This window comes from Armigeres subalbatus, chromosome 2 (genome assembly GCF_024139115.2).
Source record: "Armigeres subalbatus isolate Guangzhou_Male chromosome 2, GZ_Asu_2, whole genome shotgun sequence".
NCBI classification, from domain to species: domain Eukaryota; kingdom Metazoa; phylum Arthropoda; class Insecta; order Diptera; family Culicidae; genus Armigeres; species Armigeres subalbatus.
The window spans coordinates 333545454-333812424 of NC_085140.1; the positions used below are offsets into that span (position 1 = coordinate 333545454).

General features: G+C 40.6%; 18 protein-coding genes, 4 long non-coding RNA genes and 1 other non-coding gene across 28 annotated transcripts; 10 read left to right on the plus strand and 13 right to left on the minus strand.

The window, feature by feature from the left end:
* Positions 1 to 34627: 34627 nt before the first annotated feature.
* On the plus strand, positions 34628 to 35792 carry LOC134212792 (uncharacterized). The gene is made up of 2 exons (XR_009979346.1): positions 34628 to 34790; positions 35543 to 35792. It is a non-coding gene; the product is annotated as an uncharacterized LOC134212792 (long non-coding RNA).
* Positions 35754 to 37238, minus strand: LOC134212791 (proteasome subunit alpha type-1). Its single transcript, XM_062690957.1, has 3 exons — positions 37099 to 37238; positions 36328 to 36948; positions 35754 to 36222 (listed from the first exon to the last, which is right to left on the minus strand). Exons 1-3 carry the CDS (start codon positions 37099 to 37101, stop codon positions 36016 to 36018), a joined length of 831 nt encoding a protein of 276 aa, XP_062546941.1. The 5' UTR covers positions 37102 to 37238; the 3' UTR covers positions 35754 to 36015.
* A 322-nt stretch (positions 37239 to 37560) lies between these two features.
* On the plus strand, positions 37561 to 78065 carry LOC134212790 (mediator of RNA polymerase II transcription subunit 16). Its single transcript, XM_062690956.1, has 7 exons — positions 37561 to 37803; positions 37870 to 38489; positions 38552 to 39568; positions 39647 to 39834; positions 39901 to 40209; positions 40277 to 40506; positions 77764 to 78065. Exons 1-7 carry the CDS (start codon positions 37739 to 37741, stop codon positions 77795 to 77797), a joined length of 2463 nt encoding a protein of 820 aa, XP_062546940.1. The 5' UTR covers positions 37561 to 37738; the 3' UTR covers positions 77798 to 78065.
* Trnat-agu (transfer RNA threonine (anticodon AGU)) lies at positions 51690 to 51765 on the minus strand. Its single transcript has one exon. It is a non-coding gene; the product is annotated as a tRNA-Thr (tRNA).
* On the minus strand, positions 59078 to 60206 carry LOC134212788 (1,5-anhydro-D-fructose reductase-like). The gene is made up of 2 exons (XM_062690953.1): positions 59426 to 60206; positions 59078 to 59354 (listed from the first exon to the last, which is right to left on the minus strand). Exons 1-2 carry the CDS (start codon positions 60143 to 60145, stop codon positions 59175 to 59177), a joined length of 900 nt encoding a protein of 299 aa, XP_062546937.1. The 5' UTR covers positions 60146 to 60206; the 3' UTR covers positions 59078 to 59174.
* LOC134212787 (uncharacterized) lies at positions 60255 to 61890 on the minus strand. Its single transcript, XM_062690952.1, has one exon. It carries the CDS (start codon positions 61781 to 61783, stop codon positions 60464 to 60466), a length of 1320 nt encoding a protein of 439 aa, XP_062546936.1. The 5' UTR covers positions 61784 to 61890; the 3' UTR covers positions 60255 to 60463.
* On the plus strand, positions 71478 to 75059 carry LOC134216330 (uncharacterized). The gene is made up of 7 exons (XM_062695243.1): positions 71478 to 71659; positions 72123 to 72271; positions 72330 to 72457; positions 72550 to 72837; positions 72898 to 73087; positions 73149 to 73496; positions 73556 to 75059. The coding sequence occupies exons 1-7, from the start codon at positions 71478 to 71480 to the stop codon at positions 74026 to 74028; spliced, it is 1758 nt and encodes a 585-aa protein (XP_062551227.1). The 3' UTR covers positions 74029 to 75059.
* Positions 77880 to 87502, minus strand: LOC134212789 (coatomer subunit alpha). Its single transcript, XM_062690954.1, has 3 exons — positions 87244 to 87502; positions 85213 to 87175; positions 77880 to 79755 (listed from the first exon to the last, which is right to left on the minus strand). The coding sequence occupies exons 1-3, from the start codon at positions 87321 to 87323 to the stop codon at positions 78115 to 78117; spliced, it is 3684 nt and encodes a 1227-aa protein (XP_062546938.1). The 5' UTR covers positions 87324 to 87502; the 3' UTR covers positions 77880 to 78114.
* Positions 87503 to 92200: 4698 nt separating this feature from the next.
* On the plus strand, positions 92201 to 93778 carry LOC134212793 (large ribosomal subunit protein uL14). Its single transcript, XM_062690958.1, has 3 exons — positions 92201 to 92319; positions 92534 to 92617; positions 93098 to 93778. The coding sequence occupies exons 1-3, from the start codon at positions 92307 to 92309 to the stop codon at positions 93421 to 93423; spliced, it is 423 nt and encodes a 140-aa protein (XP_062546942.1). The 5' UTR covers positions 92201 to 92306; the 3' UTR covers positions 93424 to 93778.
* Positions 93779 to 103843: 10065 nt separating this feature from the next.
* Positions 103844 to 105650, minus strand: LOC134212796 (zinc finger protein 19-like). The gene is made up of 4 exons (XM_062690966.1): positions 105447 to 105650; positions 104805 to 105362; positions 104254 to 104540; positions 103844 to 104177 (listed from the first exon to the last, which is right to left on the minus strand). The coding sequence occupies exons 1-4, from the start codon at positions 105582 to 105584 to the stop codon at positions 103895 to 103897; spliced, it is 1266 nt and encodes a 421-aa protein (XP_062546950.1). The 5' UTR covers positions 105585 to 105650; the 3' UTR covers positions 103844 to 103894.
* A 1728-nt stretch (positions 105651 to 107378) lies between these two features.
* LOC134216949 (uncharacterized) lies at positions 107379 to 109461 on the minus strand. The gene is made up of 4 exons (XM_062695710.1): positions 109303 to 109461; positions 109069 to 109241; positions 108606 to 108989; positions 107379 to 108260 (listed from the first exon to the last, which is right to left on the minus strand). Exons 2-4 carry the CDS (start codon positions 109237 to 109239, stop codon positions 107499 to 107501), a joined length of 1317 nt encoding a protein of 438 aa, XP_062551694.1. The 5' UTR covers positions 109240 to 109241; positions 109303 to 109461; the 3' UTR covers positions 107379 to 107498.
* Positions 109462 to 110222: 761 nt separating this feature from the next.
* Positions 110223 to 120146, plus strand: LOC134212794 (solute carrier family 12 member 9). 4 transcript variants are annotated; one of them, XM_062690959.1, is made up of 8 exons: positions 110223 to 110585; positions 111602 to 111952; positions 112031 to 112165; positions 112293 to 113916; positions 113974 to 114351; positions 114621 to 114717; positions 114814 to 114944; positions 119174 to 120146. In XM_062690959.1, exons 2-8 carry the CDS (start codon positions 111670 to 111672, stop codon positions 119370 to 119372), a joined length of 2847 nt encoding a protein of 948 aa, XP_062546943.1. In that variant the 5' UTR covers positions 110223 to 110585; positions 111602 to 111669; the 3' UTR covers positions 119373 to 120146. The 4 variants fall into 4 exon arrangements, with proteins under 4 accessions (XP_062546943.1, XP_062546945.1, XP_062546946.1 ...); XM_062690961.1 differs by having other exon boundaries at positions 114624 to 114717; XM_062690962.1 differs by having other exon boundaries at positions 114639 to 114717.
* On the minus strand, positions 120052 to 134543 carry LOC134212795 (zinc finger matrin-type protein 5). 2 transcript variants are annotated; one of them, XM_062690965.1, is made up of 3 exons: positions 134299 to 134543; positions 120485 to 120622; positions 120052 to 120423 (listed from the first exon to the last, which is right to left on the minus strand). In XM_062690965.1, exons 1-3 carry the CDS (start codon positions 134375 to 134377, stop codon positions 120176 to 120178), a joined length of 465 nt encoding a protein of 154 aa, XP_062546949.1. In that variant the 5' UTR covers positions 134378 to 134543; the 3' UTR covers positions 120052 to 120175. The 2 variants fall into 2 exon arrangements, with proteins under 2 accessions (XP_062546949.1, XP_062546948.1); XM_062690964.1 differs by having other exon boundaries at positions 134251 to 134542.
* On the minus strand, positions 131129 to 132570 carry LOC134216950 (uncharacterized). The gene is made up of 3 exons (XR_009980883.1): positions 132411 to 132570; positions 131875 to 132347; positions 131129 to 131237 (listed from the first exon to the last, which is right to left on the minus strand). It is a non-coding gene; the product is annotated as an uncharacterized LOC134216950 (long non-coding RNA).
* A 352-nt stretch (positions 134544 to 134895) lies between the features above and the next one.
* Positions 134896 to 135777, plus strand: LOC134216951 (exosome complex component RRP40). The gene has a single exon (XM_062695711.1). The coding sequence runs from the start codon at positions 135024 to 135026 to the stop codon at positions 135735 to 135737; it is 714 nt and encodes a 237-aa protein (XP_062551695.1). The 5' UTR covers positions 134896 to 135023; the 3' UTR covers positions 135738 to 135777.
* Positions 135778 to 137384, minus strand: LOC134216953 (protein tantalus). Its single transcript, XM_062695712.1, has 2 exons — positions 137117 to 137384; positions 135778 to 136516 (listed from the first exon to the last, which is right to left on the minus strand). Exons 1-2 carry the CDS (start codon positions 137182 to 137184, stop codon positions 135901 to 135903), a joined length of 684 nt encoding a protein of 227 aa, XP_062551696.1. The 5' UTR covers positions 137185 to 137384; the 3' UTR covers positions 135778 to 135900.
* An 8035-nt stretch (positions 137385 to 145419) lies between these two features.
* LOC134216954 (uncharacterized) lies at positions 145420 to 147457 on the plus strand. Its single transcript, XR_009980884.1, has 3 exons — positions 145420 to 145545; positions 145605 to 145683; positions 147345 to 147457. It is a non-coding gene; the product is annotated as an uncharacterized LOC134216954 (long non-coding RNA).
* Positions 147458 to 150504: 3047 nt separating this feature from the next.
* On the minus strand, positions 150505 to 151410 carry LOC134216955 (uncharacterized). The gene is made up of 3 exons (XR_009980885.1): positions 151279 to 151410; positions 150813 to 151214; positions 150505 to 150726 (listed from the first exon to the last, which is right to left on the minus strand). It is a non-coding gene; the product is annotated as an uncharacterized LOC134216955 (long non-coding RNA).
* An 8297-nt stretch (positions 151411 to 159707) lies between these two features.
* LOC134212797 (probable serine hydrolase) lies at positions 159708 to 172716 on the plus strand. Its single transcript, XM_062690967.1, has 3 exons — positions 159708 to 160262; positions 161071 to 161139; positions 171544 to 172716. The coding sequence occupies exons 1-3, from the start codon at positions 160187 to 160189 to the stop codon at positions 172392 to 172394; spliced, it is 996 nt and encodes a 331-aa protein (XP_062546951.1). The 5' UTR covers positions 159708 to 160186; the 3' UTR covers positions 172395 to 172716.
* Positions 172717 to 173080: 364 nt separating this feature from the next.
* Positions 173081 to 173668, minus strand: LOC134212798 (uncharacterized). The gene is made up of 2 exons (XM_062690969.1): positions 173478 to 173668; positions 173081 to 173410 (listed from the first exon to the last, which is right to left on the minus strand). The coding sequence occupies exons 1-2, from the start codon at positions 173573 to 173575 to the stop codon at positions 173140 to 173142; spliced, it is 369 nt and encodes a 122-aa protein (XP_062546953.1). The 5' UTR covers positions 173576 to 173668; the 3' UTR covers positions 173081 to 173139.
* A 9118-nt stretch (positions 173669 to 182786) lies between these two features.
* LOC134216956 (protein G12-like) lies at positions 182787 to 210043 on the plus strand. Of its 2 annotated transcripts, none has more exons than XM_062695713.1 (4): positions 182787 to 183061; positions 209217 to 209604; positions 209666 to 209841; positions 209906 to 210043. In XM_062695713.1, the coding sequence occupies exons 2-4, from the start codon at positions 209265 to 209267 to the stop codon at positions 210014 to 210016; spliced, it is 627 nt and encodes a 208-aa protein (XP_062551697.1). In that variant the 5' UTR covers positions 182787 to 183061; positions 209217 to 209264; the 3' UTR covers positions 210017 to 210043. The 2 variants fall into 2 exon arrangements, with proteins under 2 accessions (XP_062551697.1, XP_062551699.1); XM_062695715.1 differs by having other exon boundaries at positions 182787 to 182989.
* Positions 210044 to 223041: 12998 nt separating this feature from the next.
* On the plus strand, positions 223042 to 223975 carry LOC134216957 (protein G12-like). Its single transcript, XM_062695716.1, has 3 exons — positions 223042 to 223437; positions 223495 to 223661; positions 223726 to 223975. The coding sequence occupies exons 1-3, from the start codon at positions 223089 to 223091 to the stop codon at positions 223831 to 223833; spliced, it is 624 nt and encodes a 207-aa protein (XP_062551700.1). The 5' UTR covers positions 223042 to 223088; the 3' UTR covers positions 223834 to 223975.
* Positions 223976 to 264906: 40931 nt separating this feature from the next.
* Positions 264907 to 265632, minus strand: LOC134216958 (protein G12-like). The gene is made up of 2 exons (XM_062695717.1): positions 265098 to 265632; positions 264907 to 265039 (listed from the first exon to the last, which is right to left on the minus strand). Exons 1-2 carry the CDS (start codon positions 265620 to 265622, stop codon positions 264932 to 264934), a joined length of 633 nt encoding a protein of 210 aa, XP_062551701.1. The 5' UTR covers positions 265623 to 265632; the 3' UTR covers positions 264907 to 264931.
* Between the last annotated feature and the right edge of the window lie 1339 nt (positions 265633 to 266971).

Sequence of the window (266971 nt, forward strand, 5' to 3'; positions counted from 1 at the left end):
GGGAAGTGGGGGTAGCACGCCCATAGGGGTTAAAACGCGCCACCCCTGAATAAGGTTAAATATCCCCATTTTGATTATTTTCAATAGTCTATACGATAAAGCAATGAAAAATATTGCCATTGGATACATATATTTCATGATTTTTCTCTAGTTATACATGAAAACTCGAAAAACGATTTTGCGTGTTTTGATGCAATTCTAGCTCGGTGGAATTTAGTCTTTCTGTCGCTGTTATACATTGATAAATTAATAATTGACCCATGAGCCATGCTGCTTACTCGTGTTCTTTATGTTCCACACGAAATCGTCGTCAAAAATGGTTTTAAAACGATTTTATGGGCCTTCAAACTTCTGAGGTCGATGTGGGGCATTACGCCCATGCTAATTTCGTATGACCGAAACAGCTGAAACATTCGGTTAATTGCCTTAATGTAGGCAATTAAAATGAAAATCAGTACGATAAGCACATGCGCGTTTTAACCCATCCACTGGCGCATCTCACCCCGCATGATTTCAAAATCATTTTTTTTTCGGGTGCTTTTTAAAAATCAAATTTCTGTGCAATAAAATGGACAATTAGATATCTGTTATCGGTAGTCAGTCGCAGATATGCTGTTCTTCAGTATGCGCTGATGAAAACTGGCTGAAATGGTGGTTTTCATTGATAAAAATGGCATTTTCCTTAACGTGGGCGTCCTACCCCCAGTTCCCCTACCAACTATCCGATCACTTTGCTTGAAGCTTCACAAAATACGCTCAGGGGTTCCTGATTTATGCACGCTACAGATCATTATCGTATTTGAATATGCATTCATCACTAGATAAGATTTATATTTAATTCATACCTCTTGTGATTCGGATATGGTTTAAAATGTGTACAGCAGGAATACAATTCAAATACATCAGGAGCACAAACCCCTAAAAGCAAGTGACAGTGACAGACAACAGCAAAAATAGTTTAACGTCTTTGCTCCGTTTGTGCCTTCAAAAATGTAAGGGCTGGCGGCCATTGTGGCATTTTTGGACACTGTCGTAAATGCCCTTAAATAATATTTGTTAAATGAAAAAAAAAACTTACATGTTTAAAAATAAACATTTGCTAAAAAAAAACCTGCATGCCGTTTGGGATTAACGATGGGAAACTTGAAAGTTTAATAATAATGTTCCATATCGCTTGATTGAAATAGTAGGTTGATTCAAATTTTGACTTTGGCATACAGTATCACAGTAGCAATTGTTTATATTGCTTTGAAAATTATAAGATTGGCCATGGTCATTATATCATCAAAACTGGGTGCTAATGTTTGCTATGATAATTTTGAAGATGATGATAATGACAAAAATAGATTTTTTTATAATGTAAGATTTTGATTATTCAAGATTATAAACGTTATTTCTTTGACCACAGAAAACAAATCATGTATAGACTCCAACAAATCGTGAAGATCTTGTGAACAATCAAAATGTATGTGCAATAAACGCTTGGGAAACACTGAGCTAAAAAGTTCCATCGCACATCAGAGCAAGTGTGTTGAAATGAGCATAAAATAAAGCAATTACTTACAGCAACTCTTCAATAGAGCAGATTGGGTGCTGCTGGTCAGATCTAAACCACCGCTCTAAAGACATGCAGATATGTAAGTAGTCGTTTACAGCATCATCGAGGGTTAAAGATGAATTGACGGATAGCCCTATTCCTTTCCTAACAGTGATGAATACGACGACGTTCACATCAGAAGAAACAAAGCCTTCACCTGCGTTCTCCGTTCGTACATTTGCTTGTCTGGAAATATTGCAAGTAGCTGAGCTTTCGACATCGAATTGATTGTCACCGCGTGGTTTTCGTACCATGTGGTAGTCAAGATGAGAGTTAGATAATCAGCATAATAATAATTCCTGCCGAGTGTGATGCTTTTTATGGTTCATGGAATGTTTGTGCTTAATCGCATTAAATTGACTGTGGCTCCCATTGGTTCATCATTGGAGATTGTAGAGAAAGAAAAAACATAAAATAAAGCTGGTGTTCCCGGCAGAATCTTCAATGATAACATCAATATTTTGCCGAAACGCAATCGCATTCATTTGTGCTTAGTCGAGAATTTATGATGGGATTAGCTGAGACCAAACTGCTGTCAACACTCGTTCACAGACTATCGAGTCAGGGAGAATATGGAATTAGAGAGGTCAAATTTTGAAATTAATGTCAACACATCGATTAGAGCAGCATGAGCATGAGATGACTGTAGAATTCGTAGTTTTTATTCCGTGACAGCGTACAGTACTAGCGGAATTTTAAGGAAACTAATAGATGGGATGAGGACTCTAGCACTCAATGTACATGTCTAAAAGTTCACCTTTAACTGGGTTAATAAGGGCGTGATAGTGTAAGACTTTTTTACAGCACTCCTAATGATCTGTTCTTGAATCTCTCCTTGTTCAGAGGCGAGAATTTTGTTACAATCCTTCAAAATTATGAAAAAATGTACCGATAGAAAAACCCATGTTAAAGATCGAAAGTGGTCAAGTTCAAAAGGGGAATTGTTGAATTTGACTTACATTTTGTAAATATTTTTTGCACCCACGGCTCTAGCAGTCAATGATTTAGCGCCCTATCTTCGCCATCAAAAGATGTGCCCGACAGCAACGACAATCTTTATCTAATAAAATATCTTTTCTCTTTCACCGCTACTGTTCCTAATCGTAATCGACAAGATTCTGTTTTGTGCGATATCTTGGTATCCAAACGGTAGGGTAATTGTACCCTTAGAGGAGGCCGCACCAATAGAGGAGGTAGTAGGGTTTAAATGAGATTTATCATAATTATGCACTTTACGATGATTTCAGATGATGCGTCGTGATGATATCCTGATGATATCCTATAAAATGCAACTTATCCTAAGATTTCACTTGAAAAACTATTGAAAACAATGATTTTATTTAATAAAATTGACTCCCTTGCACCTATAGTGGTGCAACTGTACCAATAGTGGCGAATCTCATAAGAAATCAATGGATACCCGACTAGAAGGTCATATCACAATTATATCATCCTATGTTATTATGTTATATTAAATTTTAATAACAAAATTTGTTAGAATCATGGTGCAGGATGTTGTTAAAATATCTAAATTTCTATCAAAAACTACACTACTGGAAACAGAAAACTATCAAATTTTGTTACAATTTTATCATAAAAATAACATATTTTGGTAGAAATTTATAACAGAATCAGATACAATATATATTGTTTTTGTGCAGTTGGATTTTTTACAGGTCGTGATAGGTCTCCAGATTGCGATCAACAATCATAATTTTTTGTTTTTGTTTGAACAAGAATATTTTTCGAGCACATGAAATTAACAACATTACAAATAAAGCAACCTTCTCAAATTATATCAGCGTTGTGATATCTATGGCTGGGAGACTTTGCTACATCTATTTTAATTGCCTACTGTTGGGCAATTCGGTGTTAAGCATTTTTCAAATCATATTATGATATAATCCTGTTACAACATTTGAAAGATAATGGCTACTGAGAACAAAATTGTATCAAACTAAGTTATAAATACAGTCGACTCTCCACATCTCGATGTTCTATATCTCGATATCTCTCCCTATGTCGATGATTTCCTCGGTCCCTTCAATATACATACATTTGGGCATTCTACATCTCGATAACCTCCTTATCTCGATGTGTTCTGATCATATTTTGTTCTGGATTCACTCTCCTTATGTCGATATGATCAAATTTTGAGGCTACTAGACCATCTTTGGACAATAACAAATACATCAACAACAGGAAACGACATTTGTGTTGTTGTCGTTTTTCATAGCAACAAGCTTTTTTGGATCTAGTACCCATTTCAGTTTTCCTCCCATTCCTCGATCTCTCCCTATCACGATGGTCCCTTCAATATCGAGATGTGGAGAGGCGACTATAGTAGGTAAGCATATGGGTATTTCGAAAAATTTCGTTTCAGGTGGTTCGAAACGAAATTCCGCGGAATTTCGCGGAATTTTAGCATGGCGAAATCGCATTTCTTGATTTCGTTTCGTTTCGTAAAATTACAAAAATTTCGCTAGAAAAAACTAGCTTCTAACGAAATTTAACGGAATTCCGCGGAATTTTGAAACAAATTTAAACTTAAACCATTCTTCATATTATCAAAAATTTTGGCTGCGCCGCTGAACAAAATCGTTAAGTTGTTTTCAAAACTTTAGTTTATACAATTTTTTCTAATAACGCTTGCTACATGTCCCTATTCTTAGTCGACAAATCGACAAATACGTATGTTCTTCTATAAAACGTCTTCAGTGTTTCCAAGTTTCAAATTTATATTTTGTAATATTTTTTTTCTATTTGTAAAATATGAATGCGGAATCTATCGTGTTGCTGCTGGTCATGGGACGGCAGCTAGTCCGGGAAAACTTGAAGTGAAAAAAAAATCTACCTCGCGTAGCAGAAATTTGTTTAACCAGCGATCTTGTAGATGCTGATCACGCCAGCTAGTGTGGAAGAACACGAAGTGATAAAACTAATGTCTGCATCGAAGAGCACAGAATTATTTAGTATGGAAACGATCGTACTGTAGAAGCTTATTAAACGAAGCACATTGAATTGTGTTGGATTGATTTCAAACACAGTTTTCGTCTTCTTGTTTTCAAAATAACTTCGTTTACAATAAATATTTAGTCGCTTACCAAGGGGTAGGGACGTTCCGATATTTCCGATATATCGTAATATCGATATATTTGTTTCGATATCCGATATTTTTGTATCGATATTTTGCTTTCAATATATCGGTCATATCGATATTTTTGCTTTCGATATCAATATATCGAATAAAAAAAAGAACACAAGTACTGAGTAAAGACCTTATAAATTTTAAAATCTACTTAAATTAAGAGATAACACAATATAACAATATTTTTTCTGTCATATTTTAAGGGAAATTCATCTTTAAGAATGAAAAAAATAATAAAATATTGATTCTTCCCTCAAAATTCTTTAACCTTCCGGGACTCGTATGGTCCTGAATCACGCGTGCAATCCTACCGCTTTTGTGTACGGCAAGCGTGTTTTTTTTTGTTAAGGAAGGAAGGTTAAGAAAACTGGTGAAATTTGCGTTTTTATCAATTTACTAATTTATTTTACATTTTCCACGATCACCTCCATTTGAAATCTCTCTTTTAAGTTTAATTTTGTTTTGCTTATTGGACAAAAGCCTTAATAGAATTAATAAAAATTTAGTATGAAATAGTTCCTGTGGAAATGAAGAAGAATGTCCTATAGACATTTAGAAGAATTTTCGGCCGAAATTTGGTTCGGAAATTCAGAAGAAAGCCCCTTATAAACTTAAGAGAAGTTCCGTGGAAATTTTTGTGGAAACTTCGAAATATATCCATTGAAAAACAGTAAAAAAAAGATTTTTCTAAGAGTTTGTCGTGTAAAATAAAATGAATTAAGCTAGTTCCGAAAAAAATCCATTGGACGATCGGAAAAGAATTAATAATTTCTCGTAAATGTAAAAAACAGATTTTTCAGGAGAATGTTCTAAGGCAATTTGAAAAATTGTTAGAAAGTGCAGTAAATTTAAGTTGATATAATCAAAGAAATTCAGGCGGTCGGCAAAAGTGAAACGTTATGCTATAACACCTTCACTATCAGTTGAAACTACGACAAACTTCGACATCGTTGATTGTTGAACCACCAATAGACGCAGGGTGGATACACTAATGTACAAAAGTCATTTGTCATTATCAAATATTCGCATGTCTAAAATATCATATGATTATCCGATATATCGATATTTTCATTCCAATATATCGGTGATATCGATACTTTGATTCGATTATCATATCGAATCAAATATCGATATTTCGAAGTATCGGAACGTCCCTACCAAGGGGCTTCACATGAATTACGTTCTCTACCACCAACCGATTCTTTTCCCGTAGCGCTCACGGAGATGCAGAGCATTCCTCGGTTTTTTATAACAGCGGTTCTCAACCTGGGGTACATGTACCGCTGGGGGTGCTTTCGCCGGGCCCAGGGGTACCTCGGACGAAATGCTTAATGACGGATGAATTACAATTTTAATACAAACTTATTGATAAAGCTTTGTATTTTTTTTATTTCTAAACTTTGTCTTGTACATAATAGGGTAAAGGATGTAACGGGGCTCTTATTTTGGATCACCAAGAGAAATTTGCTCTCAGTGGTCCAAAATATGAGGTGTCGAACTGGTGGTCCAAAATACCTCCCTTACCCTATGCATGGCGATCAGTAAATCATGGCCTTTTGAATCCTGCCCTTCACAACCAGTACAATGGATGAAGAGATGTGCGACAAAAGATCAAAAGGGCAAAACCTCGAATGAACAAATTTTAAAAATCTTCTATGCAATCTTCCGGGTCAAAACATAATGTTGAATAATATGTTAAGAATATGATTTATTACTAAAATCTAGAGTCTACAGATTCGAAAGCCTCCATTTGAAAGACATGAAGACTTTTTCCCGAAAAACTCAGTTGCTTTGTTGCAAGAGAATTGAAAGCATCCTTCTACGCTTCTCGGAAGCCTCCTTCCAAGCAGCTCGGAAGCCTCCTTTCAAGTGACCCGGAAGCATAATTTCAAGAGGTTCGAACACTTTCTTTTAAGAGGCCCGGAAGCCAAGCTGTTTTTCTAGAAATTTCCTTTTATTTCTGCTTCTTTTAAAAGCCTCGGATCTTTTCAAGGGGCTCGGAAGGGATTTTTGAACAGGCTCGACAGCCTCATTTTAAAAGGCTCGGAAGCCTACTATAAAGATGGTTGGAATCCTCCTTTCTAGAGGCCCGGAAATCTTCTTTTAAGCTTTCTTCTTTAAGCCTTCGGAAGCCTCCTTTCAAGAGGCTCAGGAAGCCTCCTTTCAAGAGGCTCAGGCCTCCTTTCAAGAGGCTCGGAAGCCTCCTTTCAAGAGGCTCAGGAAGCCTCCTTTCAAGAGGCTCAGAAGCCTCCTTTCAAGAGACTCAGAAGCCTCCTTTCAAGAGGCTCAGGCCTCCTTTCAAGAGGCTCAGAGCCTCCTTTCAAGAGGCCTCAGGCCTCCTTTCAAGAGGCTCAGAAGCCTCCTTTCAAGAGGCTCAGAAGCCTCCTTTCAAGAGGCTCAGGCCTCCTTTCAAGAGGCTCAGAAGCCTCCTTTCAAGAGGCTCAGAGCCTCCTTTCAAGAGGCTCAGAAGCCTCCTTTCAAGAGGCTCAGAAGCCTCCTTTCAAGAGGCCTCAGAGCCTCCTTTCAAGAGGCTCAGAAGCCTCCTTTCAAGAGGCTCAGGAAGCCTCCTTTCAAGAGGCTCAGGAAGCCTCCTTTCAAGAGGCTCAGGCCTCCTTTCAAGAGGCTCAGAGCCTCCTTTCAAGAGGCTCAGAAGCCTCCTTTCAAGAGGCCTCAGAAGCCTCCTTTCAAGAGGCTCAGAAGCCTCCTTTCAAGAGGCTCAGAGAGCCTCCTTTCAAGAGGCTCAAGCCTCCTTTCAAGAGGCTCAGAAGCCTCCTTTCAAGAGGCCTCAGAAGCCTCCTTTCAAGAGGCTCAGAAGCCTCCTTTCAAGAGGCTCAAGCCTCCTTTCAAGAGGCTCAGAAGCCTCCTTTCAAGAGGCTCAGAAGCCTCCCCTGCAGCACACATGTTCCACGTAGGTAACTGAAACTCATATATAACCAGACTTGGTTACAATCAAATTGCTGCAACCAGTTTTGTCTGACTTGTGTTGCTCAGGCTCCTTTCAAGAGGCTCGGACGCCTCCTTTCAAGAGGCTCGGAAGCCTCCTTTCAAGAGGCTCGGCAGCCTCCTTTCCCGAGGCTCGGAAGCCTCCCCTGCAGCACACCTGATCCACGTAGGTCACTACAACTCACATGTAACCCGACTTGATTCCAATCACGCTGCTGCAACCATTTTTGCCTGACTTGTGCTGCTCGGGCTCCTTTCAAGAGGCTCGGAAGCCTCCTTTCAAGAGGCTCGGAAGCCTCCTTTCAAGAGGCTCGGAAGCCTCCTTTCAAGAGGCTCGGGCCTCCTTTCAAGAGGCTCAGAAGCCTCCTTTCAAGAGGCTCAGAAGCCTCCTTTCAAGAGGCTCAAAGCCTCCTTCCAAGAGGCTCAGAAGCCTCCTTTCAAGAGGCTCAGAAGCCTCCTTTCAAGAGGCTCAGAAGCCTCCTTTCAAAAGGCTCAGAAGCCTCCTTTCAAGAGGCTCAAAAGCCTCCTTTCAAGAGGCTCAGAAGCCTCCTTTCAAGAGGCTCAGGCCTCCTTTCAAGAGGCTCAGAAGCCTCCTTTCAAGAGGCTCAGAGCCTCCTTTCAAGAGGCTCAGAAGCCTCCTTTCAAGAGCTCAGAAGCCTCCTTTCAAGAGGGCTCAGGCCTCCTTTCAAGAGGCTCAGAGCCTCCTTTCAAGAGGCTCAGAGCCTCCTTTCAAGAGGCTCAGAAGCCTCCTTTCAAGAGGCTCAGGCCTCCTTTCAAGAGGCTCAGGCCTCCTTTCAAGAGGCTCAGAAGCCTCCTTTCAAGAGGCTCAGGCCTCCTTTCAAGAGCTCAGAGCCTCCTTTCAAGAGGCTCAGAGCTCAGAGCCTCCTTTCAAGAGGCTCAGAAGCCTCCTTTCAAGAGGCTCAGAAGCCTCCTTTCAAGAGGCTCAGAAGCCTCCTTTCAAGAGGCTCAGAAGCCTCCTTTCAAGAGGCTCAGGAAGCCTCCTTTCAAGAGGCTCAGAAGCCTCCTTTCAAGAGGCTCAGAAGCCTCCTTTCAAGAGGCTCAAGCCTCCTTTCAAGAGGCTCAGAAGCCTCCTTTCAAGAGGCTCAGAAGCCTCCTTTCAAGAGGCTCCAGAAGCCTCCTTTCAAGCTCAGAGGCTCAGCCTCCTTTCAAGAGGCTCAGAAGCCTCCTTTCAAGAGGCTCAGAAGCCTCCTTTCAAGAGGCTCAGGCCTCCTTTCAAGAGCTCAGAGCCTCCTTTCAAGAGGCTCAGAAGCCTCCTTTCAAGAGGCTCAGGCCTCCTTTCAAGAGCTCAGAAGCCTCCTTTCAAGAGGCTCAGGAAGCCTCCTTTCAAGAGGCTCAGAGCCTCCTTTCAAGAGGCTCAGAAGCCTCCTTTCAAGAGGCTCAGGCCTCCTTTCAAGAGGCTCAGGCCTCCTTTCAAGAGGCTCAGAGCCTCCTTTCAAGAGGGCTCAGGAAGCCTCCTTTCCAAGAGGCTCAGAAGCCTCCTTTCAAGAGGCTCCAGGAAGCCTCCTTTCAAGAGGCTCAGAGCCTCCTTTCAAGAGGCTCAGAAGCCTCCTTTCAAGAGGCTCAGAAGCCTCCTTTCAAGAGGCTCAGAAGCCTCCTTTCAAGAGGCTCAGAGCCTCCTTTCAGAGGCTCAGGCCTCCTTTCAAGAGGCTCAAAGCCTCCTTTCAAGAGGCTCAGAGCCTCCTTTCAAGAGGCTCAGGAAGCCTCCTTTCAAGAGGCTCAGGCCTCCCCTTTCAAGAGGCTCAGAGCCTCCTTTCAAGAGGCTCAGGCCTCCTTTCAAGAGGCTCAGAAGCCTCCTTTCAAGAGGCTCAGAGCCTCCTTTCAAGAGGCTCAGGAAGCCTCCTTTCAAGAGGCTCAGGAAGCCTCCTTTCAAGAGGCTCAGAAGCCTCCTTTCAAGAGGCTCAGAAGCCTCCTTTCAAGAGGCTCAGGAAGCCTCCTTTCAAGAGGCTCAGAAGCCTCCTTTCAAGAGGCTCAGGCCTCCTTTCAAGAGGCTCAGAAGCCTCCTTTCAAGAGGCTCAGGCCTCCTTTCAAGAGGCTCAGAGCCTCCTTTCAAGAGGCTCAGAAGCCTCCTTTCAAGAGAGGCTCAGAGCCTCCTTTCAGAGGCTCAGGAAGCCTCCTTTCAAGAGGCTCAGAGCCTCCTTTCAAGAGGCTCAGAAGCCTCCTTTCAAGAGGCTCAGAGCCTCCTTTCAAGAGGCTCAAGCCTCCTTTCAAGAGGCTCAGAAGCCTCCTTTCAGAGGCTCAGGCCTCCTTTCAAGAGGCACAGAAGCCTCCCTTTCAAGAGGCTCAGAGCCTCCTTTCAAGAGGCTCAGAAGCCTCCTTTCAAGAGGCTCAGGCCTCCTTTCAAGAGGCTCAGAAGCCTCCTTTCAAGAGGCTCAGAAGCCTCTTTCAAGAGGCTCAGAAGCCTCCCCTGCAGCACACATGTTCCACGTAGGTAACTGCAACTCACATGTAACCAGACTTGGTTACAATCAAGTTGCTGCAACCATTTTTGCCTGACTTGTGCTGCTCGGGCTCCTTTCAAGAGGCTCGGAAGCCTCCTTTCAAGAGGCTCAGGCCTCCTTTCAAGAGGCTCAGAAGCCTCCTTTCAAGAGGCTCAGAGCCTCCTTTCAAGAGGGCTCAGAAGCCTCCTTTCAAGAGGCTCAGAAGCCTCCTTTCAAGAGGCTCAGAAGCCTCCTTTCAAGAGGCTCAGAGCCTCCTTTCAAGAGGCTCAGAAGCCTCCTTTCAAGAGGCTCAGCCTCCTTTCAAGAGGCTCAGGAAGCCTCCTTTCAAGAGGCTCAGAGCCTCCTTTCAAGAGGCCTCAGGCCTCCTTTCAAGAGGCTCAGAAGCCTCCTTTCAAGAGGCTCAGAAGCCTCCTTTCAAGAGGCTCAGGCCTCCTTTCGAGAGGCTCAGAAGCCTCCTTTCAAGAGGCTCAGGAAGCCTCCTTTCAAAGCTCAGAAGCCTCCTTTCAAGAGGCTCAGAGCCTCCTTTCAAGAGGCTCAGAGCCTCCTTTCAAGAGGCTCAGGCCTCCTTTCAAGAGGCTCAGAGCCTCCTTTCAAGAGGCTCAGGCCTCCTTTCAAGAGGCTCAGAAGCCTCCTTTCAAGAGGCCTCAGAGCCTCATTTCAAGAGGCTCAGAAGCCTCCTTTCAAGAGGCTCAGCCTCCTTTCAAGAGGCTCAGGCCTCCTTTCAAGAGGCTCAGAAGCCTCCCCTGCAGCACACATGTTCCACGTAGGTAACTGAAACTCATATATAACCAGATTTGGTTACAATCAAGTTACTGCAACCATTTTGCCTGACTTGTGCTGCTCAGGCTCCTTTCAAGAGGCTCAGGAAGCCTCCTTTCAAGAGGCTCAGAAGCCTCCTTTCAAGAGGCTCAGAGCCTCCTTTCAAGAGGCTCAGAGCCTCCTTTCAAGAGGCTCAGGCCTCCTTTCAAGAGGCTCAGGCCTCCTTTCAAGAGGCTCAGAGCCTCCTTTCAAGAGGCTCAGAAGCCTCCTTTCAAGAGGCTCAGGCCTCCTTTCAAGAGGCTCAGAAGCCTCCTTTCAAGAGGCTCAGAGCCTCCTTTCAAGAGCTCAAGCCTCCTTTCAAGAGGCTCAGAGCCTCCTTTCAAGAGAGCTCAAAGCCTCCTTTCAAGAGGCTCAGAGCCTCCTTTCAAGAGGCTCAGAAGCCTCCTTTCAAGAGGCCCAGAGCCTCCTGTCAAGAGGCTTAATTTACTGTAAGGACGTGACCAGCATCGTTATTGGTCATGAATTGGAAACTCCAAGCAAGTATAAAATAAGAATAACTTTTTGTATCCCAAGAATATTATTTAATTGGTGAGCTGCTCAGGCTCCTTTCAAGAGGCTCAGAAGCCTCCTTTCAAGAGGCTCAGGAAGCCTCCTTTCAAGAGGCTCAGAAGCCTCCTTTCAAGAGGCTCAGGAAGCCTCCTTTCAAGAGGCTCAGAAGCCTCCTTTCAAGAGGCTCAGAAGCCTCCTTTCAAGAGGCTCAGAAGCCTCCTTTCAAGAGGCTCAGGAAGCCTCCTTTCAAGAGGCTCAAGCCTCCTTTCAAGAGGCTCAGAAGCCTCCTTTCAAGAGGCTCAGAAGCCTCCTTTCAAGAAGGCTCGGAAGCCTCCTTTCAAGAGGCTCGGAAGCCTCCTTTCAAGAGGCTCGGAAGCCTCCTTTCAAGAGGCTCGGAAGCCTCCTTTCAAGAGGCCCGGAAGCCTCCTGTCAAGAGGCTTAATTTACTGTAAGGACGTGACCAGCATCGTTATTGGTCATGAATTGGAAACTCCGAAGCAAGTATAAAATAAGAATAACTTTTTTGTATCCCAAGAATATTATTTAATTGGTGAGCTGTTCATATTTGTTAATCAAGCTAATAAGCTCTTCTTTTACAATTTGGACAATATGTAAGGAACATTGAAGATTTGTAAGCATTTCTAGAACTTCGCATGAAATTTGTAAAAAAAACCAGAACGGGTTGAAAGATCATTAAAATTGCTGAAAGTTCTTTACTTATGTTTGCTTTTAGCTCATACTGACCATAACAGTTCCCATATGCCAAGGACACACAGACAATAGCTCAGTTCGTCGAGCTGATTGTATATAAGACTATGCAGCCGCTAACCGCAAGTCGAGCACATCTGTATATGGTAAAACAGTTATTTGACTTTGAAAAATTGAAATCCGAATTGCGTACGTAGTGTAAAACCAATTTAAACAAAATTCCGCGGAAAAAAAAATAAAATTTCGTTTCGTTTCGAAAAATTTCGAATCAAATGAACCTTGATTTCGTTTCGTTTCGAAGTTTCGAAAGTAAATCCATATTTCGTTTCGTTTCGATCCGAATCAACATAGACATTTTAAATTTCGTTTCGTTTCGTTTCGTTAGGAAAAAGTTTGTTATCGCATACCCTTAATCACAATATGTTAAAATTGTGTTCAATTTTTGTTATGCACTTCTAGTCGGGTAGCACCACTATGAGAACCAAAATTATTTTTTACCGCCACTAAAGGAACATTAGTGGTGCAAGCAATATTTTGTTGTTTTTGTAGATGTTAAATGACATCAATCTCATATTTGTTAGTAAAATTATTAGTTCATCTATTGGCTAAGATATTAACCTTCTTCGGATATTAGAAAAACTTACGAATAAGATGTTAGGATCATATTGACCCAGAAATGTAAATGCTTATAAAACAGTCAAATTATAACCAGATTACAAAGTTTATATACCGTTCGAAAAATAAATTCATCAATTTTGTGGCTATGTGGTGATATGCTGGTTCTGGAGACAATGGCCACCGGGAAACGACTTCCACGGGGACCTTGTCGGTCATATAAGTGGAGCATAACAATCGCTCCATATATGCTTTTGGTGCGCAAATTCTTCATAAATTCTCTTAAAACGGTAATGTATGGTCCATGAGATGGCTTCCGACGAAAGTGGCCACTCCTGGTACATGCAAGGTGCCCCAGGGAACCCGTAGGAGGGACATTTCCGTTTTAGCACCAAAATATACCGTGCGGCGGCTCTGTCGTCATGACAGACACAAAATACCACAAAATAGATGATAATGCGCTCGAAATCGATAAGTGACCACATTGGCCACTCTTGGAGCCTATGAGGTGCTCTCGGGGAACCCGTAAGAGGAGACATTTCCGTTTTAACACCAAAACATGTCGTGCGAAAGCTCTTTCGTTATTGATTTTCAACAAAATAGATAACTATGCGCTCGAAATCGATAATTGGCCACATTGGCCACTCTTGGAGCCTATGAGGTGCCCTCGGGAAACCCGTAATAGAAACATTTCCGTTTTAACACCAAAATATGTCGTGCGATAGCTTTTTCGTCATGATTTTCCACAAAATAGATGATTATGCGCTTGAAATCGATAAGTGACCACATTGACAACGCCTCGAACCTATGAGGGGCCCTTAGGGAACCCGTAGAATGGAACATTTTCGTTTTAACACCAAAATATGCCGTGCGGCGACTCTCTCGGTGTGTTTTCCTATCAAAAAGATGGTTATTCAGCTCGAAATCGATAATTGACCACATTGGCCACTCTTGGAACCTATGAGGTGCCCCCGGGGAACCCGTAGAAAGGGACATTTTCGTATTAGCACCAAAATATGCCGTGCGGCGGCTCTTTCGCCATGATTTTCCACAGAATAGATGGTGATGGTGATGGTGACATTTCCGTTTTTATACCGAAATGAATAAGTGCCATTTTCCATTTTGGAACCTATGAAGTACCGCCGTGGAGCTCATAGGAGAGGACATTTCCGTGCTTACTCTCACTCACTTAAAATCGATTAGCGACCACATTGGCCACTTTAGAAACCTAACCTATGCTTCCGGGGAACCTGTAGAAGGAGATATTTTTATTTTTATTCCAAGACATGCCGTGTAGTGGCTCTTTCACTCGAATTTTCCATCAAATAGTTGGTTATGCTCTTGAAATCTAATATCAACCCGGGGGAACCCCAGGCTCAGTTTCGGTAATTGTGGAGTGCCGCGAAGAATCCATTGAAAGTGTCTGTGCACACAAAATCTCACTCATTTTTAGGAACTTTTCCTCAACCGATTTGCTCGCGTTCAGCAGGAAATTTTAGAATGAAATAATTATTATTATTTATTCAGACTAAGGCCGAAGTGGCCTGTGCGGTATATAAGAGTCTTCTCCATTCTGCTCGGTCCATGGCTACACGTCGCCAACCACGCAGTCTACGGAGGGTCCGCAAGTCATCTTCCACCTGATCGATCCACCTTGCCCGCTGCGCACCTCGCCTTCTTGTGCCCGTCGGATCGTTGTCGAGAACCATTTTCACCGGGTTACTGTCCGACATTCTGGCTACGTGCCCGGCCCATCGCAGTCGTCCGATTTTCGCGATGTGAACGATGGATGGTTCTCCCAACAGCTGATGTAATTCGTGGTTCATTCGCCTCCTCCACGTACCGTCCGCCATCTGCACCCCACCATAGATGGTACGCAGCACTTTCCTTTCGAAAACTCCAAGTGCGCGTTGGTCCTCCACGAGCATCGTCCAGGTCTCGTGTCCGTAGAGGACTACCGGTCTAATTAGCGTTTTGTAGATTGTCAGTTTGGTACGGCGGCGAACTCTATTCGATCGGAGCGTCTTGCGGAGTCAAAGTACGTACGATTTCCAGCCACTATGCGTCTCCGAATTTCTCTGCTGGTGTCATTTTCGGCAGTCACCAGTGAGCCCAAGTACACAAATTCTTCTACCACCTCGATTTCGTCACCACCGATGCAAACTCGCGGTGGGTGGCTCACATTGTCTTCTCTTGAACCTCTTCCTATCATGTACTTCGTCTTCGACGTGTTGATGACTAGTCCGATCCGCTTAGCTTCCCTCTTCAGTCTGATGTAGGCTTCCTCCATCTTCTCAAAGTTACGTGCCATAATATCTATGTCGTCGGCGAAACCAAATAGCTGGACGGACTTATTGAAAATTGTACCACTCGTGTTAATCCCTGCTCTTCGTATTACACCTTCCAAAGCGATGTTGAATAGCAAACACGAAAGACCATCACCTTGCCGTAACCCTCTGCGGGTTTCGAAGGGACTCGAGAATGCCCTGAAACTCGAACTACGCACATCACCCGATCCATCGTTGCTTTGATCAACCGTGTCAGTTTATCCGGAAAACCGTGTTCGTGCATTAGCTGCCATAGCTGGTCCCGATCGATTGTATCATATGCGGCTTTGAAGTCGATGAATAGATGATGTGTGGGCACGTTGTACTCGCGGCATTTCTGCAGTACTTGGCGAATGGCAAACACCTGGTCCGTGGTGGAGCGTTCGCCCATAAAACCGGCCTGGTACTGCCCCACGAACTCCCTTGCAGTTGGTGCTAGTCGACGGCATAAAATTTGGGAGAGTACCTTGTAGGCGGCGTTCAGCAATGTGATTGCGCGGTAGTTGCTACAATCCAGCTTATCGCCCTTTTGTGCAAAACTTCCTCCTCCCAAATCTTGGTAATGACCCAGTGCAGCGCTCTAGCCAGTGCCTCACCACCGTGTTAAAATAGCTCTCCTGGTAGTTGGTCAACCCCAGGGGCTTTGTTGTTCTTCAGCCGGCCAATCTCCTCCTGGATTTCCTGGAGATCCGGAGCCAGTAAAATTATGTCCTGCGCGCGTTCTCCCAGGTCCATCACCATACCGCCATCTTCGTCTGCCACATCGCCATTCAGGTGTTCTTCGTAGAGCTGCCGCCACCTTTGGATCACCTCACGCTCGTTCGTAAGAAGGTTCCCGTTTATGTCCTTACACATATCAGGCTGTGGCACGTGGCCCTTACGTGAACGGTTTAACTTCTCATAGAACTTTCGTGTGTTATTAGCGCGGTACAGTTGCTCCGTTTCTTCATGGACTCGAGCTTCCCGCTGGCGCTTTTCCTCCGGAAAATCGAGTTTTGTCTGTTCCGCGCCTGTTTATATCGTGCCTCGTTCGCCCTCGTGCGGTGTTGCAGCAATCTCGCCCATGCTGCATTCTTCTCTTCCACTAACTGCTCACATTCGCCGTCATACCAGTCGTTTCTCTGATCCGGGGCACCGTGCCAAGTGCAGCGGTTGCGGTGCTACCAATGGCGGATCGAATATCTCTCCAGCCATCTTCAAGAGATGCTGCGCCTAGCTGCTCTTCCGTTGGAAGTGCCACTTCCAGCTGCTGCGCGTATTCTTGGGCTAGTCTACCGTCTTGTAGCCGCCCAATGTTAAGCCGCGGCGTCCGACTTCGACGCGTGTTGTACACCGTCGAGAGTTTTGAGCGCAGGCATACTGCAACGAGGTAGTGGTCGGATTCAATATTCGCACTGCGGTAAGTGCGGACGTTCGTGATGTCGGAGAAGAATTTACCGTCGATTTGAACGTGGTCGATTTGGTTTTCCGTTTCTTGGTTAGGTGATCTCCATGTGGCCTTGTGGATATTTTTGCGCGGAAAGAAGGTGCTTCGGACTACCATTCCGCGGGAGGCTGCGAAGTTTATGCATCGTTGGCCGTTGTCATTCGATACGGTGTGCAGACTATCCGGTCCGATGACCGGTCTATACATTTCCTCCCTTCCTACCTGTGCGTTCATGTCGCCGATGACGATTTTAACGTCCCGCAGTGGGCATCCATCGTATGTCTGCTCCAGCTGTGCGTAGAACGCTTCTTTCTCGTCGTCGGGTCTCCCTTCGTGTGGGCAGTGCACGTTGATGATGCTATAGTTGAAGAAACGGCCTTTAATCCTCAGCTTGCACATCCTTGCGTTGATTGGCTGCCACCCAATCACGCGTTGGCGCATCTTACCCAGCACTATGAAGCCGGTTCCCAGCTCGTTGGTGGTGCCACAGCTGTGGTAGAAGGTAGCCGCTCGATGCCCGCTTTTCCACACTTTCTGTCCTGTCCAGCAAATCTCCTGCAGCGCCACGACGTCGAAGTTGCGGGGATGTAATTCATCGTAGATCATCATGTCGCAACCTGCGAAACCTAGCGACTTGCAATTCCATGTTCCAAGCTTCCAATCGTGATCCTCTATTCGTCGCCTAGGTCTTTGCCGATTATATCGAGTCGCATTATCTCTTATATTGTTCGTAATGATTGGTTTTCTAGGCGGCTTATTGGGCCTGCGCAAACCTCCTGTCTCGTCGGAGGGCCGTCGTGTCAGGGCTGTTTAGCGTCCCACCTAACACCAGGACTTGGGCTTGTGCGCTTTGAGCGGCACACGGTCGCTTTGGTGGGGCCTACTTGCGGATACATGCAGCTTTTTATAGAGGTTTAACAGGGCCCACTGTCAAACCCCACCACATCCTAGGCAAGCCCCACAACTCGCAGATGGCCTGGGGTGGGATCGTCAAGCCCTTGGACATAGTCCCTGCTGCCCGCGCAATGCAAATAAACAAATATGAAAAATAAGAGCTATCTACCTATTAGTGTTATATTAAACTTTTCTTTTATATTTCTCAACCCTTTTGAACGAACGATAAAGGCACCATCACCACTAAATAGATTAATCTTGTTTTTTTTTCTATCAAATAGGTCATTCATTCTAAACTTAATATCTACAACCTACAAGGTACCCGCCGGAGTCTCAAAGAAGGAGAGATTTTCTTTTTTATATCAAAATATTGCGTTTTCACATCATTGTCCACGGCGATTGGTGAAAACCTCAAACTGCTATGAGTCGATATTGAAGGGACCATCGACTAATGGTAATATCGAAATGTGGAATAGAAAATACTTGGAGAGCTGTTCGAAGGAATCGCAAGCGGCACAGTACATTTGATAACCATGAAAATGTCCTCTCCTACGGGTTCGCAGGGCACCTCAAAGGTTCCAAGAGTATACAATATCACTAATCAACTCCAAGCACATGACCATCTGTTTGGTAGAAAATACCAAAGAAAGCGCCACAGCACGGCATATTTCGGTGTTAAAATGGAAATGTACTCTTCTACGGGTTCCCGGGGGCACCTCATAGGCTCTAAGGGTGAACAATATGTCAATAATCGATTTCTAGGGTACCTATTTGGAGGAAAATCACGACGAAAGAGCCGCCGCATGACATATGTTGGTGTAAAAATGGAAATGTCACTTTCACGTGTTCTCCCAGGGAACCTCATAGGTTTCAAATGTAGCCAATGTGGTCACTTATCAATTTCGAGCGCACGACCATCTGTTTGGTGGGTGCACCTCATAGGCTGCAAGAGTGGCCAATGTGGTCACTTATCGATTTCAAGCGCATAATCATCTATTTTGTGGAAAATCATGACGAAAAAGCCGCCGCACGGCATATTTTCGTGATAAAACGGAAATGTCCTCTCCTACGGGTTCCCCGGGAGCAGCTTGCATGTACCAGGAGTGGCCAATGTGGCCATTTATCGATTTCAAGCGTATAACCATCTGTTTGGTGGAAAATCATGCCAAAAGAGCCGCCGCACGGCAAATTTTGGTGATAAAACGGAAATGTCCTCTTTTAAGAGTTTCTCGAGGGCACCTCATAGGCTCCAAGAGTGGCCAATGTGGTCAATTATCGATTTCAAGCGCATAATCATCTATTTTATGGAAAATCATGACGAAAGAGCCGACGCACGGCATATTTTGGCATTACAATGTAAATGTACTCCTCTACGGGATTTCGGGGGGCACCTCATAGGTTCTAAGGGTGGAAATAATGTCAATAATCAATTTCGAGGGCACCTATTTGGAGGAAAACCACGACGAAAGAGCCGCCGCATAACATATGTTAGTGTAAAAATGGAAATGTCATCTTCTACGTGTTCTCCGAGGGAACCTCATAGGTTCCAAGCGTGGCCAATGTGGTCACTTATCGATTTCAAGCGCATAATCATCTATTTTGTGGAAAATCATGACGAAAGAGCCGCCGCACGACATATTTTGGTGCTAAAACGGAAATGTCCCCTCCTGCGGGTTCCCTGGGGGAAACCTTGCTTGTATCAGGAAAGGCCAATGTGGTCACTTATCTATTTCAAGCGCATAACCATATGTTTGGTGGAAAATCATGACGAAAGAGCCGCCGCACGGCATATTTCGGTGTAAAAACGGAAATGTCCCCTTTTACGGGTTCCCCGAGGGCACCTCATAGGCTCCAAGAGTGGCCAATGTGGTTACTTATCGATTTCAAGCGCATAATCATCTACTCTACTGGAAAATCATGACGAAAGAGCCGCCGCACGGCATACTTTGGTGCTGAAACGAAAATGTCCCCTCCTGCGAGTTCCCCGGGGACACCTTGCAAGTACCAGGAGTGGCCACTTTCGTCGGAAGCCCTCTCATGGATCATACATTACCATTTTAAGAGAATCTATGAAGAATTAGCGTTCGAAAGGCATATATGGAGCGATTTTCATGCTCCTTATACGACCGACAAGGTCCCGTGGAAGTCCTTTCCGGTGGCCATTGTCTCCAGAACCAACATATCACCACATAGCCACAAAATTGATGAGTTTATCTTTCGAACGGTATATAAACTTTGTAATTCGGTTATAATTTGACTGTTTTATAAGTATTTACATTTCTGGGTCAATATGATTCTAATATCTTATTCGTAACTTTTTTTGTGGGGTCGTTCCTGTTGCACCTTAAAATACTTTTTTCATGTCAGATGCTTCATTTCCACAAAATATTAAAAGTCAAGAAATTTCAGAACGATCGGATTATCAGGTAAAAAGTTATTCTACTTTGAAGTTTCGTTTTGGGTCATATTGACCCCAACATCTTACTAAGGTTAAAGCTGTGAATTTTCAATAATTATCAATTTTTTAAAAATGTTTTCTTTTGTGGATCTACTAATACCTGGTACCGTTACCCTATTAGACGGCTGTACCAAGATCGACATAGGCGCACGGGTCAAGTAGGCAAGGGCTGCCTTTGCGAGTATGAATAATATCTACAAAAAGAGCCAGATAAAAGAATGCTTCAAAATACGAGTTTTAAATTAAGCAAATTAACGCTAGTGGTACATGGTGTTGTGTCAACAGCTGAAGGTGCTTATCAGCAGATGTCTACGGCACATAATTCGTGCCCGGTGGCCTTACCATTAGACCCCAAACATCGAGCTTCATCGTTGTTGTAATTATAGGCCGACAGCAACTGAAATTCGGGAACGAAAGGAAGGCTTGGTCGGCTACACTCTACGTAGGGGCGGAAACGAAATCTCTAATCCAGCATTAGACTGTAACACTGAACTTCATTTTTATTTATTTATTTATTTATTTATTTATTTATTTATTTATTTATTTATTTACTAATTAAAAGTCGTCTTGGAAATATAAAAATGTGTATAATTTCTGCCAGCTTCCATAGTTCAGGAAATTCTCTGCTAGACAAGGAAAAAAATTAACGCTAGCAGTGCAAGAGCATCAGCATTTTGCATCAAGATAAGCCGTCAGGACCCGGACCTTTGGTGGAGCGTAATTCTAGATGCGTTTGAAAAATTCTGCCAGCAGATTAGCAAATTCTTTGGGAGATTTGGCAACATAATTGAGGTATCGGATATCACGTGGTATGCCTTCGCTTAAGACTAAAGACGGTTGGGGTTATTTTTAGCGTTTCGTTCTAAGCCAGTTGTGTACTCATGGAAAGCACAATTTTTGCATCTGTGTACTCCTGTTTCATGATTCGAAGGGTGAGAAGCAGAGGTGTGTAAGTCTTCTTCTATATAGTTTTGGTCACTTACACCCCTTTGCGTTTGGCCCCTCAAATGATAGATCGAGAAGTTTGATTAAAAATATGCAACACTTGAAAAAGGCCAGAAGCAAGTACAGATTCCGTAAAAAAAACATCAGATTCAGAGCGTAGGTTGGCATGTATGCGGCAATATCTGCGTCGTAACGCCACGACAGATGCGGCAAATTGTAGTCGTAGAGGAGAGCTAAGGCTCCCCCAGATCTAAGCAAGTCGCTAGTCGCCGTGATTCTATCGTTGGATCGCTGTAGGCAATGTTCTATTTACACTTCCATACCAACGGCGACAGAATCGCTGTCGCCAAGCGATAGAATCGCGGCGCGACTGTCGCTTTCGCGTGTGTTTGGGGGAACCTTTACACAACAAAGAGCAGCAGCAAAGATCACAAGTCGCAAACCATTATCGTTGGTAGCGAAATGAAGGCTTTCCGTAACAATCAATAATGACAGAGCGAAGGAAGCTTTCTTTTCCGATATGTGCGTTTGCTTCCCCCATGACAATATTTAAATCGTGTGTTGGGCACACTGCGTAAGGCCTTATCATGGCTCTCATAGAACGCATCCTTCACGTTATCAGCCTTAAGGTTCGGTGGGGCATATATGCTGATCAGGCTGTAGTTTAAGTACTTGCCCGTCGTTCTCAGCAACTCGCCTCATATGCTTCCTGATCACCATAAAGGCAACTCCACGTTCTGCTCTGTCTCCGCCGCTATAGATATGGTACTCGAATGAAATGTTTGCGATGGGATATCAGGTCTCAGCGCACCCACCTGTTTATCCATTTCAAGGCGGCATACGATAGTATAGATAGTATAGATCATGGATGAGAACAGCTTTTCCGAGAAGCTTGCTATACTGATAAAAGTAACGATGGATAGTACCTATGCAAAATTGTTTAAAGATTTGATCCACGACAAGATGATTGGCTTTTGCGCCTGTTGTTCAATGTTGCGCTAGAAGATGTCATGCGAAGAGCCGGGGAACATTTGGAAAAGGTGGCAGAACAGTACACTCGTCCGAAACGTGAGGCAACAAAAATACGAGTGTTGGAGAATATAATATAAATAATATAAAATAAAAGAATCCATCCATATATACTACATATATTCCAACCGTATTGGAAATCAAAGTTGAAATAAAATTATTCCAAAAATGCTTACATAATCACGAGAGACACAATTTAAGCAAATACCAATCGACCGCAATATCAAAAATGGTATCACAAAAATGTCTCACATATGTACGAGGAAAATCCGTGCACCTAAATCTGAAACATTCCACATCAATGCTATTTTGTAAAGTCACCGTCGTTTTGTTCATCAAATCACTTATTGAACTCAAACTGCGCCTGATCGTCTATACGTTAGACAATTTACGACGGTATCAGGTATTAGACGAGGCTCCTGTTCGATAGACGCATTGAAGTCACATTGAAGTCTTATCTTATGTTGGCAAGTTGGTGTAGGTACACATAATCCACCTTGGCAAAAACAACACCTAAATATACAGTCGGTACGGATGTTGTATCGAGGATTACACGATGATACAAATGGACTTGAAATGATTCCGTAATATAAAGGCGACATAATAGAAAGCCTAACTTTTAATAACTTTAATCCAAGAAGAATAATTTTGGCTCAATTCTTCATTGACTTCTCCAAATAAATAAAAGTGTGAGTGACTTTGCCGTATTCCTGTCAATGTGTGCTGTCTTCCTCCAAAAGTATTCGTGATATTTTTGCCGCAACAAGATTACCACCCACTTTTATTTTATACTAGCAGACCCGACGAACTTTGTTTCGCCTAAAATTGATTTATTCTCTGATTAGATCTCGAGTTATGAAGAAATTGGTGTTTCATTTGTATGGGAGCCCCCCTTTCCAAAGAGGGGAGGCATCTCGAACCACTTTAGGAACCTTCCCAGGCCCCGAAAACCTCTGCATACAAATTTTCACACCGATCGGTTCAGTAGTTTCCGAGTCTATAAGGTTCAGACAGACAGAAATTCATTTTTATGTAATAAGAAGATAGATAGATAGATATCCTATACAGTGACGTTGGTGTGCGAAAAACTGCGCTTGGAGAACTCAATGGTATATATAACACAATAAATCCCCGAGCCTCCCATTGAAAGTTGTGCAAAAACAAATTATTCAAACATTGAAATTAATTGACCACTCAAAGGTACTAACGAATGTGTTGGTGAACCCACATGTATTAAGTAAGTGGTTGTCTTTAGAATGAAAATCTATGCATGTGGGACTAAGTAGTAGATATTATTAACCATAACGTTCATATAACTGATTATACTGCAATCTCGTCTTCTTCTAGTCCATTAGATAGTCCTCTTTTAGCATTTTCGGATCACCGTGGAATCATATTTGGTTTGGCTGATCGCCAAACATAAATATTAGAAAAACAATCGACGTTTCTGTTATTGAAACCAGATCGAATGCGAAGTCAAAGTCATGAGCACCGGTCGTCATGGCATAACATTTCTCCGGTTCATTTAATCCAGTGAATGACGATATGCTCAAAATGCTGTAGTTGTGGGATCAGTTACGACGAATGAGGCAGGTATGCGATAATAGACTACGTCCCCTTCAGGGAGGAATGCGAACTCGACTCCACTTGTTTTCTTCCCCAACTTGGGTCCAGTGAAAGTTTGTTTTTTAGGACCTGCCATGTGGCCGCAGACAGTAGCCGCTCGTGCTCTCACATGTAGGACCATTGATCTGGGGTTAACGATGCCAGCGGGTTTATTTGTTCATTGCATGTGAACTAAATTTAGTGGCGGACTCGATCTGATAACCGGATCATACGGCAATATGTTTCCCCACACGAAAAGCGTGTCATTTGGCGCCAATTTTATGCTCGATCGCAAAATCTAACGTTTTTGTGTGATTTTGTCAATTGAATATATTTTTCGATTAAAATTACGTCATCTTCTTGTACGTACGAGCAATAGAGTTAATTTAAAGATGCATAAAGCTCCCATATTAGGGTGCATACGTGAATAAGAAAATGCGTATTTTACGTTAATACCGTCGTGCGGGTTCTTTTGACAAATCGGGGGCTAATTTGGACATTCTGAAACAAGAATTATTACGTAAATTACTGTCAAATAGTCATTATCACCATTTGGGTGTCTTATTGATAGTTAAATGGCAACTTTCTGTTTTCAAATTTGGTATTTTTTCGTGAATTTTTTCTATAAAATCAAAGATACAAAGTAGTCCCCGGAGTCAAAAGAAGCCCCACACGACGGTATATTATGAACTAGATGAAACAGTGGTTTGCGTTTTCTTGATGTTAGGGTTTGTGCTGAACTAATTTTGAAAATGGATTCTGATGATATTCATCTCAAGTGTACTAACATTACCTGAGCATAATCAGAACGTTACATACATGCATGACCAGAGGGCATTAAAATTACTCAATCCTGTTGAAAATGAGAATGGGTGACTTGCGAAGATGGGTGTTTCTCCTTGTGCGCAAAAGTCAGTTGAAACCAAACTAGTACCGTACTGCATTTTGTTAAGCCCAATTAATTGATTTTTTAAAAGGATCTTACTATACATAGATATTTGACGGGCTACGGCTCCTCAATGAGTCTACGTCGAATGGAGTATGCCACTGCACATCGTAGTCTGCCGTGTTGTATAAGCTTAACAATATCCAATATTGCTTCCCAGGTGGGCCCTGTCGCGCTCGGTTCTGCCCACAAGCATGTACTTTGTCTCTGACGCATTCACCACCAGTCCAACTTTTGTTGCATCACGTTTCAGGCGGGTGTACAGTTCTACCGCCTTTGCAAATGTTCGGTCGATAATGTCCGCGAAATAGATAAATTGACTGGATCTGTTGAAAATCGTACCCCGGCTGTTACACCCGGCTCTCCGCATGACACCTGCTAGCGCAATGTTGAACAACAGGCACGAAAGTCCATCACCTTGTCTTAGTTACCGGCGCGATTCAAACGAACTGGAGTGTTCGCCCGAAATCTTCACACAGTTTTGCGCACCATCCACCGTTGCTTTGATCAGTCCGGTAAGCTTTCCAGAGACGCTGTTCTCATCCATAATTTTCCATAGCTCTACGCCGTCTATACTGTCGTATGACGCCTTGAAATCAATGAACATATGGTGCGTTGGGACCTGGTATTCACGGCATTTTTTAAGGATTTGTCGTACAGTAAAGATCTGGTCCGTTGTCGAGCGGCCGTCCACGAAGCCGGCTTGATAACTTCCCACGAACTCATTCACTAATGGTGACAGACAACGGAAGGTGATCACTTTGTAGGCGGCATTAAGGATGGTGATCGCTCGAAAGTTCTTACACTCCAGCTTGTCGCCTTTCTTGTAGATGGGGCATAGAAACTCTTCCTTCCACACCTCCGGTAGCTGTTCAGTTTCCCAGTCTCTTACTATCAGTTTGTGCTGGTAAGTGGCTAGCTTTTTCAGGCCCATCTTGATGAGCTCAGCTCCGATAGCATCCTTACCAGCTACTTGATTGGTCTTTAGCTGTTGGGTGGCATCCTTAACTTCCCTGCTGCTTTAACTTTCACTGCCTGTACTCTCAGCGCCATTCAAATGTTCCTCGTAGTGCTGCTTCCACCTTTCGATCCCACACGTTCGTCCGTCAAGTTGCTCCCATCCTTATTCCTGCACATTTCGTCTCGCGACACGTAGCATTTGCGGGATGCGTTGAGCTTCTAATAGAACTTGCGTGTTTCTTGAGAACGGCACAGCTGTTCCATCTCCTCACACTCCGCTTCTTCCATGCGGCGCTTCTTCTCCTGAAAAAGACGGATCTGCTGTCTCCGCTTCCGTCTATAACGTTCCACGTTCTACCGGTGCGACCGCCCGCTCTGTGTCCTTCTTCTCCAGAATCTGTCTGCACTCTTCGTCGAACCAATCGTTCCGTCGACTTCGTCCCACATACTCACGTACCAGCTGCGCATAGAATGCATCCTTATCATCATCAGTGCTTCCGGAGTATGGGCTATGTACGTTGATTATACTGAAGTTGAAGAACCGGCCTTTGATCCTCAACCTGCACATTCTCTTGTTGATCGACCACCACCCGATTACGCGCCTATGCATATCGCCCATTCCTATGAAAGCTGTTCCCAGCTCGTGTGTGTTGCTGCAGCTCTGATAGATGGTATGATTACATCCAACAAACCTCATGCAGCACTACGATGCTGAATCCACGGTCGTTGGAACCTAGAACCTTTTCGTCGCAGTGGTCTTCACCGATGGTTCCGGTCCGTACTCTCTTGTTGATTGTTCGTGGCGTATGTTTTTTAAAGGCTGGCTTGCAGGGCCTTACACAGAACTCCCTTAATTTCCGGAGGACCATTCCTCCTTATTCCCGGTGGAGCATGGTGCACAGTCCCTCGCTGGCACTCGGACGATGATCAGCCGCCCCTAACATGGAGAACAGACGCTGTTGTGAGCCGATCCTGACATGGGAAACAGACGCTCAGTAAGATTTGCACCCCGGAGAGGAGCAAACCCCCCCTTCCCTGTCAACATACGACCATAGTTCCCACCGGGGTTGGTTATCCGATCTTCCCTAAAGTTGCTCCCGGCTAGCACCACGGGGAGGTAGGGATAGGAGTTGCTGGGAAAGAGGCTAAGGACCGCAAGATGGGGTCTATTTTATTCCTTCAGGTACGCGAAGTACCAATGGTACGCTTTACCTATTGCCGTGCCAATATAAAAAGATGTATCCAGTTTTCCGCGAGCGGTAATGGCCGCCAGCTTGCCTGCGGGTCAGTCTCTGATTTGACGTTTCTGGAGGTCAACTGCACCCACCGCTCCGAGCATTTTGACCAATGTTGCATATAAGATGTTGCAGTGAATTCAAGCCTTCTTATATACCACATTGATCAAAATGCTCGAATGGTGGGTGCAGTTGACCTCCAGAAATGTCAAATCAGAGACTAACCCGCAGGCAAGCTGGCGGCCATTACCGCTCGCGGAAAACTGGATACATCATAAGTTAAATCTAGGGATTTTTGCCAATAAATATGTGTGGATTTTTAGTAGTGTAATCTATGCCAATCATTATCCCGATTAAATCGTCTATATAAACACTACTTAATCTATCGATTGATAAATTGATCTAAATAATGTATATGAGTTACCCGACAAAATAGGTTAGCAATACAAATGATTTGGTCGGCACCCGATTTAGTTGGTATCCAGTTTTCCGCGAGCGGTAATGGCCGCCAGTTTGTCTGCGGGTTAGTCTCTGATTTGACTTTTCTGGAGGTCAACTGCACCCACCGTTTGAGCATTTTGATCAATGTGGTACAGTAGCCGTTCGATAACTGCAAAATGTTTACTGCCGTTCGATAACGAATGCCGTTCGATAACTGCAACGCATTCTAGACGTCAAACGGTTGTCAATCGACGTCAGATGCAATAAAAGTGCATCTAAATGTGCAGCGCAATGCAGCTGTCATTGAGTTTGACATCAGTTTGAAGTTTAGCGGTCCGATAACTGCAAAACAGTTGCAACTATCGAATTGCAGTTAAAAAGCATTGCAGTTAAATGACTTGCAGTTATCGAACGTCTACTGTATATAAAAAGGCTTGAATTCACTTAATCAGCACCTTCTTTTATGCCACATTGGTCAGAATGCTCGGAGCGGTGGGTGCAGTTGACCTCCAGAAATTCCAAATCAGAGACTAACCCGCAGGCAAGCTGGCGGCCATTACCGCTCGCGGAAACCTGGATTTTTGAAGGTTGATTTTTACGACACCCGATTTTGTCGGCGATAAAAACGGTTGTCTTTGTCGACAGCTTGGTCGACGCCGATTTCGTCGGTGGAAAAATCAGTTGGTTTCATCGGCACCCGACTTCGTCGGTGTACCTGGAAATTTCCCATATCTGTCACATGTTTTATAGGGATGCGATGGGCCTTTTCACGAGACGTTTAAAAACAGCTGATTTTATCGTCAATTGACAGTTCTCATATGAAAGTGACAGCTTCGGACTTGCAGGCCTGTTCAGCGGTTGTAAACAAGTGCAGTCTCCATTTTTTTCTCCGAGTACTCTCGGCGAGTACAGTTGAAAAGTTTTTGCAGGTTTCAAGTGCGCGTCCGTTAAGTAAGAGGAAAAATTGTATAACCTCAAATAAATTGGTTGTTTTCAATACAGTGCGTTTGGAAATTGATTGAATAGTCAGTAGTTGAAGGATTGTGGTTACAGTGTAGATTCGACTTGGTAAGTTTTTTTTTTAAGATTCCGTTTCTCAGGCGCCCTCTCCGTGGGGCTGGCGTTTGTAGTAGGAATCACCAAACCACGAGGTTGCAAAACCTCGTTGGATGTCGGAACATGAAGAGTGTGGAAGGCCCTCGAACCTTCCAGACGGCAAAGATAAGGAGCTAGACTCAGGTACAGGATACGAATCAGCTTGCGAAGGGTTAACCACCCAACGTAGGAAAATGAGTAGCGAAAGTGAGGATGATCAGAAAAAAGAAAAGAAGAAAAGGAGAAAGGATAAAGACAGGGAAAAACAAGATGGCGAACCCAGCAAAACCAAAGTGAAATCGAAAAAGGACACAGGAGACAAGTACAGGGAACGCGATGGTTTTCTTGAACATGATTGGGAACAGAATAAGACATTCAAAACCTTTTTCATTGAACCAACAGAGGAAAGCAAGCACATTCATATTATGGAAATAGCCCGCACCCTCCATAGCATCAAAATCACTAACTACACGGAATTGAAGACAGCAGGAAAAACCGATACAAGATAACTTTCTCGAACCCAAGACACGCAGAAAACATGATTAATTCAAAATTCTAACGGAAACCTTTAAATACAGAATTTATGTACCAAGCATGTTCAAGCAAACCATCAGCGTAGTTAGGGACATTCCACCGAGTTTACCAGATGAAGAGATATTCGAAAAGCTTGAATCAGAGAGGGTTAAGATCACTAAGGTAGGAAGGATTCAGAAAATGGTAAAAGGGAAATTAGTACCAACCTACAGTGTGAAAATATTCGCAGAAGGTGAAAAATTGCCCAAAGAAGTGTCCATTTTTGGTATTCCTAGGGTTGTAGATGTGTTAATTTTTCCTTTGAAATACTGCTTGAGATGTCTCAGATACGGCCACAGCTTGCAAGTCACGGCAAACGAGATGTTATGTCTGTGCGAATCCAGAGCATGAGGGAAACACCTGTACATCACTTGATGTAAGATGCTTTCACTGTGCAGGGTCGCATAAAGCTTTTGATGTCAACTGCAAAGAAAGATTCAGACAGGACAATATAAATAAATCAATGGCATACAACAAATTAACATTCAGTGAAGCAGAAAAGATACCCAAGACAAACACAAACAGAAATAAGACTACAATCGAACGAAGATTTCCCCCAATTGACAGCAATAAGGAAAATATTCAAGCAGAAATTAACTGGTCAGGAAAGAGCACTCATGAAAACCCAACAGAAAAATACATTACCAAATCCGAACTTGAGAAAATCGTGAATTCACTTAAAATGGAACTAGTAAAACAACTGAATATGAACAAACTAATAAGTAAAATAAAACAAATCGCAGGGCAGATCGATGTTGCCATAAATACATACAAACCAACAAAAACAAACAATGTCCAAGTACTTAAAAATATCAGCGAACACCTCAATGAAATAACAAACCCGGAATTTCTGAAACCGAGTACTGATCCCAACCCATCACAAGTGAACCCAACATCTCTTAAACCAAGCATTAACCCCCGAATAACTCAACCAAATAAACATTAATGGACCCAGTCAGAAATTTAACCATTTTACAAAATAACATTAATAGCTTAAGACCAGCAGTAAACCGTTCACTTTTAACAAACCTTTTACAACAACATAAAATAGACATAGCTATACTATCAGAAATTTGGATTAAATCTGATGAAAGTTTTAATTTTACTGGATATAAATTCGTTAAAAATGCAGAGATAAGGGATATGGAGGAGTAGGATTGTTGATCAGTAACGAGATTGCTTACTCAGTGATTTCATTATAACAAATACACCCCATCGAAGCAATAGCAATAAAAACAATCAATACGAAAGATACACTCATGATCATCTCAGTTTATATTCCACCATCCATAGGAAATAGTCAATTAAAGCCCTCTTTACTAAATCTGATAGATTTAATAGACAAATCAAATGTTACAACTATTTTGGCAGGTGATTTTAACTCGCATCACCCCACATGGAATAATTTAAATAAATCATGTCCTCGGGGAGAAATGTTAGCTCAAATACTAGAAAACACAAATCTGATAGTAATGAACGATGGAAATCCTACAACGATCAGATCCCCTAATTCTACACAATCAGCAATAGACTTAACAATAGTATCTTCCAATATATAGCACCAAAAATAGAATGGTCAGTTTTAGACGAAGAAATATGCGGTGAACATAGGGTTATACTTTTCGAGTTGATAGACCAGGCAAAAAATACAAATACAACTTAATCCAAATAAACAAAAAGAAAGCAATAGAATATTTGAACCAGATTAAACCAGAAGAAATAGAAAACCCGGAACAATTAAGTACATTTTTTATAGAAAACATAAACAAAGCTAAATTTAAACCATCCAATACTAAAAGACCAAAACATTGGTGGAATACTGAAATTAAAAATTATACGAGGATAAAACGAAAAACTAAAAAATACTTTGATAATTTGAAGTTAGAAAATTTTCTCCTTTTTCAAAAAGCAAGAACGATAATGAAAGCTGCAATTCGAATAGAAAAGCGAAAATCATACAGAGAATTAACAGACAGTCTCACCCCAGACATGAACTTAAAACAACTCTGGACGACAGTAAAAATGATAAGTGGAGGTTTCCGAAAAAATAATATTAAACTTTTAAATGATAAAAACTAGTTACAAGTTTCATGGACTTAAACTTTCCCACTAAAATTAATGATATCAATTTTACCCTTCTAACCCAATAGTTACAAATCGAATAACTTTAAAAGAAATTCAATCCATAATTAAAACAAAAAGGAAACTTCAGCTCCAGGACCAGATAACATTTCGTATTATTTCTTGAAACAAATAAATTTAAACTTAATAATTAAAATAACAGACATGTGCAATTCAGTAGCATCTTCAAAAGTAATTCCCAAAAGTTGGCTTGAAATTAAAACAATAGCTATTTTGAAACCAGACAAAGATGAAAATAATTCAAATTCCTATCGACCAATTTGTTTACTTCCAGTGTTCCTTAAAACAATAAACATCTCCTACAAAAACAACTTGTAACTTTCTTAAAATTGAACGAACTAATTCCACAACTATCTTTTGGTTTCAAGCAAAAAACCTCCGCAATTAACTGTGTAAATATGTTAATAACTAAAATCAATGAAGCGAGAAATGAAAAGGAATATTCAATATGTACATTCTTAGATTTATCAAAAGCATTTGACAGTGTAAACATCGAAAAGCTTCTACATATCCTAAAACAGAAAAAAATTCCAGACGAAATAATAGATTGGTGTTACTATTACCTTAGAGAAAGAACGGTTAAAATAACTATGAACGACGGTACAATAATAGAAAGAACAACAAATAAAGGGCTTCCTCAAGGATGCCCGCTATCCCCCATACTTTTTAACATCTACACAAGCTCAATCCATGAAATAGTCACAAAAGGAGTTCTCATACAATTTGCATTATTTATTAAACACATAAACTTGTCAACAGCCATAAATAACATGAATAACGATTTGAACTCAGTTTATACAGCTTTGCATAATCTAGAACTAACAGTTAATCCCAGTAAATCAGCAGCTATTTGTTTTAATAATAATAATATCCCCGCTAACTTACCCATCAAGATAAACAATAGTCCAGTAGAAATTAAATATTTCCATAAATACTTAGGAATGTGGATAGACAAGAAACTAAATTTTAAAAAACACATAACGGAAACGACTAACAAGGCAAAAAAGAAAATCAATATTCTCAAAATGCTTAGCAGAAAAAAAGGAGGAACTCATCCAACAACATTAGGCAACATAAATAAAGCAATAGTTAGATCACAACTGGATTATGGAATTACGATATACTCAGCAGCATGTAAAACAGATCTTCAAAAAATAGAGAAAGTCCAGAATTTGTCTTTGAGAACCGCATTTAGATATTTACAATCAACTCCAAACCATATACTATATGCAGAAACAGGTGAATTACCATTCAAATATAGAGCGCAATATCTAGCAATGAAAGAAATACTTAAAAATCTATACTACAGTAATATCCCGATTTTATCACCCCCTGGTGAATTTTGGGGTGATAAAACAGGGTATGTGACAAAATTGGAAAAAAAATATTTTCATTTTTTTTAAATTTATTCCGCAAATATGAATCATTGTATGTCTTGGAAAGGCCAAATGCGTGAACGGTACCCGTTATTTCTTGTCGAAATTGCTTACAGAATATTTCCCAGGTACTCAGAAGTCGTTCGTAATAAACTACAGGCAGTGAAAGTTATTTCATGAAAATCAATGTTATTTTTGGTATTATTTACGAAAATAAAAAGAATGACAAATTTTTTGGGGTGACAAAATCAGGTCCAAAACGTGACAAAATCGGGACGTGATAAAATCAGGTCGAAAACGTGATAAAACCGGGGTAGACAAAATTGGGGGATTGACAAAATCGGTTCAACACTGTATAATAATAGCCCCATTACTACAAATCTCAATGAACTGATTACTTCAGATGAAATGCCGAAATTCAAAAGTTACATTCTTAAAATAGCGTCAATAAACAACTACCACATACTTCAATGCAATCTTAATCAAAACCCAATAAATACACCTCCACTAAATAACATAATAATAAATTCTAAAATAGCTTCAATAAACAAAAATAACATCCCAAAGGAAATTCAAAAATCAATAGTTCTACAGCTAATTAATGAAAAATACCAGCAACACTATCAAATATTTACAGATGGGTCAAAAACCTCAGACGGAGTAGGGTATGGAATTTATGATCATCAAACCAAGTCATCATTTAGCTACAGATTGAACCAAAACTTTACCATAATGAACGCAGAACTAGTTGGAATTATAGAAGCAATAGAATATGCAATCAGTATGAATGAATTCAAAATCGTTATTTTCACAGATTCACAAAGTAGTTTCAGTATGTTAAATAATAACAGACAGAAAGATAACTACCTAATTAATCAACCTTACACCATATTACATTTAAATAATATACAGGAAATGATAATACAGTGGATTCCAGGGCACAAAGATATAGTGGGTAACGATAGAGCAGACAGAGCAGCAAAATTAGGGATAAATAGATCAGAAATAGAAAAACTATCGCCTCACTATCAGTGACTGCCTTTTGGGTTTTAAAAAAGAAATTGCAACAGAATGGAATGAGGAATACGTAGAAACATCTCAAGACAAGGGAAAGGAACACTTTAAGATAATGCCAAAAATACAACTAGAACCTTGGTTTAGAAATATAGATTTACCAACATATCAAATAATTACTTTAGGAAGAATACGCACCTTTCATACAGCTACAAAGGATCGGCTAGCGAAGTGGAATCTTATTAGGTCAGACTTATGTGAATCTTGCCAGGTTAAAGAGGACCTTTTCCATATACTCTTCGATTGCTCTAAACTGTCGTCTGTAAGGAGGAAGTACCCCATACTCAGTAACAAATGTTTACTATACGACATCCTAAAAAATAAAAGATGTGATAAATACGCTCAGATTGTCGGCTTTTTGGAGGAGACCAGAGTAAATGTTTGAATACGTTAAAATGGCGAGCATTTGACACAATTTAAATAAAAATCTGCACTGACTCAACAATAGAAAGACTACTAGGTAATCTATCCGATAGTTGTGGGTGTACCAATAGTTGCGGTAGTGTATTCTACGCAGAAACTACGGATTGAACGCAGCAACCCGCTACGTTGATCGATTTATTGACAAATAGTAACACAAAACATTAAATAACAGACGTAAAATTCAATCAAATTCGGTAAATATCGTTATATTTCTTTATTATTTAATCACCTTTTACCAATAGTCGCGGTAGTGCTCCTATAGTTGCGAGCTCCATTAGAAAACAATGGGATTCGCCACTATAGGAACACAAATTAAAAATTACCGCAACTATGGGAGCAGTGTACCAATACTTGGAGGACTCGTTTTAGGTGGAAAATTCACATCCTTGGGAATTTAATGCATTTTTACAGCAAAAAGGATTAAAAGATATTTGGAAATAATCCGTAAGGTTAGTAGAATGAATTATCCTAAAATAATAAACGATTCTATAGTGTTGAGACGTGCTTAGTTCCTCCACTATTGGATCATTTGCCCTAGACCTGTTCAGAATATTTTTGAACAATTCTTGCGAAGAAAACCAATTTTGTTTCGCGTCGTAAACTGTCATTTTAAACAACATCACTTGACACCTTGGCAAAATATGGATCAACAGGTCTGTGCCAAAATTAGGAGAAGAAGAAAAAAAAGTGCATGTCTCGGCAGCTTGCTCGGCAATGTCACATGAAAAAGCCTATAAGGCTTGCTGACGTTTAATCATCTTTCTTTTGCATCCGCACAGAGTGGTGAGGATTTGTTTTCATCGGGAAACGCTTCCGAAGCGTTTCCCGATGAAAACAAATCCTATCCTTCCCATACGCTTGAAAGAGAAGGGTGAGTAAACGTCAGCAATCTCTATTGCTCCAATTTTATAGCAAGATGCGCATCAGATCAAACAGGGCTGTGCCATGTGAGAACGATTTACGATGATTATGTATTACAAAATAGAATAATCAGAATAACATTACAATAAGATAAAGAGTGAGGAAAACTACATTTTAGAACTTAGAAAATTCATTTAATAGAGTAAGCACAAAAATAAATGCTGTATGACGAAAGTAACATTAACTATACGTATTATGTTTTTAACAAAGTTTTGATTTTTCTTTCGAACCAAATTAATCTCTATATCCATATAGCCAATACAATAGTACAGACATTTAAACTGTTTACATTTGAAGCAATTTTTAAACCAGTTTTGAATAAGAATAGATAGGCCAGATACCTGTTGTAACTTGGAGAGATGAAATTCCGATGCTTCTCGGAGCAGAAGACTGGAACTCGGTGACGTCTAAGAACTCGTGAAAGCATCTTTGTTGAAAAAGTTGTGAGCGGACGGGGGATCTAAATTTTGTTATCACGTGGAAGGCCTACAAATTGATGCATTAACACATAACAATATTGGTAATTTTCAACTAATTTAGAGAATTAAATAAAAAACTTATTTGTACATCGGGCTCTTGCAAATCATGATTATATCTTACCTATCTTAACACATTATAATTGCATGGTTACAGATTTCAGTGTTCTCGCTAAAAACATAATGTTCGAATAGATTTAAAAACAAGCTAACAAGTCAAAATCGGTTGAAAATTATTAAAGAGTAGCATTCCAATTCATGGATATTCGATTGTCTTTTTTTTCTTTTGACAGCTTTGGGGTAAAACAAGATAAGTCATTCTTCTGACTTATCAGCGGAATTAAATGGAATGATCTCGTTTTTAAAACACTTACTCTATATAAATAATGTTATGAATAACGCAATTTTTACTTTGCAGATTATGGACCGCAAAAATGTGCTCAAGCTTCTCGCCGGCACGGTTGTTACTCTCCATTTAGGCTTTTATTTCGTTAAGCCGCTCATTCTGCCTCCTACGGACAAAAGTCAAACGACTTCTGCGCCGGAAAGACCTTCTTACCGCTAGAATTGCGTTTTTTCGTGTGTTAGGCTATCAAAAGCTGTGATATATATTAAATTCAACATGTTGATTTGATTGATTGAATATAATTATTGAAAAGAATAATAAAGAGTTTGCAATAATTCCGAAATACCACATTATAAATTTTATCCCTGTTTTGGGTGGGGATTTGAAAGATCGTTTTCAAACCCCCACCCAACATATTTCTTGAACCGTAAACACAAAAGAGGGCCAGTTAAAGAGACTGCCGAGCAAGGTTTGTGATAAACCTGAATGATCACAGCAATGAACATCAGGATCATCGTTCAGCGATTCCTCCGAAGTACTACGCTTTAACTTTCCATCGCCACGGCTGGGGTCGGGTCGTTTGGGGGTTGCGGCTGATCGTCATCGGCCGGCGGTTGGCTACCACCAGAAGCAGCAGCTTGTCCAGGTCCGCCACCCCCGCGACGCACAATGTTGGTTAGATATTGTGCATTTTCGAGTTCTTCCAGGATGCGGAACTTCTCATCCTTGCCGACGATGGCAATTGAAATGTTCTGAAATAGGACAATTATCATTGATAAAAATGTGTTCCCTACTTGATAAAGAGGGGAAATTGGGATGTATTTGAAGCCTAGACTAGACTCTGTTATGGTTCCTACCTTATTGTTGAGCTCCACCTCATTAGGCAAAGTATCCTGCAGGGCCTGCACCCCGTGACGGATTAGCTCCTCCTTGGTACAATCTGGAAAAACGTTCAAGTGCTTTTCCAGATAGGTTCTGGCGCTCTGAGATCTTGACCCAATGGACATGGCCTTGCAATCGAAGAAATTCGCACTCGGGCAAGTTTGGTAGATATGTGGCCCCTGGTCGTCATAGCCGGCCACCAACAAACCGACGCCGTAGGGACGTCTGTCATAGCGTTGAGTACACACCTGCATTTTGTTGCCGACATTGGCAATCAGTCGTCCGACCGGATAGTTATCATCGTACGAGTACTTGTAATTCAGACACTCCTGCCGCATGTACCGGCTCAGGATACGGGCGTCGGCCGTTATACCAGCGATCGAAATTCCGAGATGATCATCGATTGAAATGATTTTCTTCTGGTACGACGAAAGCTCCGATGATGCTCGCTTCAAAGCAATCAAAACGGCATAGTCCTTGTTCTTTAAACCGACGGTCGCCGAGCCCAGCTTGACTGCTTCCATTGCGTACTCAACCTGATGGAGGCGACCCTGAGGGCTCCAGACCGTGACATCGCTATCGTACTGGTTGCGGAACTACAATAGGTTAGAATCATTGGTTAGCAAACACTGCGAATATTAAAAGCGGTTTGAGGAATATTTCATCACTTTTCAACGGAAATTAGAGATTTGCAAATTGTTGAACAGTTTAAGTAGTAATTCCTTATAAAATAACACCAAAATTACCATTTTTATTCTACAGAAATGCTATGTCACTTTTTAACTGCGATTTTCTTCAAAGATGACTTGCGAAGCGGCACGGACACGGCGTTTGTTTGGTTGTCAAAGCTGCCAAAAAGGCCAAAAATGTTGCGATGTTGCGGTCGGTAAAGAAGATTAAAGAGACACAAAACACGCTAAACTGGTGCTACTCAGTGTGAACCAGAATTCGGCTGCAAACTTAAAACTCGAAAATTCTATTTAATAAATACAACTTAATGAAAAACGATTAGCCACGACTGGCTAGAGGTTTAGCTAACTTTTCAAAAGAATTAAAAAAATATATTATTTATATTTTATTATTTAGGTAAATACGACACGTGCCATTTAAAAAAAATCTTTCTGCTTCTTCTTCATGCAACATCAAATTCCTATTTCAAGCTCTCATTGAACAAGACTAATGGGACGTCATGTTGCAAAGACTGCGAACACTGCAACACTGCAAGCAACCGGACCGAGTTTGTTTTGTTTTACAGATTGATGCGTTTCATTTTCAATTTTTTTATTCAGCGAAGTTAGAAAAAATCGCTGTTCCATTAATAAAATATTCGATTCGTAAGCTAAGCTTTATTAGATACGCTATCGTGGGTTAGTGGATAACTTGGAAATGGATCTTCTGTATACCACTCATCGCAAAGGCAACGCCAACACTTTCAGCTTCACGGATACGCAGTAAGTATAGTACCTTCTCAATATAAATCTCCAGAACATTACCAAGTCAATCTTGTTAATTTTAAGACAAAACTTCGAGTTCATCTGCAACACCTCGCCATGCAATATACTTGCCTTCACCACGACCAACGAGCTAACCGAGCCATCGCCCATTCAGGGCTGGGGCTTCCACATCTACGTGGTGGATTTGAATGCACCCTGGTTCCCGTACCACGTCACCTCGAACAAGTATCCCATCTCGGTTCTTGAGTGGGACGTTCTGGGGCGATTTCTGCTAGTGGGTGACCGCAATGGCCACGTGCAGATATTTATCCAGAAGGATAACTTGCTGTCGGAATGGAAACCGGCGTACAGTGTAAAGTTTCCCGGTGAGAACATCATTGCTGCGGCGTTTTTTCACAATGGAAGGAAGCTGAACCTGCAGATGGATAAGAAGGATCAGTATTTGTACCTGGAGAAGTTTCAGAAGGTGAAATTCGCGGCTAGTGTTAGGCAGTTTGGTGGGGTTCCTGTGGATGGAGTATTGGTTGTTTCCGCAACTGGGATGCTGGGAGCTTTCGTCATCCCACCGGAGTCTAATTCAAACATTCAGAAATTAGTAGAGCCAATGAAGTTGGCGCCAATGACCGAAAGCTTGGCGGTTACTCGTAATTTCTACACGACCGCTGATATTTGCTATGGCAAAAGTAAGAAAATTGACCCCCACAATATGTGTAGAATGAACAAAATTAATTTTTAATTGTTTCAGATGGCAGTTTCAGAATAGCAGTTGGTAATGGGGACTCTAAGTTCACAAATTCCAGTATGATTCAGTGCTTTCGTGTGACAATTAAAAAGACTGAAGAATCTCTGGAAATCAAAAGTACGGTACTCCCAAGCTTCTTCCTGGCGAAAGGCATGGGTAAAGATTTGAAAGATCTTCGCGTGGCCAACGTCAAATGGGTTTTCAACGAGGAGGCCGATTCATTGATTGTCTCCTCAAACCATACCGGGGGTGGATGTTTCGTTGAGCAATGGGAGTTGAACGAAGAATCCACTCCGATTCACAAGCTGTTCCAAAACAATAAGAATGAGCCTTTCAAGACGTTGGTATGGGCCAGCAAGAATCATTACATGTACAATTCAAAAGTGATAAAAGTAACCACGACTAAATTGAACTTTTTGAGTAATTCGTTCATTTATCTGGCCATGAGTGATAACAGTATCCACTGCTTGCAAAGAGAGTCTTTCAAACGGTTAACTTGCACGAATGTTGTGTCTATTCGCGATCCAAACGATCACTCAAGCAAGCAGATTCGTTTAGGTATCAAAATAGGTGCAATCGATGTCACCAATTTGGGGCACCTGTTCGTAACATTGGATACCTTTGGCCAACTGTACGTCTATCGGTGCAACTTCATGTGTCAGGACCAACTCGGAACACCGGCCCTGATCGTGCAAACCGTGAACCTGCTTGAATATTGCTTGGTCACCGGACTGGATTCTCTGGACATCCTGCTCACGCTTAAGACGCAAATTCTGGAAAATGTGCTCGAGCGACTTACGGAAAACTTCCACAAACAGCCACCCAGCGTTCAACAGTATTATTATGTCAACTTTCTCACCATGAAGATTGCATTGTATCGATTATCGATTTCCGGACAGCAGAAAGCGCATGATTTATCCAATTTGCTGATTTTGCACTCGATATTGATTGCCTTCAAGAGTCTTCTGCGGCCGTCGGACTTAACCTCCCACGATAAGGGCCCGGCGGAGAATTTAGCGAGTAAGTATTCGTTTATCGATTTGATACATAAACATCTTATTTAGTCATGAATCATCAATGAATATATTTCTGATGCAGTGGTCCTATCGGAGTCCGTTCCCGATGTGGACAAAGTGTTGCTAAATGTGGAAGCGAAGGAGTTCACCATGGAGCGGCCGACATTGCAAAGTTTGCAACAATTGATTCAATGGGTTGCCGATTTGGCACTGAACATTCTGGCGAAGCTGCCTGAAAGTCGTTCTTTTATGTCCAACAAGTCTCAAGGCGTAAGTTTCTGATTTTCTTTTGATTGTTAGGAAATTATAATTCATCGCTTTTATAATTTCCTACAGTACGACATCAGTAAGGACCTCATCGCCCTCAACAGCATCCGCGAGCTGCTCGTTATGATCCGTATCTGGGGTTTGTTGAACCCGCAATGTCTTCCCGTATTCTCACGGTCGGCGGACAACTTGGACATTCTGGGAACGCTTTTCCGTTTGCTTACAAAGCTTTCGCTAAATCCCAACGAACCGGACGATCTGTTGCTGGACGAATGCTGTTTGCTGCCAAATCAGGTGCTGATCCCACAGCTGCAGTACGTTCCGTCGAGGACCATGATCGCATCGCCGTTACTACCGCATGTAACTCTTCCTGTTATGGTGAGAATTTCGAATGCAATTTTATTATTTTAAACAATTGATTGAATGTCTCAATGTTTCGCTGCAGTGCGACTACGGCATAGAGAACGAATCGCTCAAGTTCTGCCCGGAGGTGCCGATCGTCGAGGGAGGCCTCTCCAATGATAACGTGATCGATTCGGTGATGTATTTGCAGTTGGGTCGTCGACCGCCCTCCCTACGGCGATGCACGCGCTGCGGATCGTGTAGCAGCGTGGTCAGCGTAGCTAAAACAGCCGCCATGAAGGCCTGGGAGCAGCGGTGGTTCGACAAGTGTCGGTAAGTGTTACAATGTGGTTTGAGAAATATTTCTTTATTACCAGGCTTATTGGAAGCTTAAATTATCAGGCTTTGAAAGCCAAAGCGATTCTTTGAATATTTAGACAATTATAGTCCATTTTGCGCGGTCCAGTATGTGGTCTGATTTTCGCGATATAAATGGATGATCCCCTTTTCGAATGCGCGTTGTGTTGTAGGTACTATCAGTCGCACGCCAATCTAATCGGCTCGCAAGTGCGAAAAAGTGAGTACAGAATATTAGTAAAAAATCAAAAGGGTTGTGTACAAGGCACGGCCATACAGGGGGCTACCCCAAATGGCATAATGCCTTTTGGCGTAGTTCTATTTGGCATAACGAGTTGAACAGCCAGGGGCAATTTGTCATAAAGACCATTTGGCATAACGAGCATGTGGCATAATGAAGAAAAATAGTCATAATGATTTTAGGACCATTTGGCATAACGACCATTCGGCATAAAAATTAAAAGAAGTATAAAAACTCGCTTTACAATAATCATCCGTATTATTGCCTTATTCTGGGCATACAGGTGTCTGCAAATTATCCGTACAACAAGACAGGTTTTTAAATATTTTTTGGAATAAGTTATCAGTTTTTCCGGAGGAGTTTCAAACAAAATAATGATTTATCAACTGAGGAACTGATTTTCAGAAAAATGGCTGTTACGCTAGATAAATATTTGGTATGCATAAAATTTACCCAATCTAATTTTTCGAAAGAGATACTCGCTGATGGGGGAAAATACTCTTTTTTGTTCATGAAAAAAATACCTATTTGATGACATCTCAGCACCCTTTGGGGTGCATGGGTGAAAATGGGTGAATTTATCTCATTTAATGGGTAAAGTTTTCGAGGAGAGGTATGGCTTTCATTTCGTTCTTCCCACTCAGAGTTACAATTTTTTTAGGGGCAAAATTATGCCAAAAACACTAAATCGATTTGAAGCACACCTAAATTTCAACCAGTTGAGCTGAAATTTTGACCAGAAGTCTATCTTAGCATAAGAATTGTGAATATCAGTTGGTCGATCGATTTGGCAGTACTGGCAGGTATTCTTTAAGCCATCTCCTCCAAAATCCTTCGGTCAAATGTTGGGCCAGCTTCCAGCTACTTCTCAGAGTCGTACGATACTCCGTTGGCAATACCGATAGCTGCTTGATACCACTAGAGCTTCCTAGTAAAAAATGATTGGGAGTAAGTGATTCTTGGTCGGCAGATTCTAATGGGATATAAGTCAACGGTCACGAATTAATTATTCCTTCAGCTTCTATGATAATCGTTTCCAATGTTTCATCGTTCGGTTTCTTGGTGGCTTGGTGGCGAGGAACGTTCCTATGGCCATTTTCACAGAGCGGACCATTCTCTCCCACACTTTCGGCGATTTCCGGTTTGTTGGACAAGAAATTCCGTATTTCAAAACCGCCTTTCTCGTGGATTGTCTTCACTTCACGGCCGACTGTTACTGGTTCCTCTCTCGTTCCGAAACTGTCCAGATAATCGTCGACATAATGGTGGCGGATGATTGCGTTGGCCGCTGTTGGATAGTCATCGGCGAAATCCCGTGCATTGCGATTTTTGACATAATGGTCCGAGCTCGGGGAACACGTGGACCCGAAGATTGCTACGTTCATCACGAATATTGTCGGTTCCACGTCCGGTCGGTCTCGCCACAGGAACCTTTGGAACTGTCAATCCTCTTCTCGTATCTTGATACGGTGAAACATTTCCTTTATGTCGGCGTCTAAAGAATACCTACTGGAACCTCCGAAAATTGCTGAGAACCGAGTTGAATGACACGCCGTCTACCACTGCTCTCGCATCCATAATCAATCGAACTTTGTTTTTTCTCGGGTGAGAAACGATGCCAAGAGGCAAATATCAGCATTTTTCTGGCTTTGTCGTAGTTAGTTCATATTTCGTTGCTTCGTGCGCATATTGCTTTTCAACGTAATTTAGTATTATCGTCCGTACACGTTCGTTTAGATGTTCATTATCGCAAAGCTTCCTTTTAAGATTACGGAGCCGTATGTAGACCATTTCATAGCTGTTGGGCAGCTGCACGTTGTCCGTTCTCCAGAGAAGGCCAGTTTCAAACCCGGTGGAAATTCTCCTTGTTTTGACGTAAACTACGTCTAAGGGGAGGACTCGGATACAGGGTGACAAATGAAAATTTCCAAATTCGAGACCGTCACGAAATCATGTAAGATTTTGAACGTTAATAGCACCTTTATCTTCCGATGGATTTTTGAGATTTATATATCAATCGACTTGGAAATTTTCTACCAATTTGTAAATTATATTGAAACTTTGGGTTATGAACGTTAAAATAGGGTATCGGATCATTTTGGCAGCACCCTCTTTTCTTGTCCGCAAGAGTCTCGTTTCGGCCGTCGCCGTTCAGTGCGGTTTGCTTTTGGACTCTGCTCTTTGTGCGGTGTTTCGCACAAAAAGTAGAACAATGGAGCCAGACCAATGACCGCGGTCGAAACAAATGTAACAAAAATGCGTAATGTTGTGCATGCTGTATAAAAAGTGATACAGATAGGGGCATGTTTGTGCAGGCATGAGATGATCAATTGTTATGATTATAAAATATGATCTCCGCAAAGTCAAGGGGGAGGGGGTAATCTTCTTCTTCTTCTACTGAATCGAGCGGCGTGAACATTTGAATGCAGAGGTTTTTGGGGCCTGGAAACCTGGAAACCTGGCTCCTATACAAATGAAACACCAATTTCATCATAACTCCAGATCAAGCAAATGGAACCAAATCTGGCGTGTGGAGGTTTTGGAAGGGAAGATATGTTTCTGTGCAGGGGTGTTAACGTTAATCAACGATTAACGCCGTTGACGTTAATTTTTTGAAAATTTAACGTCAACGGCGTTGCGTTGAATGTTTTGAAAATAAACGTTAACGTTAATGAAAAATGTTGAATCAACGTCAACACCAACGTTGATTCCATCGTTGATTTTCTCAAGAAGCGATGCATCGTCGGAAGCGTTGTCATGGCCAACGGTTTGATAAACAAGTGAAAATTTCAGGATGCAAAACCAAACCAAACTTGTACCTACTTTGCCACTAAAAAGGTGCTCGTGGTACGGAAGTGAAACTGCCGGGTACTGCCGACATCGACATAGCAAAAATAGTTAATTTATTAGTGCCGGATTGTTATTTTGTACATTATGTAGATATTGTGAGGCTGCTTTACTGAGGTTTCTGTTAATCGACGGGATAATTAACGCGAAACGTTAACGTTAATTAACGAATTTCGTTAACGTTAACGTTAACCAGGGCATTTAGCGAGTCATAGAAGCTTGCGTTGAACGTTGAAATTAACGTCAACGATTCAACGTAACGCCGTTAAACGTTGATTAACGTTAACAACCTTGTTTCTGTGATGGTTTGCAACGCCTCCCACTTCTGGAAATAGGGACACCCATACAAATAAACCAAAAATTTCTGCATAACTCGAGAACTAATCAGAGAATAAATCAATTTTAGGCGAAACAAAGTTCATCGGGTCTGCTAGTAAAAAATAAATATTAAAATGGAAAAAAAGATTTAAAAAAAACTCCTCGGATTTGTTAAAGAATGTTTTGAAAGTTCTCAAAATTTACCGGGAAATTTTTTTGTTGCACCTCAAATTGTTATTTTTGAGCAAAACAATCCGAAGGGGGGGGGGACATATTTTAAAAAATATATTTATATCGGCCCAATAATATTTTCTCCAATTAAATGCACGCCTGAATCAGAAGGATTTAACTTTGATTCAGGAAGTGTGAATGCACTTAAGATATTTTTATAATACGTGGGTGCAATCATGCGGTACTTATTGTATACGACAAAAGCTTCGGAACGCATACGTTCATGAAACGGGCTATATGACTAAATTAATGATTTCGTGTGTGTTACTTCTACGTGAAGTTAAACGATTTACAATGATATGGAAATGCTAATATCATCTTCCAAACTTGATAGACAAACAACCATGATAGAATTAGAGGCGAAAGTATAGAATTGATAGTTCCGTTAGGATACGGCAGGCATGAAGAATGTTTTTATAGAAGTCGATTTGAAAGCGAGCGGAGGGCAATATTTGTGATGGCACATATCACACGACCTTCCTTCTGCCAAGCTCCCGTATGAAGGGGGAGGGAAGAATATTAGTGTGGAAGCTGATAAATCTTCACTGGCAAAAGGAAGGTGGTTTGACTTGCTCATATGCCATCGCGTGCGGAAGGATTTTCTATCGACGAGTACTGTATCCGAATTTCTAATATGACATCAGCATTTAGTCGAATAGGATTTTTATTGCACAGTTCTGTTTTCTCATTGCGTCGGACGCAACCACTACCACTTAGGAATAAATCGTATCCAACAATTTCATATCTTAAGATACGCTAGTTTTGTTCGAAACCAGTGACATAAGTAATCAAATGAATTTTATAAAAATATTCATGCATGATGGCACTACAATCCTCAATGAACAAAACTGCCTTACGTAGTTTACGTTGGGCGGTTGTGTCTTGTACATAACCCTTCTGATTTTTTGTTTCCAAAATTTCACTTGCACGTTGTTCTTCATCGGACTCTAAATGAGCTATGGGCGATGTTATTCCAGAGTTATCCAACGCTACACAGTTCCGAACTAACTGGTTCAATTATTGATAGTGATTCGTCCATCATCCACCGTGAAACCCACAAGTAATCGGTCCTACCTCGCTAAAGGGACAATCGTAGATGCTCCAGCCAAGACGATATTTGGCTGCCATTGGGTGGTCCCAGTTACCTTCACGTATCTTCAACGGTATTGTGAGCTTTAGGTTGTCAAGACCAAACAGTAGCTTCGGTGAAACATCCTTGTAATCGTTGATCAATAGCCCACAAATGTGGGGATATCTTGCCGCTAGACCACCATAGTTCAATGATTGCTTAGGGAGCATCTATTTACCAGCCGTACTAGCAACGACGAGCTTATTCGCGATCCAGAAATATCCACCAGCAGTCGTTGAGATTTGGATTCACTGCGTGTAACATTTCCTGTCCATAGCAACTGTAGTGATTCACGTGGTCCAGAAATACCAAGTTTGGAAGCGACGTCCTCTTCCAAGAGGGTAAGTTGAGAACCTTCATCTATAAACGCAAATATTTCGACCTTCCCATTTGGCCCAAAAAGGGTTACTGGCAATATTCTAAACAGTGAACCCCTCTGGAGACTGCCTTTTGCCCAAATGACCAGTGTAAACCGCAACTGTAGTGGTCTGCGCCACTGAGTGTAGAAGGGGGTGCCGTAATCGGCAACCTGCAATTCTGCAGCGTTACCAGGTCCGACATGGCCATCTACCATGCTGGTTTAAACAAGTTCTACACAAAGAGTTCTGGTTGACAATTTTGTGTCTTTCGTCGACGTTCAATGATCTAAACTGCTGACAATCGTGGACCCGATGGCCTTCCATTCACGCTAAAAATAAACTACTCAAAATTGAGTCGAATCCGACTCATTTTCATTAAAAACGGGACAACTCAAAATTTGAGTAAAAGATACTACTTCAATAAAATGATGATTTCGCAAAAGTTAAGCTTGGCCTTCCATCAATTTTTAATACGACAGATGTGAATCAAGTTTATCTATCTATCTAAGTGCATTTTACGACAAACAGACTCCTAGTTTAAGTGCAATCATCATTTTATTAAAGTAGTATCTTTTACTCAAATTTTGAGTTGTCCCGTTTTTAATGAAAATGAGTCGGATTCGACTCAATTTTGAGTAGTTCATTTTTAGCGTGTTCCGCACACAACACACGTCCTTTTTTGTGGTTTATCCTCTTGGCCACCACTGTTGGAAGGCGTGTTCTTCTTCTTCTTCTTATTGGCATTACATCCCCACACTGGGGAAAGCCGCCTCGCAGCTTGGTGTTCATTAAGCACTTCCACAGTTATTAACTGCGAGGTTTCTAAGCCAGGTTACCATTTTTGCATTCGTATATCATGAGGCTAGCACGATGATACTTTTATGCCCAGGGAAGTCGAGACAATTTCCAATCCGAAAATTGCCTAGACTGGCACCGGTAATCGAACCCAGACACCCTCATCATGGTCTTGCTTTGTAGTTGCGCGTCTTACCGCACGGCTAAGGAGGAAGGCGTGTTATCCTCCGTATATATGATCCTTCTTCCTTCATCCGCTACGTCAAACTAGCTCTACGATAGAGTTCATAAACGTCCCGAAAGTTCTAAGATCGGCATCGACTCTAGCACATTTGTATGCCGCCCACTTCATTCTGTAATCCACCGGCAGCTTACCGGTGTTATTAGATGCGCTTGCAGATGTTGTTTTGCAGTCTCCAAGTGTTACACAAGGTTGTCTACGGCCATTCCGAAGTCGATGATACTCTCCAAGTTATCCATCTTCGGCGCCGAAAGATGCCGAATCTTTTCAGTGAGGGCCCACATCAAGGTTTCCGGTCGACCATAGCGCATCTGTAAAGTCTTTATCACATGTGGCACACTAGCCGGTGTCAAAAGCGAACCATTTCTAGCGCTGGTCCCTTAAGACAACGTTGTCGGATAAGATTTTCGTCTTGGGAAAATCCACACGTCGCAGTTGATCTTTCGAAATTACTAACCCATATGGGCCATTCTTCAGGGCGACCCGAGAATACTGGAAGATCTTTCCCCATTACCTGACGGGCGGCAAGTTGACGGTTTGTTAGGGCCCTGTTCAACTGTTTGATCCATTGTGCAGGCATGTTGGTCTTCGAGTTCGTCTTGATGGAACTGTGCACACCTTTGTTTGGAAAATCCGAGTGTTTTGTCGTTCGTTTTCTGACCACACCTTGTGTTGTCGTTGAGCCGTTTGGTACAATCATTCAAATCCCGAAGAGCTTCAGCTGAGTTATTATTGCTGCTCATTTGGACACCGATCCTGACGTTTCGCTGCTCGATACTTTGCTGCGGCAACTGTAGTTTATTAAGAGAGCTCATTAATTCCGCATCGGTTGGATCACTTATCGCTGGTAAAATTCGTCGATCGCTATGGATTTGCTGTTCTGTAGTCTCTAACCACATGTTCACCTTTGCACCCACCTCAGATTCACTTTGGCTGATGCCCGATGCCCGACTACTCCCGCGCTGTGAATGCTCACGGATGAGTTTATCCTTCTCTTCCAAAGATTTCTTTTTAATCGCCATCTGATTTCTGCGGAACCTGAGCTCCTCGGCTGTCTTCTTCTCAAGAAACGCCTTTTCTTCCTCTAACCTTATGGTCTCTATTTCTAACTCGCGATCTTTATCAACTGCTCTTGAACTATATGCCTAGCCCTGATCTGCTTTTCCTTCTCTAATTCAAGCTCCTCTAACTGTTGCTGTTCGTTCAGAACTTCTACCTCCATGGCGAGACGAGCCCTTGCACTAGACGTTACACTTACGGTTTTACTTGCATTAGTTCTCTTCAATTTATGAGTAGTATTGCTTTGCTGCCAGTCAATTTCGCCAACTTTCTTGTCGCTCCGGTGGGCACGGTCAGGCTAGCACCGTCTCCTGCGTTGGCCGTCACAATAGTTTCGGAGATGAGTCCACATGGTTGGCACTTCCACGACTGATGCTTGATGGTAGAATCAACTTTCGCACAGCTGTAGTGGTACCAGGTACTACAATCATCGCACGTTACCATGTTTTCAATATGATCGGGGCGGTTGCAACCCTCACAGGTTCCTTCGCCCTGTGGATCGTTTACTTTCAAAGTCGCCATGCTGGAGGAATCGATGAAGATTTTTAAAATTTGTTTCGACTGAATTTTCTAGAAGCGGAACTAAGAATGCTGCAGTTTCAGGGCAATTTTAACTATAATATATTTTTAATTAGTTTTACATTTAGCGAATTAATAGGTATAGTTACTTACAAATCTTCAGTATTTGCTTCACCCGAATCCTCTCTTAGCTGGTAGCTTCTAGGTTATGTTTAAACTGTTTAGGATATAATTTAGGGTAAATTGCATGCTTTCATAATTCATTTTGTACTTGTTCTACTTACTTAGGGATAATTAAATGTTCAGTGTATTTGGTTCAATTAGATTAAGTAACTAATATAAGTAGATCAGTAATTCTGCACATGTGAGAAGCTGGAAATAGGCATCTTATTATTGAAATTGCTTTATGTTATTACCCAACTAACATTTAATGTCAATGTAAATGTTATTTCAACTCGTCTATACGGCTTCAAGCTGAATATGTGTGCTATAGATATGATCAAGAACTTCTATTCAATGCTTTTACCAGCAAATCTGGCGAATCTATTCAGCTGTTTTTGACGTGCCTGCACAACTACTTTACAGCATGTTACACAATTTTTTCTCAATCTTTACTAAACCATTTAGTAATATAATTCGCTTCAATGGCGCTTATTCAAATTTTTTGAATCTGTTAAATAAGTTTTATACAGCCACTGAATTCAATTTGATTAAATATTATTTGAGAGGAGAGAAAATTTCGGAGTTTATTTAATGTTTTTTTTTTGCTGTTGTTGCTACTTAGATTCGAACTCCTGATCTCCTGATTCAATGGCCGCTGCTCTGTCATCACCGTCACTTTGACATATGTAAATAACAAAGAAAATTATGGATGTGCTTCTTCGCACACCCTATAGGTTGTTTTACTAACGCTATTTTCAGATTCATGCTGTATAAACGTTAGAAAGAGGCCTACATGCTGCTTTCAGCACATAAGCTTAAAAATTATGCTTTCAGCATTATTTCAACCATTATTCAAACATCTATCAGCATGTTCTGTTGGCTAACTTTTATGCATCATCAATCGCTGAAATTGTTTTTAGGCAATATTTTCTCGATCTGTATAGATGCTACTCTGCTGCTAATCGTTTAACAGTAGCCGTCAACAGAAATATCGCTTCTAAATGGCTTGTTTTCTTACACTATCTGCTAGCATTAATGACAGCGCTTTGTCAGTTGCTATAAGAGCAGGTGAATACCTTTGTAGCTGCATTACAGAAATCAATAGCTCATACACAGCTCCGGCAACAAAAATCAAATGTAAACATTGTGGTTTTGACGTTCCATACTGATAAGCTAGTAAAAGAAGCAGTATAAGGTTTACTTAAACGTTGTGTAATCTTCAAAGATACAGAAGTTGCCTAAAAGCTTCGTTAGTTCATTTATATCGCTATTACGCTATATTGTTAGTGGTATAACAACAGCGAAAACGTTTTCATTGTGAATGCTACTCACCGTAATATGGGAAGTTGATAACAAGCGACTCAATTACATACATGAGCTCTTAACCGATAAGCTCTGTTGCTAATTCAGACAGAGCTGTTTTATGACTATATGAAAGCTGCATAAACGATAAAAGATGAAATATATTCGGCACAATCTGACTAGCTGATAGATATTTGGGTAATAGTCGAGTTGAAGTTTAAGGGATTATTTGCGGAGGCTTTTCTTTTATTCAGCATTGGCTGCTTTTATTCAAATAGTATACAGCCAAAGGCTAGAAGTTGAAGCTTTTAGCACCAAAATTGTTAGTTGGTAATTGCACTCAAAGTCCCAGTCACAGGCTAAGCAATTTTAAATCGAATACTTTTCACGGAATCTGATTCCAAATTAGAATAATAATTATAATATTTAGATTTAGGAAATTTTAGAACTGGCGGGGATTTGTCCAACCACTTGTCGAATTTGTTTTGTCATCGTTTGTCATGCTCCGTAGTGTCAGCTCAGCCGGCCCACTGCAAAACATGCGTATGGCTGTTTGAGTGCTTTTTCGGAGAGGAATGATCCTTCTCAGGCTTCCGAATGGGGTTGACTTTGGCTGGCTTCCAAGACGATGGGAAGTAGCTGAAATGGAGACACTGATTAAAGATCAGCGAAAGGTGATCGAAGGACGGAGCACTCATATGCTTAAGCTCGAGATTCAGGATGCTATCGAAGCCTGGGGCCTTCATGTTTTTCGATGATTTGATGTAGCTCGTCAATTCACCAGTTGAGATCTCCAACTCCTCCGAGAAGTCTTTGGGAATAAGAATAAGATAATGTGGCCGAAAACTGGGGGGAGGGTGATTTCTGGACGTGCCTGTCCCTAGTTGATGTTGGAATCAACGACCTGCTGATGCCGATTGATTAGGGACTCCACTTCCGCCACCACCGGATATATTTCCAAGCTGAGCTCCTGGTAGACAACCGGCTGCGATATGTGATCGTGCATAGTTCTGATGAACAGGTCGTTTATAGCATGCAGTACGGACCGACTCAGTCGAGTAGAGGAATCCGGACTCTGAATCGTGTAGTGGCCTTCCTCCATGTCGTTGCTCCAGATGTTGCTGTTTCGATTGCTGCGACTGTTGCCCCAGGCTTGATGTTTACAATTCAGATTTCCGGCATTTACATTACATAGCAATGCAATAAAGTCAATCTTTGTTTCTTATATGCTTGCAGAGTAGAGGAGGAGAAGAATGTAGTAGATAAGATATTTTGATTCTGTTCTCCATGGGAACAGTTCGGAATTAGGGTGTCAAAACAGAGTGAGATTCAGTTTGTTAAGACGAACGGTCGTCCAGGTCACGACAGATATGTTGTAAAATTTTCGGTCAAGAATTAACGAACTTAAAAGCGTTCTTGTTTTTAGTTCGGCATTTATTCCAATTCTGAATGAGTCATATTGGAACCCCATTAGTTTCCAAACCTTTTTTTTGCTAGCCTATTTGATCATCCGAATCATCTGATGTAATCCGTGACAAATAAAGCCAGTATTAGAACTGGGAATCAAAGCCGGCATCTATTTTTCGACCAGGAAAGTAGGCTTCGCAACCTGGACAGAACCGTTAGATACACTGAAGCGAGCACTGAAGAGGCATTAGTTGCCAAACCCTTTTTTGTATACCTATTTGATTAGCCCCGTCTTGTGCAATCCATGACAAAAAAGACAAAACTGGGGGTGGGGATCAAGGATGGTCTTAAATTTCGAGGATGACGGTTCCGAGCAGGAGAGTAGACTGCGCAACCGGGTAAGAATCATTAGTTCAAGTTAATTGCCTATTTCCGGGGATTAAACCACCCCACTTGGACATTAATTTACAATGTTGTGAAAACTCATATGTGAAAATGTACATTATGTGGAAGATATTGATTTGGAAAATGTATTGGAGGTAACCACTTTTCCTTCGATGGGACTCGAACCCATGACCCTACAGTACACTAGACTGGTGCTCTTAACCAACTAAGCTACGAAGGACCTCCGTCGGCCTTCGCAACCTAGCGGCTACTGAATGAGCTCGAGATTCCCAAATTGAACGCAGAGTCTGAGCTTGACGACCGACTGGCAAATAGCTTACACAACCTCACTTGATCAGTACAGTTGCTGATGAAGAATGTGTATAGCCGCCCGACATTTTAAATACTCACGCTCCTCTAATGTAAAAGTGTACTATACACATGTGGAAGTGTTGGCTTGAGAAATGGATTGCGAGTGATTTGACTATGCGTCCAATTTGGGAATCTTGAACCCCCAACTAGAAAAAAAATCCAATTAGCGAACGTTCACTGCACACACTTTGATGAGGCGCCTTCTTTTCATAATCTTCAACATCAACGAGGTGAACGACGGGCAGAGCTCGAGTGCGTTACAAAATTCTCCAGATTTAACGTAGCTTAAGCTTTCCGACTTTCCGACCGGAATTCCGACTCATCCCATATCCATTCCTCTGGTAGATCCACTTTCTCCTGAATCTGTAGTAGCTCTCCTGGTAGATAATCAAACACAGGGGTTTTGTTATTTCCCATCCTTTCTAAATACATTTTCTGGAGATTTGAATCTGCAAAACTTGTATACCGCACTAGACTCGTCACCATGCCACCCGTAGCGCTACCGCCAGCTATGTATAATCTCGTACTCGTCAAGGATGTTAACGATCATTCAGTAATGTGCGTTCGATCTTTTAGTAGTTTGTCAATAACACATTCCAGAAGCTGAATTTCAAAATATGTTGTATGGTGGACTTCTAGTGCGAAGGTTTTTCTACAACTTTGCCTAATGGTTCGATATTAGAATTCAATTAATAACGAAGTTAGAGCACTAGATGCAGTAACTCAAACTAAATGATTGGAATTTTGTTATCATTTAGTCTAAGTTACTGGAACTAAAGCTATAACTCCGTTTCTAGTGGAATTCAAACAACGAACCATTAGGTAGAGTTGTCCACCATACAACATATTTTGAAATTCAGCTTCTGGGATGTGTTATTGACAAACTACTAAATGATCGAACGCACATTACTGAATGATTGTTAACATCCTTGGTACTCGTTTCAGAGAGTATTTCCGTTTATGTCCCAAAATATGATACCCATTCGTGAGCGGTTTAGCTCCCTATAATATCTATGAGAATTTGAATAAACTCCATATGGATTCGTTGGCACATTAACCCTCTAAGACCCAGGACGAACGGATTTTTTCAAATGGCTCGCATTCAGCACCTGATCGTCGGAATTCCTCGCGGTTTCGTTTGTGCTCAATGGGAATAGCTATATTTTTGCTCTAATACATTTTCAAATAAAAATTTTTGTTCAGGTCCGAGTTATTGCTAAAAATAAGTGTGCGCGGGGTGTTTTTCTATAATTCAAACATCTCTTCAATATTCTGGACGTGTTCATGCCCAAAATTTATCAAATCACCCATCAAACCAACCCAAAAGCATCTTTGTAATGATTTTTAGTCGATTCCGATGTTTTCACCATTTGAGTAGGGCAGGATTGACTGAATTCAGGGCCGCATTCAGGGTTACAATGGTAGATTATGGGCTAAAAATTCAATTACAATGAAATTTGCATGAGCATGCGGCTGCACAAATTTTACATATCAGGAGTTTTAAATATTAAATTTTCAATTGAAATTGACCTTCTGAAATTTATATCAGGGCCGGATTCAGGGGTCGAAATGGGGGTGACCAGGGCCATATCACCAATTGCAATGAAACTGGGCATGCGACTGCTCAAACTTCATGAAAACACATCAGGAGCTCAAAGAACTTTGATTGAATTTGAAATTGACCTTCTGTAATTTTGACCAGGGCCGGCTTCAGGGGTCCAAATGGGGAGAGCAAGGGCCATATCACCAAAAGCAATGGAACTGGGCATGCAACTGCTCAAACACCGTGGAAACATATCAGGAGCTCAAAGAAATCTGTTTCAAATGGAAATTGATCTTCTGAAATTTCAACCAGGGCCGGATTTAGGAGTGAAAATGGGAAGGGCAGGGGCCATATCACCAATTGCAATGAAACAGGGCATGCGACTGCTCAAACTTCATGAAACAACATCAGGAGCTCAAAGAACTCTGTTTGAATTTGAAATTGACCTTCTGAAATTTTGACCAGGGCCGGATTCAGGGGTCCAAAAGGGAAGAGCAAGGGCCATGTCACCAAAAGCAATGAAACTGGGCATGCGACTGCTCAAACACCATGGAAACACATCAGGAGCTCAAAAATCGGTTTCAAATGGAAATTGATCTTCTGAAATTTCAACCAGGGCCGGATTTAGAAGTGAAAATGGGGAAGGCAGGGGCCATATCACCAATTGCAATGAAACAGGGCATGCGACTGCTCAAACTTCATGAAAACACATCAGGAGCTCAAAGAATTCTGCTCGAACTTCAAATTGTCTTTCCAAAATTTTGACCAGGGCTGGCTTCAGGGGTCCAAATGGGGAGAGCAAAGGCCATATCACCAATAGAAATAAAACTGGGCAGTGGGCATGCGACTGCTCAAACTTCATGAAAACACATCAGCATCTCAAAGAACTCTGTTTGAATTTGAAATTGACTTTCTGAAATTTCAACCAGAGCCGGATTCAGGGGTGAAAACATGAAGAGCGGGCTGCTCAAACATCATGAAAACACATCAGGAGCTCAAAGTATTCTGATTGAACTTGAAACTGCTCTGATACAAATTTCAGGAATTTCTCCGGAAAATACTCCAGGAATTCCTCCGGAAGTTCCTCCATGAATTCCTCCGGAAGTTCCTCCAGCAATTCCTCCGGAAGTTCTTTCAGGAAATGTTCCGGAAAATCCTCCAAAAATTTCTGCCGAAGTTCCTCCGGAAGTTCCTTCAGAAATTCCTTCGGAAATCCCTCCGGGAATTCATTCGGAAATTCCTCCAGGAATTCATTCGAAAGTTCCTCCAGGAAATCTTATAGAAGTTCCTCCGGGAATTCCTCCGGAAGTTCCTCCAGGAATTCCTCCGGAAGATCTTTCAAGAAATTCTCCGGAAAATCCTCAAAGAATTTCTGCCGAAGTTCCACCGGGAATTCCTCCGGAAGTTCCTTCAGGAATTCCTTCGGAAATTTCTCCAGCAATTCATTCGGAAATTCCTCCAGGAATTCATCCGGAAGTTCCTCCACGAATTCCTCCATGATTTCCTCCGGAAGTTCCTTCATAAATCCCTCGGGAAGTTCCGCCATGAATTCTTCCCGAAGTTCCTCCAGGAATTCATCCGGATGTTCCTAAAAGAATTTCCTTCGAAGTTCCTCCAGGAATTCCCCGGAAGTTCCTTCAGGAATTCCTTCGGAAGTTTCTCCAGCAATTCCTCCGGAAGTTCTTCCATAAATTCCTCCGGAAGTTCCTCCATAAATACTTCCGAAAGTTCCTCCAGGAATTCTCCGGAAGTTCCTCCAGGAATTCCTCCGGAAGTTCCTCCAGGAGGTTCCTCCGGAAGTTCCTCCAGGAGGTTCCTCCAGGAATTCCTCCTGAAGTTCCTCCAGGAATTCCTCCGGAAGTTCCTCCAGGAATTCGTCCGGAAGTTCCTCCAGGAATTTCTCCGGAAGTTCCTCCAGGAATATCTCCGGAAGTTCCTCCAGAGATTCCTCTGGAAGTTGATCCAGGAATTCCTCCGGAAGTTCCTCCAGGAATTCCTTCGGAAATTTCTCCAGCAATTCATTCGGAAATTCCTCCAGGAATTCATCCGGAAGTTCCTCCACGAATTCCTCCATGATTTCCTCCGGAAGTTCCTTCATAAACTCCTCGGGAAGTTCCGCCATGAATTCTTCCCGAAGTTCCTCCAGGAATTCATCCGGATGTTCCTAAAAGAATTTCCTTCGAAGTTCCTCCAGGAATTCCCCGGAAGTTCCTTCAGGAATTCCTTCGGAAGTTTCTCCAGCAATTCCTCCGGAAGTTCTTCCATAAATTGCTCCGGAAGTTCCTCCATAAATACTTCCGAAAGTTCCTCCAGGAATTCTCAGGAAGTTCCTCCAGGAATTCCTCCGGAAGTTCTTCCAGGAGGTTCCTCCGGAAGTTCCTCCAGGAATTCCTCCGGAAGTTCCTCCAGAGATTCCTCTGGAAGTTGATCCAGGAATTCCTCCGGAAGTTCCTCCAGGAATTCCTCCGGAAGTTCCACCAGGAACTTCCGATGGAGTTCCTCCAGGAATTCCGTTGGAAGTTCCTCCAGGAATTCCATCGGAAGTTCCTTCAGGAATTCCTTCGGAAATTCCTCCAGGAATTTCTTCGGAAGTTCTTTCAAGAATTTTTCCAGGAGGTGCTCCAGGAAGTTCCACCAGGAATTCCTTCCTAAGTTCCACCAGGAATTCCTTCGGAAGTTCCACCAGGAATTCCTTCGGAAGTTCCACCAGGAATTCCTTCGGAAGTTCCACCAGGAATTCCTTCGGAAGTTCCACCAGGAATTCCTTCGGAAGTCAAAAATTTCTGGAGGATCTCTGAAAGTTCCGAAAGAATTCCTGAATTCGCGAAGTAACTTCTGCAGAAATTCCTGCATGAACTTCTGGAGGAATTCCAGGAGAAACTTCCGAAGGAATTCCTGGTGGAACTTCCAGAAGAATTACTGGTAGAACTTCCGAAGGAATTCCTGGTGGAACTTAGGAAGGAATTCCTGGTGGAACTTCCTGGAGCACCTTCTGGAAAAATTCTTGAAAGAACTTCCGAAGAAATTCCTGGAGGAATTTCCGAAGAAATTCCTGGAGGAATTTCCGAAGGAATTTCTGAAGGATCTTCCGATGGAATTCCTGGAGGAACTTCCAATGGAATTCCTGGAGGAACTCCCGGAAAAATTCCTGGTGGAACTTCCGGGGGAATTCCTGGAGGAACTTCCGGAGGAATTCCTGGAGCAACTTCCGGGGGAATTCCTGGAGGAACTTCCGGAGGAATTCCTGGAGCAACTTCCAGAGGAATTCCTGGAGCAACTTCCAGAGGAATCTCTGGAGGAACTTCCGGAGAAATTCCTGGAGGAACTTCCGGAGAAATTCCTGGAGGAACTTCCGGACAAATTCCTGGAGGAACTTCCTGGAGGAGTTTCCGGAGGAATTCCTGGAGGAACCTCCTGGAGGAACTTCCGGAGGAACCTCCTGGAGGAACTTCCGGAGGAACCTCCTGGAGGAACTTCCGGAGGAATTCCTGGAGGCACTTCCGGAGAATTCCTGGAGGAACTTTCGGAAGTATTTATGGAGGAACTTCCGGAGGAATTTATGGAAGAACTTCCGGAGGAATTGCTGGAGAAACTTCCGAAGGAATTCCTGAAGGAACTTCCGGGGAATTCCTGGAGGAACTTCGAGGGAAATTCTTTTAGGAACATCCGGATGAATTCCTGGAGGAACTTCGGGAAGAATTCATGGCGGAACTTCCCGAGGAGTTTATGAAGGAACTTCCGGAGGAAATCATGGAGGAATTCGTGGAGGAACTTCCGGATGAATTCCTGGAGGAATTTCCGAATGAATTGCTGGAGAAATTTCCGAAGGAATTCCTGAAGGAACTTCCGGAGGAATTCCAGTGGAACTTCGGCAGAAATTCTTTGAGGATTTTCCGGAGAATTTCTTGAAAGATCTTCGGAGGAATTCCTGGAGGAACTTCCGGAGGAATTCCCGGAGGAACTTCTATAAGATTTCCTGGAGGAACTTTCGAATGAATTCCTGGAGGAATTTCCGAATGAATTCCCGGAGGGATTTCCGAAGGAATTTCTGAAGGAACTTCCGGAGGAACTTCGGCAGAAATTTTTGGAGGATTTTCCGGAACATTTCCTTAAAGAACTTCCGGAGGAATTGCTGGAGGAACTTCCGGAGGAATTCATGGAGGAACTTCCGGAGGAATTCCTGGAGTATTTTCCGGAGAAATTCCTGAAATTTGTATCAGAGCAGTTTCAAGTTCAATCAGAATACTTTGAGCTCCTGGTGTGTTTTCATGATGTTTGAGCAGCCCGCTCTCCATGTTTTCACCCCTGAATCCGGCCCTGGTTGAAATTTCAGAAAGTCAATTTCAAATTCAAACAGAGTTCTCTGAGATGCTGATGTGTTTTCATGAAGTTTGAGCAGTCGCATGCCCACTGCCCAGTTTTATTTCTATTGGTGATATGGCCTTTGCTCTCCCCATTTGGACCCCTGAAGCCAGCCCTGGTCAAAATTTCGGAAAGACAATTTGAAGTTCGAGCAGAATTCTTTGAGCTCCTGATGTGTTTTCATGAAGTTTGAGCAGTCGCATGCCCTGTTTCATTGCAATTGGTGATGGCCCCTGCTTTCCCCATTTTCACTCCTAAATCCGGCCCTGGTTGAAATTTCAAAAAGTCAATTTCCATTTGAAACAGATTTCTTTGAGCTCCTGATGTGTTTCCATGGTGTTTGAGCAGTCGCATTCCCAGTTTCATTGCAATTGGGGATATGGCCCTTGCTCTCCCCATTTAGACCCCTGAAGCCGGCCCTGGTCAAAATTTCAGAAGGTCAATTTCAAATTCAAACAGAGTTCTTTGAGCTCCTGATGTGTTTTCATGAAGTTTGAGCAGTCGCATGCCCTGTTTCATTGCAATTGGTGATGGCCCCTGCCTTCCCCATTTTCACTCCTAAATCCGGCCCTGGTTGAAATTTCAAAAAGTCAATTTCCATTTGAAACAGATTTCTTTGAGCTCCTGATGTGTTTCCATGGTGTTTGAGCAGTCGCATTCCCAGTTTCATTGCAATTGGGGATATGGCCCTTGCTCTCCCCATTTAGACCCCTAAATCCGGCCCTGATATAAATTTCAGAAGGTCAATTTCAATTGAAAATTTAATATTTAAAACTCCTGATATGTAAAATTTGTGCAGCCGCATGCTCATGCAAATTTCATTGTAATTGAATTTTTAGCCCATACTCTACCATTGTAACCCCTGAATGCGGCCCTGAATTCAGTCAATCCTGCCCTACTCAAATGGTGAAAACATCGGAATCGACTAAAAATCTTTACAAATATCTTTTGGGTTGGTTTGATGGGTGATTTGATAAATTTTGGGCATGAACACGTCCAGAATATTGAAAGATGTTCGAATTATAGAAAAACAATTCTGCGCACACTTATTTTTAGCAATAACTCGGACCTGAACAAAATTTTTATTTGAAAATGTATTAGAGCAAAAATATAGCTGTTCCCATTGAGCACAAACGAAACCGCGAGGAATGCCGACGATCAGGTGCTGAATACGAGCCATTTGAAAAAAATCCGTTTGTCCCGGGTCTTAGAGGGTTAAAAAACTGTTCATGTTCTCAAAGTACAGGATATGACGAAAGATTAGAGATGCTATACTCGTTGAACTGACAATTTATTCATCGATTTCATTTCAAATTAGGTTTAGAGTTAAATAATCTCATTCATCATTTAGATCTGCCAATTTAACGCCTAATTCAAAACGGATAATATTTCGAAGCTTTTAACCAATCCAGGTTCATAGATCGCTTTTGTTCAACTAACGATTCCAACTTTTCAATATCACCTTTGTCCAGTTTGAAGCTTAGAACATCCAGATTTTCCATCATTCTATCTACATTGGAGGACTTCGGTATTGGAATGGTGCCTATTTCGATCTGAAGTTATTTTTTTTATGTGAAATAGAATATGGTTACAAAAACAACATAATTACTACTACAGTACTTACTAAATATCTCAGTGAAATTTGAGCTGGACTTCGTCCGTAATTTTCAGACATCTGTTTCAGAACACCCGACTGCAGAAATGGATGATCCTTTCCGAATTTCGGCTTGCCCAGCGGACTATATGCCATAATTTTTATATCCTCCTTGTCGCAAAATCTACGCAAATCCGCCTGATGGAATCCAATCGAGCATTCAACTTGGTTAACCACAGGCTTTATGCTGCCTAGATTCACAATTTCCTCCAGTTGTTCCTCATTGAAATTGGAAACCCCAATCGATCTCACCAATCCCTTTCGGTGGCACTCCTCCAGTGCCTTCCACGTTTCCACTGGACTAACTTCGTCATCAATCTCCGAGCGGTCATTCCCAGCACCCAAATCTCTAGCGGCCACCGGCGTATGCATCAGATACAAATCCAAGTGGTCCAATCCGAGACGTTCCAACGAGAGGCGGCATCCCCGCTCGACCGCTTCCGACCGATGAAAGGTTGGACCCAGCTTGGACACCACGAAGAGCTCTTCGCGTTTTATGTCACCTTGAGCAAACATTTCCCGGAATGCTTGTCCGAGTATGTGTTCATTCCCGTAAACGAATGCGGTGTCGAATAGCCGATATCCGACACGTACGGCAGTTTTTATGGCCGCAACACCATCACTGTCGGCAATTTTGTATGTTCCGAGACCGATCGGTGGAACGGATAAACCGTTGTTAAGCGTCAACATTTTCGGGATTATCACAACAAATTTGTCGTCAGCCGAAATCTTGTTTTGGATTGCGTTTGGCTGGTACATAACCTAAATTTCGGATCAAAACAAAACAATGCTGATAAATATATTTATTTATAAATGGTTTTATTTCTGGTAAATAACGTTTACGACAAATCGATCATTATGCAAATAATTTTCCACTGATTGCAAACATGCCATAAATATTTTTTTTATCTTTTTCAATTAAAATAACTGTTTTATAAAAATCATTGCACATCAAATCTTTAATTAAAATTACAATTCCGTATCATAATCGATTGCAAAACTTAATTTCTATTTCAATTCACGAAACAGCCGTTTAACCGTCGCAACCGACAGCTGCGTCTGTATCGGCTGATACTCGTCACGCTGGCGGTTGCAATCCTCATCGTTTTCTCCGAAGCGCGCGGTGCTAGCTTCCAGTAGGGCGTATACTTGCTTCGCAGCCGCCACCATTCGATGGTCGAACACATTCAGCTCAATTTGCGAACGAACGTACTCTTTCGCCAGTTGCAAATCGCTGTAGATGTATACGCAGTTGAAGTAGTAATCAAAGCTCAGATTTCCCTTCGTCACCGAACGCTGGAGATTCTGGGGACCGTACACCTGCAGCAGTACGTTAACTGCTTCCGAGAACACTGTATAGCTGTCGTACAGGGCGTTCATCATCACCAGATAGAAAGCGTAGTCTTCGAGTGCTCTTGCGTATATGACACTTGGTGAACCAAACTTGTGCCAAGCTCGACTAACAGCTTGCGTTATCATTAATTTAGCTTCACGGGTTTTCTTCTGTGGAATGCATGTTTTAGCCAAATGCGCGAAGACTTCAATAATCAAACGATTCGTAGATGTTTCCTCATCTAACAGTTCGAATGCTTTCAAAGCGAATTCATGGCTCAGTTCAAAGCTGTAGCTTTCAAAGCGGCAAATCGAAATAGCTAGATACAGGCTCGCTACGAAGGGTTTCGGAAGGTCTGGATTGCTCGTAATGAGCGTTAAAATGGCCATGCTGGTGTCAAAAGCAGTAGTATGCCACATGTAGGTCTGTGAAATTAATTGCGGTCGCATGGCTTTGAGCTGCTGCAATGGGCGGTGCTCTGCTTGATGTCTAGCCACGTTGAGTACCTTGACAGCTTCTGTATGCCAGCCACTTTCCGACAAAAATGTGCCCAGCCTCAAGCTTGCTTCATATCCGAGCGGGTGTGAATCATCTTGAATGGTTGTCTTTCGAAATTGATAGCAATAATTTGCTACCATGTCACTAACAATACTTCTTTGCAACACTTCCAACCATTGGAAACACTTCACTAGTTTGGTTTGATTATTGCTTCCGTCCTTTAGAATTCTGCTGATAACCCATGGATTGGTTAACAATTGACGCTGAATGTTCACTAGCTTCGGGTACTCACACATCATTTCCAAGGCATCAATGATAAAGCGGGTTGGCAGATATTCAACTTCTACGGTTGAGTTTTCCTTGGATTCGGTTGCAAGTCGAGAAACATATGCTCCCAGTGCCAGTTCAGCTAGGCTCTCCGGGGTGGCAGGATTCGTGGAAGTTGGTTTCTTGGTTTTACATTTCAACGCTTCCATATTCACCGGCCAATAATGCATGGCTTTTTTCGTCGTTGGTACACTTTACACGGACTGCTCTCGATCGAATGACGAAACTGATGCGATATGCACACTCGGAGGTAGTTAAAATACTCCGGCAGGTACGCGACAATTCGGATTTACGGTTTATGTTCTTCATACCTGAATCCACCGGGGATTAGGAGGGACAGGGTTGATACCTGATGGATACCCGATTAAAGGGGCTGGGCTCGCATTGAAAACTGTATTTAGTGGAGGTTTTCATTTTCAACTACCTCTTGGGAATTCCAACTAGATGACCCTTTGATGGATCAAATGGTCTTATATGATTATGGAATCAATGTAGATTTGCCGTGATTATCCGTAAGATTTTGTCAATAAGTTTTCGTTTGTCGATTTAGGTCAGAGTTAAAAACATGCATTTTTGTATTGTGACAAATATTTATATAGACTCAAACTGATTAATTGACTGCGTTCGGGTGCCTATATGCTGATATTTTCTGGAATGGTGACTATTCTAATTAATTCTAATGTCGGTCAAAACATCGTTAATTTTTTTAATACGAGTAGCAACGAGTTAACAAGCAATAATGATTTATTGAATGTTTGGATTTGACTTTTATGATTTTTTGTAGATTTGTACGCCAGTATCAGCATTTGCGTTGGCATAAGTTTCACCGTTTCCTGGAGTTTAATAGGTTGACTTGGTTGCGACAAGACGATTTTCGGGGTGACTGAATCCATTCATAAACTTATTTTATGTTGTACACTTTAACCCTTTATAAGTCAGACGAATCTAAACAATAAATGACCGTCTGGCCGCAATTTCCTCCGCTCGACAAAGATCGATGGCTTTATCCAGCGTAATGTCCGTGATGGTCAGCATCTTGGTTCTTATATGTGGCCATTTGTTTGCTGTGACAACTTTGTACGCAATGAGTTCTTTCTCCAAATAACGGACATCAATACACTCACTTTTCTCTCGTTGTTTGCCAGTAGCCCAGTGTAGCACATTGTAGTTTCTCCAGTTTCGCTAAAAAAATCAAAGTTTTTGATCATGTCGCCGTCCAGTGACAAAGGCGACGGTTGTGACACCTGCACATCGGGCACTGCTGGCTGTCCATTCTGCTTCTGCTGTGCAGCGGTGTCTACACGGTTAGAAAAAAGTACCTAATATTAGGTACTTTTCACTCAAATCGGGGGTTCAGTGTGGGAACCCAAAATTAAGTAATTTTTTCTTGAAATTAAATGAAATTCACCTAATATTAAGTAAAATATACTTAATTTTAAATAGAAACTAACCAAAAGTTAGGTAAATTTCACTCAACTTTTGTAAACATGAGATTACTCAACGTTGGGTTCCCACACTTTAATGCCCTTGTTGAGTGGTTTTGCTCTTCATTTTATGACATCAAAGGGAAGAGGGAGGGAGATGCAAGAGAAAAAAAGTACCTAAAATTAGGTACTTTTTTCTAACCGTGTAATAGCTGTGCGAATATTTGTGTCTGCTGTTTCATAAACAGCTGAAATTGTGCCGCATCCATTTCGATGAGGAATTACGCACAATATGCTCACGCGAACAGATCAATAGCACTAAATTAGCATTTTAATTTGACATGTTTGTTATTAATTTAGTTAGTGTTCGTGTTTTAATTGTTATCTATTTGTTTAGTTTTATCCTGGATCCATTGTATTATACAAAATTTCTGCAAACTTATCCTTGACCTGATACAAAGTGTCACACTAATGGGTCAAACACAATTGGTACGTTTGCGCACGTTTTGACAGTTTTTCCATGGGAAAACTGTCAAAACGCACGCAAACGTATCAATTGTGTTTGGCCCATAACAGGGGGGTTTGTGCAACTTCAATACAAATGCTCAAACATGTTCGGCGAACCTTGACTCCACCCCCGACAACTCAAACCAAAATCAAACCGTTTTAATTTTTTCCAACCGAGCTGCCAACTGTCAAATGGTTGTTCGAACAACTTCATACACGTTCCAACAAAGCAGCAACCGAAGCGTTTTCTTGGGGGTGGAGTCAATGTTCGTCAAACTGCTTGACTGGTGTGTACGTTGCATTATGCCGCTGGAGGAACTGCGTCCAGTACTGGGTAAACGTTGTAACCGTTGTAAGATGAAGAATCATTTTGAGAAAGTGTGCAAGCTGAAGAACGAGTGAAGCAGGCAAAGGAAGGAGAGGAGACATCCGACACATCGTCGACGGACAGCGACACAGATCCAGAAGATTGGGAAAAGGAATATAATATTCATATTATGAAATCGGGAAGATATTTGACAACTCCAACATTGGAGGAAGTGTCTTGGCGGAGCTGAAGTTGAAATTTGGTGCTAAATTGGAATCTGTGAGGTTGACATAGGAGCCAACAACAGTCTGATCGGGCACGAGTGTTTATTGAAGCTTTCGGGTGTACCGGATCCGCATACACTTCCGACAAAACTTCGTTTTCAGAGCTTTGGTGGAAATCCCATTAAGGTGTTAGGTCAGATAAAAATACTAGGTCGTCGCTCAGGTAAAAAAATCGTTCTCATTCTGCAAGTGATTGATGTTGATCAACAACCTCTACTGTCAGCAAATGCTTCTAAAGAACTTGGACTCATCAAATTTTGCAACTCGGTCTCCTTTGACGGACCAAACTTTCGTGGTATTTCATGCATTTCGTGCAATATCTGCTTTATTTTTATGGTTATTATCACTTTCAACTCGGTAAATTGATTATTTATTATTTATTATTTATTCAGACTAAGGCCGAAGTGGCCTGTGCGGTATATAAGAGTCTTCTCCATTCAGCTCGGTCCATAGCTACACGTCGCCAACCACGCAGTCTCCGGAAGGTCCGCAAATCGTCTTCCACCTGATCGATCCACCTTGCCCGCTGTGCACCTCGCCTTCTTGTTCCCGTCGGATCGTTGTCGAGAACCATTTTCACCGGATTACTGTCCGACATCCTGGCTACGTGCCCGGCCCACCGCAGTCTTCCGATTTTCGCGGTGTGAACGATGGATGGTTCTCCCAACAGCTGATGCAATTCGTGGTTCATTCGCCTCCTCCACGTACCGTCCGCCATCTGCACCCCACCATAGATGGTACGCAGCACTTTCCTTTCGAAAACTCCCAGTGCGCGTTGGTCCTCCACGAGCATCGTCCAGGTCTCGTGTCCGTAGAGGACTACCGGTCTAATTAGCGTTTTGTAGATTGTCAGTTTGGTACGGCGGCGAACTCTATTCGATCGGAGCGTCTTGCGGAGTCCAAAGTACGTACGATTTCCAGCCACTATGCGTCTCCGAATTTCTCTGCTGGTGTCATTTTCGACAGTCACCAGTGAGCCCAAGTACACAAATTCTTCTACCACCTCGATTTCGTCACCACCGATGCAAACTCGCGGTGGGTGGCTCACATTGTCTTCTCTTGAACCTCTTCCTATCATGTACTTCGTCTTCGACGTGTTGATGACTAGTCCGATCCGCTTAGTTTCTCTCTTCAGTCTGACGTAGGCTTCCATCTTCTCAAAGCTATGTGCCATAATATCTATGTCATCAGCGAAACCAAATAGCTGGACGGACTTATTGAAAATTGTACCACTCGTGTTAATCCCTGCTCTTCGTATTACCCCTTCCAAAGCGATGTTGAATAGCAAACACGAAAGACCATCACCTTGCCGTAACCCTCTGCGGGTTTCGAAGGGACTCGAGAATGCCCCTGAAACTCGAACTACGCACATCACCCGATCCATCGTCGCTTTGATCAACCGTGTCAGTTTATCCGGAAATCCGTGTTCGTGCATTAGCTGCCATAGCTGGTCCTGATCGATTGTATCATATGCAGCTTTGAAGTCGATGAATAGATGATGTGTGGGCACGTTGTATTCGCGGCATTTCTGCAGTACTTGGCGAATGGCGAACACCTGGTCCGTGGTGGAGCGTTCGCCCATAAAACCCGCCTGGTACTGCCCCACGAACTCCCTTGCAGTTGGTGCTAGTCGACGGCATAAAATTTGGGAGAGTACCTTGTAGGCGGCGTTCAGCAATGTGATTGCGCGGTAGTTGCTACAATCCAGCTTATCGCCCTTTTGTAGATGGGACACACGACACCTTCCATCCACTCCTGCGGCAAAACTTCCTCCTCCCAAATCTTGAAATGACCCTGTGCAGCGCTCTAGCCAGTGCCCCACTACCGTGTTTAAATAGCTCTCCTGGTAGTTGGTCAACCCCAGGGGCTTTGTTGTTCTTCAGCCGGCCAATCTCCTCCTGGATTTCCTGGAGATCCGGAGCCGGTAGAATTATGTCCTGCGCGCGTTCTCCCAGGTCCATCACCATACCGCCATCTTCGTCTGCCACATCGCCATTCAGGTGTTCTTCGTAGTGCTGCCGCCACCTTTGGATCACCTCACGCTCGTTCGTAAGAAGGTTCCCGTTTATGTCCTTACACATATCAGGCTGTGGCACGTGGCCCTTACGTGAACGGTTTAATTTCTCATAGAACTTTCGTGTGTTATTAGCGCGGTACAGTTGCTCCGTTTCTTCACGGTCTCGATCTTCCTGCTGGCGCTTTTTCCTCCGGAAAATCGAGTTTTGTCTGTTCCGCGCCAGTTTATATCGTGCCTCGTTCGCCCTCGTGCGGTGTTGCAGGTAATTTGAAGGAATATGATTAATTTAATTGCTATTCTTTGCATATATTTATTAAAATATTTCAGAAATGTTAATTTTAAAATAAAGCACAACATCCTTTCATGACTGCTTTCATGTGAAATTGATCAAAGAACCCACGATTTTTTCATTTGGTCGCCTGAAATAGAAAAAGGCGCTTTGCTCTCTGTCTTATGACGATCACGATCTTTTGCAGTACTGGTCGTGACATTATTGCTCAGTCGTGGCTGGTGGACTCGGGTGGCACCTCGCATTCCTATGTGTAGCGTCAAAAGTGCCTCTATTCAGATGGAACACAGTTCGCGTATGAGTGGCTGATGGCAGCGAAACTCGCATAGAAGGCGTTGGCAACTGCTTGATTAAGTGTGTGGATGACAGTGGGGTCACGATCGAACTCAAACTTTGCGGTGTGCTTTACGTTCCGACGCTCGAGGGAAATATGATTTCGCTCTAGAAACTCAGTGCGGTATTCAACAGCATCGGTTGCAAACTCGTATTCGGTAATACGGTCGTCGCGGTCGCGGATAAAGTGAGCGATATGTATTGGCTGCGAGTTGCGGAGGATCGAGTGTTAAAATCCGAGACACAACACGCAAAATTGCCAACATACTTGGCATCGCCACCTTGGACACAGGGATCCAGAAGTTCTTGGCAACATGAAGCGGCATGATTTGGTGGTTGGACTGAAGGTCGTTGACTGCGGCATGAGCTAGACCTGTAAATGCTGCATCATAGGCAAAATGGCCCGACCAACGTTCTCGCAAATCGCCGAGAAGACATCGACGGAAGTGCTGGATATTATTCACAGCGACGTGTGCGGCCCAATGGAGGAGACGACCCCCGGAAGGTGCCGCTATTATATGACCCTGATAGATGATCATAGTCGTTATACTTACGTCTATTTCCTAAAAAATAAATCGGAGGTCGAGGATAACATTCGCGAATACGTGAGACTGGTTCAGCGCAGCACTACGGAAATGCTATGTCGAAGAAGGGATCAAGGCGGAATTTGGTTTGGCAGCAAGTAGGACATGAACCACCTGCGACTGTTCGGAAGCGTCGGTTTCGTGCTGATTCCATCGGTGAAGCGGAAGAAATTCGGCTTCAAGGATGACATTCGTCGGCTTTTCGGCCGAACATAAAGCGTATAGGATGCTGCATACGAAGACGGGGCAGATCCAAATCAGTCGCGATGTCCGTTTTCTAGAGCTCGGTGATGGATCCAAGGATCAGCTTCGCAACGACGTTTCCAATGGTCAACTTCAACAATTGGAGAAAAGTTCGACAAGTGAAAGAGAAGTCGAGTGGTCTTTCAATAACCTGCCAAGTGACCTCCAACCGGCGGCCGATGATACGATTTCCGAACCCGACTTCTTGGGCAGGGACGGCCAAGATAATGGCTGGCCACGAGAGGCCACGAGGAATTTGAAACGATAATGGGAACGACTGGCTTTGCGGTCTGTGAAACGATGAATACGCTGAAGATTCGGCGCCACCTCCGGTCGTACGTCGTTCGCAGAGGGCAACAGCTGGTGTTCCACCAGCGAGATATTCCGAAGAAGTGAATGCGGTGAAGGAGAGTTTGGTTGAACCGAGGTCGTACAAAGAAGCTGTGTCTGGTCCGCAGTGCGCGGCGATGGCCGAGGAAATGCAGTCGCACCGTGAAGATGGAACGTGGGAAATTTAGGATATTCCGGCAAACCGAAAGGCCATCGGATCCAAATTGATTTATAAGTAAGTGCAATGTCAAGTACGAGGCGTGGCTCGTCGCGCAGGGCTTCTGCCAGAAATTCGGGACCGATTACGATCTGGTCTTCGCTCCCATTGTGAAACAAATAATGTTTCGGACGATGCTGAGTGTGGCAAATCAGTGGAAGACATTAACGAAACACATTGACATCAAGACTGCATACCTCCACGGCACGCTTTAGGAGGAAATCTTCATGTGCCAGCCCCTCGGGTATGAGAGCCGATAAGCCGAATAACGTGTGCCGGTTGAGGCGCAGGGTTTGTGTGGGGGTTTCGTTATAACTGAAAATCCTACATATTTTGAACTGCACCTTTTCAAAAAGGTTATGCAGGAAGGCGTGTGCTTTGACATGAGGCATTAATTAGTTTAGAGTTTGATCGATAGGTGGCGGTATATTTGAATTCATTATTTTAGACTACTCAAGTAATTCTGATATATGGAATTTTCCTCATTGTAAATATTCTTATCGCACAAATTTGAAATTTGTAAAGATGACGTCTTTAACAAAGTTCGTCTGGTGGGAATGGAATGGATTTACAAATAGGCGGCACTAGTGTACTTGCAATATTCTTGCATATTTGGAATATTGCTTTAGCTTGGGATTCCTCATACCTACACCCAGTGGCGCCGGGAGTGGGTGGGACAAGTAGGACATGTCCTACGCATGAATTTGCCTGGGTGGGACAGTCAAAGCATTGTCCTACCCATGATTATGGTAAGAACATATGAAGTCATTGACTGGCAAGAATCTTTGTGTTATCAAATGGTGATTTCAAAGTTAATCGGAGTCTTTAGAATAATCATAGACGATTCCGGGATTCTAAAGGAATAGAGTACTGATTGTTCTTTAGGACTTAAGGCACTTTTTAATCCCGATAGTACTCAGGATGTTTAAATTAAGGATGTTTTTGATCATTTAGTAATCTGGGCTCGATCATTTAGTAGTTTGTCAATAACTCATTTCACATGCTAAATTCCAAAATGTGTTGTACGCTGGACTCTACAAACCTCAAAAGATTCCTTTGAAAACTGAAGACACACCACAAAAGATCTGCTTCGTCATGAATTCCGAGCTCCCATTGAGATTCGTAGACAATCAAACGATTTCTTCTATGTCTCATATTGATATGGATGGGCAGAAATCGACCCACATCGACATTTCCACTTAGTCCTACCCACGACTCGGAACGTGGCTGCGCCCCTGCCTACACCCAAGATGAATACACCACTAGGTGCTATAATTGCCAAATTCACGATTCAGCCATCTTGGATTTTAGTATGGAAGAGCCAGCCGGTTTGTTTATGTTTTGCACCGAAAATGAATTTTTCACCCCCGCCTTCTTCTCGTCCATAAACTGGGCAGATTGAAACACCAAGCAGTGTATTCATCTTGCCTACACCCAAGTTGTATTCGGCAACATTGTTCAGGACATCCATGACTACAATGCGATGCTCAATATAATGAGTACTTCTTCCAAGATGCGGCGCTAGTGAGCTGTTATATTTGAGTATATTGTTCCATGTGAGATCTGATGTATTTTGGTTTCTAGCATTTTTTTTGCAAACATGAATGTTGTGGTAGAGTTCATCAAAGTTTTCTTTGTATTCAACCTGCTCCAGCGATGCTGCAAATAATAGAATGTGTTCACAGAATACGTTTTAGGTCATCCAAGACAACCCTGGAATTAAGGCCGTTGGGTCTACATGCGTAACCAAAGATCAGCCAATTTGCCGCCTGTTTGTAAAATTCCCAATTATTACTTCCGTCACAAGACACGTCCCACTAGACAACCTTTGATCAAGACGCCATTTTAACCAATTTTAAATTTGTGCGATAAGAATATTTACACTGAGGAGAATTCTATATATCTGAATATCTTGAGTAGTCTAAAATAATAAATTCAAATATACCACCACCTGGCGGCCAAGTTCCAAACTTATCAACGCCTCATGTCGAAGCACACGCCTTCCTGCATAACCTTTTTAAAAAAGGTGCAGTTCAAAATGGGTAGAATTTTCGAATATAAGTAAGTTTTTTTGAGCAAAGACAGAAGGTTAAGGATATGGTTCGGGACGGCATCGTGCAACTGCAATATTGTCCGACTGAATATATGTAAGCTGATCTGCTAACCAAACCGTTGCAAGCCGTGAAACGGCAACAGCTCCGGGTGATAATTGGCATCAAATCGTTCCGCGTTGAGGAGGAGTGTTTTTTTTTCTAATTGGTTTATTTATTAGGCTCAGTTGTGTATAACACTCTGCGGAGCCATTTTCTGGTTTTGCTATATTATGTACAAAAACTAAATCGGATACTTTTTTTGTCAAAATGAAACTTAAATTAATCATGATACACTTCAACTTGGTCCACACTAATGTTGTACGCTGCTGCTATTCTCGTTTTGGCGTCAGATATAATGTGTTTACGTTCACGTTCATCATCTATCCAATCGTACATCGGCACTCTGAATCGTCTTTTTTCGAGAGGTGGGTCCTACGAGTGCGAAACGGGGTTTTTGTCATTCTCGCTTGTAGATGGATTTACTGCTTCAATTGTTTCGGATTCCGATGGTTGTTGCCGCTTCTTCTTAGTTTTCTTTAATTTCTGCATCAATTCCATATCTCGCTTTTTACCTCCGCTGGAATCGCTATCACAAAAACCAGAGATTGTTTCGATTTCTTTCATTCCAGCCAGCAACGTGGTGTTGTTTACTATAGGCTGCTGCTGCTGCTTTGCATCACGCTTTTGTTGCAGAATCGGACAAACTTTTTTCTTGTGCGTTTCAGATTTGCATGAAAAACAATTCCCTCATAATGGACCCTACTTTTATGGTCATGGAAATAGAATACCTCTGGGATGTGCTGTTCTACATCCATAATAGATTCCACGTACCCCAGTGAACATATCCAGCTGGAAAGCGTTCGCGTATGGTGCGCTTTATTTTACCAAATGGACATCACGGAAGAGTCGTCGTGATCTGATATTTCCGGTGGCAGATCGTAAACCCGCACATATCGAGAATTTTCTGCCACGGACATGCGAATCAGAACTCCTTTCCCATTGGTGTAATCGAATGGGAGAATCTCGCTGTTCTTTTCCAGGGAAAACTGCATTGCATCTTCGGTTTTAAATCGAATGAAAACCGATTTCTCATCGGAGATTTTATCAGCAGTTTCCATCTGCGATTTATCACCGGATATCGATTTTACAAAGCGGCTCATGTCCGCTAGAGATGGTTGAGCGGCAATCTCGGGGAAGAGAAAAGCCAACGTGTTTCTAATGTTCGCCTCACTGCACATGTCGACCGTGAACGATAAAACAAAGCACAAAAGCAAGCGCGCCAGTGAACCAACAATGTTCACATTGAAATGTGATCGTCCACTGATGAGGAGTGTTGAACCACACCGAGTTCGAGCAACGACTCAACGAAATGCCCATCTGGCAATACTATTAAAATCAAACCACACGTGCATTGAAACGTTAATAAAATCACTCTTGTCTGTCGCGTATTAGCGTCCACGCGCGTTTATTCGTTTCCGAATTACCTCGCTTTTACTTAACCTCAAAAGATCGGACAAGTCATCAATACGTCGAAGACGAAGTATATATGATAGGAAGAGGCCCAAAAGAGAACAATGTAAGCCACCCACCACGAGTTTGTATCGATGCTGACAAAATCAACACGCAGAAAAATATGACATAATTGAATTGAAAATATCATGTAGTAGAATCTACAATCATCGTATTTTTAAATTAAACGACATTATTTTATTATTTCAATAAATCCGTATTTTTAAAACAAAAAATTCCAGTTGAAAACGATTTTGCTGTATCGATAATATTTCAATTTTCTACATGCATTGATTCAACTCTGCAAATTTGTAGAAACAACAAAAATATGTTTAACTAAAAATAATTGAGTTTTTGTTTCGGTGTGTATAGTTTCAACAGCCGCCATTTTAAGATTTCAAACAATGTCTGCGGAAGCAAAATTGAGCTGGAAATTGTAAGCATCGACGAAGAAACCGTAAAATTCGTCGAGCTGCTCGAGAATTTTGGTTTATCAGTTGATACTATTAACGTAATTTTGGGTAAGTTGAATAGAACATGAAAGTTTGAAAATTTCACTTCGACGATTTTTTTTCTCAGCAAATCGATACACAGCCGAAACGCTTAAGATCGTCGAGCGGAAAGAAGTGGAGGAGCTTATTCCTCAACCTTTCCTAGCGGAGAGGACCAAGTTTATTCACGCTCTTAACGGGTGGCGAAAGCAGCAGGTACATATATTAAATTTGTTATTTGTTATTTAATTATCGTATGCAAATGTTAAAGTACAGGAAATTATTTTTCTAATTTTATGTTTTTGCAGAATCTCCCACTGCTATCAGGAGTCAGTAACGAAGCAGAAAAGATTCCTGAACCTGAAAAAGATATAACGCGGGAGAAGTGTACTGCCACGTATTTGATTACGTCTTCAGCAAAAGGTCGGGCGATTCTCGGAAAGTATGCTGTGAATCCGTTTCTATCTAGAACCGACAAGAAAGCCATCACACAGATCGTAGTGGACGAGTTTAAGGATCGCTTCTCAAAGTTGTCCTCATCTGAATTGGAGCAAAGGGCCGCAGAGTTGACAAAACTATTTCCCAGTGAGCCAAAGGTAAGAATAATGTTGATATTTGCTTTGAAAGGGGGTTGAAACAACTTTGCAACTCAACAGGATATTTGGTATCAATCACCATGGGGAACGGACAGCACAGGCCGTAAGATCAAGCTAAGGAAACAAGCAAAAGGAAAACTGTACGACCGCAACATCAATTACAAGCTGACCTCCACAGATGAATCACACCTACCGACCGCGTCTGAATCCGGAGCATCCCATTCGGCAGCTGGGATAAGTGACGAACAAAGTATTTAATTATATATTGTTTAAAAGTAACCTGTTTTACAATTTTTTATCTTACGTTTTAGTTGCGGAGTACCAGCTGGTCAAAAAGTGGATTATTCACAATCAAGATGAGTGGGAAGAGCTCAAGGCTAAGTGGAAACAAACTTCAAAATTAAGAATCTACGAACTATCAAAGAACAGCCACAAAAGCACCGCCTCGGTCATATCGGATTATCCAGTTCTGCGTAACCACAAAGCATACCAACTTGTCCAAATCGACTTCCAGCAACGATATCCAGAGAAAGAGAAATTACTTTACGATCGTTGGGACCAATTCCTGTCGGGCGTTTTTCCTATTTTGGAGGTTGAAATAACTGATGCTGAAGGCAAGACTTTGCTTAATCTACTGAGAGATCAAGAAATAACGAATGGTATAATATAATCATTTATTAACACAATTTGAAACATAATCAAATATTCCCTTCTCTAGATGGCCGAGGTCTCATAACAGTTATGCTGCTAGCCCACATGTTACCATGTCCTGTGCTGACAACATCCCAAAAGCGACGCTGGAAGCCATCAATCGTGGAGTCGCGAGACAGCGTGATCGTTGTGATTAAAAGCTTAACTGACCTTCAGACGACCTTGGCTAAATACTTCAAGTCATGTCGTGAAAAGGAATTAGAAACAACACCATTCATCGTAGTTCATGGAAGCGACCCGAAACGTCCCGAAGGGTTCTCGGTTTGGAACAACGTAGTTTCATACAAGCTACCAAACCTACAGAAAGCTTTCGACGTTTGCATCAAGCTATATAAATCTTACGACATCGAATTTCCTCGGCAATCTTCGCAGATATGGAACTTGCTGGCCACGTACCTCTACGGTTTTGAAGCTCCGCCTGGTCAAACTGTCGTTGGTGCCCTCTGCTCTTCCATTCGTAACAATACAACGACACAATGATTCGTTGTGTTGCACCACGATGCAAATGGACAAACAACTCGTTACATCGGTTACATGATCACCTAAACAAATACCACGGAAATCTTCAAGTCTACGAATGCAATATTGGTGATTGTACCAGAAAATACAATGTAAAATATTCATTTTATCGCCACCTGAAAACACATTTTAATGAACCACCAAAAGCAGAAACAGTCCTAAACATCGAAAAATCCAGTAACAGTTCAAACGATTTCGCTACAGCATATGCCGAAAATACACCTGATGATGTACATGAACAAACTGAGAATGGTTTCCTTTGTAATGAGCCTGCTGCAAGAAGTAATGTAAACCTAGAACCTCAACAAGACGCGCTATGCACTTCAAAATTGAATTCATTAATACAAGAAATAGAACTCCTTTCTCTAGATTTTGGCTTAAAATACTTAAACGCCAATACAATTCCACGAAAAGTTGTTTTCGATATTCAAAAAGATGTTAGATTGAAAATAATAGAGCCGTTTTCAGAGGCAATTAACATGATGGGTTTTCACGGCATGATAACGGATGAAGGGAAACAAATTTTAAGCCAAATGCTCTCGGCAGCAAATTTCGTAGAAACAGAATATAAGTATCTCAACAGATTGAAAGAGCTTGATCTGTATGTTGACCCGAAAGAATTTGTTATAAGCGACGAGCTTCTTCCTGGTGTCGTACACAATGAGCAGATGATGGATAACGACCCAGTGACAGGTAGAGTAATAATTAATAATTAATTGTCCAGTTTATTCATTATATGTACACTTTTACAGGTATTCTTCTGCCTTTGTCATTCACTTTGAGAAAGTACTTGGAATCCGAAGGAGTCATGGACACTTTAATTAATAGTATCATTCCATCTGATGATAACTATATTCGGAGTCTAATAGACGGGAGTGTTTGGAAAACCAGAACAGCAGGTCTCGATTCGATTCGATTCACTACTACCGATACAGTGTCACCTCATGCAGCACGTACCTCTATATGTGGAATTTATTGTTACATACCATGTCTACCTGCAAATGTTTTAACAAAATTAGAGAACATACTTGTTGTCGGTTATGTATTATCAGAAGATAGGAAAGAATATGACAATGAACGACTATTCATCAATCTCGTAAACACACTCATCGAACTAGAAACAGATGGCCTCGAAATCAATGTCAGAGGGGAAAAAGTCACAGTGTATTTCATGTTGGGGAATATTACTGGAGACAATTTGGGACTTTCTGGTATACTTGACTTAGTAGAATCTGCACGAGCGAATTTTTACTGTCGGATGTGTAAACGAAATAGAGAACAGAGAGAAAATGATACAATTGAACACCAGAGCTCTTTTAGGACTATACAAAATTATCAGGAGGATTTAATTTTAGATAACGTATCGATAACTGGTATTAAAAATAATAGTGTATTTAATCGCATACCATCTTTTCATATAGTTCTCAATGTTTACTTTGATTTAATGCATGACCTATGGGAGGGCATATGCATCTATGGATTAGGGCATTATTTGAATTACTTTATCAAAAGTAAAAAACTATTCACATTAGAGGATTTAAATTACCGAAAGAACTTATTTGTTTTTGGAAACCATAACTCATCTAATATTCCCAATGACATTAAAGATATAAATGTTGCGAAAAGTAAAGTAAAAATGACTGCGAGTGAAATCAAAACTCTAGTTATATTTCTTCCACTTATCATCGGTAGTCTAGTGCCTGCTTAAGATCCAGTTTGGAATCATTTCTGCGTATTACTAAAAATATGCCATATTCTGATGCTGCGGGAAATTTCACATGATCATTTGAATACCTTAAGAGAACTCGTACAAACTCATCATACTCAATATATAACGCTTTTTAATGACAATCTTAAGCCAAAGCATCACAACTTAATTCATTACGCATCATTTATTAAGTGTTCTGGTACACCTCGCCACCAATTGACGATGAGAGGGGAGGCAAAACAGAGAAGCCAAGCAGTATAGTAGAGTGAATAATAATAAAATCAACATTTGTAAATCACTCGGTATAAAGGCTAGTTTAAAATTTGCTTTCAATATTTTCAATAAACAGTTTATTCCTGCAACTGTTGACTTCAGCAAATCTAAATTTATGGTCAGCCAACTCAAAAATGATTTCATTTCACTTTTTAATGATAATTACAAAATTGACAGAACTGCAGTGAAATATGTTAATAAGTTTTTCAAACACGGATTCGAATTCACAAAGAATACCATTGTTTTAATACCACAGAAAGATCTGGCGAGTATTTATGAAATAGAAGACATAATACTGGATCAAGATGATAACGTAATTATGACATGTTATAACGTTCACTCCCGTTGCTTTGATGAACATTTTCAATCTTTTGAGATGTATAAAACAACGATCAAGACTGTAATTTCAGGTATAAACGATATAGAAATATGTGCCATTAATTTGCATAGGGTAGACGATAAGTTATATTTTAGATGTTGTAATTTAATGATAATAATAAATAATGTATAAATACATATATTTTACATTACTTTGAAAATTGAAAAATGGAATATATCTCAATTATGAAATCAACAAAACCTTTTTTTCTCCAATGCAAGAATATTATTTAAACCAAAGGATTTTTTTTCTAAACTAAAATATATTATTGTTGAAACAACAATATGGTTTTGTTGTTACGAAACGGCAGATTTTTTTACAATAATGATTTTTATTTATTGAACTACTATGTAATATTTTTGAATCAACAATGCGGATTGTTGTTATTTGACAGCTGAATATTTCATGGCATGTTTAGAAACAATATTTTGTTTTGTTGAAATAGACGATCGAATTTTTTGAATCAAAAATTATAGCCGGTAGGCCGTGAGTCTACAATAAATTTTGTTGAATCAATAACGAATTCTTTTGGAAATACAACTTATTTTTCTGCGTGAAGGTGGTGATATCTGATAACGATACCAGCAGAGAAATTCGGAGACGCATCATGGCAGGAAATCGTACGTACTTTGGTGTTTATAACTTAATTACGATACAGTCCTTATTGATGGCATATTATAGATGCTTGTTCCAATTAATTTTCACCCACTTGCTGGCTTACCCAGCAGTGTACCATTCATGTTTTTTTTAAATTGTCAAACATAATTATGTTGCTGCCAAGAAAGGCGCCGTAATTGCAAATAAGATTGATCCGTTGAAATGACTCATTCATACACCAAAACAATTGACCAAAAAGCAGCCGACTTGCTCCTGATTTTTAGGCTTTTGTAATTAGAGATGTCGCAAATTAATCGATTACTTCGATTAATCGATTCATCGTTGTGATAATCGATTAATTTTGAATCGATTATTACCCAACGATTAATCGATTCAATAATCGAGATGAATCGTGAGTAATCGATTAGTTACTGATCGATTAATCAGAATTTTACGACATCATAAAGATGACGAAAATTAATTGATTATTTCGATTAATCGATTCATCGTTGTGATAATCGATTAATTTTGAATCGATTACTATACAATGATTAATCGATTCAATAATCGACTAGAATCAAGAGTAATCGATTAGTAACTAATCGATTAATCGGGATTTTACGACATCTCTATTTGTAATATCAAGGGACCAAATATCATCGTTCGTTTCGTATTGTTTCCACCCAGACCACGCCTCAAGCAACCTACCTGAATGTCTGCAAATTCTCTCCAATTCCAGATGCAACGGTTTCTGGCGACTCGAGATTGCTTAGCTACCCAGCATTAAGGACCAAAGTGAGATTCCACTATCGAGACTAACGAGACACCATGCAAGCAGCACACGAAGCAGTGATGTAATGTGTTGCAGGTAACACTCTATGACCTACACTGAAATTTATTACTTACTTTAAATCAAGAAGAGACAGCACTCGACGACTTTCACAATACAATCGCGTAAGTATTTTGTTTTTTAATATATGGAATACGTGTGTAGTTTCATAGGATATATGTAAATATTTAATAAAACTGTATTATACTTGATGCCCGGTATATTCTAGTTCAGTGCGTAAAGAACCAACGATGACAGTCCCTATTTGAACTGTGAAGCGCTGATTCTCAAACCGATCACATCCTTGCCTATTTCGGCCACCCGGCAGACTGCGCACGTCACGCCCTTATATGGTGGCAGATAGGACGCCGTACAGAGGGAGCACTTCTCCTCCGGCTTTCCCCGGTAGATGGGCTTGTACGTGACGGCGCATAACGTGAACGGGTTGTGCTCATCGTACTGCAGGGTGTGCTCGTCGGTTTCGTTCATTTCGCATGCCTGCAGGATTTTCCGAGCTTGCTGAGCAACTTCCGGCCGAGGGCCAAGTTCGAGCAGACGCCGCGCGAACGATGCGGCGGTTTTATAATTTTTCAGTTTGAAGAAAAGATTCAAAGCGGTTCGGAGGGTGAGGATCTGATGCACCGGCTGGAGATTAACGTGCGTGAAGTAGGCAGCTAGTTCACAAATGCGTTTCTGTTCGTCGAGTGTGTTCTTCGGCAATCCCTTGCGAATGGTTTCCATCTGAAGGCCAACAACGTACTCGCGACAGATGGTCATGAGTTGTTGTGCTTCGGCGATCTCTTGGCGGGATTCTACTACGAGAAGGGGAATGCACAGAATTATATGTTGAAGCTTTTCGATGGCTTCCGTAAATTTGCCAGTGGTTGTAAGTTGATAGCAGGATTGTAAGGTCTGAACAAGGTCGTTCAGTTTGAAAGCTAAGGTCGGATGACAATTCTTTATATTAATTTCCTTCCAATTGCGGTTCGGGTGGGCTCCAAGTGGACCAATGTTTGGCAAGCAAGTGTATGAAGTCTTGGATCCGATATGTGACTCCATGAAAAGATCCTTATAAGGGGCAAAATTTACCACTCCGATCTGGTCATGCAACAATCGGAACGCAGTTTCGAAAGATCCAGCCCGTACGTGATCCGCAGCTAGCTGAGAATTGATAGTCCAGAAGTGCGATGGAGGCAAACCCTTTGGCGGAACAGCGTAGAAACCCTTGTCTCCAGCAGCACTGGCGGAAATTTTCGACATAAGTTCCTCTGGCAGTTCGAGATCTTCATCGCCCACATCCCAGCCAACTCCTTCGCCTCCTTCGATTTTGACGTCATCATCATCCTTGGCGTCCTCGAACTTATCTTCGTCCTTCAAATCGTCATCCACACCCCAACCATCTTCATCCGCAGCTTCCGCTACGGTCTCAGTGGCAGCCAGTGCTTGATGGACAGTAGCAGCTCCACGGGACATCATAGTTCCTTCGAAGAAGCCCTTCGATACGGTCAGAAGCGGCCAGTTGCTTTCGGCTTGCTGAATTGGAACTGGTGGTCGCAAGAACATGGCATTTGGCTTAACCTCCGGGAGATCCTTTCCTGCGGAGGTGATTGTCTCAGCCAGTTGAGTGGCATCCTCCTCGAGGCCGTGTGTTTTTGCAGTCAAATATGCCAAAGATGTCTGGTTGCAGTTCTTGAGAATCGATACGCGTTCTTTGACGTCTCCGAGCAGCAAGGCTCCTTGGTACTGCGCAGAAACATCCTTCCGAATTTCAGCAATTTTGTTCATTTTCTTCAGCTTCTCCAAATTTCCGGTGATCAGATACAGGAAAGACAATTTATCGAAGTTTTTGGTGCGTTGGTAGCACATTTCTACCACTTGATGGTTACCTTGCATGAGAGCGACCTAAAATTTTAAAAATAAATGTAATTTGCAGAACTTTTTCAAATTCAGGAGGCATACGATGAAATCCACTAATGACCGGTCTATCCCTCACCACGTGTTTAACAAATGGTAACAAATAGACAACCAACACAACTGAAAAATCACATTACAATTACTGACAAATCAAACCAAGCGCCAACAAAAAATTACCAATTTTGCTGACTTCCGACAAGCTTTTGACAAGCTTCTGTTTATTGAATTTAATTAACCGCAAATTCTATCGGATATCCCTCAACCCCATAACTGAGAATATTCTACAATTGTAGGTACGTATGAATTGAAAAGAAATGACATCCGTTTTTTTTTATGCGAACTACAGAATATTTCAACTCAATCAAAAAGCCGCTTGGTGTGATTTGGCCGAACCCCGACCATACAGGGGCTGCGAAATGGTGAGTTGACATCCGGGAAGGGGCGCCTAACATAGCTCTGGTCCTCACAAGTTCCAATACTCACGCTTCCACGGGTCTTCCGATGACAATTGACCGCCAGCTAAGGGTTGCGTACTTAGCTGGTAGTGCAGCCTGGGCACTGTTGTCCTTCTGACATCAGCTAGAGTGAGAGGGTGCGTCCTGTGGGGTCTGCCTAGGATGTGGTGGGGTTCGACAGTGGGCTCTGTTGAACTTCTATAAAAAGCTGCATGTGTCCCCAAGCAGGCCCTATCAAAGCGACCGTGTGCCGCTCAAAGCGCACTAGCCTAGTCCTGGTGTTGGGTGGGACTTTAAACAAATTTGACCCGACTGATCGAGCGTCTGTCCACCAAGGAGGTGCGGCTCCAACAGCGTCTGTTCTGGCATCCAGCGGCTGAGTATGAAATGCTATTCCCCGGAAGCTATACCTAAGATGGCAGCCCCATCCCGGTGGATAGGGAACCTTGGGCCAACAACCTACTGTTCCCGAAACATCAATTTGTTCGAGAATCCGATAATGAAAGAATACGGACTAATTTTACGGCGACGACTCTTAGCGCGAAACAACGGACACGAATAGGAACATGGAACGTTTTAACCCTAGCCCAGCAGGGTAAATTGGCACAACTTGCCAATGAGGCACGCCGCATGAAGCTTGAGATCCTGGGACTGAGTGAAGTCTGTTGGTCAAACTTTGGAGAACACAGCACGCCGTCGGGACAAGTTCTCCTATACTCTGGTTTACGAGGTGAACACGCTCCCCGGCATCGCGGAGTTAACTTCCTACTAAGCGCCCAGGCACACCCTGCGCTTATGAAGTGGGAACCTATAAGTGAAAGGATAATCGTTGCCAGATTTAGAACATGGGTCCGAAACCTTACTATAATCCAATGTTATGCGCCAACCGATGCTGCCGATCTGCAAGACAAAGAGAACTTCTACAGTCAACTCAATGCCGTCGTAGATAGAATTCCGAAGGGTGATATCAAGATCTGTTTGGGCGACTTCAATGCGAAGATCGGATCCGACAACTCGAACCATGAGCGCATTATGGGACGCCATGGTCTCGGAGAAATGAGCGAAAACGGAGAGCTGTTCGCAGAATTTTGTGGTAATAACGACATGGTGATCGGGGGATCGCTCTTCCCTCATCGACCGGTTCACAAGGTCACGTGGGTCTCCCGTGACGGCTTTACAGAAAATCAAATCGACCACATCTGCATCAGCCGAAAATGTAAACGGAGCCTTCTTGATGTACGGAATAAACGTAGTGCCGATATCGCGTCTGATCATCACCTCCTCATCGGCGAAATACGCCTGCGCATTGCGCGGATTCGTCGGCAGGAGGAAAGAGTTGGACGACGATTCAACACACGCCGACTGGAAGATGCCACGGTGAAACGGTCCTTCGTTGAAGAACTGGAGACGCGTGCTGCAGATATTCCGGAAGGTGGCAGCGTGGAAGACCAATGGACCGCCATCAAGAATGCCTTCATCACCACCAGCGAGAACAATCTGGGCGAACTACGCACCCAGAGAAAACAATGGATCACCGATGCGACCTGGAGAAAGATAGAGGAGCGAAGAGAAGCCAAAGCCGCGATAGAGCGATCGAAAACCAGAGGAGCCAAAGTCTTAGCCCGTCAACGATACGCGGCTCTTGAGAAGGAAGTAAAACGCTCATGTCGACGGGACAAGCGAGCGTGGGCAGACTCTCTGGCCGACGAAGGAGAGAGAGCCGCCGCAACCGGGGACATTCGCCTCCTCTACGATATCTCACGACGCTTAAGCGGAGCGAAGATGAATGCAACGATGCCTGTGAAAGACGCGAATGATCAGTTATTGACCGACCCAACTGACCAGCTGAAACGCTGGTTCGAGCACTTCGAACAACTTTTTCAAGTGCCAGCCAGGCCATCACCACCTCGGCATGACCTGCCTAGGATCCGACGTATAACACGCGTCAATACCGAAGCTCCATCACTGCTAGAGATTCAAACAGCCATCCAAAGCATGAAATCGAATAAAGCCCCAGGGGTCGACCGCATATCAGCCGAGATGCTCAAAGCTGACCCCATGACATCCGCTCAACTACTGCATCGTTTATTTCGTAATATCTGGGACACCGCAACTTTCCCGGTCGACTGGATGCAAGGTATCTTAGTGAAGGTGCCCAAAAAGGGTGACCTGACTGTATGCGATAACTGGCGAGGCATTATGTTGCTGTGTACCGTTCTCAAAGTTCTGTGCAAAATTATCCTAGCCCGGATTCAGGAGAAGATCAATGCGACTCTCCGGCGGCAGCAAGCCGGATTCCGTGCCGGAAGATCCTGTGTGGACCATATTGTCACGCTCCGCATCATTTTGGAGCAGGTCAACGAATTCCAAGAGTCCCTTTACTTGGTATTCATTGACTAGGAAAAGCTTTCGACCGTCTCAATCACGAGAATATGTGGGGCGCCCTGAGACGCAAGCGGGTTCCTGAGAAAATCATCGGCCTCATCGAAGCACAGTACGAGGCCTTTTCGTGTAGAGTGCTGCACAATGGGGTCCTGTCCGACCCTATCCGGGTCGTAGCTGGTGTGAGGCAAGGATGTATTCTATCACCGTTACTGTTCCTCATCGTAATCGATGAGATTCTGGTAGATGCGATTGACCGTGAACCAAACCGCGGGCTGTTATGGCAGCCTATAACCATGGAGCACCTAAACGACTTCGAATTGGCGGATGACGTTGCACTACTCGCGCAACGGCGCTCTGATATGCAGAGTAAGCTCAACGACCTTGCCGATCGCTCCTCCTCGGCAGGTTTAGTCATCAACGTCAACAAAACCAAATCGTTGGGTGTAAACACGGTGACTCCTTCCAGTTTCACAGTAGCCGGGCAACCAGTGGAGAATGTTGAAAGCTTCCAATATCTTGGTAGCCAAATGGCGTCAGACGGCGGTACCAAGATCGACATAGGCGCACGGATCAAGAAAGCAAGGGCTGCCTTTGCGAGTTTAAGAAATATCTGGAAAAACAGGCAGATAAGTGAACGCACCAAAATACGAATTTTCAACTCTAACGTGAAATCTGTGCTGTTATACGCTAGCGAAACATGGTGTGTATCAGTGGAGAACACTCAACGGCTGCAGGTGTTCATTAACAGATGCCTGCGGTATATAATTCGGGCCTGGTGGCCTCACAACTGGATCTCAAACAACGAGCTCCATCGTCGTTGTCACCAGAGGCCGATAACAACAGAAATTCGGAATCGGAAGTGGGGCTGGGTCGGCCACACTCTACGTAGGGCGGAAACGAAATCTGTAAGCAAGCATTAGACTGGAACCCAGCGGGACATCGCAGCAGAGGCAGACCCAGAGGCTCATGGCGGCGAAGCCTCAATAAAGAAATAAAAGAAGTCGACCGAAATCTAACCTGGCAACAGGTTAAAGCGATAGCCGGGCATCGCTCAGGATGGAGATCTTTCAAGTCGGCCCTTTGCACCACCGGAGGTGTACAGGATCCATAAGTAAGTAAGTAAGTGACCATACAGGGGTTAGACAAAAAGGTTGAGATAGGTAAAATTATGTCGAAATTCAAATAATCATAACTTTGCGTATCATTATCCGATTTTGAACCAGGACCATCAGAAGCGGACACTCTTCTAGTATACTGTCCCTTTGCAAAACCTAAGATTGGTACTTGGCCACCGGAGATGTTCCGGGTTTTCCGAGGGTATGTTCAAGATGCATTTTTTCCACAGCTTGTCATTTTATGTGACGTTTACTTTTATCCTGTTTTATTCTTTCTCTAAAAACTAGAACTAATATGCCGACCAATGGTGGCTGTAGATCGAGAATCCTTCTAAATTACGGAGAGATATGGCCATTTCCGTGAAAACGGTACTGGGAACATGATGAAATGATAACAGATCGAAATAATGCAAATATGAGTAATCTGACTTCATAGCTTTGCGAGACGATGATTACAGAAACATTTCCAGAATGATAATGTTCACTGCCACCCTTACAGCAGGTTCCATGGGCCTTCCAGGAGGGGGCGGGTTTGGCACCATCTGGAACCATGCATATATGGGTGTGAAAAGTCATGTTTTTCCAAGACGATGAATGTAGGATCTTTATTAAAGATACATTATGGTGACTGTAAGACTTTCTGGCCAATTTGTAATAGGTTCCGGGTGTTCTGCGAAAGTGACATTTGTTCAGGGTGTATGGCCAATCTCGTACCGTTTTCACGAAAATGGCCATATCTCTGCGTATATCTAACGGATTTTCAATCTGCAGCCAGCATTGATCAGCATATTAATTCTAGTTTCTGGGGAATGCATAAAACATGATGGCAGTAAAAGTCATATAAAATGACAAGCAGAAGAAAAACTGCATTTTTAATATACCTTCAGAAAACCCGGAACATTTCCGGTGGCCAAGGCCCAATCAAAGGTTTTGCATGGGTATCGTATACTAGAAGAGTTTCCGCGTCCGATGGTCCCAGTTTCATCAAAATCGGATCATTCTACGCAAAGTTATGCTGATTTGAACTTCGAAATTTTTTTGCATATCCCAACCTTTTTGTCTAACCCCTGTATATGCTAAGTCGTAAAAGTGTTTTTCATCGTGATAAAGTTTTTCTTTGTTGAGATTTGTGCTTCTAAATATTGGAGAAAGATTATGACGCGTCTTAAATCTCAATCAGATGATTATCTTTAAATTTTAATAAACTTGATAAGCTTCAGCTCAGCTAGTAAATGTTTCAATTATTTCTAATAAGGTCATTACAACTATTTAATAAAAGTTATGGTATCCAAAAGGTCAGGGGGATAATAAAACATAAATATTAAAATGAACAAAAATCATTTGGCTATGGATGCAAGACAACCGGTCATGTATAGAAAACAAAGTAAAAGTATTTTGACTGACGATCATTAACTCTTGGTTATACCTATCCAATATTCAACTTATTCCAAACGATCCGATCATCATATTGACAATTTATACAAACGTACCTGAGCCAATCGCTCCCAACACTGCTTATCATCCAGTGCCTTGGCCGCCTCCAGCGCGACTTCTATATTTCCGCATTCCAGTGCCAATCCGAAGCGAGTCTTTTCATCCTTCACAAAGTGCAGCGCCACCTCAGGATAACCCTTCTGCTGAAGATAAGCAATAATGCTCTGCCCAACCAGTCGAGCATTGCGAACCATGTGCAACACCTCCTCGTACTTTCTGTTGATCAACGCCAGTTTGAATTTATATTCGGTCGTGTCGATGTTGAGCACGCGGGTACGACACTCCCGATCCAAACAGAACACCTGACTGTTCTTAACCCGAGTAATATAAATCGGGAGGTCCAATGTGCGAATAATTCCATGATCTCCATTGATGATGGCGTACTTGATGTGGTTGGAAGTGGTGTAGATGAACACCCCGGATTCGTCCCAAGCACCACTCTTGATGCGGGCACTTTCGTGAATGGAGCACAGAAGATCCAATCGACGGTTGCAGATATTGAGAGTGTGTTTCGCAAGCAGAGCCACATGACTCATATCCGCAGACCAAACGACATATTTGCACTTGGCGATCTTGACCTGTGCCAAAGTGCGTAGCTGCTGAACATCAAACAAGGTCACGTGCTCCGGTTCACGAAGCAACAACATACCAGTTCCAGCGTAGAAGATTTCGTCACAAACTGGAGTCTGGATCTTCTTGGTGACCTCATTCTTGAAGTTCTTGATTACCAACTGGTTCGAACGATCCAAAACGGCAAAACGATTACGTGCCACCCAAACAGCAGTCATTCCCGAAGAACGTTTGCTATCACTTTCGCTGTTCTGCGAGTTGCTATCCTTCTGAGGAATGCTGTAAAGGTCATAAGTACTGTTTTCCAAGTTGGAAGTTCTGGTGCAGAGAAGAACCGCATTTAAAGCAGGGTTATATGACATACTGTAGACGGGGGTCTTCCCACCGCCGCGAATTGTCATCACAACCGAATCTGTAGTCGTATTGAAATCGAGTTCGCGGAGGAACCGCTCCTTGACGTAGTACAGACAGTTTCCGTAGACTGCATATGCCGGACGTTCGCGTTCCAACTTGAAAACGATCATTCCCGAATCGTGACCAGCAGCAAATAAATTCAAATTGGGATGTGCAGCCAGAATCCAGAACCGCTCATGTTCCCTTCTGAAGGTATGGATACACTGCCGCTTGGTCATGTCCCAAACCCGAATACTCTTGTCCTCGCTGTTCGAAACGATAAGTTCTGCCCGTGGATGGAACAGTACGCAGGAAACGTTGTTGTAATGTCCCCGGCAAGTATCTACTTCCCATGCCTTGTACTCATTCATTCTCCACAACTTAATCTGGCGATCGTCCGCTCCAGATACAATCAACGGTAACGTCGGATGGAAGTTGGCCCAATTTACTCCCCGATCATGACCTTCCAGAACATGTTTAACTACGGCATCCGCCTGTCCGAACAAATCCGTTGCCGTCGGATTCTTCAAATGGTCATCCAATCCAGATGGTCCCGGCGCAACATTTTTCTTCCTCAGCCCGGAAATGTCCCAAATTCGCACGGTCTGATCCAGCGAGGCAGACACGATGATATCATCCGTCGGATGAAATTGGGCGCACATCACGTAGTGATTATGTCCGGTAAGCACGCAAATACAGGACCGTGACTGCCAGTTCCAAATCCGAATGGTCTGATCGTCGGATGCACTCAAAATCCACGGATACTCATGATGGAACACCGTCGTCCGCACGTAGTCCAAATGACCTAGCAGCGAGAAAATACACCGCCTTTGCTTGTAGTTCCAGACTTTGATCTTGAAGTCGTCTCCCCCGGACACGAACAGCGGCTGTTGGCTGTGAAAAGCAATCCCACGAACGGGCCCATCATGTTCGTCGAACTTCTCGATCAGGGTGCTGATGCGGTAGTCCCACAGCTGAATCACACCACTGTGCAAACTATTTCATGGGGCAAAAATTGTATTCGCAATCAAAATCCGATTTTTCAATAACAAAAAAATGAATACCTGGCTAAAATCCATGGCCGCTTTGGGTGGAATGAGAGACCCTTCACTCGAGCCGACTTTGTTTCGAAATTTGTGAGCATTTCCTTTCGCTGCTTTTGAACTTCTTCACTTTCAATTTGTCCTTTACTGAAGTTCCAAAAAGCGGACCACTGTACTGGATACAACAAGAATTATTTTAAGCAAATTCACGGGAGTTGTAAAAATGTCGCAATAAATTTTCGGTCTATCTGATTTTTCTCCTCCCTGAAGTTGTATGTTGACACGTCGAACGAAATCTGTCAGTTTGGTCTAGATAAGATTTCAACTCCAATGGGCATTCAGAATTTCTCGCTTAGCTCTGTCTCATTTGGAGAATTAAACTTAAAAGTGACAGTTCGAAAATTAGCAAATAACCCAGTCATAAGAATGGCTGGTGCTACCCAGCAATTCCAATAAGACATCGATGCTAAATGATTCGATATCTGTCAAATGTAATCTTGCTCTGCGAGCAGGGTTATTTGATAATTATTGAAATGTCACTTTTAAGTTTAATTTCAGTTTGATTCTCCAAATGAGACAGACCTTAATATACTATTAGCAGACCCCACACGAGGCATATATTGACAATACTTTTTTCGTCAAACTTTTCATCAAACTTTTCTTCAATATTTTCACTGATTAGCCGGCATGGTCGTAGCTGAAGAAAAACTCAATTTTTTCGTGAACTAATACGAATCAAATAGCGGTATAACGCACAAAACACGCACACACTCAACCGTCATCGACTCCTGTGGGCAAACTGCGGGGAGAGATGAGGGGAAATATTGAAAAGAATATCAAACTTTTCTGATTTCCCTCAATATTTACTTCAATATTTTGGGTTCGCACTCACACTATCAATCTTTTTCTTCAATAATCAAGAGTTTGTCAAACTTTTTCCGTCGTGTGGGGTCTGCTATTGAGATTCTCACGTCCGAATGTGTGAGTGGCGTTAAAAGGAAAACAAACACTCCTAGATGGTGCTACTCAGCAAAGTTTGGGTGAAAATTAGTATATTTCCATATATTTTTTAACTCCTTCGCAACCATCGTGATGACTCGATCAACTTTGAGGTTATGAGCAGAAGGAAAACAAACATGTATTTACACATGCCGAATTGCACATCAGTGTGCGAGCGTTAAACGTCACTCATCTCTATAAGGACACACCTGAGACGAGACCGGCAAAGACAGCTTCTTTTTCCTTGTTTTGACGCTTGTTCTTCTTTTTATCACAGTTGATTATCGAGCTTCAACTGTTTCCTTGACTGTTTCACCTAAGCCCCGGGTGGACTTTTGTGTGCACAATATACATAAAAATGAATTTCTGTCTGTCTGAACCTTATAGACTCGGAAAGTACTGAACCGATCGGCGTGAAAATTTGTATGCAGGGGTTTTTGGGACCGGGGAAGGTTCTTAAGATGGTTTGAGACCCCTCCCCACTCTAGAAGGGAGGGCTCCCATACAAATGAAACACAAATTACTGCATAACTTAAGAACTAATAAGAGAATAAACCAATTTTAGGCGAAACAAAGTTCGTCGGGTCTGCTAGTACATAATAAACCGAGGCTAGAAGTGCTCGGCGAAACTTAACAGCAAATATTAAAAGAGCTGAGGCAAATTCATCGACCAGCTGGGCAAAGCATTCTTTAATCAATGAAGTTGGCGCTCGAGGTCAGTCATGTCAAAGGAGAAGGGCACAAGTTTTTTTTTCCTGCTGAAAAGTTCAGAAAATGACGGAATATCCCGCGAAATTCGGCATATATGGGGTTGCTTTTATCCTTCTTTTATGCGGCATGTGCCGGCTCTCTCGGCTCTCTCGGTGGTTTCCATTTACGGAACTGGAATTTCTAATACTAATTCAAAGTTTATTGCACGAGTCGAATAAGGCAAGCAAGCTTCAGTTAAATGATTTCAGCTAGACAATAATAGCTCTTCTGAACGCATGCTTGAATTTATTTGGATGCTTTACATTCTCCACATCCTTGGCGTCACAAGAAGAATCCGACAAAACGACAGACGTTGAGGGTGGTTATGAGTCCATTCGATCTGACTGGTTATTAATGCTTCTTTATGATTCATCGCAAGATATTGTCAGTTTCGCTGGTAACAAAACGCGCCGATCACTTTTTAAGCACCTTTAAAATCGTCGCCAATATCATTATTTTCAATCTGTGGTAGTTCAAAGCCAAATTATGAAAATATGCATGAAAAATAGTACTAAATTTCGGGAAATAATGTGATTATTGAAATCAAACAATTTTGGTCACAGTTGATTTGACAGATCTTATGGCCATTTTTGCTGGCGACGATTTCGGCGACGATTTGCTTTGCGACGATTTCAAATCGTCGCGGCCGATAAGGTGGGAAATTGATAATAATTATCGAGGATCCATGAAGGGCAAAAATGGAGTGAGATGAACTGGTCCCAAAGGCTTGAGATATGGACACACTAATTTGCTTATTGGACCAGTATTCACCAGTGAAATACAGTAGACGTGTAGACGTTCGATAACAGCAAATCATTTAACTGCAATGCTTTTTAACTGCAATTCGATAGTTGCAACAGTTTTGCAGTTATCGGACCGCTAAACTTCAAACTGATGTCAGACTCAATGACAGCTGCATTGCGCTGCACATTTAGATGCACTTTTATTGCATCTGACGTCGATATTGACAACCGTTTGACGTCTAGAATGCATTGCAGTTATCGAACGGCATTCGTTAACTGAAAAGTAAACATTTTGCAGTTATCGAACGGCTACTGTACATCGCAGTTCTTCTCTGTTGAACACCTACGTCGATGCGATTGAGGAACCATACGCGTAGTTCTTTCGTTGTTGTTCATCTATATAACATTCCTACAACAGACGTTTTAAAATAAAATGATGCGACTATTTCCAATTATCTACAGTCGCGATTCGCTGGTTGGGCCACGACCTCGGCCCAACTAACGAATTCGGTTTTTTAGTTGGGTCAACTGACAGCCTTTTGAACACGTGTATTTCGACTTGAACATCACAAATGATGTCCAGTGACGCTCAATCCCGTTTTCCGTATTTACATTGAATTTTGACGTTCGGTTGCTTTTTAGTTGGGCCATGGCCCAACCAGCGGAGGCCCAACTAAAAAGTGACCCAAGTATTAAGATCCCAACCAGCGAATTCCGACTGTACCTTCCTGCTTGATGACAGCACAAATATTTTTTTCGCCTACTTTCTGGATTGCATTTACCAGTCAAAATTACTTTGGTAATTTGATCAAATTTTCCTTGAGCATTTTCCTTGAGAACTGCATACTAAGCTTAAAAGTGGATCCAATTCACGAATTAGTAAATTCATTTTCATAAGGATTTTTATACCGGGAACAAAACACAAGTTTCTAACTGATTATTGCTGTTCCAGAGAAAGCTTTCCCTTTTTCGGCTCAATTTATAAACTACCGCAGTTGTCATTTCATGCTTTTTCTTTGTCGTTTTGCATGGCATACTATAATGACAACACCGAATATCTGATTTTTGTTTCAGTGTTTCAAAGATTTTCAAGCCTGCGGAAGAACTTTGACAGCTGCGGAAGAACTTTACGGAATCCGTAAAATGGAAAAATTTCAAAAGATCCGCAATATTAATTGGGATTATTCTACGAGTCGAGTGACGTGAGGTGAGTCGATTTTAGCAATTCTCACGTGAGGTGACCATGTTATTCAAATGGGGCTATACGACTCTTCTCACGTCATTCGAGCAATCTCACGTCACTCCACTCGTAGAATAAGCCCAAATAAGCTAAGCGGATGATTTGGAATACTCGTTTAAGTGAAAAAGTCTTCGTAAAACAAAATTCTTGCGGAATATTTTATTTGGGATACCAATACTTTCACACAAAAAGCTGCTGGCTGCACCCAGGGACACATCTGTGCTAGTCCTGAGTTCCTCCTCGCCGAATAATTCCTCCTGGCCCAATCCGTTGCGTAAAAATGGCCTTTTTCTGACGTTTGCACAGCACCCTCTGTTTACCAGCTCCTGAATATTTCGACACTTCTCCTGGACTCTTGCTGACTAGCCAGCATCCTACCGAACGTTCCGACCTCCTGATAAATTCCGTCTGGCGCTACCCACGACTTACGTGGCCGATCCATGATCCCACTGCAACACGCGACTTATACGGCCGATCCATGATCCTCTGCTGCAACGTCAACGGTCGATCCATCCCACTAAGATGTAGCTAAAGTGCCTGCATTATACAAGTGGCGCAATACTCCTACCTTTAAGAACCTTGTGCTCGATTGGAACAACTGATTTGACAGCAAGCGCGCCGTTCCAAATTTGACACTGTTAAGGCTCCGTCAGACGTTGCAAGCAAATCACTCGTGCGAGCGAATGATTTCTGAGAGTACTCGCAACTGCAGTCACACGTAGCAGTTTTTTACTTTAATCAAATGACAGTTTTACTCTCATTCAAATATAAACAAAAACGAAAAATTTGTTTTTCGACCACAAAATCTAATTTCATTCCTATTTTTTCAGTGCAACACTGCCACCTGAAAACGTTTTCACTTTTGCGAGCGAAAAATTTGCTAATGCTGCACTAGCAAGCGCAATTTCGTTTCTGCGAGTTGAAAATTTTTAACGCTTAGCAGTCACACATTGCAACCAAGCGTTTGCTTACGAGTTGTCATTTGTTTGCATGCAATCACTTTCAGTGTAGTCAGACAGGCAAATTTTTGACAGTTGTCACTTTCTGTGAGCAAAATGCTCGTTGCGAGTGATTTGCTTGCAACGTCTGAGGGCACCTTTACGAGTGCATGCAGCTTCTTTAGGTGTAGCCTTTTTCGAATGTTACGCGAGAAAAAAAACGCGTGATTCGACATTCCCACTGGGCATAAATTCGCTTGAAACCATTCAACTTGAGAGTGATTTTCTGACACTTGCTGTCAATGCGATCGCCAGCCGGAAGTCCAATCGCTGTCAAACGCAACTGTCTTTCGTTCTTTTTCCGGCATCTTTACAAGTGTCGTGCACACATCAAATTTTGCTGCGTTTTAAACAATGTCGAAAAGAGGTAACTATCGGTTGTTTTACGGACATTTCTGTGGTGGATTAGTGAAACGATGATCGCTGTATTGTGTCGAGACAAAACTCAGTAATTGTGGAGCACTCAGTGCGAAAATAAAGTAACATTGAGTTGAAGGCGGCTTGGCCAATGTTGGCAATCGAGTGATTCGTTGCTGTGATATTGAGAAGGACTAATGGTTTGTGTTGTTTTTTCCTTGTAGGACGTGGAGGTTCCGCGGGAGGCAAGTTCCGCATCTCGCTTGGTCTGCCCGTAGGCGCCGTCATCAATTGCGCCGATAACACTGGTAAGTGCTCCGAAAATCATTCCGCCAAGGTTTTGTTTTGGTTCTTAACCTTAGTGTTTCGCAGGGCTGGTATGGTACTAAAATAACTTATGGCCAATTTCTTTACCTTCGCTTAAGCTTTAAACCAGGTTTAAACGTATGGGTAAGCACCGCTTTAGAGTTAAGCGAAGGTGAAGAAATAGGCCCTTAGAAAATTGGATAAAATTTATTATTTAATAATGGCTTTAAGGGCCGATTTCTTCACCTCCGCTTAGGCCTTAAACCAGGTTTAAACGTATGGGTAAGCACCGCTTAAGAGTTAAGCGAAGGTGAAGAATTTGGCCCTAAGCTGAGAAAAAATTGCTTCATTATATTTATTTTATTTTAGTTTATATGAAATAATCATTTCGAAAAGCCGTTTATAAACTCCAATCCAACTCGCTCTAGCGTTGCATGTTGTCATAAAGTTTAATTCATTAATATCATTATTTTTTATTTCAGGTGCCAAGAACTTGTATGTGATCGCCGTCCATGGAATCCGCGGTCGCCTGAATCGGTTGCCGGCCGCAGGTGTAGGTGATATGTTCGTCGCCACCGTCAAGAAGGGTAAACCGGAACTTCGTAAGAAGGTCATGCCAGCGGTGGTCATCCGGCAGCGCAAACCGTTCCGCAGGCGAGACGGTGTTTTTCTCTACTTCGAGGACAATGCGGGCGTGATAGTGAACAACAAGGGCGAAATGAAGGGATCCGCTATCACTGGACCGGTCGCGAAGGAATGTGCCGACCTGTGGCCCCGTATCGCGTCTAACGCCGGATCGATAGCGTAAGGAGTTGGTTTGGATATGGTTTGAACTGTTTTGTGGAGAAATTATTCCATGAATTGAACGAGCAGAAAGAACTGGAAGCGGAATAAAACATGGAAACGTTGGTGAGAAAACAATATGTTGAAAAAAGTGGTGTTTTCGGTGTTGATGGTTCAAGATGACAAGATCCTGGCAAGGCAAGTCCAGTTGTATGTACTGCAAAGCAAGTGATTACTAAGTCACGTTCAAGTCTCAGGCAAGTGTTTTAACGTAAAGTGGGTCAAGTGAAAATTAAAGAAACTAAGTTGAAAACCAGAATGGTTGTCTAATGAAGTTGGATTTTTTTCCAACAACAATAAAATAAACAAATTACAATAAACCGTACGTTCAATTTATCTAAAAGAAAAAATAGCTTCGTTAGACGATCATTGCGGTTTTCAAGTTTATCAAACAGGGGGCAAGAAGCCTTTAGGCAAGTTCCGGTTTTTAATGTATTTGTTCTTATTCTACGTCTGGGGTGATTTGAGAATTGTACATTTCGAATATTTTTGCGTGAGACGACCGTGCAATTCGAATGGAAGTTATCGGTAATTCTCACTTCGTTCGTGAAATATGTACCTAGCACAATTTCTTAGAAATCTGCTGATACTAAGAATTTTGTAACAGTTGTTTGTCTAATGTTCATTAATTTATTCAGGCGTGCGTTGTACTAGTTTTATCCATTCTTCTTCTTCAATGGCTCTGCATTCCAACTGGAACTTGGCCTGCTTTCCAAGTTAGTATTCTATTAGCGTTTCCTCAGTTATTAATTGAAAACTTTTCTATGCCCGCCATTGCATGAGTTTGTACCGTCCGAATACTAGTGATTAGACATATTCACCCCTATTCTTGTTTACGGACGAACGAAACTTTCGAACGAATGCAGTTCGTTCGAATTGTTTCCTCATTTGATTTTGCTGGCGTAAACGAGAATGCACATCAGCTTTCGTTCGAAAGTGCGTTCGTACGTAAACAAGAATAATAGCCATTATCAGATAGGGGGAATGACGGCTTTGGCAGGTTTTGTTCTATTATTGGCAGGGTTTTTTTTATGACTGGCTAGGCTCAAATTTAGCCTAAACAATCTTTGCATATCAAAGAATATTGTGGCCAAATTTCATAAAATTTGGTCGACAAAAACCCCCCTGCCAATAATAGAACAAAACCTGCCAAAGCCGTCTTTCTCCCTATACAACAATAATAAAAATATGAAAATACAGTCGCCTCTCCACATCTCGATATTGAAGGGACCATCGAGATAGGGAGAGATCGAGGAATGGGAGGGAAATTGAAATGGATACTAGATCCAAAAAAGCTCGTTGCTATGAAATACGACAACAAAACAAATGCCATTTCTTGTTATTGATATGTTTGTTATTGTCCAAAGATGGTCTAGTAGCCTAAAAATTTGAACATATCGACATAAGGAGAGTGATTCCAGAACAAAATATAATCAGAACACATCGAGATAGAGAGATATCGAGATAGGGAGGTTATCGAGATGTAGAATACCCAAATGTATGTAGATTGAAGGGACCAAGGAAACCATCGACATAGGGAAAGATATCGAGATGTAGAACATCGAGATGTAGAGAGTCGACTGTAATATCAAAATGATGGGTGTTGCAAACCACCCCTACTGCGGGGTGACTTGCAAAACTTCATCGAATTCAATTCAATTCAATTCAATTTCAATTTATTTATCTATTTTGATCATTCATTTACAATTTGTTGCAATAAATTTTTGACCGAGATGGCGATGCCTGACATCAGTGATAATTTAACAGTAATACTTCTAAGAAGAATAGTTTTAACATTTTTAACATGAAGCTCGAGAAGGAAAAATGTTACTAGAAAAAAAAAACCTTCGTAATTACAATAGAAAATGGATAGTCTAAGGAAATGGGTGTTTAAAAAAAAATCTAATTATATATCACAGGTTCTAGTGCACCAAATGTTGGAGCAAGGGGTTTTCAGATGTTTCGCATCGAAGATGGAATTTGGGTAGAAGCCGTTGAAACCAGTCGTCGATTTTTTCAATACCTGCAAGTTCATGGAGGTCATCAGTCGGATGTAGGAAGTCCAGATTCATCATCGTTTTGAGGAGACGGTTCTGCTTTTTTCAACCGATAGCTACGAGCGCAAGTACACCACGCTTGAAAAGCGTAAGTCAAAGTTGGTCGGAAAACTGATTTGTACAAAAGCAATTTCGAACGTACATCTAATTTTGATCGACGATTGACCAGTGGATTGGTTAGCTTGTCGCATTTCTTTATATTCGTGGATATATGTTTCGAAAAGTTCAGCTTCCGATCCAGGATAGCACCGAGGTACTGAACGTCATCTGACCAAGGAATTAGTTGACCATTGGCTCTGATCTCACCTTGTGACAGGTTACGAGGACTTCTTCTTCTGGTGAAAAAGATGGCTTGTGTTTTATTGGCGTTGATCTTGATCTTCCATTTCTGGTGGTACGATTCGAGTGATTGCTGAGCTTGTTGTAGTTTCTCCAGCACAACCGCGGCATTACGATGCGATGCTAGGTAGCCCGTGTCATCAGCGAACAGGTAGTATTCAACGTCATCGATCATTATCATATCTGCAGTGAATATGTTGTAGAGGATTGGACGGGATCAGTACACAAGGCCGAACCACAGAAGGCCGAATCACAAAAGGCCGAAAATGTTCTAGCATACCGAAAGGCCGAATGATACAAAAGGCCGAATCATTACAAATGTTTCAATCTTCCAACCAAGATAACTTGGAATACTCAAAAATTAACGTTTACTTTTATTATGCTGCCCCATAAAGAAAAACTTGTCCACGTGTTTTGCAACTACTAGCAGCGATGTAATTAATTGTATTCAGTTAAGGTATTTAACGTCAGTTCAACGTCGAAGTTCAATCTTTCAACTGAAATAAGTGGCGGTGTTTATAGAGTCAATTTGAATCCTTATATATTGCATAATAAATCAATCTTTATTGCAGTAATAAAAGGATGAACATAACTGAACACTGTATACATATAAATATTAGCACTTTAAAGTGCTGATGCAGTAAACTTATCATCATCAGTAGTATTGGGAAAAGTCAAATTCCCAAATCTAATGCAAGAGCCCGAGTTAAAATCCACCGGATTCATGGCTCACAGAACCACATAATCGAATCTCCGATTCGCATAAATGTAGGAGTTGTGCGCTTCATGATGCACACTACTCACGATCTAATTGCAACATCAGAAGCTAAACAAAATCAATTTCATTTTCCAAATATTACGTTTTTAACTAAAAGCTGTATTTCATTTTTTCCTAATTTAAGAGAAACTGACTTTTGGCAAGAAATCACAAAATAATCCGAATAATCTATATTAAGTAATTAAGTAATTAATATTAAGAAATTAGCCGTTCAACATTTGGAAAATTACTCTATTTGAATAAAAAAAGTCCGAATAAACTCGGCAGACCAACAAAGTGGACCGGAGCGAGCGCGCGCTTGCTCCGGTCCACTTTGTTGGTCTGCCGAGTTTATTCGGCCTTTTGTGGTTTCGGCCTTTTGTGCATTCGGCCTTTTTTGCTTTCGGCCTTTTGTAATTCGGCCATTCGTGATTCGGCCTTTCGTAGTAGACCCGATTGGACTAAGTACTGCTCCTTGAGGTACGCCGTATGGAATGAGTTTCTTCTCTGATTTTTCGCCGTCGACGGCTACATGGTAGGATCGATCGTTAAGAAAACTCCGGATAATCTTTATTGTGGCAATTGGGAAGTTACCCAAGTTCATTTTATGAAGAATAGCTTCTTGCCAGACTGAGTCGTAAGCTTTTTCTACGTCAAGGAGTATCATTCCAGACGATCTTCCTTGAGTGAAGTTACTACGAACGTGTTTTACTAGTCGCAATAATTGGTGAGCGGTTGAGTGGCCTCTCTTGAACCCAAATTGTTGATCAGGAATGATTCGTATAGTTTCTAGGTGAGCTTCGATCCGAGTTAGAATCAATCGTTCCAGTAGCTTACTGATTGTTGGAAGAGGGCTAATCGGGCGATGGTTTGAAGGGAGCGTGGCATCTTTCTTTGGTTTTGGGATTGAAATTATAACGGCGTGCTTCCATTGAGTAGGGAAGTAGCTGGTTTTTAAACATGCCGAAAAAACGTTAGCAAGAAAAACTATACCCTTTCGAGGAAGATTTTTTAGCAAGACGTTCCGTATCTGGTCGTTACCTGGAGACTTTTTAGTTTTCAAAGAATGAATAAGTTTTTTTACTTCTTTTGGACGAACAAGCCATGAGTTGTCTGGTCTGGACAGGCATTGTCCAGATAATCCAGGGTACGATTGACACTTTCAGTGGTTGCAAAGTCACTTACCATTGAGTTAGTGTGTGATTTTGCGAAGTTTTCCGCTAATATTTGAGCCTTTGTCGCAGGAGAAGAAATCAGCATATTGTTACTGCGGAGAGGAGGGCTGTACTTACAATTTTTTGCAACGCCTTGAATATTTTCCAGAACTGATTGCTCCGGTAGTCTATCGATTGTAGTGTTTCACTAAATTTGCGGAAGTGTGCCTGATTGCATTCATCCACAATTCTACGGTTCAGCGACAGAACGATGTTCTTGTACGTTGGATCCCTTGTCCTAATCCACTGACGCCGACGTCGGTTACGTAGCGCGATAAGCAATCGAGTATTTTCAGGAACTGTCGTTGGTTCATATGGCCGACTGGTTACTAGGGGAACAGCAGCATTTTCAGCCTCTAGCAGCATCTTTGTGAAGGACTCAACTGCTCTGTTAATATCTGCTACATTTTCTAGAGCAACGAAAGTAGGGTCCAACAGGTTTAGGCTCGTATCTATTTTTTGTTGAAACATTCTCCAGTTAGCTCGGCTGTAGCAGCGAAAGGAGCGCATTTGCATCGTAGGTTCAGCGTCAAGGTGCACAGTGAAAGTTACAGGTAGGTAATCGGATGATAGTTCGTTGTGAGTTAGGGGTGATCGGGGCAATATGGGCCACCTAAGGAAATCGTTCCGAAAAGCGCTGAAAAGCTCAAAAAAACATCGTTCAAATGTAGTTGACTTATACTAGAGAATGTTACCTTTCATATAACGTCGATGATTGACGAAAAATGCGTTTGGAAATTGTTGGAATGCACTTTTGAAAATGTATTGATTTCAATGTGTGTTCCCGACTATACGGGGCAATATGAGCCACCATTTGGGGCAGTATGGGCCACCCATCCAAAACGTTTTTTTAGGCGAAAAAAGTGTCGTAATATGGAAGAATATGATATTCTTACAACAGTTGTGAGTATTCCATACCAAATAAAATTAAAAAACCGCACAACAGCGGACTGAAGCGATTTGCCACTCTTCACCGTTTGAACAGCCACATTTCAATTAGTCAATGGTCATTTTTTCTGTTTCAATCGCAGTAATGCGCTGTTGTAATTTTTCCGTAATGAATCTTACACATATGATAATATTCTTGTATTTAACTACTGAAATTTGAACTTGTTCGCACTTTAAGGCCTGATATCTGGCTCTGTGCAGGTATGCCCATATTGCCCCATAGAGACTGGTTTTGGGAAAAAAAAGTTTTATGATAAATTCAGATTTGTATCAATCCAAACATGTGTGCACAATATTCAATTTTAATATATCTTTGGATTGTGGGGTATTTTTGACCTGTATTTTAATCAGTTTTGTGTCAAAACTTTTTTTATAAACTTCAAATCTTATAATAATTTTGCCTATGCAGCGAAAATTTACATTTTCAAGTGTATTTTCATGTCTGAATTGAATTTTAATGCTGTTTTCACGTTGATGCATGTGTGGAGCATCCTCTTAAAGATCGTAAAACTTTTACATGATAGAACTTGTCAATAAGCTCAAAATGAGGGTGGCTCATATTGCCCCTACTGCCCCTATTGGTTTCGTCATGTCAATAACATTGTTGGACAAAACTAAGTCTAGTGTCGACGGTCTTCCACGGCCTACGGGGTGGAAGGTGAAAGAGTCTGGGTGGTGTACGTGGAAATTGTACTGTGAAACAATATTTTGGAGAGTTGTTCCTGCTTTGTTTGCTTTCATACAGTTCCATTGGCGATGCCTTGCGTTCAAATCACCGATAACAAACGCCGGTCCGTTATAACGCATTAAACTTTTGAGATCGTCCTTGTACTTATTCCAACATAGTGATGATTTGACTCCCGGAAAGTAAGCCGCAATGAAGTGAACGTTGACTCCGCGTCTTGTTGGGATCGAGATGCCAACAGTTTCCATTGATGTAGTTGAGGTATTTAGTGTGACGTATTTGATTCCTTTTCGGACAGCGATTAACACTCCTCCCCCTCGTTCGTTTTCGCCAGTGGGACGATCGAATCGAATACAGTTGTACGTGGGGTGAACGAAAGAAGATGCAGGGCGCAACCAGGTTTCGGTGACGATTCCCACGTCGATTTTAAAACGAAGCAGGAAGTCGAAGAATTCGATTTTTTTGTTCGATACAGATCTGCTGTTCCAGTTAACCACATTTAAAGTTTGTGGGTTAGACATTGTAGACATATTTTATCATAAGCTCGGATAGAGCCATGAACTGTTTCTCTTTATTGCGGCATCCTTTCAAGCGTGCGAATAGGTCCCTAGCCAGACACATAAATTCCGATAAAGTGAAAAGACCAGTTGTACTGCTCTCTTCAGTAGGGTTGATCAGTACTTCGGAATATAAGCGCGGAATATCTAGCTGCTTTTGGAGCTGAAGCTTTTGGGGTGCATATTTGATCACCACCCAGTGAAGGCCAGTTCGCTGTCTGTTGTTCTGTTCGAGAAGTTTTTGGATTTTCGCTGTTGCTGCTGGTGATCTCTGGCAAGAGCTCGGCTTTGTAGATAGTTTTTCCTGGCAACACATCCTTGGTAGTTAGCGGTATGATTACCACTACAGTTTGCACATCGCACTTTTGAACGGGTAATAGCTGGATCTAACGTTTCAAGATCCGCTTTCGCTGGGAGGCTGCATGCCGCCGAGAGATGTTTTTCCCCACACTTGACGCAGAGTGGAGTGATTTTGCAGTTTTCCATACCATGTCCAAAGCGTTGACAACGAAAACATTGTACCGCATCGGAGGACTTCCGAGTAAAATAGCGCCATTTGACCACGATACTGAACAGTGCTTTAATTTTCTGTAGTTCAAGTAGTTTCACTTTACCTTTCTCAAAAAAAAAGAAGATAAAGGATGCTTTCTTCAGCACCTGATCTTTTCCGTGAGAAGATTTTTATTTCCTTCGGTACAACGTTGTGCAACGCGAGTTCCTCTGCTAGCTCCTGCACGGTGTAGTCCGGGAGGCCAGAGAGAATCATCTTCAATGGTTGGTTTTCGGCTGGAGTGTACGAGAAGTACTCGATGTTTGCTGTATTCAGTGCTGCGATAATGTTTTGGTGCTGAAGTTGTCCATCTTGGTGGCCATGGACCATAAGTTGCACGCCAGCTTTCACTGCCTTCAGGTGATATGCTTGCTGGGGTATATTAGTAACATTGAGCAACTCACGAACTTGCTTCGTGCCTTTATTTACAATGTTGATTGGGGGTAGTCGGACTTTTTTTTCCTGCACAAGTGTGCCGCTTTGTTGTGGCACTTGGAAATCAAATCCATCGGAATCCGCGAGGAGGCCGAAACCATAGTGAGTAGTAACATTACCTGGCGTGGTTACGGGAATCTTCCGTTTTTTTACGCTTAGCATCTTGGCTGTGAGAGGTTATGTCGCGCACGGAACCTTTGTAATCGCGGCGAATCATTGCGAAGGAAGCACTTTGTGGACAAACTTTAAGTGCCCTGGCATTTTCCAGCTGGATGCCGCTTTCGCGAAAATTGACGTTAAGAGATGGGTGGAAAAAGAGTTTTTTGCATAAAAAGTACGCGAGACTTTCGTTAGCTTGTAAACACGATTAGTTTGACAGCTCGAATTCCACTTCATCGAATTGAATCATAACATGTTTTAGGGACGGTTTCTTCACCTCCGCTTAGTGCTTAAGCCAAGTTTAAGCGTATGGGTAAGCACCGCTTAAGAGTTAAGCGGAGGTGAAGAAATTTACTTATAGAATAACTTAATTATAGTGATTTTTCATCCTGGGTCATTCTTCATCACTGTCAATGCAGGGGCCTTACTTGAGGGATCTCCCTCTCCTCATTCCGCTTTTTTACGATTTAAACGAATCGATTGATATTTTTAAGTCATCGGTTTGAAAGTGCTTTATGTCGGTTTAAGAATGGTATGCACCATCAGTCATTTCCTGGATAGTTGTCTTTAAAGCGGTTTTGCTTTCTTTCCCCACCATCCATATTGCCACAATTTTGTTAAGATCATTATTTTAAAAAGGCATTTCCACAGCAAGCAGCAAACCTTCCACAAGTGTTGGATCTTCTTGGGGATTCAACACTGTTTGACCACCGTAAGTTTTAATTTTACTGTTTTCTGTATTAAGATAAATATTGCTGGGGACAAATCGTACCGCCAAGCGGCTTCCCGGATAAACAAGTTTTCTTTGAAAAAAATAGACTACATGCAACTTCCTGCAGGTTTCAAGTTGTTTCGCGGCAAGGTAAAGGAATTCTGTAATATAAATGGTCGGGGTTCAACTAAACCGCACCAAGCGGCTTTTAGACTGACTTGTGATATTTTGTTCGCAAAAGGAATGGGAATTATTTTATGTCACTACATGCGTACATTTGTTGTAAAATATCCTCAGCTATGGCGTCGAACGATGTCTGATGCGATTTGTGATTAATTGAATCTGTTACACGAAAACTTTATCAAAAAAATGGAAATTTTCCATTGGCGCTTGATGTGATTTGGCTAAACCCCGACCAAATGCTAGTTTGAAAAAAAAATGTTAAAAAATCAGCAGTTGTTGATAAATTAAACTATCGTGTATCAGCTGTTGCAAATCACCCGCAGGGGACTAATTTCGAAAAAAGTTGATTTTTCAAAAACAAATAATTTTATTATTTTATAGTTTTCACGGAATTACATACCTAATTAGGTACTGTAACTGGAGAGGGGGTCGATTTTGGTGAAATTATTTTCAATTTGCTACACGAACTTGTGATTAACGACGTTCGACTTTCAATTATAACGAAACAGTTTCACCAAATTGTTTGACGACTTTGGCATCCCTACAGCTCATCATAACTATAAAGCTTTGGTACACCCTATGCCACCCTGAAACGAGATATGTATGTTTCTTTCTTATTTCATTATTGTCTTGTTTTTGCAAATAAAGTTCAGTTGAGTTCCATGACCCGTAATGCTGGGTAGATACCTTTACGTGGTGTGTTACGGGGTAAGATCTACCACGGTTACATTGCCAGCTACAGGCAAATCCTGACCCAACGAATACCTTCCTAAATATCCAACGCTGTGGTACTTATAAGGGCGTCGCTAAGTCGATAGCCTCTCGTTAAGTAAGAACTACATTAACAATTCCTTCCTCTCCTAGTTACGGTGAAGATGGGCGTGGCCAGGAGTAGTAATCCTCATGCTTTTGTTATTTTTGTTTAAGACTGGAATCAAGGACCACTCCCCTTCTTGATTTCTGATAGCATTCTAGATAAGGATCTCAAAAGTAGAACATGAGTATCACTAGTGTCCAATCTACGAATTACACCGTAACAATGCTAATGCTAATAAAGTTCAGTTGAGTTCCATAGTCAAGAGAAACAAGACGTGTTTTTTTACTGACTTGACTACGGAGAGAATATTGCGTTTACAGTCCGCTTACTTCCGAAGGAAACAAAATAATAAACAAAAAAACAGCAGTAAGTAATATTTTCACCTAAATACAAACTAGGCACACCAAATACAATGTAACCTAGGGATGCGTGATGATCGATGTTTGGGTTTATTTTTATTGTAAAAAAAAAAAAAACTTGTGGAAACCCCAAGTGTTGCAAGTCACCCCGTTTGACGGTGACAATCCTGTGAGTTGTATCAACTGTTGGGAGCACCATCCATCGTTTACACCGCGAATAACAGATGACTGCGGTAGACCGGGCACGTAGCCAGAATGTCGGACAGTAATCCGGTGAAGGAGATACACATGCGAGCATAGTGGATCGATCAGGTGGAAGACGATTTGCGGACCCTCCATCGACTGCTTGGTTGGCGACTTGTAGCCATTTGGGCTTATTCTACGAGTGGAGTGACGTGAGATTGCTCGAATGACGTGAGAAGAGTCGTATAGCCCCATTTGAATAACATGGTCACCTCACGTGAGAATTGCCAAAATCGACTCACCTCACGTCACTCGACTCGTAGAATAAGCCCAATTGACCGAGCTGACTGGATAAGACTTTTATGCTTCGCACAGGGCACTCCGGCCTTAGTCTGAAAATAAATAAATAAAAAACACTCCCGAAGACAGCTTCTCTTCCCTTCATGGGCTCAACAGGTTTATTATTTCAATCGAATCTCCTCTACCCCAATCCAATATCCTTCTTCATGAGAACCTCCTTCAATGCGCGTAATCTATCCACTTGCATCAGCGGTTCATCGGGGTGGCACTTCTTCATGTGCATCACATAGATTCGCCGATGGACGAAAGCCTCCTCACAGACATGGCACTTGTATGGCGTTTCGCCGGAGTGTGTCCGCAGATGAATATTGAGCACGTGCTTTCGGTAGAACGATTTTCCACACTGCGGGCAAACAAAGTCCCGTCTTTGGTTGTGAATGTCCATGTGCCTGTCCAATGCGTGTCTGAAATTAAAAAGGAAACAAGCCATCATACTCGTTTACTTGGAATATCGAAGAAATCGGTAGGTATTAATCTCACTGGGTAATGGTTTTCACATGGCAAAGAGAGCACTGAAACTTTTTCTCCGAATGTGCAGCTCGGAGGTGCTGTTTGTAAGCGATTCTGCTGATGCTAACCCGACTACAAATTTCGCAGGTAATGTTTTGACCGCTGGCGTGACTTCGGTTGATGTGCTTCCGCAGATTTGCGATACAGTGAAACCGCAGTCCGCATTCCTCGCAGCTGTATGGCTCCACACCTTTGTGACGGTTCATGTGGCTTTCCATTCGCTGGGGATTGATCGATTTGCCGCATATGTCACACACCTGGTCGTAAAATGAGAAGTATAGTAAATAAATAAGATCGAAAGATTAAGACTTATGTTTGCCGAGTCTGTCTGAACCTTATAGACTCGGAAACTACTGATTCTTAAGATGGTTTGAGACTCCTCCCCGCTTTGGAAAGGGGGGCTCCCATACAAATGAAACACCAATTTCTTCATAACTCGAAATCTAATCAGAGAATAAATCAATTTTAGGCGAAACGAAGTTGGTCGGGTCTGCTAGTATTTAATAAACATAACACCTTACCTTTTTCATATCGCTCATCAGCATTTTCTTATAATACCGCTGATATTCTTCTTGCGACATAGCCTTTTCCTCGTCAGTTTGTCGAAATTTTCGCCTATAGGGGCGTATTTTTTTAGCAGTTTTGTCCATTTGACATTCATCAGCATTATCTTCTGGTTGTATTTCTTCCGTAGTCAATATTTCAACAATTGTTGATTCAGCATCTGGTTCCTGTAGGAATTCAATATCTTCAGTGTCTGATGGTGGTGGTTGCACAGGTAAAGATTCTGAATTTTTCGAAGCTGTTTGACGGCTGTTGTCCTTCTTTGAAGAATCATTCACCAATGAAGTAGTCCCTTCAGTAGTATTCAGTGGAAGAGTAACTTCTTCTGAACAGTTTTGCAGAAGGGAATTAAGCAACAGCTCGGACTGGTAATCATCATCTATCTCTATCTTAGTTGATGCTACATCTCCTTGCAGAAACTGTCGGGTACGTTTTTTGAAAGCATGATACACTTCAACCTCTCTCTGGCAAGAACTGCACACATGGTATTTTTCCTTACCGGGAGTAATCTTCACCTAAAATAAACCATCCATATAAATAGACTCTTTATATTATTTAAGATGTTGCCAACGATGTGGCTGATTCTTCTTTATACTAACCCACATACAGGCGATATCTTGCAGCTTTTCGCGAAAATCTCGATTCCATAACAGTTTATTCGGTTCACAGTCTACTTGACAAATCCGGCAGCGAATTCGTCTGGAACGCGGTCGTTTTTTGGGTTTATTTATGTCCATTATCTTTGCCGGTCAATGCTGAATAATTTATTTGTCTGTTCCTTATTCTTAGGCTGTCAGAGGATGAAAACAACACATGCTAAGCGCGCGGTACATAAAAAGTGGATAATTCAAGCTCTATCTGGAATAAGGGCGAATGTCGCAAGAGAGAATTCTCTTCGCCAACTTCCCCTCTTTTAAATTAAAGTGACAAGCAGATGATTTCGTTGCGGTTTTACCCCTCAGAACGAAAGAAAACAATGAAAACTTGCATTCTGAGGTGATAAACCGCGATGAAATTCACTGCTTGTCACTTTTATTTAAAAGAGGGGAAGTCGACGAAGAGAATCCTCTCTTGCGACATTCGCCCTTTTACCAGATAGAGCTTGAATTATATAAGAAATATATATCTCGCGGTTAGTTTCATAGGGGCGTAACTGAATAGATCGATTTCTCTTCATCGATGTTTTCTTTTTATTATTGTACCGAATTGCGCTAGTTTGTCGATTATATAATGGTTTGGTTTGATAAGGGATGATTGTATCTTGCACCAGAATCAATAATCACGGTTGTAGCATTTGAAACAATTGAGTTATTAACACAATATAAAATCGATTAAGAGAAATCGATCAATACAGTTACGCCCCTATGAAACTAAGCGCGAGAAATATAAGATTTTTTTTTGTCCCAATTGATAATGAAATCAAGCATAATTTTTCATAACGACGTATGTAACAAATATGAGGATTCGAGAAATCCTTTGCAGAAAGTTGGCAAAACTTTTTCTAAAACTGTTTTAAAACTAAATCTTTTTTCAATACTTTTTTCCGCTGGCATGCATCATTACAAGACACGCAATAAGCGTGCTTCACAGTAAAACTCAGTTCATTCAAATTCATTGTGAAAAACGATAAAATTATACATACACCGGTATGCTACACGTACGTCAGTGTACATTGGTCGGTTTTCCATAGTGCACGATTGACACAACTGCAGTTTTGTTTTGTTTTGATTTTTTTTTGTTACATAGGTCGCTCTCAGTTCCCATATGTTAAAGCGACGTATGTAACAGTGAGACTTCAAAAATAGATTTTTTACATACGTCGATTCGCAAAAGATTGAATTAAAGAATTTTAAGATCTGAAATCAGTAAAATCGATGCGTATTATATAAAGCCGCGTGTGATTGTCACGTTGTATTAAAAACCCCGTTTTGTTTACTTTTGTTACATACGTCGTTATGAAAATTATGCTTGAAATGTTTAAATTGATTGATTCGCAAAATTAATTCATCTTCAAATGTTTCTAACATGTTGAGAACATTTTTTTTGCGATGCTAGATTTTCAATAATGTGAGTTTAAATATGTAACTCGGCAATACGCAGCTTTGAAAATAAAATTAAATGTCTTTGCTTTAACCATGTCGTTAGGTTTGTCTATTTTGAAATCTGCATCTCATGGCCTTCCTTCTTCTTCTTATTGGCATTACATCCATACACTGGGACAGAGCCGCCTCGCAGCTTAGTGTTCATAAAGCACTTCCACAATTATTAACTGCGAGGTTGCTAAGCCATGTTACCATTTTTGCATTCGTATCATGAGGCTAACATAAACCAGGGAAGTCGAGACTTCCAATCCAAAAATTGCCTAAACCGGCATCGGGAATCGAACCCAGTCACCCTCAGCATGGTCTTGCTTTGTAGCCGCGCATCTTACCGCACGGCTAAGGAGGCCCCCGAGTGGCCTTTACCGAGTGCGTATTGTATGGGCTTTGACCGCTTTGACAGTGCGAATCCCCCTATTGATAAATAAGCTTTAAATGATGATGAAAAGAAAACAGATAATGTATTTAGCATAATCAAATGTAAAAACTTCGTAATACTTTCAACGAAACGTTAAGATTAATACATTTAAGAAATTTTACACTAACGTCTTCTCACGTTTTTTTCACCAACTTCCTGTCGACGATTCGCTGCAGCTTAATCGGCTTGGTGGCACCCCGCCTGCGAACCATTATCGTTTCAGCGTGGTTGTGTTGAAAAACTTTCGAGACCGTCCGATAATCGCCCACAATGCGCAGCAAAGCTTTGCAGCCCCCTTGCTGGGCCTCGCAGGCCCAAACCGTCTGACCGTTGGGCAGCTTCTGCGAAAAGCGGTAACGAAAAGCATCGTCGCAGATCACCTTCCGCCTGCGGTTGTTATCGGTCACTATGAGTGGAACCCATTTGCGGCTTTTCCGATCGATTACCAACGAATCGCGAATCACTTGTGCCGGGTGTTGTTTATGTTTGGCCATCAATTTTAGAGTTCCGCCCGCTTTCTGCTCCAGAGTTGCAGGACAGGAAACTTTACAGCACGCCCATTCGGTGGTTCCGTCGTGACATGTCCGCGGTTTTCGGTACTCAAACCCATCGTAGTACAATACGGCCTTTTGACGGAGTAGCCTAGGAGTTTCCTTGACATGGATAGCGGCTCTGCTTTGCTTCCTACTATTAATCTTGGGAGCAATGGGTGTCTTTACTCTGTTAACGGGTGGAGGCTTAACAGAAGTGGTGGGTTGAAGATCAAGCTTTTCCAGAGGAACGTGGCATTCCTGCGTTTCTTCCATGGTTGTCGACGGAGCGCTAATCATCTCATACGCTTCTGTGATGGAGTTTTTAATGAAAATTCTTGGCGAGCGCCTGGCATAAAACTCATCCTGTAATAAATTACGTAACACTATTAAGATTTTTTCTGACAACCAAGTGAATGTTTTAAGTTCACCTTACAAAAAATAACTTAAATACAATAGTCCAGGTTTTAGAGCAGTTTGTGTGGACGAACTGCATTCGTACGAAAGTTTCGTTCGTCCGTAAACAAGAATAGGGGTAAATAATAAAGTAATTAATTGCATTCTCATTTAAAAGCATGCTCTGATAGATAAAGTTTTTGGATTATCAAAGCGTTAATATGTTCATTAAAAATACTGAATTAAATTGATTTCCTAGACAAAGTTATCAGCAAATTAATAACATATTTCATCTCTGTACCAGAGACCACTTACCGCAAATCCGCAAAACGACTCACTGGAACTGGCCCCGCACATCTGTACACCCACGTCAACTTTGTCAACGCATTTCACGACTGGTTCCAAGACTTCTTCAGTGGGATTTTCCTTAGGAAAGAAAATTTTATCCGCTTGGTCTAGCAGTTCCTCTTGCTGCGGTTCCTTCACTTTGCCCTGATTGGCTTCCAAATCGGGATCCATCTCTTTGGGGCTTTCCGGTGCCGTCGTTCTTTCCCGTTCCATCCCTTTTATTTCTTTTAGGCGTTTTTCGCGCAGATAGCCATCATTGGATTGGCACTGTTTCTTAAATATGTAAAAAGAGTTGATATGTTCGCGACAATTGGAGCATATCACCGAACAGAAATCTTCCAAGAACGATACCTGTGTTATGGGAGAACCGGATTTAAAAAAATATCGCAGTAGAAGGTGAAAGATCAAAGATGCGGTTATAATTACTCACGTGGATGGCCAAACAATCATAGATTTGACTGAGAAGATCGTTCAAGAAACAGTCCTCGCCAGGAGGAAATAGGGGTTGTAAATCAAGGTCCGATGTTTTTAAGCATAGCCTGCACCGGAAACCATCCATCAAACACGTGGTAACACAGGGAGATTGGCGATTTTGCTCCATGGCTGCATAAGTGGCAAATATATGTTAAGGGTTTTTGATTCAAATGAAAAGAATTATCTACACCTTAAATTCTTCTCTTTCGCCGTTAGTGTTGCTTTATCGTTTTGAATGAAGCGCTTATTATTTACCAATTTAGTAAAAACTTTGTTGTACGAGAAAAGCAAAAATGGGAAAATCACGACAAAATTTCAGATGATCAAAACACACTGAACACTGAACGAAAAGATCCTCCATTCTTGAGGATTTTGGTGTTCTGATGGGGTTTGGAACTTCGATAATTTTGCAGTTACACACTGACAAAAATCCACTCATATTCAATTTTGTCTATGGTCCAATGCACCGAGTTCATCATTGACGTTTGAGCGGTGCGCTGTTTACTTAGAATGAATACTTTTTCATTCATCGAGTTCATGCAAGTGTTCATTTTTAGTAAACAGCGCCCGTCTCAAACGTCATCGTGTTTATTCGGTGCATTGGACCATGGACTAAACCAAGATGAATACAACACTAAACTATAAACTACTAAACCGCGATGACGTCACGCAAAAGATATTTTAGTTACTAGATAAAGTTTGTCGCTTCGGTTCCCTTTGTTCTGCTGTCCGAAACATGTGTGGTATCAAACTGTCATGCGCGGTCAGCCTGTCAAGCCTCAAGCCTGTCAGTTCCGTTCAACTGCATACACACTTTGTTTTGATTTTGATTGTCAGTCCCATCGCTGAATGTCCTCATGGAAAGCCTAATTTGCAAATCGCAATATTTTTTAAAGTTTGGAAATTGATAGCTGGATAAAAGAATTTATATCAAATTTTGGGAAGTTGCCTTTAACCGTGTAGCGTCAAAAATTTAAGCGTTTTCATCCCATATCAGACCCCGAGAACGCCGAAAACGCTCAGCTGATTGCCGCTTCCTTGTGCTTCACACTTTGCTTCATATATGCGGGAGAGGAAGAAGCGAATTCGAGAAGAGACGATTGTTTGTTGACATTCCTTCAGTGGTATTCGTTTCGTTCGTTTGCATCGCAAAGTACGGTACTTCTCGGTCTTTTTGCACTGGGAAACCTCCCACATCCGAAAAAAAGTGCCCACTTCGGTCGTCACGAGCGAGTATCATCGTTTGAGGCAGTCGTCATCGAACGTTTTTGGGCAAATTCTGATCGATATTCCATATGCAGCTTAAGTGATTTTGGAGTTTTGTTTTCTGCGCTGTGCGAACCAATCGAAACGCAATGCGAAACATGAAATTGGAGCAATTCGAATGAACATGGTTGACGGATAATAAATCGATGTGCAATCTTCAACCGAACGTAGTCAAAAAATCAACAAAGAGGTGGCGTAACGCTAGAGGTATGTTACTGAATAATGCAGTTTTGTATCACATTTTGTTTGTTAAATCGATTAGGGCTGATAAGAGTGTTGTTTAAAATTCATTCCTTTCGTTACGATTATTGTATAAAGAAAACTGATTCTAGGTGATGTAGGTCCAATAATAAAAATCAAAAAAATACTTCAATGTAGGGTTAGTAGGGGATTACTAAATTGTTGCTCTATTTTCATGTTTCCATTGAACAAATTTGCTTAAATAAACTTACACCTCAATGTGCCCAATAGGGTACAAACCCCTTTGCAGGTTTTAAAATTAAATATTAAGCATTATTGATGGTTTTTCTTAAAATTTGAGCTGCCAGCCCTGTGATATTATCATGCTTTCAATGGTCTTACTACTTCTTCAAAACAGCTGGTCATTTTAAAATAATTGTATCTACATATTTGTGGTGGGATGTGTACAGTATTATCGCGGAGATGAACCAGTCTCCGGCTGAAATAATAATAATAATAAGTATTATCGTGGATAGTTTGTTTTAAATTGTTGAGACTTTGCTCGAAATAAGTTTTAAGGAAAAGGCAAATAAAGAGTGATTTTTAATTCATTTTTCTGTCTCACATTGGTTTCTCAATTAGTGCTTCGATGCGTGTGAATTGCGCGTGTGTGTGCTAGTGCTGGAATCATAATTTTCATCCTCACTCTAACCGACGGTGGGGTTCTGTTTTCATAAAAGCAACAGTGATCTCACATATCAAAACGGTCGGGCTGTTTCAGCGTCTGCACGGGCTATAGCTTCACACTTGAGTGATGAATCATTAGTTCGCTCATTGGTTTACCGTTTAGGTTCGTCACTTGATTATCGTCATTTTCGTATTGTTTTTAACTTCTGAGTGTTGTCTTTGATGATTAGCAAGTAGTTGTCCTATTTAGAGCGCATATAGTACATAAGAAAATCTGTATTTAGTATTTTTAAGCCATCAGCTGTCTGATCACGAAGCGTCTAATGAGGTAATAACATCACTCAATCTTCTTACAGACCCTAATTCGATCGCATCCACGTCATCGTCAGGCGGAAAACGAGGCGCCGCCGCTGTTGTGTGAAGAATGATAGCGGCCAACAATGCTCGCAGCACCAATAATGATCCGGTGGGATCGTCGGAATCCTCCCCAATTACGGGAGCTCCCAATGGGGGATCCTCCCGGTTGATGAGACAGTTTGGTAGTTTGTTCCAGCCGGCAGCGCAGCGCAGTGATCCCGCCGGATACGTAGAGTTTGGTAGCATTTCCGAGGCGGATGCCCAATCCGGACGAACATTGGGAACTTTTGCCGGTGTGTTTTGTCCTGTGGCGTTGTCGATGTTTAGTGCGTTGGTGTTTATTCGAGTTGGTAAGTGTCTGTAGAGGAATTGAATCATTGCTGTCTTTGGGGGGATTGAATAATTTTGCTGTTGCTTTTCTTCCATAGGATTCATCGTTGGAAATGCCGGTCTGTATGTTACGCTATTGCAGTTCGTGATAGCTTATGTAATTTTGTTGTTTACCGTATCATCCGTCTGTGCTATATCTACGAATGGGGCCGTGGAAGGCGGTGGAGTTTATTGTGAGTATAACATAATTCCGTTTTATCGTATATATTACACCCATTTTATTATATTATGTTTACCAAAAATATACATTAAATCGTACTTTGTCTCACTTTATTTATTTATTTTTTCATTTCTTTGCAGTTATGATCAGTCGCACATTGGGCCCAGAATTTGGTGGTTCAATTGGAACGTTATTCTTCCTGGCCAATATAGTTGGATGTGGATTGGCGATTACCGGATGTGCTGAAGGTTTAATCGAAGTTTTTGGCCGAACCGATGGCGGTGATGTTGGCTCAATGCCGGATGGTCATTGGTGGCGTTTCCTGTACTGCAGCTCAATCAACACAGTTATGTTGATAGTTGTGCTGATTGGCGCCCAAATGTTCGCCAAAACGTCGATGATGATTCTGGGCGTAGTTGTCGTTTGCCTGCTGTCAACATATGTGAGCTTTTTATCGAAGGGGCCGATGGAAGTGGCCATTCCGCTGCAGAACAGTTTGGTACAGAATACGACCCATAGGGCGAATGGAAGTTACACCGGACTGAACTTGACAACATTGGCGGATAATCTCTACAGCCACTATGGACAGGATTATACGTCCGACGGGAAAGGAGTTAACTTTGCAGTTGTTTTCGGTGTGCTGTTTTCTGGTGTGACTGGGATTATGGCTGGTGCTAATATGTCCGGCGAACTCAAAAATCCATCTCGCAGCATTCCTAGTGGGACACTTTCTGCTGTGCTTTTCACGTTCCTCTGTTACATCGCCCTATCCGTTTTAATGGCCGCCACTACATCTACATTCCTATTGCAAAACAACTTTATATTTTTGACACCGATCAATCTTTGGCCAACATTTGTTTCGATAGGGATTCTTACGGCAACATTCTCAACTGGTTTGAGTAATTTAATTGGGTCCAGTAGAGTACTTGAAGCACTAGCCAAAGATAAAGTGTTTGGGTCTCTGTTGAATTTCGTCGTTAGAGGAACATTCAAAAACAATCCGATCGCAGCCGTCATTGCCAGTTGGGTATTGGTGGAGGCAATCCTCTTAATCGGATCGTTGAATACAATTGCACAAATCAATTCCGTTCTCTTCATGCTTTCCTACTTAGCCACAAACTTAGCTTGCCTAGGGATTGAAATAACTGGAGCGCCCAACTTCCGACCCACATACAAATATTTTACTTGGCACACGGCCTTTATCGGCATGTTAGGAACCGGGGTCATGATGTTTGTAATCAACCCCATCTACGCATCGTGCAGCGTTACACTTTGTTTGCTGCTCGTGTTTGCATTGCATTTCTTCTCCCCGGCATCCCAAGGTGCACAGTGGGGATCAATTTCGCAAGCTCTCATGTTTCATCAGGTGCGGAAATATCTGCTGATGTTGGATTCCCGCAAAGATCACGTTAAATTCTGGCGTCCGCAAATGCTTCTTCTTGTATCCAGCCCACGATCCTGTTGCCCACTGATTCACTTCGTCAACGACATGAAGAAAGGAGGATTATACGTGATTGGTCACGTCAAAGTGGGAGAATTCTCGGAAAGTGACTCCTCCAATGATCCAACCATCGATGAATATACTCAGTGGTTATCGCTTATCGATCACATGAAGGTTAAAGCATTTGTGGAATTAACTCTGTCGAAAAGAGTTCGCGAGGGCATCCAACATCTTATTCGGATTTCCGGCATGGGTGCCATGAAACCGAACACCATCATCCTTGGATTCTACGATGAGGAACAGTCGAAGGACTTCTTCGAACAGTAAGTAGCTTCGTATTAAAATCAATTCCTTGAATAACCGAACTCTCCCTATTTCAGCGAAAACTCCCCTTACAAAACGGACGAATTCGACGACAATGGAGTCAAACTGTTCCCGTTCCGTCGCAGTGGAGAACAGAAGTCCCTGCTACCGACCGATTACGTCCAAATAATCGACGATGTGCTGCGGATGAAGAAGAATATCTGCTTATGCCGACACTTCCACCGGTTGGACAAGCAGATGATCGCCCGCAGTAACCACATCCGCTACATTGACGTTTGGCCGGTGAACATGTTCGAGCCGAAAAACGAGGACCCCTTCGACGTTGTGTCGCAGTTTATGATGCAGCTGGCTTGTATCATCAACATGCTGCCGGTGTGGAAGCGACTGGAATTGCGTGTCTTTCTGTGCGAGTCGGAAACCCAACCGGAACCCAGGTAACAATTTGTTGTGATCATTCTGTGCCACATTGTACCGCCGATACATTTATTTTCTTGTTCTGCTGTGTCTTCTAATTTTCCATTGCCATCGAAAACGTTCTGTCAAATCATCATTGTTCGCTATTGTGTATTCATTAAATATCCATTTTTCCTGCTTATTCTGAATGTATGTGAATGCGTCGCACGATCTGCTGCACCGTGATCTATTTACACAATCATTCTGAATGGGATCGTCCACGAATGTGCCAAAACACAATCACTAATAGTAGTTTCCAAATGAACAGTGCACCGTTTGAGCGTTCGGCCGAACATCGGTTGAGCTTACTGCTTAAGTCACTGAGGATCTCCGCTTCAATACATCAGGTCAGTACGCTGTAGAATCGACCTGACATCAGTAACAAAAACAGAAATTGGGTCAAAATAGCTTAACATGCCTAATTTATACAATTTAATCCGTAGATTCCGGAATGGGGTAAGGAAATGGATATACCTCGGCATCGTAGCATTCTGAAGCAGTTCACCAGTAAGAGCGACAGTAACCAAGTTATGACCGAGGAGAACATTAACCGTTCGAAACTTTATATGCAAAGGTAAGTCAACAGTTGTTACACTCATAATCTCGCAAGTCGTTTAGGGAAAAACTCGTCATCTCAAAACTCATGGACGAATCAAATCAACCGTGGTTTGTAACACGATGATGAGCTCATGAGCTCAAAAAAATATGATTTGAAACATGGCAGGGTTTTTTGCATGTTTTTATTTTTTTCTCAGACTAAGACTGGAGTGGCCTGTGCAGAAATCTAGACCAACATTTGAAAAGGGCGGAACAGCCAAAATGTAAACATTGCAGTTTTTCGTTTGAATGCATAGAATATGGTGCAAACTAGCCCATAGTAATGAAAAAAATAAAATTTTCTATCAGTAAAAGTTATTTTGAGATACTTGAAAAATGGCGGATTTCCATCCTGGTTATATTCACCAAACATGGTTCTTACGCTATTCTTTCAAAAGCATAGGAACTTAGCGAAATTTGTGTGAATAAGGTAGGGTTTACTCTATCCTTCATATTGAGTCAATATTTATTGCATTTTCACTTATATTTGCTGTAATAATGAATATTTTAATGAGAAATACGAAACAAGGATTTTCTACCTTTTGCTGGAGCTGTTGCTGTTACGGCGCGTACATCAGCCTGTTGAAAGGTTTATAGTGGAAATACGCCTTTCGAAAATAATCAGATGTAGGCTCCCGCGAGAGCTCTGTGCCTTTAAATTTTTGTTCAATGTGTACACTGGAATAGCATAGAAGTGATTAGATACCACGTTTGTTTCTATTAAACCCTAATAATGCATAAAAATCATAATTAAATAGATTTTATTAATTTCTTTTTTGGTTCCTTACTGGAAACCTAACAAAAGCGCATTTTCGTTATGAAACCTAAAAAATGTATATTAATAGCAGTTTTGCGCATATGTAACATGAAACTATTTGGAAGCAAATCTACTTCAGTCAGGTCATGTAAAATGAAACATTAGCATCAATACTAATGCCTTTCAGTGAGTGGATCAGTACCTATACCGAGTTGAGGCAAGCTTTAAGACAAATTATTTGAGAGACGTTCTTTAAGAATCAGTCACCCCCAGAAGTGATTCACCATATGCTGTTTATATTAGTTTAATTTGAATTAGTAAAATCGATTGTAAAACGATATAAAAACTTAAAGGTGCAGCCCAATGGGGTTGTACGCAAAGGTGATGCAGAACCATGTATGTAATGAGTATTATTTGTTTGTGTGTCTTTAGTACAATGATATTTTACTCTTCTCAAAGTCTCAGCATTAACCCTCGGTATCGTTGCGTTTGAATTTTCTACAGCAACCACTTCCAACAACCGTAATTAATGCTGAAGGTTTACGGCTGCAGACTGATGATTAGAACTAAACTTATTGTTGCATTAATTTGACTTCAAGGCGATGCACTTATAGGTTTGGTTGATTCACCGAAACCCATTGCGAAACTGTTAGAAAATTATCAATAGTAAATAATTATCAATATATTTTATTCGAACACTGCACACTGTTCAAGAGCACTGACCTAAATTAGTATCCTAGGAAAACAAATTCAAGCGACGGCATGCTACACATTTTTCGGCTAGTAATGGAACACGTGGCCATCTAACACCAAGGCACGCTCTTAACTCATGTTCTGCATCTCTGCAGTCAACCTCAGCCATGTACCTGGATTACCAAACGTTCCCTTGCCAATTTCGAAGGAGCGTATGAAAAAGTGGTTCCGATTGGTTAAGGTACGGAATTCATGTTTCAATAGTCTGAAACGTGGGCATTGAGTTGATCAATGTGAATCTCGAGCCTGCACAGTCAGCGGTTGTGGAAAAACGCACCATACCCATTTTGAGGAGTTATCTTCGATGCAACCAGTGAGTGAGTAACGAATCAAACACTGTTGCTTCGGATTCTCCGCGGATATGATCAAAATGTTTCGGTTGATTCCTGTAGATGACAAGGACACATGCTATCTTAGGATGCTTTACAGGGAAGACCCACAAGCGAATTGAAGACAGTGGCATACGGAACGTTGTGTGCCCCATTTTGTCCAACCGCTTGTTTGTAACAGCTTGGTATAGAGGAAGACCGAGTAGCGAAGAATGATTTTTATATGGACGACGCAATAACGGGAGCAAATACCATCGAGGAGGTGTTGGAATGCCAGTCGCAGCTCATTAAACTACTGAAGCGAGGAGGTATTGAACTACACAAATGGTGTGAGAATGCACCTGAGCTTCTACAAGGGTTTCCGGAGCCAGACAGGGAACAACAGGTAAAAATTGAAGATAGGTTATTCAACGACGTGATTAAAACCGTAGCACTCCTGTGTGAATCGTCAACCGACGTGTTCCTTTTTAAAATTCAAAACCCTAGTGAGCCTCCTGTCAACTACACGAAGCGAATAGTTTTGTCGGAAATGGCTAAAATGTTTGATCCCCTTGGTCTATTGGAGCCAGTGACTATTTTAGCAAAGCTATTCACTCAACAGTTGTAGTCGTTGAAGTTGCCTTGGAACGATGCTGTTCCGAATGAGCTTGAGGATGAATGGCGGCGAGATTAAGGTACGTTGTGTTGTGGCAGAGGATGCCGAAACTTTCGAAGTACACAGGTTTTTGGATGCGAGCAAGAAAGCCTACGGAGCTTGTGTATAACTAAGAAGTTTGAGAAGTGATGGTACGTCTGTCATACATCTGCATAGCAGCAAAACTTGAGTTTCGCCATTACCCACGAAACCAGGGAGCAAGAAGTAAAAAAGGCTTGCTCCCTGGTTTCGAGAGCTAAGCTTTGCATTGATCTACTGTTGTAACGAATGTGTTGAAGGCTATGGATTCATTCATTTCATTTATTTAGTTAACATCTAAACAGATAACACTGAATCAACAATTTGACGCCACAATGCACGGTTCGAGGCCGCATCTCTCCATCCTCGGATACGCCCCACGCTCGCTAAGTCGTTTTGCACCTGGTCTGCCCATCTCGCTCGCTGCGCTCCACGCCGTCTCGTACCTGCCGGATCGGAAGCGAACACCATCTTTGCAGGGTTGCTGTCCGGCATTCTTGCAACATGTCCTGCCCATCGTACCCTTCCGGCTTTAGCTACCTTCTGGATACTGGGTTCGCCGTAGAGTTGGGCGAGCTCATGGTTCATTCTTCGCCGCCACACACCGCCAAAGATGGTCCTAAGCACCCGTCTCTCGAATACTCCGAGTGCTTGCAAGTCCTCCTCGAGCATTGTCCATGTTTCATGTCCGTAGAGGACAACCGTAATCGTTCCCCATAGTTAAATAAAATTGCACTTTGTCACTGCTTTTGAACGCGGGGCACTTTTTAAAAACTTATACCTTGTCACGGTCAGCCATGAGGCATCTCGGACTTCGGATATTAACGATTAACAAAGCGACTACGCGATGTAGAGTTGAGAAATGGAATGACTTTATTTTCATTTGGAACTTAAGAAGTAAGTTTGGACATATCAGAAAATAGGAAGAAGGCTGATGGTTTAAAACAATAATGAAAGAACGACGCGCTAGCATTGTTTGGTAAACTGTTTGGGTCTTGCATATGCGTGTTATTTATTGCGCGCATATGGAAGCACTTTGAGAAGGTTATGGAAATAAGGAAAAGGTTTCGTTACTGACTGCATGTTTGATAAGTAAGGGATTTGGTTGTAGGTTTCTGTGTCACGCTGAGTAAGTGTTTAATTTATGACGGTAAAATGGATTGTATCATTATGCGGGTCAAGAAATATTGAAACTAAGTTTTTGGGAGAACTTTACTACGACATCTAAGATTATTAAAAAAACCGCGTTAAATTCAAAACCACGTAAAAACGACTTTTTCAAAAATCGACCAAAAATCATTTTTTTACGCTTCACGTGTTTCCCGACCAATTAAAAAAATCGCGTGAAAAAAAAAACTTTGGAAAATCCGCGTAAAAAGCGACCTATGCGAGTCATCGCTGGAACGTTGCTGGACCGTCACGTCAACTAGCGAGCGTTTTCGTGTTTGGTGCTGCAGTAACGCACTTACTGGAAAGAGGGTCGTCAGCGACCAGCGACGTTTCAGTCGAGCGACGTTGTTGAGACAAGTTCGTATGTTCTTGATTTTAGTTGGATCGACTATACTAAATGGATGGTATGTCAATTCTGTGTGTGGAATGAGTAATAATTAAGATTAATTATTAATGAATGGACTCGACGCTAATCAGAAAGATGGCACTGGATAATCACTGCTAATGACTAACTATTCTCGCAGGGTCAACCAAATCATTCGGGACAAATCGAATGCCACGGCCGTAACGTTCATGTACCTGCCGGTGCCTCCCAAGCTGTCGACCATCGACTACAAGGAAAAATGTCACCACTATCTGGATCTCCTCACCGAGCTGACGTACGACCTACCACCGACGATACTGGTCCACGGTATCAACTCTGTGATGTCCACCACGCTGTAAAGAAAGTAACAGCCTGGCACTAATAATATGTAAAAGGGGTGCTCGATGCGAGTGTTGAAGCAACTGCTAGTAACAGCTAAGTACATATAGTTTTCTTTTCCGTTCTGTTTTAGATTGCACCTCCGATATAGTTTGGTTTAGATCAAGTTCATTTTGTTGGGCACTCACGCACAGCACAAATATCTAAACATAAAGCATATTTGTTTGTGATTCATATACGTGATTGTTCTTAATCGTGTTGTTTCTCCAGTGCAAATGATTAGACGAGACGCGATCGATGCACACATCACGCCTAACGAGCTGTGTAATTATCTTCTTCCACTTTTAGAAACGAGATTCCCCATGAATTGGGAGTCATATTGTAGGATTAATATACTCTCTCCCCATTAGCTAATTAGAGGCGTAAGACTCATCACGTATTAGTGCATTTTTAGTATTTATTACATTTATGGTTTAAAACTAATAAGTGTCTGATTGGTATTAATTCTGATGTGCGCAAGAGTGGCGATAATCAAAAATGCATGTAATAGACATAATATCAGTAAACCGCAGTGTTTGGCACATATTAATAGATACATATTTATGTATATCATGAACTAGTTGTGATGACTCGAAGGACTACTTTATGTGGAACCTAACAACTAAACGTACTGGATTAGAAAATGAAACACTCCGAACGCAAGCGTATATATAATATATTTGAGATGGTATACTGAAGAAATGAATATAATAAAACTATATTACAAATAGATGGATAATATATTTTAACAGAAATCGAACTCAGTTACTTATTCCATATCACCTTAACCCCATTCCGCAAAACTGTTAGGGTCTATTAGTGTTGGATTAATTTCCTGCAACGATGGGGGCAGATGGGCCCGCCCGCGTTGCTCTTCCGAATAAGTCCAGAACTGGGCATTGCAATCGGACGATTTCGCGGCTAACTTCTGTGTTCGTTTTTCCAGAAAATCCTTAGTGATTTCTTCAGCGGCTTCGATGTTGCTCATCACATCCGCTAAGCGTTTAGCTCGTTGCATGGCAAGTCGTCGCTCTGCAGATATATAGATCAGATTTGTATTTATGTATTTAGGACAGTGCTGTTTTTGCATTACCTTTTTGCTGAAGTCGCATCAACTGATCTGGACTGTAGTGGCTGTAGCGACAGCTTGCGCCAAAAGTACACTCATCTGATGTGAGTAATGTTCGACAGGGCTTCTTTCTAGCGTTTTCCTCTAATACTTTGGTAACATCTGTGGGAATGATAAAAATGGGAAGTTATTGGAGCTTATAAGGTTTATTAACGACGCATCTATAATGCAGCTACGGAAGATCTGTATATATAAAAAAAATGGTCTGTGTTCGTATCCGCATAACTCGAAAAAGGCTAGATGGATTGTAATCATTCCCTCAGTAGATATGTTCGGTATAGTTTCCGACGGGCTTATATAATACATTTCCTTATGCAAACATTACACAGCAAAAATTTTTGTTGAATATTACATCGAAATCGCTGCAACCCGTCGATTCCATCGATTGTTGAATATTACACTGCGCGATGTACTCAAGAGCTTGCTGTGTAATAAACAGAATCGATGTGATTTTTCCCGATGTAAAAATTATTCGATGTAATCGAGGTGACGTAAAATGAAGGAACGTAAAATAGTGCGACGTACGTAGCATTTGTTTCATGGAGTTTTTTCGTGGTTTCCTTAGTTCAATAATTTCTAATCAAGTTTTTCAGGGATTTGCAAATTTAATACTTTTATTAAAATCTATTTATAAATGTCCAATACATCGGTATCTTGACGCAGATCTGCAAAGAGCATTTTCCCTAAATCCCGTTGCCGTCCGTAGGTTGCGCATGCCACGGTGAAAACAGGTTGTTTATTCACAAACTGCTTTTTTATGAATTATTCGGAATCCAGGTTCCAGTATCGATCTGCAGATCAATGGTAGCCCATACACTGGATTACCTTCGCCGGAGTGATATTGAACAAAATAGTACGGTAGGCTTCCGCATCCGTAGCCGCTTCAAAACCGCTGAAAATAATGAGTAAAACATGTTTAGCAGTTCTATGCACATGACCGACAAAGGAATTGGTATAGAAAAATCTGGATCCAGTAGGAGCCATGTTCCGAGATGATTAGATGTACTTCTTTAGGCGCTAGGCGAATTTTTGGTATTTCGATGTCAAACCTCCTAGCGTAAACTACGTTTGAAATTGTTAGATTCCGAATGGAACCAACATGGGAATGAAAAAAAAACTTCATGAAATCCGGAAGAAAATCTATAGATATATCAGTAATCTGGTACGGTTCATTATTGCATTAGGTTAGTTCCGAAGCGATTTTTTTAGTTTCTGAAGGAAATCCATTGAACACGAAGGAAATCTTACAGGCATTCCGGAACAAATTCTCTTGGATTTCGGAATGGAATCCTTTCTAAACCTAATGAATCCTTGTACTGAAGGTATTTTTTGAATTTTGAAACTTTTAAGGATTTTGAAGGGAATCTTCATAAGAATCCGAAGGATTAAAGGCAATTTTCTTTCTAGGATTCCTGAGGAAATCCTTCTGGGGTTCCTTTGATAATGTTTTCAAGATTTCTGAGGAAATCCTTGTGGGATTCCTGAGGGAATCCAGAGAGAATACTTCTAACATTCCAACGTGATTCCTTCTGAGATTCCTGAAAAATTCTTCTGGGATGCCTTAGATTTCTTTTTAGATTTCTTCCTGAGGAAATCCTTCTGGGATCATGAAAACATCCTTCTATGATTCCTGAGGAAATCTTTCTGGGAATGCTGAAAGTATACTTCTACGCGATTCCTTCTGAGATTCATGAGAGAATCCTTAGAGAATCCTTCAGGAATTTGTGAGGGGATCCTTCTGGGATTCCTGAAAGAATTCTTCTGAGATTCCTTTGATAATCTTTTCGAGATTTCTGAGAAAACTCTTCTGAGATTCCTGGGAAAATCTTTCTGGAATTCGTGAGGGAATCCTTCCGATATTTCTGACAGTATCCTTTTGGGGTTCCTTGGATCATCTTTCTTAGAATTCGTGAGGATCCTTCTGGAATTCGTGAGGATCCTTCTAGGATTCAAAAAAACTTTTGGGATCCCTTAGATAATCTTTTCAAGATTCCTGAGGAAATCCTTCTATGATTCCTGAGAAAATCGTTAGTATCCTTATGGGATTCCTGAAAGAAATCCTTTAGGGGTTCCTTAGGTAATCTTTTCGAGATTCCTGAGAAAATCCATCTGGGATTCCTGAGAGTATACTTCTAGGATTCCTACGCGATTCCTTTACAAGATTCCTGAGGAAATCCTTCTGAGATTCCTGAGAAAATCGATCTGGGATTCCTGAGGAAATTCTTCTGGGAATCTTGAGAGAATTCTTTTGGAATTCATTAGGGAATCCTTTTGGGATTTCTGATAGAATCGTTCTGGAATTCGTTAGAGGATCCTTCTGGGATTCATGAAAGAATCCTTTTGGAGTTCCTTAGATAATCTTTCCGAGATTCCTGAGGAAATCCTTCTGAGATTCCTGAAGGAATCCTGAGAGTATACTTTTATGATGCTTACGCGATTCCTTTTGAGATTCATGAGAGAATCCTTCTGGAATTCGTGAGGAGATCCTTTTAGAATTCATGAAAAAATCCTTTTGGGATTCCTTAGAAAATCTTTTCTTTCTGAGCAAATTCTTCTGGGATTCCTGAGAAAACCGTTCTGGGCTTCCTGAGAAAATCCTTCTGGGAATCTTGAGATAATTCTTCTGGTATTCGCGAGGGAATCCTTCTGGGATTCCTGAATGAATCCTCTTGGGGTTCCTTAGATAATCTTTCCGAGATTCCTGAGGAAATCCTTCTGAGATTCCTGAGGGAATCCACAGGGTATACTTCTAATATTCCTACGCGATTCCTGAGAAATTCCTTTGAAAATTCTTGAGAATCCTTCTAGGGTTCATGAAAAACCCATTTGGGATTCCTTAGTCAATCTTTTCAAGATGCAAATCCTTATGGAATTCCTGAGAAAATCGTTCTGGGATTCCTGCGGAAATTCTTCTGGGAATCTTGAGAGAAATTTTCTGGAATTCGTGAGGGGATTCAAGAAAAAATCCTTTTGGGGTTCCTTAGATAATCTTTTCAAGGTTCCTGAGCAAATCCTTGGGGGATTCCTGAGAAAATCATTCTAGTATTTCTGAGGAAATCCTTCTGGGAATCTTGAGAGAAATCTTCTGGAATTCGTGGGGGATATTTCTGGGATTCATGAGGAAATCCTTTTGGGTTTCCTAAGATAATCTTTTTAAGATTCCTGAGAAAATACTTCTGGGAATCCTGAAAGTATACTTCTGGTATTCCTGAGGAAATCTTTCTGGGATTCCTTAGATAATCGAGATTCCTGAAGAAATCCTTCTTGGAATCCTGAGAGAATTATTCTGGAATTCGTGAGGGGATCCTTCTGGGATTCTTGAAAGAATCCTTCTGGGATTCCTTTGATAATCTTTTCGTGAGGAAATCGTTCTGGGATTCCTGAGAAAATCCTTCTGGAAATCGTGAGGGAATCCTTCTGAAATTCATGAAAAAATCGTTTCGTTTCCCGAGATTTCTGAAAAAATCCTTCTGGGAATCCTGAGAGAATCCATCTGGAATTCGTGAGTGGATCTTTCTGGGATTCATGAAAGAATCCATTTGGAGTTCCTTAGATAATCTTTCCGAAATTCCTGAGGAAATCCTTCTGGGATTCGTGAGAAAATCGTTCTGGGATTCCTGAGGAAATCCTTCTGGGAATCTTGAGAGAAATCTTCTGGAATTCGTGAGGGGATCCTTCTGGGATTTATGAATAAAACCTTTTGGGGTTCCTTAGATGACCTTTTCGAGATTCCTGAGAAAATCCTTCTGGCATTCCTGAGGAAATCCTTATGGGATTCCTTAGATAATCTTTTCGAGATTCCTGAAGAAAATCCTTCTAGGAATCCTGAGAGAATTCTTCTGGAATTCGTGAGGGGATCCTTCTGGGATTCTTGAAAGAATCCTTCTGGGATTCCTTTGATAATCTTTTCGTGAGGAAATCGTTCTGAGATTCCTGAGGGGATCCTTCTGGGATTCTTGAAAGAATCCTTCTGGGTTTTCTAAGATAATCTTTTCGAGATTCCTGAGAAAATACTTCTGGGATTACTGAAACAATCTTTCTGGGAATCCTGAAAGTATACTTCTGGTATTCCTGAGGAAATCCTTCTGGGAATCCTAAGAGAAACCTTCTGGAATTCGTGAGGATCCTTCTGGGATTTCTGAAAGAATCCTTCTGGGATTCCTTTGATAATATTTTCGTAAGGAAATCGTTCTGGGATTCCTGAGAAAATCCTTCTGAATTCATGAGGGAATCCTGCTAGGATTCATGAAAATCTTTTGGGATTACTTAGAAAATCATTTCAAGATTCCTGAGCAAATCCTTCTGGAATTTCTGAGAAAATCGTTCTGGGATTCTTGAGAGAAATCTTCCGGAATTCGTGAGGAGATCCTTCTGGGATTCATGAAAGAATCCTTTTGGGATTCTTCAAATAATCTTTTCGAGATTCCTGAGAAAATCCTTCTAGGATTCTTGAGGGAGTGCAGAGAGCTCGGCAGAGAGTATACTTCTAAGATTCCTTCGCGATTACTTCTGTGATTCCTGAGAGAATCCATCTGGAATTCGTGAGGGATCCTTCTCGGATTCCTTCTGAGATATTTTTTCAAGATACCTGAGGACATACTTCTGTGATTCCTAAGAAAATCCTTCTGGGATTCCTGAGAAAATCCTTCTGGGATCATGAAAACATCCTTCTATGATTCCTGAGGAAATCTTTCTGGGAATGCTGAAAGTATACCTTTAAGATTGCTACGCGATTCCTTCTGAGATTCATGAGAGAATCCTTAGAGAATCCTTCAGGAATTTGTGAGGGTATCCTTCTGGGATTCCTGAAAGAATTCTTCTGAGATTCCTTTGATAATCTTTTCGAGAAATCTGAGAAAACTCTTCTGGGATTCCTGGGAAAATCTTTCTGGAATTCGTGAGGGAATCCTTCCGATATTTCTGACAGTATCCTTTTGGGGTTCCTTGGATCATCTTTCTTAGAATTCGTGAGGGGATCCTTCTGGAATTCGTGAGGGGATCCTTCTAGGATTCATAAAAAAAACTTTTGGGATTCCTTAGATAATCTTTTCAAGATTCCTGAGGAAATCCTTCTATGATTCCTGAGAAAATCGTTAGTATCCTTATAGGATTCCTGAAAGAAATCCTTTAGGGGTTCCTTAGGTAATCTTTTCGAGATTCCTGAGAAAATCCATCTGGGATTCCTGAGAGTATACTTCTAGGATTCCTACGCGATTCCTTTACAAGATTCCTGAGGAAATCCTTCTGAGATTCCTGAGAAAATCGATCTGGGATTCCTGAGGAAATTCTTCTGGGAATCTTGAGAGAATTCTTTTGGAATTCGTTAGGGAATCCTTTTGGGATTTCTGATAGAATCGTTCTGGAATTCGTTAGGGGATCCTTCTGGGATTCATGAAAGAATCCTTTTGGAGTTCTTTAGATAATACTTCCGAGATTCCTGAGGAAATCCTTCTGAGATTCCTGAAGGAATCCTGAGAGTATACTTTTATGATGCTTACGCGATTCCTTTTGAGATTCATGAGAGAATCCTTCTGGAATTCGTGAAGAGATCCTTCTAGAATTCATGGAAAAATCCTTTTGGGATTCCTTAGAAAATCTTTTCTTTCTGAGCAAATTCTTCTGGGATTCCTGAGAAACCCGTTCTGGGATTCCTGAGAAAATCCTTCTGAGAATCTTGAGATAATTCTTCTGGTATTCGCGAGGGAATCCTTCTGGGATTCCTGAATGAATCCTTTTGGGGTTCCTTAGATAATCTTTCCGAGATTCCTGAGGAAATCCTTCTGAGATTCCTGAGGGAATCCACAGGGTATACTTCTAATATTTCTACGCGATTCCTGAGAAATTCCTTTAAAAATTCTTGAGAATCCTTCTAGGGTTCATGAAAAAACCCATTTGGGATTCCTTAGTTAATCTTTTCAAGATTCCTGAGCAAATCCTTATGGAATTCCTGCGGAAATTCTTCTGGGAATCTTGAGAGAAATTTTCTGGAATTCGTGAGGGGATTCTTCTGGGATTCATGAAAGAATCCTTTTGGGGTTCCTTAGATAATCTTTTCAAGGTTCCTGAGCAAATCCTTGGGGGATTCCTGAGAAAATCATTCTAGTATTTCTGAGGAAATCCTTCTGGGAATCTTGAGAGAAATCTTCTGGAATTCGTGGGGGATATTTCTGGGATTCATGAGGAAATCCTTTTGGGTTTCCTAAGATAATCTTTTTAAGATTCCTGAGAAAATACTTCTGGGAATCCTGAAAGATACTTCTGGTATTCCTGAGGAAATCTTTCTGGGATTCCTTAGATAATCGAGATTCCTGAAGAAATCCTTCTTGGAATCCTGAGAGAATCCTTCTGGAATTCGTGAGGGGATCCTTCTGGGATTCTTGAAAGAATCCTTCTGGGATTCCTTTGATAATCTTTTCGTGAGGAAATCGTTCTGGGATTCCTGAGAAAATCCTTCTGGAAATCGTGAGGGAATCCTTCTGAAATTCATGAAAAATCGTTTCGTTTCCCGAGATTTCTGAAAAATCCTTCTGGGAATCCTGAGAGAATCCATCTGGAATTCGTGAGTGGATCTTTCTGGGATTCATGAAAGAATCCATTTGGAGTTCCTTAGATAATCTTTCCGAAATTCCTGAGGAAATCCTTCTGGGATTCGTGAGAAAATCGTTCTGGGATTCCTGAGGAAATCCTTCTGGGAATCTTGAGAGAAATCTTTTGGAATTCGTGAGGGATCCTTCTGGGATTTATGAATAAAACCTTTTGGGGTTCCTTAGATGACCTTTTCGAGATTCCTGAGAAAATCCTCCTGGCATTCCTGAGGAAATCCTTATGGGATTCCTTAGATAATCTTTTCGAGATTCCTGAAGAAAATCCTTCTAGGAATCCTGAGAGAATTCTTCTGGAATTCGTGAGGATCCTTCTGGGATTCTTGAAAGAATCCTTCTGGGATTCCTTTGATAATCTTTTCGTGAGGAAATCGTTCTGAGATTCCTGAAGGGATCCTTCTGGGATTCTTGAAAGAATCCTTCTGGGTTTTCTAAGATAATCTTTTCGAGATTCCTGAGAAAATACTTCTGGGATTACTGAAACAATCTTTTTGGGAATCCTGAAAGTATACTTCTGGTATTCCTGAGGAAATCCTTCTGGGAATCCTAAGAGAAACCTTCTGGAATTCGTGAGGGGATCCTTCTGGGATTTCTGAAAGAATCCTTCTGGGATTCCTTTGATAATATTTTCGTAAGGAAATCGTTCTGGGATTCCTGAGAAAATCCTTCTGGAATTCATGAGGGAATCCTGCTAGGATTCATGAAAAAATCTTTTTGGGATTACTTAGAAAATCATTTCAAGATTCCTGAGCAAATCCTTCTGGGATTTCTGAGAAAATCGTTCTGGGATTCTTGAGAGAAATCTTCCGGAATTCGTGAGGAGATCCTTCTGGGATTCATGAAAGAATCCTTTTGGGATTCTTCAGATAATCTTTTCGAGATTCCTGAGAAAATCCTTCTAGGATTCTTGAAGGAGTGCAGAGAGTATACTTCTAAGATTCCTTCGCGATTACTTCTGTGATTCCTGAGAGAATCCTCCTGGAATTCGTGAGGGATCCTTCTCGAACTCCTTCTGAGATATTTTTTTCAAGATACCTGAGGACATACTTCTGTGATTCCTAAGAAAATCCTTCTGGGATTCCTGAGAGAATCCTTCTGGGAGTCCTGAGAGTATACTTTTAGGATTCCTACGAGATTCCTTTTGGTATTTTTTTGGGATTCCTGAGATATTGATTTTTTGGGATTCCTGAGAGAATCTTTCTGGAACTTCTGAGTAAATACTTATAGGATTCCGAAACGATTCCATCTTAGGTTCCTTAGATTTTTTTTTAGATTCCTGAGGGAATCCCCCTGGGATTCCTGAGATAATCCTTCTGGATACCCGAAGAAATGCTGCTGGTAATACGAAAGCAATCTTTTTGAGATTCCTGAGATAATTTTTCTTGGACTCCTGAGCAAAAACATCAGGAATTTTGAAGGAAATCCTTCTGGGATTCCTCTGGATTTTTTTTGGGATTTCTGAAGGTTTTTCTTCGGAAAAAATAGGTTTTCCTTTGTGGTTTTTTTTTTTCGGGAATCCCAAAAGTTTCCCGTCGGAATCCCGAAAGGGTTCCCGTCCGAATCCTGAAAGGGTTCCCGTCGGAATCCCGGAAGAATTCCAACAGAATCTCGAAACGATTCCCGTCGGAATATTGGAAGGATTCCGAAAGGATTCCCGTCAGAATCTCGAAAGGATTCCCGTCAGAATCTCGCAAGGTTTCCCGTCAAATTCCGAAAAGGTCGGAATCCCAAAAGGATTCCCGTCGGAATCCCGAAAGGATTCCCGTCGGAATCCCGAAAGGATTCCCGTCGGAATCCCCAAAGGATTCCCGTCGGAATCGCGAAAGGATTCCCGTCGGAATCGCGAAAGGATTCCCGTCGGAATCCCGAAAGGATTCCCGTCGGAATCCCGAAAGGATTCCTGTCGGAATCCCGAAAGGATTCCCGTCGGAATCCCGAAAGGATTCCCGTCGGAATCCCGAAAGGATTCCCGTCGGAATCCCGAAAGGATTCCCGTCGGAATCCCGAAAGGATTCCCGTCGGAATCCCGAAAGGAATCCCGAAAGGATTCCCGTCGGAATCCCGAAAGGATTCCCGTCGGAATCCCGAAAGGATTCCCGTCGGAATCCCGAAAGGATTCCCGTCGGAATCCCGAAAGGATTCCCGTCGGAATCCCGAAAGGATTCCCGTCGGAATCCCGAAAGGATTCCCGTCGGAATCCCGAAAGGACTCCCGTCGGAATCCCGAAAGGATTCCCGTCGGAATCCCGAAAGGATTCCCGTCGGAATCCCGAAAGGATTCCCGTCGGAATCCCGAAAGGATTCCCGTCGGAATCCCGAAAGGATTCCCGTCGGAATCCCGAAAGGATTCCCGTCGGAATCCCGAAAGGATTCCCGTCGGAATCCCGAAAGGATTCCCGTCGGAATCCCGAAAGGATTCCCTTCGGAATCCCGAAAGGATTCCCGTCGGAATCCCGAAAGGATTACCGTCGGAATCCCGAAAGGATTCCCGTCGGAATCCCGAAAGGATTCCCGTCGGAATCCCGAAAGGATTCCCGTCGGAATCCCGAAAGGATTCCCGTCGGAATCCCGAAAGGATTCCCGTCGGAATCCCGAAAGGATTCCCGTCGGAATCCCAAAAGGATTCCCGTCGGAATCCCAAAAGGATTCCCGTCGGAATCCCAAAAGGATTCCCGTCGGAATCCCAAAAGGATTCCCGTCAGAATTCCGTAAGGATTCCCGTCAGAATTCCGTAAGAATTCTCATCGAAATCCCAAAAGGATTTTAGTCGGAATGCCAAAAGGATTCCCGTCAGAATCCCGAAAGAATTCTTTCGAGAATCCCAAAGGTATTTCTCCGGGAACCCCAAATAGAATTCTTTTAAGATGTGATGATGAACTTTTAAGATGTGGTGATGAACTTATTTATAAAATAAAATAAAAAATCACAAAAATAAAGACCAAAAAAAATCCTTCTAGAATCACAAAAGTATTTCTACAGGAATCCAGAAAGCATTCCTTTAGGAATCCAAAAAGGTTTGTTTTTTAATCCCAGATCCCTTTCGCAAAAAAAAAATTCAAATAGATTCTTTTCGAAATCGTAAATATATTCCTTTTGGAATCCTTAAATGATTCATTTCAGAAGCCCAAAATGATTACAAAATGATTAAATGGGAATCTTAAAACGATGCCTTTCAGAATCCAAAAAGAATTCTTTTAGAGATCTCAAAGCTTCTTTTCGGAATATCATACCGATTCATTTCAGAATCCCAGAGTTCTTAACGGAATTCCAAAAGATTCCTTTCAGGTCTCTCCTTATACTCTCGGAATCCTTAAAGTTAAAAGTGAATACAAAGTGAATTCACTAACCGGCTAGTGTCAAAAAATACAAATTGCAATAAGTCAGTTCACATTGCTAGCTTATAACCTAATTATTATAATTTAAAATATTTCTTACTTTACACACCTTTGCCATTCAGTTTCACAAGCAAAGTGATCAAAGGATAACCACCAGTTCAGAGTGCGGTACCGGTAGCAGGAATAGCTTGTCCTTCTTGCATCACCCAAAAAGAACCTGATCGATTTCGTTCACCGATGAGAAACTATTCAAGTAACGCCAGCACACAGTGGCTGAATATTGAAGCATCCGGAAGATAATGTTTCAACAACCTGATCCCGTGCTGAAATTAAAGAAATTTATGTATTTATTTATTCTTTTACCTATATTATAAATTCATTAAACAGCAATTACTTTTAAAGCGATAGATCGAGCTGAAAACAAAATTATGATGTCTAAATCTAAAAAAGCAGACTGTGAAACCTAGAAGACTCCCCAAACCTAAGGGGTCGTACACATATTACGTAAGCAATTTTTCTGGGTTTTCTGGGTTTTCGGCGTGCACGGAGCTTGAAAGAACTCTAAGTGAGCATCGGCTCCAAAAGTCGCCCAAAACAGCCGCACAAAAATCGTTATCTAACCTGACATGAGTTCCCAGTCTTTTCAATCATAATCAAGAAAAATAATTTAAAAAACATTCCGAAATATAAGGCAACGTGCGAATTATCCATCACATCATTCTTTATTATTGAATAATATCTTCCGAGGTGTCTGCTTACGTAATAAAACCAAGTTCCGGTTCTGGAGAAAAAAGATATGAATAAATTTTATGAAAAGACCCGTATATAAGCATATTTATTTTATAAATATATGTACACTCGATCCAGTGCATGGAGACCAAGATCCGGCGGAAAAATTTTCCGAGATTTGAGCTACCTTAAATCCTTGTATAATAAATCTAGTTGAAAACCAGAATGGGCGTCTAGCGAAATTGGATTTTTTTCAGAATCCGAATCCGAATCCGAATGAAACTAACTTCGGAAGTGGTGCGCTGTATAGCGCTTTGCAAAACGAAAGCAGCGCACCACTTCCGAAGTTAAGTTTAGCGTATAAATACGGATTAAAAGGAAAAACCAACTTTGCTAGTCACTCATTCCGGTTTTCAACTGGGTTGAGTAAATAAGGATTTTAGGTAGTCTCATACCTCTGTAAAATTTTTCACCGGATGTTGGTCCCCGAGCATTTTGAATGGGGCGGGGATTTCGATTTTCCTTGCCCAAATCCCGAAAACATCGCCTATGTAGCAAAAAACATGAGAAAAATTCCGCGGAAAATATTCCCGAGGCGTGAGGCTACCTTTATAAACAAGAACTATCAAAAACTATAAGAATAATCCCATTTTTTAGTATACTTAAACTTTCTCTAAAACTGTACTTACCAGATCCACATTCAACTGATTTGGTTAATGACGATTTTGTACGGATAATCATTAATAATCGCACCATTTCTGCAAAACTAGTGCTAATGAATGCCATTGCTTGGGTTTCATCAATCAAACTGAACCCCAGAAAAACGAAATTCATCTGACAGGCTATCAACGGGTTGTAGCTGCTTGGTCTAATCCGGACAGGTGCAGGTTGAAGAATTGCCTCATTTTCTCCTGGGTGGAACGACACACAACCGAATACAATCGAGCCAATTGGTCTCAGGATAGTCACGCCACCGATACGGCCGTCGGAAATGTATCCCCACTACAACACTCCGGCCAGTGTGACGGTTGGCGGCCGTTTCCATAGCCAAATGATAGATGCTCTGTCACGGAGTGATGCTTTCGGAACCCGGCGGCGCGGATACATACATCCGTGAACATGACGAGTTTCTAGCGGCGAGAGCTCGCTTTGCGATTTTGATCTACGGAAGAAACTTGATGTATTGCTGAAAACAGTGTCAAATACAAAATTCTCAATTACTTACCAATTTTCAGAAAAAAAACCGCAAAAGCTTTATACGAAAATGAAGCACTACAATAAACAAACTAATTTTTCAGTGTTTCGTTAGATATTTTAATTAAAGACACTATTTAAATAGTGTTTTTTATTTCGATGATTAAATCGTAACAATTTTTACTTTGAGACAAAACAAATATGGTGGCCCGTCCTCATCGATGACACGGCAAACGAAAAGTGAGAAGTGTTGCTAGATTGAAAATTATAGCAACATCAAATACAATATTACACTAAATTTGTGTAATATCACACAAACTATTTAGAACCAACTGGTTGCATCAGATTCTGTGTAATATTTACCCTTTCAACATTCGAACATTACACAGCTGCAACGTAATACAACTTGGTGAATCTCATTCCTGTGTAATTTGTAGCTGATGTAATATTACATAAAAATGTATGTTAATGTGCATTCAAATTTTGACATTACATCGATTTTTTAGCACATAGCTTCGATTACGTCGATGGATATTACATTAATTTTTGCTGTGTACGAGTAAAGTTGAGGAAATTGTGAAACACTGAAATTACGATTCGTATAGATACCTCGTTTGGGCAGTTCACACCGCGCATTTTTGCCTACTATGCAGGACAACGTCTGCTGGGTCAACTATATTGCCGCTAACCGCAAGTCAGACTTATCTGTATATGGACGCCATATCCAGATAAGTCTGACTTGCGGTTAGCGGCAGTATAGTCTAGTACTAGACTGAGGAAACTTGAACTTTATTTTTCTCGGTTTAGTGTTGTTGGCTTTTCGGCCCTAATCATATGTTGCTTGAGAATTGTTTTCAAGACAGGAACAACGTCTTCGACCAGAGGTCGTACAGATTGAACACTTAGGCAGCTGGCAGACGAATCTAAACAATAAATTAACAAAAACAATAGGACACAATGTTGACAATTTGACATGGTATTAAACTCAAATGTATGTTTGTTATACATTAAACAGTTCAGAAACATTCAAAAATTGGTGGCAATATAGTTCCCACTGCCCGTAAAGCGGGTGGCAACATACTTGCCACTGCCCAGCAAGTAGAAAAATAGGCAACAACAACAATAAATAAAAGATTTTTTAAAATTAGGTTTTACGTAAAGACAATCAAATCAAGGCACGTTACATTTTTTGGTAAAGAGTCCTCGTCGCAAAACGCATTATAAGTGAAAAAAAATTGTTTTTGCGCTTTTGTTCCCAAAAGGGGACCCTTTGGGAAAAAACACAATTTCGTAAAAAATCCAAAAACCAAATATTCAGAAAGGCAAAGCTTTTTTCACGCTAATCACGTAATAATCTAACACAGGAGATTCAAAATAGTTAATACCAACAGGAAAAAATATCTTTGTCGTTTTTTTTAACGAATTAGGATAGTGGTGCAAGCAATATTTGGTAGTTGTTGATGTAAAGAGACATCAATCTCATTTTTGTAAGCAAATTAATTGGTTTATCTATTGGCTAATATATTAAAGCTGTCCCATATATACAGTAGACCTTCGATAACTGCAATGCTTTTTAACTGCAATTCGATTGCAACAGTTTAGCAGATCGGACTGCTAAACTTCAAACTGATGTCAAACTCAATGACAGCTGCACATTTATTGCATCTGTCGTCGATTGACAACCGTTTGACGTCTAGAATGCGTTGCAGTTATCAAACGGCATTCGTTAACTGAAAAGTAAACATTTCGCAGTTATCGAACGGCTAGTAACTGTAATCAATAAAAAAAATCTTTTGTGGATCTACTAATACCTCCACTATTGATACCGTTACCCTAATAGAACTTCTCTATCCAACGCTCTTTACGTATACCTTTGCAAGACTCGTAATGGGCCGATTTATTCCGGAGATGTGGAATACCTTCATTATGTTTACGGACAATATCGGAGTCCCGTTGAATGTGGGTTTTACAATAATCACAATAGTATTTTTTACCCATTGTTGTACATAAATATCTAATTCTACCTAAATGTAATTCTCAGTTCAAAACTTTTTAAAGGAAATTTCTAAAATTGAAAACAATATCTTTTATGTTTTGCTAATTATTTAAACGCTTTTAAACCCTCTGAGCACTGTTTCGCCAACAGCTGTTTGAAGTTTGAAGCGTTTAGAGAATCATAACCGCAGGATAACGGATGTTGATGACTGTTTCAATGATTATAAATATACGGATGATGATCATTATATGTCATTCAAATGTCAATTCGGTCAATTTGGCATCAACATTTCAAAAGAGCGAAACTGCTTTTGTAAACAAGAGCTTCTCACGTCGCTGGTGGGCTAATTTGAGCCAACCCACGCAATTCAACACCACTGATGATGGAAGCAGCGATTCCTCTTCTTTCATTCAATGGCGCTGGATTGCATGGGTGGGCACAAATAAGCCCGCCAGCAACGTGAGAAGCTCTTGTTTACAAAAGCAGTTTTGCCCTTTTGAAATGTTGGTGTCGAATTAAGTAGTGCGGTACTGTGCGGTATATAAACATTGAACACGCGAAAGGTCGGACCTGACCGCGGCAAACATCGGAATAAACCAAGAATAAACAGTTTCGAATAAAAGTTTCATACCTAAAAAGCACAGAAATATGACCGCTCTAGTTGACGCACCGGTTCTGCCGGGCTTCCGCGTGGAGGAAGCCATCGAGATGGCCAAAGCAAACAAAAAGGTCATTCTAGGGCCGGGTCTCCGCCAGGACAGGGACGATCTCGTGCTGGTGTGCAAAAGTGGTGTCCTGAGGAAGAAGACCCCCAACACATTTTGGGTTGATTGCTATCAAAAACGGTACGTCCCGAATCGCGGTGAGATTGTGGTAGGAGTCGTCAGCCAGAAAGCGGGAGACATTTTTCGAATAGACATTGGCGGTAGTGAGCCGGCGTCCCTGTCCTACCTAGCGTTCGAGGGTGCCACCAAAAAGAACCGGCCCGATGTTAACGTGGGCGATGCAATTTGTGCCCGATTGCTCATAGCTAACAGGGATCTGGAACCGGAATTGATTTGTGTGGATTCGTATGGAAAGAAGGGCAAGCTGGGCGTTCTACATGATGGTTTTGTGTTCAACTGTAGCATAAATTTGGTGAGGAAAATATTGAACCCAAAATGTACCTTCCTGGATCTGCTGGCGAAGGAGATGGCATTCGAGTTAGCCGCTGGAATGAACGGCAGGATATGGATAAAGGGAAAAACGGTGAAGGAAACCATCGCCGTTGGGAACGCCATTTTAGCTGTCGAGTTCAAATCCAACGAGGAACTGAAGGAGCTCTGTGACGACATTGGCAGCTATGTTGCCGGATTTTCGTAGACTATTTGTTATAAATATATTATAATTAAAAATAACAAAATTTTGTTTGATTTAAAAACGTTTCTATTGAATGTGTTAAAATACACATGAATACAAGATAAATGTAATCCTAAATTAATGCTTGGAATATCTGTCGACAGTTCATCCGGTTATATCGAACCAGTCACACCGTGTGATTCAGTTTTGGATCCACGAGCGGTTCTTCATCTTCACCGCTTCCGTTCTGCATGGATTTCAATCGCTCCAAAAATGTATCCATTGTCATCCGTTCGAGCTTGGGAGCGCCTCCTAGTAGCCGCCGGACTCGATTTTTGCGCGCTTTTGTGGTTGTTTTGGTTACGTTGAACCCATCGGAACAGTTCAAACTGCGACGGAGTTTGCGCTCGCCAAAGAATTTCGATTTGGCAACTGCTGGAGATCCTTCCTCGAATATTGTTTCCAGGTTAGTTGGTTTGAGATTCGCTGATTTGTTACCTCTGTCCATGTAATAGCTGCGGATTTCGTTTTCCGATGCGTTGATATTTATTTGAAACTTCACTGGCTTAGCTATTGTTCGCCGCTTTATTTTGTGCAGTTTGCTGTCGATTGATTTGGCTCGTGGTGATCGTCTTCGATGAACGCGATTTGTTGGTGTTGAACTACACCCTGGCAACTCGTCGTCTTCATCATCCGAATCATCGTTCTCTGTTTCAGATCGCTGTATTATCTGGTCCTCTTCGAGATTTAAATTATGCTCTAGTGCGGACATTATGAATGGTAGATCGTTTTCGATGTCGTAACTGAAAAAAAAGAGGTCGACACATCCAACATAAGTTTTTCTACACTTAATCTGATTAACCCCAAGTGGCAAACTATTTTATTAATAACATTTATAGTGCAGCTTAAGCTGGCTATGGATAAATGCCTACTGGGCAAGAACTCAGAGTACAAACATATGGAACGGTTCGCCACTTCATCTCATAGCTCCTATTTCCATCCCATCAAAAACAAAGCAATGGAACGGAATTTGGTTTGTTTATTATTTTTGTGATTTTTTTCAGCAATGAGCACGCATGTTGACAAAAGGAAGTGACGAATTTGGTACCGTATTTCTTTGTTTAGCAATCAGATGGATATATACAGTGTGATGGAGATCGGAACATTTCCCTTAATATTATTTTGGCTTAAAATTTCACACACAGTATCTCAAACAAATGTTTTTTTTTAATTGAAATTGTTCAAAGGTATCCCATATGAAATCGTTACATTTTAATACTACTAACAGGATATCGTACTCTATAAAATTACAATTATGTACTTGTAGTTATTATAGCAGGCCAATTGTTAGTACATCTACCCTAGAACAAACATTTAAAAAAATAATATTCCAGTATCCTCACCTGAAAGCAGTCGTAGCCTGTTGGTTGTTTTCGATGCTGGCAAGAAACTGAAGAGGGTTTTTGTCCATTGATACTACAACGGAAATATGAAATGTGATTAAATTAAATCCAGAAACACTAACAGCATTTCTTTATAGATAAATCGGTTCTCTCTGCTTTTTGAGCAAAACCGTGAAAACGTATTTTTTTTAACTTTTGTTGCTTTGATGCAAAAACAATCACGAAAATCTAACAAAATGAACAGAACCGCCTTGTAAACGTCACTTTACGGCCTTTGGTGATGAATTTTTCTCGTTGATATTTAATGACCGAAACAATCAGCATGAATGATGATCATCATCAGGAAATGATAAACAAACGCTTACACTCATAAAAATATACACGTTCGATTAATGTTTTTCGGAATTGGGTTGTTTAGGCCCGCATAATTAAAACAATATGCCGTATTATTGATACCATTTACATGAAATAAGCCATATTGTTATTATTCACCTCATAGTCGCTTTAAAATACGATTATATAATCTTCGTAAACCAAAATTATACACAATTTTTAATTTACGATACCATATGTAATGATTCCTATGTTTGTTATGTCTTTACAATTTTTATCATTCATTGTTTCAGAGAAAATGATAAACAACTGTGAATGACTTATAACCGAGATCCTAACAATATGTCATATAACTCTGATGTAATTACATATAGTCAAAAACTATTTTCATTCCGTTGCAATTCTACACTCATTGAGAATCATATCCTGCAATGATAAAAATACGGTAAACATTCATGTTCTGCGATCAGTATGTCCGCAAAATTTTTATTTCCGTGTGACTGTTTGTTTTCATTTCAGTGGGTTGAGTGCTGATTTGGTCAAGCCAGACAGCCCAAGTAACCATGAAGCTATATATGCATGTAAAAACACAGCACTAAAAGTTGACTTAAAGTGGAAAAGGGCAATTATAAGATCGAATTAATGGTTCATTACTTTGGCATGTTGAAATAAAGCACCAGTAATGCATCGCTGCATTCGTACTGCTGATTTAGAGTATCGTTGTCTGACAGTTGATAAATAAATGCAACAACACATCGTTAAAACAGATCTAATGCAATTAGCATTTAGCATGCCGATTTGTGATTGATATATGTGCAATATTGTAATGCTTGGTGTTACTTGGGAGCTTTTATTGAGTTGTTTTATTTATTTTTTTATTAGGTTTAGTTATTTTATTGAGTTAAAAAAATGACAAATAAAACATGGTAAGTAAAGGAAATAAGTTATGTAAAATATATGCTATTAAAATAATGTTCTCATCTTTTCATAGTTCCCGTGAAAGTGGTTTTACGAAGAACAAAGTTCCAACGCCAACTATGTTTCTGGTTCCAAGATGATTGTGATTTCGATTTTATGTTTGTAAGTATATTTAATAACATTATCAATGGTGAAAACACTATTAAGTTCCACAATTTATCGAAGTGACCGTTTACACGTTGGTTATAATCCTAAAATAAAATCCTTGGCGTATTTATAATTTGATAAATTCGTGTTTTTTTCACAAACGCGGCTTTCTGCATGCTCCACACATCGGTCTCCAGATTAAATAATAGTAGTGAAATTATTTTTCAATAAAAGTTATGTAGTAATGAAATTTACATATTGTGTTTTAGCTTTAAAAAGAGAGAAAAATTACCAAATGGTCTTCCAATTAGTGAAAGATAAGACATACGGTTCATTGATTTTTCTTTCGTATCATACTATCATTCAAATATCACATAGCATATTGTTTTAATCTGAAACATGGATTGTACATGAACCATATCATATAGCATGTAGTGAAAAAAATGTACTGAAAAATTCCCATTTCTAAATAGTAATTATACTTAACCGCCTATTACCCATATGGTCGTTTTTCCAATAACAACATACCGTATTGCGATGACCATTTATGACGAGGTTAGTTTATCTTAAGTAAGTACAGCAATCAGAACAGTAGGGATAATGTTATTTATAATTATGAATGGTATGAGAAATGTTACGCCTATGGTTCATGATTATGCGGGGGTATAAGCCATTTTATAGAAAGCTCAAATGACAGGAGACCTAACACTAATACCTATTTACATTTTACAAGGAACATTTGCGAAAATGGAATGATATGATGATGATGATGACGAAATGATGATGGTTTGCATGCAAATTTACCAAAACAAAGACCGAGCCGTCCACTCAAAATTTCGATCAGCTGTTCAAATCTGTCTCATAAAATGGCTTGTTTTTACATATTCTGATTCTGCATAAAAAACTAAGGCCTAACCCCAATTTTTCAGAATTTTTGGAGCCCCGGAACTATTTTTAATTTGCATTTTAAATTTATAAGGGACTAAAAATTTGTTCTTATGCTGCATGGGCTAACTGTCATTCTATGAATGTTAGTGTCATTCTATCGAATGAAATGGCTTATTGTTTGCTGTAATAAAATGTAAATAAAAGGTTTACAAACAAAATAAAAATATGTTGGAGATCAGAAAATCATGCTCTTTATGTTAAACTATAAAAAAAACCTCATATTTTTCTTTGCTAAACAACCCAATTTCGATATTTTCAATCAGCTTACAGCTCACTAAAATAAAAGTGCAATACATAAACTATACACTGAAATGAATATTGTAGTAATTTTAACTATTGAGCTGCTTTTAAAGCAACTATTTTGCAATGTATTTATTTTGACTCACATAACGATCAAATTAACTACTTATTTGTTAAATCTAGACCAACATTTGAAAAGGGCGTAACAGCCAAAATTTATTCCTTCTGATTCTTTGTCCACATATATAGCTATATATGCGGACAAAGAATCACCATGGGCATGGTATTTGCGCTGTCGTCTCATTCTCTGCATCCATAGTAAAATTTACAACTTTTTTCGTTTGAAATAACTGAACTATATAGTCTGCACAAATCAAGTGGCGTTGTGCATTTAATTTAAACCATCAGAATGGTAATTTTAACCGCAAAGCTGTTTTCAGTATATAGGTTCCATAGACGAGCTGAGGCGAAGGCAAGTGTAGCCAAACGAACTGTCAGTTAGTGTAGCCAACCGTGCAAAACGTCACGATTGCAATCCAAGCAACGTAGCGTGTGACGTCAAATTCACGTGGTACACTGTGAAAAAGTGAAAAACACACTTAATCGAAATTACCCAACCGTTCCTGTGCTCGTCTATGGAACCTATAGTGTCTACACTGTGCCACCAAAGTACTCTTTAATGGGTAAAAAAGTACCCATTATGAAGTTAAATAGTTCAACTCATTAAAAGAGTAAACAGCGTTTACTCATTAATGGGTAAACTGCTTGTACGTCAGATTAGCGGGTGATTTTTACCCATTATCTGAAAATAAATTTATCAGAAAATGTGTAAAAATCACTCTTTATTATTCTAATAATGCATTTTCGGGAATTTTGAAACTAATCAAGTTAACGGTAGACATTTCCATCAATAGTAAACCAAAATAGAGTATTATTTATTCAATGAACGTAAATGCACATAAAAACTTTAAACAAATCACGACTGGTTCCGGTGACTCCAAACTTTCCATTCTCTATTAGTAGTCTTCTTAAAACGACTGATATGCATGATCAGACCGCTTCCGTCGACGGAATCCACAGGTTATTAAATACTGAAGTACGGCTTTGTAGTTTTCAGCAAAACATGATCAGCGTAGCTCTAACCGACTCTTCATCTTTGACTGCATTCTGCACGGAACTGCGGAGCACCATTTTTAGCAGCTGCACCCGGATCCAATGCCGGAATCGAAAGCATTCCTTAATGAGGTCAACCGTCTTCGGCTTATCGATATCCGGTACATCACCTGCAGCTGGCTTCGAAAACAACGCTGGAATTGGAGCCAGCAACCGTCTTCCGCTTTCCAATCTCCGGAACACCAGCGCACCGGAACGCAGCGCTGCCTCAGGAATCAGTGCCAAAACCGAAGGTTCGCTGAAGACGAGTTGATTGCTGATAAAATTCTCGATCGTTGGGCTAAAATACACGTAATTTATCGGATATTTATTAGAAATAACAGTAATTAAAGTAAGAATTATTATACCTCTTCGGTCATCTTTGCTTGTTTGTTCAAAAATTCAACTTTATTTTCACTCTTTAATGAGTAGAAACATGGAACATGATAATGGGCACAAATTACACATTATCAAAAAAATATAAGTACTCATTATTTTGACAGTTTCATACATCGAAAAATAATGGGTGGATTTTACTCTTTAAAGAGTATTGCTGGGTTTACAGTGTATAGCATAAACTAGACTACTTCAAATCGAGGGGCGATCAACTGTATTAATCAGTTGAATTGTAAATACTTGCATCTAAAAATACATTTTAAAATACTTAAAAAACACAAAATAGGGGCCCTCCTTAGCCGTGCGGTAAGATGCGCGGCTACAAAGCAAGACCATGCTGAGGGTGGCTGGGTTCGATTCCCGGTACCGGTCTAGACAATTTTCGGATTGGAAATTGTCTCGACTTCCCTGGGCATAAAAGTATCATCGTGTTTGCCTCATGATATACGAATGCAGAAATGGTAACTTGGCTTAGAAACCTCGTGGTTAATAACTGTTGAAGTGCTTAATGAACACTAAGCTGCGAGGCGGCAATGTTAGGCGGCAATGTAATGGGGATGTAATGCCAATGAAGAAGAAGAAGAAGAAGAAGAAGACGAAGAAGAAAAAACACAAAAATTCTTTTAATACTTTAATACGAAATAATACATCAATACACCGACATTCCGTCAATACAACTTAAAGTACAATATTAATACCCGATTAATACGCGGATTTACCAAAAATACTTCAATACCTGTCAACACCAATCTGTTAGTTTATGTTGACTACAGTGACTATAATAACAGTGTCGTCAAGTGTCAGAATTGGAACAGAATCGTCTGTCAGTTCCATACAAATGCGCGTTCCAAACGAGCAGGAGACCTGTCAAACGTGGCACATGACGTTACTCTTCTTATAGGACTCTAATGTTGACAGCTGTGGAATTATTGATTTGATAAGAAAAATCTGGCACGCCTATATGAATCGTGAAATCGTGTAATCTCGATTCTAATATTAATGTTGTCCAATGAGCAGCTCGAAGTAGTTCAAAGTTATTCCCATACTGCTCATGCCCATTTGTTGACAAAAAAGAACGAGCAGGGCGGGAGAAACTTCGAGCTACTTCAGGCTGCTCATTGGACAGCACTATTATTTATCTGTATTTATCTGTACCAAGAATGATGGATGCAACCGAGCTGAATATCGATAATTCCTTTTGGGATACCGTGGGGGAAGTTTTTTGGGAATCAATCCATTTATATTAAAAAATCATGTGACAGCTGCGTGACTCGCTCCGCTCTATGTATAAAATATAATTTTGGCTGAATACAAAGTGCAGCTGGAATCCTTTGCTTGTGAACAATATAGGTATAAGAGTTTGAAAAATTATCCGAAAACTTTCACATTTATTATTATTATCTTTATTAAAGAGGTTTTCGGCCCTGGGCCGGTTCACCTCGTAGCAACTTTCACATCTTTTATGGCAAATTCACATGATTTCCGGATTGTCTCGGGACACTGGAACCTATTGCGTGAGCTGCAAAAAAACAAATTGTCAGAGAATATGTTCTTAAAGGGACGTTGTTTATTAATATTGTTAGTTTGTTTATGTTGCAAAACAACCACTCATTTAAAGCACAAGAAGGTGGCTGCTCAACAAAGACGATGAAAAATGCTACTGGAACAGAGTGACGAGCACTGTCGGGGCACACAGCGAAAAAAAGTTGGGATTCCAACATTTTTGTAATTTCATTTTGAAAGCACGAAGAATTTGGTATTTTTAGGAGTTAAAACTTTTCAGTCAAATGTTAAATTGATTGATATGAAAGTTTTTTTTCAGTTTAAAATTTTTGTTTTTACAGTCAAAACTCTCAGAGCAAGAATTGAAAAACAATCAAACACGATTCAACATTTCACAATTTTAGCAGCACTGACATGTGAAGAAATAATGTAACTGGCAGCCCTTGACTGCCAGTGACAGTTGCAAAACAAAATTAAATCGAATAATCGAAAACAACAATCCCATGTTCCGGCGCTGTGAAGTGCTCGTTCCGCGTGTAAAAGGCCAAAAAAGATCATCAGCACCGCTTACCACATCCGTTCTGGCACCTTCAAGGACATCCGTACCGAGATCCGTACTGTATAGTGAATCCGCTGACGCCAATTAACGAGATGGACATTCACATTCTGGAACCGTGCGTGAGTAGTTTACTGCATGGATGCGGAAGGGATTTCTGCGAGGATCTCTGGACGTTCACGCAGTTCGTTTCGTAGCAGTTTCATGAATTCAATGTCTCCCAGCGGCATCCGACAAACGGCCCGACGACTCGTCCATCAGCCATCGATCATCAGCAGAGGGTGAGATCGTCTTTCGAACTGAACGACGTTGCAAAGTTAAGGCGGCACAAAACCAAGCTGGTGCCAGCTGGCGAAGCACTTTCGAAACGAATTTCAGATTAAGGACTAAGCGGTAAGGCATAATAATTTGAATATTATTTCCTCATATGTTTATTTCCCCCCTTTCATTCCACAGATATTATCGAGATTAAGAAGTATGAATAACTGATGTCCGCCAACACTGAACATCGAGTGCCACCCCCATTCGAGGACACAACGGGTATGGTAATGTTATGCGGCAACTTGCTCCAGCGCATCGAAGCCGCCGAAAAGAAAAGCTGCAGAACGATTTGAGCCCAGTTCTGAGAAACATGTACATATTACGTATAAGAAGTATAGCAGCCGTATTCCGTGGCTGTCAAACTTTTTTTTATTGTTTAATGATAATGTTTAGTCAATTCATGAGTATTGAATGCGATAATAAAAAAGCAACAAAATAATCAATTTTGAATTTGTAGAATTTTATTTTGGCAATTTTGAAATGAAAATGCAAATATGAAAATGAAAGTTAAAACAACTTGTTGTTTTGAAAGTATCAGTAGTTGATTCTACTGTGAAAATTACATCTTATTTTGAGAGAAAAATGTTACTATAAAAGGTTTGACGTTAGTCAAAGTTCTTGCTGAAGTGACATTTTTGCATTGGTAGATTTAACAATCCTATACTTTCTACTGAAAATCACTAACGAATTTTCTTAATTTTACTAACGTTTCTTTGACTTTTTACTAACGATTTTTTTTGTGTGGGACGAATCAAGCACCGTGAAATCATAAATAATTTCAGTTCCGGCCTGTCTAGATTTCAAATCGAAATCCTTTTCAATGGGTTTTCGAGTGATAAGAACGTGGCCATAACATTGTTAATGCTTTCACTATTTTTTAATAATATTATATTACCATTATCGTAAATAAATGTTTTCATTTCATTCGCAATGAAAATGTATAGAAATGATCTTCGTTTTTATTTTGAAAACAATTTGATATTATTTTGACAGATGTGAACGCGAAATGAGAAAAAAAATCTTCAACAATACGCGAAAAATACAATTCATGGTGAAAATTTCACGGAAAATACAATTAATGATGAATTTAATGCACCGCATTACCAAAATACACAAAAATACTTCAATACGCCGAAAAATACAAAAATTCAAAATAATTCCTCAATACGCCTTTTCAATTCAGGCAGGTGAATCGTAAATACATAAGTTGACAGCCCTCACTTCAAATTGCCAATGTAAAACAAATTGTTTATTCGACAAAACTTTTCGTAAAATCTTTTTCATTACAATCACAATACCTTTCAATCCGCAACAATAACAATGTTCATTTGGCTCAGATTCTGACAGCTCTCAATGCTCGATTGGCTCAAGATGGCCGTTTTCGCATATCTCTGAATGTAGGATCCCTAGGAAGCAGCGAATCCTCTTCTTTCATTAAATGGCGCTGGATTGCGTGGGTGAGCACAAATTAGCCCACCAGCGACGTGCAAACCCGGATAAAAAATATCATTAAAATATCATATTTTATATTGTTCCAACACCCCGAATAGAAATAAATGGTACGCCGAATGGTTGATATTATTGGCATTCCATTCCTCTTGTAATCATTTTAAACTGTATGATACTTGTACAATTATATGATTGACAGAAATAAAACCACGATCATATATAATAATTTGTAGATTATACATGTTATAATGAGGATTACCTGATATCATATTATTGTATACGTATCTCACCATAAATAATTTAGATATTCACCAACACAGAAATGAAGTAGTTTCTTTTTCAGTGTGATAGTGACAATCGCATCGGCAACAGATCCAACCGCCATTCAAGTTTTTTTCGAAGTCAATGGCGATGTGCATTGTGTTTGTGTGAAAGAAAACCTAAAATTAAACGGATTATAATGCATGTAAGTATAAACTATATTATACAAACCATGAATAATATATATTTATTGTTTATTTCCAGAAATATCAACCTCATACCGGGAAACAGTACGCCATTGCGCAAGCGGATGTGGTTGAGCAGCGAAAAAACGCTTGCGAAGGTGAGAATAGTTTATGATGGGCTTAATAACCATTTTATATAAAAATCAGCGCTGGCGTTCTAATTATTCCATGGGCATGCTTATCAAGAAATCGGGGCATGAAAAATGCACATCCAGGACTGATTTCAAGCTGTTATTCATTTAATTGCATATTATTCGGCAACTCGGCCGTACGAAAACCATTTTTTGTTAAATATCTTGGCTGTGCATATGCACAGCATATGTTTCGAAATGGACAAATTGATATGAAATTTGCGAAAAAGAATCCACGTGTCTTGGAGGGACTCGAACCCTCAACCTCCTACTCTCTAGATAGGCGTGATAACCCCTACACAACAAGACCACTTAAAGGTCACGTTTGCGGAAAAGCCATCAGAAACCGAGTACCAACCTCCACCGCGGTAAGCTCTTTTTTTGCAAATTGAATATCCTTCGGGGGCTTGATTTGTCCAATCTTCACATTTGCATTTGCTTTACTGTTGTATATCCACAGCCAAGCGAGTGCACATTGTTTATTAAACGAGAGGATCGCACTCCATGCCCCCCAGCAACGGACTGGGCGGGACGGTATAGAATGCGAATTCAATCGCACTCTGCTGTGCCAAAGGCTTGCTTGGCTAAAGCATTTGATGAGTTTGATTGCCTTTACGTAAACGGTCGCGTGTACTCAGACGACTAATGACGGTGAAAGACCGACACTTGATTACAATTAATTGCATATTATTCGGCAACTCGGCCGTACGAAAACCATTTTTTGTTAAATATCTTGGCTGTGCATATGCACAGCATATGTTTCGAAATGGACAAATTGATATGAAATTTGCGAAAAGAATCCACGTGTCTTGGAGGGACTCGAACCCTCAACCTCCTACTCTCTAGATAGGCGTGATAACCCCTACACAACAAGACCACTTAAAGGTCACGTTTGCGGAAAAGCCATCAGAATCCGAGTACCAACCTCCACCGCGGTTAGCTCTCTTTTTTGCAAATTGAATATCTTTCGGATGCTTGATTTGCCCAATCTCCACATTTGCTTTACTGTTGTATATCCACAGCATATGCACAGCCAAGATATTTAACAAAAAAATGGTTTTCGTACGGCCGAGTTGCCGAATAATATGCAATTAATTGTAATCAAGTGTCGGTCTTTCACCGTCATTAGTCGTCTGAGTACACGCGACCGTTTACGTAAAGGCAATCAAACTCATCAAATGCTTTAGCCAAGCAAGCCTTTGGCACAGCAGAGTGCGATTGAATTCGCATTCTATACCGTCCCGCCCAGTCCGTTGCTGGGGGCATGGGATCTTCTCGTTTAATAAACAATGTGCACTCTTGGCTGTGGATATACAACAGTAAAGCAAATGTGGAGATTGGGCAAATCAAGCATCCGAAAGATATTCAATTTGCAAAAAGAGAGCTAACCGCGGTGGAGGTTGGTACTGGATTCTGATGGCTTTTCTGCAAACGTGACCTTTAAGTGGTCTTGTTGTGTAGGGGTTATCACGCCTATCTAGAGAGTAGGAGGTTGAGGGTCCGAGTCCCTCCAAGACACGTGGATTCTTTTTCGCAAATTTCATATCAATTTGTCCATTTCGAAACATATGCTGTGCATATGCACAGCCAAGATATTGTTATTCATTGTTTTCTTTGATTTCTTACAGGAACATGCAGCACCATCGAAATCTGCGAAGAGGCACTGATGATAATAACATAATTGCAATATAATATAAGATGGTAAATAATTATATAAGATGGTAAATAAAATATAAATAAAACTTGTTTGATGATCATTTATTTATTATAAACTGAGAAAACACCTTCCTAACTATCATATCCAGTATCGTAGTTCGTAGAATAACATTATACATCCTATAATACGGTTAGCATATAATTAAATAATCATTACACGCTTTTCAATCTGGATTAAACACTGAATAATTAGTTGGTCCAGAATTCGTTTACGAAATCTCATACTACTAATCTTTTTTGTTAAAATCGATTATACTCCGAATCATTGCAAGAAAAAGAAATGATGATAAACTAATGATATCTGGTAAAATCGCCCAATAAAAATATATGGAAAAATTGGCCTTTTTGAATGGTAACGATACTTAACGACCCATTGAGTGTATCATCTAAAATCAAATTATTTTAGACGCTATCATAAATATTATTCGTAGTATAATTATTGTTTGATACTTTTTATGATTCCATTAAAAATTCCATTACAATTCGCTGTAATCAAAAAACGATAACTAGAAAAATAGATGTATAATACCATTCTATTCAGGACCACCCTTGTATAACATAACCCATTGGAATACAGTAGATTATGTGGTAAACAATAAAAACTATTGTGCGCTTATTGTAAAATTATCACGGTTGTTGAAGATCTTTATTGTACTTACATTTGAAGTACAATATATTTAAATGTTACCGATACATTCTATTATATTTTTATTGTTCCCTTATGTTAAGTATTGCTCATCCAAAAACTAAACAAATTATGTAAGTATTTTATCTGGATGATCAGGAAATCCGTCTTAAAGAAAAAAATATATAATTTTGGAATATTTCGGGATTTATTATATTGATGAAATCACAATTGAAAACAATAAAATAACAATAGCTTTGCTAATCAAAAGAAAAAAAAATACACATTCTCAAGAATACATTTTCATATTGCAGGTCTATATTGTATTTTTCACAACAGCGAAATCTGAGTACGACGATTTCATAAAAGTCTAAATGGTGAAAAAAATCGCAATAAATGTTATGTAATAAATATTTGAACTGAAAGGGAACGAAAACTTTTGCTTGTCACTTTACTCGGAGAATGGATGGATTAATTTGAGCGTGTACAGTTTTGTTTATAATTAGTAGAAAGACAAAAATAATGAAACAACCTCGACCCAACTAACGAATTCTGATTTTTAGTTGGGTCAACTGACATCAATTTGAACTCGTGTATTTCAACTTGAACATCGCAAATGATGTCCAATGACGTCAAAACCCATTTCGGCGTTTGCATTGAATTTTGATGTATGAATGCTTTTTAGTTAGCAACAATCAATATGAAACTGGTGATTTTTTCGTGGTTTCAGTTTCGCATGCTATGAACGATCCTCGGTACCCAGTAATGTAATCGGTAATCAGTACGTAGTTTTTTAACGTTTTAGAACATCAAAGCAATCTGTACTCTTCTCTCCCATTGCAGCCAATTGTCAATGTTTGTGTTATTTAATCATCTCTTTTCTTCTTCAGCTTTTGCGTAAAATGTCATTTTTTTCTACGAAATGAAGAAACGGTTCAATTTGCATTACTTTTTTTTCAACCAGATCTCGGTGTTTTTTTATCTCCATTATGCTTTGTTTCAGAGCAAACGGATTCTTAATAATTTCAAACGGTCAATAGCCTCTTTTTATCTGCATCATAGAAGTTGAATGTCATTTTTATTCAAATGAAAATGGGTCCACAGTCTCAGATCAACCATTTAGTTATTTTTTCATCATCCTTCCAAAGTTTCTTATCACCAATTTTCTTTTTTAGCGCAAACTTGAAGCGATCGTTAGATTTTGCACCAGTTGCGCCAGATTCAACCATACCAGATCTGATCATTTGAATATAATGAGCAAAGAACGTCAAGATTTCAAGTTAAACCGGCGATCGTCTAGAATTATCCACATTTCGGATGGAATTTGGAAATACGAATGTAGCAGATTGTTTATAAAATAATGTATCTCGTAGGATCTCTGAAAGTTGACTCGTTGTTTCCAGGCATCCACCGGGGGCGACTTTATGGGAGAAACGTTGTTTTTGAACGCATGTCTGAAACCATAGTTTGGAAAGTATAAACTATTTCCTTGTGGCAGTGACGATTACGAATGTGCTACCGTAGGAAGCTATCTGCTGCGCTTAGAATAGTTGTATAGTAACTTGCGTAATCAAATGCGCTCAATGCACATTATGAACTGTTGCACAAATGCACCCAAACTCTGCCCCCTTTCCACTCACGGGCGAGATCGCTTTCGGAGATGTATTTAATAAATCGGCTATTTTTAGTCAAACTTGAATTTATTGCCAATTAACAATTCGAGAACACTTCAGGTGAAAATCAATCAACACGACCGACCGAAAAACATGGAATACTTTTACCGTCCACGTTTATTGGGAACTGCTGCTTTTAGTTAAGTCTTAATTCTAGTGCTATGTACAAATTCATTGTGTTATCCAACATTAACTCCACCGATAATTGATTGAACATTATTGCGAATCACGCGTGCTGCCTGTTTAGCAGTTAACCGACAACTGGCTCAACATTTCCATTTTTTTGCAAGTATGTTTTTTTGTGAACATGGGTGCCTCTACGATATCGTTCTTGCAAGTAACGAACAAAGAAGATAGGCCATCGTTTAGGAATTCCAAAGGGAATCCATATACGGGATTTCGAATATAAACCCATACGGGATTCCGAAGGGCATTTATACAGGATTCAAAATGAAATTCATTCGGGATTCCAAAGAGAATTCATACGGAATTCCTAGAAGTATCTATACGGGATTCGCAAGAGAATCCATATGCCGGGGACGAGCCAGCCTAGAGCTGGATATCTCCTTAATAAAGGTACAAAAAAAAAAGAATCCATATGGGAATCGGAAGCGATCTATACGAGATTCGGTCTACACAGTAGTCAAAAAACAATCCATATAGGATTCAGAAGAGAATGTGTACATGGTGAAATGCTCTTTACCAATTTAACCTTAGAATTTTCAACAATTTTAAATAAATAAATAAATAATGAAATCGAATTTGTAGAAAAAAACATTTATTTAAGCTTTTTATAATTTGGTAGGTAAATAGCAAAATCGTCCTTCATATGTTCAATCTTCACGCCAGGTTCCTAATTGGTTCAGCACAGACAATTTGCTCTGATTAACTGTTACAATATGTTTCGGAAAAAATATCTCTGTCCTGAAACGGAACAAATTGGAAATCCGAAACATCGCGCTTTCTGCTGACTGTAGTGAATATTAACTGTCCATTCTGAAACAAGCAAAACCATGGATTGAATACGGATAATAATCATTAGGTATTTATTTGTAGTAGAACAAAATAGAACAAATATGTACATTTAAAAACCTCTCATAGTTATTCTAAACCAATCATACGAAGGGAAAATCAGGGCAAACTACTTTCGAATCCTTCTACCGATAAAAGGGTATCTGACATGTTGTTGATATTTTACGGTGCACGGCTTTTCGAGCATCAACCTGGGAGGTAGCAGCAGAACAAGGTCAGATCATCCAGGGCAGCTTCTGATTGCAGTTGAATGGGTGGTTCAGCTGAAATGACTCATGAATGAAATCACCGATTGCCCGGGTTTTGATGACATCACGGGATTGGGGAAGATAAGGTGGCATATCGCTGTATCAATGCCAAGGTATTTGGTTCCTTGAATGAATTGGGTCAAGATGTTGCATGCCAGAAACTATTTAGAGATCAGCAATCAAGCGGTCGCGCCATGGGAAGATCTATAGATGGAAACGATAATAATTATGATCTATTCACATTCCATAGCTTTCGAAAATTACTCACAACTTAAAAAAATCGCATTAAGCAACACTTTAGAATCCAGATGCAAGCAACATCAGTTGCGAGTTTTTTCGTTCTCCACTTCATGAGATTGCAAACAATAAACATTCGGATTTTTTCTTGTTGATTTTTTGGTCTTCTCGTTACTAAGTAACGAAAATATCGAGGGGCGAAAAATTGGAAGAAAAGTGTGTAATGTGTTTTCCATTCAAGGGGCAGCTTGATTTCGCAAAACTTTTGGGTACCGGTAATTTGTACTAATGGAACCATAAAACGAGTACTAATTTGTTCTGACCCCAACATCTTGATAATTATATCTATGGTTAGGCCATGACCCAACCAGCGGAGGCCCAACTAAAAAATTAATATTATAATCCCAACCAGCGAACCACGACTTTAGGCTGTGAACCATTCCACCGATTCGTTTAACTTTTAGTTGAAATTTGACAGTTCGATGGTTATTTCGCCGTGGTTAAAAATAACCCTGCTCCGCAGCATGGTTAGATTTGACAGTTCGATAGTTAAACTTTGTTCGCGAGAAAAGTGGCGCCAAATCCATTTCGTTCCGAATAACTATCAATCTGTCAAAACTCAAATGGGTCGGCTTCGGAGTAAAATTTTAACCACGATGGGAAAATAACCATCGAAGTGTCAAATTGTAACTAAAAGTTTGAAACTTGCTAGCTCACGGGAGGGTATTCTACCGGGTCGTTACGCTACTTCTTCAATCACCCCTCTACTCAAGGTGAGGATGATTCGGTTCTTCGCAGGAGGGAACTATAAACAGAGCCGTCATAAAAAGCGCTAATGCAGTAGGATGGGCAAAGCTATTACTCAAAAGGGGGGGGGGGGTATCTCTATATAGTGATCCAAGAAGGACGAGGCTTGATGGTCCCTTTGTAGACCCGGGAAAACGACACAAAAGAAAATGGTGAAAGACCTTTATAATTCAGGGCTGCTCTTTCTACTCAATGGCTACACCTGAGGTTTACAATTTTAACATTTTATTTGTGACGTCACATAAGGGGGTACTTGCGCTTTGTTGGATTCGGTGTTTTCTGGTGATGTGGCCGATCAGGGTTGATCTGGCCGGCTTGATGCTCTTTGCGGAGTCGCTTCAGTCCGGAAATCGTTCCACGGACTGGACAGAGTGTTGCCGTGCGAGATTGATGACGTGGATTTTCCGTATTGGTGTTGGAAGATGGCGGCCACACTTCGGCCAGCGATGACGTTGCTTTATCCAAGCCAACGGGCACTCGCCAAATCTTCCCGGAAATCAGCTCTGTGGCACTCCACTTTCGAGACCTTGGAACAAAGGTACACAAGAAAAAGGTCCCTTTGGCGTGGACCTGGACACACCAGATTAGTACCCTGCGACGTCACTTCCTAACCTCTAATTTTCATCTGTTCACATTAACATTTACCTTTTTCTATTTCGTTTTTAATTCGTTTTCACTGTCGTTATTTGTTCGTGTGGATTCGAATGGGATTTTACTATAATTTTAAAGCATTACATTAATTTAGGCTAAGTTTGACCCATTAACACTACTAACCACACTAATCGATTTTTACCAACACAAATCCGTACTATTTAATTTATAACAATAAGTATTTTAACGACTAACATTGAACAGATCCTATTATAAGAAAATAAACAACACAAAATTAAAAAGAGCTTCACCAACAATAATTCAGACAATAAACCTTTTATAACTTAAACACGCGCGCACTACTACTTCTTTCTAGGATCACTATGCAAAAGAGAAAGATCTGTTCATTTTCCGCATCCTTTATACCCTTCATAGCATAAATTATGTTTTATGTTTTTAGTTTGCCCATCCTGTTGCATTGAGCACCCTCTATAGGCAAGCTCAAATGGAACAGGGCTGTGCGTATTTTGCCCGAACTCAAACTGCTCGAACGTCTATCGCATCTGGTCACACTTGGTATGACGTGAAAGTGGAACACGCACTCACTCGTGAGATAAATCTTCGACCAGTGAGTGTGACAGTTCCGAGGTGTACTCTTTGGAAAGGTCGTAATGGGAGGGATTGGTGACGGAAATTCACTTGTGGTGGAGCCAACAAGTCCATATTGGAACCGAACGGTTACATTACCCCATCGTCCCTCCTTCAAAATGAATGAAATTCACTTTGAAGTAATTAAATTATTTACGGCAATTATCAATTTCAACCAACATCAATTATTGATTTGGTGAATCGAATAAAAGTTATGCCCTTTTGAAAGAATACGCTATTAACCTTCTCACTCGCGTGAGAAGAAAGGTACTCATTATGAGTGGAAACTCAACCAACACTATTTGCTGTGTTGAAAACTGTCATCACCAACACACATGTGCTGCAATGTTTTTGTTTACGTTTTGATTCGAGATTGTTAGTTCGCGATACTAACTTTCTCGTTATTTTCTCAACGATTTAACCGCGCGTTTCGGGAGTGTGGAATTAAAATTTGTGTCCGCGAATTGGAAGCTCTCGAAAAGGTACGTACGCATTATTTCCCGTGATTCGTTCATCATTTACCGGTCGACGTTTACCCTTGTCTTTTTCAGAATCGAACGGAAGGAGAGATTCCTCTTCTGGAGGCGACTATTTTAATCTTCCCTGGTGAGTAATGATTTTGTAAACATTGGTGATTTTTCTAAGTGTTGATGCATTTTTAGGTACGCAATGTAGTCAAGTGCATCTCAAAGTGCATTCATTGAGCGGTCCGGACCTATGAATGTGTATGAATGGTAAGTAGTGAATCAATCTACTGCGACTGATTTGAAGAAATTTACATCGATGATTTTGATTTTAGGGACTGGGCCCTCTGGACTGGACTTTCATCGTCCATCTATCCGTTCTGTGTGGGATAAAGTGTATCGCCAGTTCGTCAGCATGAACTGGTCCCACGGACGGAATTATTTAATGTGCTCGCACCGGACTTCTTCGCCGGGATTCGTCGAGCATCTTCGACGGGTTTATGGTCTCCGCGGACCGTTACCTCAGGTGCTGTGGAAGACCCGAGCAGAAAAAAATGTTTTAATCCGTACTTTTATGGTAGTACTTTAAATTACCAAAATAAAGTTGACATTTTGGGGGGTTTGGGAATGATTTTCACGGAGGGAAGAATTCCGACGTTTGTCTTCCGCGATGTCATATCCGACGTTTTCGAATCAGTTTTACGCGCGCTTATTCTCCGGCTTTGAGCGGATTCGCGATTGTGATTTTCAGATGGTGATCGATTTTTAATTTATGATCGAATCGTGGGTAAGTATTTATCTAGGTGAGTATTTGGAATACTTTCGTGATTGATTAGTCATCCGAAGATTTCTAATCATTGTAGTGATTTCGCGACGTGTGTTGATCGGTTTCGTAATACGAATAATTGCGGTACGTCGTTGTCGTCCCGTGGGGTTCGGAGACGGAAGAACACGGATTGTTCTTCAAGTTTTTCGCGATTTATGGGAATCGTTTCCGTCGTGAGTCGGCTGCAGAAAACCGGACGGTTCGGGATTTCCGACGGCTTGCACGTCGATCGTGTGCAGATCTAAACGGTATTCGCGACATTTTGATTCTAGTTCGATCGCGTCGAAACTTTCGTTAATTAAATTTGTTATTCTAGTTTTGAGATTTCTCGGCGAGAATTTACGTTGATCGCGTCGGCATGTTTATCTGCAAATTTATTATTCTAGATTTCGGGAGTCTCGAGGTTCTGCGGTGATCGCGTCGAGTTTTAGGGATTTTAAATTTGTTATTCTAGATTTTTCCGAGCGCATTTGAATAAATTCCTAGAGTTTGATGAGCGATTCCGGATCACACTTGTGTCCAAATCGACAGTTATTTAGCTATGCTTCGTTTGGAGGACGAAAACGTTTGCAAAACAGGGCACTGTTTTTACCTCCCCCTCCGGGAAGAATGGAACCGTATGGGGTTGGGAATGTAATTTATGCTGGGCGCCAATTGAAACTTGCTAGCTCACGGGAGGGTATTCTACCGGGTCGTTACGCTACTTCTTCAATCACCCCTCTACTCAAGGTGAGGATGATTCGGTTCTTCGCAGGAGGGAACTATAAACAGTGCCGTCATAAAAAGCGCTAATGCAGTAGGATGGGCAAAGCTATTACTCGAAGGGGGGGGGATGTATCCACAGTGATCCAAGAAGGACGAGGCTTGATGGTCCCTTTGTAGACCCGGGAAAACGACACAAAAGAAAATGGTGAAAGACCTTTATAATTCAGGGCTGCTCTTTCTACTCAATGGCTACACCTGAGGTTTACAATTTTAACATTTTATTTGTGACGTCACATAAGGGGGTACTTGCGCTTTGTTGGATTCGGTGTTTTCTGGTGATGTGGCCGATCAGGGTTGATCTGGCCGGCTTGATGCTCTTTGCGGAGCCGCTTCAGTCCGGAAATCGTTCCACGGACTGGTCGAGTGTTGCCGTGCGAGATTGATGACGTGGATTTTCCGTATCGGTGTTGGAAGATGGCGGCCACACTTCGGCCAGCGATGACGTTGCTTTATCCAAGCCAACGGGCACTCGCCAAATCTTCCCGGAAATCACCACTGTGGCACTGCACTCTCGAAACCTTGGAAAAAAGGTACAAAAGAAAAAGGTCCCTTTGTTGTGGACCTGGACACACCGGATTAGTACCCTGCGACGTCACTTCCTAACCTCTAATTTTTCATCTGTTCACATTAACATTTACCTTTTTCTATTTCGTTTTTAATTCGTTTTTCACTGTCGTTATTTGTTCGTGTGGATTCGAATGGGATTTTACTATAATTTTAAAGCATTACATTAATTTAGGCTAAGTTTGACCCATTAACACTACTAACCACACTAATCGATTTTTACCAACACAAATCCGTACTATTTAATTTATAACAATAAGTATTTTAACGACTAACATTGAACAGATCCTATTATAAGAAAATAAACAACACAAAATTAAAAAGAGCTTCACCAACAATAATTCAGACAATAAACCTTTTATAACTTAAACACGCGCACTACTACTTCTTTCTAGGATCACTATGCAAAAGAGAAAGATCTGTTCATTTTCCGCATCCTTTATACCCTTCATAGCATAAATTATGTTTTATGTTTTTAGTTTGCCCATCCTGTTGCATTGAGCACCCTCTATAGGCAAGCTCAAATGGAACAGGGCTGTGCGTATTTTGCCCGAACTCAAACTGCTCGAACGTCTATCGCATCTGGTCACACTTGGTATGACGTGAAAGTGGAACACGCACTCACTCGTGAGATAAATCTTCGACCAGTGAGTGTGACAGTTCCGAGGTGTAATCTTTGGAAAGGTCGTAATGGGAGGGATTGGTGACGGAAATTCACTTGTGGTGGAGCCAACAAGTCCATATTGGAACCGAACGGTTACAAATTAAACGAATCGGTGGAATGGTTCACAGCCTTAATGGACGCAGTGCGGGAGAAATCTTTAAAGTACCTTTAAGAAGGTCCTTGATTTCCATCGTCGAAGTAATTCGGAACATTTTTGGTAACATGTATCCTTGTTCCTTTTGAGAAATGAAGCTCATGATAAAATACGGCTGCTCGGTGCCTTCACTGATTCAAGAGCGTTAGTGGCTATCATTGGGCAATCTCACCAAAGGGATATAATAAGAACTGATGCAAGTATTTTTTTCTTTTGTTCTCGACGTACTTTTTCTAATAAAACTGTCATTATTTTATAATTTACATTTTCACAGGTTTATATTATGTGTTCAAGATTAACTTCGATCCTTCGATTCGTATATAGCGGGCTGCATCTTTGCCGATTTTCAGCGTTTATGCACCCGTGTCCAAATAACAGCAAAGCGAGTTAAAATGAGAGAAGAAAAAGTTTGAACTGAATTAAAATTATATTCAAAATAAAATAATTTGTAAAATAATTGATTGTATTGTATTTTTATTGTAATATTGGAGTATAATGTTTCCTAAATCCTGTTGTTTTTCTACTGTAAAACAATAGAAAAATTAATTGAAAACCTTTAAAACACAATCTTTTCTATTGTTTTGTCGCTCGAGATCATCTCATTGAAGAACCGTAAAATTAATTGTTTTGCTCCGAATTTTGCATGGAAAATTTTCGATTTTTTTTATTGTAAAGATACATAACAACCCCCATTTACCATTCATTTTATCGTGGAAAACCATTATTTCTCATGTGATTTTATTGTCAAAATTCCATTATGTTCAATGGTAAAAACTTTGTTTTGCGATAATCCTTCGGGGATTCCGTCTGTCCAAGCCTGGGAGAGGTGGTTGTTGTTCGATTCGCCAGGAGTGTCACTTGCAATTCACTAAACTGCGATAATCCGTCGCAATCAATTTCCCGAAATCACAAACATTCAACACTCGCGGATCCTCCCGACTGCGCCACTTATAATTTTGGTTGTTCGAGATACGTTTTTAAAAAAGAACGAACAAACGACTGCCCTGCTCAAGCGAAGAAATACGAATGAATTTATTGTCTAATTAATTATTACAGTACCTAGCTAAAGTGTCCCCCCTTTACGCTGATACCAGCAAGAACCATGTCGTTAGTCGCGGCTCCAATAACACCGGTGCGGAATGTGCAAGGTGTTGGTGTCCGGTTACGTCTGGTGCAATGTGGCTAGCTTGGAGTTAACCGCTAAGACTTGCTGTTCCAGTAATTGGATTTGGGTTGCGTTTGCGTCTGTAACTTTTCTTTATTTAGAATCTTGCTTGCTAGTAATGATAATTTGATTTGCATAGAGATTAAGTTATATATGATTGACGATATTATCCAGCATTTTACGAACGCTAATGGCCGCCACAATCAAGCTCAGTTTTTGGTAGGGTGGAAACAGTTTGAAGTTTGGGTTGTGTCGTCTGACACAAAAACGATAAGTTTTCATCATCATGATGATTAATTCATGATGATGATGATCACTACGATGTCAAACGACACAAGCCAAATGTCAAATCGATTGCACCCTACCAGAACATGAGTAAAATTGTGGCGGCCATTACCGCACGTAAAATACTGGATATAATAAGAAAATTGGAAAGGGCTTGGGATCGAACCCTAAATCTCCTGCTTATGAGACAGAAGCATTGACACGAAGCCACCAAGCACCCTTACTTTGGAAATTTCCAGATATTTTACACAAAGCCAAGCCCAGGCCAATTTTATTGAAGATGTGCAAGTTCTGAATCTCAACAAAGAAAACAAATTTCCTCTCATATTTATAGAGGCGCCTCCGCTCATCTATGGAATCTCTTGTGTCTATAATAAAATGAACGGCAAACGCTTGGGCAAACGGTTACCAGAATAATTAAATTTTAATGATTAATGACTGTTTTCGCGGTTTTCGCATCATGCGCATTTTTGGCGTTCATCACGTTTATCATCGCGTAAACGAAACGGTGAACGTATAAACACAACGGTAAATTTAATTCATTCCTTTTTTTTATACAATCATGACTTTACACACCCATTCATAAAAATGACGTTGAAGACGCACACATTACAAAAGTTACTATAGACTAACGCAAAATGAACTCTCCCAAGAAATTATGACGTTTGAGCGGGTCGCATAATGAACGCAAAATGAACTTTTGTTCGAGAAGACGACCCGCTCAAATGTCAAAATCCATCGGGTGAGTGAATTTCATGAACTCCTGCATAAGGTGCCTGCCAGAGTAGACGCGTCTACGCGACGCGGCGCGAAAATTGCACACAAAGGAATAACAATCAATAATAAGGAGCTGTCAAATCGTATGGACGCTTCGCTTCGCTTCGCACTTCGCGTCTACTCTGGCCGCACCCTAAGTCTATTGGCGAATAAGGGTTGCATCACAGAGAAACAGACGTCTCACTTGGAACAAAATGCAATCAAAATCATTGTTGCGGAAATATTGCCGCCCAATGCTAAAATCACTGTGTGTGGCCAAGCGGCAACCAGATGGCGGTAGTGAGCAAACTTCAAACACAAGCGAAACCGATGGAAGCGCCATCGGTGGCCGATTGACCAGCTACAAAAATTTAAATCAATCGTTAAAAAGGTGAACTATGGAACATGTGTTGAGTGAGACGTCTGTTTGTCTGTGGTTACATGAAGAATTCGAAGGATGATGTTGGAAAAAATCGCGCGAGAAAGCATACGGAATTTTTTTAAAAAATTTTCTCAAAAATTGTAGAAGCAATTTAATTAAAAACGGTTAGCAGTACGGGGTTAGACTTTACTTATACTATGTATAATATGCAATATCACAAAATAAAATCCAAATTCGAAATAATGTGTTTATTATACAATATGAGAAAAGTCCAACCCCGTACTGCTAATCGTGTTTAATTTAATTGCTTCTAGAATTTTTAAGAAGTGTTTTTTAAAAAAATCCGTATGCTACCCCGTGCATTTTTTTAAAATATCATCATTCGGCTTCTTCTGCATGCAACCTATATTCGCCAATAGAAGCAGCTGGAAAATCGAACTGTGCTCTGGTGGAGAAGCCGAACCGAACATGCTGTGGCCATTCACGCCATTCGTGATTCTACATTCGTTTGTGGACGTTGCTGCTTGTGTAAAATCTGCCACGGGCTGCAGTGGAACTTTGGCGTCATAAAAAGTGTTCTGCAGAAATTTTGGCATTATGGAATTTTTGTAGAGCTGGTAATCTCGTGTACAATAGTGTCGTCTTTCGACTGTGATACAGAAAAAAAGCTGACATCAAATAGTTTCGGCTTCGATCGAGGTCTCGGGGTTCTCGAAAGGTCAATTTCGGCAATCGATTTATATGCAAATATAGCAGGCCGAATTGCGTAATTGCTTCGATTTCAATTGCCAGAGGATTTATTTTTCTGACGAAGCACGTACCTACCTATCCGGTTAAACTTTGGAGTCGATTCCAGCGGCAGAGAATCATGAGTGCAGAAGCTGAATCCATAATAGCCAATGGATCTACCAATGGTCATCTCATCAGCGGTTCACCAACAGCAGGTGCGTAGAAGGGGAATGGAGAGTAATTTAGCCATCATCTAGTCCACCTAGCGGGGATGATGTCTTAATATTAAATATCATATCAAATAGGTTGAATAGCGTTTTTAAAAACAGATAGATTTTATCATTTCATTTAACATTTTTGGCATTTGGATGTAGGTATTTGCATTATATCTTTTTTTTCTGTATAGAGGCGGGTGTTCTGCAAAAAAATTGGATAGCCATCTTAGTCTACGGCCTCACAATCGCAGTAAAAAGAACATTCATTTTTTGTGATGACAGGCTTACGTGAATTTAATAAAGACAATTACAATGATTACTACTAATTTAAAGTTAAAAATTAGGATAGAGGAAATTTATCTAAAATGCCGATTGTCGCGTGCTACATACATTTTCCCCATAAATGCATTAAAATTATTTAATAACTCATGCAATGTCTTGCATGTTTACGGATGGAACATTTTCTCGGCTTTCTGGGCATAGTGTATTAATTGTGCTTGCTGCACACAATGTACATATATGGCAGGCTTGAAAAAAGAGCACTAAGTTGAAAAGCCGTCTAAACTCTGGTTGAAATGTAGAGCGTTGAAGAAGAAGAAAAAAATTGAATACGATAACCGGTTCGTACCAGTACAACACATCGGCTCAAGCAAGAAACTGCGAGGGGAAATTAATTACATTCAGATAGCAATATGTAGCTTTAATAAATTGATGCAATATACTAGATAACATTAGTTACGGACACACATTATTCTTCCGAAAAAAGCTTCAAATGTCTAAATAGAACACTTTTTTCTTTCTATTTTAGCGTCCAACGGAATAATGCAAAGAGACACGGAAGAAATCGAAATTCCAATGCCGTGGGGAATCGTAGCGGGTGAGTAAAGCTATATGTTGTACCTTGAGACACAAGTTTGCTTTCATCAGCACATGATGGTACAAAGGTAATCGGGGCGTCTTGATTATCAGCTTTTGAGTCAGGCAATGATTTGGCAAAAATCAGCAGCCTTACGAAAATCTGAACGCCAAAAGCATCTCGAGCACGTGCTTACGTCACTGATCGACGATAGTCACTCACTACAGGCGTCATAAATAAACACACAACTGAGCGGACGCTAATGTTGTGATATCTGCGTGATTGCTAGCGTTCTTTGCACAGTGGCGCTTTTTCGCAGTGATGAATCGTTGGACAGCAGATGGTGCGTTTTTTGTGCTTGCGTTGTTAACATCTACCATTTGTGACGCAATTAGTCGTTGTCCGGCATTGGGTTAATGCTATGGATAGTGAAGTGGTAAACCGAATATGTTTTTGCCTTTCTCGTACAACAAAGTTGTACCGAAAGGCTATCATTTCACTCCAAACCTAACTTTTTATAGAAGTCTCGGAGACCCATGATGTTATATAACAATCGACTCAGCTCGTCCAACTGAACAAATGTCTGTCAGTCCGTGTGTTGTGTGCGTGTGTGTGTGTGCACAAAAATTGAAAAACATTAGTCACTTTTTCATATAGTAATTCAAGACAAAGTTTTTAAAACGACTTATCTGCTTTTGTAAACAAAGATTAAAACGACGATTTGACGAATCTGATGGCTCTCCCACGCAAACTAATAGCATCAACAGGTAGCGGAAACCTTCACCTATCTATTGGTGGTGTTGGTTTGCGTGGGAGAGCTATCAGATTCGCCAAATTGTCGTTTGAATCTTTGTTTACAAAAGCAGAGAAGTCGTTTTGAAAATTTTGTCTTAAATTCTTTACCGATTTCCTCGCAACAAGTGACATTCGACGATCGTTCTTTGCGTTCAAAAGTTATGAAGAAAATGGTGTGTTGAACCATGTGGCAATTATTTATGATGTGTATCATACTAAGATGAAACATAACGATTTAATTGAGAAAGGCATTGTCACCGCTAGGTGAATGAATCTGGATTTTGCCTTTTTATTTTTTGTATTAGTCATCGCACAAAATTGAAAACAAGTACGATATCTGATGCTTAAAATTTGCAACCCAAATAGGTACACTTTGAACTTTGATCTGTTCATTATCTGCTGTGTGACATTCGGTCGTAAGCTTCAAAAACCAGTACTGTTTTACAGATCTAGCAGATCTAGCAACTCTTGACATTATACATCCATACTGCCGTGAATCGCATATCTGTCCCATCTTTGCTGGGTTTCCCATTCATATGGGACAAATATGCGATTCACAGCAGCATAATAGGTCTGCTGTAAAGAAGGGTACTGCAGAAATTGTGTTCCCGTAATGCTACTAATTTTTGTAAATCGCACACATTTTGGCGATCCTGCCAGGTTATTTGTGGGAAACTGACGCTGATTTCAAAAGATGAGTTGAATTCAATTTTTAATGTGCTAATGTGTTGAAATATTTGATGATTAAAAAACACAAGGCAATGGGTTTGTATTGCCACAAAGCGCTCTGGAAAATAAATTGTGGGTTGGAAAATCACAAAGCGCGTCTGGAAGACCGCTGGAAAATGGATTGTGGTTTAGAAAATCACAAAGCGTGAAGACCGCTAGAAAATGGATTTGCTGTTTGGAAAATCACAAAGCGTGTCCGAAAGATCGCTGTAAAATGAATTGTGGTTTGAAAAATCACAAAGCGCGTCTGGAAGACCGCTGGTAGATGGATTGTGGTTTGAAAAGAGACCGCTGGATAATGGTTTGTGGTTTGCAATACCACAAGGCGTGTCTGGGAGACTGGCGAGAAAAGGGATGACAATCTAGAAAATCCCAAGGTGGGTCATGGAAGCATTGATTTTGGTTAAAATAAATTTAGTATGAAATGTATAACTTGGCGACTTTAGTGTACATGAGACTACCAGTTAAGCTAGTTCTAACGAAATCTGAGAGATATAGAGATCTATCGTATGCTACAAAGTTGTTTGGAAGGCTTGATATATTATCTTGAAGATTATTTTGGAATTTACTGACTTAGTAGTCGTAGCGGAATTACCCGTTGGATGCGATATCCAACATTCACGAAGCTCAAAAACGTTGCCAGCATCCACAGAGTCATAAGTTTGGAGTTATTGGCTAATAGTACTGGTTAACATAAGTCTAAAATTTAGGTATATACTCAAGCTATCTTATTTAAGTATGATATCTGCGAAATTTTAGATAAATATCATACCCTAGGCCAGATGTTCCCAAACTACTTGTACATGCGACCCACCTGGCAGAATCCCATGTTGCTTGCGACCTTCCCACATTGGCTTTAAGAATTTGGATAAAAAAGTGTTCGCGTTAGATTGAAAAAAAAAAACATTATGAATTGCTTCATATCCCATCATTATGTACTTTGAATGGATTGGATTTGATTTAGATTTGGATTAGAATTGCATTTGATTGGATTTGGAACGGATTAAGATAGGATTTGTATCGGATTTTGATTGGATTGGATTTGGAATGGATGTGGAACAAATTTGGATTGAATGTGGGACATTTGTGGAAATTTATGGGACAAAATAGGGACAAAAGTATGAATCAAGATGCGTCTTTCGCAACTCATCATTGATCAGCCCACGACCTCCCTGGGAGTCGCGGCCCACAGTATGGAAAAACATGTTCTAAGCGGTTGTTGCAATATGTTGAAGGTCAGCTTGCTGGTATTACTATATATGAAGCTGATAGTTGGATTTAATGGACGGTATAAGATATTTAGATTATTGCTACAATATAAAATGTTTCTCAGGGGGTCCTGTAGCGTAGTTGGCTACACTTTCGCCTTCCAAGCTTCCAAGAATGGTCATGGGTTCGATTCCCTCCTCAGTCGCCAGATCCGCAGCCCATACGGTGGCGTTTGGGGTACGCGCCTTACCGTCACGGCTGCCTGATGACGACTGACAACTTGTTCTTCTCGGAGGCATTCCTCCAACGTTACCCGGATTAATGGCAACCGAACAATGCAACGATCATTGAATACACGACATGGACAAACGGACACAATGGACACACGATGAGCTGGACTGGCAACGACAACAATAATGGTAATGGAAATCTAAAAATAGATTCTGCGTGGATTCTGTAGTGCAGAATACCACAGTAGATCTCGGCACAGTAGCGGTTAAGTAACACAGAGTGCCTAACAAATAAATAAAGGAAAAAAAAAATGTTTCTTGTGAGATCAATACCATAACACTAGATACCAATTTAGTTTGACATTTAAATGATACAACTTGCATTCCGTTGTTCTGCGATTGAAAACCACTATGATCAGACAAGTTTTATTTTGGAGTTTAGTTTTCAAAGGAAATTATCGTTTTCTCAAAGCAATTTGTACATCTTCGTCTCGCGTAAATAACTTAAAAAATCATTGCGTTCTATGCTAGAGGATTTTTTTTGCCTTTTCTGATGAGAAAAGAAGGGAAATGTGGGGTTTGAGTAAGTTACCATCAGCGTGTGATTATACATTAACACCTCAGCGTGTCGATCAGTGCGCAGCAAGCCATGACTCGGCCTCTTCTGGTCAGACCTCCGTGGCGTGCACACGCACCCACGGAGAGCTGCTGTCATAACAATTCGCTCCGGCCATTTGGGGCCACACATTTACAACCTTCCAACAAAGGTTACGGATTCCATAAATTTCTCCAAGTTTTTAATGATTTCAAGCAATTATTAATAAAATTTCTTGGACTTTCAGACTTGGACTAGATATCCTAGCCAAGTCTGAAAACATAATGAGAGCACACAGAAAACATATTTTGATTTTGACATCAAATTGATTCATAATTTCTTTTCAAAGATGAATCATGATAAAAGATATTTTAGTTACTAGATAAAGATTGTCGCTGTCGTCGCTGTCCGAAACATCTTTTGCTGGCGAGGATAGGAGAGCTAAATGTCAAAGAAGGAAAATCCATACGATTTCACAGCTTGGTACCCAACATGTTCCGGACAGCAGAACAAAGGGAACCGAAGCGACAATCTTTATCTAGTAACTAAAATATCTTTTATCATGATTGATTACATATTTTGATCTCATTTTGCTGTAGATTTCTAAATTGTATGATCTGACATCAAACTGTGTACTTATTTTGTTATCGGAATCAATATCAAAATCAGTTTTTGATTTGCTCTCATCGATAGCAGGAGCTACACATTTTGTTATTTTAACCGTTAAAACGATCAAAAAGATATCTAATTAAGTAATCATAATCGGCGATTTCACAACATCAAAACAAGTTATCGATTTGCTCTCAAGCTTTGACATCAAACTGTATACTTATTTTGTTATATGAAACCAATATCAAAATTAGTTTTCGATTTGCTCTCATCTACAGCAGGAATAGTTTTTGATTTGATGTCACAGTAAGATTTTTCTGCTATACGTTTTGTTATTTTAACCATTAAAACGACCAAAAAGATATCAAATTGTAAACATAATCGATGATTTGTTGATGCTTAGTAGCCTAGCGGTAAGATGCGCGGCTATAAAGCAAGACCATGCTGAGGGTGCCGGTCTAGGCCATTTTTGGTTTGGAAATTGTCTCGACTTCCCTGGGCATAAAAGTATCATCATGTTGGCCTCATGATATACGAATGCAAAAATGGTAACTTGGCTTAGAAACCTTGCGAAAATGCTGTGCTGAATGCTGAATGAACACACTAAGAATGAACACACAGATGGTCACGACTCTCGCTTTGATCGGTTCATGTTATTTTTGTGCTTCAGTTATTTGTGATGTATTGATGTATTATCCTACGTAAAATCTAACTTACGCGTTTCGATTGTGCTTCGTGAACTGTCCGTGTAAATAACCAATTCCGTGGATCTATTGCAAGCAGAAAAACAGCACTTAAAGTTCTGATTCCACCGTGATTAAAAACTGATTGTCGCCGCCATTCTCACAATCACATTACTCGCTTGACGTTCGCCTTCACCGAAGCAGCTAACGAACTATTTTTCGCTTTGCAACGATCGTCGGCTTTCATCAGCAGCACCTACACCAGTTATCCGGACAATTGAACGACACAACCGTCGTTTCAAATAATATCAGTGCTCCATATCAGAAAGCTGTAGCCGTTCTGTTGTGGTGTATGATATTCTGGATTGGACCAAACGCATTAATTAATGATGGACCATTGCGGCAAATGTAATAAGGAATTTTGTCCAGAAGATATCGTTGTATCATGCGATGGTTTCTGTGAAGATCGTCACCAGTTTCACGCAAAATGTGTGGGATTGACTTATGATGAAGGATGCGCTTGCTTGCACTCTAACATTTTCTGGATGTGTGACAGCTGTAGGCACATAATTGAAACCGGCCGCTTTCGCTTTAAACAGCCCTCAACGGTGGAAAGCAATGAATCAACAATGAAAGATGAGGTAGTTCATTTGAGAATGGAAGTGGAACGTATTGGCAAGATAGTTACTACTTTAGTTTCGAATTCCTCGAGTAAAATTGTTTCGAAGCACACAATATTTAATCAGCCTTTATCTTCAACAAGAATGATGGATATCGATAATCCTGAAGTGATAAACGACCAGACTGTCCAACTTTTCATTTCAAACATCGCGAATGATGTAACAGAAGATGAAATGAGGCTCATGGTGTGCGAATCAATAGGAGCCGAACAAGTTTCCAACATTAAATGCCTAGTGTCCCCTCGGAAAGATCTTTCTTCTCTCGATTATGTGTCTTTCAAAGTCGTTGTAGACGCCCGTCATCGTGATTCCGCGCTGGATGCAGCTAGTTGGCCACCAGGTGTGCGATGTCGAGAATTCATACATTGCTCGAATCCCGTATGGAGACCTATCAACCGGATAATTCAACCCAATTTTATACGCTGATCTTCAATATCCATGTATTTTCATTGTCTTTTTAATAGTTTCCATTTTGTTGTGTTGAATATTACTGTCATTTAATTGTTTATTCAGTTCGAAAAAAGTTAAATTTTAATTAGTAGTCTGTGCGACCCAGTCGAAGGCGAATCATTAAATAAATCTGTTCAGCTATTTTCGTCTCTAGGTTAAACATTAGAATATAATCATACAGTCTGTACAGTAATAAATAAAAAAAAACACACACTAAGCAATAAGAAGAAGAAGAAGAACCGATGATTTCACATCCAGGCCTGGTAGCGGGTCACTTTTTAGTGACTTGGTCACTTTTTTCGGGCTAGTCACTAAAAAGTCTCTTTTTTTGACCTCAAGTCACTAAAGTCACTTTTTCTCGCAAAAAGTCACTATTTTCAACTATTTTGAAACTATTGACTAAGATTTTTTTATAAGGCTTTATGTATCCATCGGAAGATGCTTTGTTCATGGCGGAAATGAAATTACGGACCATGGAAAAATGATCGCTCTGTAACTTCGCCAGCCATTTAACTGACTGCACTTATTGGCATTTCACCAGTAGCTAATTGAAGGTGTTTTACGTCACAATCTATAAATTGGTATACAGTCATGCAAGCAGGAGACCTGTCGATTTCGATTTTAACTCAAACTTTATGCAGTAGAGGATGGTGGGAGACTTGATTCTTCCCTGTTTTACCAAGAACTAAAATAGTGTTATAGCGTATTTTTATAATAGATCCTCTAGACATATGATCGTTATGTTGCGAGTTTTTTTTAATTGACAACCTTATTTACTGTGTTTTATTCCTCCTTAAGATGTTTTTAGTGGCCACGCAAAATTAGAACAACTTCTCCCAATAATGACCAAATGCTATCATTTTTTCACAGCACAAATCCATAAATATGCTAAATGACCTTCATTGATAAAAATGCCATCATTCCACCACAATTTTAGGATATTTGGATTTTAAGTTGTTGCCTCAATTAGAGCAGACTTCCCTCATAGGGCATCCATATAAAAATTTGTCTAAAAAATTCAAGAAAGTTTAATTTGTTCTCAAGCGGCTATTTTTTTTTGTAGATTTGACAGATGGGTTTGCTCTAAAAAAAATATTTATTGAGTATCATAGATATCATAGAAAGGCGATCATCAAGTCTCCCCAATTTTGAAGATTGCATGCGCTGTCGAATTCCATAGCAAAAATCATTCATGAATACGCACAGCAAGTTGGAAAACCTGCGTATTTTGGTGTAAACATATTTAAAAGTTCAGAGAGCATGGTCCTCATTACAAGCAGGAGGTCGAGGGTTCAATCCCAGGCTCGTTGTACATGAATCTCCATAATACTGTTGTTCATGTCGCACTAAAAATTCAAAAAACATCCGTTTCACCTATGACAAATCGTAGAGTTCTCTGCATCTTTCTTAAGTAGGTGTTCAGCTAATCCAATGATCGAAATTTTCACTCATTCTCACGAGAAGAGAATGCTCATTCACGCAGATTTTCGCCGAGAAATAATTTTTAGAAAAGAAAAACAGATGTTAAGAGTGATAACCATATTTCGCACACTTCCATTGGCGTATACATTTGATTTGCTTGCAGACTACTCATAGTTTTGAATTGTCCTGCTTTTAAAAATATTGAGTAAAATTTCTGTTTGGTTAAAAGAGAGGGCAATACAAATTTACTTAGTCACAAAGTAAATAAAAGTTAGCGAATACGATTTTCGTTTCTCTTCTGAGTTCGTTCTAAGAGAAAAGAGTGGTGAGTGAAAGATGTTTTCCGCCACAAATTACGAAAAAATATTCTCATTCGACCCAAAACGCCTGATTTCGTCTCATCGAACTTGCAACTGAAATTGGAAGTCACTATTTGGTCACTTTTGCTGCAACTGAAAGTCACTATTTGGTCCCTTTTTCCGTTAGCTTTGATCACTAAGGGTCTGTCTCATTTGGAGAATTGAACTTAAAAGTGACAGTTCGAGAATTAGCAAATAACCTAGTCATAAGAATGGCTGGTGCTACCCAGCAATTCCAATAATACATCGATGCTAAATGATTCGATATCTGTCAAAGTAATCTTGCTCTGCGAGCAGGGTTATTTGATAATTGTTGAAGTGTCACTTTTAAGTTTAATTTCAGTTTAATTCTCCAAAGAGACAGACCCTAAAGTCACTATTTTGGGAGGCTTCAGTCGCTACCTGACACAAGTTATCGACAAGTTATCGATTTGCTCTCAAGCTCTGCTCGGATAGGCTTTTACCAAATAGTCTTTTCGGTTAATCGACATATTCGACCTAACAATTTTCAACCTTGTGGCTTTCTGCCGAACGACTCTTTTCCGTTCAAAAAATCCATTTCGTATTTCAACGGAAATTCCTTTGCAATTTTTACGCTCAGTTTTTACGGAGAGCTTTTCAGAATTTTGAATATGGAAAATGGAATTTTCATGTAAATCATTGGTATCTTCACGAAACATTCTCTGGAGTTCCACGTGATGTTGTAAAGATCTAACAGGAAAATATACGGAAATTGCACTGAATCTTCGAATTTTCCACTGAATCGGCGGGGAAAATTATAGATCAGCTGCGTGACAAATTTTAAACGGCGGCGCGCCGATGCAAAAATTTCGGCGGCGGCGCACTCCTCTACACTCGATGACTGTAAATTTCTCCAGGATCAGATTAACGCCTTTGCGGATTGGTGCTCCATCAATAGATTGGTAGTGAATCCTGCTAAATGCACGGTCATTACCTTTTCTCGGAAGAAACAGGATATTGATTTCGACTACAAGCTTCACGACACAACTATTATAGAACGCGTTCACAGTGGTATTAAAGACCTTGCCGTCCTATTGGATTCGCAGCTGACTTTTGTGAATCACATCTCAAATGTCGTGGACAAAGCCTCCACAGCTCTTGGATGTATCTTTAAAATTGCAAGAAACTTCTCCGACATATTATTGCCTAAAATCTCTGTATTGCTCACATGTACGTTCTACCCTCGAATACTGTTCCGCGGTCAGGAACCCTAATTACAACAATGCTGCTTAACGGATAGAGTCTATCTACGTCGTTTCTTGCGCTATTGCCCTCCGCATGTTACCTTGGAATAACCCACCCCAGTTGCCAAGTTACGAAAGCCAATGTGAGCTTATCGGTTTCGAGCCTCTAAGTACTCGACGAAATGTATACCGAGCCATGACTGTGGCCGATGTGTTGCAGGGCAGGATCGACTGTGGAACCATCTTGCAACAAATCAACATCAGCGTACAACACCGACCGCTGCGTAATAATATAATGCTTCGCCTACCGATCCGTCGTACTAACTACGGATGTGGCAATGCTATCCATGGCCTACAACGTTTTTAACAGAGTGGCGGCGATGTTCGACTTCCACTTAAATAACAAGAAATGTGCTACGGAGGATATTCTACACCGTAGTAGTGATAGAGGTCATTGACGCAGCATTAAAGCTTAGAGTATTTAAATTTTTATGGCTACTATGCGATGTTTAATTTGTTCGTAACGAATCTTATTTATTATATACATTTTTTTTTACACATCATAGGGATAAGTCTGTACTCTGTTGGTGTTACACCCGATTCTGTTTTTACACGGATTTTTTTAGACGACCGTTACACGGAATCATCAGAACCGGTACCCCCTGCAATTGGGGATTATTAAAAGAAATTTATCATGTTAGGTAGCCCCCCGAATCAGTTTATTATCGTAACAGCTACTGAGTGTTATAAAGACATGATAAGTGAGAGGTTTTCTCATTATCGTTTGGATTTAAACCCTGATTTAAATAAACAAATATCCTCTTCATCTTCTTCTATGGCTCTACATTCCAACTGGAACTTGGACTGCTTTTCAACTTAGTATTCTATTAGCATTTCCTCCGTTATTAATTGAAAACTCTCTATGCCCGCCATTGCATGAGTGTATGCATCTTGTTTGGCAATTACAATTCATATACTACGCTCAGGGAGTCGATAATGTTTCGCACCCGAAAACATCCTAGACCGGAACCGAGAGTCGAACTCGCCATCTCCGGATTGGCATTCCTTCGCCTTTGCTCGCAAAGCTAACTGAAGACCCATTAACAGTTAAGTGTATTTGTGTAGAGTTTTACCTCGTCACTGATACATCGTCCTAGATTATAATTATTTTTTACCGCTACAGCATAGGAACGATGATGCCTTGCGTAACCTTCCGGGTCTCCCATCATTTTGAAAAGTGCAACGCCTTCGAAAAAAGCACGCTTGTCGTTCTCAAGAGCGGCGAGACTGCACGAGTGATCCGAGTCTCGGAAGGTTAACAAAGACTATTTTAGAGATATCATTTATATGCCTACCTTACGATTTGGTTCCATCTGTAGTTCATAGAAGCCATTCAACATATTTCTCAAAACTTACTCTAAAATTGTATATAATTACTCATACCTTCCTCCAATTGCAGGCAAATGGTGGGGCCCACGGCAGAAACAACCGGTACTGGCGCTGCATGGCTGGCAGGACAATGCCGGCACGTTTGATCGACTCTGTCCGCTGCTTCCGGACGACATCCCCATCCTGGCGATCGATCTACCCGGTCACGGCAAATCCGCCCATTATCCCAAAGGCATGCACTACTACATCTTTTGGGATGGAATTTCGCTGATCAGACGAATCGTCAAATACTTCGGCTGGGAAAAGATCACTCTGCTCGGGCACTCTCTGGGCGGTGCGTTGAGTTTCATGTACGCAGCTGCGTACCCCGACGAGGTCGAAGGATTCATCAGTATTGACATTGCCGGTCCACCGGCACGGGATCACCACAAGCAAGCGGCCAATCTCGGGGATAGTATCGATCGGTTTCTGCGCTATGAAGCGCTACCCGAATCGAAAACACCCTGCTACGGGTATGATGATGCCATCGATATCGTGCTTGCGGCATACGATGGCTCAGTAGATCTGCAATCGGTGGAGGTGCTAATGCGTCGCGGAATGGCCCCAGCGGCCGAGCGTTTTAACAAGGAAGGATTCTATTTCGCGCGGGATCTACGACTGAAGGTGTCTCTGATGGGTATGTTGTCGCTGCCGCAAGTAATTGCCCACGCGGAAAGGATCGAATGTAAGGTGCTTAACATTCGAGCCGTGCCTGGCATGCACTTTGACAACGTGGAATATTACCCAAGTGTGATTGAGGCAATGAAGAAGCACTCGCGAAAGTTAGTGTATCTCGAAATACCGGGGACGCATCACCTCCACTTAGTAAACCCAGAACGAATATCTCAACAAGTTACAGATTTTATTCTAGATAGGAATTAAGTGGATTTGATAAGTAGATTTCCTCATCGAGCAGCAACCAAACAGAGATTAAATAGTAGCACATGTTATAGTTCCGTTGACCGGATTTACCCAAAAGGGGACATCAACAAGACATCAAATTTAATTCCATATTTTAAATTAGTTAATTTAATAAATTATGCAAATATGTTTAGAGTAGAAATATAAAAATACCGGTGATGCGCATTAAATATTTTATAGCAAAGATTATAAATCTGAGTGCTTTCAAAACAAGGTGTGATATATTTTTGTAACTGTACTAGACAAAGAGCACGAGAAATATAATTCATATTTACTTCATAAATGTTTTATTTGGATATGAGAATATCACTAGTGACGCTCGAAAGCTACTTCTTCTTCTTATTGGCGTTACATCCCTACATTGGGACAGAGCCGCCTAGCAGCTTAGCGTTCGTTCAATAAGCCCTTCCACAGTTATTAACTGCGAGGTTTCTAAGCCAAGTTACCATTTTTGCATTCGTATATCATGAGGCTAACACGATGATACTTTATGTCCAGGGTAGTCGAGATAATTTCCAAACCGAAAATTGCCTGGACCGAGCACCGGGAGTCGAATCCAGCCACCCTCAGCACTCTTACCGCTAGGCTAAGGAGGGACCCTGTTATATGTAGAAAGGTTTGTAATTATCCTGAATCATCAAAAATAGTTACCAATTTTATTTATATATTTATCATATGAATCACAATTTTTAACTAGACTTGACGACTAGACATATGTTGGTCCGTAAGCCTTTTTGGTTGTACAAGGCACTAGCGATGTCTCCTTTAGATAATTTCCTATTGCTTTCTGCAAGATTGTCTCCAGTGGACTGAACGTGGCTCTGGATCGCAAACGAGCCTTGGATACCTCCAACGATTTTAGCAACTCGAAGTTGCGTTGCTTGGCCGTCTGAAGGGATAGACTAGGTTGAAGTTTGTCGCGGTGTTTGCTTGTATCCTTATTTTCAGATTGATCCAATTTTTGCTCGTTTTGATAGCTGCAAATTAAATTTAACAACGATCTAGATAAACTATCTTCTAGTCTATTAAAAAACCGTTACTCACAGCAATTTTAACTTTTCTTCGAGTTCATACTCAATCAATGCGTAACGATCGTTGATATCAGAAATAAAGTCGATTTCCTTTCTCACGTTTTGTGCCATTTTATATTTAGTCAGCAGACGAGTTACATTTATTTATTTAGGCATGTACCTAAGGACAATTCTTTCCGATAATGTTTGTGGGACATGGTTTGGTTGCCGTGGTTACAACCGCTAAAATATAACTTTCTTCAATCTAGTACTGCCCTGAAGAGAGCTTTCGTGGTGAATATTGAAGCTTACTACCACAAAACATTACACAAGCTTTCAACTGTTTCTGCTGGATTCGAATAAACTGATTTGGCTGGCTCATTGGCGAAACATTGCATTGTCCATCCACTCGAACGGACATATTCTTAACCCTTTCCTTCCCATGGTAGCTGTAGAGCTCCATCAAATTTTGCACCTTCCAACATTCATTGATTAAAATTTCAACAACAAAAAGCAGTATTTGGCACAACTTTATAATTTCATTAGACTACAAATATAATCAATTGGGTCCTAAAGCCCTACCTCGTTTATGATTGCAAACGATAGTGCATCGGTCAAGAATACATGAACCGTTGTTATAAAAATTCTGGTAAAATTCTAAATCAGTAAAAATAATATTTTTGCGTTTAAGGCATTTTAAGCCAAACTTTCGGCTGTGCAACATTTCAGAACGAATGAACCATCAGCCCAAAACGTCAGCCCCATATATTAACTGTCAAAGGTTGAGTCAAGTGCCCTGTGGTGTTTTGCTAGTGCGTTTGAATCCGTACGTCAAACAAGACCGAAAATGTCGAGGAAGCATTTTTCATCTATTTTTCAATTTCAAATTAAACAATGTTCTTTTCGATTTTTGAGCCGAAAGATAACTGACACGTTCAGGATGATTACCTTCATCGTTCCCTGAAAGAAAATCGAATATCGATTTTTCATTTTAGGACCCAATTTTGAGTAAAAATAGTGAAACTATTGAAAACAATCAAGTAACTATTGATTTACAATCAAAAACTTTTTTTTCGTTTTCCACTAATTTAAGCTATGCCAAATAACTTTTCTTCTTGCATTTTTTCATAGATGATTCCTTCCTATTGAAATCTTTGAAAAAAGTCGTGGGAATGAGAGGGTTAAACTGTCAGATTTTTACTTGGAAATGCCTTAAAAACTTGGTTTAATATTCCATTCGTATTAAAACATATTAATATTTTTTTCTTCATGAAACATAAGCTTGGCAGACTTCTGGATCATTTTTATTATTAAAAAAAATGTTATTAAAAAAATATAATGTATTACAATACAAGGATATTATTTGAAATTTTCGTTGGCTTTTTTCGGTGAGTACATACGCACTAGGCTCAAAGTAGAAGGGAGCAATCGAAAGTAATGAAGAACAGAAATGAAAGATATCGCAAGTGAGCGACAAGTATGAAATTTTTTCTTTATAGAAGGTTAAAGTGTGCAAGGGCCATCAGTGAACAATATTGATTGAAATCGCTGTTATTTTGCCTAACGTCCACCCAGGAACGGCTTGGCTGATAGCGTGGGGACTATCATACCAAGACAGGCAAAATAACAGCGATTTCAACCTGCACATATTGTTCGGCGTTTGAGAACGGTTCTAGTGATCAGTGGCATATTTTCAGAGATGCAATACGAGACGACGTTACTTATTAGAATTTTCACGTACCACCCGCAAGCTCTTACTTCGCCCAAGCGATCGAGATCGAACCACCAGTTTTTATTGCTTTTGCCAATTGGATTCTCTGTTTGGGAGGATTCATCACCGTGAGATTCTTATTTGAAATTTTCGTTGGCTTTTTCGGTGTAGGCTCAAAGTAGAAGCCTGCACACTTTAACCTTCTATAAAGAAAAAAAATATCGCAAGTCGCTCACTTGCAAGTATGAAATTTTTTCTTTCTTCATTACTTTCGATTGCTCCCTTCTACTTTGAGCCTAGTGCGTATGTACTCACCGAAAAAAGCCAACGAAAATTTCAAATAAGAATCTCACGGTGATGAATCCTCCCAAACAATACAAGGATACGGATTCTAGTGGGGCGTCATGGTAATTTTTTCAAATCAATGGTTTTTCGAAGCCATTCTGGGTCCTGAACAACTGTGCAGAATTTGGGACCGAATGGTTGCTTCCTCGCTTTCCGTATCTCGTTTGAAGTTTGTATGGAAATTAGTATGGGAGAACGTATATTTTTGCATTTCTACTACTAGAGGTTCAGTTCATCGTAAACCAAGAGGGACATTACGTTAAAGTATAACCCGAAGGATGCCGAAAAACTTTGCTGAAGAAGGCACGTTGCTGGAACATCCACGAAAAAAAGTTATAACGCTTCGAAGATTGAGTGTTCAAACCTTATGCAAAAAATCATTTATTCTGCCAGCACTGCCGTACTACGTGGAGCAATAATTTAACTGAGTGTTATTTAAAAATTATTGATTTTATAGGACTTTGGAGCTAATGGGAGATATTCGGAATGATTTCACAAAGTAAAAATTCCGACTAGAAGGAAAATGGGTTTTGCCCTCTGACAATTACAGGTTGTCCGGTAGTGCTGGCAGAAACATTGATTTCTTGCATATGATTTAAACAATCAATTTTCGAAACATAATAACATTTTTGTAGACCTTCCAGCTGCGTACCTTGTTCTGCAAAGTGTTTCGGCATCTTCCAGGCTATATGCTAACGTATTGAGTCACGTGATTGATGATAAATTGAAGCCGCTAAGAGCAAAAATGTTAAAAAGTACGTTTTCTCATACTAATCTCCATGTAAATTTAAAACGCGATGCGGCATGCGAGGTCCCAACCAATCAAGCCCATATTTTGCACAGTTGATTGGGGTCCCAAAACGATTCGGAAAAACCTTGATCTCACTTGATCGGACGAAGTTTGCGTTTTTCCATACAACTGCGCCCCACCCTAATACGGATTCTACATCAGTGTGGTAAATATAATATGCTGTTGCATTAGGCCATTACAAATATTTAATTGACTTTTTGTCCTACTAGTCTCCGAAAGGTCAAGGGGGGGGGGGGATAATAAAGAATAAATATTAAAATGAAAAAAATAAAAAAATTCCTCGAATTTGTTAAAGAATGTTTTGAAAATCCTCAAAACTATCCAATTTTTGTTTTGTTGCCCCCTCAAAATATCATTTTTCCAAATATCAAAATCCGAATGGATTTTAAATATTTGTATCGGCCTTATTTGCGCAAAGTTATAGTGTTATAATGTTATAGTGAGGCAATTAGAATCTCTCATACAGATTCTTGAATAAGATCATTGTTTATCTAGAGGCAAATCTTTTTTCTCACATTCGCAAGCTTTAGCACCAACGCAACGGCTAGAAATGAAACATGAAAAATAGCTATGACAGAGTTTCCCGCAGAGACACAACACGGTAGCCAAGATTGTTGAAGGACAGTTAAAGAACAGCATTCCACATTATTGTTCATAGAACCACCGGATAAAAACTACATGAATCTTGGATTTCATGATTCAGCCATCTTGGATTTCAGTATGAAAGAGCCAGCGAGTTTGTTTTCGTTTTGCACTGATAATGAATTTTTTACCCCGTCTTCTTCTCTTCCATAAACTTGGCAGATTGAAGCACCTAGTGTATTCATCTTGGTTGGGCCGGCAGACGTTGTCCTGCATAGTAGGCGAAAATGCGCGTTGTGAACTGCCCATACGAATGTTCACTTTAGTTTTTTATGATTTACTCAACTTTGCTCGTGATTTTTGCATTAAAAAATATATAAACCCGTCGGAAACTTTAACGAAAGAAAATCCATGCAGCCGTTTTCGAGTTATGCAGATACGAACACAGACCATTTCATTTTTATTGTATAGAGAGATTCATACAAACTTCCTATTACTTCTCCGTTTTTTACAGTCTACTCTGTGTTTTGGTTTTAGCGTATTGAAAAGTCTTCCTCCTCAGAAGCCTGTTCCGTGCTCCTTGCCATGTGCATTTCCTGTTCTTATCATTTTGTTTTTACTTCCTTACCCGCCGAATAAATGATGAAAAATACAGTGAAGGCGATGACACAAATCTCCAAAATTGCGGGAAACGTGCACCCTGAGCCGATGTTCTGGTACCTATATCAGTTATTAACTATTAACGGAAAAGGGCTCTCCGGATACTAGTCAAACGGTTGATTACGGTATCGTTGATTACCGAGGAAATCATCTGATCGCTATATGGGGTTTCCCACTGGAGGGAGAATGGTATCGAGCTAGTTGCTAACGAGCACGGTGCTAGTACTCCTTCAGCGATGAAGATCGATAGCCAGAGTTGTGCCCTGACTGTCAATACACTCGGCGGGCCACTAACTGGGATCCGGTTAGTCGTCGAGCAGCTCGAAACAAAATTAGCATGGATCTAAACAGGAACTTCTAAAACTCTGAAAGTCTGTTTAAGCTGCAAAGCGAGAACAAGATGTGCTCACTAAGAAGGTGGCTCGGAGCGACAAGGTATAGATAGGTTTGAATATCAAAGCCTTCTCCTTACTAGGTGGTACGGTAATGACGCAAGATACGATTGATTACGCCTCGAGCGTCAACGAGAGCCGGACTGTGGAGAACTCCAAACGCGTCAGGAAGCAGTCAGGGAATGATTACGGTAATGCTGAGCGTCGAATGGTCTACAGCAGCGGCTCTTAACCTTTTTTTGAGAGGTACCCCTTCGAACTTTTCCATTAATTGAGGTACCCCCTCTTAAAAGTAGGCGTACAAGCCTCTTGAAAGAATAATTGCGAGCCCTTTAAAGAGAAGCTTGCGAGCCTCTTGGAAGGAGCTTCTGAATCTCTTGAAAGTAGGCTTTCGCAGCTCTTAATAATAGGCTTCTGAGCCTTTTGTAGAGACGCTTTCTAGGCTCTTGAATGGCGACTTTCAAGCCACTTAAAAGGAGGCTTCCTTTGCATCTTGAAGGGACACTTCTGAGTCTCTTGAAAGTATGCCTCCAAGCCTCTTGAAAGAAGAATTCTGAGCTTCTTGAAGGGAGGCTTCCGATAAAAGATATTTTAGTTACCAGATAAAGATTGTCGCTGTCGTCGCTGACCGGAACATCTTTTGTTGGCGAGGATAGGGGAGCTAAATGTCAAAGAAGGAAAATCCATACGATTTGACAACTTGGTACCCAACATGTTCCGGACAGCAGAACAAAGGGAACAGAAGCGAAAGCGACAATCTTTATCTAGTAACTAAAATATCTTTTCATCCGATCCACTTGAACTCTTAAAAAGAGCCTATAGGCCTATAGGTATACCGAGATTTTTGAAAGAGCGCTTCTGGTCCTCTTACAAGGAGGCTTCCGAGCCTCTTGAAGGGAGCTTCTGGCAGTATGCTTCCGCACCTCTTGATAAGAGGCTTCTGAACCCCTTGTAGAGAGGCTTTCGAGCATCTTGAATGGTGGCTTCCTTTGCATTTTTAAAGGATGCTTCTGAACCTCTTGAAAGTATGCTTCCAACCCTCTTGGAAGAAGAATTCCGAAAGTAGGGTTACGAGCTGATAAAAACGAGGCTTCCAGGCCTCTTGAAATGGGGCTTCCAAGTCTTTTGAAAGGAGGCTTTCGAACTTCTTGAAAGGAGGCTTCCGAGCCTCTCGAAAGGAGTCTTTGAAAAGAACCTTCCTAGCCTCTTGAAAGAAGGCTTACGATTTTTTTTTTTGAAAAAAGGCTTCCGACCCTCTTGAAAGGATCCTTCCGTGCTTTTTGGAAGAAGTCTTCGGACTTTCTTAAAACGAGGCTTCCGGGCCTCTTGGAAGAAGACATATAGCCCTCTTGAGAGGAGGCTTCCGAACCTCTTCAAAGAAGGCTTCTGAACATCTTGAAAGGAGGCATTCGAGCTTCTCTGAAGAAGGCTTCCGAGGAGCGTACAAGGATGCTTCTAAAGGAGCATCCATAAATAACGTAACGTTTAGAGGGGGAGGGGTTGCCCAAAGTGTGACAATCCGTACAACATTTTTGGATCCTTCATACAAAAAGTGTGACATAGGGGAGAGGGGGGGGGGGGGTTGAAAATGGTCCATTTTTGCGTTACGTAATTAATGGATCTACCCTAATCCCCTTGCAACGAAGCTTTTCTGACAGAGGCTTCCGAACCATTAGATTCTATATTTTTGTTCAAAAGCATGTTTCTAACATATTTTTCAACATTTTGTTTAGAACTGGTAGATTGCATTCTAGATTTTTTAAATTTGCTCATTCGACGTTTTGTCCGTTTGATCATTTGTTCCACAGCAATTCATACGCTGTTCTGGTTTAGTAGGGCAGGGTTTAATTTGCTTTGATTTGCTGATCGCCATGCATATTATGTACAAGACAAAGTTTTGAAATAAAATATACACAATTATATAAGCTCCGATTCGAATTGTAATACGTCCGCCATTATGCATTTTGGCCCGAGGTATCCCCTAGGGCCAGCGTTACAGCTGTGGGTGGTTACTCCTCATCCGGCACGGAAATTGAAGTCTCGCTTGTTTTAAAGTCTTACTTATTTTGAAAAGTTATTTCTAGAATCGCATAATATTATACGAGATCGATGTTGGTCAGAGTAGTGCTTCTATGACAAGTCTTCTATCACCACAGGAATCACGCAAGGATCCATAATGGCCCCCGGTGTCATGAGAAGCTATGCATGGTGGTGTTTTAAGGTTGCAGTTTCCGGTGTTAAGATCTTTGGCCGACGACATAAAGCTGGAGGTTGGATGAGCTCTAGGCAGCTGGGCCACTGGGTCACTATAAGATAAAAGTGGCTGTAAGACGGTACAAGCGCCGGTGGTTCGCATGGGTGATTGAACGATCAGTTCCATGGGGTACGTTATGCTCTTGGGGGTCTATCGATGATAGACTGAACATCGGCAGCCACATTGATTACACTTGCAAGAAAGCTTTAGCAAAGCGGCATTGTCGAGGATGATGTCTAATAGTTCTGGGTAGAGCTCCAGCTTGGGCCTCGGCGCTTAGCGTCGATCGTAACCTTTAGAAGCTGGAGAGTACACATGTGTCCCAGATTGATAAGTGCCTACCCCATGGTATCACGGGACGCAGACTGTGTGATTGTGGGTTTGATGCTCATTGGGCTAGTCATATGAGAATACGAGGAGATATACGCTGTTACGATGTGCGCGGATAGGAGCCCGTAAAGCCATTAGAGTCATCTAAACTATCAAGTGGCAACGGGACTGGGATAACACTCTTCTAAGGGTAGGTGGACCTATCGATTGATACCTAGCGTATTAAGATAGGTGAGTAGGCACTTCCACCTTAACAGTTCCTGTCAGACCAAGGCTGCTTCAGGCGGTAACTACACAGGTTCAGGCATTCGGACTCTCCCGTCTGCCTAGACTCTCCATGGGTCGACGTAACTTCCGAGCACGAACTATTTGTATGTTCTCGTTTCGTCGTGGAGAAGAGCGGATCGTTTGACGTTTTCGGGAGACTGGCTTGGTATCGTTCTCTGTTTAGGCGTGTAGCTTCCACGTGGATACGGCCAAGCTTTGGTACACTCATATAATTTAGGCTTAATTAGACATTGTTATGATTTAAAACAAAAACTTGAATCTACAAACAATTTGATAATCTAACAAACAAATTTGATAAGCGCCCTAATAGATGACCGTTCGAAGTGCAAGCAGGGTTCGTTGCTTCTCTTTGCACTCACCAAAGCGGAAGGGAAGTCAATCAAGCTCATGCTAAGGAATGGTTATTTAAACGTTTCTCTGGCAATTTTAAGCTTGTGGCTTCAAAATCGAAACATTTTTAACTCAGCTCTGTCAGTAACAGATTTGTATTGGACTACGCATGTTTTAGTCTGTTTTTGTTTTACTTTATGATGCAATTATGGTAGTTTCCTTATTTACCTCGAAACGTTATCATCACCGATATTTTGAAACGCAAGAACCAATATAATTTATGTTTTGGGTGGCCTAATGAGGAAAATATGATGATGAAGAACAACATGACTAGTGTTTATGCATAGAGAATGTTAGTTGAAGGTTTCTCCTAACCATTACAAACATTCTCAAAACACCTGTAAACAATAATGAGCTGATTGTCCTCTAGGAAGTCGTTACTGGTAAAATCTAAAGAAACCGATTTCCAAAGACATTCGAGAGAAATAGTTGCACTTGCCCAAATAAAATAGGCGTCCGAAGTTCCCCTCGTTCATTATTGTCTCGTGTAACACATGCGGTCGATCTGTAAACGATACCAAAGAAACGATTTCTTTTTGTTGCATTACGTTGTACGTTTCGGCAATGATTACGCAAGCACTCCTGAATGATTGCCAAATAGAGAGAAAAAAAATACAAGTTTGTAGATCTTCTAGAATGTATGATCCATTTTTAGATTTGAATTGTATCGACAGAAACTTTTTTTACTTTGCAGAAATAAAAAGTCACAACTTTGAAGAATAATATAGAATAGAATAGGATATGCATTTGTCGATGTGATATTTATCTACATAATTACCAATCAGTTATTTCATGGTACAAAACGTTTTAGTATTCATACACGAATTGAATCTCTTCGATAAAACTTGAAATGTTCATTGGGTCTTGTACCACACGAAATCTTTTTTGGAGATTCTGTGATAACGATGTTTCAAAACCGTATCAATCATTATATGTTAATGTTTATAAATCGTATAAACTAATATACAGGATTTTGTTTTTACACGATTTTTTTTCGCTCGTGTTTTTGATCGTGCGACTTCAATTTGCCACCAAACTCTTCGCAATATGTTTCAAAAAATCCAGAATAAATCAAAGAAAAATCACATGATAATTAATATACGTTAGGCATTTTGGATGAGTGGAAAATTGAGAAATTGTAAATCGTGTAAAAACAGAATCCAGTGTATGTCATATTTTTATACCATTAGATAGTTATCTATTGCAGTTATGTGGTGAACAAATTGCGCCAAGCTGCTGAGTTTCAATCGCACACTAACATACCTAGTTCAAAGAAGGCGATCGTGTACTTCAGAACTTCCTCAGCGGATACACCTTTTTCCTTCACGACGTCATTTGTTTGATAAGACGACACGTTTGTATAAATTTTAAATATCGCTCGATCACACTTTCATTCAGTTGTCGACCTCAACGTGGATAATATCGGTAATGTCGTGCCTCGTGTTATCTAGTTAGTACATTTTGTGGCATTCGATGTGTTTTATGTGCTCTGGAAATCGTGCATCCCCGTGAACCACGTGAACGATCTTATGGAAATCGCTCATTGTTGTTTGCCGCTGTACCAGTTTAGGAGGATCTGAGTTACTTAAGCCCAGCGTACAGAAACTTCAATCTGAATCCCGTTCTAGATTGACTCGTAAGAAGTTTGTTCGTTTGGCTCGAGTTATGCGGATTTTTCCGATCGTCAGTTGGGGTTTTGGAAGGAAAGAAAAGTGATTGCTTTATGTCCTCCACGTTGGCAAAACCAGATCAGATGGATTATGTGCATCATCGAAACGTGGAAGTATGTACGTATAATGGAATTGGAATAACGGTGACACTTGTGCAAACAGTTGGGTGCCTCTGTTAGATATGAGTGAGTATTGAAGTGCGTTCACGGTTCATATTGTGCTTTCATGTGATAAGAATGATATGTAATTAGCTTTCTCTTGTGCTATATGGCAATGGTGTGTAATAACAGTTTTGCAAACTTGCAACTGAAGTCGATTACATTGTATTATTTTTGTTGTACATTACACACTTGATTTGTAATAAATTACGAACCAGCATATTTGAAACTGAATGACAATGCATGATTATGGTGCTAATGAACAATACGAGAAAGGCAAAAAACATCAACCTAATAGCTTTATAACACTAAAGCTACATTTTAACATTCATAATGGGTAAGAAATGTATAAGGAATAATGTCAGCATTAGACATTCTAACCAACGATTGAAATTAACTTCAATTGCTTTGCAAGAGGGACTTAAACAAATTAACATAAAACCCGTAAACATTCTCAATATTAAAATACACGTCTGCCAAATATTTAACAGCTGATATTTCGAAGGATTTTGAAGAATCTAGAGTATAAAATGTTGATGTTGAACTTAATGAAAACATCAGTGCTCGTTACGGAGATCTCGTTAAAAATTATTTTAGTTTAATTACGGTAAAATCATGAAGGAATATTTGTGAAAAATTATGTACCGCATTTTGGTGAATGTTTTCAATAGGAGTTTTCGGAATCCCGGTGAAAATTTGGCTTAGGTCGGCGAAATAATTAATTTAAGTGTTTGTGTGAATATTGAATGTACCTCAAAAATGAGAATTTCAAATTTTTTTAGTTATTATAGGCAGTATAGCCAGTTGAAAAGTAAATTCTGTCTTCCAACATTTTGTTAGGGAAGATCCATTAATTACGTAACGCAAAAATTGACCATCCTCAATAGGCCTTGCAGAATGCATATGATTTGTTGGATTTTATTTGGCACGTAGGGTAAGACGGTATAATGCGCCCCACCTGGCCAAAACGCCCCCCTTTGATTTCTAGAAAACTATAACTAACTAAGGGTCAAAATCAGTTGATACCTATAAATATTTGTAAAACATCTTTATTACGTGTTTTCAGTAACATTTTTATATGGCTACTCACGGGCAATGCATTTGCGACTTCCTGAACTACCAAATAACACAATTATTATTTTTTATTATTTAATCAGACTAAGGCCGAAGTGGCCTGTGCGGTATACAGGGTGTTCAATAAGTTCGAATACACTTTCAAAAAATGTTCAAAAATTGAGATTAAATTATTTCTTTTCCCAGTTGCATTTCATTGGAAGTATTGTTTATAAGGAACGTTTGTAACTTTTCTTTTGGAATGACCTCTATTTTGTACTTCTTCACCAGCCACCTGGCACGACGCCATATTACTGTAGCCAACATCTCAGTGTAAAATTCATGATGGTATGTGTTTTGTTTACAAACATCACATTTGATTCTCATTAGGATACAGAACTGTCAGTGGGATACGGTAGCGCAATGTTGGCTGCAAAACAAACCTATTGTGTGAGATAGGGATGCCACCGGGCTGTTCTTCACGAGCTTCAAACGTTTCTAAAACCCATCGCAAGCGGCACGCACGATCTACATGGGCACTTCGTTCCAGATTTTCAGAATTACATCTTGAACTGGTCCAAGTTACTGACCTTGTATTCGTACAGCTTCAACATAATAAAGGACCAAACAAAAAAGTTAAGAGGGCTCAAATCCGGGAAGCTGGGAGGTCGCGAAGTTGTGTCCAAAAAGTCGATGAAATTGTCTCTATATTAGGATAAAATCACAATTTCCGTGTATAAAGAGTTATCGTCCTATTGGAACACGTAGGGCTCATCTCCGTCTTAGCACCGGGCCACTCATCGTCCCCAAAACCTTAGTTTTGTAGTACGCCGCAATAATTTTTAACTTCAAAAACGACTATTTTTGATGCCCCAATCCATTTTCAACGCGCGTAATAAACAAACAACAAGTGACAGAATGTCAACACCACACACATCCGATAGCGTATGTATACCGCTAAAGCTGACACCAATACTAATACAGAATATGTATATTGGACTAACCAACACAATGATCAAACATTTGTATTCAAACTTATTGAACACCCTGTATAAGAGTCTTCTCCATTCGGCTCGGTCCATGGCTACACGTCGCCAACCACGCAGTCTACGGAGGGTCTGCAAGTCATCTTCCACCTGATCGATCCACTTTGCCCGCTGCGCACCTCGCCTTCTTGTGCCCGTCGGATCGTTGTCGAGAACCATTTTCACCGGATTACTGTCCGACATTCTGGCTACGTGCACGGCCCACCGCAGTCTACCGTTTTTCGCGGTGTGAACTGTTCTCCCAACAGCTGATGCAACTTGTGGTTCATTCGCCTTGCCCGCGTACCGTCCGCCATCTGCTACCCACCATAGATGGTACACAGAACTTTCCTTTCGAAAACTCTGAGTGTGCGTTGGTCCTCCATGAGCATCAGCAACTCGTGGTTCATTCGCCTCCTCCACGTACCGTCCGCCATCTGCACCCCACCATAGATGGTGCGCAGCACTTTCCTTTCGAAAACTCCAAGTGCGCGTTGGTCCTCCACGAGCATCGTCCAGGTCTCGTGTCCGTTGAGGACTACTGGTCTAATGAGCGTTTTGTAGATTGTCAGTTTGGTACGGCGGCGAACTCTATTCGATCGGAGCGTCTTGCGGAGTCCAAAGTACGTACGATTTCCAGCCACAATGCGTCTCCGAATTTCTCTGCTGGTGTCATTTTCGGCAGTCACCAGTGAGCCCAAAGTACACAAATTCTTCTACTACCTCGATTTCGTCACCACCTGATGCAAACTCGCGATTGGGTGGCTCACGTGTCGTCTCTTGAACCTCTTCCTATCATGTGCTTTGTCTTCGACGTGTTGATGACTAGTCCGATCCGGCTTAGCTTCCTCTTCAGTCCGATGTAGGAAGCCCTCCATCTTCTCAAAGTTACGTGCCATAATATCTATGTCGTCGGTTAGCCAAATAGCTGGACTTATTGGTGACTCGTGTTAATCCTGCTCTTCGTATTACTTGATTGAACAGCACTGAACTGAATAATTTTATTACCGGCCGCGCAATGCAGAACACAATAATTCGGCCGACCGCGCGATCGTTCTGCTGTCCGAAACATGAGAAATCACGCACTGAACTCACAAAGTTTGCATAAATTGCGTTAAAAGGTAAAAAGTTATCACGGAGTTGACTTAGGGGGGCATATTACCGTCTTACCCTACATTTGTTGCGAAAACGGAATTCAAGTCACTCTGCAAAGCAGTATTTAAAGTTATTAAAGTTTGCATTTCGTAGAATGAGCCTTGCAGAATGCATATTGTTTGTTGAATTTTATTTGGCGCATACATTTGTTGTGAAAAACGGAATTAAATTCACAAAAATGCATATTTTCAAATAAATTTTGTATCTCTGCTCTGTAAAGCAGAATGTTTCACTGTGTGAACAAAGTTTGATTATCATAGGATGGGCCTTGAAGAATGCACAAAAAATACAATCCAATAACCCCAATGCAAACTTTAATCCCAAAGTTCAGTTCTGAAATTCAGCTTTGAATAACAGAGAAACCAAGTTTCTATGAAAATACGTGCTTTTGTGAATTTAAGTTTTCACAATCAATGTGCGTGCCAAATAAAATCCAACAAACTACATGCATTCTGGAAGGTCTATTATATGCAATTCAAATGTTATTCTCGAATTGAAAAGCCGACATAGAAAGAGACATAAACCAAGTTTTAATGAAAATACGTACTTTTGTGAATTTTTCGCAACAAATGTACGTGCCAAATAAAATCCAACAAACCATATGCATTCTGCAAGGCCTATTCTACGATATTCAAACTTTATTTTCAAAGTGAGAAGCCAAAATTTAACTTTGCAGAGCAGAGGAACCAAATGTCTATGAAAATACATACTTTTGTGAATTAAATTCCGTTTTTCACAAACGAATGAACGTGTAAAATAAAACAAATTTCCATGAGAATACGTAGTTTTGTGAATTAAAACTCGTTTTTCCCTAAAACTGGACGTGTTACAAAAAATCTGAATACATGACTGAATTCGGCGATTAAAAATCTTTCAAGTACACTGAAAATAGTTGAAGGGAGTGAAACAGTGTTGACTGGTTCTATCACAAACGTCCGAATGACACTCGCCCGAATTCCATTCGCCCGAATGACAAACGCCCGAATTCCATTCGCCCGAATAGACCAAACGCCCGAAAAGACCAAACGCCCGAAAAGACCATTCGCCCGAATGGATCATTCGCCCGAATAGACTATATGCCCGAATAAACTCTTCACCTTACTTGATGAAAAGATTTTTTGTGACTAATAAAAAGAAATAGTATATTTGATTTCCTACTTACCTCATATTTTGTTGTAAACGTCTCTCACATGTATCTAAATATTCGTTTCGTTCATGTGTGAAATAATTATAAAAATAATGATGTTATGTACTTTCTTTTTCATAATATTCAAAAAATGACTTGATTTCTTTATGTATGCATAAAATCCTTTAATGTAGCTTCACACCTCGGGAATTTTGCCCGCAATTTTTTTCCCCAGGGCACAAGGACCAAAATCCGACAGAAAACTTTCCCGAGGTGTAAAGCACCATTTAACATTGATTATAAATAAAATCTACTCATCATTGTCTTGCAATCCATTCACATAAAAAAAAAAATCATTCTCAATCGCTCAGCAATGTTGAGAGAATCAGATATTAAAATATATTTTATGTATGCTGGTCACCTATAGGGACACGGCAGGTATTTCCGTCCATCGTCGTAGGGGCTAAAACCAACGAAAGCAACGTACATTTGCTAGAACTCCACTGTAGCAGAACGTTTCTCCTGAGCTTACGATTTGGTACGTATGAGTTTTACAAAAAAGCGTCTCTTTTATTGGGTTTCAAGACTATGACGAACAGACGAAAATACCTGCCGTGTCCCTACCGGTTCACAAGCACCCTGAAATGATTAAAAATCTAATAATTAGAGCTGTGGCGAAAAATAACGTTGCAAGGGCATTTATTTAAACCAATCGTCAAAAATAAGGGAGCAACTAGGGTTTCGCCCTTCTTTTCTTCATACATTGTTCTTTCTAAATGTATTGAAGACATGATTTCTTCCCTAAGTAATAAGGTTCAAGTTAAATTCGTTTTTGAGATAAGCAAAAACGAGCCAAGTCGTATAATGTAACGCCGGTGACGACATCAGAATGTGACGATATATATGTGCATATCGACAGATGCTATATGACAACATTGGACGCTGCAAGCCTCTTTAATAAAGAAATTAAAAAAAAAAAAAAAAAAACATTGGACGCAGAGCCTTTCTTACGATCGACTATCCATGGTAATGATGGGACGATCTGGCTATTTCCTTCAACACATCATTCAGTGTTGTAAGCATAAGCCAAGATTTGGATAATTGACGGAACATTCTCAACTGCTCCACAACAATTTGCTCAAGTATTCACAATTCACGGAACTGTAAGCGAAGGTCAACGCCGTCGATTCGTTCCCTTGGTAGTAATGCTAAAACACGGGAGCGTATGATACAGCCTTTTGTTCATTAATGGAACGAAATTTATCAATATACGTTAGATCCTATTGGATTTTGCTATTGCTATAAGAAGGCTGAGATCAACCAAAGTTTTGTTTTTAGAAAACATCAGCGATTGGGATTACAATCGGCATACGGGAAGGATTACAGAATACAGACTTCAACTTGTCTATAAAAAGTTTGTTACCTTAGCACTTTTTTCATGTTAAGATATAACAAAGGCATTCAAGGAGGTTCGAAAATCTTGCCTGAAGAAACGTATTTTTTTTATGTAAGCAAGTATTATGTGAATGGGGTGTACCCGTTAGGCATAATGGACGTTATACATAAATGACCCAAAGAACAGCCTATGACATAAAGAAGGCACAATTATGCCAGACGACCATTATGCCTAACCTACATTATCCCTAACGTCCGTAATGCGTAACGTCCATCATGGCTAACGTACTCATGCCTAACGTAGTGGACTCATGTGAATGGCCGCCAATCAACGCACAAAAAGACCACTAGAGACCCACTTTTCTCCCCTTCACTATGGTCGGTCTATGAAAATACCCTAAACAGTATTCCTCGAACTTCCAATAACATTATAGGGAGGCACAATAAGTGGAATACGCTTTTGAAACGAGGAAGTCATCCGTTTTACAGCGTTCCAAAACAGTTCCAACTAGAAGAAAGAAATGCGACCACTGATACCCTACGACCACTGCAGGCTAAGAAGATATCTAAAATAGCAGAAAAGAATGAAAAACTAGACAAACTGGAACGTTCATATTTTCCAGGTTATTGGCATATTTTTTTTCATTTAATATGATTAGGAAAAATAACATGTTGGTATAGAATCTGGAGGATGACCTATTCGGGCGAATGGTCCATTCGAGCGAGTGGTCCATTCGGGCGAATGGTCTTTTCGGGCGTTTGGTCTTTTCGGACGACTGTTACATTCGGACGTTTGTCATTCGGGCGAGTGTCATTCGGGCGTTTGTGATAGAATCGTGTTGACTAATGTTATCTCTCCAGCCATCTTCAAGAGAAGCTGCGCCTAATTGCAATTCCGTTGGGAGTGTCACTTCCAGCTGTTGCGCGTAGTCTTGGGCTAGCCCACTGTCTTGTAGCCGCCAAATGTTTAGCCGCGGTGGACGACTTCGACGCGTGTCATAAATCGTCGAGTTTTGAGCACAGGCATACTGCAACGAGGTAGTGGTCGGATCCAGCATTCAGTTGCATGTTCCAATCCTTCATCCGTTGCCTAGGTCCTTGCCGATTGTATTATTGAATTAACATCTTCTGGCGGGCCAAACAATAACGGTTCGGCACTTGATCTCATAGCTCCTGATTCCATACCATCAAAAACAAAGCAATGAAAAAGAATTTGGTTTGTTCCTTATTTTTGTGATTTTTTTCACCAGTGAGCACACATGTTAGCAAAAAGAAGCGACGAGATTGGTGCTGTATATTTTTGTTTTGCGATAAGATGAATATATGTTCAGTGAGATGGAAAACGGAACAGGTAACCTACTTTCAAAATTTTCAAACGAACATATCATTGAGATGTCTTGTAATATCTACCAGAAAAGCTAAGGCACTAGACCATTTAGGATCATTCAATTCGGGCATTCGGTTTTCTTTGTCTTGTAAAAATAGTGCGATTTCGTTTCGAAGAGAATAAATCCTCTCAAGTCTGGTTCTACGAACTTCGCAACTACAGCACCTACAGCAAATCTCCGTATTCTGCTTCCATTTCCGTCGACATTAATCAGAATTGGTGGTTGTAAATCCCTCGCGTGGATAAAGTCAAGTACTTCAGGAATATCAATCGTTTTCGCCCATAGATTCTCATAACCATACCACTGTGATTACTTTTCCTTTCTTAGAAGTGTCACAATGCTAGTGTGTGATATTTACCGTCATTGCCAGTGCCGGTTCCATCAGTTGTAAGGCCACTTAAGGTTTGAGGAGTGTACAAGCCTCTTCATACAGGTTTAACAGCTCCCCTTAGGCTTTTTTCGGCAATCGTTCCACTCATTAGGATCAAAACTCCTCCTTGATTAAAAGATGATCATCAACTCCCCTTATGAAGACAGCTAACTGCGCCAAGTATTCAACATCGGTATTGTCATCGATTGCGAGAGAGTAGAATTTGAAGCAGGCGGCTTTTCCACGTAAAGTAGTTTTCAAATCTTCTGACAGAACTTTTACTCACTGTGCCGAGGCAAACTTATGCTACTAAAGGAGACTTTTTCCTTAAGACACACGATGCCGGCAAGAGCCGATACGCATCCCAAGTTCACCGTCCCAGAATACAGTTTCATTCATTTTGACAAAATATCACTAACAGCAAAACTGGCCTGTACTACATTTTCTAGCTTCGTGTTTGTCAGAGTGAAGTGAGTTTCCTGCTTTGATAATCCACTGTTTCACAAATAATTTGAACTTTTTTTTAGTCATATATTTATTTGGTAGGCAGGCACTCTGTGTTCTTAACCGCTACTGTGCCGTGATCTACTGTGGTACTCTGCTGTACAGAGTCCACACAGAATCTATTTTTAGATGGACATCTATTCGTTATTGTTGTCGTTGCCAGTCCTTATCATCGTGAGTCCATTGTGTTCATTTGTCCATGTGGTGGAATCCAGTGATCATTGCTTTGTTCGGTTGCCATTAATCGAAGTACTTTGGAGGAATGCCTCCGAGAAGAACAGTTTTGTCAGTCGTCATCAGGCAGCCGTGTCGGTGTGGCGCGTTCCCCAAAACGCCACCGTACGGACTGCGCTTCTGGCGACTGACGAGGGTTTGGTGGAGGGGCTGGGAATCGAACCCATGACCATTCGCTTATGAGGCGAACGTGTAGCCAATTACGCTACGGGACCCCCTTGAAATAATTTGAATTAATAATGGAAATTTAAATTAATGAGCATCTTATCTTTGAAGCTTCTTTAACATTTGTTATCTTCCTAGTTCAGTGTAAATGTCGTATGGATGCTTGGTTTCGTAATGTCGTTTCAGATCATATTCCTTCAACACAGCAACACTTTCCGAACAATTTAAGACGGCTTTCCTTTGTTGAACGTGAAAACGCGGTATGCCACATCAACCTTTCGATTCATTGGGTCTATCTGGTCACTCTATCCAGCCTTTTTAAAATATGTAAACTATTATATTTTGATTCCAATACGAATAAAAGGAATTATTGGAACACGTTAAGTTAATGGCTCGATTACCAGACTTTGTTTTAAACCGGTGATATCTTACAGTATTTATCTGACGACCAGAACTGTCGCATTTTGAAGAAAGATATATTTTTTTCATTCATTTCATAAAACCAAATTGGCCAATTTTTACATATATGTATTTCGAACTCAACTGTAAGGTCGTCTTCCGTGTCTCGTACTTGACTCGACTCAAGTCTGTTGACTTGTAAGGTCGTTTTCAGTGTCTCAACTTGAGTCGAGTCAAGTACTAAACACTGAAGACGACCTTACACACTTGATTTTTTTAACCGGGATCTCAGCAAAATGGCTGTGCCCCAGCAAACATGTTTTTTGCCGAGATTTTTGTCAAAAGTGCTGAAAATCAGCAAATGATTTGCCAAAAATCAGCTAACAAACATCATTTTTGCCGGAATATCAGATTTTATTTTGTTGGCGTACGGCTGTGCGGACTTTTGCTGAGCTGCAGACATAAAAACTAAGTGTGTACAGGTTAAGGTCGAAATACGTATATGTAAAAGTTTTACGAGTTGGTGGAATTGAATGGAATTGTGCTAAACTCATCTTATGACAGTGAAGTATTTCTTAAATAGTTTCAGTCTTTTAAAATCTCTTTATTTTTTACCTGGCTTTATGGAAATGCGATGGTTTCTTTTTCTAGTTCTAGGTCGGATACTAGTATTTCCTATGTCAGTTAATTTATCTATTAAATGCATTAATTTATGAAGCAAATACATCGTAGTTCAACAAATCAGTTAAATTGTTAAGACGTTCCGAAGTGGTGAACATTTGCTTTTTCCGTTCACCGTTCTCGGAAAAGGCGGTTTTCCTCGTGTGATCTAGCCTTCCCATTTTTTTCCAAATGGAACTCGTTTTCGTACCACTGCTTGAATCGAACTGGATGATGACTGTATAACTAACAACAAATGATGCACATTGTTGATTAAATGTTGGTTTACTAGTCTTACTAACTACCCAGTACCCATGAAAACAAAATTGTTTCAGCGCGGTATTCTATGTTACCAACTATTATCATATTTGATAAAGCAGAATCATCATACAGAGTGTAGTTACTTGTCTGTCATAGACAATATTCACACTTTGGTATGATTAGAGATTGAAGTGCAATAATTTGTAATTTGAATACTGTATTGTGGTAGTATTGTCTATTTTGTCATTGGTATTAGAACACTATTATTTCTAACATCCTTTGTTATTTTTTTCTATTATTCAAAAAATAGGTTTTAGGTAATAGTTGGTTGAGGTTGCAAATTGCATATTTGATGATAATTTATTTGGATGTAATCAGGAGGAAACTCACGATATATTTATATGGTTGCATATTACTGAAATATCGAACGCAAAATCATTAAATTTGTAACTGCTATAACTTTGATTCCTAGATGAAATATTTTGAAATTTTCATAGCAGACGCCTGATATTATATCTTTCGAAAGGCGAGTTCAGAATAGATGAACATTTTTTCGTTAATAAAGGTCACAGGCACACCGTGGGTAACAATGCCCAGAAGGACTATGCCAACCGGCAACTGCAAACCGGTGTACTGGTGGACGAGCACGATAGCTGATCTTCGCAGAACCTGTCTTAGAGCTAAAAGAAGGCTGCGACGTACTAGACCGCTTCGGTTCTAGGCTAGAAAGACGCCGGTTGTTAAAAACAGCGAGCAGAGCTCTGAACTACGAAATCAAATGTAGTAAAAGAACCTGGCTTGAATAGCTGTGTAGGATGGCCAATAATACTCCTTGGGGGATGCATACAGGACAGTGATCCCAACTAACCAAAAGTTCCTTTAAGAGTACGTTTTTCGCTTAATCAGCTTCACTGGGCTGCTTAAGCGAAAAACGTACTCTTAAAGGAACTTTTGGTTACCGCGCGGTGTTTGTTGTCGGGGTGCTCGTCTCCTACGCGAGGTTATGATACAGACCGATAGTTTACTATCATAGCTTGCAATCGGCGGGTAGTGAGGTTACCACCTTTGAAGTCGATGTTGTGTTATAACGTTGAGTACGAGTGTTCTCAATAGTCCTCCGCTGATGCATTGCTTAATTGCGGGCCGGGGGATACGAACTGGCGAAAGAGTTTTGGTTTTAGTGGGTCGGGTAAACCCATCCCCACACTACCTGAGCTAACCTCCTCAGGTGTCTGTTTGCAGATTTCCGTTAACCCTTGCACAAGAAAAGAAAGCTGCAAACGAAATCACAAATTATTTCTTCTTTGTGCTAGTAACTACGGGCGGTCAATCAGGCAAACCAAATCAAGGCTGGTGATTTGATTTTGCATGGTTTCACAAGCCTTCAACTGATAAAAATCCTCTTCATTGCATATTATATGATTGGTTTAATCCTGCTTCGGCATGCATTGAATGAACTGCATTAAATATCCGCTTTTCATTTTAAAGAGCAAATTCAAAAGAACCAACCACTTCCACAGATAAAATATTACTTGAATCAAAACAAGCCACTGAGCCTCGTGTTGCTTTGAATTGCAGCTCTGCAAAAAAGAACTCTCATTAGTGCACAATAATGGATGATAATTATACTGTATGGCTCACAATAGGTAATTGTGAGCACAATCAGTATTTCCAACCATGGACTGCATGCTATCTTCATTTTGAGCTGCAATACACTTAGTTGAGGAGACTTATCTATTGAAAAGAAATGGCAAAAACCACATGTGTCCCACACCATTTCATTCATCACCTTCCATTCGCATGCAGCTAGCGGGAGAAAATGTCGTTTACAATACAATGAAAGTCTAAGTTTTTTATTCCTTCGAGTAGTAGAGACTTAAGTTTTTCCTTCGTCCTGCCGTTTTCTTCTCAATATCATGGGAGAAAAGCAGAAAAAATAACAAGCAATTCAGCCAAAAAAAAAAACATCCCTACGCAGCAGCAGTAGCAGATAAGCGATATCGTTAGGCGCCGATGGTCGAATCAGAAACTATTGGGTAATGGTACCATTAGTGGAGGTAGATCCACAAAATTAAATGTTTAAAAAAATCGATAATTATGTGAAATTTACTTGTCTTAGGCAACAGATACACTTTGAGAATTTGCTAACAAAAATGGGATTGATGATATTTAACATCAACAACTACCAAAAATTATTTGTACCACTAATGGGTACGTACCTACACTATTCCGTTAGTAGTAAAAATTGATTATGCATGGTTCCCATTGATTTCTTATGAGACTGAGAAAACGAGAGTTTTGAATCGATTCTGAAGGGAAATCTCAGGGTAAATTTGATTTTACAACATATTTATATAGTACGACGTATCAACTGCAACCATCGTAAAGTGTATAGTTATGAAACATCTCATTTAAACCCCACTACCTCCACTATTGGTGCTACCTCCATTAATGGTACGGCTACCCTACTGTGGGGGAAAAGAGGGAAAATTCAAAAAACTATAAGTGGCGGAAGGAAGAGCTTTCCGCATTGGTAGGAAGCCACAAGAGACCGTTATCTCAGTTTGGCGGCAAGTTTGAAGAATAACAGCAATGCCATAAACGTGTAGCGAGGTATGCCCTTTACACACATGGTGCTTGTGCTCCCATTCGGCACGAGGACCCACTTGGTCGATGATCATCACGTTGCAAATGACACGAGACGAGTCCAAAGGCGGGTGGTTTGGGGTTGATTGTGTATACTGCCCATCATCGTTATATGATCACACATAAAAGTGCAATCAATGACAGCGGGCGACCCCTCGGGCTGCTGGTTCCTGGCTCTGAGACGGTAAAACATCTGGGGGACGTTGTGGAAAGTAATGTGAAGATAGAATTGGCAGAAAGTTTCGCAATGGCAAGACTATCAGCGCGCAAGAATGTAGTTCAACGAGATAGATGATTGATGATTTTGGAAAACAGATGCGTTCCGTACTCTCAAACAAACGTTTGGAAAAGATTACGTGCGTCAACCGCTGTGATAAGCATATTTGTCCTATGTATGATGGAATTACTATGTATATGGGATAGTAATGGCTACAATGGCAGTACAGTACTGACAAATCAACCATTCAGCCGTTGAGGGCATTTATTTCAAACAAGTCCATATCCAGGCAATTACTGGAGAATGTTGAAAGCTTCTAATATTTTGGCAGCCAAATAGCGTCAGCAGGGCTGGTAGCGATGAGTGCCGTTCAAAATAGTAACTTTAGTGACTAACGATGACGAAAAAAGTGACCAAATAGTGACTTTCAGTTGCAAAAAAGTGACCAAATAGTGATTTTGTAAGAGGTAGTGAGCTACAATTTGCATTAGCATTGTTTGGAGGTAATTCGTAGTACATGTTTTGGAAGCTAGTGATTTTTCGGGCTCGCTCGCCTAATAAAGGGTTTTTCTCCAAAAAGTGTTAAAACCTATCTCGAAGTGTATGTTATGTTTTAAAATGGATTTACAATCCATTACTTAAACAGTTAATTGAATGCATTCAACAAAGAATAAAACGTAAAAATCATTTAGTTAAGAAAATTATTTTGAGCTTTTTAGTGTCTTCACTTGCCATAAGACGAGTTTGTACAATCCCATTTAATTCCACCACTTAATTGTTCCTTCACTAAGTTGAGTCAAGTACGAGTACGAGTGAAGACGACCTTACTGTTGAGGTCGAAATACGTATCTGTCAGGGTACAATTAAGTGGCGGAATTAAATGGGATTGTACAAACTCGTCTTATGACAAGTGAGGTAAAAATCATGCAGTGATGCAAATCGCGAATCGAATCATGAGCGATTCTCTGGACTATGATTCTGATCATTGTCTTAAACTCGACGTGGCGTGCCGAGGAGAATTTAGTAGAAACAGGAATTTTAGTGATCTATAATTTATAAATGGAAGACTTTAGTAATAAAGTTAATAAAAACATGGAAGACTTAAATAGCTTAGCTTAGCTTAGCTTTGACTGACTACACATATCTATGGTTGCTACTCCGTGATTGACCAGAATCAGTGAAATTGCACAAAGAATCAACTGAATGATTGACTGGGATTGTTCAAGCATTCTCAGTGTGCAAGTTTCAGTGACTCTAAAATTTAAATGATCAATAACGGCGCCGGCCACGTCCTTGTAGTCAGTTAGGAAGAAGGAAGGAATATTAGTAGGTGGTTTTTGCTATTTGAAGACCGTGTTTACCTCTGCGTCTCCACAAAAACCACAGGAAGGATTATCAGTTAATTGGTAGGCATCGTTGGATCTGGATTCACTCTGATAAGCGATACGACCGTGTCATTCTTTATACACAGTGATTTTACCTAGCCATGAATCGGGCGCGAAAAGTAGTACAAACTAACTACCGGCCTACCGGGCGCGCAATGCAGAACACAATATTTCGTCCGATCGCGCCATCGTTCTGCTGTCCGAAACAAGAGAAATCTCGCACTGAATTGATTTTTATTACCGGCCGCGCAAAGCAGAACACAATATTTCGTCCGCTCGCGCCATCGTTCTGCTGTCCGAAACAAGAGAAATCTCGCACTGAACTGATTTTTATTACCGGCCGCGCAAAGCAGAACACAATATTTCGTCCGATCGCGCCATCGTTCTGCTGTCCGAAACAAGAGAAATCTCGCACTGAACTGATTTTTATTACCGGGCGCGCAAAGCAGAACACAATATTTCGTCTTCGTCCGATCGCGCCATCGTTCTGCTATCCGAAACAAGAGAAATCTCGCACTGAACTGATTTTTATTGCCGGCCGCGCAAAGCAGAACACAATATTTCGTCTTCGTCCGATCGTGCCATCGTTCTGCTGTCCGAAACAAGAGAAATCTCGCACTGAACTGATGTTTATTACCGGCCGCGCAAAGCAGAACACAATATTTCGTCCGATCGCGCCATCGTTCTGCTGTCCGAAACAAGAGAAATCTCGCACTGAACTGATTTTTATTACCGGGCGCGCAAAGCAGAACACAATATTTCGTCCGATCGCGCCATCGTTCTGCTGTCCGAAACAAGAGAAATCTCGCACTGAACTGATTTTTATTACCGGGCGCGCAAAGCAGAACACAATATTTCGTCTTCGTCCGATCGCGCCATCGTTCTGCTATCCGAAACAAGAGAAATCTCGCACGGAACTGATGTTTATTACCGGCCGCGCAATGCAGAACACAATATTTTGTCCGATCGCGCCATCGTTCTGCTATCCGAAACAAGAGAAATCTCGCACTGAACTGATTTTTATTACCGGGCGCGCAAAGCAGAACACAATATTTCGTCTTCGTCCGATCGCGCCATCGTTCTGCTATCCGAAACAAGAGAAGTCTCGCACTGAACTGATTTTTATTACCGGCCGCGCAAAGCAGAACACAATATTTCGTCCGATCGCGCCATCGTTCTGCTATCCGAACAAGAGAAATCTCGCACTGAACTGATTTTATTACCGGCCGCGCAAAGCAGAACACAATATTTCGTCCGATCGCGCCATCGTTCTGCTGTCCGAAACAAGAGAAATCTCGCACTGAACTGATTTTTATTACCGGCCGCGCAAAGCAGAACACAATATTTCGTCCGATCGCGCCATCGTTCTGCTGTCCGAAACAAGAGAAATCTCGCACTGAACTGATTTTTATTACCGGGCGCGCAAAGCAGAACACAATATTTCGTCTTCGTCCGATCGCGCCATCGTTCTGCTGTCCGAAACAAGAGAAATCTCGCACTGAACTGATTTTTATTACCGGCCGCGCAATGCAGAACACAATATTTTGTCCGATCGCGCCATCGTTCTGCTATCCGAAACAAGAGAAATCTCGCACTGAACTGATGTTTATTACCGGCCGCGCAAAGCAGAACACAATATTTCGTCCGATCGCGCCATCGTTCTGCTGTCCGAAACAAGAGAAATCTCGCACTGAACTGATTTTTATTACCGGGCGCGCAAAGCAGAACACAATATTTCGTCTTCGTCCGATCGCGCCATCGTTCTGCTGTCCGAAACAAGAGAAATCTCGCACTGAACTGATTTTTATTACCGGCCGCGCAATGCAGAACACAATATTTTGTCCGATCGCGCCATCGTTCTGCTATCCGAAACAAGAGAAATCTCGCACTGAACTGATTTTTATTACCGGGCGCGCAAAGCAGAACACAATATTTCGTCTTCGTCCGATCGCGCCATCGTTCTGCTGTCCGAAACAAGAGAAATCTCGCACTGAACTGATTTTTATTACCGGCCGCGCAAAGCAGAACACAATATTTCGTCCGATCGCGCCATCGTTCTGCTATCCGAACAAGAGAAATCTCGCACTGAACTGATTTTTATTACCGGCCGCGCAATGCAGAACACAATATTTCGTCCGATCGCGCCATCGTTCTGCTGTCCGAAACAAGAGAAATCTCGCACTGAACTGATTTTTATTACCGGGCGCGCAAAGCAGAACACAATATTTCGTCTTCGTCCGATCGCGCCATCGTTCTGCTGTCCGAAACAAGAGAAATCTCGCACTGAACTGATTTTTATTACCGGCCGCGCAATGCAGAACACAATATTTTGTCCGATCGCGCCATCGTTCTGCTATCCGAAACAAGAGAAATCTCGCACTGAACTGATTTTTATTACCGGCCGCGCAAAGCAGAACACAATATTTCGTCCGATCGCGCCATCGTTCTGCTGTCCGAAACAAGAGAAATCTCGCACTGAACTGATTTTTATTACCGGGCGCGCAAAGCAGAACACAATATTTCGTCTTCGTCCGATCGTGCCATCGTTCTGCTGTCCGAAACAAGAGAAATCTCGCACTGAACTGATTTTTATTACCGGCCGCGCAAAGCAGAACACAATATTTCGTCCGATCGCGCCATCGTTCTGCTATCCGAAACAAGAGAAATCTCGCACTGAACTGATTTTTATTACCGGCCGCGCAAAGCAGAACACAATATTTCGTCCGATCGCGCCATCGTTCTGCTATCCGAAACAAGAGAAATCTCGCACTGAACTGATTTTTATTACCGGCCGCGCAAAGCAGAACACAATATTTTGTCCGATCGCGCCATCGTTCTGCTATCCGAAACAAGAGAAATCTCGCACTGAACTGATTTTTATTACCGGCCGCGCAAAGCAGAACACAATATTTCGTCCGATCGCGCCATCGTTCTGCTATCCGAAACAAGAGAAATCTCGCACTGAACTGATTTTTATTACCGGCCGCGCAAAGCAGAACACAATATTTCGTCCGATCGTGCCATCGTTCTGCTGTCCGGATTCCGGAACAAGAGAAATCTCGCACTGAACTGATTTTTATTACCGGCCGCGCAAAGCAGAACACAATATTTCGTCCGATCGCGCCATCGTTCTGCTATCCGAAACAAGAGAAATCTCGCACTGAACTGATTTTTATTACCGGCCGCGCAAAGCAGAACACGATATCTCGTCCGATCGCGTCATCGTTCTGCTATCCGAAACAAGAGAAATCTCGCACTGAACTGATTTTTATTACCGGCCGCGCAAAGCAGAACACAATATTTCGTCCGATCGCGTCATCGTTCTGCTATCCGAAACAAGAGAAATCTCGCACTGAACTGATGTTTATTGCCTAGATCGCAAAGCAGAACACAATATTTCGTCTTCGTCCGATCGTGCCATCGTTCTGCTGTCCGAAACAAGAGAAATCTCGCACTGAACTGATTTTTATTACCGGCCGCGCAAAGCAGAACACAATATTTCGTCCGATCGCGCCATCGTTCTGCTATCCGAAACAAGAGAAATCTCGCACTGAACTGTTTTTATTACCAGGCGCGCAAAGCAGAACACAATATTTCGTCTTCGTCCGATCGTGCCATCGTTCTGCTGTCCGGAAACAAGAGAAATCTCGCACTGAACTGATTTTTATTACCGGCCGCGCAAAGCAGAACACAATATTTCGCCCGATCGCGCCATCGTTCTGCTATCCGAAACAAGAGAAATCTCGCACTGAACTGATTTTTATTACCGGGCGCGCAAAGCAGAACACAATATTTCGTCTTCGTCCGATCGTGCCATCGTTCTGCTGTCCGAAACAACAGAAATCTCGCACTGAACTGATTTTTATTACCGGCCGCGCAAAGCAGAACACAATATTTCGTCCGATCGCGCCATCGTTCTGCTGTCCGAAACAAGAGAAATCTCGCACTGAACTCTAATACGTGGAAGACTTAAATATCAGATAATCTCGAGTTAAAAAATCTTCCAAATCTAATAAGTTTTTTGCAGGGTTCATAAAGCTCACTCAGGAGCACAGGATGCCTCCCCACGAACATTTTTGGGAGGAGCAATTATAGTTAATAATCTGAGTTCGAATCCCGCCGCGGCCATCAATTTTTATAACTGTTCTGCGATAATTTTCACGAAAAGTTAGGGAGAGATAGAACTATAGAAGTGATGAAACGAAAAACAAGTTTCGTCTAAAAGGCACGATTTTCGTTTATCTTCCAAGGCTAGCTCCAGAGAAATGGGTGAGGGATGCCATAAACAACGAAAAAAATTCTCGCTTGGCCCAAGAAACGTCTGCTTTGGTCCCTTCGAAACGAAAAGTCAAAACCCTGGTATTTGTAGACAAAATGCAAAACGCAATGAAAACACATTTGCGGGATTTGACTGATGGACCAAAATCTTATAAGGAAACCTCGTCACATCTCGCAATGGGCAACACATTGGACGTTTCTCTCGGGGCACAGAGAGATCGTCAGTTATTTAATTTGTTGAATTGTGTAAACTGTTTATATTTATATGTTTGTAAAATAATTTTATTGTGATATGGCTTCCCGACGAAAACCTCGTAACTCAGGTGTTGAGGAGAAGATTCTTCACTTACCTAGTTGTAAGTTAAGTAATTTTAAGTTCTTTCACCAAGTGTGGTGTTCCTTCCTGTTTTCTGGCATCTGTAAGTGATGCGTCAGGAACTAATTTTGTATTATCGTTACCGTACCGTTTGCAATGCTCGAAGTTCCATCATTGTATGGATTGATTTGTTTGAGATTGCATAATTTAAGTTAGATTAGGAAGTAATCGTCCTCCTCAACACCTTTCCTCCAATCAAATTGACGAAATTTTTGTGGATGCTTCTAGACCATCCACAAAAATTTCGTTCCTGTTGGTTGAAGGTTGTGTTACGGTTTATTTTAACTTACCTGTAAGTGACAAATGTCTGAATAGAATTGTGTATGATTCATCAGGCCTGGTAGTTGGTCACTTTTTAGTGACTTGGTCACTTTTTTCGAGCAAGTCCCTAAAAAGTCTCTTTTTTCGACCTCAAGTCACTAAAGTCACTTTTTCTCGCAAAAAGTCACTATTTTCAACTATTTTGAAACTATTGACTTTTTTTGAATGAAGCTTTATGTATAAAAGTCGGATGATACTTTGTTCATGGCGAAAATGAAATTACGGATCTTGGAGAAACGATCGCTCTGAAACTTCGCCAGCCATTTTACTCGCTGCTCTTATTGGCATTTCACCAGTCAAAACTTTCAATTTGCTCAATCCTTTCTTTATTTTATTTAAAGTCAACTTTCCCAAAAATATTTTTTACGCCTCTAAATATTTAAAAAAATTTAAAACAAAGTGTTGTTTTTCAATATTGGGCTAAAATTCGCCCGATTTTGAACGAACAGCGGGTGAATTTTTCAGACCGATTTACACGTGCAGTATTTTTTCAACTTATGTTTTGGATTTTCAAAATAGAAGCTTGAGAGAGAGTTGAAAGAAAGTGAAAGTTGACTTTAAATAAGCCAAATAATCGATTGAGACAATAAAACGAGATGCAATTTTTGACGGGAAAGGATATAGATATTATATAGGGTAAAACGTCCTATCGTTGTGGTATGCCCTAATGTTGCGGTAGTGTTAAAGTAGTCCATTCTGGATATAATACCATTGAAAACAATTGTGGGTACGCTAAAACTCTTCGGATTAACGACTAGAACAGCTTTTGTTTGACAAAATTCCGTTCAAAATGATGGAAAATCAACATTTTTCGTTAAAAATTTGAATTCTTTGAGCCTATTATTGCGGTAGTGCCAAGGTCCTATTGTTGCGGTATCGCTCTCCATAAGAATTACATGCAACACCGCAACAATAGGACTGACCTTCAAAAAATATCGCAACGATGCGTCCTATTATTGCGGTAGTTTGTTTTTATTGTGATAAAAACAAAACAACATAAGTTCAGCACAATTGACGTAATATTTACGAAACTATAGTTAACGAGCATCCTATTCAACTACTACAATGTGGAAATCGACCAACAGGTAATTTTTGAAGAATTTTTGTAATCAATTCGGTTTTGACACGGTGTTTAACCCCTCCATAATAGGTCGTTTTACCCTATATGAAGGGAATAAAGTCTCCTCAATTTTGAAAATTCATGCGCTGAGAAACATTGAAAATGAGAAAGTGGATCAAGTCTGCCCAGTCTCCCCTATCAAATGCACTATTGGCGGTTCAGATTATTCTTTTCAATTTTAGATATTTTTCCTGATGCTTGTTATTTAGTCCATACCCAAAACAAACATGCTTATCAGTTTTTTTTTTTTATAAAAGAACATTGTTTTATCACAAACCTCGTGCTTCATAGGGGCGTAACTGCATTAATCCATTACTCTTCGTCGATGTTTTTTTATCATTGTAGCGAATTGCGGTAGTTTGCCGAAGATTTAATGGTTTATTGTGAAAAAGAATGATTGTATCTTGCACCAGACGCAACAATTACGGTTGTAACCAGTGTTGGTAGAATCATACTCAAATCTGAATCACCGAGGCTTCATGGACGAGCCCACTCGCTTGCGATTCTGTATGGGGAGCATCGCGCTTGAGTTTCTCGGACAGAATCGCATCGCCTCGCTCACTCACCGAAAAATGATTTCGCTCTTAAAAGCGTCAAAACGGATTCGAGGCGTATGTTTTGTTTATATATGCATTTATTAGCCATTGTTTTAAGCGAAAAAAGCTAATTCACTGCATTAAACAATGAAGAACACGTAAAAATCATGCGATGAGGCAAATCGCGATGCGAATCATGAGCGATTCTTTGGGCCATGATTCTGATGGGATTTAACTCATGCATGATTTGAATCGCAGATGAGATTTGAGAATTTGAGATTTTACCAACACTGGTTGTAACTATTGAGTTATTAACGAAGTTATGATTCTCAGCGCGTGATATTTTGGTAAAATAAAAATATTTATTTTCAAATCGAAAGAATGATAATTGCATCTATGATTGTACCAAATTGTACTGCAATCGAATTGAAAGGCGATAATTTAAATGTGTGAGGGATCCCCAAAGTAAGAACATGAAACTAAAGAAAGGCAAAAAGCCGTTTTCCCCTCCCAACATCCACTTCGATCAATATTTTGGATTTTTTAAAAATATATTGTGATGATAATTTATACATTTCAAGTAGCATAAATGTAAAAGATTCCAATCGTGATTTTTTCTAGATTTTGTAAGATTCGTTATATTTTGATAACTTTTGAATTGAAGATGAATTGAAGATGAATTGAAGATGAGCCCGACGTTCCTGTATTATAAGCAGGAGGTCAAGCATTCAATCCCAGGTTCGTTGTAACTGAATTTTCATAATTTTTGTTTCGTTTACTACCAAAACGATCCGTACTGATGTTCCTTTCGCACTAAAAATTCCAAAAACTTCCTAAACCTATAGCAAATCTGCATCTTTCTTAAGTAGGTGTTCGGCTTATCCAGTGATCGTAACTTTCACTCATTCTCACGAGAAGAGAATGTTCATTCACGCAGATTTTTGCCTAGAAATCATTTTTCGGGGAAAAAACAGGTCTTATGAGTGATAGATAACTATGTTTCGCTCACTTCGAGTGGCGCAAACGTTTGATTTGCTCGCAGGACTACTCATAGTTTTGAGTAGTCCTCACAGAAAAAAAATAATGAAAAGTAAACAGGGCGTTAAACTTGAGATGCAAAAATTTACACTATTCGACGCGGAAATGGTCCTCTTCCTAACAAGTTTGCTTACAACTTGCAAGCAACATTGACGATTCACGTCAAATATTGTATACATTTAGGCTATATCACGCGCGGAATTACGCTAATAATGGCGTTCCATTTATGTGCATGATGTTCAGCGTAAATTTCAGTGGATTTTTCTATCTGTACTACTTTTGACTGATATTTAGTAAAAATTCCTTGGGATAAAAAGAGAGGGCAAAAGTTAGCGTGCACGATTTTCGTTTCTTTTCTGAGTTAATAAACTAGTGGTGAGTGAAAGATGGTTTCCGCTACGAATTACGAAAAAAAAATCTCCCTCGACCCAAAAACGCCTTATTTCGTCTCATCGAAATTGCAACTGAAACTGAAAGTCACTATTTGGTCACTTTTTCTGCTACTGAAAGTCACTATTTGGTCCCTTTTTTCGTCAGCTTTGGTCACTAAAGTCACTATTTTGAGCGGTATTGGTCGCTACCAGCCCTGTAGTATGATCCATTCTTGAATGTTCTGTGTATGGGCCTGAAGATAGGCAATAAAAATATAAATTGACAAATTTCCACACACAGACTTTATATTGCTGGTGCCACATGGCACAGATTAATTAGAGGGTGCCCAAATAGGATCTGAATCCTACACGAAATAGAGCTATGTATTCAACGCCTTGGCTGTTGTAGACAAAATGCAAAACGCAATAAAAACACATTTGCGGGATTTGACTGATGGACCAAAATCTTATAAGGAAACCTCGTCATATCTCGCAATGGGCAACACTTTGGACGTTTCTCTCGGGGCACAGAGAGATCGTCAGTTATTTAATAAGTTAAATGTGTTAATTGTTTATAATTGCATGTTTGTAAAAATTTTATTGTAACAAATGATATGCGAGTAGTGAGAAGTAAAAGGTGAGCAGTGGAACGTGATTTTTGAAAAGTAAAAAGTGAGAAGTAAATAGTGAGAATTGAGATGTGGGAAATCAGAAGTGAGAAGTAATATGTAAGAAGTGAGAAACAAGAAGGGAGAAGTGGGAAGGCAGAAATGAGAAATTAGAAGTGAGAAGTAAAAAGTGAGAAGTGAGAAGTAAGAAGTGGAGAGCAAGAAGTGAGAAGTGAGAAGTGAAAAAGGATGTTGAAATCGGCTGGTCAGTAAGCCTAATAAGCAAACTGGACTGGTACTATTGGTGCTTCGAGTCGGAACATAAGTCCTACGACTTTAAGGGCCCAGACCGTAGCAACCTGCGTCGTCATTGTGGTTGGGAAGGGCATAAGGAGCAGGAATGCGATAAGTGACCAAAGAGTCCATCTGCGCCAGCAAAAAGCAAACATGTAATCACGTTATGAGTCGACCTCCGTGTCCCATCGGAAAGGAAAACAAGAAGAAGCCACGCAAGCAACACAGTTGCATCTTAACCACTGTGCATCTGTCCAGCAGCTGCTGTGGCAGTCAGTCTCGGAGTCGAGGACCGATGTCACTCTCCTGTCCGACCCGTACAACGTCCCTGACTTGGGTCGTTATTTACGTGACTATTTTCACTCGGAATTTATTCCATGTACCACAAGGAGCAAGCAATTTATTTGATACAGGTCGACAGACCTTTGTTTACGCGTGTAGATCGAAAGGCCTTGCTGCAGGAATTTCTTGGAGAGACAAGAAACTATGCTGTGTACACATTATATTATATCTACAATAAGGAACATGTACCATATATGAAACAGGTCGACAGACCTTTGATTACGTGTGTATATCAAAAGGCCTTACTGCAGGAATTTCTTGGATGGCCAAGAAGTTATTCTTCATTCACTTCATTATTCTTCATTTCATTCTATGTACCACAAAGAACATGCACCATATTTGAAACAGGTCGTCAGACTTTTGGTTACGCGTGTAGATCAAAAGGCCTTACTGCAGGAATTTCTTGGATGTCCAAGAAGTTATTCTTCATTCACATTTTATTCTATGTACCAAAAAGAGCATGCACCATATTTGAAACAAGTCGGCAGACCTTTGGTTACGCGTGTGGATCATAAGGCCTTGCTTCAGGAATTTCTTGGATGGCCAAGAAGTTATTCTTCATACACATTCTATTCTATGTAGCACTAGGAGCACGCACCATATTTGAAACAGGTCGATAGACCTTTGGTTACGCGTGAAAATATCGAAAAACCGTTTTTTATCAAAAGTATTTTTTTACGCGGTTTTCGGGATTTACGCGGTTTTTAACGCGATTTTCGGGATTTACGCGGTTTTTTTTACGCGGGTTTTTAAATGGGTTTGGAAACACGTAAGAACCACAACAAAACCTTTTTTAGTGAAGTCGTTTTTTACGCGGTTTTTGGGATCTACGCGGTTTTGATTTACGCGGAACGTATCCCCCGCGTAAAAACCGACTCCAGTGTATTATAAAACAAGAAAACATATAAGAGTAACAAAAAAAGCACATAAGAGAGGTCAAAATTGCACTTTAGGGAGATAGATTCAGCAATTTACATCACTTCACACTTATTTGCGTTCGTTTAATCGATTTCGATTTTGAAATTTTTTTTCCCAAGAGGGGGGGGATAGAGAACTTTTTTTTTAATAACTTGAACCATTTGTTTGTGAAACTGCATATGTTACATTTTTGACCAAAATGAGATTTTTATATTCTAAATCCTCGTCCAAAATTATGTATTCTGGCAAAAAATAGGGAAATAATAATTTTTGCTCGGAAATGTACTGTGATTTTTTTTTCGTTTGTTTGAGTAACTACATACCTATTATGGAGTTTGCTTGCAGTTTTCGAACTTAAAGTGTCCCTTAGTTGTGCCAAAAACTATTGATCTGTATTGAAGATATCAAAAGATTCGGTGCAAATTTGTTCAAAAACATTTCGTTTTGTTTTCTCGGAATTGTGTAAAATGGATATTATACGAAGTGAAGAACTGAAGTCATTTGAAAATTCACAGAAACAAAGAATTTTTTTGGATATACATATACAGTTTTTCAAACAAATGATTCAAGTCAAGTCAATGTACTAAAATCCAAATTTTTAATTTCAACTTGAGATCTATGATACTACATGCTAGTGAAACATGAAGTATATCAGTAGAGAAAACTCAACGGCTACAAGTGTTCATAAACAGATGCCTGCAGCACATAATTCGAGCCTGATGGCCTCACATTCGGATCTCAAGCACCGAGCTCCATCGCCGGTGCCTATAAGCAATTGAAACTTAAAAACGGAAGTGAGTCTGTGTCGGCTACATCGGCTACATTACGTGGGAGCGGAAATGAGATCTGCAAACACGCGTAAGATTGGAACCCAGTAGGACATCGCAGCAGAGGCAGACCCAGGGAAAAGCAACGGCACGAAATTTTGTTTGCCTTACTCAACCATTATGATAACAATAAATTCTTAACGTCGTCAAGACAGTTCCATATTGCATAGGGGAACTGTTCCGTTTTCCATCTCATCGCGAAACAATGAAATACAACATCAATTCCGTCGCTTCTTTTTGCTATCATGCGTGCTCATTTCTGAAAAAAAAGAAACAAATCAAATTCCTGTCCATTGCTTTGTTTTTCGTGGGATGAATATCGGAGCTATGAGATGTCCAGGAGCAGTAACCCTTACCCCAGGCTCGCGATGTTCTTATGTTAATCTCAATAATGTTTGTAATTCTCACAAGAACTATAATTTTATCACGTGCAATGACAACAGAGGGAAATAGTGATGCATACCAAGTCTGACAATGAAATATCCAACGCACGTGCAATACGCATCTATTTGACTTCTATTGTTGCATGCGGCGCATGTCCTCGGTATAAGAAAAAAAATCTTAAAGACGAATCATGGCTTCCATAAATTGAAAGTTCTGCGCAGATCCCAACAGTTCGTACATAAACATAGCGTGATCAATAGTGATTGTTAAGGATTTAAATTAGTTTTAGGTGATTACTTATGTGTGTATTGAAAGCTCTGGGAAAATATGATACCTATTTGTAATCTGATTGAGAACGGTTATTGAAATTTATCAGTTTCAAACTAAACCCGCAAATTTGCCTTTAAATTCTAACAATGCAAAGCATGGACAAATCTGCTTAACTTTTCAAAAGGACCTAATTAAGTAACATTTTTTTCATGAATTAATTTGAATAGCGCAATCAAAAGAACAACATGAGAGCTATTGATTGTAGTATTCAAATTAATTCATGTTAAAAATGTTACTTAGGTCCTTTTGAAAAGTTAAGCGAGAAATGCTGTATTTGTTTACCTTTACGTTTCTGTTTATGTGCTATGGCGAGCCCTCCATGCATGTTTTGGCTTCGTTTTGTTTTGAGCCGGCCAAATCTGAACAAAAATATTTTTCAAAGGTCTTCCAAGTCACGTTCGTTAGCAGAGTACGTTACCATTCTTCTCCCAGTTCTCATTGTACTGTTATCCATAGCTAACTTCGACGGCAACAGTTACACCCAGTCTGCGCTAGAGCTCCATCATGAAGAGATTATTCGTCCTCATTTCGCTGGGAGTGCATTTAAAGTTCACGTACGGCGACGAGCCGATGCGAGGTGAACTTATTCAAATACAGCAGAGTTTCCCGCTGGATCAGCTAAGGATACTACTTGCCGAATACTTGGTGCATGACCCCCAGTTTCGGCGATCGATCCAGTACATGCGGAGTGTCGAGTTCGCCGAAGTGTGGAATAGGTTCCTGAACAACGATAAAGTTCAGGAATGGTTGCAGTATATCGAAGATGCAGGCCTGCCGGTGAACAAAGTGATAGCAATGTTCTCCGATTTAACGGGATCGAAGAAACCTGCAAGATTTAGGAGATGTATGCGGACTGAATATGACAAAAGCTAGATATTAACTTATTCGAGAACGTTGTGTTTCAGTTATCCAGATACGGAAGGGTGGTTTAAGTGCGTTTGTCGACGATGCGTTGAAAATCGTTTCCTCCAGTAATTTGGTGGACTTGCACGAAGCGAAGAAACAATCGAATCCACAGTACAAAGAGTTGATGGACAAGTTGACTGCGCCAGAATTCGGCCAAATGATGAAGGAAATTGTCGTGAGTAGCCTGGTTTGTTTGAACAGTCTTGATGAAAAACTTAAATGTTCAATTTATTTTTCAGGAGGATCCCGAAGTGATAGCTATTCAGAAGCAGGTTAAGAAGCACGGTATTGATATTGAGAAACTGCTAGATTTGTTTAAAACATTTTTTGGCTGGAAACAGATATTTTGAATTAAATGTACGATTGATAGAAAAATGGAAATATGAAAACTTGACGTTAGTTTCTATATCACAATACCCTGCAATAACCTTTGAGTGCAAAGGATTATCATGCACATGATATGGGTAAGTAACTATTACGAAATAGATGTGGTTTTGCTTGGTCGCATGTCGATTGTTTGGCACACATGCGATATGCACAATTGTTTAGTACTGCGTTAGTTCGAATTCTATTCACTTCATTATACACGATTAATTTAGAAGGGTGTCATGTAACTGGAGTTTTTACCTTTCTCGTGCACTAAGTGTACTGAAAGCGTCTGAAAGGCTATATGTTCACTCCAAAAACGAACGTTTTGTATGAGGCCCGGATGATGTTTTATACCTACGCATTTTTGTTTATTTTGTAGAAAGCCTGTGAATCGTTCAGAAAGCTCAATTTACTGCATCTAATCCCACAACAGTAAAATAGGCTCCACTATCTTGCTTATCTGTGATAAGCTAGAAATTATTGAGTTTGTGGGGAAGATTGACAATCGATTTACAAAACCAATCAAAATGCCAATGTTACAATTATGCGATCAGGGACAGTGTATGCATGTGTGCAAATAAAACACACTCATTTTTTAGTCACGCACCGATTTGCTCACAAAAAGTTGCTTTCGACGTAGAATCCATGGCGTGTGTATACATCGCCAAAACATTCATTGTATAACTCCTTTGTACGGTTCCTTAGCTCCAAACGTAAGGAAACTCCCAGGGTCGTTTCATGCGATTTACTTAATCAGCTATAGAAAACTCTCCAGCAAAACAAACAGCATAATCATGAATGAATGACGAAAGAGGTTCATCCATCATGGGTGAAACCAATTAGCTTTACCAACTTCACCTTTTCGAACCTCGGAAATATTTCAGCAAGTGAGGGTTGGGAAATTCTACCTTTTCCCGGGAATTTACACCGAAACGAGGATGATATGCAAAGAAAAGAAGGAAACTTTAGCAAACCTGATACTCGATCAAATAGTGCAAACAGTGTTATGAACTAGAATACAATTTTGTACACATATCGAATTTATTCACCTTTAGTGCCTAATTTAATTGCTAGATTCGTGATCACGATTCCTAACATACTTTCTCTACGACCTCTTCTGACCTATTTAGCATGCTATTTATCAAAAAAACAAAAACAAAACCAGCGCGACTTACGGTTGTTGATGGGGTGTGGGCTGACTCACGATGATGTGGAACCACTGCATGGATCGGGATGGTGATTATACTCGCTCGTCAGCGGTCTACGGGTTGGTGAATTCATTACGGTTCCTGGAATGTCCGGAAGACGTCCGGTCAGCGACGGGCCAATGGATGATTCAACAATGGCGATCGTGTGATGGGTTCGACGATGCCGGTGCTCAGACGATGGGGTCCACCAAGTCGGCGATCGGATAATGGGTCCAACGATGCCGGTACTTGGACAATGGGGTTCACAATGGCGGCGATCAGATACTGGTGTTCTTTCGTCTCCTATTGCTGCCAATTTTGAGGTTAGATTCCTCCGTGGTTGGTATCAACGTCCCGGATACGACACTTCGTGCGAATTGGATCCCTCTGCTGCGAATAACTCCAACGGAGAAATCACAGGGCTGGTTTCTGGCTCAGGGATATACGATACACCCGAATTGGGCTATCGGAAGCTGGAAAACCTGACGTTCGAAGAGACTCCGGTTTAGCTTAAAGAACGGAAAAAAGGCCCACTAGGCCTTTTTTCCACAAATTCGTTCCACGATCCACGTGGAATCTATTCCGTTCACCTGCCACACAGCACCCTTCTATTAACTTTTACTATCACTTGACTTTTATTATTTATTATCCTCTAACAACTCGAATTTTAACGCACCGCGCACTTCCAACTTGCTTGAGATATTGAACCAGAAAAGAACGAAACGGCTATTTCAGTATCGCTTGAAGGCATCGGATCCCTGATTTTCTAATCTTAATCACCTTAAGAAAATTCTCTGGTACTGTTGACCTTAAAGATTGCTTTTTAAAAGCTTTATTAGAGTGATTTTTAAGTTGTTGACAAAGTTCATCACTTAATTCTCAAAAACTAGATGGCAGTACTTGCTCATCAGAAGCCAGGTGCTTATAAAGCAATTAGCCCATTATTGTGCATTTGGTGAAGCCAAATCGGATTTGATAAGTAGAACTCGAAAATTGATGTCCGATGCCATTTTGAAATCCAGGATGGCAGATCGAAATTCAATATGGTGGCTATATGGACCAATTATTTGACCTGAAAATATACAATTTGAGTTCGATAGACACTGGTTGGATGAGTAGCATTTAAAAATCGATTTCAGACGTCATTTTGAAAATTAAAACCACTTGGATTTCAAAATATCGTTGGACATCTTGGATTTCAAAATGGCATCGGACATCGATATTCGAGTTCTACTTATCAAACCCGATCGATAGACACCCATATTGCATGGTTTCACGTCAAATAATTGGTCCATATGGCCGTCATCTTGAATTTTGGTCCGCCATCTTGGATTTCAAAAAGTAATCGAACATCGATTTTCGAGTTCTGCTTATCAAACCTGATCGATAGACACTCATATTGCATACAGGCCGCACTCGATTATCCAGAGTGTTGAAAAAAATTTCACTCCGGATAATCGAACCCATTTTGTATTTCGGTTCGTCATCTTGGATTTCAAAATGGAAACAGACATTGATTTTTGAGTTCTACTCATCAAACCCGATCGATAGACACCCATATTGCATGGTTTCTCGTCAAATAATTGGTCCATATGGCCGCCACTTTGAATTTTGGTCGGCCATCTTTGATTTAGAAATGGCGTCAAACATCGATTTTCGAGTTCTACTCATCAAACCCGATTGATAAACAATTGCATGGTTTCTGGTCAAATAATTGGTCTATAAGGCCTCCATCTTGAATTTCGGTTTGCCATTTTGGATTTCAAAATGGCGTCAAACATCGATCTTCGAATTCTACTCATCAAACCCGATCCATAGACACCCATATTGCTTGGCTTCAGGTCAAATAATTGGTCCATATGGCCGCTATCTTGAATTTCGGTCCGCCATCTTGGATTTCAAAATGGCATCAGACATCGATTTCCGAGTTCTACTCATCAAACCCGATCGATAGACACCCATATTGCATGGTTTCTCGACAAATAATTGGTCCCTATGGCCGCCATCTTGACTTTCGGTCCGCCATCTTGGATTTCAAAATGGCATCGGACATCGATTTTCGAGTTCTATTCATCAAACCCGATCGATAGACACCCATATTGCATGGTTTCTCGTCAAATAATTGGTCCATATGGCCGCCATCTTGAATTTCGGTCTGCCATCTTGGATTTCAAAATGGCATCGGACATCGATTTCCGAGTTCTACTCATCAAACCCGATCGATAGACACCCATATTGCATGGTTTCAGATCAATTAATTGGTCCATATGGCCGCCATATTGAATTTCGGTCCGCCATCTTGAATTTCAAAATGGCATCGAACATCGATTTCCGAGTTCTACTCGTCAAACCCGATCGATAGAGACCCATATTGCATGGTTTCTCGTCAAATAATTGATCCATATGGCCGCCATCTTGAATTTCGGTACTCCATCTTGGATTTCAAAGTGGCATCGGACATCAATTTTCGATTTCTACTCATCAAGCATATTCGATACAATTTCATATTTGGCAAATATTTGGTCGCAATACGCATACTCGGGAATCATACTGTAATTTGCTGCTATTCTGCTGCACACTGCGGTGGCACCGCGGTGTCGGTGCGGCTTGGTGAGTGTAGCATGAAACACCGCGGTGATATTCGGAGAATTCACCGCGGTGCAGGCGCACATGTGCACCGCGGAGAATTCTCCGGGGAGATTGACATCCCTGCGCTCGAGGTTGGCTGCGTGTCCTTGCAGCATCGAAATTCGTGACTCGCTTTTTTAGAAGAACACCATGGTATCGTGCCAGCGCATTACCGGCTTTCCAGGTGTCCTTACCACGCTCTATGTCCTCGGAAGGTGGGAGAGGTCGACTTCGCGCCTGCTTCCCTCTGCACGACTGGTATCAAGAATGATGATGCCGCGTGCACCCCAAATTGACCTCTCTGCGACAGGGCCTATTCGCCAACACACAGAGGGACTTGCCGACGCGGTGCCTACGCCTGCCCCAGCCTTGACAAGGACCCCTTTCCGTCCTCGGGCTCGGAACCCGCCCGGTTGACCGACGCCGCGAAAGCGACGATACCATGTTGTTCTTCGCGCGGCCACTTGTTCGATAAAAGGATCGAGTTCGACCACAGAGCATTACCACCGGTATGACTCATGAAGCCGACTCCGATCCCTTGGACCACCTCTTATTTGCGCCTGAACTAGCCATCCTTGAGTCCACGCGCCACCTTCTGTGTAGCTTCGAGACGATTTGGGCGATAGCCGATAAAACGGCGTTCCAGCCAACTTCATCTTTACACATCCTCCGAACTAGGTTGTCCGGGGTAGTGTCCAGACCACATGTGGCAAGCATGTGGTCACGCATTGCGCGAAAACGTGGGCACACGAACAACACGTGTTCCGCCGTTTCCTCTAAACCTGCGCACACCGGACACTCGGGCGAGGCCGAGCAAGCCAGCTGCGTTACCTGCACTGTGATTTTGCAGCACGCTTAAACGCCGGGCACATCGAACCCCCCATGGGGTGCTTGCTGTTCACAGCTTTGCTGGAACAAATCAAACAATTGGGAGGGTTCGTGCAGCATTGTGCCTTGTGCCCCTCCAATCCGCAGCGTCGGCAGAGATTGCTTCTGTCAGGGCCTTTGCAGTCCCATTGCTTGTGCCCCGGTTCCAGGCACTTGAAGCAAACTTCGGGTTGCTCGTATATGCCCGAATTGAGGTGATGTCTGTTTTTGTGTATGTGTGTATGTGTACAAAATTTTGTAGACACACTTTTTGGAACTTAGCATTGGCCGAATTATTCGCAACTGAGACTGAGACTGGGACTGAGAATCCTGTCCCATTGTTTGCTATTAAAAATTGGCTAAATTGGATTATGGGATCAAAAGTTATGACCAAAATACTATTTTCAATGCGCAAAACACGCTAATAAACGTTCACTCATATTTTTTAGCTTTTTTGCACGAGAAAGGCGCCAACACCTCTAGGTGGATTAATCAGGGTTTTTCTCTCGGTACTTTTGAGTTGGAAAACCATCGGTTATTTATTGCGTCCACTTTAAAATGAGATTCCTAGAACATTTTTTTTCAATCATCATATAAAAACTAAGGGAGAATCGAATGTTACCAAATTTTAGTCTAAATAACTTGTTTATTGGAGCTCAAGTGTCAAAGTGCATAACGAAAACGAACTCGATAAATTTATGTTATCCCATGAAAAAAGCAAAGCAAAGGCAACATTTTATTATCAACTAGCTGTACGTACCCGGCCTTGCAGTTTGATTCGCAGTTTTTTCACAATTGGAAAATGAATAAACCAATTGGTCAACAGGATGATTGTGTTTTCTTATTGATACGGCATCATTTGATTAAAGAAAGGCAGCATCATCAACGTGCACTGCCCACACGAAGGGAGACCCGACGACGAGGAAGAAGCGTTCTACGCACAGTTGCAGCAGATATACGATGGATGCCCACTGCGCGACGTCAAAATCGTCATCGGTGACATGAACGCACAGGTAGGAAGGGAGGAAATGTATAGAACGGTCATCGGGCCGAATAGTCTGCATACCGTATCGAACGACAACGGGCAACGATGCATAAACTTTGCAGCCTCCCGCGGAATGGTAGTCCGAAGCACTTTCTTCCCCCGCAAGAATATCCACAAGGCCACATGGAAATCACCTAATCAAGTAACGGAAAATCAAATCGACCACGTTGTAATCGACGGTAAATTCTTCTCCGACATCACGAACGTCCGCACTTACCGCAGTGCGAATATTGAATCCGACCACTACCTCGTTGCAATATGACTGCGCTCAAAACTCTCGACGGTGTACAACACGCGTCGGAGTCGTCCGCCGCGGCTAAACATTGGGCGGCTACAAGACGGTAGACTAGCCCAAGACTACGCGCAGCAGCTGGAAGTGGCACTCCCAACGGAAGAGCAGCTAGGCACAACATCTCTTGAAGATGGCTGGAGAGATATTCGATCCGACATTGGAAGCACCGCAACCGCTGCACTAGGCAAGGTGGATCCAGATCAGAGAAACGACTGGTATGATGGCGAATGTGAGCAGTTAGTTGAGGAGAAGACCCAGTCAACACAAAATCGTATATGATGCGACATAAGATGCTAAAGTGGAGGCGATATACGTACATGTTGTATGGGGATGTACCTATATGACCTCCACTTTAGCATCTTATGTGACATTATATACGATCTTGTGTTGTCTGGGGAATGCAGCATGGGCGAAATTGCTGCAACACCGCACGAGGGCGAACGAGGCACGATACAAACGGGCGCGGAACAGACAAAACTCGATTTTCCGGAGGAAAAAGCGCCAGAAGGGAGATCGAGACCGTGAAGAGACGGAGGAACTGTACCGCGCTAATAACGCACGAAAGTTCTATGAGAAATTGAAGCGTTCACGTGCCACAGCCCGACCGCGAAAATCGAAAGACTGCGGTTGGCCGAGCACGTAGTCAGAATGTTGGACAGAAATCCGGCTCGACAACGATTCGACGGGAACAAGAAGGCGAGGTGCACAGCGAGCAAGGTGGATCGATCAAGTGGAAGACGATTTGCGGACCCTCCGCAGACTGCGTGGTTGGCGACGTGCAGCCATGGACCGAGCTGAATGGAAAAGACTTTTATGCAAAGCACAGGCCACGCTGGCCTTAGTCTGAAAATAAATAAATAAACCGCAATGGTCATTTTTCAGAAAGGATCATTTGGTCGAAAATGTAATTTAGTCGAACAAGTCGTACGTCCGAATCTGTCTTTCAACCAAGCAGGTAACTTTGCCATAAATGTCATTTATCCGAGCGATCATACGACCGTAAATGTCCGACATGCGAGTCGGCAATGTCCCAGTGGGGGATATAATGCCAAAGAAGAGAAGAAAAATATCTCAAATGTTGGGGAGAAAGGTTCAAAACACACTCATAGGGCAAAATGGACCAACTTAAGTGTATGCGATAATACATAATTTTCCCTTCCTCATTCAAAAAGTTGTACCAGAAGGTATGTGTTTGTGCATATCAGACATGCATAAATTGATGCCAAATTTTCATCATCAACCTTCAATTAAGTGCATGAAATAGCTGTTAAGGTAAGTATGAGCTGAAATCAATGAGTAAAGAAGCAATTTTGATGATGCTTCAACCTGTCCTGGATTTTGTTTTTTTTGCAAATCCCATGCGAAGATCTAGAAATGCCCACGACTCTGCAATGTTCCTTACATATTGTGCAAATAGTCAAAGAATAGCTTAGCTTGATTAACTGTACACATCGTAGTGGCTCAACATGATTGATCGAGAAACAGCAAATGTGCACAGCTTGCCAATTGAATAATCTTCTTGGAATAAATGAAAATTATTCTCATTGTACTTGCTTCGGAGTCTCCAATTCATGACCAATAACGATGCCGGTCACGTCCTTACAGTCAATTTAGCATTAGGAGAGGTAAATTAGTTTGACACTTATTGTTATAAGAGACCGATGAATGCTCTGCATCTCCGTGAGCGCCACGGGAAAGGAATCGTTAGTTAGTTGAAAAGCTAATTTATGTGAAGCAACTTTGGTAAGCGACTAAATATTTATTGTGTTCGCGTTCTCCCGAACTCTCTGCCGTCCCGTGACCAGCAGCAACGTGATAGATTTCGCACTCATATTGTGCAAATAGTCAAATAATATCAATAATATCAGTGTTTATTTAAGTCTTGGGAACTGTATGTATATTTCGATGATTCGCCGAATATTGACTGGTGTGAGTCTTCAATCCTCTGAATTTTTATTCTTCATTCATTTCATTCATTTATTTAGTCTACATCTAAACAGATAACACTGAATCAACAATTTGACGCCACAATACGCATCTCTCCATCCTCGAATACGCCCCACGCTCGCCAAGTCGTTTTGCACCTGGTCTGCCGTAATCTGAAAAAGTGACGGATGCGCCAATTTTCAACATACACGTTTTCCATTTTTCTGTTAAAGAGTACGATGAGTACTATTCGTTAACACCATTTTTGAAAAATGGCATATACCTACGTCACTTTTTCAGATTACGGCAGTGGTCTGCCCACCTCGCTCGCTGTGCTCCGCGCCGTCTCGTACCTCCCGGATCGGGAGCGAACACCATCTTTGCAGGGTTTCTGTCCGGCATTCTTGCAACATGTCCTGCCCATAGTACCCTTCCGGTTGTAGCTACATTCTGGATACTGGGTTCGCCGTAGAGTTGGGCGAGCTCGTGGTTCATTCTACGCCGCCACACACCGTCTTCTTGCACTCCGCCAAAGATGGTCCTAAGCACCCGTCTCTCGAATACTCCGAGTGCTTGCAAGTCCTCCTCGAGCATTGTCCATGTTTCATGTCCGTAGAGGACAACCGGTCTTATTAGCGTCTTGTACATGACACATTTGGTGCGGTGGCGAATCTTTTTTGACCGCAGTTTCTTCTGGAGCCCGTAGTAGGCCCGACTTCCACAGATGATGCGCCTTCGTATTTCACGTACAGACGAATTCCTCGACCACCTCGAAGGTATCCTCGTCTATCATAACACTGCTTCCCAGGCGGGCCCTGTCGCACTCGGTTTCGCCCACAAGCATGTACTTTGTCTTTGACGCATTCACCACCAATCCAACTTTTGTTGCTTCACGTTTCAGGTGGGTGTACAGTTCTGCCACCTTTGCAAATGTTCGGCCGACAATGTCCATGTCATCCGCGAAACAAATCAATTGACTGGATCTATTGAAAATCGTTACACCCGGCTCTCCGCATGACACCTTCTAGCGCAATGTTGATCAACAGGCACGAAAGTCCATCACCTTGTCTTAGTCCCCGGCGCGATTCGAACGAACTGGAGTGTTCTCCCGAAATCTTCACACAGTTTTGCACACCATCAACCGTTGCTTTGATCAGTCTGGAGAGCTTCCCAGGGAAGCTGTTCTCGTTCATAATTTTCCATAGCTCTGCGGTGTTGAACTTAGTCTGTAGATTAAAAAAACACCTTAATAAAGACCAAAAAAAAATACATAGCTCTACGCGGTCTATACTGTCGTATGCCGCCTTGAAATCAACGAACAGATGATGCGTTGGGACCTGGTATTCACGGCATTTTGAAGGATTTGCCGTACAGTAAAGATCTGGTCCGTTGTCGAGCGGCCGTCAACGAATCCGGCTTGATAACTTCCCACGAACTCATTCACTAATGGTGAAAGACGACGGAAGATGATTTTTTTTTATTCCTTTATTTATTTGTTAGGCACTCTGTGTTACTTGACCGCTACTGTGCCGAGATCTACTGTGGTATTCTGCTCTACAGAATCCACACAGAATCTATTTTTAGATTTCCATTACCATTATTATTGTCATTGCCAGTCCATCTCATCGTGAGTCCATTGTGTCCGTTTGTTCATATCATGTATCCAATGATCGTTGCGTTTTTCGGTTGCCATTTTATCCGGGTAATGTTGGAGGAATGCCTCCTAGAAGAACAAGTTGTCAGTCAGGCCATCAGGCAGCAGGGACGCCACCGTATGGGCTGCGGATCTGGTGACTGACGAGGGGTTGGGAATCGAACCCTTGACCATGCGCTTGTGAGGCGTACGTGCAGCCAACTACTCTACGGAACCCCCCTTACGGAAGATGATCTGGGATATCACTTTGTAGGCGGCATTAAGGATGATGATCGCTCGAAAGTTCTCACACTCCAGCTTATCACCTTTCTTGTAGATGGGGCATATAACCCCTTCCTTCCACCCCTCCGGTAGCTGTTCAGTTTCCCAGATTTTGACTATCAAATTGTGCAGGCAATTGGCTAGCTTTTCCGGATCCATCTTGATGAGCTCAGCTCCGATACCATCCTAACCAGCTGCTTTATTGGTCTTTAGCTGTTGGATGGCATCCTTAACTTCCCTCAAGGTTGTTGGCTTCCATTGTCTGCTGAACTGACGTACCCTAGTAGCACAGTTCAGATCGATTTGGTTGCAGCAACTTCGTGACTGGATTTGATCGCATATGAGTCCCAGTGACTTATATGTGACAAGTGTGCTACTCAGGTAGTCATCTCCTCCGCTGCCTTGACTTTCACTGCCCGTACTCTCAGCGCCATTCAAATGTTCCTCGTAGTGCCGCTTCCATCTTTCGATCACCACACGTTCGTCCGTCAAGATGCTCCATCCTTATCCCGGCACATTTCGGCTCGCGGCACGAAGCCTTTGCGGGATGCGTTGAGCTTCTGATAGAACTTGCGTGTTTCTTGAGAACGGCACAGCTGTTCCATCTCATCGCACTCCGCTTCTTCCAGGCGGCGTTTCTTCGCCTGAAAAAGGTGGGTTGCTGCCTCCGCTTTATTCTATAACGTTCTACGTTCTGCCGGGTACCTTGCTGCATTGCGACCGTCCGCGCTGCGTCCTTCTTCTCTAGAATCTGTCTGCACTCTTCGTCGAACCAATCGTTCCGTCGACTTCGTCCCACATACCCGACGTTTATTCTTACTTTTAGCTAAGATTCAAATTGTTGGTTGAACGTAAAATGTTGCATTTTATTTTCCTTAGGGCTTTCTTAATGCTTAAGCGGTGCTATCCCATGCTCTTAAACCTGGTTTCAGGCCTAAGCGTAGGTGAAAAAATCGGCCTTTGATATTTATATAGATATTTAATATATGAATATTTGAATCGATAAATGTGCTCAACCACAGCATAATAAGCTAAGGTTTGAGCCTTATACTCTATTCAGCGTAAATGTCTATATTGGACCCTTAGAGAAAGTGCTTATGAATAACGGCTTGTATCTAAGAGCAAGTTTGAAACATACGGAAATCGTACTATACCATGGATTTATGAAACAGTAATTTGAAATGAGCATCAGTTGTTGATTAATGTCCCAAAATTGCAACTTGCTGAGAAACTCTTCAAATGTATAGGACATTTTGGATTCTCCCAATTTGATTGTATTTTAGGTTCCGCTTGTCGAATGATCCAATGCATAGTCTTATCTTTCCATTGTCATGCATCAATAAGAAGATTATTACATTTTAAATTCTCAATTTCGGCATGAACCATTGTGTATGCATGCACAGATTTGCAACGAACATGTTAACGAAGCACGATTTCAAAAGGAACGCATTGTAACGTTTACCTTATTGAACATTAAAATATCAGTTTCTAGGACCAGGATACTAGTAAAACAAATGCAGATCACTTTTTTTTAAGCTAGCGATGGAATTAGCGCAAAAATCGAGAAAAAGTGCCTGGCGACTCAATTTGGTTACCCTACTTGGACTTGGACGTTTTGCAACAACAATTTCTATGCTTTGCTGAACAAATGGTCTGGTCATAGATGTGATATAATTCAACGCACGAAACATATTTATTGTAGAATTTATATTCAAAATTAAGAAATATGTAAATGAAATTAAAATTCATCAATCTGAATTTATTGTTAAAATAGGGGGGGTGGTGGTGGTAAGGGGCACAAGGCCAGGCCCCCCTGCCCCTCCTTATTTACGCCAATGATGCCAGCATGAGCCTTAGATCGCGAATTAAAGAGAAAACTTTTTGTATGACGAACAATTCTTCACCGGTCCACAAGATGTTATGTAATAGTTCTTTAATTTGTGTAGAGATTTCGGCTTTTTCAAGGGAAAAAATTGGCAGAGTAAAACGCTAATCGATTAATGGTTTTATAAGACTGAGATAGCCGAAATCTCTACATTAAAACTATTTCCAGTCGTCTCCAATAACATACGTTCTTTAATTTGTATTCAAAGATTCTTGGCATGTGATATGAGTTTTATTATGCTTTGATATTTCGTCAATGCTTTAAATATAACTGATTGTAAACAAAGCACTTTCAAGAAGATGTTGCGCTACTGTTTTAGTAATTGATAGTGGCATACAGCTTACATTGAAGCACCAAGTGTGGAGTGTTTAGATTAGTTTTCCATAATCGGTCGCTAAGGGTTCATGCAGCGTGTGACAATAAACGGCGGATACTTGAAGTACGGGTTAGAAGTAAAAAGAAATAGTCGTTCAGCTCTGAAATTTCCAAACTCATCCTAGGAAAAGTGACACATCATGTGTTGACTACTTTATCAATGTTTCGCAGCAGTTCACTATACCAAGCTAGCCAATTAGCATATAAATTGATATTCGGCCCAAAACGAGACTTTATTTTCATTGACGGAATACCGTACTTGCGTAACACAAAAAACAGGAACAGAATTTCTATTTTTCTGTGAATCATAGATCCCCAACCAAAACAGAAGCCACCGCTGCGCTACCGTTGCTGCCATGAGGATTGATTCTTAAGGTGGTCCTTACACGATATGCTTGCATACCACCAAAATGCTTTTTATGTCGTCTATCTTCGCATTTAAATAGGGACATTATTCGGTAGGTGGACCTGTAGAGAAAATAGCACCGTCACTGCAACGGTAGGATTTTAAATGGAGTCATTACCGGCCGAAATTGGTTCCATGGGAAATAAATAAATGGCTTTAAATACATTTTCTACCAATGATTTTTACTCTTGGATAGACTGGACTGGCCACAAACAGAAGGAATCGGTTTCACTTTTTTGCTGCATATTTTAATGTACGTATTTTCACGAGCAAGAACTACAGCGATGATTTGATTTTCTGATCAATTTGACGCCCGGTAACATTTATTTGCATTGAGGCTTCCTTCCCTACTAAATGAAACATACTTATCTCGAGTGGTCTACAACTGATTCGTTGATAAGTGGATGGCTTAACCACTTAGTTAGCACTCAACTGAATGGCAATCGATTCTGCTATAAATGCAGCGATTCGCATTGCAATCTATTGTCAGTTCCTTTTCAACTGCAGCTGTAGTAATCGAATCAATCATGAAGACCATTTTCGTTCTTGGTGCATTTGTAGCATTTGCTGCAGCTTCGGCAATCCCAAACACGCGCGCTCTGAAAGATGATTTCCAAGAGTTTGTCGACCTTGTCCCGGTAGACAAACTGGTCGGTGTTGCTCTGAAGTATCTCACCACCGACAAGGAGTTTAAGGAGTTCTTCAGCTACCTGCAGGGTGCGGAGTTCTCCGCCGTTTGGGATCAGTTCTTTGCCCTGAAGGAAGTAAAGGATGTGCTGAATTATTTGGAGGATGCAGGCCTAGCTGTGTACGATGCGCTGAACACAGTTGCTGATTTTCTTGGACTGCATCACGTTAAGCCAACCGTTAAAAGCTGTGAGTATATTATTCAAGCGCCCTGAAAACCAATTTTTGAGATCAATTTAATTTCAGTGGGAACCAGAGGACTGAACGGTTTTCTCGATGAAGTTGTTGGATTGTTGCCTTTGAATAAATTCGAAGCCCTGTTTGAAGAGAAACTGAGCACCAGTCCCGAGTTCAAGGCTTTCTTCGAAAAGCTGCGCAACCTCGATTATAATAAGTTTGTTGATCTGTACAATGTAAGTATGGTGGCGAAGCAATCAACTCGTGAGATACTCTTCTGATACACTTTTCGTTCAACAGAACTCCAAGGAAGTCCAGTCGTTCCTCCAGAAGCTGCGAAACTACGGAGTCGATGTCGACGGTTTCTTCGATCTCGTCGCTGGATTTTTCGGATGGGGAAAGTACTGAATTGTAATTAGATATGGATGATCTTGATATAAATAAATTGCATTAACTTAAGATCTAATGGTTCTTTTTATTCTTATAACTAGTATTTGATTCAATTACGTTTTCTACCTGAGCACGTCGAAAACCCCAGAAAAATTGCTTACGTAATAAGTGTACGACCCCTATAAACATTTTAGTACTATGTAAAAGAAGAATGTGTAGATCGAAATTTTGATTTTTTTTTCTCGATCGAGCGTTAATTAAAATGTTCAATAATAAAATCCATTCTTGTTATTCGATTTATTTATAGAAAGATAAAGGGCTGAGTATTGAACAACGAGTGAAGAAACGTATATTGTGAGCTGGCGTCGCCCTCGAGCATAAATTGAATTTCGGTCAGGCAATCATCTTCACCATGCTGATCAATTTACAATTTACAAGTAAATTATTTCTAAGTGTAGAGTATACTATATTTTTAAGTATTCAAGTAGTTGGTTGGCTGCGGTCTCCACTAGTTGGAAAATCGATTACATTCTGTTGCTGAATCTAGCGCAGCCGCTCAAGCACACTTTATTCAGTTACATTTCCGGCTGCATAACCAGTTTTGGACCGCATGTAGCGCAAAGTGTGGTTTCCTTTGGAATAAAGTTTATTTGTCTGAAACCAAACCGGAGGCAAGCGAGCGCAAAAAAGGACGTACAGTGAAACCCAACCAACCCACTTTGGTCGAATGCTATTTTGAATTATTCGCCCCCGAATTCAGCTCGCGCACAGACACATTGCGCAACAAAAGAACTGGAGGAAAAGCAGCAACAAACCTCCACTGAGTGAGCAATAATTTAAAATCCTCTTAGAGCAAAGTGACTATTTTAAAAAAGTGTCATTTGGGGTTTGCTGGGAAATCATTCTTCTTCTAGAGAGGGTATAGGTGTTTTACATTTTTTGCCACTTTCTCGGTCGAATGTTTCCATTTGCAAAAGTCACTTGAGGTTTTCGGTAGCTACCAATCGTACTTGGTGCTATTCGTTCCACTTGGGCTACGCTCCCCTTTTCCGAGTAGAGCACTCGAAAAAAAAAATGAGGATAAAGGAAAAATCAACGCCAAAATTGACTTTCTTTCCAAGTCAATTACTCTTCTTAACCGCGTTGATTGTACTCTGACGGAGTGAGGTTGGAACTGATTCTCCCGAGAACAACACCGTGATGGTCCTTACTTTTTCACCAGCAGAGAACAGAAAATTTCGAACACGAAGTGAAAATCCAGCGGCAAAGTAAATGGATTTCCTCATTGCATTTCATAGGTTTGGTTACTTTTTTTTTTCCAATGCACGACAGCAATGCGAAGGAAGTATGGGGAGATCTAGCCATCCATAATGGTGGGGAAGCTAATTTGGGCGAAACGAATTTGATTGGCAGTCGGGTAGGCAAGCAGCAACAAATGGGACCGCCGCCGCTGGGCGTCGTTGGAGCCAAGGCAGCCGGATTACGGGACGGTCCATGAATAAAGGCGACGGAAATCGAAAGGCGTTCACTCTATTCCCCGCGGAGGGTATGTTGAATTTCGGCAGTCGTCTCGTCACGATTCTTTATTTGTTACATGTTGGGATTTGGTGATTTTGGGGGTGGTATTTACAGTCATTTGCCAGAGTGAAAAATGAGCGTATCAATAAGTGTCAATTTTGGGGTGGATTGCTAGAATGAAGTTCTGGTAAAATTGAGATGAATGGATTTATTTCCGTGCTTGAAAGTGTGCTCATTGATAAATTCACAAATTGCTAATTTATGAATGATTTCTTTTACTACTAACTAAATATGTTAATTAGAACAAGTAATTGAAAGAAGAAAGTTAGTAAGAAGGAAGAAAAGGAAAGGAGAATGTATGTGGAAACAGAATGGAAAAAGTACATATGAGAAGTAGGATTTCTTTTAATGGTTTTTATAATTTCTAGATAGATTTCTTTTAATGAGGTCAGGGGAATTAATCATATTGGCCTGAATAGGGTCATGCCATTCATATCTTTATTAAACTTACTAATCGCAGTATAACACCATCCAATCTCATCCTTTCAAACAATCGATATACCGCAGTATGCATATACCATTATTGGAAACAATGCGAAAATCACGATAATGTTGATTGCGTCAATTCACAGAAGTTGTTAGCACCAGAAAGGTGTGAGAAATCGCTAAAAAATTTGCAACTAAAAAAAGATTTCCCCCATAATATTGTAATGGTTTTCGTTGGCAGTACGGTGGTGATGATCTTCGCATTGTGGCTAAACTCAGACACGTCTTCTCGCAGATAGACTGCCTATGTTTCGCAGATAGACATGTGCAAATATAGATTGGTTCAGTCAGGTCCTACGAAGTATCATCGGTTCAAGTGAAAAGAAGGAAAATGGTCTTCACTTTTCCGATCCCATCTGTTCCCCCGAGCAGCATCAACTTGTTCTCACTCAATATTGCGCGCTATTGAACCATGCTCGGTGATGCGTTTCGAGAACACGCGTTAAGCTCGTTACACTCTGGGTACACGTAAAGGTTAGCTATTCGACTCACGTTACGATGGCAGTTCGATATGCATACACAACACACGCCGCTCATACTGCTTCGGGGATCCAAGAAGGAAGAAGTAGAACACATTCAGTGCAAAAAGCCCCATAGAACAACTCTAGTCGGTAGTAATAAGGTAGAGAAGGGTGAACTGTAGAGGGTAGTAAGTTTAAACAGACGAATTATTGCAACGTCATAAATAACGTCTGACAGTTGGTGATGCATATATAAATTTTCAAAAATAGGTAGCATATGAAAACAAAAAACATATATTTTTTGAGAAAGGAACTTTGGATCTTATCTACACATGAATGATTGGAAATTCATCGATGTTGTTGACTTGAGTTTAATGTTTCTTTATGCTTTTTTTCTGTTTTTATGAACATGATAATAACTTTATTATTTTGAATATGCGGGTTTGAAGCCTTTTATCTCTGTGACTAAAAAAAATAAATCTTGGTGGATGCATTGAATCCTACTTTGGAAAAGTTTTGTACAGTACAGGGGGTTGTAATGTACAGAGGTTAGACAAAAAGGTTGAGATAGGTAAAATTATGTCGAAATTCAAATCATCATACACAGATAGAAAAAGTTGTTGAAATTTACACGAAAGTAATGCACATAAAGGGAATGCCAAAAAGAGCTTAAATTTAAACGATATTCCCAAGTAACATTTCAAGTTTTATTCCGCTCTAGGAATGGTTTTCAAGATCGAATTACAAGAACTGGCAATAAAACCCATTACTACAGGATTACCTTCTGATGACCACTATAAGAGTAAGATATGTCCAAATGGCCCTCTCTAGATTACCACTATAAACCTCTTATAAGAGTATATAAAAATCCGTTTCAAGCCGCCCGCAAAAAGGGAATTTGGCTGCGGCAGCTGTCAAAAATGTTGCTTTGAAAAAAGAGAAACAAAACCTTGCAAACAAATAATAACAAACTAAAGTGTTGATGAAAATCATGATGAGGATAACTACAAAATAATACTTTTTCAAGTTTTTTTTCATGGAAATGAGGTGCGCGCTCGATTTCATGGTGTAAACTAGTGCAAAAATGAGATTGAGCTCTACGCGCCCGCAAAATAATATAGTTTTGGGCAATAAATTTAAAATTATTATAACATCAGTAATTTAAATCTTCATTAAATCTATTGATATTACACCCAAATAAGTTTGTTTTTTATAGCTTTTACCAAAAACGTTTCATTTGCGTTGAAAACACCGTCTAATAATAAATTCCAGTTATAAATTTCACTGATTTGAAGATGGTTCTCCATTTCCAATATGGCCATCATAGATTTCGATCAGAAAAATGTTGCTCTTATTGAACACCGTTATAAACCCTTTGCAATGTAAATATTCTTATTGTGGTTATTCATTTGACCACATTATGACCAAAAATTATGGCTTTGATCAAGCTTTGAAAATTGGACTTATTACGCTCTTCGTTACAACTATAGAGTTGCTAACAAGACCAATCGGCATTTAACGTTTGAAGCTTTACGAGCAGATTTATTAGAGGTTTATTGATAGCAATAAGATCGCCAATAAATCTGAGCAACTAGCCATGGTGAATGCTGTCATAAATTTGCTATAAGAATTAAATAAATCCAACAAGCATGAAAGTTGTTACTTGGGATTATCACCTGAATGTATGCAATTTGTATTGCATTATGTCACTTTTTATACGAATAAGTGTCATAATGCTATGTAAATTGCATACATTTAGGGCGAACTTGTTGGAACAGATTCATGTACGCCCAGAATAGTGTAATTTTCCATGTCTTTATTATTTACGCGATGATTACTTTTCATTATTTCTTTCTGTGTAACTTTGCGTACAAAAATCCGATTTTTATAAGATCTAGACCATCAGAAACGGACGCTTTTCTAGTTTACTGTCCTCTTGCAAAACCTAAGATTGGTCCTTGGCCACCGGAGATGTTTCGGGTTTTCCGAAGGTATGTCCAAAATGAATTTTTTTCACTCTGCTTGTCATTTTATGTGACGTTTACTTTCATCATGTTTTATGCTTTTTCCAAAAACTAGAACTAATATGCCGGCCAATGGTGGCTGTAGATCGAGAATCCATCAAAACTACGCAAAAATATGGCCACTTCCGTAAAAACGGTCCTGGGAACATGATGAAATGATAACAGATCGGAACTATGCAAACATGAGTGTTTAAGTTCATGGCTTTGCGAAACGATGATTACTGATATATTTTCAGAATGATAGTGTCCACTGCCACCCTTATAGCAGGTTCCAAAAACCTTCCAGGAGGGGCCGGTTTTGGCACCGTCTGGAACCATGCATATATGGGTGTCAAAATTCATGTTTTCCCAAGACGATGAATATAGGATCTTTATCAGAGATACATTATGATTACTGTGCGACTTTCTGGCCAATTTGTAACAGGATCTGGGTGTTCTGCGAAAGTGACATTTGTTCAGGGTTTATGGCCAATCCCGTACCAATTTTACAAAAATGGCCATATTCCTATCGGATTGTCGATCTGCAGCCAGCATTGATCAGCATATTCATTCTAGTTTACAGGGAAAGTATAAAACATGATGACAGTAAACGTCAGATAAAACGACAAGCAGAAGAAAAAATGCATTATTAACATATCATCGGAAAGCCCCGAGCATATCCGGTGGTCAAGAGCCAATCTGAGGATTTGGAGACAGTATACTAGAAGAGTTTCCGCGTCCGAAGGTCCCGATTTAATCGAAATCGGATCATTCTACGCAAAGTTATGCTAATTTGAACATCGGCAAAAAATTGTCTATTTCAACCTTTTTGTCTAACCCCTGTAGATATTCATTTAGCTAAAAAAAATATTGAAACTTCAATTTGATATTCCAATCAATATTTACACTAATATATATATATATATATATATATATATATATATATATATATATATATATATATATATATAAAGATTTGCAAAAAATGAATAACCTGTATTGTAACTGTAGTTTGTTTGTAGTAAAATCGTTCAGCACGCGCACATTTTCGTTAGCGCTGTATAAAATACAACAGCGTGCGTGCTCGAGTGTCAAGTTTGAAGCGAGAAGTGAAATGTTGAAAGTGAGAAATGAGAAGTGGGTAGTGAAAAATTAAAAGTGGGCTATACATAGCGAGTAATGAGTAGTGAGAAGTGAGAAGTTAGACTTGGGTAGTGAGAAGTGAGATGTGGGAAGTATGAAGTTAGTGGTGGGAAGTAAGCGGTGAGAAATGAGATGTGGTAAATAAGAAGATAGTAGTGCGAAATAAGAGGCGAGAAGTGAGAAGTGAGAGATGATAATAAGAAAGCGAGAAGTGAGACTTCAGAAATGAAATGATGAATAAAGGAAGAAATAGAAAGACAAAATGAAAAGAAAGTTAAAAGGGGGAAAGGGAAAAAGAAGGAAAAATAAGGAAACAAAACGAGAAGAAAGAAAAAGAACGAGAAAGAGGAAAAGGATTAAGAAAACATAAAACAAACAAAATAGGAGAAAGAAGGAAAAAATGGGAAAAAAGGAAGAAGGGGGATGAACTGTAAAAGGAAGATGGAAGAAGAAAGGAGATAAAAGAGAAAAGAGAGAAGGAAGAAGATACAAGAAGAAAAAAGAGAGAAGGAAGGAGAAAAAATGAAGAAATAAAGGAACAAATGAAGAAGGAAGAAAGAACAAGGAAGAAAGAAGGAAGAAATAAAAATAGAAAGAAGAAGGTAGCAATAAGAAAAACAGAAGAAGAAAATGAGATGGAGGAAGGAAAAAAAGATGAAGCAAAAAGGGATGAAGGGAAACGAAAGAAAGAAGCAGGAATAAGGAAGGTAGAGGTGTGCGCCGGTCCGATATTCGTCGGCAGCCATTTTAGCCGGCGGCGGCGGCGGTGGCGTGAATCGGCGTGACGATTTTTTCATTACGATTTTATAAGATTTTTTTGCATTTTTTCGGAATATTTTCAAAACATTAACAGAAAAATCTTTTGAATTTCACATGAAAAATCTAATGAACTTCTCCAGAAAAATCAATAAGTTTTGTAATTCTCAAAATAAAATTGTTTGGAATTTCAGCAGAAAATTCGTCGCAATTTGCATGAGAAACTTCAGAATTTTCACAAAAAAATAATCTTAATTTCTACAGGAAAAACTTCAGAAATTTACGAAAAGTTCCTGTTGAATTTCTGTTGAGTATTCTTTGAAATTTTCACAGAAAATTCTTGATAATTGTAGGAGAGTGCGGTTGGTAGAATGGGTGTTTAACCGTTGGCTCTCTCACTATAGAATAATAGAGACGGCTAGCTTGGCTTAGCCAACAATAAAACAGTAAATTCCTCAGAATTTCCGCCGGAGACTGAAGAGTTTTCAAGACAAAATCTCTGGAATGTTCACGAGAAATTGTCCGTAAGTTTAACGGAAACTTCTTTAGAATTTCCGCGAAGGATTGTTCAAAATGTCTTCATGAAAAATTGTTCGAAATTATTGGGTTTCTACGGGAAATTCTTTGTACATTAGATGTTCGATAACTGAAAGTAATTTAACTGCAATGCTTTTAACAGCATTTCGATAGTTACATCAGTTTTGCAGTTATCGGACAACTGAGCTTCAAAACGATGTCAATGTCAATGATAGCTGCATAGCGCTGAACAATCAGGTGCACTTCTATTCTGACGCCGTCTGACAATCCGTTTGCGTCGCCATTGGCTAACTGAAACGAAAACATGTTGCAGTTATCGAAAGACTAATGTATAGTTAAGAAATTGTTGGAAAATCCCATTGGCCGCCAGCGACACACGGCCGAACTGGTAATTTGGCCCAAATAGTCGTTTGCCCTAACAGATCGTTTGGCCGAATAGGTAATCAGCCCAAAAATGCTTTTTGGCCGAAATGGTCGATTGGCAGAATGGAATATTTGACCGAAAATATAGTTTAGGTCAACAGGTTATACGGCCAAATGTCAATAACTGAACGGGTAGGTTGTAGAAAGTAAATTTTTGGGCCAAATGGGTCTTTCTACAGAATTACATTTTTCACCAAATGGCATTTGTGGTCAAATGATCTATATTCGATCAAACGACTTTTTCATCCAAACGGCAAATTCAGCCAAATAGTTAGGGTAAACAACTTTTTACAAGTCTGCCAAAATTTTCCTTTTACCATTGCCACAGCCATTGCTTTCGGCCAAAGTACATTTTCGGTCAAACCAGTTTTGACCTGATAACAGTTTCCGTGAAACGTTTTTAAAGGCCAGTATCGACTTAAAAATAAAAAGGCCACGGAATTTTGCTCAACAGTCAATAGACAAAAAAACCATTTCGCCAAACAAATGGCCATTTCTGACCATATTATCCGTTCAGTACGAGGATCAGTCATTGAAATTTGGCCGTACAACGTTCAACGGGTACCAAATGACTTTTTCGGCCAAATGGCCCATTCTGTCAAAAAACTATTTCTGCAAAATGGCATTTTTGGTCAATGATCGTTTTGGCCGAACAACCTGGTAGAGCAAACGGCTTTTTCAGCCATATTGCCAGTTCGACCGTCTGTCGCTTTCGGTCAAAGGAACTTACCAAGAATTTCTAATCGAAAATAGAAAGAATTTTCTGAAGAAATCCAAAAAAATCCTCAAAAATTCCGAGCATTTTTTCGATGTTTTAAAGTTGGCTATACCAAACTAGCCGTTTAGTGATGAACTTCTCCCTGCGAAAAAATCACGCTAATAAAGGATAAAACAACTACCCGTCTTATATAATCTAGATTGAGGAAGTCAACGTAAAACATCTCTTTTACCAGTCACAATTTTCTGTGTGAATTTCAAAGAATACTCAACAGAAACTCAATAGGAACGTTCCGTGGATATTCCGAACATTTTGCTATAGAAATTTGGAAAAACTTCTCGTGAAAAATCTGAAGAGATTCTCATGTAAATCCCAAACAACTTTCCTTGGTAAATCCTAGAGTTTCCATTTCCCGACCATTTTCGTTGTCCCGGGATTCGGGATGAACTTGTTCGTATATCCCGGGAAATCCCGGGATCCCGGGATTTTTCGATGTTTCCTTAGAAAACTTATTTTTTATTTAAAAACGATTTTATTCCATGTTCAGGGGTAAAGTTCATATTTTAGAAAGCTCTAAAACAATATTTAATGCAGCGACCTGCATTACTGCATTCTAGCGCCGAGTAAAAATACTCTCAATGAATTGGTGAACTAACATCGTCCCCTATTCAGTATAATTTGGTTAGGCCGAGGAATTTTGTCCTCACCTCACTGTTGGTCAGATTATTTACTATGGAATACTAAGACTCTGTAAGAAATTTAATTATTGGTAAATTCGGTCACCTTCTCGAATTCTCGTAAAACCAATCTGAGAATATTTGTACTTTTAACTGTAGTATACGTTACAGTTAACTCCATAATTATCGATAAATCAACGAGTACTCGATAACGATAACATTCACACTTAGCTCAGCTCGGCATTTTTTCATACTTTTGCCGAGATCCGCACAGCTGAGCGCTCGGTTCGTGACTTTCTGCTGATATCTCAGCTGAAAAAGCAATTTGTTCACTGCGGCACTCAAAGGAGCCACCGTAATCATACGTTCATTCAGCCGTTATTTCAGCTAACGAATTTTAACCGAGATTTGCACAGCCGAGATCGGTGGAAAATTTTAAGTGTGTTAAATCAACGCTCACTTTATCGTCAATGAAACATCATCGTACAACCGTTATCGTTATCGAAGTTGGCGTTAAATTAACGACGATCATTTATCGATTAACAACCCTGGAACAGATTATGATCCAGGAAAATTTCGGATCTCAAACATAGTGTCGATGGATTATCTACAGAAACGTAATCGCAGTCGGATCGGGCGCAAAAGTCTTGTAGCATCGTGGGATCATGCTTTGGCTACGTAAGTGACGGATAGCGCCGTACACACTTAGCTCAGCTCGGCATTTTTTCATACTTTTGCCGAGATCCGCACAGCCGAGCGCTCGGTTCAGACTTTCTGCTGATATCTCAGCTGAAAAAGCAATTTGTTCACTGCGGCACTCAAAGGAGCCACCGTAATCATACGTTCATTCAGCCGTTATTTCAGCTAACGAATTTTAACCGAGATTTGCACAGCCGAGATCGGTGGAAAATTTTAAGTGTGTACGGAATTTAGTGGTACTTCGTACTTTCAGTAGCTTGCTAGTTGGTCAGTAGGAGTCCAAGCGAAGCTTTGGTCAGGAGCTGGTCAGCAGCAACAAAAAAATAGGCAGAGCATCGGGGTCGGACCACTTATACTTGCGCATGTGCTGGAAAGTTTGTTGTACGAACGTCGATTGTAAGGACATGGATTGGATCAAGAATTATTTTGGAGGCATGAAGCTCAGGAAGACTGACTTGTACTTTTTATAAACCGAAGATTGAATACTATGTTATGCCTAATAAAAAAAACTCTCGATTCAGTTTCTTCGATGAAGTATTGGGCAACATGCACACTTAGTTCAGCTCGGCATTTTTTGATTCTTTTTCTGAGATCCGCACCGCCGAGCGCTCGGTTCGTGTTATTCTGCTGACAGCTGACATCTCAGCTGAAAAGTGGTTTGTTTACTACGGCACTCAAAGGTGCCGCTGTAATCATACGTTCATTCAGCCGTTATTTCAGCTAACGAACTTTAACCGAGATTTGCACAGCCGAGATCGGTGGAAAATTTTAAGTGTGTGCTTCATGCGAGTTGAAGAAACTGCTTCGGTAGATTTTGACCACCCATAACAACAATAGACATCTACATGACATAAAAACTGACAACATGTTTTGACATTGATAATAAAATGACAAACTGACCTTAGAAATCTTACGAAGTTTGTTACGAATAGACTCATTGACTATTTAACATGAACGTGGCAAACTGCTTTGAAAGGAATTATGCAACGAGATCATCAAAGGCCTGGCGCAGAGGTTTCTACTCTATTCAGAGTCCCGACATAACCTCCACAAAAAAAAGAAAATATCCAAAATGACCAATTCAGCCGAACGACACTTTCGATCGAAAGCCCTTTTCGACCAAACGACAATTTCGGCTGAAGGACATATTCACGATTTTTTTTAGCCAAAGGAACTGTTGGACCAAATGACATTCTCGGCCAAATAACTTTAGGCTAGATATCCTAGCGAAGTCTGAAAACATAATGAGATCATATAGAAAACATATTTTGATTTTGACATCAAATTGAGTCATAATTCGTTTTCAAATATGTATAAAACATTATGATTGATAACATATTTTGATGTCATTTTGCTGTAGATTACTAAATTGAATGTTATGATACCAATATCAAAATTAGTTTTCGAGGTACTCTCATCGACAGCAGGAATAGTTTATGATTGAATGTCACAGTAAGATATCTCTGCTATTACGTTTTGTTATTTTAACCGTTAGAACGACCAAAAAGATATCAAATTAAGTAAACATGATCGATGATTTCACAACATTAAAAAAAAGTTATTGGTTTGCCCGTGATGGCTTCTACAAAATAGTCTTTTCGGTTAAACGACATATTCGGCCTTACAACTTTCAGCCTTGTGGCTTTCTGCCGAACGACTCTTTTCTGTTCAAAAATTCAATTTCAATTAGATTTTTTTGAATTTCAACGGGAACTCCTTCGCAATTTTCACGCTTAGTTTTTACGGAGAGCTTTTCAAAATTTCAACAAGATATTGTATGGAATTTTCATGGAAATAATTGGTATCTTCACGAAAAATTCTCTGCAGTTTCAACATGATGTTGTAGAGATCTGTCAGGAAATTATATGGAAATTGCACTGAATCTTTGGAGTTTCCACTGAAAATTTAAATCGGCGTGGAAAATTATAGATCAGCGGCGTGACAAATTTGAAACGATGCAAAAATGTCGGCAGCGGCGGCGTGCCAAAAACTGTCGGCGGCGGCGGCGTGGCGTGGCGGCGCACACCTCTAAAGGAAGGAGGAAGAAATAATAAGGGAGAAGGGAGAAGAAAACCGAAGAAAGGAGTAAAAAGCAAGAAGGATGGACTTCTCGCTTCTTACTTCTTAATTCTTACATTTCACTTGTCACTTATTATTCACTTTATCACTTTATTATTTCTATAAATGAGAGTGGTAGTGATTAGTACTCGCTTAAAAACCTCACTCATTTTTTAGGTAATTATCCTTAATCGGTTTGCTCGCAACAAGTTGCATTCGCCAGATCGGACTATGGTCTCAGAAGTTATGGCCAAAATACGTTTTTCACACCAAAAACGGGCGCGTAAAAAAAGTCTTAATATTTTTTGGCATTTTTCCTTAACCGATATGCTCGCAGCAGATTGCATTCGATGCGGAATCCTTTCCCATTGTTTCCTATTAAAAATTGGCCAGATCGGACTATAGGCTCGAAAGTTATGGTGAAAGTACTATTTTTATAACACACGGGAAAGGTTCCATCACCGCTACGTGGATTAATAATATGGGTTTTTTCTTGATTAAGTAGAAACTCATTGCTGCCCCTAAGATTTTGAAGTGGATTAAGGGAAGGAGGTTAAACTTGTGTTTGAAAGATTTTGCCGATTTTCGTCATCACCCTTGTTCCCCTGAGTCAAACAGTTTCGGGCAAGAGAGCAAATGTTTCGGGCAAATGAAACGTGATCGGTGGTCTCTTAATGAAAGTGGCGCTAAAGCCGCCGATTTGATAAACAAGCTAATCGTAGACCTTTATAACTTATCACTTATCACTCATCACTCATCACGTATCACTTAACACTCATCACTCATCACTAATCACTCATCACTTATCTCTTATCATTTATCACTCATCACTTATCACTTATCACTTATCATACTTATCACTTTCTTCTCTCATCTCATTTGTTTTCTCATTCCTCAATTGTCACTTTCGACTTTTGACATTTCTTATGTGAGTTAGAAACTGAGTAATGTCTCATTCCGCATTTTTCCCATATCCTATCCTATGATAGGCGTATAAACTCCTTGTTGTCCGGAGCGAAACCGAATAAAATCTTGCTAGTGATCCGTTTTTTTATTTTGCAATGTGCCCAAATTTATTTTTCTAATCGCCTATCTTGGCCAAACAGATTGTTTGCTTCAAATTAGGCATGTGGACATTTGCCTCATTTGGCAGAATAATTTATATGCCCTAAAAATAATTTTTGTTTCAACGTTTTTTTGTCGGACAACGTGATATGTCTACAACAATGGCTTATTTAAGCATTATTACTTTTTAGGGCAAATAAATTATTTGACCAAATGACTCGTTTATTCCCTCCACATGCCTACATGGGGCAAACAATCTGTTTGGCCAAAAAACTTGTTGAGCGATACTGCGGCCAAACGAACCGTTCAATCAAGTTTGTAATTAATCGCAAATTTAACTAAATTAAAAATTAAGTAATTAATTTCTACTCCGGTTGGTCAATACGTCAATACCTTTGATTGAACTGAACACATTTGGCCAAATAACTTGTTCGGCTGATTGCACAACACCTTCGGCGAAACGACTAGCTACGCCAAAGGGTATATTCGGTCCGATGTCATTTAGTCAACTTCCTCTTCAAAATGGAAGCTTGGAGGAGGAAGGTTATTCGATTTATATTACCACTAAAATTACCCTTCGCTCGCTTTGAAAATCCACTACTGTATAAATTCTTCATGCCTGACGTATCCTAACAGAACTAGTTCGAATTACACGTTCGCCTGTAATTCTATCATGAAAATGTATGTATAAGTTTGAAAGATAATGTTAGCATTTCTTTTTGAAACCTTCGAGAGCATAGCCATTGGAAATACGTAGGTCCTAATGTAGTTACACTACAGCTTCGTTGGGCTTTGTTATCTTAATTTAAGTGTATGAAATTTGACCTGATTAAATGTAAATATTCAAAGAATCACAGTGTTTCACTGTACTTTTCCCACTGAAACTGGTCTTAAATCGCCCAGCTGTACCGTACACGTACCTACTTCAAGCAATGGTGATGAAGGCAACAGAGACGAACTAACAGCTGCTGCAGTGGAAGAAAAAATGAGTATCGTTAGGCACTTGACGGTGTGCTTTGGAAGAAAAATGACACGAGAAATAAATCAGTATCCCGTTTTCCGCACTTTTCCGTCTGGAAAATTACGCCATTGTATGTGCATCGATAATGATGAGTGCAGAAGTCTCATGTGAGTGTCCTAACGATAGTCGGATTAAATGGTTGGCGTCAGTTGACGCCTTCAAATCTGATACTCTGGTTACAATGGAGCACTTCTTTCTCAGAATGCTCCCAGTATGCCACATTCAAAAAATAATTTAAATTTTATTCACCTGAACTTTATCCCTCCCATCTTCATCTAACTTCACAAAACATCCGAGACGACACCCGGTCCCGGAAGACAGTAACATTTATTTCCCACTTCCGGTCGACATTTCCTCGCGTAACAAGACCAAAAGTCAGCACACCAGAGATCCGGACAGCAGTTTCCAGCTGAAGCAAGGGTACAACAATCGGTTCATGGTAAAAAGGTACAGCTAATACAATGTGTATATCTGGAACAATTCGTTGAGACGAAACTTTTCTCTCCTTTCTTCCGGAAAGCGGTATCATTGTTTTGTGATTTGCGCCCCTCCAAAAAACAACCTCCCACTCGGATCGTGCTACGACGGGAAGACCATCTGCTGCTGGACATTTGTTCCTTTAGTAGCGTCCGAACCATTCGGTTGGGGACAATAATTTGAAATCATTTAAAACGCTTCAACCCAGACTTTGTGCTATCTCTCCGACTTCCTTTTCGCTTTTCAAAGTTTTAAAAGTCATTTACACAAATATATGTAGCGCGCATGGAAGGATAGATACCGGAGTTGGGATTTTTCGGTGGTGGCAGTCGTAAATGCAATAAGTTGTTTGCGATAAATGGGTGTTTCCTTGCGTGTGTGAGTGTCCGAGTTGGTCATCCTGAGGATAAAAGAACCGAACGAATGAGGAAAAGTTTATCCGGTTCAAGGAAAGTGTGCTCCTTGTGAAATAAAGTGTTGAAGAAAAAGAAACCTTGAAACGGTCCATTGCCATTGAGGGGAACTAAATGCAATGTTGCATATGTGGCGCGTTTGATCGCTTTCTATTTTTTAAATCGTTTTTATGGTACAGGATCTTTTTACGATTAACTTTCGTCATAGTTTTGGAAAATTTTTTAACGATTTTCAATACAATACTTGATTTGGGACGTAAATGCAAGCTGTATGTACCGGTACCCTACCTAACCCAACTAATTTTGTATTTTTTTATTAATAATATATTTACAGGTCATGTAAAAATAGAAAATGCACTTTTGTTGTTTTGTTAAGGGGCTGTCCATTTATCATTGTATGAGTTATTGTCCACGCTGGGGGAGGGGGGTATCTAAAACTGATCAAAACCTGTCCATGTGGTATATGGACAGCCCCTTAGATGACCGCAGATAATACGATAGTAACGCAGCGAATGGTAAAAAAAATATGTGTGTCATCCTGCTGCTGTACGCGTACAACATGGTACGTGTATCACTGTACAGAAATCATAAATCTGTCTATATAGTATAAATGAGGTAGAGAGTAACATATTTCTCGAATAATTTTTCAAAACCTGATGAGAATTTCCTGTAATCTGCACTGCTTTCTCTTATTGAGTCACATGAGAATCCATTGAGTATACTTGCTAGTATAGTCACTCATATTTTTCTCCGTTTCATATTTTCTGACATATCGGCCCCCATCTAGTAAAATAAAAATCACCCGGACCTGACCTAGCATGCAATATTTGTGTTCAGCCAATTTGTTCTCGACAGTTATTTCAACCATTCGCTTCAAATCTTCCTTAATCCAATTTATTGAACGCTTCGAATGTAGAACCGTTGCGCGTGATCCTATACAACAAACATCGGAAAGCTATTTTTCCAAACGTTGTCCTGCCAAATTGTTCATCCAATATCACCCATGCTGGCACACAGACGACCAGTTTGAGGTGTTCCACCGTTAACAAATTTATTTTTCTCATATAGCAGTGCACTTCCAGGCGGTAGTGTATAAAAGTGCAGCTATGGTGTTCAAACACGCGTCTGACTATAATCGACTTTTATGTGTGATCACGCGAGGTTTAGCTGTTTCTGATAAAAATCAAAAAGGAAAAAAAATAGTGATGACCCTGGCCGTTAAAACAAGCTAGCCTAAGGCGGGAGCAGTTTACCAAATCCGCGTCGTTTGTGGAATGTTTATTCTGGCAATTTGCAGTTGACGTGAATTGGGGGAAATTTTGGTTTTTATTTGCATTGGAATTTGTTTTCGTGGTGCATCCACTGTCAAAGAATGATAGTGGTATACAAAACCGGTGATAGGACGAGTCTAGATGCTTATCGAAAGTGTTTAGAACATACATAAATATATTGCTAGTTCAATTACAGTTAAATGGTTCTTATTAGGACAAAATGTTCGTTGAAAATTATCAAAAGTTGGTAGGTGTTCATTCAGCATTATCCAAACCCGTACGATATTACAACATCTATTTATCATTTTGTGAAAACTTCAAGCATTACTATAATTAGTATTCCTCGAACATAATTGCAAGTCATCCAATTAATTGCATCTTGAAAACAAACGAAGCCTCTCTTTGCATATTTGCTTTCCAAAGTCTGCAATTTGCATTGAAATTGAACATTTTGGGGCGAGGTGAACCATTGGTTTCCTGCCGGCAAGTAAACCTGCCTCCGATTGGCCACTATGCTGTCTACTAGACTGTGGTAGGGTGAGGATTCTTCTCGATACCCCAAAAGTGGTTCAATTACTGGGCCACTTTGGGCAAATAAAGCAGACCATTTATAATCACCGGCGGCGGGCGGCACTGCCAGAGGAAAATTGGTTTGTGGAAAGTTTATGCGACCGGCTCGGCTACCGGACGACACGCTTCCACTGGATATCGTTTCCTTGTTCTTCCCGAATTTCGCTGGGCCATGGAGGAGGGCGATAATCCAATATTCTTCTTTATGGGATATGGAGAGAAGGGAGCAGGGTTCATCTTGTATTGCGCTCATAAGACGATAAACTCTGGCAAAGAAAGGAAGCGGAAAGAAAATTTTAAACAGTCATCGAACCGTGATGATTACAAGCAAATTACATTTCCTAGCAGCGGCGCGGATGCACGTTCCGCACAGTCACTTTTTCATGGGAGTTTTAATTTACTTTGCGTAAATGCTCTCTGATTGGGTCGCACGAAAATTAAAAGCGACCAAAATGAGTGGTTTGCTTGTCGTGCTCAAATTTCGAGAATGGAACAGTACAGAGTAATCTATACACTTGACTTCGAAATTTACCCTTAGATTGAAACTGAATACAGTATTATTATTATTATTATTTATTTAATTCATCTGACAGCAGTCTACATGAATGTCTTAGATAACTAATTTAGTCTTCCGGACCTTTCTACCCTACTAATGAACAATCTACTATTTTCCCTAAAATCGAAGAGATCGTCTACTAAAGAGAAAATTCGAACACACGATGTAAGCGGTTCGTGGAATCCGTATGTCGTTCGATGGAATCTGGTCATCAGCAAAGACGAAGATCGCAGTTGTCTACCAATGGTACGGAATTCGATGCGGAGACAGGAGTTCAGAAGCATCAATCTCACCTATTAATATTTTAGCAACTAGTGAAGCTTGCTGAATCTTTCGGCGTCGAAGCAGCGTATCAAGTCCCAGAACCGACAACGCTCTACGTACGGAGGAAGATTTAGCGAATCTCTCCATGGTAGATCTCTTAGCGCAATGCGGATGAATCTTCGTTGAACGCTTTCAATTCTGGCAATCCACAATAGATGGTAAGGAGTCCACACAACAGCTGAGTTTTCCAGTATTGGTCGTACTAATGCACAATAAAGTGCTTTGAGGCAATGAGGGTCGGTGAAATCACGGGACACTTTCGTGATGAATCCCAATTGACGTGAAGCTTTGGATATAATGGAAGAAATGTGCTGATTGAATGTAAGTCCTGCATCCAGAAGAACGCCCAAATCGCTGACCTGATCGACGCGCTCGAGGGCATTTCCGTCAATGCTGTATTCGAACGTGATAGGAGTTCTCAGTCTATGAAACGTAATCACCACGCATTTGTCAACGCTAACAACAAGTTTGTTCAGTTTTTATCATTCAGCAAAGGTATTCAATAGCCCTTGTAGTCGATAACAATCTTCTATTGTCTTGACAACCAAGTAAATCTTCAGATCATCAGCGTAGACTAGCACACATTTCGATCCTAGCAGCAATGTAACATCGTTAAAGAACAGCGTAAATAGCAATGGACCCAGATTGCTACCTTGTGGTACACCTGATTTATTACTAAACGGACGGGATACACACGAGTGATTCGAAAGATAGATTTCCAGCCACAGCGTAAAACGTTCAGAGGCACCGAGGTGGGAGAGCTTAGACAGGAGTATTCGATGGTCAATCACGTCAAAGGCAGCTTTCAGGTCCGTATACACGGCATCCACTTGAGCCTTGGCTTCAATCTGCGATATACAAGTACTAGTAAATTCCAGCAAGTTAGTTGAAACGGAACGACCGGGCATAAATCCGTGTTGATTGGATGAAATGTAGCTCTTTGTGGCACTTAGCATGGCATTGGTTACTATTATTTCGAAGAGTTTTGATCCTGCGGAGAGACTGGTAATTCCTCTATAGTTCCTTACGTTTCGCTTATCTCCTTTCTTGTGCACAGGAAACATGAATGATTGCTTCCAAACTGTGGGAAACATCTTTTGCTCAAACGATTTATTGAAGATAAAGGCCATCGGGGTAGCTAAAGGAGCAGCACAGCGACGAAAAATAACGGCTGGTACACCGTCTGGTCCAGGCGAGTAGGAGTTTTTTAGTTTCTTTGAGGCAGCGATGATCATGTCCGCAGAAATTGAAAATATGTCAATATCAACAGCGTCAGCAGGTAGACTAGAAGCTGCCGCATTAGCTTCCGTTTTGGACGTGATGTGAGAAGAAAAAACTGATGCGAAATGTTTGGCAAACATTGCACAAGACTCTTGTGCTGACATCGATTCAGAATCGTCCAGAAAGACGTGCGACGGGATGGAAGAGCTTTTTCTTTTCGAGTTTATGAAGCTCCAAAAACTTTTTGGATTTCTTCGCAAGCTGAACTGTATACGCATCACATGCGATTTATATAAGTTAGCATTCATCTGACGATATGCATCACTAGCTAGTTTAAACGCTTGTTGATTACCGTGGTGCATCGAAACCCGTACATTTAAGCACTTCAGTATATGTAAAAATCTCTAGAAAATACAAATCGAATGCAAATAGAACGTTTGTCATTGATCTGACTGAACGAGGGCCTCTATTTTTTGTGTGCTCCACTGTATTTCATTGAAAGTAATGAAAAATATGATAAAATTACGAACAAAATCAACACCTTCTGATTCGAAATCCGTCCACCGTGGACGGACTTGGAATCATAGGACCATAATCCGTACAGCTATTTTCCAACAAAATACAGTCCCTTCCCGATTTTGGCAACACGACCGGATTTTAATGTTGCCAAAAACGGGAAAAAAATTTCATACAAAATTTAAATTTATTTTTGTTTGCATGATTGAAGCTAAATACTTAGAATATGTACTACAAAGTATGTGGAGTGTGTTTTAATGATGCACGTCCATCATGATTGATGTTTTTGCGATATTATTCATAACTCGGAGATTGTAGTTCAAACAAAATTTGAAACAATGTTAAGAATGGTAATCAAAAGATAATGTACCTAATTAGCTAATTTCAGAATACACATTTAATAATAAATAATATCTGAAATTAACAATAGCGTCGGCCACGTCTTTACAAAAAAATGTGGTGATAAAAAAACATATCTATTGTAGTCAATTGAAGTGCTGACTTCAATCTGACATCTCATATAAATTTTAGTCCACCAAAAATGCATGTTTTTATCATAATTCACTTTCTTGTTGTCGGTGTGATTGAGAGTAAAAGTCTGTGCACAATTTTTGCTGACATTATGAAAAAAAAATTAACGCCAAGGATAAGACGTTCCATTTTTTTAGAAAATGGTATCTGCATTCTGCACATTGGTCAAGCGTATCCAATGTAGTGTGAGTATGTGTTAACTACACTCGATTCACTTAAACCAAATCCCTTTGCACTAGTCGGTCTCCTAGCACTCAACCCAGGAATATTTCAGGTGGCAAAGATCGTTCCATGAGCACAATGTGTACCTCGCACTACGAGTGAAAGTGTGGCCAAGTGGAAGCTTGAAGACCATTTGCGACATGCCACCTCTGACACTCAACAGCAGTCAACCTACGGACAAACTGGTGCTGGCTGCAGGTCATCGCACTCCAGTTCTCCATGCACTACTTTCATTACTATAACTTTGAAAAGATGGAAGAATCATCATCTGAAGAGGGAAGCAAAGCAGATCGGATTAGTCATTAACACGTTGAAGACGAAGTAGGCTCAAGAGAAGACAACGACCATCATGGCGACAAAATCAAGGTGGTTGAAGAATTCGTGTACTTGGGCTCACTTGATCTCCGATAACGATACCAGCAGACAAATTCGGAGACGCAGCGGAGCAGGAAATCGTACGTACTTTGGACTCCAAAAAAACCTGATCGAATAGGGTTCGCCGCCGTTCCAAACAGACTTCCTCATTATACCGGTGGCGATAGTCCTTCTTGGACACGAGATCTGGACAATGCTTGTGGAGGACCAACGCGCACTTGGAGTAAAAATAATTCTCTACAACGACCCGACAGGCACAATAAGGCGAGGTGTGCAGCGATCAAGGTGGATCGATCAGGTGGATCACCACTCTGACCTTAGGCTGAATAAATAATAAGAAAACCACATGTGACGCATCACTCGCCTATCGAAGCAGCTAGAATTACACCAGCGATCTCATGGAAACTTTACAGGAGGTACTTCACTTCTGATACTTCGCCATCACAAACAGAACACTCGAGAGCAGGCATTGAAAGTGTGAGTGAGCATTGTGAGCATTGAACTGCCTCGCTCAGATGGATGCCAAACAACGAGTACGAGCGATCGTTGCTGTGATAAACAATGAGCAACACCGTCTAACAAGCCAAGCCGTGGTGAGGTATCCATGTAAGCTACGATTTTTGCATTCGTACCCCGTTTGCTCTAGTACAATGAAACGAAACAATCAAACCACATTATGCATTCTGCTTTATTCGCTTTTGTTTTAAGGATAGTCGAGAGAAAGTATCAACGCCTCCCATTCAGTGTGCTAGAGCTCCAGACTCATATAGGTCTTCATTTTTAGAATGCATGAGTGGCTTCTTCTATCAGCGCACCGTAATGACGCTCATGGTTGTGTTACCAAGTGATTCGCTTCACTCAATAGGCTTCCATTGGTGAGCGTTGAAGATCATTAAAGGGGAATTAAGGTTGGCAACTCACCACTACATAAATCCGTATTTGGACAAAAAGAGACAGACGACACACCGCCGGTGGTGAATCATTCAGAAAGCTGTTTTCTTTGCCCAACTGTCCTTGAGCCTTAAACGGTGAATCATCGAACGTCCAATTTCAAAGATCTTAGTGTGGTAGTTATGATTGATATTATGATTTCGGGTTTTAATATTTCCATTGCGTTCTAACGTTTTGGCAAAACACATTTCAAAAATAATTCTATTGAATTAATATATCAAATGAAAGTAAATTTTATTTCATTTTGACTTGTTTGCTTTATGTGTGTATTCTATAAATTGAAACATTGAATTGATTATTGGTGATGACGATAAACAAAACAATGACGAAAATAAGTTCCCGAAAGATTTGAACGAAAGCATTCGGCTTCATTCGGGTCGAATTGCACTCGAAGTGCCTTTGAGAAGATCGGTTCGACTTGATGACTTGATGGTGATGAGAAAAAGTTCAGTTATTTAAGCATCGTTGTGGAGTATAGTCGTTGCTTTTGGTGCTCGATCGAGGCTTGCCACACTCTGGAAAAAATCTATACTAAATAGATTAAAAGTCATTCTAAAGCGCTATTCGCCTGGTTGACCCCATCTTCGTTTATATGCAGGCTATACTTTATTAGTATAACTTTCATTTATACGGGCAATAGTATAAAGCGACATTATTGATAATAGTATTGGTCGGCTTAATTTTGTTTTGATTTGTTTTTTTCACTGTTTACAAAAATAACAAATAGCAAAAGAAATAATTTTTGTTCAACATTTTATTCCTCAATAAGTTATAAGAAAAAAGGTGCTACAAAAAACTTATACCGAGGCAATGTCAGCAACGCAAGAAAACATATGAATCATTTATATTTTTCTGGACCCAAAATGACAAATTCCTCTCAGTAACCATCCAGCGCCGGAGACCGGAGAGTAGGATGCTTTCTGGCATTCCATACGTGACTACCAACATGGCCTCTTTCCAGCTTGCTCTCACGGATTTACCGGAAACGTGATGGAACGATCTAAGAATCATGCCGTCATCGCCTTCTAGAATCAAAGCACAATAAACAATATTTTCTTTGAATCTAATTTTTGAAAGCTTACCTTCAACTTGCACCTTCGTGTATTCCCTCTCAAATAATGATTCCATATTATTTGATCACCTCGCGGACTATCGTTAATTCACTGGCACTAAAGAGTGCCGAATCATATCCGGTAATAGCCAATCGCACTGAAACTGCAGTTACGGGATACGGGACCGACAATGACCGACTTGTTAGCAGCAGTAGAAAAAAATAGACTTCAAAAAATTTTACAGGATAACCAATGCGTCAGCAAATTAATGTCGCAAAATTCAGGAATAGATTAAATTATAATCTTGAATAGTTTCCTTTTTAAACTACGCCTAGTATAAACTTCGGAAATATAAGAAAAGATTTGTTTTTACACTACTATAGGTTTGTTCTATCTCTGAGTGCACTTCGATCGATTCACCACAATGGCGTGGTAATTGCTCCCAATAAAAGCTCGGAAGTTTTGTTTTCGTAATCAGTTTTTGCTACGTTTTACATTCGGTTGGTAAGTTGTGGGTTAATAGATTGTACGATACGAATGACACAAACTGCAAAAAAAAATCAAAGTATAACAGAAAAGAACGGAGGAGAAACCACAATCGAAAAGACGAAAGCATGGAATGAGAATCTCTGGTAGGCTCCCCGGCGGAAGGACGGAGGAGTAGGCCAGAAGATTGTTTTGCTTTAAAAAAAAGTTTAAATAAAAGGAATCTTCGGTAGGCTCTCCGACGAAAGGGCGGAGAAGTAGGCCGAAAGATTACAATGTTTTTGAAGAATGAAAACACAGGATAATAATAAAGAAAGACGAAGAAATGGAAAAATATAAAGAGAGCAAAGAAGTAATATCTGGAAAGATGATGAAAGTAAAAATTTGATGACTCCCGATATAAAAAAATATATATACTGGAGGCAAGAAAAGTAGTGAATGATGATAACTTGGATTATTTTATACTTGGTTGAGTGTATATTTGATTGGGATTGATATCATTTGGATTTAGATCAGATTTTCATTCAAAGTGGAGTGATTTGCATTTAAATGATTATAAAATATCGTTCGAAGCAAGTATAACAATTATGCTTGAACATTTGTGAAAAAAAGGAAATTGTTACTAGCAAAATTGTATGTTTTGCACGTTGATAACCAAGAGACGATGGTTTGTAGTAGTACAAAAATAACGAATGAACGTTAAGCATATTCAACACTTGTTCTGAAAACATTGCTGCACAGCAACATTTTATTTGGATTTGAATTTAATTTGGTACGGAAATTATATTGGTTTTAGTTTTGGTTCAGATTTTTGACTAGATTGATTGAAAAAAAAGTCAGAAATCAAATGTGAAAACTTGGATTGTATCTGGCTTAGATGTACATATTGGACTGGATTTGGATTGTATTGAAATGATTACGAAAAAATAAGATAAAAACAAATACTTCTTTAAAGATCATGTGGTCCAAACTACACATTTAGTAAAAATTAGTTTGGAAACTCGTTTCCGAATTCTCAACGTTCTGTAATCATTTCGGTGAAAAAGTTGGAAGTTCATATTTTTTGAAAATAATAAACAAATAATGAAATAGGCGTAGAAATTAGAACAATAATAATGAAAACAGCAAAACGGAACAGAATTATTAGTGATCGTATTTATGTCATTCGAAACAAGTATGACTAGTCTCCCTGACAAATGCTTGCAGCACAGTGCAACGTTGCTGGCCAGTTGAGAGTATGCTTTGCCTAAATCTAATAGGTGTGCATTAAGCGTATGTTGTGTCCTGAATTGGTTGAAATTTACATTGAATTGATTTTTTTTTAAACTGCCTTGTAGGAGAAAAACACAACATTACTAGCGATATATCGGAACTGGGGAAAAAAATTGAATTCATATTAACGCTGAAGTTTTTGATAGCCAAGTTACGCAAAGATTATCTGATAACACTGAACGCTATTATTTTGGCATCTTGCATTCTTGATTAACCCTTTGGAGTTTTAACATCCAATTTCCAAGCGACCAACAAACTGCGCCCAAGTGTTTTCTTATTGCTAGTTCATTTGGATGTGCATTGAAATGCGTGTATTAGCTGGTTCTGAAGCCTAGATCATACGTTCTAATTCGCCATAGTAATATTTTGACGGCAACAATATTTACGAAGTACAAACAATTATCTATTTATATTGCACGATAGACTGGCACCTAAATAAACAGTGTACTATAAACTGCAGAGGCGTCGCGTGGTCAATTCTTCAACCTGTGCAACGAGCATTGTATTTCGGTTTTCAGTTGTTTGATGTAGCTGTCAATGTATCAGCATTAAAATTACGAGTAAGCACGCGCCGGTGATACTTTTTTTTTTAAATTATATTTGTTGTAGAAAAAAAGTTAAGCATTCAATGATGAAAATTATGACGAGTTAATTGTTCGTGCTTCCCGTATCAAAGTTAAATATTTTGAGAAAAACCTGACCTGAAAAAGGGACCTGAAATAACACATCTAATATGAACAATCTATCTTCAATTGTGTTTCCCATATTTCCGTCTATCTGCTACTAAGTTACGGAACAGTGACGAAATCGGAATAAGCCTTTCGTCATACTGATTTGAGAAAGTCAACTCCTAGTGTGCCGCTTTAAACACGCTCAAAGCAGGCGATTTATTTATGTATTATGATCACAAAAATATTTTTGGGCATATATCTCAGCTCAGGACATTTTGTTTGCAGACATATCTCTTGGTGCATTCGAGGATATGTACTCCAGAATAGTTTGGACGGCCTAGAACATCTGAGAAAGTATTTCAACGATTATTCAGTTATATCAGAACGCTACATAACAATGTAATCCTTCGTCCTGAAGTAATAAAGGGCAAACAAACCCGCATCTTGTCACTTTTATTTCGATGAGGGAAAGTCGGTGAAAAGAATCCTCTCTTGTTAGTTACGGTCTTATTACCGTTAGTGCTTGAAATATTATGAATACAACATTTAACCGAAAACTAGCCCAAGTTAGTTTATTTTAAAGGCTCAATCTCTAAAAAAAATGATTGAATTTTCTTGTTGTTAAAAACGGAATAATTTTGTTGGCGAAATCGGAGCGTGATAAAATCGGAACAAATCTGTAATCTAAACATTATTCAATTATTAATAATTCTATTTTAGTTTATTCCTTTGATGAATCTTTTTTCCGAAGGGCTGTTTTCATACCACGTGGACAGATGTCGAACATTTTTAGATGTGTACTTCCCTCCATCAGCGTACACATCTGATCATGCAATTTTTCATTAATTTGTGTTAACCATGGACATTTTTCCTACCCCTCTACCCGCTAAGTTGTCCACATGGTATACGAATAGTTTTAGGATACATATTGGATTTGACGAAAAAATTCATCAAAAGCCATAATCCCAATCAATAATGCTGTCCAATGAGCAGCTCGAAGTAGCTCGAAGTTGTTCCCGTCCTGCTCGTTCTTTTTTGTCAACAAACGGGCATGAGCGTGACAGGAACAACTTCGAGCTACTTCGAGCTGCTCATTAGACAGCACTAATATGAAATATTAAAACGCTTGTGATCCAATGTGCTTATTCAAAACCGGACTTTCGCCATGGAACGCTTTAAGAGACGAGAGAGCAGAAAATTCATTTAATCACCGCCTCTTTTCTTTTTCTATTTTGTTCCGATTGCGCGCTCTTCAACCAAACGCGCATGCGCTGTTTGAAGCGGTATGGGTTACCTACTCGGTAGGCACCAAACCGATGTGCTTTTCTGCATCGGCACCAAACCGTGTACTGCAAACGCTGAACGCTTTGGCTACCTATACATCGCCGATTGCGGTTAAAGCGGATTTGTATACACATACAAAATAATGCGTGTATGATGCATGGCAAAACGTTCTCTGCTAAAAGTGCACGTGTAGGACAACATGTGGCGGTGCGTCGTCGTTTCGGTATCATGGAGTAAAATATAACGCGCCCCCATCGTAGCATTTCGGTTGCCTCATATCATATGTCGACTGTAAAAATTCCGTGCATATTATACGATTATGTATTTATACTTAATCGTTAAATTTGTACTAAACAAATGACAAATGCACATGATCCAAGTATTTGTATAAGAATGACAAGAAATCTATTGAGAGTTTAAATGTTAGGGACAAAATTGCTACCTGTGCAGTGCACAGGTTGCACATGCGGACGCGACGCCTCTGATAAACTGTGATTTGCGCTAACTGATAAACAATTGTTTATTGTATTATATTTTGCTTCGAATAGAGACGAATTTAAATTAAATTAGAAATTCAGATATAAGAAAAATGGATTGCATATATTCATTTATAGTCGTCATTTAAGGGTAGAGAAAGGGAAAGATGTGGTAGTTATGATTGATATTATGATTTCGGGTTTTAATATTTCCATTGCGTTCTAACGTTTTGGCAAAACGCATTTCAAAAATAATTCTATTGAATTAATATATCTAGTGAAAGTAAATTTTATTTCATTTTGACTTGTTTGCTTTATGTGTGTATTCTATAAATTGAAACATTGAATTGATTATTGGTGATGATGATAAACGAAACAATGACGAAAATAAGTTCCCGAAAGATTTGAACGAAAGCATTCGGCTTCATTCGGGTCGAATTGAGAAGATCGGTTCGACTTGATGACTTGATGGTGATGAGCAAAAGTTCAGTTATTTAAGCATCGTTGTGGAGTATAGTCGTTGCTTTTGGTGCTCGATCGAGGCTTGCCACTTCGATCGATTCACCACACTTAGGAAGCACATAACTTGCCCCGCGGCAATGATCATGATCTGATTTTTTCTATGACTGCTCGAGAGCCTTACGGTTGCATGTTACCAAACTCTTACCATTATTGTTGAATATTCTCGTTTAACTTTTCAAAAGGTCTTATAACATTTTTTTCATGAATTAATTTGAATATCGCAATCAACAGAACAACATGAAAGCTTTTGATTGCAATACTCAAATTAATTCATGAAAAAATGTTACTTAGGACCTTTTGAAAAGTTAAGCGAGAATTGTTGGCAAACATCCTGGAATCAAAAGGCTCGGTATGCAATTGGCACATCAGGAAACTTAAAAAGCTAACAGTGTTCTGATATTAATCAGACAAATTTGCGTCAATTTTGAACAATAATACTCTTTGAAATAAAATTGTTGCTTTTTATCTATACGGGAATGTAGCAGAAAGACGGATAATATGATAAAATAACAGTTTCTCGGCTGATACCAGAAAAGAGGCAATGAGAAAAACGACTAGAAGCTATATAGCTCATTTAGAAAATCGAATGTGCTCATCACTAGCAATTAAACCTACTGGGGTTTGGTTCCTCCTGGATCACTTACGCAGTATCTGTTGCATTGTGATGTGAACAGCCGGCTTCGCTTTATAGGTGTTGTACTATGTACAACGGTGTGAGTCAGCTTGTCGACAACAAAATCAGCGAGGATGCCGAAAAATACGACAATCTACGGTGGGCTGGTTAGATTGTGTGGTGCATAGGAACATAAAAAACGTGAATAAAAAAACAGAAAAGTTTCAATGGAAATTGTTTGCAATGAGCGGTGGTACGAGTGGTTGTTCATTATTTCAGTGAAAGGGCCCACTAATCATACACAGCCCATAATACGCATATAAACATTAATGACATTCACTTTTGGTTTTGTTTATCCTATTACATATTAATAAAAAGGTTTTAGCTCTAAAAAGTAATAAAAAAATATTTTCGAGGTTGTTGCCAAAATCGGGAAGAAAATGTTGCCAAAAACGGGTGTTGCCAAAATCGGGGGTAGACAAAACGGGTGTTGCCAAAATAAGGATGGGACTGTATTTAAATTAAAGCAGACCAATTGATCAAACTAACACTGTGAATAGCACAATACGCACCTTGAGAAGCGATCCCTTTGTTATTTATGCTGCTGATCTTACTTCATTGATTGCAATTTTCAATTTAAACACACTCACTTTCGGTTCCATTGCGTCCAACTCGCGAACAAAATGGCACCTGAAACTTTGCGTTTGCGGGGTGCTGATTTGTTTTTATTTATGTTATTTTAATTTCAGAGCCTACTTTCCATTTCAATGGCCAAAAAGCTTTCTGTCAAGCATAAGATCAAGATAAGATAAATGATTCATAAATTAATACCCTTAGACCCCCTTTATTTTATTGATATCTCACGAAGTGGACGGATTTCGGTGCTGTACGGATTTCGGTCCCCCACGGTAACATATGACCGATTTTTTCGCAGTAACCTTTGTTTGGCATTCCGCTGACGTTTCAATTTACGTAGCTCCGGGGTGCCCCAAGCTGGTTTACCAGGTGGTCTAATCGTCGGTAGGTTCTCATTAAGCCACGCGCACAAGGTATCGCAGAAACGCACAGTGATTTCGTCTACATCATTAGAGTCTTGGAATATTGTAGCCCAGTCAATGTTCGATAAATACTCTGTTAGTGCTTCGAAGTTGATACGACGATAATTTAAACGTCGAATGTTATCATGACAAAGCGGAATGTTTCTTACAGAAGGAATAGTAACCGCAACATCTAACGGAGGATGATGTAGGTCAATTGGTAATAGAGTAGAAACCGCTCTCGTTACATTAACGTCATTGTCACATGAGAAGTAAACCAGATCGAGCACTCTACCAAGGTGATTGTACTCAGAGTTACCTTGCATCATATTGAGGAAATCAAAACCATCAACCAGTGTTGAACACGGGACTGACACTTGTATACCTCCACCACAGTTCATTTCGTAGCCAACATAGAAAATTCCGCACTGACAGCCATAAGAAGAATCATGGGAAAGAAAGAGATAGTTGCGTTCCACCAAATATCAAGCTCTATCTGGTAAAAGGGCGAATGTCGCAAGAGAGGATTCTCTTCGTCGACTTCCCCTCTTTTAAATAAAAGTGACAAGAAGAGGATTTCATCGTAGTTTATCACCCCAGAATGCAAGTTTTCATTGTTTTCTTTCGTTCTGAGTGGAGAAACCGCAAAGAAATTATCTGCTTGTCACTTTAATTTAAAAGAGGGGAAGTCGGCGAAGAGAATCGTCTCTTGCGACATTCGCCCTTATTCCAGATAGAGCTTGATATACTATATTAACAATATGATTCACTCTCACGAAATTTTGGCGACACCACATGTGGCGCCAACTCGCGTCCGAAAGGATCGATACACACGCAAATCGAACTACCCAAAATATGACGATCGTTTTACACACACTTCAAAATGTCATCATGAAAAAAATAGGGATGCTTGATGTTTTTTTTGCAAACTTAATCGATTATGTTTAATCGAATGCAAATGGAAAATCAAATGTTGTAGCAGAAGTGTGGTAGGCATATTTTTGTGGAAATGTATAATAAATTTGATATACAGTCAAACCTCCATGAGTCGATGTTCTATGAATCGATATCGACTCATGGAAACAAATTATTCCATATTAAAAAATATTTCCAGGGCTACTGTGATGGTCCCTTCAAAGAGCTTTCCCAGGAGTTTCTGTTCCACATCTCGATATTTCCTTGAGTCGATGGTCCCTTCAATATCGACTCATGGAGGTTTGACTGTAGCTCGTTGAACTGTATCCGGCGGGACCATTCCGGTGCACCTACTCGCTCTCTGTTTTCCATGTTGCTGTTTGCTCATTTGACTGCAACACTTTTATCAAATGTACTATTGTCGCGCTAATCTTTTTCTAGAATGCTGCGACGGTCTTACACTCGCAGGCTCGACTGTGAAGGTAAACGTCAAGATAGCCGCCGCTCAAGAATTTTCCCGCTCAAAACAAAACCACGTGCTTTTCGCGAAATGACAACATTGTTCGATTGTATTAGTGAGAGGCAACCGGAGTCCTCCTTAGCCGTGCGGTAAGACGCGCGGCTACAAAGCAAGACCATGCTGAGGGTGGCTGGGTTCGATTCCCGGTGCCGGTCTAGGCATTTTTCGGTTTGGAAATTGTCTCGACTTCCATGGGCATAAAAGTATCATCGTGCTAGCTTCATGATATACGAATCCAAAATGGTAACCTGGCTTAGAAACCTCGCAGTTAATAACTGTGGAAGTGCTTAATGAACACTAATCTGCGAGGCGGCTCTGTCCCAGTGTGGGGATGTAATGCCAATAAGAAGAAGAAGAAGAAGAAGAAGAACCGGAGTCACTGAGTACATGGAGAGTGTTTATCATGGCAAGTGCATACAGTGGGTGAGATTTTCATTGACACTGTTGTGTTTAGTGACCGTTGCGATTACCTGAGAAGCAACCAGCAGGAAGCCGCAGTATTCTATTTTATCTCGAGATGCATAATATATTAACAATATGATTCACTCTCACGAAATTCTGGCGACCTCACATGTGGCGCCACGATACACGATATAATTAAACTACCCAACATATGACGATCGTTATACACACACACTCACGGAGCCGAATTTATTGAGTTCAACATTTGGCTAGCAAACATTACCGTTCTGCCATCCGGAAGATGCTCCCAGTCGAACCATTCCTCGAGCACGACGACACGCCACATCGTCACTGACGCCAAATGCCCGGATGAGAAGCTGAAATTTCCTGATCCCAAATCCTAAGCCCCGTCCATCCTTAAACATTGTAAACTAAGCTCGAGTCACCACGAGTACGCTGGCTTCTACCCCCCTCTTACTAACCGTATAATAAAATGATATTGATTGTATATATCACAAAGAACAATGGCTCCGTAAAGTGTTATACACGCCTGAGCCTACCAAATAAACGAAATTGGAAAAAAAAACATTACCGCTAGGCAATGGTTAAACTCACTGGTATTTTTTAACAGCAAGGAAGTGACCCTGATCAATTTACTTATGTTTTGTTACACTTTTTGAATTTAAATGTAAATTAACAAAATTCGTAGAGATTTATAGATTTATGATTTATAGATATATAGATGCATAAGAGTTTACAAAATGATTGTTTGAGCTCAAAAAACGATGGAATTCCGACATTCAAGACAAGGATTTTTGAAAACCTGACGGTTTTTATCACATTTCAAGGATGATATGATCAAAATAATTTACCTTCTTGTGAGATGAGCATTAGGGTGGTTCAAAAAATTGATATTGATCCACAGTGCTCATCTGATTCTGAGTTTAACCTGAAAATTTGAGCTCATTTGGATGAAAACTGATTTAGCACAAGCCGTTTCAAGTTTGCATGCAAATTAGTATGGGGAAAATTATTTTTTCGTTGTACTGTAAATGACGTTTCCCCATCAACCGCAGGTTAAAAGAAAACCTACATAGCTAAAAGGAATACTCAACAGCTTTCACTCAGTGTAAACCGCATCTCAATTAATCGTTCCAATAATTCATGATTAGAAAATGTTTTCACCACGTAAAACACTTTTTTGGTAGTTGATTTGCATTATTAATATATGTATTAGGGAGAAATATCAATATATTCAAGCGAGATCAGGGATATTGCTGTTACAATTATTTTAAATTGATATTTGAAAACCATCCGTAGAACGGAATAAAACTAGTAATGTTGCTTGGGATATCACCGCATGACTAAGGAAGGCTTTATATTACCATGGTAAATTATTGTTTAGCATGATCAATCGTTTTGAATAATTTTATGACACCAGTTAAACTTATTCATTCGCATAACAAGTTTCAATTTTGGCAGGTGTTGAGAAAGAATTGGGTATAAATGTAAAAAAAGATATCGAACCAGTGCATAATCTCCATCCAAGCGTTTCTCAGCTATTTTCAGAGGATTACATACATTTATCGAGTTTGGCTTCGTTATGCTCTTTGACGCTTGAGCTTCAATAAACAAGTTATTTAGACTATAACGTGGTAATAATCGATTCCTCCTTAATTTTTTATATGATGATTGGAAGAAAAAAATCGAGGAAACTCATTTAGTAGTGACGTGGTAAATAATTGACTGTTTTACAACTAAAAGGTTCCGTTTAAGGGAGAAAAAAAAGTTGTTTGGGACCCCTCGGTAGATTTTTTTCAAATAGTCACGAAATGAAAGCTTAAAGGGTCAAACACAATGGACACGTTTGCGTGCGTTTTGACAGTTTTCCCATGTGTTTGGCCCATAAGAGCTATATTTTCACGTAGTGAAAGTATTAGCGATGCTCATTTTTTTTGACACACACCGCGTTGAATTATCTTGATTTTATAAAATCAATGATGATTTCTTTTCAAATTAACTCCCATGCATAATCCCATTTTTGAGAATTCCCAAATTGTTATCAATTTGTGAATATGATTTGACAGAGAGAAACGTACTTTTGTGAACAAACTGCCCGATATGAGAGTCTGATATAAATACAATTCAAACATAATTACGTTTGTGGTACAATATCTCTATATAAATGGGAGTTTGCATTTCCTTTGAGGCAATATAACTCACGAACGGGTTGACCGATTTGTACGGGTTTCTCATTAATCGATTTGTCTTGAGGACTGCTGTGTTATAAAATATCACTAAATTTTGAGGAGAAAGTTGAGAAATTGTGAAAATACAATTTTGATGCGAGTTGTAAGGAAACCCAATACGATCGCGCTAAAAATGATCTAGAGTGCGGTGCTGAATGAACTCAACAATTGACAGTAAGAACGCAAAATATTGTTGACTCTGTAAATCTCGATGTTCTATATCTCGATATCTCTCCCTATATCGATGGTTTCCTCGGTCCCTTCAATCTATATACATTTAGGCTTTCTACATCTCGATAACTTCCCTATCTTGAAATCTTTCTATCCCGATGTATTGTAATCGTATTTTGTTCTGGATTCACTCTCCTTATGTCGATATGTTCAAATTTTTAGGCTACTAGACCATATTTGGACGATAACAATACAGATCAACAATAAGCAATGATATTTGTTTTGTTGTCGTTTTTCATAGCAACAAGCGGTTTTGGATCTAGTACCCACCCATTTAAATTTTCCTTCCATTCCTCGATCTCTCCCTGTCTCGATGGTCCCTTCAATATCAAGATGTGGAGAGCGACTGTAGTATAATCCCGAGCAAGGTCGGGTACGTTCAACTAGTTTTTCTTGCGAAAGTATCGAAAAATAATAAATCCCACGCGTTTAATCCAAGCGACTTGTTCAATTCACTTTCCATGTCTAAATGTAACAAAATAATCATACCCATTATGATAAGCACAACATAACAGAACGCAATCGGATGAGTGTCATCTTTATGGCTTTCCACTCAAGATACATATTCATTCAATCAATGGTGGGCAGCAAAAAGTTTTCAATTCATAATAAGTTGCAACGCAGGTGTTAAGTTCCAGTAGGAATTTAGGACACTGAAGAGGAAGAAGAATGATGCATTGGAATAATATCGATAATATTCAGAAAGAATTAATCAAATTTCTTGCTGAAGAAAATGATAGAAATGTTTACAGTGGAACAATCATTTTAATGTTTGCGAAACGGCTTTCACAGTTTGAACGATTGAAGCAAATGTGTAGTTTGTCTGCTTTGCACTGCTTCATCGAAATATTTACAGTAGTGTTTGCATTTAACAAAGTCGATATTCCGGTAATCGATTTATTGAAAAATGTATGGACATCCCCACACTGTAAAATGTCATCGAACAATGACTACTCACCGGAAGATGGCAGGAGGGTTTTCCAGCACAAGCTAGAAAAAAACTTGTTTAGATTCCTCTTTGCTCGCTAGATGATGTTGTTATCACCGCCATTGTTCGCCATTTCGTTGTATGGAAAAACTCGAAGTGAACCATATTGTTAATATAATATATTTGGTTCCACACTGACAGTTCCATAAACGACAAGCAGAAGAAACGAGACTGCATCTACACTACGAAAACACAACCAAAACATCAGACCCCTGGTGTTGAAGCTGCAAGAGAAAGTGACACAGAACGATCGTAACATATACCTCTGGGTTGTTTAGACCAAGACAAACGCGGTTGATTATAGTCCCCACAAATAATAACTTTGTCGTCGGATGAACCTTTTTCGTGAAGCTCCTGTGCAGAGGCGATGTGTGCGTTAATTATCGAAACATCTTGACTTCGATCGGGTGGAATGTAGACGGCCATTAACCATAATTTTTGCCCCTTGATGACAGACGATACGCTTACTTGCTCTAATGATTGACCATTCATCAAATCGATCGACGAGCTAATGTATTGTTGAGCAATAGCGATGAGCACACCTCCAAAACGCGACTTAAGACTGTTCAAAGCACAACGATCGCATCGATATACATTGTAGGAAGTACCGAATAGCTGCAGAGAAGTGATGCAGTCATCAAGACCAGTCTCAACCAAAACGATGACATCGTAGTTGCTGTCACAGGTGGCTCATCAATTTTCGTCCGCACTCCACGTACGTTTTGGAAATAAATCGAGATTTCACTGGATTCACATTGGCGGTTGCTTGGTTGTCGCTGTCCAATCGTCGAAGAACTAGAAGCGGGAATCTCATCAGCGTTTGAATTGTTCGGAATTATAGTGTACTTGCCATCAGATGCGGCTTGGAAGACCCCTTCCACAGGCCCAGACACGGGACCAGGACGGCTGACGAACGATGGCAGCAAAGGCGCGACCGTGCTGGGTGGGTTGGGATCTTCCACAGTGCTTGCCGCAGTGCGTCCCGGGGTCGGTGAGAAGCCAGCGAGTTGATTGAGTTGTGAGATCATTGGAGAGAAACCACGAAAATTGTCGTGATCAAGATCAGATGATGAAAAAGCTTGATTGTTGATTGGCAAACGGGCACTAGAAGCGGAAATCCGATCAGGGAGAGTTGGTTCTTGAACGTATTGGTACTTGCCTAGTGAAGCAGGCTGGAGAACCCCATCGACAGATTCGACAACAGGACCGCGACGACTCCGATGACCGATGACTACATTAGGCGGGACTGTGTCGATCCTAGATGGGGTCTCCAATGTGCTTTCTACGATGCGTCGCGGGGTATAGCTTGTTGTTGTTTTGCGTCCTTGATGATAAGCGGATCCGAAGGCAGGTACGGTGAACCGATTCCGGTCGTCGGGTAACAGAGGCGAAACAGTTTTAAACTGCGGATGGGAATAACTCTTCAAAATTCCGATGCTTCGGCGGGACATACACCACTGTAAAACTTACCCGATGAAACAGGAAGTGCGGCTAAGTGGCGGTTACTGGCGGTTACGGTTACTGGAAAACTGGAAGCCGTACTAGTGATCCGTTTTTTGGATTTGGTTTAAATTCTCGTACAGTTATCCCCTCTGGCCAATAAAATGAATCACCAACAACATTTGAGACTGTTCTGCTGACTGTCACTTTGAACGATACAAAGGACAAATCTTCTACGTTCTTGCCACGGGGAACTAATTTGACTGCTTTTATCATGGAAGTGTCAATGTTAGAAATTTCAGCTACGTACTGTTTGATTTCGTCTTCGTTCTGGTCAGGTGAGAAAGGTGTCACGTAGAAGGATTCCAAATCTAGAGTAGGCTGCAAAACGTTCGCAACTTTCAAAGGAATTGAGCTTGTATTGCCGGGTCCACCTCGAGCAACACGGCGATTTGCAAACTGGTCATCATTCCGCTCGGGGTGTTTATTGAGTCCTGTACTTAGTGTTTGTTGAAGAGCAGTTGATGATGCTTTATTGCTCGATATGTTCGAATGCTTCTCAGGTGCGGCCGGAGTTGATACGCTGACGCGAGAGGTAGTTTTGTTGACTCCAGAATCAACCGAATTTGTGACGATTTGCACACGTTTGTTCGACCCAACGACAAATTTATCCGGAAGTTGTGCAATGGAATTATTTATTTCATCCAGGACTTCAAAGAACGACGTATCGTCGCAGGACCTAGAGCGGTTAATAAAGTCTTCGGCAGTATCGTCCAGGGTTAGTTCATCAATGCATCGTGAAAAAGAGGCTTGGTGATGCGAGTTGTTAGTCGGCTTAGATTGCGTTTGAGTTCCAAACATTGTCCGATTGATCTTCCGAAGATTTTCGCCATAATTTCCTAGGCGGGTATCCATCGAATCAGTGCGTATGAGCAATTCACGTAATGCCCGTATGATGGTTTTCTCCCGATCGTATACTGCCGGTTCAAAGTTTAAGCGGCAAGAGTTGCAGAACCGAAACAAACCGGTTTTCGCACACCATGCAGAAAAATGTGATTTAGACAGTCAAACGAAGTGAAAGGTCCTACCGCAAGATCCGCTGCAATTAATTGCTCGATTTGAATCCAGAAGATTTGAGCATACTTCACATGCTTCCATCGTTACAAGTATTTTGTTGTACACTGTACCAACTCGTAAAAGCGCCAATGCAAGTACTATCGAGCTCGCCTAAGTTTATACTTTATCTCCAAGCAGAGCGAATAAAATGTTGTACACAAGTTATATTGCCGATAAATCCCTGAAGATGTCGCTTCCAGAGAAAAAATTTGCGTGGGTTTTGTTAGAGTTGTTATGATAGCATCAATTAATTAATTAACAAGACTACACTTTCAGGCACAATCACAATCACAGGTTTACCGACGGATTGAAGACGAACATATAGAAGACTCGGAAGCCTCCTTTCAAGAGGCTCGGAAGCCTCCTTTCAAGAGGCTCGGAAGCCTCCTTTCAAGAGGCTCGGAAGCCTCCTTTCAAGAGGCTCGGAAGCCTCCTTTCAAGAGGCTCGGAAGCCTCCTTTCAAGAGGCTCAGAAGCCTCCTTTCAAGAGGCTCGGAAGCCTCCTTTCAAGAGGCTCGGAAGCCTCCTTTCAAGAGGCTCGGAAGCCTCCTTTCAAGAGGCGCGGAAGCTTAATTTCAAGAGGCCCGGAAGCCTCCTTTCAAGAGGCGCGGAAGGCTCCCTTCAAGAGGCCCGAAGCCTCCTTTCAAGAGGCCCAGGCCTCCTTTTAAGAGGCCCGGAAGCCTCCTTTCAAAAGCCCCGGAAGCCTCCTTTCAAGAGGCCCGGAAGCCTCCTTTCAAGAGGCCTGGAAGCCTCTTTTCCAGAGGCCCGGAAGCATCGTTTCAAGAGGCCAGAAGCCTCCTTTCAAGAGGCCCGGAAGCCTCCTTTCAAGAGGCCCGAAGCCTCCTTTCAAGAGGCCCGAAGCCTCCTTTCAAGAGGCCCGGAAGCCTCCTTTCAAGAGGCCAGAAGCCTCCTTTCAAGAGGCCCAGGCCTCCTTTCAAGAGTCCCGGAAGCCTCCTTTCAAGAGGCCCGGAAGCCTCCTTTCAAGAGGCCCAAGCCTCCTTTCAAGAGGCCCGGAAGTCTCCTTTCAAGAGGCCCGGAAGCCTCCTTTCAAGAGGCCCGGAAGCCTCCTTTCATGAGGCCCGGAAGTCTCCATTCAAGAGGCCGCAAGCCTCCTTTCAAGGGGCCCGGAAGCCTCCTTTCAAGAGGCCCGGAAGCCTCCTTTCAAGAGGCCCGGAAGCCTCCTTTCAAGAGGCCCGGAAGCCTCCTTTCAAGAGGCCCGGAAGCCTCCTTTCAAGAGGCCCGGAAGCCTCCTTTCAAGAGGCCCGGAAGCCTCCTTTCAAGAGGCCCGGAATAATGAGAATTTCAGCCAACTTTATGGAAACTCATATATTCCGTTAATAATATTTCATGAGTTACACTTATTTTCATTTACAGAAAAAAATAGGGGGTACCTCTCAAGAAAAAGGTTGAGAATAGGACATTGGAATAGGACATTGGGTTAGTTACAAAGGATAATTTATCTGTATTCAAGGGATGGGATGTAATTAAGCGCATTTAAAATATTCTGCTCACATTCCTTTCTATCGAACCGACGCGCTTACCTCAAATAGGGGAACATGTAAAAAAGGTGCCGGTTGGGTAAAATGCGACACCCCCAAATTTTGTCTCAGCCAAAAAAAAAGTGTCAACAACTTATATTATCAAAAACGTATTAAAAATATAAAAAATAAAACATTATTTTGGCTCATTTTAACTCAAATTCGGTGTTTCTGTCCTCAATGCTTTTCTTTAGATACAAAAAATATTTCCACCTAATTACCATCAGTCTGAGACATTGACTAACTGAAAGGATAGAGTTGACACTAATCTTGTGCAGATTACTTTGAAAATTTTGATGAGAAATATTGAACTCTCGCAATCTATGTTTAAACCAACGCACACGTATTGTTTTGTGCAATGCCAACCGAGTAATTTATTTACCAGCTGCACGCGATCGTTCTGCGTATTTTTGGAAAACACGCACAAACAAGCACTGATTTATCAAATTTAGCATGACCGCGCGATCGTTCTGTATACCTACTTCTTGAAAATACGCACACACAAACCATTACTTTTGGACCGCACAAACTCGGTTTTCGCAAATGTACTGCGTTCTACGAAACACGTCCGATCTCGCACCATTTAATAAAATCACTCTGTACGGCTAAAAGCCCGCAAGCTTGTGAGCGTGCTCAAATTGCTTAGAGCTCACAAAAAATCCATAGAATGAATGAATTTTCATGAATCTTGAGTAGAAAGCCAAAAAAATAATAGTACAACTGCAAAGGATTTAGTTCTCCAAAACTCTTGATATAATCATTTCTAACTCCAGTGTTTCGCGATTGTTTTTTTTTCTAATTTCAAAATGGTATTAGCTAGCTATATTGAAAGCAATGGCATGGTAACGCCTACCATATCAAGGGTAAAATTGAATACATTTTACCACTTGATTTCGGTAGAATGCAAAAACTATTTGACAGTACTGTGTTTGTAGTCAACATTACTATGCTGTTCCGAGCGACATATTTCAGCATGGTTGACCATATTTGTTGTTGAATTTACTATGCACGCAATAACATGAACATAGTAAATTGAACTATGAAGAAGGGTTTCCATAGTATAGTGGAGGTTTTGGATTTCTGTTCAACAATAATTTAATTTTGAATTTAAATGAAAACTTTTTTATTGAGCATCTTTAATTATATAACAAATAACTTTTTAATACGGAGAGGGAATAATGCAAATTTAAATGCCGTTGCTCGTTTCTTCGTTAGTTGTTGTTCGATGTCTGATAGTAAGGATCAATCCGAAAACTCAACACAAATGCTCTGCCGCCAGGAACTTCCGCGTATTTGTTCATTATATTGTGAATTCCTGATGGGCGGAATAATAGCATTTCTGCAGGTGGAAACTTTCGATCATTTCCAATGCTTTTTAGATCCGATATCATCAGCAGCAGCATACTCACGGGAAGTAGTGTTTTGTATCGCTGCTTTCCGCAAAAACTGAAATCATACCAGGAATACGATAACTGTAAGATATGTTATTTATTCATACAAGATTTTGTTTTAATCACTTACCAAAATAAATTAAGTCTCAAAACAGAAACTGATAATCGGATTCGGAGTGGAACAGTTCACAGAAAAATACCTATGACAGATGAAGAATTTCATCATGACTCAGATGAAATGATCGCAAATGACATTTCACTAAGTTGCGTTAGCTGTAACCATGAATGGTCATGGTAAAATGGTAGATTCCCAGTTCTGTTTACAAAATTTGTGGTTGGGATTACTACATGTCTCATGGTAATCGGTTCGATGGTATTCCATAGTAAACTCAACTTAAACATGGTCGGTTTCATAGTATTTCGATGTCAACTCTACCGCGTTATTGCATGGTAGAGCTAAACATGTTTGTGTTGTTGTATTTACTACAAGATTTTTATCAGTGTATATTGTTTGACTGTTGCATGAGATAGAAACAACCATGAAAATCGTTATAGCTAAAGCATACAAACAGTCTATGCTTAGCTAGCGCATATTGCCCCTCCTTCCCCTAATCATCTTCATATCTTAAACTTCGTTCTAATAATTTCGAAAGCCCACCAATTTTTAACTGGACAAATCGAGCATCAGTTCACAAGCGTCGTCGATCTCCTGATATTTAATGCAAAATGTCTGTTATAACCATCGACTGGAGCTCTGTTGTACGTCATGAATTCAAGACAAAATTTTCAAAACGACTTATCTGCTTTTGTAAACAAAGATTCAAACGACGATTTGACGAATCTGATGGCTCTCCCACGCAAACTAACACCATCAACAGGTAGCGGAAACCTTCACCTACCTATTGGTGGTGTTGGTTTGCGTGGGAGAGCTATCAGATTCGTCAAATCGTCGTTTGAATCTTTGTTTACAAAAGCAGATAAGTCGTTTTGAAAATTTTGTCTTGAATTCCTCAATTTTCATCTACCTAGTCTTGTCTTGCCTTGTCTTAGTACATGCACAGTCAGTATTGTAAAGCATCCTGGAAATGTGGGTTATATATCTGAGCATTTTCTTGACAGCTTATCATGATTCATGAATGTGACACAAATATTAAAACGGCAATGAAATTTGACTTTTACTGGTACTTTTTTGAATTTTTAACAGCACAACACACCGTTGCGAGTGAACAAGAAGTTCGTACCGTACGTCAGTGGTGTTTGCAAGAAATAATTTATGACTTGAATGCAAAATGAATAGCTCACGAAACGGGTCTCGTGGTATATGCATACGTAAAAGGTATCGTACACAAATGACGTAATACGAGAAGAGAAAAAGTTGTATGTCAAAGTGTTACAATTTGAACCGTTTTTGTTTTTTTATTCGAAAATCATTAAAAATAATAGCGTTCAATTTTAGCGTTACGATATTTGTGCATGGTACTCTACAGACTGTGGGGGAGATAAAAAAGCTTTGCTAAAAATATGAGTTTTCTATCGTTCAACGGAAGATACAGGAGCACAAATGAAAGAAGGAAAAAAATATTCCAGGTGTGTTTTAATATTCATGATTCCTAAATCAAAACGAACAGAATGGGTTTTACTCAGCTCGTGTTTGCTGCTGTCTGTTAAATATTGCTTTCTGGATAATTAATTAATGATATAAATGAAAAGAATGAAATCCGTCTTTTGTATGGTTCTTTTATGAATCGATGGTAAATGCATGAATCCATGGATTTGATTGACATTAATTTATGAAATACTTTTCGTAACATAAATTTTTTATTCATGATTGTGGCATCTATTTTATCATTCTTACTATCGACCTAGATCATCGCCCATCCAAAAATACCAGCGATGATGCTAAATATGCTATCGACGTCAATTCCGTGGTCTCGCAATTTTTGAAGGAACGATTGCACTTCCTCACAGCTCTGTAAAGATTAGAATCGATTAGTAATGGAACATAGCTGATTCGATTGCATTTCATACATTGTACAGCTCAAGCAGCTTGTGGAAGTCCGCGTGATGAAGTTTATCGTAAAAATCCCTAAAATCGTCACTGGTTCGCATTTTCTCCTCAAACATGGCCTTCAGCTCCTCTGTTGGAAGCATCGAGAGCACTTCATTTGTGAATCCACTTATTCCACCCTCTCGAAACTTCCCCTTCATCACAGTCGGATACACGTGATTCTTTTCGAGATGATCGGCAATCATATTCAGAACTCCGTACACATTGAGACCAGCATCCTGTAGGTAGTTTAGCACATCTTTCACCACTTGCACTCCGAAAAACTCATCCCAAACGACGGAGAACTCCTCGCCCTTCAGGTAGATAAACGCATCCTCGAATTCCTGGTCGACGGTGAAGTAATGGAATGCCAATTCAGCGAGTTCGTCCTTCGGGAGCAGTTCTACGAAGTCGTGTAGGTCTTCCTTTAGTGAGCAGCTCGTTTGTGGAATCAACAACGCCGCAATAAACAGCACTAGTGTGGCAAAGGCCAACGATGTCTTCATGATTGAATCTCAAGTTCAAGTGCAACTCGTAAGCGGAATCGATGTGGGGAAAATATTTATAGCGTTCAATATTTGTTGCTTAGTATTTACGTCGATAAGTTGCCACGAGTGGTGGATTACTTCCGAATGCGTTTGAAATTATCTAAAGTGGGTAAATCTTATTTGCTAACTAACTGTTGAAAGCTTTGGCGAATGCATATTGTTTTTACAATTCACTCGATTTTGCAAGATCATTATGTGTTTAACTTTATTTTATTATTGTATTTCATACCCTCCTACTCTACAATGATAAGTCGCTAATTCGAGAGAAATAAAGCGCCACTTATGGCTATCTGGGTCTTGAGCATAATTGACTACCGGCGGTTGCTATTCCAGGTCAGCTGTAAATACACAGAGAACTACTTAATAGAAGATATTTAGGATTATCCTCATCTTCGATGGGCAAGAGCTGATGACTCAAAATTAAGCAATACCAGCGTTGACCGTGTCCCAATGCATGCTGGTCAAAACAGGTAGGAAATGTTGATGTGATACTCACTTTGTTGGAAAGGGACGAGTCATCTGCACATCCACGAGAAATCACTGTGATTTTGATCAAGTGTCTCAACTTACGAATGTAAAAATGGTAGCTTGGCTTAGAAACCTCGCGTTTAATAACCTTTAATAGCTATGGAACTGCTGAATGAACTCTTCATCTACGTTGAAAACGGTCGGCACTATTGATTCAGGAGATCTTCACAAGTTGACCTACTACCCCCCCCCCTGGTCGAAAACCTAGCTACGTTCATAATACCAGGACTGTTTGGGAAACTGCTACAGCCGCTGCAGCACCAACAGAAAGAGGGTTCTGAACGTGATCATGAACGTAGCCAGGTTTTCGACCCAGGGGAGGTGGAGGGGTTGGTGTTAGCCTAAGCAGCACAATTCCAGTGGATGTGGTTACAGCAACTCAATTATGACTGAATCTGGTCGTATAAAAGTTACTTGGACCAATACAGAATATGTGTGCTGCTCGGGAGGTCAACTTGTGAAGATCTCCTGAATCGCAATTTCGGCAATATCTACAAATATTTTGCATTGGAATTATTGCATATAACTTTCGATTTTAAAAACGGCTACGCAGACTTGAATTATTGAAACAAGATGTATGTTTATCCGACGTTTCGACACGGGGATGGTGTCTTTATCAGGGGAGAAATACGGTGATTGTTTCTAGTCTATTGTTTAGTCTAACATTAACTGTCTGGCATGGAGTTTTCTGGTACATAACTCGAGAACACACAATTTCAAAAACATTGACAGTGGTGTTTTTGAAATTGTGTGTTCTCGAAGTTATGTACCAGAAAAAT

Excerpts from the sequence above, each read along its gene's own strand:
- LOC134212791 (XM_062690957.1), bottom strand. Across the intron at positions 36,223-36,327 it reads AGGTGGAGCTCAACAATAAG|AACATTTCAATTGCCATCGT; the intron begins GTAGGAACCATA and ends GTCCTATTTCAG.
- LOC134212790 (XM_062690956.1), top strand. The coding sequence starts at position 37,739 with ATGGATCTTCTGTATACCACTCATCGCAAAGGCAACGCCAACACTTTC. Across the intron at positions 39,569-39,646 it reads CCCGGCGGAGAATTTAGCGA|TGGTCCTATCGGAGTCCGTT; the intron begins GTAAGTATTCGT and ends TTTCTGATGCAG. Across the intron at positions 40,507-77,763 it reads CGGTGGTTCGACAAGTGTCG|ATGCAACGGTTTCTGGCGAC; the intron begins GTAAGTGTTACA and ends CTCCAATTCCAG.
- LOC134212788 (XM_062690953.1), bottom strand. The coding sequence starts at position 60,145 with ATGTTGACGCTTAACAACGGTTTATCCGTTCCACCGATCGGTCTCGGA. Across the intron at positions 59,355-59,425 it reads AAATTTCACTGAGATATTTA|ATCGAAATAGGCACCATTCC; the intron begins GTAAGTACTGTA and ends AAATAACTTCAG.
- LOC134212787 (XM_062690952.1), bottom strand. The coding sequence starts at position 61,783 with ATGCATTATTGGCCGGTGAATATGGAAGCGTTGAAATGTAAAACCAAG.
- LOC134216330 (XM_062695243.1), top strand. The coding sequence starts at position 71,478 with ATGTCGACCGTGAACGATAAAACAAAGCACAAAAGCAAGCGCGCCAGT. Across the intron at positions 71,660-72,122 it reads AACCACACGTGCATTGAAAC|TTTCAACAGCCGCCATTTTA; the intron begins GTTAATAAAATC and ends CGGTGTGTATAG. Across the intron at positions 72,272-72,329 it reads TACTATTAACGTAATTTTGG|CAAATCGATACACAGCCGAA; the intron begins GTAAGTTGAATA and ends TTTTTTTCTCAG.
- LOC134212789 (XM_062690954.1), bottom strand. The coding sequence starts at position 87,323 with ATGCTCACAAATTTCGAAACAAAGTCGGCTCGAGTGAAGGGTCTCTCA. Across the intron at positions 87,176-87,243 it reads CGGCCATGGATTTTAGCCAG|TTTGCACAGTGGTGTGATTC; the intron begins GTATTCATTTTT and ends CCCATGAAATAG. Across the intron at positions 79,756-85,212 it reads GTTGGGAGCGATTGGCTCAG|GTCGCTCTCATGCAAGGTAA; the intron begins GTACGTTTGTAT and ends TTAAAATTTTAG.
- LOC134212793 (XM_062690958.1), top strand. Across the intron at positions 92,618-93,097 it reads CAATTGCGCCGATAACACTG|GTGCCAAGAACTTGTATGTG; the intron begins GTAAGTGCTCCG and ends TTTTTATTTCAG.
- LOC134212796 (XM_062690966.1), bottom strand. The coding sequence starts at position 105,584 with ATGGACATAAATAAACCCAAAAAACGACCGCGTTCCAGACGAATTCGC. Across the intron at positions 104,541-104,804 it reads TGATGAGCGATATGAAAAAG|GTGTGTGACATATGCGGCAA; the intron begins GTAAGGTGTTAT and ends TTTTACGACCAG. Across the intron at positions 104,178-104,253 it reads CATGTGAAAACCATTACCCA|ACACGCATTGGACAGGCACA; the intron begins GTGAGATTAATA and ends TTTTAATTTCAG.
- LOC134216949 (XM_062695710.1), bottom strand. The coding sequence starts at position 109,239 with ATGGAGCAAAATCGCCAATCTCCCTGTGTTACCACGTGTTTGATGGAT. Across the intron at positions 108,990-109,068 it reads ATGATTGTTTGGCCATCCAC|GTATCGTTCTTGGAAGATTT; the intron begins GTGAGTAATTAT and ends CCCATAACACAG. Across the intron at positions 108,261-108,605 it reads AGTCGTTTTGCGGATTTGCG|GATGAGTTTTATGCCAGGCG; the intron begins GTAAGTGGTCTC and ends AATTTATTACAG.
- LOC134212794 (XM_062690959.1), top strand. The coding sequence starts at position 111,670 with ATGATAGCGGCCAACAATGCTCGCAGCACCAATAATGATCCGGTGGGA. Across the intron at positions 111,953-112,030 it reads GTTGGTGTTTATTCGAGTTG|GATTCATCGTTGGAAATGCC; the intron begins GTAAGTGTCTGT and ends TTTCTTCCATAG. Across the intron at positions 113,917-113,973 it reads TCGAAGGACTTCTTCGAACA|CGAAAACTCCCCTTACAAAA; the intron begins GTAAGTAGCTTC and ends TCCCTATTTCAG.
- LOC134212795 (XM_062690964.1), bottom strand. The coding sequence starts at position 134,377 with ATGGGTAAAAAATACTATTGTGATTATTGTAAAACCCACATTCAACGG. Across the intron at positions 120,623-134,250 it reads CCATTACGAGTCTTGCAAAG|ATGTTACCAAAGTATTAGAG; the intron begins GTATACGTAAAG and ends TCATTCCCACAG. Across the intron at positions 120,424-120,484 it reads GATGCGACTTCAGCAAAAAG|AGCGACGACTTGCCATGCAA; the intron begins GTAATGCAAAAA and ends ATATATCTGCAG.
- LOC134216951 (XM_062695711.1), top strand. The coding sequence starts at position 135,024 with ATGACCGCTCTAGTTGACGCACCGGTTCTGCCGGGCTTCCGCGTGGAG.
- LOC134216953 (XM_062695712.1), bottom strand. The coding sequence starts at position 137,184 with ATGGACAAAAACCCTCTTCAGTTTCTTGCCAGCATCGAAAACAACCAA. Across the intron at positions 136,517-137,116 it reads CAGGCTACGACTGCTTTCAG|TTACGACATCGAAAACGATC; the intron begins GTGAGGATACTG and ends CTTTTTTTTCAG.
- LOC134212797 (XM_062690967.1), top strand. The coding sequence starts at position 160,187 with ATGAGTGCAGAAGCTGAATCCATAATAGCCAATGGATCTACCAATGGT. Across the intron at positions 160,263-161,070 it reads CAGCGGTTCACCAACAGCAG|CGTCCAACGGAATAATGCAA; the intron begins GTGCGTAGAAGG and ends TTTCTATTTTAG. Across the intron at positions 161,140-171,543 it reads GCCGTGGGGAATCGTAGCGG|GCAAATGGTGGGGCCCACGG; the intron begins GTGAGTAAAGCT and ends CTCCAATTGCAG.
- LOC134212798 (XM_062690969.1), bottom strand. The coding sequence starts at position 173,575 with ATGGCACAAAACGTGAGAAAGGAAATCGACTTTATTTCTGATATCAAC. Across the intron at positions 173,411-173,477 it reads GAAGAAAAGTTAAAATTGCT|CTATCAAAACGAGCAAAAAT; the intron begins GTGAGTAACGGT and ends TTTAATTTGCAG.
- LOC134216956 (XM_062695713.1), top strand. The coding sequence starts at position 209,265 with ATGAAGAGATTATTCGTCCTCATTTCGCTGGGAGTGCATTTAAAGTTC. Across the intron at positions 209,605-209,665 it reads ACCTGCAAGATTTAGGAGAT|TTATCCAGATACGGAAGGGT; the intron begins GTATGCGGACTG and ends GTTGTGTTTCAG. Across the intron at positions 209,842-209,905 it reads AAATGATGAAGGAAATTGTC|GAGGATCCCGAAGTGATAGC; the intron begins GTGAGTAGCCTG and ends TTTATTTTTCAG.
- LOC134216957 (XM_062695716.1), top strand. The coding sequence starts at position 223,089 with ATGAAGACCATTTTCGTTCTTGGTGCATTTGTAGCATTTGCTGCAGCT. Across the intron at positions 223,438-223,494 it reads TAAGCCAACCGTTAAAAGCT|TGGGAACCAGAGGACTGAAC; the intron begins GTGAGTATATTA and ends ATTTAATTTCAG. Across the intron at positions 223,662-223,725 it reads AGTTTGTTGATCTGTACAAT|AACTCCAAGGAAGTCCAGTC; the intron begins GTAAGTATGGTG and ends TTCGTTCAACAG.
- LOC134216958 (XM_062695717.1), bottom strand. The coding sequence starts at position 265,622 with ATGAAGACATCGTTGGCCTTTGCCACACTAGTGCTGTTTATTGCGGCG. Across the intron at positions 265,040-265,097 it reads AGCTGCTTGAGCTGTACAAT|AGCTGTGAGGAAGTGCAATC; the intron begins GTATGAAATGCA and ends TAATCTTTACAG.